Source organism: Mesoplodon densirostris, chromosome 5 (assembly GCF_025265405.1).
Source record: "Mesoplodon densirostris isolate mMesDen1 chromosome 5, mMesDen1 primary haplotype, whole genome shotgun sequence".
NCBI lineage: Eukaryota > Metazoa > Chordata > Mammalia > Artiodactyla > Ziphiidae > Mesoplodon > Mesoplodon densirostris.
In genome coordinates this window covers 9,084,245-9,362,485 of record NC_082665.1, presented here as the reverse complement: position 1 = coordinate 9,362,485, position 278,241 = coordinate 9,084,245, and the positions used below count along the sequence as shown (strand labels likewise).

Sequence of the window (278,241 nt, the reverse complement as noted above, 5' to 3'; positions counted from 1 at the left end):
CGTTGTCCACAGCCTGAAATACACATAATCGTCCTTCCACAAGGCTCTGCCTCCCAGGCTTGCATTTTAAAGGCATAACACTTTTCATTTGTATAGAGATTTAAAAGTTGCAGAACTTGTTGAAGGTTTACGAGAACATCATGACCAGACCAACCAGTGGACAGCTGCAAGAACAAAGGATTATCACACCCCTCTGAGTCAGGCCAGTACCGAGGGATCTGCAACAACCAGCCACAACCCCTCCCCTTTTGGTATAAAAGAAGCCTGAATTCTAACTCAGGTAAGATGGTTCCTTAGGACACTAGTCCGCCAGCTTCTCCGTCTGCTAGCTTTCCAAATAGTCACTATTCCTTGCCTCAACACCTCGTGTCTCAATTCATTGACCTGTCCTGCACCAAGCGGTACAAGCTTGGACTCAGTAACAGTTCTTCCTTGAGAATAACATGAGACAAACCCACAAACACCTGACCAGTACAACCGGCCCTCTGTATCCACATCTGTGGATTCAACCAACTGCAAGTCCGAAAATATTAGGAAAAAAAAATTGAGAAAGTTCCAAAAAGCAAAACTTGAACTTGCCACACACCTGCAACTACTTACATAGCATGTACATAGTATTATCATTATAAGTAATCTAGGGATAATTTAAAGTATATGGGAGAATGTACCTAGGTTATATGCAAATAGTAGACCATTTTATATTAGGAACTTGAGCATCCCAGGTTGTTCGTATCCACGGTGGGGTCCTGGATAACGGGACGACTGTACTCCTCAAAGCTGTCAAAGTTTGTGAAAAGCAAGTAAACTCTGAGGATCTGTCATAAACCAGAGGAAACTAAGGAGACATGACAGTTAAATGTAATGTGGTATTCTGGAGAGAACCTTGGACTAGAAGAGGGATATTAGAGGGAAAAACTAGTGAAAGCCACATAAAGCATAGAGCTTAGTTAATACTGTTCCAGTGTTATTTCTTAGTTACAACAAATGTACCATCATAGTGTTTGTTACCAAACTGAACTTGGGTCCACTCGCCCACAGCAAAACCAATTTCTGACAACAAGTTGTGAAGGAAGGTACAGCATTTATTGCAAGGTCCAGCAAGGAGTACAGGCAGCTCATGCTCAGAAGACCTGAACTCCTCAATGGTTTTCAGGGGAGCATTTTTAAAGGCAACATTTGATGGTGAGGGCTTCAGAGTTCATGACTTTTTTCCGATTGTTTGGTGGTGAGGTAACAGGGTGATGTTTCAGGAATCTCAGTCATCAACTTTGTGGTTCCAACCAGGCTGGGGTATGGTGCTTGTGCTCAGCATGTAGTCACCATCCTCCACCTCTGGGGGTGGGGATGGGGTCTTAGTTCCCAAAGAACAATTCAATGATATCCATCAAGTTGTTACATACATACCTTGGGGAGAACTAGGACTCTGTTTTATCACTGAACTATTGTCGTTAGTTTTCTTATTTAACTGCTTTTCCTTTGTTTCTGCACTCCCTCACTTCCCTAATTAGTAACTGCATGTGCCTGCTCTTTGGAACCCAGGGAAGACCTAGGAGACTAAAACCTTTTACTACAAACAAGAAACAGGGGGCATGGAGGAGCTTTTGTACGTGAGAGTGCCTCACAGTGTCCCACTGAGTTTCAATAGTCAGATGTTAATAATAGGGGAAATTTGATGTGGAGTATATGGGAATTTACTGTACTGCATTTGCAACTTTTCAGTAAATCCATTCTAAAATTTAAAGTTTATTGAAAAGCAAAGGGGGGCTGGAAATAGATGGTTCCAGATTTGGACCCATGAGTCAGTGATGTCATTAAAAATCAAAGCTCTTCCTAATTTTCCACAGTACCATCCTTAGGGAATTGGCTAACCTCTTAGTTTGTTTCCTCATGATCTCAAGATAGTTGCTGCAGCTCCAGGCATCACATTCTCATTACAAATGCATTCAAGACAGAAGAAAAGGGGTAGATAAAACAGGTATTTTCCTTTTATGAGGGAGAAAAATCATGTATACTCCCATTTTCTAGAGGGGAATTGACAATGATTCTCTTCTTGACCAAGCTCTAGCCAGTCTCTTCCAAGCCCTCTTTTCAGTTAGGCCTCAGCCTGGGCCTATAAAACCTACTGACTCGGCACTAATGATTTCATCCACTCCCCCACCAACCCCCACGTTAAAAGACTTAAACACTAACATAGTTTCTAATAGGCTGTATCACTAGGATGACCTTAGTTCCCCCTTAATGAGCTCCAGGCTGCCAGAAGAATTTACTATTTGTTCTAGCCAACACCTGACAAGAGGTCCTTTACTACCCTTTCTTAGAGCATTTCCTAAAAAAGAACTTAAAATTTGTGAATTCTTCCTCTGTCCATTTGCAATATATATGTATCTCCTACAACTCAGGACCTGAGTCTTTCTCAAGGACCTGAAAGCCATTCCTTCGAAAGGTAATTATCAGATAGGATAGGACCTCTGTCTCCCAGTCTCTTTATAGCCCTGATGGGCATTTACACTCACCAGGCCTTCATATAATTTTCCCCTGACTCTACCCAAGTCCCTCCATTCCCCCTGCCTACTCCCTCAACTTCTCTTTAAAACATCCAGTCACCTCTGTACAAATCCAAGTTGAGTTCAGTTCATGCTGGACACTCTTCCCTACGACAATATAATACTGATTAAAATCTGTCCTTACCACTTGAGGGAAGGTAAGTTGGTGCAGCCACTGTGGAAAACAGCACTGTATTTCACACACTTATGCAGAGTTAAAAGTTAATCCAATTGTTAGGTTTGTGGTCAGTTACCTCTATCCAGTACTTCTGGGTGACCTTGGTGCATTTCTCCACTCCAGGGCTCTAATTGGAAGGCCCTTAGGCCACAGTTGATATGGACTCCCTCACTTGGCCAGTTAATAATACCTGCTCTGACCCTGGCCATAAATATGAATTTTTCTTTTAGGGTCACTCAAGCTCAGTCAGAACAACCAACTGAATCACAGTCGAAAACCATAACCTCCCTCAGTTACAGGATGGATTTATGTGGTTAACACCAGGCTATGGTCATTTACGTTTAAAGGCTCCTTTATGTTAGAAACAATAAAAGCATACTAAGGATAACCAGCCTAGTAACACTAGAAAATTGGGCTGGGTGCCTTATGAACAATGCCAATATATCATCTCCCTTAAAGGTAAGGATTGATATGGAACACGACCAGTGATACTGAGACACACGTAATGGAAGTTCTTGGCTTAAATTCTTACCTATGACCTTACTAATACTACTAACTGTATTACTTGTATTTTGCATGTTTTACAAAATTGTTGTTTCTTGCATTACCAAATGTGTGGCTAAGCCTTTGATAAAATGATGACAGATGATTTAAAGCAGTTGACCAGATAGACAGTTCTATATAGATCAATGATTGTAATAGTATAACTCTAAATATGAGAAGAAGCAACCAGGGGGAGTCTTCTCCTGGATCATAACAGACTAATAAGAGAGATGGTCCAGAGACTTTTGACTACTGTTAATAGAACCTAGTCCAGTAATAATACATTGAGTGGCTTATCAACAAAACCTTCACCTGACCTAAGAATGAGCATTCCTCACACTGTAGGACAAAATGGTCATTAAATGTCTCCCAGGGACTTCTCTCGTGGTCCAGTGGTTAAGAGTCCACCTTCCAATGCAGGGGACTCGGGTTCAGTCCCTGGTCAGGGAACTAAGATCCCACATGCCACGGGGCAACTAAGCCAGCATGCCACAACTACTGAGCCTGCATGTCTCAACTAGAAAGAGAAAACCTGCACGCCACAACTAGAGAGAAGCCCACGTGCCACAGTGAAGAGCCCACGCACCGCAATGAAAGATCCTGCATGCTGCAACGAAGATCCCACAACTAAGACCCAGCGCAGCCAAAAATAAAATTTAAATTCAAAAAAAAAAAAAGTCTCCCAAACCATGGTTGAATTTATGACCATGAGGGTACCCTGCCAACTAAAAATTTTCACTTGCTGCCTGGTTCTATAAGAATGAAGTGGGCTTCCCTGGTGGTGCAGTGGTTGAGAGTCTGCCTGCCGATGCAGGGGACACGGGTTCGTGCCCCGGTCTGGGAAGATCCCACATGCCGCGGAGCGGCTGGGCCCATGAGCCATGGCCGCTGAGCCTGCACGTCCGGAGCCTGTGCTCCGCAACAGGAGAGGCCACAGCAGTGAGAGGCCCGCGTACCGCAAAAAAAAAAAAAAAAAAAAAAAAAACAGGAAAAAAAAAAAAAGAATGAAGTCATAGCCACTGCAGTCACTGACCTTCAACACACCATTTAGGGAAGGAGTTCAGGGCAGAGATCAGGAATGAGGCACTCTGTGCTCTGGGAAAAACTGACAGAACAGGCCTCCAGATAGATATTTTCAGAAGATTTTTGAGCCCAATTTCTTGCATCTTCTCATATTTAGAAAAGCAGTAAAATCTTTAATGGAAACCTCTGCTCCTCGTGACTTGCAGCAACCTCCTTGTAAATAGCAGTAACCTTTTGCCAAAATGTGTGCCTGATTGCACGTACCTCCCTTCACCAAAATCACATCTGTACTGACCTCCCCCCTTACCTATTCAGAGCAGTTCCTCAGAGCTATCTGAGAGGCTGTCTCCCAGGCTATAGTCCTCATTTTGCCTCAAATAAAACTTAACTTACAACTCTCACGTTGTGCTTTTTTTTTTTAGTCGACAATAATATGCTTAATTTTTATTACTACATTATACTGTATATTCTGTATTTGCTGGAGCCTCCTGCCCCATCGACCTGTCAGTCCTTGTGTTGGTACCAGTGCTAAAATGATAAACAAATCAGGCTGAAAATCATGATTTGTAGCCCTCGTAGAGTTTGTCTTTTGAAACAGCAGGCCCCTCACCATGCCTAAAGTTCCCTGAGCACCATGTGCTATCGCTGAATGACTCTCTTAATGAATTTAACCCATCCCACTTCCTTCTGACACTGGCTCACCCCAGCTATAGAAGAAAGTAGCTACTAGTGTGGAAAGAGGAGAGCAAGTGACAGAACAACCATACACTTGGATAAAGGAGAGAAATCCAAAACAAAGCTCTTAATTATCCTGAGTGGAAAAAAACCAATCCCCAAAGGTTACATACTGTACCACAGCAACTATGTAACATTTTTGAAACAATAAAATTTTAGAAATGGAAAAAAAATCAGTGGTTGTCAGGAGATAGGATTGGGGGGTGAGGGGCAAGAGAGTTTGGTTTGGTTATGAATGGACAACAGGAGGTATCATTGTGCTGATGGAAATGTTTTATATCTTCTTGATAAACAAAATCTCCACATGTGATAAGATTATATAGATCCAGACACACACACACAAATAAGTAAAACTGAGGAAATCTGATTATTTTTGGTGGATTATTTTGATGTCGATATCCTGATTGTGACATTGTGCTATAGCTTTGCAAAAATATTACCATCGAGGAAAACTGGGTAAAGTATAAGGAATTTCTGTATTATTTCTTACTACTGCACGTGACTCTACAATCATCTCAATAAATCTTTGTCAAAAAAAAAAAAAAAGCAGAGGTCTTTCCCTGGTTATTAGTTTTGTTTTTTGCAACTGATTGGAAAAATCCCTTGAAATTGCAACGTACTTGGAGACTATCTAAAATATGGCTGTTCAAGAGAACTTTCTGCACTGATGGAAAGAAATATCTGAACTGTCCGATACAGCAGTCACTAACACGTGACTATTCAGCACTTGAAATGCAGCTAAAGCAACTAAAGAACTAATTTTAATTGTATTATTTTGATTTAAATTACATTTAAATAGCCACTAGTAGCTTGTGGATACCATAAGAGTGTGGACAAAGAATGTTGCCTGCCATTTCAGTAAACAAAGGATCAAGCCATCAGCCACGGCAGCGGACTGCGCTGGTGCACACGGAAGGGAATTCAGGATGGAGAAAAACAGGATACTGGCTCTAGATGGTTCAGGTGCACATCAAAGGAATAATTTCAATAAGCCCGGACTCTTGCATCTTCCCATACATTGAAAAGTGCTAAATTCATTAACTTGAGATGTCTGGTTTTCTTTAATGAGCAGTAATTGATGTTCCCACTACCTGGGTTATTTTGTTTTGTTTTGTTTTTGCAAAAACTCCTACATATCCTGCCTCCTCCCTTACCTCTTCAGAACAGTCCCTCAGCTATCTGAGAGGCTATATCCCAGGCTTAAGTCCCCTAGGTTGTGCATTTTCTTTCAGTCAACAAGAGACAGCACAGAAATGAAAATGATCTTATAGACCCCCTAATTCCTCTGTTTTAAGTGGTAAATAGTAAGGAAGAAAATTAATTTCCCACCACTGAGCTAATTTATGAACTTTCTGAGGATCCATTTCCTCGCTTGAAAATGGAGATAAGAAGATGCATCCTGATGAGTTATTTTGAGTGTGAGAAAGGGCTGCAAAGCCCCTTTGCACCTGTACACTTCAGGACCTGCATACAGGTAACCTGACAACCCTGGAAGTATCTAGTGAGGTAACCCTATGATGATTCAGTAAACACTCCCCACTAACACGTGAGAATCATCCAAGGATAGGGCAGTAGCTTGGCTTTCACAAACTTACGGGAGGAAGCAACACACACTTGATCCCTACCATGTTCTCCCAACTTATTCCACAACTCTAGGTTACAAAGACTTCAGTTCGAGCAATATTTTTCAAACACCAGGAAAAACGAAGTCTGCACAAATGACCCATTTCTTCAAGCGCAACCGCGAAGAGTTGAACATCTGGGTGAAAAGGAGGAGAACAGAGGATAGGGTTCAGTTTAAACACAGGCAACACAGCTAATCAGAACAATTCTCTGATGCCAGGCAGTCGCCAGCAGCGACTTTTCAGCAGGGCTGTCCGGCAAACTTGCCTGATGGCCCTTCTCTACGTTCCCTGCAGCGCTGGGAGGGCGCCGGCGAGCCCAGCCCTGATGGGGCGGAGCCTGCGTCTGCGCTTGCGCGCTCAGCCTGGTGGCTCCGGGTGTAGGACCTTCAGGAGCGGGCTCTGGAAGCTCCAGTTTCCGGGGAGACACTCTGACGCGCAGCGCCGTTGGGAAAGCAGAACGGGCTCGGCTCTCCACCCAAGGGCACCGCACGCCTAGCACCCGGCCATGTCGTCCTGCGCCCGCGTGGCGCTGGTCACCGGGGCCAACAAGGGCATCGGCTTCGCCATCGTGCGTGACCTCTGCCGGCAGTTTACGGGGGACGTGATCCTCACGGCGCGGGACACAGCACGGGGTCAGGCGGCAGTGCAGCAGCTGCAGGCCGAGGGCCTGAAGCCGCGGTTCCACCAGCTGGACATCGACGACCTGCAGAGCATCCGCGCCCTGCGCGATTTCCTGCTCAAGGAGTACGGGGGCCTCGACGTGCTGGTCAACAACGCGGGCATCGCCTTCAAGAGTAAGGGGTTGGGTGCTCCCAGGCGAGGCGTTCACCGCCGAGCATCTGCATCCGAGATGGGCCGTATCTGTCGGGGAATCGCTGCGGTGGGGCTTCTCCCGCCTGTGGGGTCCAGAATGACTCCCTAGGGAACGAGAAGGGAAGGGGGGAGGGGTGCAGCGAGAGCGAAGTCTACAAGGAATTGGATGCTTTCTGGCCATAGGGAACTTTGTTTCTTCGGCTCGAATCCTGGGGACCTTTCCTAGATTGCCCCACAGCCTCTTTCAGATTGGACTTTGGAGCAGTTGGGTTAAATTTTAATGCATTTTGAAATAAACAAGAAAATTGCAAAACTGATGCACAGAGATCCCGTGTGTGTGCACCCTTTGGGCAGCCCCCACCCCCCGCAGTGGTGCCATCTTACAAAACCATAGGCATTATCAAACCCCGAAATTCACACTGGCACAATACTACTAACTAGACACAACTTTTACACAAAATTCAACAGATTTCACATGCACTGTTTTCTTTATATCTTCCTATAGAATGTTACTTGGGGGCTTCCCTGGTGGCACAGTGGTTGAGAATCCGCCTACTAATGCAGGAGACACGGGTTCGAGCCCTGGTCCGGGAGGATCCCACGTGCCGTGGAGCAGCTAGGCCCGTGCGCCACAACTGCTGAGCCTGTGCTCTAGAGCCCACGAGCCACAACTATTACAAAAAAAAAAAAAAAGAATGTTACTTGTTGGCTACTGTTTATTCACTCAACTTTTCTTTTCTCCTAAAAGATGTTGATTCCACACCGTTTCATATTCAAGCAGAAGTGACTATGAAAACAAACTTCTTCGGTACCCGAGATGTGTGCACAGAGCTCCTGCCTCTAATAAAACCCCAAGGTGAGTCTGATGAAGAGCCCAAACTGCAGTGTTTCTGGCAGGATCTGGGCCCTGCCTGCCTCTGGTCTCATCTACAGGCCCCCCTACCTCTCCTGCTCAGCTACACTGGCCTCCATCTGTGTCGCCATCCGGCCAGGTGCCCTGAGGCCTCAGGTTCCTCTAAACACTGCCCAGGTCATGGGTGCTCTCTGTCCAGCTGCTCTTTGCACATCTGGCTCTTTCTTTTTCCCATCTTAGCTCAAAGGTCTCCTCTGAAAGGCTCTTGACTTGCTCCGTGCCCCTCACAGGCGGCGTTCCCTTAGGAGCCCATCTCAGGCCTTCTCTCCTCTGATCCCCTCTCAGAGTGATCTTACTCAAGCTAGTGGAGTCTCTACTCCCACCAGTTCATTAGGCCTCACTCAAATCTGTCACCTGCCTAGAACATTCCCAGAGCTCCAGGCACACATTTCGTCTTCTTGACTCTCCATCTTAACCTGATTCCCATCCTTCCTCCCCTGAATCCCCCCACCTAAAACAAATATTTCCAAAGACTCGTCCTTTCCCCAAATCATCTTGGTCACTGATCCCATCATCCAGCCACCAGCATCCTGGAGGTCACCACACCTGCCCACTTATTGCCATTTACCAGATCCTAAGAGTTGTCCTACTGATTTTCTTCCCAGGCCTTCACCCCTATCCCAGCTCTACAAACGGGCCCTCAGCTGTCATTTCTAGACAATTGTAAACTCTCCTAAGGGACTCTCCCTGCTTCTTGAGTCCTTTGCTTTCTGGGCATTCTCTATACTGTGCATGCTCACTCCCCCCTCCCAAAAATCCTTCAGGAGTGAAGTCCAGGCCCTTAGCATGACCTGTAGGGATCTCCGTAATCCGACCTGCTGAACTCCAGGTCCATTTCAATCTGCTCAATGTTTCAAACAAAACAAACTCTCATTCCTTTGGGTTAAACTACTGTAATACTTAGCCCCAAAGTAATGGGCCAGCAGGGGAACCACCACCCATTAAACATGCCAAATAAGACAAGCAGATACTTTTAGAAAGGTTAAGAGGCGTGGCTGGAGATTTAGTACATGCATTTACAATTTACACTCAGCTTCTGCCCTGTTTCCCCATCCTCTCCTCCTGGAAAGTTCTTCTAAGAATTGGTTCACTAGGACCTAAAAAGTAAGCTCTTTAGAGTGTCACCTAATTCCTCCACTCGTCCCAACACTTGAAGGCTGCAGTGGAGTTCCCTGTGTCAGCTGCACATGCTATATTCCTCTCGGTCCTCGTCCTGATGACCTCTGGCCCCCCCACTTTTCTTACTTAGCTGGGCTGTTTCTTGCTGTGTCTGGGCTTTGTCCAGAAGGAGGAATGAGTACCCTCCAGATGTGCTAAGGCAGAGCCTCTGTTTAACAGTTTGTCTTGCCTCACGAAAGCTACAGTAAATGGAATTTTAAATACATCCTATAGTCTCAGTATGAGTGCAGCAAGGTTTACTTGCCTTTTGAAATAGGAGAATTCTTGTTTTGTTGGGGAAAAGCTACAGCAGTTCATGTTATCGTGACTTAATCGAGCGTGTGATTCTCTTCTGAGTCTACAGTCTCACCTAGTTGGGAGGAGAGGGCTCCAGGTGTCTGGCTCTAACCCCTGGGGATCCAGTCAGTGGGAGGGGCTGGCATGGAACACATTGGGAAGATGAAACAGCCACATCTAGGAGTTTATTACCTTGAGAGAACTTTGGATCTTCTGGTCAAGCTTCCCTAGTACGGTTTAGTATTTTCACCACTGATTCTAGACTTCCTGAGGTAGACTAGTTAACACAGAATTTAAAAGGTTGTCATTTGATTACTGATTATAACCAACCTAGAAGAAGTTAACAGTATTTCTCTGTCTACTGTCCAGGTTGAAGACCCATGAAAAAAATAATGTCAAGGCCCTTTTATTGATAGTAATATAGCTGCCTTTCCCATTTACCAGTTAACCATTCTGACTTCCGCTCCTGCAGGCTTCTTTTCTTTCTTTATGCCTTTCTATATTTTGCATTTTTAATTCATGAAATATGTGTTATTTTTGTTGTGAGAGAGGCTTGGTCATGCTTTTGAGAGCAAAATAAGTTATCCTAAATATAGCATCTCTGGTGCTTACTGCAACATTTTGACAGATTGGTTCTATTCTATCTTAAGGACAATGTCATTTCTATTAATTTACTAGTTGCTTCTTACTCTTTACATGTTCTAGATTAGAAGGAGGACATGGAATAATTGACCCGTTTCAAAAATGTGTTCATCTTAGAAGAATGCCCGGAAGATTAATACGGCAATTTCTCTAAATCAGTTTATGTATTTCAGAGAATCATTGAATGGGAGTCCTAATGCCATCTACTAATTTATTTGTTGATATTTTCTGAACTTCCAAACCTTTAGTGGGATAGACATCAAAGCTAACTGACTGTGGCAACATGACATGCCATTTCTGTTGCCACATTTTTCCCCATGGAAAAAAAGAGTTTAACATTTTTGTCCATGCCTGGTAATTTTTGGTTGGAAACGGGACATTGCAGAATTTTATAGCTACTCTTGCTATCAGACCCTACTTCCCACGGGCTTGTGGTTGTTATATGCTTATTTGTTCAGTGACTGGCTACCTTATTTTTTGAAGTTGAGTCTCCGCCCTCCTCCCCTTGCAGTGTGAAGTTTCTGATGTTTCATCGCAGAAAGTACAGCCTAGCTGAGACGCACAGTCACACTGGGATAACTGTGGGTTTAGTAGAACTCTCTTTTGCTGTCTTTTTCCTGGACTGCACCCAGCTGTTAAGCTCCACTATTCACTGGCTGATTACTCCACTGTTTTTTGTTTTGTTTTGTTTTGTTTTTTAAATGTTGAGCCGCCTTTTAGTTTATTTTTATTTTTGGCTGTGTTGGGTCTTTGTTTCTGTGCAAAGGCTTTCTCTAGTTGTGGCGAGCGGGGGCCACTCTTCATCGCGGTGCGCGGGCCTCTCACTGTCGCGCCCTCTTCCACTGCGGAGCACAGGCTCCAGGCGCGCAGGCTCAGCAGTTGTGGCTCACGGGCCCAGCTGCTCCGCGGCACGCGGGATCCTCCCAGACCAGGGCTTGAACCCGTGTCCCCTGCATTAGCAGGCAGATTCTCAACCACTGTGCCACAGGGAAGCCCTACTCCACTGTTCTTAACAAGGCACAACATAAATTGCTTCACAGATGGATCTCCATCCAATTAAATTCAGGCTCTTTGGAAAGGGTAGTTTTGGTGCCCTGTTCTGAACCGAGAAGGGCTCTTACCCTTACCTTTCTCTAGTTTTCTCTGGCAAACTTGCTGACTTACATGATTTAGTTTATATTTCTAACAAAGCTACCAATCTCCTAATTGCTTTTTTGTTTGTTTGTTTTTTTTGCGGTACGCAGGCCTCTCGCTGTCATGGCCTCTCCCGTTGCGGAGCACAGGCTCCGGACGCGCAGGCTCAGCAGCCATGGCTCATGGGCCTAGCCGCTCCGTGGCATGTGGGATCCTCCCGGACTGGGGCACGAACCCGTGTCCCCTGCATCAGTAGGCGGACTCTCAACCACTGCGCCACCAGGGAAGCCCTCCTAATTGCTTTTCAGCACAACTTCCATTGTTTTTGAGAGTGCCTTTAGGGCCGAACTTCCCCACACTCTGTTTCAAATGAAATCACATCCTTTTGGGAGAGCATCAGACCTCTTGGTTTTTATGTCCTGACTCTTTGCCCGTCTTGTGCAAAATCTCTAAGCCACAGGTCTGAAGATAGAGGCAGGGATGATGACACTTCTCTTTGTGACACTCCTGCTTTAGGAGCTAGGAGGGAAGAACAGCAGTGGTCTCTGGTCTTCTCAGCTTGCCTCTCTTTGCGTGATACTTCTGCCTTACAAACAAGCTGGGGAAAGGGCAGTCTGGGCCCCAGTATTCTCAGGATGTCCAGCCCAAGGTAGAGCCTTTGTCCCACAAGTGAGGGCTGGGTCACCTCCTAAATGCACTTGTCAGGAACTGAACCTCTGCAACAGGTAGCTGAGGAGCAGCATGAGAAATGCTGATGTCCTACCCATCTTGGGAAGATACAATAGTCTTGTGTTCTCGGATGCACCATCCTAGAGTGAAGTTTCCATTGTTATGGCCAGCAAGGGGGAAAGGAAGGAGCAGGTCATGGTTGAAATACCACAGAACAGACTCTGTTCTTACCTGAGTTGTTGGAGATATTCGGGAATAAAAGTTTCTTCATTTGCTGTATGCCCTCAGGACCATTACCAGAGACTTTAAATAGTTAAGTTTTTAAAATAATTTTCACAAGTTGTTCTGGGTAATAGATTCACAGAATTCTTCCCATTGTCTTTACTTACTTCTTGAGTTTAAGTGAAATAGTTCATTCCTGTAACTTTCAAAATAATTATGTGTAATTTTTAAAAACATTAGAAATAACAGATTGTTACTTATAATAATAAAACAGATAAAACCCAATGAGTAACCCCCTCCCAAAATACGTTCTCTTCCTTTCCTAATGTCCTCTTACAAGAGGACATGAGGACATAAATCCTGTCCCAAATTTGGCATTCATTGTTCTAGTGCTCACCTTTCCATGTAATGACTTCTGTTGTATTTTAGGCAGAGTGGTGAATGTGTCTAGCTTTGTGATTATCAGCTCTCTTAAAAAATGCAGCCCCGAACTGCAGCAGAAGTTTCGAAGTGAGACCATCACGGAGGAGGAGCTTGTGGGGCTCATGAACAAGTTTGTGGAAGACACAAAGAACGGGGTGCACAGGAAGGAGGGCTGGCCTGAGACCGCATATGGGGTGACGAAAATTGGCGTCACGGTGCTGTCCAGAATCCAAGCCAGGAAAATGAGTGAACTGAGAGGAGGAGACAAGATCCTCCTGAATGCCTGCTGCCCAGGGTGGGTGAGAACTGACATGGCAGGACCCACAGCCACCAAAAGCCCAGAAGAAGGAGCAGAGACCCCCGTGTACTTGGCCCTTTTGCCCTCGGATGCTGAGGGGCCTCACGGACAGTTTGTTTCTGAGAAAAAAGTTATACAGTGGTGAGCTCCCTCACAGCTCCACCCATGGGCCCGATTATGTTCCTGTCCCAATTTCACAGAAAGGATATCCCTATGCAAAAAAAAAAAAAAAAAAAAAAACAGAAGAAGAAAAGAAAGAATCAAAATATCCCTATCAAGTCCTCACTGGGAAATGGCTACTAATTCTGTGAAGCCGTTTGTGTTTCCTTCTGTGATCACAGGGGAGGAAAAGTGGGATGGATGGCAAATAATAAATAAAAGTCAATAGATGAATAAATAGCTCTTTATAAATGTCCATTTATGCAGACCCTTAAAGGCTGAACCAGCTCAATTACTCACAATCGTTAGACCTACTTTGGAGGACATATGGGTATCCACTCTACTATTCGTTCTACTTTTCTGTTTGAAATTTTTCAAGGCAAACATCTGAAACCAAAATGTCCTGGATCTGCCGCCTTCCTGCATGACTTTGATCAAAATACTGCATCTACTGTAGCCCCTCAAATGTAAAATGGGGATAATAGTCATAGGATTGCTGTGAAGATTAATTGCCCCTATATAGGTGACAATGTTGAAATCACATTGGAATTACACAAGTGTCCTCTATCACGAGTCCCTGTGAGAGGGGCCCAACACCACCCAGGGCAGTGACGAGAAGCTTCGTACTGCCCAGCACCACGCCTGGCTTCCCCAAGGCCCCAGGGACTGTCCACCACATTCCCTCCCTTCACAGAAGCACCCCATGTTGTACAGAAGCCTCTACTGTCATGTTATTTGTCACTTTTCACATCTGATTCTCAGACTTGGGGAGGTGAAAAGTGACAGCCCCTGAAGGCAAGTGTGGAACCCTTATTTGAAGAGTCAGGTTTACTTTACAAGTGTTTCCCTTCAACTAGGCTGTTAGTTTCCTCTTGTTATTTTATTTTTCTAAACTGCCAACAGGATTATCAATGTCTAGATCAACACCATAACATCTGAACTACTAGTTTGGAAATGGACACGAGGATCTTAAAAGATTTTTTTTAATTCCATAAAATAACAACTATGTATGCCACTTATTGTCTATGACCTAGGACAAACCAGAATGCAGACACTTAGCAATTGTAAGGATTAGGTAACCATTAAATAAAACATTCCAATTAATGACTTGGCACACAGTAAGACCTTCGTAAACAACCCTCCCACCTGAGAGCACGCTGGGAATCCCACAGGGTTAGGTTCGCTGCCCGCACTTAAATAACAAGGATTGTTGAGGGTGTGGAGAAAAGGCAACCCTCATACACTGTTAGAGGGAATGAAAATTGGTGCAGCCACTATGGAAATAGTATGGAGATTCCTCAAAAAATTAAGAATAGAACTACTGTATGATCCAGCTATCCCACTTCTAGGTATTTATCCAAAGAATACGAAAACACAAATTCGAAAACTTATATGCATCCCTGTGTTCATCTTGGCATTATTTAAAATTGCCAAGATATGGAAACAAACTAAGTGCCGATCAACAGATGAATGGATAAAGAAGATGTTATACACACACAAACGCATAATGGAATACTACTCATCCATAAAAAAAGATGAGAATATTCCCATTTGTGATAACATGGATGGACGTTGAGGGTGTTATGCAAAGAGAAATAAGTCAGATGGAGAAAGGCAAATACTGTATGATTTCACTCATATCTGGAATATAAAAAGCAAACAAACAAAAGAAATGAACAAACCAAACCAAACACACAGATACAGAGATCAGAGTAGTGGTTACCAGAGGGGAAGGGGCAGTGGGGAGGGTGAAATGGATAAAGGGGATCGCCGTATGGTGATGGAAACTCAAATTTTGCTGGTGAGCATGCTATAGAGTATACAGACGTAATACTGTCATACACTTGAAGCTTACATAATGTTATAAATCAATGAAAAATTTTTAATTGAAAAATTTTAAATTTTTAAATAAAAATGGCTTCCAAAGATATATTCATTTCCTAATCCCTGGAAATGATTAATATTACCTTATTTGGTATGCTTGCTTATTTTTTGTGTCACCTTTCATGGGCCACAGTACCTAGACTGGTCAGACACCAGACTGAATGTTGTTGTGAAGGTATTTTTTCAATGAGATGAACATTTAAATTAGTACACTTTGAATAAAGCAGGTTATCCTTGTAATGTAGATGGGCCTCATCCAGTCATCTCAAGGCCTTAAGATAAAATAGACTGAGGTCCCCTGAGGAAGAGGGAATTCACTTCCAGACCATCTTCATCAATGTTTCATCAATATATTTATGTGCTGTGATACTGGGTGCATATATACTTATAATTGTTATAGCTTCCTGATGAATTGAGCTTTTTTCATTATATATTGACCTTTTTTGTCTCTAGAGACAGTTTTTGGGTTTTTTTGTTTGGTTGGTTGGTTGGGTTTTTTTTGCGGTACGCGGGCCTCTCACTGTTGTGGCCCCTCCCGTCGTGGAGCACAGGCTCCGGACGCGCAGGCTCAGCGGCCATGGCTCACGGGCCCAGCTGCTCCGCGGCATGTGGGATCTTCCCAGACCGGGGCATGAACCCGCGTCCCCTGCGTCGGCAGGCGGACTCTCAACCACTGCACCACCAGGGAAGCCCTAGAGACAGTTTTTTATTTAACCTCTTTTGTTTGATATAAGTTCATCCACTCCTACTGTCTATTGGTTACCATTTGCATAAAGTATCTTTTTCCATCTCTTCCTTTTCAGCCTACACCTGAAAGGTGTATTTCAGCCTTTAGATTCAGTGTGGAATCTAAAGTGAGTCTCTTGTAGACAGCACATAGTTGGGTGCTATTTTTATCCATTCAGCCACAACTGTCTTTTGATTGGAGGGTTTAATCCATTTATATTTAATTATTGAGAGGTAAGGACTTACTAGAGTCATTTTGTTAATTGTTTTCTGTCTTGTAGTTTTTTGTCCCGTTTCTCCTTTCTTGCTGTCTTCCTTTGTGATTTCTTGATTTTTTTGATTTGATTTGATTTGATTGCTTTGATTTCTTTCTCTTTTTCTTTTGTGTTTCTTTTATAGGTATTTTCTTTGTGGCTACTGTGAGGCTTACATAAAACATCTAATAGTTATAACAGTATTTTAAGCTTATAAAAACTTAACTTCAAAAAAAAAAAAGCTTCAATCACATACAGAAACTCTACACTTTTACTTCTCCCCCACCACAAACTTTTATATCACAATTTACATCTTCTATGTTGTGTATCTATTAATACATTTTTAGAGTTATTCTTAATTCTTTTGTCTTTTTAATTGTTAGACTTGAATCGTGATTACATACCATCATTACAGCATTACAGTATAATGTATTTGTCTGTATATTTACCTTTACCATTGAGTTTCTTTCATATGCTCTCGTGTTACTGCTTAGCATCCTTGTATTTCAACTTTAAGACCTCCCTTTGGCATTTCTTGTAAAGCAGGTCTAGAGGTGATAAACTCCCTCAGCTTCTGTTTGCCCAGGAGTCTATATCTCTCCTTAAGTTTTGAAGAATAGTTTTTCCAGGCATAGTATTTTTGTTTGGTAGGTTTTTTTTTCCTTCAACATTTTATATATATCATTCCACTACCTCTGGCTTGCACAGTTTCTGCTAAGAAATCTACTCAGGGGAGTCTTATGGGGGCTCCCTTGTACGTGATAAGTTGCATTTCTCTTGCTACTTTCAAAATTCTGTCTTTTAATTTTGAAAATTTGACTACAGTGGGTCTCCATGTAGGTTCATCCCATCCTGGGTTCATTCAATTTAAGGTCTTTTGGGAATTTGTATGTCCATTTCCCACCCCAGATATAGGAAGTTTGGGGCCATTATTTCTTTAAATAAGGCTTCTCCCTCTTTTTCTCTCTCTTCTCCTTTTGGGACTACCATCATGTGTATATTGATTTGCTTGAGGATATGCCATAAGTCCTTTACTTTCTTCACTTTTTTCTTTTTGGTCCTCTGACTGGATAATTTCAAGTGACTTTCTTTGAGCACAGTGATTCTTCAGCTTTATCAAGTATGCCCTCTAGTAAATTTTGAAATTCATTTGTATTCTTCAGCTCCAGAATTTGTTTCCTTTTTATAGTTTCTGTCTTTGTTGAACTTCTCGTTTTGTTCATGTGTTGTTTTCCTGATTTCATTTAGTGGTCTATCTGTGTTCTATCATAATTCTCTGAGCTACTTTAATATGATTATTTTGAATTCTTTGTCAGGCAATTTATAGATCTCCATTTCTTTAGGATCAGTTACTGGAGCTTTACTTTGTTCATCCGATTATGTCGTGTGTCCTTGAATCTTTGTCTTCTTTGTAACTTTGCACTGGTGTCTATATTAGAAGAAATAGCCACCTCTCCCCGTCTTTGCGGACTGGCTTTGAAAGGGAAAGGCCTTCACCACTCAGTCTGGCTAGAGATTCTGGGAGCCTCTCTGACTTTTTCTATGGATGGGCCTTCTCTGGACTTGTGTGTATAGATTCCAAATTAGAGGACTTATCGGTTTCTAGTCCTGCCCTCCAGGAACCCGAAATCTCTTCTTTCTCTGGTGTCTGACTGCTGCACTGCTGCCGGCCAGGATATTGGAGGCATGGTCCATGCCTCTTCCTTCTTCCCTGTGGAGAAGCTTCAGGTTCCGCACCTTCTCTGAATCTCACAGAGCTGTGCCAGTCACACCAAATCCCCGCCCCTTTTCCTTTGTCCTTAACTGTACCCAGGTGTCCCAACTCTCCTGGTTCCATCAGCACTCCATGTGAGGCAAGGAAAGCCCCTCGGGCAGTGCACTGAAAGAGAAGAACATTTGAGGCACACTACATTCCATCTTCCCCCACAAGGGAGAATTCGAGGGTCATGGCCATCTCGCTCAGCGCTGAGCTGTGCTGGCTTAGGGGAGGGCTAAGGTGCATAAAGTGAAATCGCTCTTCTTATGCATTGCATCGCAGCTTCTCTCAGTTCTGGGCTTCTCTGAAACTAGATTCTGGTCCTCTGTCAAATTGGTGTTTCTGTAGGGAAATGAGGACTGGGACTTCCTATTCTGCTATGTTACTGATGTCACTCTCAAGCCTGCTGGCCGACCCTGATGATTGTGTACTTGCCAGCCTCCATAATTGTGTGAGTCAATTCCTTAAACGTCCTTAAACTCTCTCTCCCCACCTCCCTTCCTCACTCTCTCCTTCCCTCTCACTCTCTATATGTGCACACACACATACACGCACACAAGCACAGACACACATGCACACGCACACACTATTGGTCTATTTTCATGGAAAATCCTGATTAATTGACATATATATGGCAAAAGGACAAATATTACTTTATATTGCAAAAGGTGTGATTAAGTTAGAATTCTGAGCAAATTTATCCTGAATTATCTGGGTGGCCTCTAAATGCCATCACACAGGTACCCTTATAAGATCAAGACAGAGCAAGTTTTGAAAAACAAGAAGAGGAGGCATTGTGACCACAGAGGCAGTGATTGGAGTGATGCAGCACCAAGCGAATAAACACCTGCAGCCACCAGAAGGCAGAAGAGGCAAGGAAGCGTTCTCCTCTAGAAACTTCAGAGGAGGAACAGTGCTACAGACAACTTGATTTTAGACTTCTGGCCTCCAGGTCTTTGAGAGAATAGATTTCTGTGGTTTTAAGCTGCCCAGTTTGTGACTGTTTGTTTCGGAAGCCCCAAGAAAGTAAGACAGACACCCATGTTCCTTGCATGTTTAGCAAACAGTTTGGCTACATTTGTGATTCAGTGTAAGGTCTGACAGATCACCCCAGCCAGCACAGATGTAAAAACCTCTGGCGTCTCTTGGTGACAGCTATCCCTAGGATTCCTGGCTGTACTGAGGTGTTGCTGTTGGAGAACAGAGAGCTCAGGAAGTTCCTTGCTTTCAGCCAAGGGACACAACAACCAGCAATCACGCCTCTTCTTTTGTGTGTGCTTTTGGTCTATGTGGTAGCGTTCCTACCTCTCCCTACAGATGGGACATGCTATCCAGTGGTAGAGAATGCTCTTGGCTCTTCAGGAAGTTCAGGAAAGGAGAGGCTCATACTTATAATGGAAAAGACTCATATATATGTACATATAAAATGTATATATATATATATATCTGAATCACTTTGCTGTACACCTGAAACTAACACAACTTCGTAAATCAACTATATTTCAATAAAAACTTAAAAAAAAAAAAAGAAAGGAGAGGGTACCACATGGACCTCCATCCAGGAGCAGGTGACTTGAAGCAGCTGCAGGAAGATGGGCTGATCTCTTGCCCATCAGTGACCTGTGTTATTTCTGAAATGCAGGGCCTAAACAAGGTCAATCCACTGCAAAGAGACCAAGGAGAAAGAATTGTTGGGAACAAGAGAGGTTCTGTGCTCTGCGGGTTGAGTTAACGAACATGCTCTAGTGGCAGTATATTAACTCAGCGTAAAGAGGTTGATGGGGAGCCATGCGGACGACATGGCGATATAACAAAAACAATTCACAAACTTGTTCTGTAACTTCTTCTGGAAATTCTGGACCTCTGGCTTCTGCCTGAGTTCTGCCACTGGAGGCCAAGCTCCTTCCCACTGTGCTCAGCAACAGCTTGCTCGGTTTTGTGTTCAAGAGAGAAGACTGTTGACAAACTGTAAGCCAGACTATTTCAGCAACTGGTCTAATTTACAAATTCTTATCAATCTCTGCCCTCATCCCAGGCTAAATGATTCCTGCCTTTAAATTCCCCCCATGATGGGCTTCCCTGGTGGCACAGTGATTAAGAGTCCGCCTGCCAATGCAGGAGACACAGGTTCGGGCCCTGGTCCGGGAGGATCCCACGTGTTGCAGAGCAACTAAGCCCATGCGCCACAACTACTGAGCCTGCACTCTCAAAATAGAGAAAGCCCGCGCAGCAACGAAGACCCAACACAGCCAAAAATAAATTCCCCCCGTGACTAACTCCTCACCAAAACAAAACAAAACTTTATAAAACCCAAGTGCTCGCTATTTACAATAGCCAAGACGTGACTCTACCATCTAGATTAAGATACCAATGCCTGTTTGCCTTCTCCAGGGAAGGACAACAGTTATGCCCCAAGAGTTTACAGAAGAAGCCCCTTCTACTTTTTACAAGTTTTAAATTCAGATCTTAAAAACCTTAAATTTCTCTAGGATTTCTCTCTTCTCCAGTATGTCTGTGGCATTTTGCTATGTTCTAAGGATTAAGATAAGCTCCAAAACAGATTAATTTACCTACTTATTATTTTTTTCACAAAGAATATAAAGTTTCTAGAGGTAAAGTATTATCTTGGCAGAAACAAACCACATTACATAAGCCTACCCCAGGAAGGTTCATTATAAGCCCTTCAGAACTGCCCTGTCTTGATAGTAAAAGACAATTAAAGAAGATTTGGGGTCACACTGGCTATCGTAAAGTCAGTTCCTAACTTTTTTTTTTTTTTTTTTTGCGGTACACGGGCCTCTCACTGTTGTGGCCTCTCCCGTTGCGGAGCACAGGCTCCGGACGCGCAGGCTCAGCGGCCATGGCTCACGGGCCCAGCCGCTCTGCGGCATGTGGGATCTTCCCGGACCGGGGCACGAACCCGTGTCCCCTGCATCGTCAGGCAGACTCAACCACTGTGCCACCAGGGAAGCCCGAGTTCCTAACTTTTTGTGATCACCACATTTCTCTGACTTAAACAAAGTCCTCAATGTCATAGCACCCTGTTCTCGGGAGCAGTAGTGTATTTAACGGTGGCCCCCCAAAGTTGTAGTGTATTTAACGGTGGCCCCCCAAAGTTGTAGTATATTTAACAGTGGCCCCCCAAAGTTGTAGTGTATTTAACGGTGGCCCCCCAAAGTTATGTCTACATCCCAGAACCTGTGATTGTGACCTGCCTTGGTAAAAAAGTCTTTGCAAATATAATTTAGTTAAGAATCTTGAGATGAGATTATCCCAGATTATCTGGTTGGGACCTAAATCCAATGATAAGTGTCCTTATAAGAGACACAGGGTATTGACACACAGAGAGAAAAGAAGGTCATGTGAAGGGGGGCACAGATGGGAGTGATGCAGCCACAAGCAAAGGAATGTCTGCAGCCACCAGAAGCTGAAAGAGGCAAGGAAAGATTCTACTCTAGAGCCTTCTGAAGGAACACAGCCAACAACTTGACTTCTGGCCTCTGAAACTGCAGGAGAATAAATTTTTGTTGGTGCAAGTTACTAAGTTTGGAGTAATTTGTTATGGAAGCCATGGGCAACGGATACAGGAACCCAAACATGAGAGGGCATTTTGTAACCTAATGCTAGCCTTCCAACAACTTCCACAATGGCTCTCCATTCATTCAGTCACACACAAAGGCTTTGAAGTTTTACCCAGCATCCTGAGGATTTGAGGCAAAAACTTATGCCAGCCTTTTTCTTGATCCAGTAGCAAAGGCTTATTCACCGTGCCTCAGAGCAGCAGCAACAGCAGCCCAAGAATCGGGAGACCCACCAACTTACCCCCAGGATCTCCTTTTAATGTAACATACAATTCTTTCTGCTCATTGAAAATAGTCAATATTTCTCAGCAACCACACTCACCTCCGATGAGATTTTATGACTTTCTCCCTCACCCATTTATATCTGCAATTGTATTTTCTTGACCCCTAACACACTTGTCCTTTATCTAATAAAGAGAATCTTCTGATGCTTAACCTCTGCTTTGATGGTTCAGGAACCATCTATCCCTCAAGCAGAATTGTTGGAGACTGCCATAGAAAGTCCATATTTGACATTGTTTGTGGAATTGAAACAGGAAATGTACAGGCTCTACATACTATAACAGATTTTAACTAATCTTTAGAAGAGACCCTCTACTTAAAAGACAGAAGAATCTACTTAAACTTGTCATATCACTAGAGCTTGCTGATTGGCTGTGGATAAAATATATGTTAATACATATATTGAAAACGTGTATGTCTGAGTTGGTTGGTATGATTTGGGGATGTTCTGGAAACAGTGAAGGTTCATGATATCTGCAGGAAGTCAAATGTAAAATGGTCACTAGTAGATTAAGAAACTCCTAAAAGCCCTGATGTTTTCTATGGAAATGGCTACTAGAAAGATAGAAACATACTCAATAAAAGAACAACCTGAGGCCTTCCCTGGTGGCGCAGTGGTTGAGAGTCTGCCTGCCGATGCAGGGGAAACGGGTTCATGACCCGGTCCAGGAAAATCTCACATGCTGCGGAGCAGCTGGGCCCGTGAGCCATGGCCGCTGAGCCTGCGCGTCTGGAGCCTGTGCTCCGCAGCAGGAGAGGCCACAGCAGTCAGAGGCCCGTGAACCGCAAAAAAAAAAAAAAAAAAAAAAGAACAACCTGAAGCACAAAAGAAAAGCTCTGGATGGACACCATACCGAGTAGGTAGCCCTTACTAAACTCATGTTCCTTATAGCTTCTCAGAGCCAAATATCTGGACTAGCTCAAAGTGACCAACACACCAAATGTCAGAAAGTGGCTCTGAAATTGGAAAAAAGATCTCAGGAAAGAAGTGACTGAAGGTGGTTAGAGCATGATCTCTAGTGCCCTCAGGGTAGGCTCTTGGTGCCAGAAGACCTCAAAAGGAACCCTGGGAGGTCTTTACATGAGGTTGGCTACTGTCCTTGGTCAGTGTTGGTGGGGAATTTACTAAAGCGACCAAGGAGGTTTGTAGCACATGCCTCATCTTTTACCCAAAATGCTGGGAAACTGCAAAGATAGGACATGGACAAAAGCTCAGGCTTTAGCATCCCTCAGAGCATTTCCAAATGGACTTGATAGAATTATTGCCTTCAAAGGGTTTTGGATACATTTTGGTCATATTTTGTTTATTTTTGAGTTGTCTGTTGGCGATAAGACTGTCAGCTTCTGGGCTTCCCTGGTGGCGCAGTGGTTGAGAGTCTGCCTGCCGATGCAGGGGACACGGGTTCGTGCCCTGCTGCGGGAAGATCCCACATGCCGCGGAGCGGCTGGACCCGTGAGCCATGGCTGCTGAGCCTGCGTGTCCGGAGCCTGTGCTCCACAACGGGAGAGGCCACAGCGGTGAGAGGCCCGCGTACCGCAAAAAAAATAAAATAAAAACTGTCAGCTTCAGGCAGCCTTTGCTCACCTCCTCCCAATCACTTCCTAGGACGACCTAAAACCTGAGACCTGGGCCTCTAGAAGGGACCTCAGAGGAAGGAGCTCCCAAACCTGATGAAAAGGCTCCTACCGGGTTCTGCCAACCACCACACTATGATCAGATTACAAAGAGTTGATCCTCAGATTCACCCAGTTAAGAAGACAAAACGCTACCTTACACCAATGAAAAGCCATCGGAACTGGAGATCTCAAACTAAAGATTCTTAAGAATCCTTCAGATGCCAACAACCTGAGGAACCTATGGCCTCAAGTCATATGAAGTAGACCTTCCACCCTAGACATTAGAACTAGATCGCAAATGCCTAGAACACTGTCATTCATGTCTTCACATGTTTCATTATTTCTTTACCTAGTTATTTTTTCTCTCTCTGCTGCCTTAAGATTCTGGATAGTGAGTAGATATTTGTTGCCTCCTAACTATGGCGCCCATTTAGGCCCCTATTCTTAATGCTGTTGTTTGCACCTTAGTCACTCCATGACTTAAACATATAATTCAACCAAACATTGGCTTCATAACCACTTTCCTTTGAATGTCACCCAGTTTCCTATAGTACCAATCCCTGTAGTGAATCAGTTGATTTCTGGATGGTAGAACTTAACTCCTGTGTGATTTTATAGATGGTGAATATTATAACAAGCCAGATAGCCAAAAATCTAAGACCCTCTATCATGTCACCCAAAGAGTGGGAATTTTCTGTCTCCGTTAAAATGAAATATAGGGGGCTTCCCTGGTGGCTCAGTGGTTGAGAATCTGCCTGTCAATGAAGGGGTCATGGGTTCGAGCCCTGGTCTGGGAAGATCCCACATGCTGCGGAGCAACTAAGCCCGTGAGCCACAACTACTGAGCCTGCGTGTCTGGAGCCCGTGCTCTGAAACAAGAGAGGCCGCGATAGTGAGAGGCCCACGCACTGTGATGAAGAGTGGCCCCTGCTCGCCGCAACTAGAGAAAGCCCTCGCACAGAAACGAAGACCCAACACAGCCAAAAATAAATAAATAAATAAATAAATTTTTTTTAAAAATGAAATATAGGTATCTCTCATAGCAATTAGCACTTCAACTAAACTCACAAGTCGAGTTTGGTAAGAGATTAAATGGTAAGAGACTTATTATTCAAGTGGAGAGATCTGTATCTCTCTTACAGATCCTACAAGGAAAAGCCAGTCTCCTTGACCATGGCTCTACCCTCTGATCTCTACTGTATATCTCACTGAATGGTACTCAACTACACTTGTTGTCTTGTCTCAAAGCTGTAGGACCTAATCAGACAACCTCATCGGGGTATTTTGGCCAACAGTGAGTCATTGGGTGCCCCCAAATGACTGATATTGGATTTGTTCTACCAAAAGAAAAAGCCTATTGGCTACTGCCCACAAATTGGACAGGTACTCACCATCTCAATAAACTAATGCCTACTCTCAGGAAATTCCCTGGTATTACTCTGGGTCCATTTGGCCTATTGATTTCCCCTCTAAGAAAAAGCAGTCTTTAGGCATCTTAATTCAAGAAAGAGAAAAATGTGAGCCTCAATTTAAAACCAGAAATCTTAACCTGTGAGGAACAGTTCTGGGGTGCTTTTTTCTGTCCTCAGGCATACCTATTTCACACCTTAAAGAAGGTCCAAAAAGTGGTGCAGAAACCCCTACATGCTCTGGTTCAGAGAATGACTGAGAACCAGACAGTGTCACTAAGGCCAAACATCTCCTTGCCTTAGAAATTCACAAGATTGGACTGGCAGTGGGTTAAAAAATAGCCATCCTGGTCATATTAATGCCTTCTCAATTTTAGAGAAAGAATGTTGCATTTCTACCCTTATAGTCTTTTCAATGATCTTTAAGTTTGCTTTAAGAGATCTGGAAAACAATGGCATGAGAAAATTTGGTAAAAAGAAGGCTCTTGGGACTTCCCTGGTGGCGCAGTGGTTAAGAATCTGCCTGCCAATGCAGGGGACACAGGTTCAATCCCTGGTCCGGGAAGATCCCATGCGGAGCAAGTAATCCTGCGAGCCACAACTACTGAGCCCACGCACCTCAACTACTGAAGCCAGTATGCCTAGAGCCCATGCTCTGCAACAAGAGAAGCCACTGCAATGAGAACCCCATGCACCGCAACGAAGAGTAGTCCCCGCTCGCCACAACTAGAGAAAGCCCACACACAGCAATGAAGACCCAACGCAGCCAAAAAAAAAAAAAAAAAAAAAAAGGCTCTTCATATTATTTTCTTGGCTTAAATTGGACACATTTGGTTCCTGGCTTAGAAGTAGACTATCAATTCAGTGTTTGTCACTGTTGCAATGGTCAAATATTGGTTCTAAAAAATCTTAAGTATTGCACACAGCTGCTCTTTTATCAAATGATCTTGCTGATAGAAGCAAGAAGGTCTAACATCAAGTGAAACTCCTCAAGTGACCTCCGTCATGACCCTTTACTTAACATCAGTGATCTGATGTAGACAGATCATCTAGACAAGGATGTGGTCTGTCCCATAGACGTGGTTGAAGTATGATCCAAAAATTGTGACTGAGACATAGAAACATGAAGCAATTACATCTTGTCAACTAGATAAACTACACAGAAACCAAAAACGTAAAATACAGAAAGACTGTTTAACCTCAAACAGCTCAGGCAACAGTTTACATGGCAGAGATGTGTGTTTCTGAAAGATAAGCTCACAGATAAAAACTGTTCAAATACAAACCATTTCAGCAACTCTCTAAGTTTACACATTCTGACCAACCCCAGTTTAGATCTCAATTTCTAATTTCTGCCATGTGACTAGCAATTCAAACACATGCTTGTGAAACCCAAGAGTTCAACACTCTAGTGGAGTCCGTTGGATGGAATTCATTCAACAGTGGCTTCCTTGGCTGACAATTTCTAATAAACGTAGGCTTTTATTATTTTTTTTAATGACCACAAGTTTCTCTGATGGTCCCATATGGGGTCTTTGACAGCTCATTGGGTGATAGTCAGGAAAAAGTAAATAGGGCTTTTTATTTCCTTAAACTAGCTTTCCTCCATACTCTTTATGGCCAGTGATTCTGGGATGGGGAGTATAAGAATGGGAAAGTGGTTTTCTGAAATAGCATATTCCCTCACTTTCCCCAGTCTCTAACAAGATCCTGCTATGCAGCTCAAAACTGAGAAACACAAGTGCAGTAGCCCCTGTCAGTAATGGAGGCATAGTGCATCTCCTAGTAATGCTGGAGAAAAAGCGTTGAAACCACTGGATTATAAATCACCAATGCAAACCCACAAAAGTAGGAGATACGATAATGTAAGTTAAAATAACTGATTTTTTTAAACTATGACTCCTTTTTTAAACTATGACTTCAAGAAGTCATAAACTATGACTCCAAGTCACTGCTCCCATCTCTCTCTTTCATGTAATATCACCTGCCTCGTGGGTGGGTGAGAACTGTGTGTGTGTGTAGCAAGGGAAGGACACAGGGTAGAAACACCAGAGGTAGGAAGGTCACTGGAGGTGGGATGAGGCAACATTGTGCTGTGGGACCTGACGCTGCCACCATTATTCCCATTATTGGTGCTGCTGATGCTGGTCCCCACCCCAGTCCCATGTCCAAGCTCAGTGTCCCTAAAGCACCCCTGCCCTTCAGGCACAGCCACTCCATGCTAAAAGCCTTGAAGAGCAGCTACCCCCGGAAATATAATCAGGCCCTTGACAGAGCTGGTCTTTGACCAGACAGTAATAAAGGACGCAGAAGCAGACAGCTTCTAGGAAAGTGTTGGTTTGCAAACTGGCCCTGGTACTCAGAGGGCAAGGAGAAACCAAAGAAGGAGGCAAGGCACTCCAGATTGGTAGGTGGCAGATTTAATAAGCAAAGGAACTTACTTTCAAGGCTTGTCTTGGGCTGTAAGGTGAGTAGATCTCAGCACCCACCTGACAGTATCTTAAAACTTTCTGTAGAGACTTTAACTGGGTTCAATTGTGTGCACAGTCCAGGTGGTCTCCACACCTTTTACTCTCTCAGCTGTGTCCCTGAAAACAGCTCCCACTGTGCGGACGGTGGGCAGAGTATACATTCCATGGACAGGGGAGGGGGCAGGAGCCCTAGTTGGCCTGGGTCCATCTGGAAGGTCAACTGGTGGTCACATCACCTCAATTACCTCCTCCAACAGAAAGCTGCAAGGATTATCAAATTCTTGGAATCTATGCATTAACTTGCACCTCTCAGAAGGAGAGAATGACCGAGCACAGGGAAACTCTCCTGGTATTCAGGAGGAAGACCACAAGTTTCAAACAGAAGACACAAATCCAGGAGGCAGTCTACAGGAACACATACCCTGCAGGATTCAGGCTGCTGATTTTGGAGAACACAGTTCTGAACCCAGCTTATGAAGTCCACCTAATGTTATGGACCGTCATTCACTACAAGGTACAAAAAAAAACCCAACAAGGAAAATTACTGAACTCTCAGTGGTTTTGACCAATATGAACAGAAGCTTCAGAACAACGTTCTAGGCTCCAAAGGAGGCCTGACCCAGCCTGTTGCCATTTGGGTCCGAGAAACATCATCGTTACAGCATTGCGTTTGGGACAGAGTAACCTCATCCTCCAAGACAGGAGCATCTGCTTCAGGACAGGTAACCCAACAGCAGAATTCAGATGGTTGATCTGAATTGCAAGGGTCACTTTAGGTCAGTGCTGTCAAGACCAGCTTTTGGAGGCCTCCACCTCTCAAGCCATTGTCCCTCACAAGAAGCTTCTCATCCAGGTGACCAGTAGACACAGCTCATCTGCGGCCAGCTTCAGCTTGAGAAAGAAGTCTTTGGCCCAGCAGGTGACATCTCACCAAGACACCAGGGTTTGCTGCTGCTCTAGGCCAGCTTGTCTGCTCCATCAAGATGCACAGGCTGACCTGAGCATGAAGATGACCATTCTGACGTTTGCAGGCTCCCTCTCCAGCAACTACTTCCCCACAGACCAGAGGCACCTAGGGGGTTTTCTGCCCAGGTCTCCATGCCAAGCAGGCTCATGTTTTCAGCACTAGCAGGAGATTGGGGTCATCAGTGCCAAGGAGGTTCTAGGGGTCAAAGCCAGAAATGAAATCCGGGCCCCAGCTGTGCTAGCCTCTGTGAAGGATGCTTCAGATTGCCCCACTTGCTCCCCTGCACAGTCAGGGTCTCCAGTCCTACGACCAGCAGTCAGGGGCCTCTACCCACTGCTCCGACATTTTCTGCCCCCATGACCACCAGGCTACCACCATCCCAGGCACGGTGGCTTTTTTAGAATCAATCTCTTTCAGCCGTTCTTGGATTCCTCCCAAGTCACATTCTTCCAGATCTTTGTGCTGCTGGCTAGGACTCTGTGTTCTTATTGACCCAGGAATTTACCACTCAGCTGGGCTTTGCTCCCATCACTAGCCTGCAGCACAATGAGAGCCATTTTCCAAGGCATCTCCAACATCACTGCATGTTCTGGCTCCAGCGTGTTGTGAGGCCAGCCTACCCTCCCCATTAATCAGCTCAAAAATTGAGCAAATAGGGCTTCCCTGGTGGCACAGTGGTTGAGAGTCCACCTGCCGATGCAGGGGACATGGGTTCGTGCCCCGGCCTGGGAGGATCCCACATGCCGCGGAGCAGCTGGGCCCGTGAGCCATGGTCGCTGAGCCTGCGCATCCGGAGCCTGTGCTCTGCAATGGGAGAGGCCACAACAGAGAGGCCCGCGTACCGAAAAAAAAAAATTTTTTTTTTGAGCAAATAAACTGAGTCCTCCCAGGGACAGCCTCAGATATTTGCATGCCTCTAACACAGTGACACCACATGGCTGCACCAGAACTGGCCCCAGAAGACCCAAGCCTCTCTTGATGCAGATTTCACCGTCACATCTATTTTGACAGACCTATACTTCTGTCGTGCTCATTAGCTCATTTTTATAGGTAGTAGCTTTAAGATTTTTTTTGAGTCCTAGGAACTCTTTGCCTCAGATTTGATCCATGATTGTCTGAGGCTTCTAGGCATGTGCAAAAATTCTTCCTTGACCGCTAAAATCTCTTCCAGGACCCTTTTTAGAGGCTCCATTTAGAAGTTTTCAATAGATAAAATGATTGTGGTCAGTCTCAGAGAAAGAACTAACTATTTTTGTTGTTGGAATTCTATTTCTCCCCAGTGAAAAAAATTTTCCCCACCTTGGCTGCTTCCATAGAGAATTAGGGGAGAGAAGAAGCATGAACAGCTGTCCTGAAGGAGCTCCGGTTATCAACTCAGGGAGCTTCAAAATGCATGGCAGGAATAAACAGCCTCTGTCCTCAGCTTTATGGCCAGAGGCCAAAAAGCCACATAAGTGTTAAGAATCAAGCCTTTGTTTTTCATGGTCTTTTGGGCTAGTGTGAATGGAGAAATCCAGTTTCCTCAGTTCAGCCTTTTGTAAGCTTATGGTCTCAGCCAGCCCCCAGGGGTCCCCCAATCTTCTTTCCCATCACACAGAAGCATGTGGGGTTGTTCCCAGGGAGTGGCCTTGGTCTGGGAGAGAGGGCTTTATCTGCTGCATTGAGAGGCCATCATGGTCTGCCTGTGAAGGAAGATACGGTGTTATGTGTCACTCTTTTTGTACCGGTGTTATGTGTCACTCTTTTTGTACAATTCCAACTACCTCTGCAGACCCAAGCTCCCAGGGCCATGGTGTGGGACGGCCTCGCTCACAGGCTGCTCGCCAGGCTGCAAAACATTCTAGGCAGCTTCCCAGCTGGCACCAGACCTCAGCTGGCTGCCCTTGAACAGAGAGGAAGTCTGGCCCAGCAGGGGAAGCCCTTTTTTCCACCAAGGAAGGGATTTACCAAGCTGGGGGGACGGAGGAAGCAGCAGAAGAGAATGGAAGTTTCCCTCTCTTCCAGGCTTTTCCCCATTCACAATCTCTGAAGCATTCAGAGAGTGGTCCCCTCTGTTCTTGGATGCTGAAGAGCCAGTGGGTGGCTGGATGTTCCTCACAGAGCTCGTGGCCCTCTGCCCACTGCCTTCGGGAGGGTCTGGGGGCCCAGCCAACAACCAGAGTTAGCAAGAGAGAGATGTTGGTTTGGAAAGGTCCAGTGGATTCTTTTTTTTTTTTTTAATAAATGTATCTATTTTATTTATTTATTTTTGGCTGAGTTGGGTCTTTGTCGCTGCACGCGAGCTTTCTCTAGTTGTGGCGAGCAGGGGCTACTCTTCGTTGCGGTGTGCGGGCTTCTCATTGCGGTGGCTTCTCTTGTTGCAGAGCCCCGGCTCTAGGCACACTGGCTTCAGTAGTTGTGGTGTGCGGGCTCAGTAGTTGTGGCTTGTGGACTCTAGAGCGCAGGCTCAGTAGTTGTGATGCGCGGGCTTAATTGCTTCGTGACATATGGGATCTTCCCAGACCAGGGCTTGAGCCCGTGTCCCCTGAGCTGGCAAGTAGATTCTTAACCACTGTACCACCAGGGAAGCCCACTCCAGTAGATTCTTGAAGACAAAGTACAAACTTACCCCGATCCTTGGAGCTAAGCTACTGGATTTGTCTTCTTATGCTAGCAACAGAGAATTACATATGAACTTTTCTGTTTGGTTTATTTAACAAACTTCTGTGACAGGCTTAAAAATGCCCCTCCAGAGGTATATTCACTTCCATATTCCCAGACTGCATATTACCTTATGTGGCAAAAGATGTGATTAAACTAAAGATCTCAAGAGGAAGAGCTTATCCTGGATTATCCAAGTGGGCCCTAGATGCCACCACAGGTGTCCTTATGGAAAAGGGGCAGAGGAGAAAAAGAAGTAAAAGGTATCCAAATTGGAAGGGAAGAGGTAAAACTGGCACTATTTGCAGATAACAAGATACTCTATGTAGACAACCCTAAAGCCTCTACCCCAAATCTGTTAGAACTAATAAACGAATTCAGCAAGGTTACAGGATACAAGGTTAATATACAGAAATTTCTGGGACTTCCCTGGTGGTCCATTGGTTAGGACTCTGTGCTCTCACTGCCAAGGGCCTGGGTTCAATCCTGTTTGGGGAAGTAAGATCCCGCACGCCACGCAGCACAGCCAAAAAAATAAAAATTAAAATTTTAAAAAAGTGTAAAAAAAAAAAGGATTTGTATAGATATTTCTCCAAAGGAGATATACAAATGGCCAATAAGCACATGAAAACATGCTCAAAGTTATTAGCCATAGGGAAACGCAAATCCAAAAACCACAATGAGATACCACTTCATACCCATAGGGTGGCTAGAATAAAAAGACAGACAATAACATGTGTTGGTGAGCATGCAGAGAATTTGGAACCCTCATACATTGCTGGTTGGAAAGTAAAATGGTGCAGCTTCTGTGGAACACAATTTGGTAGTTCCTCATGTAGCTAAACCTAGAATCACCCAATGACCCAGTAATTCCAGTCCTAGGTATATACCCAAATGAAATCAAAACATACGTCCACACAAAAACTTGTACATAGAGGTTCACAGTGGCATTATTCGTAAAAATCAAAAAGTAGAAATAAGTTCAAGCATCAACTCCAAGAGTTGAATGAATAAAATGTGATATCCATGGTATGGGTTATTATTTGACAATAAAAAGGAACCAAGTACTGATACATGCTACAACATGGACAGACCTTGAAAACATTAGGCTAAGTGAAAGAAGCCAGTCACGAAAGAGTATGTATTGTACAGTTTCATCTGTATCCAAAATAAGCAAATCTATCGAGACAGAGAGTAGATTGGTGGTTGCCTAGGGCTAGTGCAATTAGGGGGAGATGGGGAGTGACTGATACCAAGCACAGGGTTTCTTTTCAATGTGATAAAAATGTTCTCAAGTTGATTGTGGTGATATTTCTGAATGTCTGTGAATATACTAAAAGCCATTGAATTGTATACTCCAAATGAGTGAGGTTATATGGGATGTGAATTATATATCAAAACTTTTTTTTATTTCAGTTAAAAGGAAGATTAAATAGGTGAGGAAATGAAGGAAACATTGGTCATGAATTGACAACTGGTAGATGTCGTTGGTATATAATGAACCCCACATTCCCCTTTGTCTCTGGTTTTATATACATTAGAAAAATCTCCATGATAAAAACCTAAATGAGTTTCTATTAATGAAAGGAAGAAGGAGAGAATATTATTGGAGAGTGTTAGCAAGATGTCATAATAACTGTACTTTTCAATACAAATAAGTTTTTCTTCTTCAAGTAATCACCTAGGCAAGCCATGTACTGATCACAGGACTGCTTCCCCTGGTCAGCTTTTTTGGAACTCCTCTGAGTTTTTTTCTAGGCTTATATCCATCTCCTTAATTTCTCCAAATGTGGGGAATCTATCTTTTAAGAGTGAATTTGATTTTTAAATATGTTTACTCCTTGAAAACATTTAAAGCAGTTATTCTACAGAATGAGATCAAGTAAGAAAGTACTACTATATGAAAGATTAAAATGTTTCATCTAAAACATACTCATAGATGAGTAATTTAACTCCTACTCTTCAGTGTTCTCATCTATAAAATGGGAGCAATAAGACTCATCTCCTAGAGCTGAGGATTAAATGAAATAAAATAATATTTAGCCATAATTACATTATGACATATCGTTGATAAATTATTTAAATTACTAGTTCACATCTGGCTGTATTTGACCACAAGACTTTTTCCCTAATGAGTTTCAATATAAAGATAATCTTTCATGTCTAAAATCTAACTTCCCTGTTGTATTAGGAAACTCTGTATTTCTCATTCTGTAGGAAATTATGGAAAATAATTTTTTAAGCTATTGCACGGGTTGTCCATTAACCTTTATAAAGTACGGACTGTAATGAGTTGGAGGAAGCAAAGATAAATTCATATATTTAATGAAAACCAAATCTGCGTGAATCAACTGATAAAATTAGTATTTATTGCTTGGCTGGGTTGAAGCACAATTTAGAAAAAGTTTACTTCAATATGGTTGTAAGAAACATCTCAAGATGGGGCTCCTTTCCTTCCAGTTCCATGTGTTTTACTTTGTTCATCAGTCCACACACTCACATCTGAGTCTGTTGCTCTTATTCTATCACTTGGAACCTCATCCAGGCCATCCTTCCCTTGGGTCCTTCTGTTGCCCTGTTGTTACTTCTCCGGGCACGAGAAAGCCGTGGTATGTGAATGTGCAGGCAAGCCAGGAGAGTTAGTGTGTGTGTGCTTTACCTACAAGGGGGCTGAAATTATAGGCTGTCTGGTTCATTACCTACTGAAGATTCAGGGGGGTATATTCTAATTTAAGATGTCCCAATCATAAATCATGAAAAGAGATAACCAGATATCATGTTACTCCTGATGGAAGTACATATATATTTGAAAGAGTCAGACTAAATAATTTAACCTGAATCTGATTATGCCTATAGATACAGAACTATTAGTTTACAGAAAATAAAGGAAGCCAAAGAATTCTAAGAGCAGCAATCAGCAATCTCCAGACTGTGGGAAATTCTATAGGACAAATGACATGTTTCTCTCTCTTTTTTTTTTTTTGGTGGTATGCGGGCCTCTCACTGTTGTGGCCTCCCCTGTTGCGGAGCACAGGCTCCGGATGCGCAGGCTCCGGATGCGCAGGCCCAGCGGCCATGGCTCACGGGCCCAGCCGCTCCGCGGCATATGGGATCCTCCCAGACCGGGGCATAAACCCGTATCCCCTGCATCGGCAGGCGGACTCTCAACCACTGCGCCACCAGGGAGGCCCTCTCTTTTTTTTTTTTAAGTTGGGGTGGTAGGACAGGAGAGCCATAGGTTAAAGAGACTTAAGAGACATATAGATGAAGCACAATGTGATTATATGAACTTGGATTAAATCCTGGTTTGAACAAAACTCTAAAATGACTGAGACAATCAAGAAAATTTAAGCACTGACTGAATAATCAATACAGAGAAATTACTAACTTTGAGTGTGATCATTGTATTTTTAAGATGAGTCCTTGGGACTTCCCTCGTGGCTCAGTGGTTAAGAATCCACCTGCCAATGCAAGGGACACGGGTTTGATCCCTGGTCCCAGAAGGTTCCACATGCTGTGAGGCAACTAAGCCCATGCGCCACAACTAACTGAGCCTGCGCTCTAGAGCCCACGTGCCACAACTACTGAGCCCGCATGCCACAACTACTGAAGCCCACGTGCCTAGAGCCCATGAGCCACAAGAGAAGCCACCGCAACCAGAAGCTGGCGCACCACAGCGAACAGCAGCCCCCGCTCGCCACAACTACAGAAAGCCCGTGTGCAACAATGAAGACCCAACACAGTCAAAAATAAATAAATAAAAATAAATAAACCTATTAAAACAATTATTAAAAAAATAAAAAATAAAAGATAAAAAAAGAAGAGTCCTTATCTTTAGAGGTATATATTGGATATTCAGGAGAAAAGAGCATGTCTTCGATTTTAAAACAAACCTGTGGGATGAAGGAGGAAGGGGTGGAGAGAGGTATTTATGAAACAAGAGTGTCATGTATTAATAGTTACTGAAGCCAGGATGACAGGGGAACAGGTTTCCTTACATAACAGTAAAAGGAATAGACTGTTTTCAAATACCCATAATCTCTTTGCTAAATATAAACCATTAATCAGAGAACTCTGTACTAATTAGCCCATTTTGCTAGAAGAATACTTTTATTAAGCTTATCTAAGTAAGGTAAAACAGTTGAGCCAATAGTAATTACACTAGTCCTTGAGTAAGTCTTAAGAAAAAATAAACGGGGGTGGGGGAGAGTAGGAGTGGGAGTTTGGGATTACCTGATGCAAACTGGTATATATAGAATGGATGAACAACGAGGTTCTACAGTAGAGCACAGGGAACTATATTCAACATCCTGTGATAAACCATGATGGAAAAGAATATGAAAAAGAATGTATGTATGTGTGCAACTGAGTCACTTTGCTGTACAGCAGTAGTTAACACAACATTGTAATTCCACTATACTTCAAAAAAATAAATTTTAAAAAAACCAAGAGTGTAAAAGTTTTACGATATGATCACTTTCTCACAGATATGAGGGAGGTAAGGTGAGAGGGTGCGTGGTCCCCACTGCCCACTGACCAGAAACTCCCTTGAGTTTTGCCTGTTGTGGAGTCATCTGACTTTGAAAAATTCAAGACTCAAGATTTTAAAAAGATTCTTTGGAGACTGAGTTCCTAAAAGATTTAGGTGAATTTTTGGAAGGAATATTGGCAGGTGACAAGAGGACATTTGCATAGCAGAACTGCAAACAATGGGAGCTGGACAAGAAACTATGGATACAAAGCAAAAGACTGATTTAGTGCACGTACATGTTGGGGGTGTCTGTGTATGAAGGAAGCTGCCTAAACCAAAGAAGATACAGATGAAACACTGGGGAAAGCACTTATAGCCTCAAAAATAGGTGTTAATATCCTTAATAATATAAAAAGTTTCACAAATCAGGAAGGAAAGGGTGACTGTGGTGGACCCAGTGGACTAGCACTTAGAATTCCCTCCAACCTCCTTCTGAGGGCCTTCCTGTAACTACCGAGATCTGAAAGGAAAAAGTCATTCTACAAATCAACTATTGTTATGTAACAAACCACCCCAATACTTAGGGGCTTAAAGTAGCAACCATTACCATAATTATAAAAATCTTTTTTTAAAATTTATTTATTTATTTTTGGCTGCGTTGGGTCTTGGTTGCTGCACGCAGGCTTTCTCTAGTTGCGGTGAGCGAGGGCTACTCTTCATTGTGGTGCACGGACTTCTCATTGCGGTGGCTTCTCTTGTTGCAAAGCACGGGCTCTAGGCATGTGGACTTCAGTAGTTGTGGCACGTGGGCTCAGTAGTTGTGGCACGTGGGCTTAGTTGCTCCATGGCATGTGGGATCTTCCCAGACCAGGGATCAAACCCATGTCCCCTGCATTGGCAGGCAGATTCTTAACCACTGTGCCACCAGGGAAGTCCCTAAAAATCTTTTTTTCTGATTGTAAAAATATCTTAGACCGGCATCATATATTTGGTCAAGTGTTAAATATCTCTGACTGTATGCATCTCAAAGCTCTAAACTTGCTTCTCAGGACCAACCACCTGCTGTCTTCAAAAAATAAACTGCTACCAAAAAACAAAAATTGCAGCTGGAAACATAGCTTAAGAGATTTAAGCAATTGCAATGAATGTACCGTATTTGGATCTTATGGCAAATAAAATATTTTTAAATGAGACAGTTGTTGAAATGTAAATGCTGGCTCGATATTTGGTTAGCAACTGTTCATCTTTTTAAGGTTAGATAAGGGTTTTGTGGTTATGCTTTAACAAGGGTTATCTTTTCCGCATTAAAACACACACAACTCCCACTAAGACACTCAACAGATATTTCACCATGAGTATGCAGGGACAAAGTGGTGATGTACTTGAAAAAGAAGAAATGATACAAACTTTTCCCAGGAAGGAAACTATATATTTAGCTGGAATTTATGCCAAGTAAGTTGGATGAGCAAAAAGATGATGGAATGTCCCTGAATAAGGATCAGTGAGAACTAAGTCCTCAGACTGACAACAGTCCCGGAGAATTGGGTGGGGTAGCATTTTTTGAGCACCTACTAGGTGCGTTACCTTTGCTTCTGCCTTCAATTTCAGGTCCTGATGCCTGAGCTTTTGAGCTTTTTAAAAACTCTATTTTCTGATAGACGTCTGATTTTCTGGTATGCCTTAACTTTATCTTGCAGGCAAATTAGTTTTGTGGAGCTGGCCCTGATTTGGGGAAATCAGAGTGTAGATCTAGCATGAAGTATTGCCTGTAAAGCTAAATACACATGGTACAGTTCTTTCTTGTCTGAATCTAATGTTTGAGGCATCCAAAGACTCGTAAACTGGGACACAACTAGGAGAGTTAGTGGGGAAACTGCCTAACCAGGGAGGTGGATGTTAACGTCAACAGCTAACATTTACCCAGTGCTTACTAGCTGTTCCTCTTTAGATATGTTTGTGCAGATTCGTGTTTAGTCTTCCTAACACTTCCATGAGCTGGTACTATTATAACCCCTATTTTACAGAGGAGGAAACAGGCTTCAAATGCAATGGGACTGTAAAGATATCAGGGAAACTGAATGCAACAGGTCTGTGTGCTGAAGCCCACCATCATTCATCCTTGCTGGGTTCAAGATGAGTCAATGCAGGCAAGGTCAAAACCCTGTGACCAGGACTCATCAGAAAGACTGAAAGGGCACCATGGAGTGACCCTCTTGGTGTTTGAAAGCATTTGATTGTTGTTTTTTTAAATCACTTGGTATTTAAGACACACAAAACAGACAACACAACACTGATGAACCACCACACAGCTTAAGAGCTTTCAATTTTTCTTCACTTATTTTAAATAAACACATGCACATTGATTAAAAATCAAAATGAACAGAAGGATATACATACAGTGAAACGTCAGCCTCCGTATCCTCCAGCTACCCAGTTCTCCCCAGAAGCAAGCGCTGTCACCAGTTTCTTATGTGCACTGCCAGAGACAGTCTGTTTAAATAAATATTTTTTATACAAAATGGTAGTATACTATGGTAGGCAGAATAATGCCTCCTCCCCAAGAGGTCCACTTCCTAATGCCCAGAACCTGGGAATAGGTTACTTTACATGACAAAAGGGATTTTGCAGATGTCGTTAATATGAGGAATTATTCAGGTGGGCCCAATGTCATCATATTAATCCTTAAAGCTGACAGCTTTCCAGGCTGTGGTCAGAAGAAAAGGTAACTATGGAAGGATGGTCAGAGATGCCATGTTACTGGCTTTGAAGATGTAGGAAACCAAGGAATGCAGGCAGCCCCTAGAAGCTGGAAAAAGAAAAACTAAAGAATTTGCCCCTAGAACCTCCAAAAAGGAATGCAGCCTGACTGACACCTTAATTTTAGCCCACTCAAGACTTGCATCAGATTTCCTACCAACAGAAATGTAAGATAATAAATTTGTGTTGTATTAAGCCACTGAGTTTGCAGTAAATTACTGCAGCAGCAATAGAAACTAATATACACCCTATATGGTACCATGCTTTTGAGTCGGGGATGTATATACCCCAGGCTGAGCAGCGGCAACTGGTCTCCTGCTGACGCTTCGAGATGGGATGCCAGCAGGAGCACTGGGCCCTGACTGGGTACTTTCTTGTGGATTTCCCAGCCTGACACATGTGCAGAGAAGGCCCTCAGTCTAGGGGAAGGACAAAAGGAGAAGATGCTAGCTGGAATCCATCTTGGCTGAGAGATGCGCACCCACACCAGGACCAAATGTGGAGATGACTGGCCAGAAAATGGCCCCTATGTAAGCAACCTAAGCCTCCCCTACTGGGTGCAATTCACTCCAAGCTCATCTGTACGCTCTTTCACACGTACTTTTTGTTTCCCACGGGTACTTTGCTTCTTCTACACATATTTTGTTTTTTCTACACATACTTTGCTTCTAATAGATGCTTTTATCTTTTTCACAATCTTGGTCTCTTTGCTGAATTCTTTCTTCAAAGAAGACAGAACTGAGGTCCTTCCAGCTTTTCACTGCTGGAATTACTTTTCTCATTTAATATATTTTGAAACCTCTTCCCTTTTACTACATTTAGAGCTGCCTTATTCTTTTTAATGGCTACATAGCATCCCATCATATGGCTATTAAACCATCCTCCTAAGGACAGTCATTAGGCTGTTGAGTCTCATGGGAATAAGTTATAAGTAAGTCTGCGGTGTAGTACTTCCCAATTTTTCTCATCTGAAAGCACACAGATGTGCTAATATTTGTATAGCACACTGAAGCAAATTGGAGGCACGGAGGCCATTTACACTGACCTGTGATAGTAAAGGTTGCTATATTTTCTTTATATTACATACTATAAGAATAAAATATGAAGCACTTGGGAAAACATTAAATATTGAATTTGTATAAAACTTCTAGGGCTTCCCTGGCGGTGCAGTGGTTAAGAATCCACCTGCCAATGCATGGGACACGGGTTCGAGCCCTGGTCCAGGAAGATCCCACATGCCGCGGAACAACTAAGCCCGTGTGCCACAACTACTGAGCCTGTGCTCCAGAGCCCGTGAGCCACAACAACTGAGCCCGTGTGCCACAACTACTGAAGCCCGCACGCCTAGAGCCCGTGCTCCACAACAAGAGAAGCCACTGCAATGAGAAGCCCGCGCACCGCAACAAAGAGTAGCCTCCACTCGCCGCAACTAGAGAAAAAGCCCGCACACAGCAACGAAAACCCAATGCAGCCAAAAATAAATAAATAAATTAATTAATTTTAAAAAAAAAACTTCTAGTCTTTTCAATTTTTTAAGAAACTTGATTTTTTTCCTTTACGTTTTTGTTGTTAATATGAGGCTAAATGTTTGCCACAGAGTTGATTCTCATTGTTCACAGTAAAAAGTAGCTGCAAGGGCTTCCCAGGTGGCGCAGTGGTCGAGAGTCCGCCTGCTGATGCAGGGGACGCGGGTTCGTGCCCTGGTCCGGGAAGATCCCACATGCTGCAGAGCGGCTGGGCCCGTGAGCCGTGGCCCGTGAGCCATGGCCACTGAGCCTGAGCGTCCGGAGCCTGTGCGCCGCAACGGGAGAGGCCACAACAGTGAGAGGCCCGCGTACGGCAAAAAAAAAAGTAGCTGCAAATACTGCATTAGTGGATACTGAACTGTTGCTTCTTGGGGTCAGGTTCCTGCAAGCCTCTGGTCAGAATATTTTTCACCAAAATGCCATTTGCATTACAGGAGTTCATTTGCCAACATCCTTGTAAAACGAGCCAGTTTTATTAACATTGAAAACATGCACTTCCACATAACCCTTTCCTTCTTAGACCTGCAAGCCAGCCAGTGCGAGCCAAGAAGGGTTTAACAATTTTCCTGATCCTGGATAACGTGACTGCAAATGTCTTTGGCTTTAGCCTCACAATGATGCCCTCTCCTACACTTTGTAATATAAAAAGAAAACATGAGTCATCATCTTGTAAATTCACGAGTTTAGCCACCTTTCCATCTTTTCCTTAGCATCGATACACACTACAGGTCTTACCTGAGTGCTTTCCAGAGCTGCCTTATGTACAAATCAGCAAATTTCCCCTTCTTTTTTCTGATTGTAACTTATTGTTGATTCAACATTGAACTCACAGCCTAACAGCACTAAAACTTGAAGGTAGCAGAATAGGCCACTCCAAAATATGTCTGTAGGGGTCCAGAACATGCCATCCCAAACTATGCCATATTGATATATTGACTGTTTGGAGCTGTAGGCACTGTACACAGCAAATGTGGGAACAGGCTTTCTGTGAACACCCCTTATCCAGACAGACCCTCCAAAAATGTCATCAGTCTCCTCCCCAGGAGTGTCATCAGCTGGGAAGATTGACTCTCATCACAGGAGAAGAGAATGGAAGTGGACACCACACCCAGAGAAACACTGTCACCAACTATCACACCTCCCATCTCGTCTCCTAAGGGCCCCTTCATCTTTCCTAAAAACCATTTACTCTGCCCTAAGAGGCCTATAGCCATCTCCCCTTTCCTTATAAGATGGTATTAAATTCTGAATTCTTACTCATTTTTCTCTAAGTATCTCCCATGTATACATGAGGTAGACATGTTAATAAACTTCTGTTTGTTCTTCTCCTATGGATCTTTTATTACAAGGGTATCAGCTAAGAACTCAGAAGAGTGGAAGGGAAATTATTTTTCCTCCCTGACAGACTCATGCCTGAACAAAGCTTTTCTAATACAGGTATTTTCTGGGAATTCCCTGGTGGTCTAGTGGTTAGGACTCCGTGCTTTCACTGCAGTGGGCCCGGGTTCGATCCCTGGTCAGGGAACTAAAATCCCCGCATGCTGTGCAGTTCAGCAAAAAAAAAAAAAAAAAAAAATGTTTAACAGAAGTATTTTCTCCATAAGACACATCAAAGCCTCTTGTACTTAGGGGACACTAGACAGCGCTTCAGCTCTGTGCTTGGGCCATTTCAAAGAGCAAAATCAACAACAAAAAGGCAAAAAATATGGCACTAACTAAACCACAATAAGGACACTTATTTAAAGGACGGGAGAAGAAACAAGAAGGCAGAATGTTTTTTGACCTCAGCTGGGAACCTGAATGTTGGCTGACTCATATTTTGACCACTCTGCGCATGTCTGCAGATGACTGTGACAGCACCTTGAGGATGGATTGGACAAATTCACAAGTAGGAATCCACGCGTAGTAAGGACCAACTACACAGGCAATTCTTGATCAAGATGACTATTTTTTAAGGCTTTCTTCCTTTTTTTTTTTTTTCTTAATTGAGGTGTAGTTGATTTACAATGTTGTGTTAGCTTCAGGTGTATAGCAAAGTGATTCAGTTATACATACATATACATTTATATTTTTCAGATTCTTTTCCCTTATAGGTTACAAAATACAAAATTAGGTTACAAATATAGGTTACAAATTACAAATTTTGTATAGAAAATACAAAATTAGGTTACAAATATAGGTTACAAATTACAAAATATTGAGTATAGTTCCCTGTGCTATACAGCAAGTCCTTGTTGGTTATCTGTTTTACATATAGTAGTGTGTATGTTAATCCCAAACTCCTAATTTATCCCTCCCCCTTTCCTCTTTGGTAACCATAAATTTGTTGTCTATGAAGATGACTTTTTTAAGATGATCTCTTCAAATTTTTTAGAGTTATCATTGATGAGAAACTTTATTTGCTCAAGTAGGTAGTAATAAACAGGAGACTTTTTCCGCATTTCCAAAAATTGTCTGTTCTCACCATTAACCAGATTTCCCAACATTCGATCTCTTTAACTCATAGCTCAAGGGAACAATCTATCCTTTAAATCGAGTGGCTTTTGCTTTTATTCAGAGATTAGTGTTTTCTTATGGTATTGCAAATGGATTTTAAATTCCATCAGATTTTTCCATTTCAAATCAGTGCCCGCCAAACGAAAGAGAATGTGAGCCATAAATGCAAGCACATGTAACTTTAAATTTTGTAGTAGCCACATTAAAATTTTTTTTAAATGGATGAAATTAGTGTTAACATTTTATTTAACACAACACAATCAAAATATCATCGCTGCAACATGTAATGAGTATGAAAATTGGTGAGATAATTTATAATTTTGTGTACTAAGTCTTTGAAATTTTAACATTTATGGCTCCTCTCAATTTAGACTAGTTCGATTTCAAGTGTTTGATAACCACGTGTCACCAACCGTGACTACCATACTAGACAGCGTAGTTTTATTTCAAACTAATGATGCAGTCTTTCCTCAAGCATGTGCAGATATCACACTACTAACTGTATAATTCTTCAGGATTCAGTTTATAAGAATGACTAGGGGTTGCTAGTATACAATTTCAAACTCATTTTCAAAAGTTGAATTTTTGCTTTAAATGCACAAACTTTAAAAATATACATACACAGGAACTTCCCTGGTGGCCCAGTGGTTAAGACTCCATGCTCCAATGCAGGGGGCATGGGTTAGATCCCTGGTCAGGGAACTAGATCCTGCATGCCTCAACTAAAAAGATCTTGCACGCCGCAATGAAGATCCCATGTGCTACAACGAAAACCCGGCATAGCCAAATAAATAAATTTTTTAATTAAAAAAATATATATATACATACACACAAACACAAACACACACTGTAAACCAAAATCTCAGAAACAAAGACCTGATTGAAATAAACAGGCATTAATTTGGGGTTTGTTAGGACTGTAGCCAGGAGACACAGATTCAAGAAGTACTTGAACTGTAGGCCACCAGACTACAAAATAGAATCTTATAAAGGCAAAAAAAGCAAGGCCCCAGTTACATAAGTCTGATTGGACTTGAAGGATTCTGATTGGAGCTGGAAAAAAAAATAAAGGTGTTTGTTAAACAAGGATTGGTTGGGGTCTGATACAGTTACAAAGTTGCAAGGGGAAACCTTGAGACCACAAGGTTGCAGCTAGCAGATGTATCCTTGGGTTTGGTACAGTTCAGAAAGTTTCAGTTCTCAGTGGTGCAGGGATGTATCTGAGTCCTGATTCTCAATGGCTGCCCAACCCCATTCTGTGTGCCTGAGCTATGATTACTGTGACTTCAATCTGTCATCAACACACACACGTATAAAATATATTTTCATATGGTCCATGCAGTATTCTTTAAGTTCAGATGTTCAAATGTTTTTAAAAAGACCATTGTTGACCTAATCTTTACCTAATGACTGACTTCACATTATTCTGGGAATAACTGTCAGTCTGGGGAGTCGGATGACTTTCCAGCTCATAGTAACCAGCCAAGACCGTCCCATGACACCTGCCTCCGATTCATACCCTTTGTAGTCTTCTCCCACATTAGACCAGAATTAGCCTGTGTGACCAACAGACATAGCAAAGTAATGGTATGTAACTTACGAAACTAAGTCATAAAAGACAATTTGGCTTCTGTCTTTCTCACTGACCCCTGGATCACTTGCTCTGGAAGAAGCCAGCAGCCACATCTTGAGGATGCCCAAGCAGCCTACAGAAAGGTCCACTTGGCTAAGAACTGAAGCCTCCAACCAAAGGCCATATGAGTCAATCATCTTGGAAGGGATCCTCCAGCTGCAGTCAAGCCTTTAAGGCTGCAGCCCCAGCTGACACCTTGACTGTAAACTCACGAGCCTTGAGCCAAAACTACCCAGCTAAGCCACTCCCAAATTCCTGATCTACAGAAACTGTGGGAAAACAAATGTTTCTTGATTTAAACCACTAAGTTTGAGTAATCTGCTATGCAGCAATAAGTTACTAATACACAGTTTTAATTTTAAAATTAAAATTGGTAATGGGAATCTATCTGTAAAATTCTATTTAGATATAAATTACTTAAGGTATTGAAGACTTTTACAGCTTCAGAAATTTGATCTTTCAAAAAATATATTTTAAGTCAGCAATTTCTTAGTACTTTAAAACAAATTTTTAAAATTAAGTTAAATACAAAGCTACAGTAATCAAGACAGTATGGTACTGGCACAAAAACAGAAATATAGATCAATGGAACAGGATAGAAAGCCCAGAGATAAACCCACGGACATATGGTCACCTTATCTTTGATAAAGGAGGCAGGAATGTACAGTGGAGAAAGGACAGTCTCTTCAATAAGTGGTGCTGGGAAAACTGGACAGGGACATGTAAAAGTATGAGATTAGATCACTCCCTAACACCATACACAAAAATAAGCTCAAAATGGATTAAAGACCTAAATGTAAGGCCAGACACTATCAAACTCCTAGAGGAACACTCTATGACATAAATCACAGCAAGATCTTTTTTGACCCACCTCCTAGAGAAATGGAAATAAAGACAAAAATAAACACATGGGACCTAATGAAACTTAAAAGCTTTTGCACAGCAAAGGAAACCATAAACAAGACCAAAAGACAACCCTCAGAATGGGAGAAAATATTTGCAAATGAAGCAACTGACAAAGGATTAATCTCCAAAATTTATAAGCAGCTCATGCAGCTCAACAGCAAAAAAACAAACAACCCAATCCAAAAATGGGCAGAAGACCTAAATAGACATTTCTCCACAGAAGATATACAGACTGCCAACAAACACATGAAAGGATGCTCAACATCTTTACTCATTAGAGAAATGCAAATCAAAACTACAATGAGATATCATCTCACACCAGTCAGAATGGCCATCATCAAAAAATCTAGAAACAATAAATGCTGGAGAGGGTGTGGAAAAAAGGGAACACTCTTGCACTGCTGGTGGGAATGTGAATTGGTACAGCCACTATGGAGAACGGTATGGAGGTTCCTTAAAAAACTACAAATAGAACTACCATATGACCCAGCAATCCCACTACTGGGCATATACCCTGAGAAAACCATAATTCAAAAAGAGACATGTACCAAAATGTTCATAGCAGCCCTATTTACAATAGCCCGGAGATGGAAACAACCTAAGTGTCCATCATCGGATGAATGGGTAAAGAAGATGTGGCACATATATACAATGGAATATTACTCAGCCATAAAAAGAAATGAAATTGAGCTATTTGTAATGAGGTGGATGGACGTAGAGTCTGTCATACAGAGTGAAGTAAGTCAGAAAGAGAAAGACAAATACTGTATGCTGACACATATATATGGAATTTAAGAAAAAAAAATGTCATGAAGAACATAGGGGTAAGACAGGAATAAAGACACAGACCTACTAGAGCATGGACTTGAGGATATGGGGAGGGGGAAGGGTAAGCTGTGACAAAGTGAAAGAGCGGCATGGACATATATACACTACCAAACGTAAGGTAGATAGCTAGTGGGAAGCAGCCGCATAGCACAGGGAGATCAGCTCGGTTCTTTGTGACCGCCTGGAGGGGTGGGATAGGGAGGGTGGGAGGGAGACGCAAAAGGGAGGGGATATGGGAACATATGTATATGTATAACTGATTAAATTTGTAAAATAAAAATTTAAAAAAAATAAAAAAAATTAAGTTAAAAACAGTAAAATAAATTATAGATGAGCAAAATAGAATATTGAAATGTTTTAATTAGTTAAAATTCTGAAAATTTGACCATATTTATATTTATTTATAGTTTTTAAAAACTGATTTCTAAAGCCATAAAGTCTATAATGCCTTTATTGTATCAGTTTTACTGTGTTCAATTAATACCTTTAGAAATAAATATTTCTATGAACTAAAAGTTCAGTATAAAATCCCATCAAAAATCAGACTTGCTAAACGTGAAGTTCAAAAGCCTTCTTGAGATACTTGAGATACTTCTTGAGATACTACAACACAAATAAACCTTGAAACATAATGTTAAGTGAAAGAAGTCGGTCACAAAAGAGTACGTATCTTATGATTCCATTCATATGAAATGTTCTGAATAGGCACGTCTACAGACAGAAATTAGGTTAGCGGTTGCCTAGGGCTCGGGGGGCATGGATGTAACTACAAATGGGTATGGGGTATCTAGGGGGTCATGAAACGGTTCTAAAATTGTGGTGATGGTTGCACAGTTCTGTGAACATATGAAAAACCAGTGTGCTTTAAATGGGTGCATTATCCAGTATGTGAATTATCTCTTAATAAAGCTGGTTTTTTTTTTTAAGGGAAGGTTCAAAGAACAAGAGTTGCTAAATAGCAGAGGATAAATATATCTTTTGACAGCAGCACAAAGATTCTTTCCCAAGGAATATAATGTCTGGAAAATGATTGCTAAACAATCTTCTCTTCTATAGGCCACTGATAACTGGATGTACCCACCACCAGCTGACACAGAGAGGAGCAGAAAGCAGTGAGACGGCTGTGAAAGAACATCAGTGTGACTACCTAGGTGCTTTCAAGTCTGCTTTCAAAAGGAGTCCCCTGGGCTTCCCTGGTGGCGCAGTGGTTGAGTGTCCACCTGCCGATGCAGGGGACACGGGTTCGTGCCCCGGTCCGGGAAGATCCCACATGCCGCGGAGCGGCTGGGCCCATGAGCCATGGCTGCTGAGCCTGCGCGTCCGGAGCCTGTGCTCCGCAATGGGAGAGGCCACGACAGTGAGAGGCCCACGTACCGCAAAAAAACAAGAGTCCCCCAAGCTTGGCTCTACAGTATAGCAAGCCTCATCTTATAATAAAAGGGGGTGCAGTATCAAATGCTGAGAGCAGGAACTCAATAAAGATTAGCTATTATTTTTTAAAAAGCCAGGAAGGGAGAGAAGGAAAAGACAGTTAACAATCCAATCAAGTTCTCTTTAGAGACACCTAATGCCAGATAACAAAAAACAGTGACGATATCATATATAATGTCTATAATGGTAGAAAAAAGTATGACTATAAGAGCAAGTTATAGCAAAAGAAAGCCACATGTTATACATGTAGGCAAGGATCCTTACTTACGATAAACAAGTCGGGAATAAGTCATTGATTATACTAATCGAAATGAAACAACAGAAAGTTTAAAGATTAGTAGTAGGTTGGATGATGTCCCCACAAACTTCATGTCCACCCACTACCTCAGAATGTGACTCTATATGGAAATAGGGTCTTTGCAGATGTAATTAGTTAAGATGAGGTCATACATACTGGGTTAGGGCAGGTCCTAAATCCAATGACTAGTGTCCTCAGAAGAAGGGGAGAGGACACACAGAGACACATAGGCAAGAAGGCCACGTGAGGATGCAGGCAGAGATGGGAGTTATGCTGCCATAGCCAAGGAACTCCACGGAGTGCTTGGCAACAACCAGAAGCTGCAAGAGGCCACAAGGATTCTTTGCTAGAGCTTTGAGAGGGAGTATGGCCCTGACAACACCTTGATACAGGTCTTCTGGCCTCCGGAACTGTGAGAAAATAAATCCCTGTTGTTTAAAGCCATGCAGTTTTGGGTACTTTGCTGTATGACAGGCACAGGAAACAGATAAACATTCCATGAAGTGTAGCCACCAGGCCAGCAGACAGGGCACTGTCTACCACCAATTATTACATAAGCAAATGGGCCCAAAATAATTGCTGAGGTTTACAGAGAAAGCCATACAAACAGTGTTCAAATATAATTTAAACACTTGTACCTTTCCAATGATGATAAACAAGTTAAAATGTATCACTTTAAATAATTTACAACCATTATCATCTTACCAGATAACCTGTGACCTTTGCAACAACTTGGCTGGGAGCTGCTTTTCAAGAACATCCTTGTCTGGCATCATTTCACACCCACAGGAGGTTATCTGTAGGATAAATTCCCCCAACAATTTCCCTTCCAGGAAGAGGTGTATATTTTAAATTTCAATAGATAGGGCCTAATTCCTCTCCAAGGAAGTAATACTACATTACATACTCACTAGAAATGCACAAAAATGGCTGGTTTTCCCCAGCCTTGGCAATACTGTTCTAGAACCAGCAGTGACGTGGGTCCCAAGAACAGGGCTAAGGGCTCTTAGATCCACATTTCTCAGCGCTGGTGCTTCACCAGCCTGATGGTACTAAAGATCCCCGACCTCCCCAAAACCCTTCTCCAGCCTAGCATGGGCACAGTCGATTCCCTTTTCAGGCACAGAGCCCAGCCTTTCAGACACCACACTGAACTGGTTCATACCACATCTGCAGGGAGAATGTCTTGCTCCAAGTCAGCAATGTTTACAATAAACAGCACCCCTTTTCCCTGGGTCACTGTGAACATAGAGGCCAGAAACCAATTCCAGGATACCAAAGGGACAGACACTACGGTGGCCTCAAGAATAGCTCTCTCACTCGTGCATGTACACTTGACTAATGTTTGACAAGAATACTCACCAGAGAAAAGACATTCTCTTCAATACATGGTGCTAGGAAAATTCATTATTTACATGTTTAAAAAAAATGAAACTACTATCTTAACACCACTCACAAAAATTAACTCAAAATGAATTAAAGACTTAAATGTAAGACTAGAAAGCATAAAACCCCTAGAAGAAAACGTAGGGGAAAAGCTCCTTGACATGGTTCTTGACAATGATGTTGATGGATTTGAAACCTAGAGCACAAAGCAACAACAAAAACGACAAAAAGTGGGGCTTGTTTCAAACTTAAAAGCTTCTGCAGCTTCTGCAAAATAAACCATCAACAAAATGAAAAGACAACCTACAAGGTGGAAAAAAAATTGGAAACCATTAGCTTATAAGTGATTAATATCCAAAAATACATAAAGAACTCCTATGACTCAATAGCAAAAAACAAATAATCCAATTTTTAAATGGTCAAAGTATCTGAATGGTCATTTTTCCAAAAAAGATAGACGAATGACCAATGGGTACATGAAAATGTGCTCAACATCACTGATTATCAGGAAAATTCAAATGAAAGACATGAGATATCACCTCTCACCTGTTAGGATGTCTATTATCAAGAAGACAAGAGATAACAAATGCTGGAGAGGATGTGGAGAAGAGGGAACCCTTACAGACTATTGGTGGGGATGTAAATTGGTGCAGCCACTATGGAAAAAAAGTACAGAGGTTCCTTTGAAAATTAAAAATAGTACTGTCATGTGATTCAGCAATTCTACTCCTGGGTATTCATCCAAAGGAAATGAAAACATTATCTCAAAGAGATGCGTGCACTCCCATGTTCATAGCAGCATTCATTACAATAGCAAAGATCTGGAAACAACCTAAGTGTCCATTAATAGATGAATGGATAAAGATGTGGTGTACATACAGTGGAAGATCATTCAGCCACAAGAAAAGAAGGAAATCCTGTTACTGTATTTGTGACAACATGGATGAACTCAGGGGCATTAGGCTAAGTGAAATAAATCAGAACGAGAAAGAAAAATACTGTAGGATCTTGTACGTGGAATCTAAAAAAAAGAACAGATGGGTGGCTGCCAGAGGGGAAAGGGAGGAATGGTGAAGGGGGTCAAAAAGGTTTAAAAAAAACACCGGAACCCATAGCTTCTGAATAGGGCACAGGGCCATTTAGATGGTGGGAATTTGGATATGGCAAAAGAGCCTACTTCTGCTCAGATCCACCAACCAGGTCATGAGTCAGATGGTGTCAAGCAGCTTTTTCCCTTTAATTCATTTCTCCTCAACCCTCAGGAAGGTATCAAAGTTTCTTCTAAACCAGTATTTTCTTAAGATTTGTTCACCATTCAAATCCTTTGTGTGATGCCATACTGGGTACAAGTGACGGGTGTTTTCACTCTGTCCTGGAGGTAAGGGGAGAATCCTCCATGTTAACTGTATTCATTTCTGATTGCTCCTGTAACAAATTACCACAAATTTAATGGTTTAAGACAACACAAATTGATCAACTTACAATTCTGGAGGTTCGAAGCCCTAAAATCAAGACATCAACAGAGCTGTGTTCTTCCTGAAGGCTCCAGAGGATAACTCATTTCCTTGCTTTTTCCAGTTTCTGGAGGTTACCTGCATCCCTGGGTCCCTGGCCCCTTCCTCCATCTTCAAAGCCAGCAATGGGAGCATCTTCAAATCAGTCTCAGTCTCCTTCCCTCCCTCCCTCTCCCTGCTTTTATCTTGTATCTCCTTCTGCCTCTGACCTTCCTGCTTACCTCTAATAAGGAGATTTGGGGTTACAGTGTGCCCAGCAAGATAATCCAGGGATATCTTCCCATCTCAAGATCCTCAATTTAATCACATTTGCAAAGTCACTTTTGCCATACAAAGGGACATCCACAGGTTCTGGGGATTAGGACTGGACATCTAGGAGGGGGGAGGGGACTGTAACCTGTGCCATTTTCGAAACTTTTCTCCTCCTTTCTCTCAAAAACCCCTAGCTCTTTTTTGAAGATTGTGTCACTTTTAACCAATTAACTCTCCTCATTATGGAACCCAATGTTCCCCAACCTTTGCTGCACATTGGAATCAGAGAGCTTTTAAATCTCCCAGCACTTGGGTAACACCCCAGCACAATTAAATCACGATGTCTGGGGATGGAGCCAGGTATCGGCACTTTTTTCTTTTTTTGAAGATCCACAGGGCATTCTAATGTGAAAAGTTTGGGAATGACTGCTATGAGCAACAGACTTTCTCCAAGCCACCCTAAGCACCCCTTCATTGACCTGCTGCATAATTTGCAGGGCCCAGTGCAAAATGAAGATGCGGGACAAATGTTTAAAAAAAAATCAAGAATTTCAGGACAGTAACAGCAGAGGGTGCAGACCCTGAGGCCAGCACATTGATCAGTATCTTCTTCCGTCCTCATCTCTGAGGAGGTCAGTAGCTATGTGCAGGATCCATCCAGTGTCTTGGCTTCTCAGTCCCTTGACCTCCTTCACACCAATAAGATTTCCCTGTGCCCTTCTTGTGGTTCATCTGTGCAACCTCTGAGATCTGGATCTCAAAGAATCCCACACTGACCCCCAGGACCCGGCTTGGCTCCAGTCTCCAAGCTTCGCCTCCAGGGGTGCCCTGCCCTCGGAGACCTCTGTTCCATCAACCCTACTGTGTTTCCCTTATTATGAATTTCCGACCCTCTCGTGTCCTTTCTTCTGTCCTTAGAGGCCATAGCTCTACACTACAATCCTTTCCTTGCAAACATCTTTCCCTGTGCTGTGTGAGCCTGGCAAAACACCAACCCTCCAACTTCCTCCACCAGTTGCATTAGGGACTGGACGATGCTGGGGGGAAACTGAAAGAGGCCGATTGTGCTGTCTTGACATTTATGACCACATGTCTCATATGGGCCCCCAACTCTGCTGGTCAATGCTGCCTAATTCCCTAATAAATTCACTTTCCCGTTCTGCAAGATGGCTATGCTTCTTTCCTCAAGTTTCCTAAAAGAATCCTCCTTGCTAATGACCTCAAATCACTCATCCTTCAAAGAGAAAATAGTGCCCTCTAGGAGAGCCACCCAACATCCTACAAGCAGACCCACACACACTGATGTTTAGATGATTACTATTGTATAAAAACATGCTTTCATCTCTCTCTCTCCCAGCTTTAAAAACTCTTTTAAAAGAGTTCAAGTCATACAAAGTACGTTCTCGACTACAACAGAATTAAGAAATCAATAACAGCAAGATATCTGGATAATCCCCAAATAGTTGGAAGCTAAAAAATATACTTCTAAATATCCTTGGTCAAAGAAGATGTCAAAAAGTAAATTAGAAGGTATTTTAAACTGATTGAAATTGAAAACACAACATATCAGTGTTTACGGGATGCCATTAACATAGTACAGGAAGGGAAATTAATAGCCCTTAATGTCTATATTAGAAAAGAAGATCTTAAATCAATGATCTCAGCTTCCATGGTTAAAAAACAAAACAAACAAACAAAAACTCCACAACACCAACTAGAAAACCCAAAATGAGAAAGAGGAAATAAAGATTAGAATGGAAATATAATATAACCAGAAAAAACAGAGAAACATATCAATGAAACCAAAAGCTTCTTTCTTAAGAAAATAAATAAATAAATAAATAGTTCTAACAAGAGAGATCAAGAAAAAGATATGAAAGACACAAAATACCAATATCAGGAATGAGAGAAGTGGCATCACTCTTGATATTAAAAGGATTGATAAGGGCATATAATGAACGACTTTATGTCAGGGTCAACAACTTAGGTGATATACACAAATTTTTTGAAAAACATGAATTAAGCTCACTCAAGAAGAAACAAAAAACCCGAATAGCCCTATATCTTTACAATAGAGTTCCAGGGTTTCCTGGTGGCGCAGTGGTTGAGAATCTGCCTGCCAATGCAGGGGACACGGGTTCGAGCCCTGGTCTGGGAAGATCCCACATGCCGCGGAGCAACTGGGCCCGTGAGCCACAACTACTGAGCCTGCGCATCTGGAGCCTGTGCTCCGCAATAAGAGAGGCCGTGACAGTGAGAGGCCCGCACACCGCGATGAAGAGTGGCCCCCGCTTGCCACAACTAGAGAAAGCCCTCACACAGAAATGAAGACCCAACACAGCAATAAATAAATAAATAAATTTATTTATTTTTTTAAAAAATAGAGTTCCAAATAATCTTTAGGAGAAAAAAGAAAATACAGGGTGAGCCCCAGCAGGTGCCCACCTTCCTGACCTCACCTGTTGACTTGATGGAGAAAGTGGAGTCAGGGTGACAGACACAGGCAGCTCAGCCAACCTGTGCTTGGGTAGAGCTGAGTCATAATGAGATCATAGCTCTCCATAAATCTAAAAGTCACTAATCAAACACACTCAGATCAAATGCACTCAGATTACACTAAAGAAGGTGGGTGGGAGAGTTCTAATTGCTTGTCCACACCGTGACACACCTTTGGAGATGCATTTTCTTTTTTTTTTTTTATTAGTTTCTGCTTTATAACAAAGTGAATCAGTCATACATATACATCTGTTCCCACATCCCTTCCCTCATGCATCTCCCTCCCTCCCACCCTCCCCATCCCACCCCTCCAGGCGGTGGAGATGCATTTTCAGTTGAACTTTATGGACACAAATTTCACTTAGAGAAAAAAATGCATATATGTATCCTCCTTGGACAAACCTAAAATGCACACACTTAGCACCCAAAGGAGTTGAGTAAGATGAATAAAAACATTCCTGTAAGAGGCTTCACCCACAATGAGAGTTTCATAAACATTCTCTCCCACTTGGGGGCGCACACAGCTAGGATCCCACACAGCTAGGTACCCTGCCCACACCAGTAAATCTGTTCTTGGGACCTTTTTTTCTCTCATTCCTCTCTTGAGTTTCTCTTAAGCAAGGAATGGGATCTATGTCCTGAGAAGCAGTTACCATGTCGAAATAATTTCACTGTAGTCAAGGAAAAAGCGAACATCCTCATTTTGCAGTGGATGACAGACGCACGCCCAAGAAAATTGCTCAGCACTTGTTTTTCTCCTTTTGGGGTTCTCCTACAATAGTTTCTTCAGTCCAACTGCAAGGAATCTCTAGACCCTATCGACCCGTCACCGTCCCCTTTTGCTTTAGGGCAACAACGTCTCGACCCCGCAGACCACAGCTTGGCTCAAGAGGCGGGATCAAAAGAGGGCGCATCGCGGGGAGGGGGCGGACCCAGGAATTGGGCGTTACGAAACCTTCAGGAACAGACGGCCCCTCCTCGGAGGGGAGGGACCGAGGACCGGAGCCTAGTTCTCTGCAAGTCACATCGCTGGATCCTAGAACACAGCTCTTCCTGGCTTCTCTGACTGTGGCCGGGCCTCCGCAGCGCGCTCCGCCCGTGGCCCACAGCCCGGTTCGCTCTTCATCCAACGGCCCCGCGCGCCCGGCACACGGCCATGCCGTCCTACACCCGCGTGGCGCTGGTCACCGGGGCCAACAAGGGCATCGGCTTCGCCATCGCGCGCGACCTGTGCCGGCAGTTCCCGGGGGACGTGATGCTCACGGCGCGGGACGTAGAGCGGGGCCGGGCGGCTGTGCAGCAGCTGCAGGCCGAGGGCCTGAGCCCGCGCTTCCACCAGCTGGACATCGACGACCTGCAGAGCATCCGCGCCCTGCGCGCCTTCCTGCGCAAGGAGTACGGGGGGCTCAACGTGCTGGTCAACAACGCAGGCATCGCCTTCAAGAGTAGGTGTGGGGGGCGGGAGGTCCCCGGGCGCTCCGAGGGTGCGAGACAGTGAGCCGCATACGCCCCCTACCCGCCCACTTAAGTTATGGAAGGCAGAGCTCACCCCTCGGGATACACTCAGCTCTCGCCTCCCACGGCTGGTTCTCGCTTCCCACGGAGTCGCGGGAGCGGTTCGTTTAGCTCAAGACCCGCCCGGACGCCGGGCACAGTGCGCCCCGCCCGCCTACCGGCCTGTGCGGGCCCGAGCATGCCAGGGCTCGGACCCTCCCAGAACAGACAGCTGCTGAGGTTTGCAAGAGAATCGGTCTCCTGGGAGGGGACCACGCCCTGCTAAGCTCATCAGCTTTCGAATGCCAGAAACATTTTCTCTGCGAAGGGTCTCCAAACTCACTTTGGGCTTTCACTTTCCTTGAAAGGGCGCATTCATAGATGCGAGGAGGCATCTGCTCGGGACAGGAAGTGGGTCTCGGGAGCACGATTAGTGCGCACGTGCACGCGCTAGTGGACTTGAGAGAGCTTTTTTTTTTTTTTTTTTTTTTGGTACGCGGGCCTCTCACTGTTGTGGCCTCTCCCATTGCGGAGCACAGGCTCTGGATGCACAGACTCAGCGGCCATGGCTCACGGGCCCAGGTGCTCCGCGGCATGTGGGATCTTCCCGGACCGGGGCACGAACCCGTGTCCCCTGCATCGGCAGGCGGACTCTCAACCACTGCGCCACCAGGGAAGCCCTTGAGAGAGCTTTAATGGAGCTTTTTAATGGAGAGCTTTGATAGGCTCTGGCAAAAAAGGAAGCGAGCGTGGTTCCCACCCCCAGGGAAGCTTTGTTTGTTATCAAACATATATAAGTGTGGTCTGAAGTAGCACCTTCCTTTGGGGCCGGGGGGCGGGGCGCGGGAGGGAGGAGATCAAGGAGATTACTTCCTCTTATTATTCGAGTAAGAAAGTTATCGATCTGCCATGTGCTGCGGGTAGAAATAAACAGGCCAGCCTCACTTACAACCTAGTGGGGAAGAGAAATCCAAGAGGCAGAGCGGATGAAAACGAAGCATTGTGAAGCGTTAAATCTTCATCCCCCTGGCCTTGGGCCCTCGGCAGCGCCCTGCACCTGCAACTCGGTCTGCGGGCTTTCTGGGAGCGCAGGCGGGGGCGGGGGCGGGGGGCGACTGACAGCCCCCGGAGCCGACGGCTGGGGCATTGGTGGATAAATACCCGGCTTCCTGGAGGACATACGGAGGAACACTGACTTCAGCTGGAAGCTCCTGACCCCAGAGTGTGGGCTGTCGGCCAGCAGCGCCTGCCCCCTTGGACACTCGCTGGAATCGCAGAATCTCCATCCCCGCCACCACACGTGCTGCATTATAATCTGCATTTTAACAGAATCCCCAGGGGCCTCCTATGCCCATCCAAGACTGCGAACTTTGATCACTGCTGCTCAGAGTGTGGCTCGCAGACCAGTAGCTGTGGCGTCACCTGGGAACTGGTTAGAAATGCAAATTTTGGAGCCTCACCCCGGACCTTCAGGATCCCAAACTCTGGGGGCGGGGCCCAGAATGCTGTGTTCTAACAGGCCCCGCAGTTGCTTCCCACACACGCTCCAAGTTTGAGAACCACGGATCTCGTGGTTTAAAAATTGTTTTAAAGGTAGCTTGTTTGGGGGACTTTGGGGGACTTCGGGGGACTTCCCTGGTGGCGCAGTGGTTAAGAATCCACCTCCCAATGCAGGGGACACGGGTTCGAGCCCTCGTCCGGGAAGATCCCACATGCCATGGAGCAACTAAGCCCGTGCGCCACAACTATCGAGCCTGCGCTCTAGAGCCCCCCCCGCCGAGCCCGTGCTCCGCAACAAGAGAAGCCGCCCCAATGAGAAGCCCGCGCACCGAACGGAAGAGTAGCCCCTGGTCTCTGCAACTAGAGAAAGCCCTTCCGCAGCAACGAAGACCCAACGCAGCCAAAAATCAATAAATTTATTTGTTTTAAGTTAGCTGGTTTTGTCTTTCACTAGAGATAAGATCCACTTTGTCTTATGAATTTCAGGAGGAAATGCATGACTTTGTCTCCTTCTCTTTTTTGAAAGTTGATGATCCGACACCGTTTGACATTCAAGCTGAGATGTCACTGAAGACAAACTTTTTTGCCACGAGAAATGTCTGCAGGGAATTACTGCCCATAGTGAAACCTCATGGTAAGTCCAGCTTTGGGGACTGTCAGGTTGTCTCCCCTCGGCAAGGCGACCCACCCCCTGGGGTGGTGGCCGGGAGGGCTGTCCCCCAGGAATCACCCAGGGGTGCTATTTCTCTGTAGGGGGAAAAATAGAAAAGTGCATTGGGCCTCCCTGGTGGCGCAAGTGGTTGAGAGTCCGCCTGCCGATGCAGGGGATACGGGTTCGTGCCCCGGTCTGGGAGGATCCCATATGCCGCGGAGCGGCTGGGCCCGTGAGCCATGGCCGCTGAGCCTGCGCGTCCGGAGCCTGTGCTCCGCAACGGGGGAGGCCACAACAGTGAGAGGCCCGCATACCGCAAAAAAAAAAAAAAAAAAAAAAAAAAAAAAGAAAAGTGCATTATTTTCTCATAGTATCTGGCCCCTCATCCGAACATTTCAGCTTTATTGAAAGATATGTATATCCCACTCCAAGTTTATGGAAGAATTAATTCCCTTTTCCTCCAGAACTTGTATGTTTGTATGCATGCAGGCATGAGTGAACTTAGGCGTGTATAGATGCATGTATGTTTAGATACCTGATTCATTTGAAGTGTATCCTTGTGTAGGAAGGAGATGGATCTAAACGTACCATTTTCATATGGCTACCCAGTTGTTCCCTCAACATTTATGAAAAGTTCATCTTCTCCCCCACCTCCAAAAAGAAAGATGTGTATGATACATGGTGATGCTCTTGGGTCCCAAGTCATGAACTGAATCCTAGAAGGATAAGGTGTTTCAAGTCCCCAAAGGCCTCTTGCCTTTGAGCAACTTCAGTGAGACCTTCTCAATTCCCCAAGGTGGCCGGGCCTCACCCAGTTCACCTGGAGCTTGGGGAAAGTGTCTGTTCTCTCATTACTATGAATTTTCCTCTATTCCTTTCTTCTTGCACCAACCTTTGCCAAGCTGGTTCAGAGCATCCAAAAGAAACTTTTCTTTATTAGGAAATATCTTTCCCACACTTTCAAGTATTCAATGAATAACTTTTATTACTTTTCCCACAAACATTTATTGAGCGCCTACCATAATCCAGGCATTACTCTGGTGCTGGGAATACAGTGGTGAGTATTGTGGGCATAGACAGTCCTGTCCATGGAGCACAGAGTCCAGCGGGGAAGACCACTGCTGACAAACAACCCTAGCTGTGTAAATTACAACTGGGCTGGGAGGTGGGGAGAGAAGCCTTGCTTCCCTGAGGATTTTCTTTCCCAAGAAATCAACTGTGATTCTTAGGAAGAAGAACTCTCTGATTCTTACTAGAAACATGCTTTTCTTAATTTAACATTTTGAAGAAAGATCATCTCCAGTGCAAAAATATTTAAATTTATAAAGATGCATGGTGAGGGTTCCACCTGTCTGCCCCTCCCCATTCTCCACAGGTGATTCTTGTTACTGGTTTCTTAGTGGGATGGGATCATAGAAAGCTCACAGGTAGAGTTCAGGTACTGGCTCAAAGAAGCATTGGGTCCAGGGGCATGGAGTTGGTGAGTGTCCAGGGTCAAGGGGATGGAATTTTTAAATGCAAATCTAAGCAAAAATAAATGTATATATATATATATATTATATATATATAATATATATATATATAATATATATATATTATATGTATATTATACATATATATTATATATATATATATTTGCTTCCCTTTTTACAAAAAAAAGGACATTAAGAATAATGTTTGCCACCTTGCTTACTATATCTGGGGCCCTTATTCTTTTTTACAGCTGCATAGTATTCCATTGTAGCTGTGTCTTTTACCAAGTATCATGAAATCTTCTTCCTATGGATTTTAGAATCATAGAATTTGAAAGCTGCAAAGTATTGGAAAAAACTTACATTTTAAAGTACATTTATGGTATCTGTCTACACCTTCACTTTATAGAGAAGGAAACTGAGCCCCAGAGAAGTGAATACATCCAGGTAGTAATAGAGCTGGAAACAGTATCCCAGTTTCCTAACTTCACCCCTCAATCAAACCAGGATAATTAGTTCTAGTTAGGGAAGGATTATAGCGCCAAATGATTGTGAACCAACCATTTTGAAAGGTAAATGAAGTCTTTGGGGAGGGTGGGGCTCAGGGACCAACCCAGTGCTGGTGAATCACTGTCTTTAACCAGTTTTCTGTTACAGTAATTCCCAAAGCGGGAATCTTTGGTTTGCAACACATTGAGAACAGTGATGACTTTTCAATAAACGTCACCCTGGAGGGCAAAACGCTGAGCATCACTGCCCCTTGGTTTGTAGGGAGTCACTTTGTCCACATTCAAAGCTGATTTAAAAGCCACTCTTTATTTAGCTTTATAATATCACTTGAAAGAAAGTTATCCCGCTTGCTTATTGGTTCAAGATTGAGTGAATAGGTTAAGCAACTGTTAAGCCACTAGGGGGAGCTACTTGCCCACTCTTGCCGAAACGCAGTAGGGGTTATTTCCGGACCGGGAAGCCACCTGGACCTCAGCAAAGAGTGGTGGTGATGGTGTGGGCTGAGCCCTTTTCAGGGCTGACTGGGCTCATTTAGCTGTTGCAACTGTCACCCCTTGGCCTCTCCCCCGGGGGTGTGCCTTCAGATCAAAGAGGACGCCTCTTCCTCTTAGGAAGTTTTTTATTTCCATCGAAGGCATAGAGTAACTCCTGTAATTTGTTTTTTCTTTTCTTTCCTCCTTTCCCGTTTGAATTTAATTCCTTGTAGCAGCCAAGCGTTTGAGTACAAAGCTGCTTAGCAAGCAATGAAGAGCATAACTTCAGCAAAGCAGAATTCCTGGCCAAAATATTGAAGTGAATCTAATCATTAAAAAAAAAAAAATCATGCCAATCCAAACTGGGGGAAATACTATAAAATAATGGCTTAGAGTCTTTAAAAAGATCACTGTCAACTGCTCTAGTCTAAATAGACTAAAGAGATAGGACAACTAAATGCAATCCATTTATCCCTCCAGGGTCCATGCAATCCATTGGACCCAGGATGAAAACAAACAAAAAACCTATAAAGGAAGATTATTGAGACAATTAGGGACGTTTGAATATGGACTATAGTTTAGATAATAGTGTTGTACCATGCTTAACGTGATCCCATTTGCGGTTACGGAAGGGAAGGCCCTTCTGTATACTACAGTGTTTTAAGGTGAAGGTTTATGGTATCTGTCTACAATTAAGAGAAAGAGAAAGCAAATGTGGCAAAATGTTAACAACTGGTGAACTCAGCTGAAGGGTATATATATGGGTGTTTATTAAACCATTCTTGCAACTTCTCTGTAGGTTGCAAAGGTTTTCAAAGTTAAAAGTTGGGAAAGGGGCCTCCCTGTTGGCGCAAGTGGTTGAGAGTCCGCCTGCCGATGCAGGGGATGCGGGTTCATGCCCCGGTCTGGGAGGATCCCATATGCCGCGGAGCGGCTGGGCCCGTGAGCCATGGCCGCTGAGCCTGCGCGTCCGGAGCCTGCGCGTCCGGAGGCTGTGCTCCGCAACGGGGGAGGCCACGACAGTGAGAGGCCCGCATACCGCAAAAAAAAAAAAAAAAAAAAAGTTGGGAAAGAAATATGTTATTACCAGAGACAGACAGAGAGAAGGAAGGGAGGAAAGAATACACTGAAGAGTCTTGGGTCCCTGCAGGCTATGTGAGATGCTTATGTACAAAGACAGAGTGCGCGCATCTCCGTATGGGGCTGGGCCCCCAAGAATCTCCCAGCCTGTACACACCCCACCAACAAATGTGTACCTGTGGTGAAGGCCACTCAGAAAATGAAATAAAATCCAGTTATCCTGTTGGATGCAAAGAATATGGATTCAGGATAATATGTGAGAAAAGAACCCCCCAAATTTGGTGCTTTTTGATGTTTGATAAAGTGTGTAAATTCACACGTTCACTGGTTTGGGGATTTCTATCAACGCTTCAAATTATTTTCTAGTTTTTGGCCTTCATATTTTATTTTATGGACAGATCTGTCTCATTAGTAGCTGTGAATCATTGCTAATATGAATATTAACTCACTAATTATATTTAATTATTTGTTAACTATGGGCTAAAAAAAGCAATGAAAATCAAAACTGGGATGGAGAATCAACCCATTCCACATGTGAAAGTATCCATCATTAAGGATAGACAAGGGTCATTGGCAAGGGATTGCTTAGACCTGATTTTGGCACTCAGGGGTACAGAGGTGGCCCCAGGACCCTAGGAAATAATCTAAGGGCGAGGGTACTGTCCCCTGGAAAACAAGTTCACAAGTACCTGGAAATGTGTGTGTGTGTGTAGGAGGGTGTGTTTTATAAAACTACCTGGTGATTCTACTACAGACCTACCTTCTGCTCACCTAATGAATCACTGCTCTTTAGCCCCTGTTAATGACAGAAATGTGTTCTTCCTTTTGGGAGAACAAGGGACAAAAAGTTCAAACCCACTGGTGCATTCCTGAGGCATTTTTGAATGCCTTTGGAGGTTTTTTTTCAATGCCTTCTAGAATTTTTTTTTTTTTAAGGGCTTCAAATGCTTGGCTTTTTATTTATTTATTTATTAGATTTTTTTTTTTTTTTTTTTTTTTTTTTTTTTTTTTTTGCGGTACGCGGGCCTCTCACTGTTGTGGCCTCTCCCGTTGCGGAGCACGGACTCCGGACGCGCAGGCTCAGCGGCCATGGCTCACGGGCTCAGCCGCTCCGCGGCATGTGGGATCTTCGCGGACCGGGGCACGAACCCGTGTCCCCTCCATCAGCAGGCGGACTCTCAACCACTGCGCCACCAGGGAAGCCCTAGAATCATTTTTTAAATCAGCAAGTACACCTGCCCCATGACTCAATCATGTTTGTCAGTAGTCAACCAACGATTGTTTATTTGTGACATGCTTCTATATTTTTCTTATTCTGTTTCAGGCAGAGTGGTGAATGTCAGTAGTTTACAGGGTTGCAAAGCCCTTGAAAATTGCAGTGAAGATCTGCAGGAGAAGTTCCGATGTAAGACACTCACAGAGGAAGACCTGGTGGAGCTCATGAAAAAGTTCGTGGATGACACAAAAAATGAGGTGCATGAGAGGGAGGGCTGGCCCAACTCTGCGTATGGGGTGTCCAAACTGGGGGTCACGGTCTTATCGAGAATCCTGGCCCAGCGTCTGGATGAGAAGAGACAAGCGGACAGGATTCTGCTGAACGCATGCTGCCCCGGGTGGGTGAAGACGGACATGGTGGGGGCTCTCGGCTCCAGGACTGTGGAGGAGGGGGCTGAGACTCCCGTCTACTTGGCCCTCCTGCCTCCAGATGCCACCGAGCCTCACGGGCAGCTAGTCCGGGACAAAGTCGTCCAAAACTGGTGAATGTCTGCTTGGGCACTTGGGGCTTAATAAATGTTTGGGAAATGAATGAATTCTGGTGTTGTAGTCCGATTCTGTTTCTGTCCTTGCGGGGCGCCGATGAGAAAGTGTCTAGTTCTGGGACTTCCCTGGTGGTGCAGTGGTTAACAGTCTGCCTGCCAATGCAGGGGACACGGGTTCGAGCCCTGGTCCGGGAAGATCCCACATGCCGCAGAGCAACTAAGCCCCTGCGCCACAACTACTGAAGCCCGCACACCTAGAGCAAAACATTGCCTGGAATTGAGGCCCAAGAGTGGGCATTACTATCAAGTTCCCAGGTGCTGCTGGTATTGGGATGGCACTTAGAGAACCACTAGCCTCCTGAGAGGTCCCAGGGCTGCACAGTGGGTCCCAGCCACGTTCCAGGTGTTCCTTGCTGTTTCCAGGTTGTCGACTCTATAAGGATGGTGATTTATCCTTTTTTCTTAGTTCTGTAACCCTGCTTTATATCTCATTCTGTTTTCCCACATTTGAGTACATTGAAATTGGTTCTTACACTTATGGAGTTGTGTGGCTTGAGGGACTCGGGAGGAATGTCCTTATTTTGTTGGGTTAAGGTTTCTTCCGTAATAGGTTTTCCGTTTGGGTTTTGCATCCTGTGTTCTTCCCAGAACGTTTGCAAGGTTGCCCTACCACTCTTCATCTAGTTCATGCCTGGGCAACTTTGTCCAGACCATCTCTTTGCTCCGACACATGCAGATATTTTCTCCTTAACCTATTCTGCTCCCCTGTAAGGTACAGCCCAGGGTGGTTCTTCAGATGCCCCTCCCTGAGCCCCTTTTGCGGTCTCTCTGACAACAGGCAACTCCACTGCTTTCAAATGAGATTGGTTTTGCAACCAGCCTCCTGCGTTCTGGTTATACCCTGCAGAAAAAAGACCTGGCGACCAAAGGATCTTACGAAAGACAAGAAATATACTTGCAAAGAAAGTTTGCTAGGGAATCAAGACTTCAGAAGGAGTGGGTAGCCAAACAACAAAAATGCAACAGGTGCACGATGCACAAAATACAAAGGAAAGAAACCACAGATTTACCAAGTTGTGATGGGCTGTTCACAGTGGGAAACAGCAATTTTGTCACTCGATTATGACCACAAGGTTCACATCATATCTCCTGACAACAGCACTGCAGAAATAAGGGGTAATGGTGTTTTTCATTTGGAGATCAGTGAAGTATGGAAGTGCTGAAGGTTTCACTTATTTGGGGGACCAGGACTACACAGGTGACACTAGTATTTCTGGTCTATAACAGGGTGCAACGTATTTATTATTCTCGACTCTCTGACTTGCGATGGCAGCCTTGCAAAGTGTCTGTTCAGCTCTCACAACGCTCACACCACTTTTCCATCCACTTTGGGTAGAGGGAAGTCTGAACCCCACCCAGACTGCATTTCACTTCCTCTAGCCTCTCTATATTGCCTGATTAAGTCCCGCACGCTCTTATATTCGTCTCAGACCATAGCTCCTAAGATATTTTAATGACTTCTTGCCTGGTTCTACAAACATTTTAATGGCTTTCTATAAGTTTCCTGAATACCTTTCATACTCTGGACTTCTGCAGCCAGGCTCCAGACTCCTGTCAATGATGGGCAGAAGCCCAGGGACCATGGAACTCTTTCAGGCTCTGCCTGGTGGCGTCACAGACAGGAAATGCATGAGTAAACAGGCCAATTCCTTTGATCTCTTCTCCCTTTTTTGTCTCTAGCCATATCCCACCTTGACATTTTTTGGATCAGCAGGTAGCCCACTTAGAAGACCCCTAATTGTAAACTGCTGATCAGAATGGCATTTCTCATTTTTATGGAAAGGTCACTGGGGGCTCTTATTCGATGGTCTGCCCATCACCCTCTTCCCAAGAATTATCTCCTGGACCCATCCCCCCCTGCTCTTTCCCCATGTTTGCAGCTGCAGCAGCTGCAAGATGACTCTGTCCTGCTAGCCTCTGTTGACTGCTCCAGCTGTAGACCCTTCCTCTGAAGAGCAGGGCCAGCTGGACTGGATCAGGGGACACTCAGAGCTGCTACTGTGAGTGGCCATGCCCCACCCCACGTGGTCTAAGGAGGAAGCCAGGCATAGCCAGAGAAGGAGGAAATTGACTCTCAAGAAAAGCAGCTACATTGGGCTTCCCTGGTGGTGCAGTGGTTGTGAGTCCGCCTGCCGATGCAGGGGACACGGGTTTGTGTCCCGGTCCGGGAAGATCCCACCTGCCGCGGAGCGGCTGGGCCCGTGAGCCATGGCCGCTGAGCCTGCGCGTCAGGAGCCTGTGCTCCGCAACGGGAGAGGCCACAGCAGTGAGAGGCCCACGTACTGCAAAAAAAAAAAAAAAGAAAGAAAAGCAGCTACAGAGTGGCCCAAAGAGAGATGGCCCCCCTTCTCACAGTGGCATCCATTCCCCAGCTTCAGACCATCCTTGAGATCCTAGGTTCTAAGAGATGCTCTAGGAAACTCTGGTATCCTTTAAAGAAGTTTCCCTTTTCCTTAAGCTGGTTTGAAGTGACTTACTGTAGCTTGCAACCAAAAGGAATCTAACTAACAGAAGTGCATGAAAACATTTCATAGTATGCTGTAAAGGCAAAAATATCATGAAGTGAGAACCCACGGCGTGCTAGTCCATATGTCACGCTTAATACTTTCCTGACATTGTTTTACATAATTCTCACAACAGTCCTTTGAGGTAGGTATTAATGTCATTTTTTCAAGTGAGGAAATAAAGGCTTAGAGAGGCTGATTAACTTATTCAAGATCACGCAGCTAAGAGTCAAGAGTCAGAATTGGATCCAGGACTGTCTGAGAGAAAAATTCCTTGGTGCCTAGCACTTGGTACATCCAGCTTCACTATTACCAGTCTAAAGACCACAGGCAACTCCCTTGGTGTAAAAATTAAGGAAGATGATATATTGAATCTAAGGGATTTGTAAGCCATATGGTTATTAGATCCCCAAACCAGCCTCTGTGTGAACTTTTCCATAAAGTCGATACATGAAATACGGTTTTAAAGTGGCATATTTTATTATTTATTTATTTATTTATTTGGCCGTGCCACACGGCATGTGGGATCTTAGTTCCCCAACCAGGGATCGAACCTGCACCCTCTGCAGTGGAAGTGTGGAGTCCTAACTACTGGACTGCCAGGGAATTCCCTAAAGTGGCACATTTTAAATGGATTATCTCATACGTGTTTTTAGGCACCAAATGGTGCCAGAGATCCCATCCACATCAGTTTCTCTGATATACTTTTCTAGGTTGACACCCGTGTGGGAAACCCAAACACAGCATCAGCTTTAGACCTGGTCTGTAAACTTTGCCCTCGCCTACTGAACTGTAACAGGATTGTGACAGCCCGAGAGCCCAAACAGTGATACAGTGGAGATAAGGCAGGTGATAATGACGATCCTGACAAAGGTTTACTCCTTACTGCAAGTCAACCACAAAGTGGGAACAGCATCAACTACAGAACTATGCAAGATTTCTACACAGATGGGTGGAGAAGAGACGGGCTTGGAGGGTCACCAGTATCTGCACATGGAAACTCAGAATGAGTCTCCCTGGGCCAATCTTCCTAATAGGTGGGCCAGCCTGACCCATTTCCTCTGATTTACAGTTCTTTCTTCACTCTCAAAAGGGGTGAAATTCTGATTTAAATTAAATCTGAAGTGCCCTCATTCGTTTATTATTATGCAAGGAACCTATGCTATTTACATGTCTTAAACAGATGAACACAGCTCAGTACATCAAGGGTGACAAGACAGCTTGACCCAAGTAAACAGATCCTTGTAAGAATAAACTTTTAAATCTTAGTGCTGTACATTTACATATAATCCTGATTATAAATGGAGTTCTTTTAAGGGTTTACACTACCCTTGTTTGTCAAAGTTAATTTATATTAACCTCCCACACACCTGGCATTCTTCAGAGCTAGGTGACCTAACTATAAGGCAAGTGTATTATTTTATATAAATGCACTAGGACAAAGTTGTACATGTTGGTTTTGGCACAGACAAACTGATTCTCTCTCCTTAATGGTGGGTATAAGCAGTTCTTTTATCTCTGTTAGTTCAATGCCATGTGCAGTGTGGCTAGGATTTGAGAAACCTAAAAAAAAGAAAAGAAACACCTGTTTGTCAACTTTGTTTTTGTAAAAATGGAGTTTATCGCATCTTCATTAGGAAATCAATTTTCATGAAATTAATTATTTGTCTTGCAAATGCTCAATCCTTTAGTTTTCTTCTGTTTTTACTTTAAGACCATTCCTAGAATTGACCATTAGAGGATTTACATCTGGGACACTTGGTATATGCCAATTGGGTGGAGATGGAATAAGAATCAGAAGCCTGGCTGGTGAGAGGTCCAGCATCCCAAACTATTAAAACATTCTTGATGTTTGGGGGGAGGTGATAGATCCCCTCGGGAATCTGATACAAATTCTATACTCTTTCTCCAGAAACATACATAAACACAAAATATTCTACACAATTTCAGCGTGTTCATGGATTCCCCACTCCCACCCCCCAAACTCTTTCATGGATGGCCTAGCATTTATGAGCCCCAAACTAGGTCTGAAAATTCCCAGGGGACAGTGAGGGGTTAAATTGTTAGAGGCTTCCATAGAAATCACAACCTCAATCAACAGGTGGCACTGCTTTGGTTGGTTGGGAGCCTGAGCTGGTGCACTCAGGATGCTCAGGTGAAATTTGCCTGAGTCCCGTCATCAGGTGCTTCTTGCTCTGCAGCTGTCAGGCCAGGTTGGGTGCGTCTGGACTGTCCAGGTCCGAAGGCTCCTGAGGATGACAGGAGGGGTTAGAGTTTATCTGGAAACATGAATGCTCTTTAGACTTGATGTGAGGTCTCCTTTCTGAGCCAGAGCCCACAGCAAGAAGCTCATTCCAGGAATTATCCACCTCACCTTCTCAGATGCCAAGGGTCGGAAAAGTGCAGCCTGTGGGACCGGCGCACCTTACCAGGGTCCCCAAACCTCCAGCGGCCCGAACGTGTACAGAAGGGTTCATTTCGCTTCCTCCCCGAGAGTCTGGGTGTAGTCCCGATGGCCAAGTGCCATGGAGCCCACCTTTCTCGGGTCCATCGGTTCTCCTTGTCTGTAACTCCAAACCTCTCCTTGGGCCAGCTGATTCACTGACCGACGTCCCCTTCCATTTGGGTGTGTCGGGGGAAGACCCAGATGAGAGACGGAGCCAAACCTACCCCCAACCTGTGCTATGCCTCCCCAGAAGCAGACCCGCGGCGAGGGCGGGAGCTAGTTGTTCTCGCTGAGAGCGACGCCCACCGCCGGGAAGCTGCGGGAGACTTGAGGTGGGAGCCCCGCGCTCTAGAGTCCGCGTTCAGGACCCGCCCCCGCGCGCTGAGGACCCGTCCCCGGGACCCACCCCGCCAGCCGACGTACCGCCTCCTGGTCCCGCCCCCCAAGCCAAGGGTCCGTCTTCCGGGCCCTGCCCCGAGCGTCGAGGACACTCCCCGGCCTCTGCCCCACTCACCGAGGGCTCTCCCTTAGCCCCGCCCCCCCACGCGCCGAGGGCCCGCCTCTCCGCCCTGCCTCGTCCCGTCCGCAGAGAAGCCCCTCCTTTGGCCTCGCCCCTATACGCCAAGGGCCCGCCTCCCGGCCCAGCCCTTCTAGGCTCCGCCCCACGCACCGAGGGTCCGCCCTTATCCCCGCCCCCAAGCGTCTAAGATCCGCCCCCCGGCCCGCCCAGTGTCCTGGAGCCGCGGCCGCTGTGGCTCGGGCGCTGCGCTTCCTCCGCCGTCCTGGCTCTCGGCCGCGCCGCAACTGCCGATCGTTTAACCCTTCGCGTCCAGCTCGGCCCCTCCGCGCCTCCCGTGGGCGCGCCCGCCGAGAAAGGCCGCCGCCGCCGGTAAGTCGGGCCGGCGCCTTCGGCCGCCAGGCGAAGCCGAGGTAGCCGGGGCGTCTCCTCTTGGGGGTCCGCGAGCGGCGGGTGCGTCCTCCCCGGGTGCACAGGGTTCGGGCGGCGCCTTGGAGGCGGGCCCGGTGTGCAGGTGGCTCCCCCAAGCGCGGCCGGGGCCCGCCGGCGCTCGCTGCTGCAGTGCGGGGGCGGCCTTAGCGAGGCCGCTAGTGGGCGTGGGCTCCGGCCCCGGCCCCGCAAGGGGCAGCCCGGGAGGCTGAGCGGGGTCCCCTCCCAGTTCCCCGGGCTCCCTGCAGCGAAGGAAGAGCGGCCGGGCCCGGCGCGGCCTCTTGTCCAGCAGGTGGAGGTCAGGTGGGTCACGGCCCGGCCGCCCCTCACCGCGGCCGGCGGATGCCGAAGCCTCGGCTTTGTTTGCTCGCGGTCCTGGTCGGGGAGCGGGGCTAGGGATCGAGACCTTTATAAGATGAAGGCTTTCCTGTTAAGGGAAGACCCCCCCAAGTCTTCCCGACTGTCCGCAGGAGAAGGGATCCCAGCCGCAGTGCGCGCTCAGCCGCCTGGCCCCTCCGTCTTGCAGGATTGCCAGCTGCTGCCTTCCTGGATGGTCTTTTACCAACTCAGTGCCGCTGCTTATGGAGTCTGTTACCCTCAGGTGTTTCCCTAACCTGGGACAGCTGTCCTACACTTGGGAGAATCTTGGCAGGATATTTTGGTAGGGCAGTGGAGGCGCTCCTCTCCCCCCAGAGCCTTCTCCCATTATGTGTCTTACATTTTTGCCACCTCAATTTAATTACCACTCTGAAAGACCCGATTCAAAATCATGTGCCCTACAGTTGATTCAACCACTTGCAGATGAGTGTTTCTGTGCTGTGATTAAGGATCATTATCTACTGATAAGTGTTCTGGCTCATGGAAGGGTGACTGACACTTTTCACTCACCTATGTTTTCATCTAACTCGGAAACGGTCCTTCGTGTAAACATCTTTAATACTAACTTCTTTTGGATCTAGACAGTTGATTTTTCACTCAAACTTGTTTTCCTAAGAAATTAAGAATGGTTAAGGTGAGAGATTCCCAACTGACATTTTCCATTTTCTGGAGGATTCGTCTGGTCTGATACACTTGTTTATACGACTACTCCTTTGGGTGTAATTGTTAGGAGGCTGTAGAACTCTATCAGTCTTACTGAGCTATTGAGTCTCTCACAGAAAAGGTATCCAGAGTAGATTGCAAAATCATTGTCAAAAGAGCTCTATAAGGGCTGCACTATTAATTTTACCTGTAGCTTAATGTAGTCGAGGCTCTGTGGCACCTGGCTGGCCTGAGCTGGAGTCCTAATTCCGCCAGTTGTTTGCTATGTGACCCCAGCAATTTTCTGGAGGGCCTGATTCCCAGTATCCTCATCTGGAGGCTGATAATACCCATCTCTTAGGACTCTTGTGTGTTGCATGAGAGAAATACATGCAGAAATGATAGATTTGCCAAGCCCCCCCAGAAGACTCGCTTACTAGCATAGTATCAAGTGCCCCATATTTTGAAATAAAAGAGCTTGCATATTTCCAAACTTCTCACCAGTGCTGTTAGTTACGTTGAATAGTACTTTCTTCTTATAACCAACCATAACATTGAACTGCTCCAGTTACCTGCTCTTACCTGGCTGACGCCTTCCTAACCATGAGCAGTGGTACCCCTTTGCCACCTCCCCTCCTAAACACATGTTATCGCTGACCAGGCTCTCTTCCTGCTAACAAGCGCCCACACCTGTGGACTTTGAGGACGTCTCTGCTGGTAGCTGGGCTTCCTCTGCACTTCTTGCCAGCATCACTCTGTTACATCAGCCCACCCTCCGTCACTGTGCCACATTAAATTGAAATTACGTGTTTAGGTATTTCCTCTTTTATTAGGCTCTGAACTGTGAGAGTAGAACCCTGCCTTGTTCATGTTTCTTTCTCCAGTGCGTAGACACCTAATACAGTGAGCAGCCTGCATGGAGTATTGCAGTGGTTCAGAGACACGGGATTTCAGACCTGTACATTTCCTGGAATTAAAAAAAAAAAAACTTATGGACTGTTGGGATGTACTAAAGTCTTATCTCTTTACTTGGCAAAACAAACTACACCTCTCATTACCATCCTTGATATTTTCAAAAAGTATGAAGGCTATTATTTCAGAAAAAGGGACAGGCCTTTCCAAGAATGAGCAGGCAGTCTTACTGTGTGCCTATGCATAGCACAGTATATTTTTGCAGAGAGGCCCAGCATGTGCAAAGGCTCTGTGGTAGAATGAGTTGTCTTAGGACAAGCAGAGTGCCTTGAGGAGAGTCAGGTGGAGCCCTGTAGGCCACAGAGTGGGGTGGGGGGAGTGTGGACTTACTGTAGGCTAAATGGGAAGAGTTTAAACATGGTGGGGAAGTGCTTTATGTTTTAAGAGGACTTGGAGTGCTGTGTGAAAGTACACTGGAGAGGGGCAAGAGTGAAGGAGAACCCTTAGGAAGCTTCTGCAGGCTTGCAGGAGAAAGGTGGCTTGCACAGTGGAGAGTCCACGGGTATTTTGGAAGAAGAGCCAACAGGACTTGGGTTGAGTGTGACAGGTGAAGAGAAGGAAGAGTCCAGGACGATGTTGAAGTTCCCATAGATGGCGGGGCCCCTTTCTGAGGAAAAAAAGACTGGAGAAGGAGCAGGTTGAGCAGATAGAATCAAGAGTAGAGGGTTTTTTAACACGAAAGCAACTTAAATGTCTATTGACGGATGAATGTATAAAGAAGATATGGTGTATATACACACAATGGAATATTACGCAGCCATAGAAAAGAATGAAATAATGCCATTTTTAGCAACGTGGGTGGACCTAGAGATTATCATACTAAGTGAAGTAAGTCAGAAAGAGACAAATACTATATGATATCACTTCTATGTGGAACCTAAAATATGACACAAATGAACGTATCTACGAAACAGAAACAGACTCACAGACATAGAGAACAGACTTGTGGTTGCCAAGGAGGAGGGGAGGTAGGGGAGGGATGGGGTGGGAGTTTGGGATTAGCAGATGCAAACTATTTTATAGAGAATGGATAAACAATAAGGTCCTACTGTATAACACAGGGAACTATATTCCATATCCTGTAATAAACTATATTAGAAAAGAAAAAACAAAGAGGGTTTTTCAAAAACAGTGTTATTGAGGTATAATTTACAGACCATAAAATTCATTCATTGAAATATACTGTTCAGTGATTTTTAGTAAATTTACAGAGGTGTGCAGACATCACCATAATCCAATTTTAGCACATTTCCATTACCCCCCAAAAGAACCCTTGTGCCCATTTGCAGATACTCCCCTGTTCGTACTCCCCACCCTAGGCAACCACTATCTAATCTACTTGCACCTCTACAGATTGGCCTATTCTGAGCATTTCATATAGATGGAATCATACAATATGTGGCCTTTTATGACTGGCTTCTTCCCCTAAGCTTGTATTTTCCAGGTTCATCCACCTCGTCACATGTTTCAGGACTCTTCCTTCTCATCGCTGAATAGCGTGCCATCGTGTGGCTAGACCACGTTTTGTTGATGGACACTCGAGTGTCTAGTTTGGGATGCACCTGGTTTGAGACAACGCGTGCCATATCCGGGTGGAGAAGTCAAGGAAACATTTGCATGAATTTGGGCCTTGGAGGGGGAGGTTCGGGAGGTTATAAATCTGTGGGTCATGAGCATGAAGATGGTATTTGTTAGTTAAAGGAACGGAGAGATCATTGAGAGGAGAGAGAGAGAGAGAGGGCCCCAGCTTGGTGCCTGGGAATGCCAGCATTTGGCAGTCGCGTAGAGGAGGATGGGCCTGCCGAGAAGGTACAGCAGAGATGTCGGTGGGCCAGAGGAGTGTGGGCAGACAGGAGGCTGTTTGGAGAAGGAGGAAGTGGCCTGCTGCACAGTCCTCCTGAGAGGTGAATGAGGAAACAGGGTCCACTGACGTTGGCAACGGGAAAGTTGTGTTGGCCTTAAGAAGACTGCAATGGGCCCAGAGCAATCGAATGTGAAGTAGAAGATATCATGGGAGTTTTACAGCCTCACTGTGGCCAGTAAATGAAAGATTGAGGCTTAAACATCATGATGTCCCTGCAGTTCAGTTTCTTCTGTCTGTGATATCTGGCTTTTTATTTGACGGACTACATGTAGCTTGGTGAGCCAACTAACGCCAACTCAGGGGATTTAATCATGTCACCATTGCTCCGTATTTCTCCTTTTAGACCACGTATTAGTGAGATATTACTTAGGTTCATAAATCAAACAGGATCGTGTTTGGTTGTGAGTAACAGAAAACTTGATTGAACGGCGGCTTAAATTAGCTCTTATGTGCAAAAAACAGTAAGTCCAGGGGCAGAGTGTCCAGGGTTGGTATGGCACTTTCTTAAAGCCATCTGGGGCCTCAGCTGCTCTGTCCTTCCACTTATGCAGGGAAGCCATGCCTTAAAGATGGCTCTCTCCTCGTGGTTGCAAGATGTGGCTTCAGCTCCAACATCAAACCTTTGTTTCAGGCAGAAAGAAGGGGAAAGGTGGAGGACAACAGGCCAGAAGAGTCCCCCACCAGCAGCTTCTATTTGTCCAGCCCTGTCATACGGCCACCTAGCTGTAAGGGAGGCTGGGAACTATAGTGCCGCCCTGAGCAAAATGAGGGTTCTCCTAGTGTGGAAAAGGGGGCAAGGAATTTGGTGTGGGTGCCTGCCACACTTTAAATAGATCTTAGTCAGATGAAGACTAAAGAAGGGAGGCAAGTGGAAACCCTAAGGCATCACTTTTGAGAAAACATTGGAGTATGGAGCTTGGCGACAAGTCAAGGGAACGATTCGACATTTCCACGCCTTGTGGAGTGCTTTTCAGAGCTGTAACTTGTTTGAATAGACTGATGGCTTGACCTTCAGATTTTGTTTGAAATGAAGGAGTAAAAACAAAACTTAAGCATGTATTTCTATATGTTATAATGTATAAATGGTGGATGTTTTCAAAAAGGCAAATCTGCAGCATCTCATGTTGTTTCCTTTTGTCACACTGGGGATGAGAAGAAAAGGAAATGGTTGCTGTTGGCATCAGGCTCGGGTCGTCGATGTCTCAGGCTTTGCAGTAGCTGCAGTGGTTCATATATAATGAATGCATCTAGCCACAGAAAAAAAAAAAAAAGAAAGAATCCATCAAAGAATATACAAGGGCCAGAATAAAATGATGACTGCTTGGGCCCTGGTGTGACACACCTCCGTGCAGACTGCTCACCCAGGGGCATAGAGCTGTCGGGGGCCTGGCAGATAATTGGCACTTAGTAAATGAACAGGCACGCAGTGGGTTTCTGGCACCACTACTGGCAGACGCTTCACCCTTAGGTCCTTTTTTTCCTCCTGGTTTTCTTGTAGAATATTTCCAATCCGCTCTCCGAGTCTAGTTGTAGACGATTGGATTGCTAAACCAACTGTTCAGTTGAGACCATAGATCTGCTTCTCCTTAGGTTTTGTAAATGCCCTATGCTGGGGGCGATCGCCTGCGTTGAGAATTACCCGTCAGCAACAACATGCAGTTAGCCACTTTGTGACTTTGCTCCCAGAATTCCTTTTGTCCACTGAGTGGAACCCTAGCCTTTTACTTCTTTCTGCTCTGTCCATTTGTCTCCCTCAGAGTCCAGGAGGGCCGGAACCGTTTATCTTTTATCTACCATCGTGCCTGGCTCAGCAGCCTTGCTAAATATTTGAGTTGGATCGCCCAGCACGTTTGTGCGTAGGAACGTTTGTGGCCGTGTGTCCTCTGGGACTCTGGGCTGGGAAAGCTTTTCATCCTCAAAGAGCTGCCTCATTTGTTTATTCACTGATTCCCTCTTAGATACCTTCTCTGCTGCGAGAATGGATCCAGAAGAGCAGGAGCTATTGAATGATTACAGATACAGAAATTACTCTTCTGTGATCGAAAAGGCTTTAAGAAATTTTGAGTCCTCCAGTGAATGGGCGGATCTCATATCCTCACTGGGCAAGCTCAACAAGGTATGCGGGGCAGGGAGTGTTTGGATTGCAGGGAGGTGGGGACACAGCTGTCCTTTTATTATTTCAAGGACTTGTCTTTTTAATATTACACTACACGCTGATTACAGCCATTAGATAAGAAGAAACACCCATAATTCTGTCACGCAGAGTTACCCACTATTAACCTATTGGTGTACGTACCTCCCCTTTCAGCCCTTTTTGTCTGAGCGTAGACGTGTAGTGTGGGTATAGTCAATAGAACAGCTGAACAGTCTGTTTTCTCAACAATATTTAGGTCTGAACAAGAGAAATTGATAAATTATCCAGTGATTCAAAGATGAATTGTCCTTCGTGTACTGCTTAGGATTATTATGGCTTTTTCTTCTCCAGTCTACTCTTTTCACCATTTTACTGCAGACTGGTAACTCCTAGAAGAATAAAGGATGAAATAATTACGGAAATCTGCCCAGAAATTGTGCATGTGTTTGGACAAGGGAAAAGGGGTTGCGTCTGAGAAAACCAAAACTGTTCGCCTGGGGGCTTGACCTCGTGTTCTGTGTATGGGGACCATTGTATTGTTCCATCCTGCCCAGAAGGAGGGTGACACAGTGATGCCCAAACACTCAGGTAACCACTGTGACCTGTAGGAAGAAGATAGCTGGGCTCGAAGAGGCTGTGCCTGGCTCCGTTACTGTCTGGCCAGGGCTCCTGGCTGTGATACCTGACTTTGGAGCCCGAGTGCCATATGGGAGCTGGGAGATGCCCAGCCTAGTCTGGGAGGTCCCCATTCCCCAGGTAACACACACCAGGCGACTCTAACAAACCTCGCTAAAGAGAAAGAATTTGTCCGTTTACCTCTTCAAGGGACCAGGGTAGGGGGAGTGAGAATGTGAGCAGCCTGACCACGGGGGCAGCGCCTGGGCAGCCGTCCAGCACCAACCGCCTGCAAGCAGCTATCAGCACCCACAGATGGCAAAGAGGAGATAGGCAGTTATTACAGGCAGTGGCCGGGAAACTGCACGGTCTCTGCAAAGTGTATTTACAACATGTGAACATCACGGCTGGTGCTGGCTGGGGTGGAGACGTATAATAAAACAGCAAATAAGAGCTTGAGAGTGCTTTGGCTGTAGAGCTCTGACTCAGGACTTTTTCTAGCTGAAGATAACATTCACTGTCTTAAACGAAGGTGGGTTGCCTTTTCAGGGGAAAGCGAGAAGCCCTGGAATGGGACTTGGACAGCTTCGGGTTCTTCTAGATGTTTCTCTGTTTCAGTACTTGACTCTCCTGGAATCTGAAAACAACGTACTTGGGCTTCCATGGTGGCGCAGTGGTTGAGAGTCCGCCTGCCGATGCAGGGGACACGGGTTCGTGCCCCAGTCCGGGAAGATCCCACATGCCGCAGAGCGGCTGGGCCCGTGAGCCATGGCCGCTGAGCCTGCGCGTCCGGAGCCTTTGCTCCGCAATGGGTGAAGCCACAGCAGTGAGAGGCCTGCGTACTGCAAAAAAAAAAAAAAAAAAAAAAAGTTAAAACAACGTACTTTTGGGGAGAGGGGGGTGTGTTCATTATTTTTTTGTTGAGTTAAAATTCATGTAACATAAAATTTACTGTTCAGCCATTTTAAAGTGTATGGTTAAATGGCTTTTAGTACATTCATGATGTTGTGCAGCCATCACCACTATCTAGTTCTAGGACATGTTCACCACCCCAAAGGAAACCCTCTCCGTTACTCCGCTTCCCCTGTCCCTGTCCACCACTAATCTACTTCCTGTGTCTATGAGTATTTCATACAAAAGGACTGGCACAATAATGTGATATTTTGTGTTGGGCTTCTTTCACTTAGCATGTTTCCAAGGTTCATGCACGTTGTAGTGTGCATCAGTACTTCATTGCTTTTTATGGCTGAATAACGTTCCATCGTATGAAGAGACCACATTTTGTTTATCCATTCATCAGTTGGGTTTCTACCTGTTGGCTCTTGTGAATAGTACTGTATGGATATTCATATACAAGTTTTTGTTTGAACACTATTTTCATTTCTTTCGGGTCTATACCTAGGAGTAGAATTACTCAGTCATGTGGTCATTCTGTATTCAACTTATTGAGGAACCACCAAACTGTTTTCCTCAGTGACTGCCCCATTTTACATGCCCACCAGCAATGTATGAAGGCTCCAATTTCTTCTCAATCTCAGTAACACTTATTTTCAGGTTTTTTGTTTTTTTGTGTGTGGTACGCAGGCCTCTCACTGTTGTGGCCTCTCCCGTTGCGGAGCACAGGCTCCGGACGCACAGGCTCAGTGGCCATGGCTCATGGGCCCAGCCGCTCCGCGGCATGTGGGATCTTCCTGGACCGGGGCATGAACTCGTATCCCCTGCATCGGCAGGCGGACTCTCAACCACTGTGCCACTAGGGAAGCCCTCAGGGATTTTTTTGATGATAGCTATCCTAGTGGGTATGAAGTGGTATTTTGTGGTTTTGACTTGCATTTCCCTAATGACTAAAATTTTGAGTATCATTTCATTTGCTTATTGGCCATTTGTATATCTTCCTTGGAGAAATTCCTATTCAAGTATTATGTCCATTTTTTAACTATGCTATTTGTCTTTTTGTTGTGATTTGTAAGAGTTCCTTATATCAATACATTCTGGGTACTGGTCCTTTACTGGATATATGATTTGCAGATATTTTTTTTCCCATTCTTTAGGCAGTCTTTTCACTTTTTTGATAGTGTCTTTTGATGCACAAAATTTTTTAATTTTTGATGAAGTCCAATTTTTCCATTTTTTCTTCTGTTGCTTGTACTTTTGGTGAATATCTAAGAAACCATTGCCAAATCTAAGATCATGGAGATTTACCCCTGTGTTTTCTTCTAAGAGTTTTATAGTTTTAATTCTTACATTTAGGTCTTTGATTCATTTTAATTTGTGTTTTTGTGTTTTGCCTCTGTTTTTTTGTTTTTCATAGATGAATATCAACTATGTAGTAAGGATAAAATTAACTCATAGTACACATGCAATTCAAACATGTAAAATTAAACAATCTACCGTTGGGAAATGCAAACAACATGTGCCAAAACTTCTAAAAAATACATGATAAACACAATAACCATATTATTGTATATAACCAGAGATATTAGATATCTCTGGGATGGAAGGGGGGTGGGTTTGGGGCATGTGCATGCATTCTGATGTTCTGGAAACATTTTTTTTCTTTAAATTTAATTTTTTATTTTATATTAGAGTATAGTTGATTTACAATGTTGCATTAGTTTCAGGTGTATAGCAAAGTGATTCAGTTATACATATACATATATCCATTCTTTTTTAGATTCTTTTCCCATATAGGTTATTTCAGATTATTGAGTAGAGTTCCCTGTGCTATACAGTAGGTCCTTGTTGATTATCTATTTTATATATAGTAGTGTGTATATGTTAATCCCAAACTCCTGATTTATCCCTCCCCCCATCTTTCCCCTTTGGTAACCATCAGTTTGTTTTTGAAGTCTGAGTCTGTTTCTGTTGTGTAATTAAGTTCATTTGTATCATTTTTTTAAGATTCCACATATAAGTGATATCATATGATATTTGTCTTTGTCTGACTTACTTCATTAGTATGATAATCTCTAGGTCCATCCATGTTGCTGCAAATGGTATTACTTCATTCTTTTTTACAGCTGATATTCCATTGTATATACATACCACATTTTCTTTATCCATTCCTTTGTCATTGGACATTTAGGTTGCTTCCATTGTCTTGGCTCTTGTAGATAGTGCTTCAGTGAACATTTCGGTGCATGTATCTTTTCTTTTTTTTTTTTTTTCTGGCCATGCTGTATGTCATGCAGGATCTTAGTTCCCCGACCAGGGATCAAACCCGTGCCCCCTGCATTGGTGAGAACAGTCTTAACCACTAGACCTCCAGGGAAGTCCCCCACCCCCTTCTTTTGCATGTGTCTTTTCGAATTATGGTTTTCTCTGGATATATGCCCAAGAGTGGGATTGCTGGGTCATATGGTGTTTCAATTTTTAGTTTTTTAAGGAACCTCCATACTGTTCTCCATAGTGGCTGTATCAATTTACATTCCCACCAACAGCGCAAGAGGGTTTCCTTTGCTCCACACCCTGTCCAGCATTTATTGTTTGTAGACTTTTTGATGATGGCCATTCTGACTGAGTTAATTTTTGTACATGGTGTGAGGTGGGGCTCCAACTTCATTCTTTTGTGTGTGGAAGTCCAGTTGTTTTGCATGTGCAAAGCCATCTGTTGGAGAGACTGTTCTTTTGAAGGGTCTTGGAATCCCAATTAACTCTAGAGAGATGGATTTAATTCTGGACTTTCATTTTTTTCCATTGATTTATATGTTTATCCTTATGCCAATACCACACCTTTTGATTATTGTAGCTTTGTAGTACATTTTGAAGTGGGGAAGTAAGAGTCCTTCAACTTTGTTGTTCTTTTTCAGAATTGTTCTGGATTCCTTGAAATTCCATATGAATTTTAGGATCAGCTTGTCAATTTCTGCAAAAAAGCCACGTGGGATTTTGATAGGGATTGCATTGATTCTGTAGATCACTTTGGGGAGTATTGCCGTATTAACAGTATTGTCTTCTAATCCATGAACACAGAATGTCTTTCCATTTATTTAGGAACACGTATATTTTGAGGTAGGTAAAATTATAAACTTGGAAAGTGCAGTTCTTTTGCATTGAGGTATTCTGTGAAACAGGCTTTGTTTCAGTGTACCTGAAAAACTTTCAGAAATGTTTAATCATTTTAACCCAACCCAGGTTATTACGTACAGTTGAATCTTTTTTTAAGGAGCTTTGAAAGCATTAGCCATTCATTCTTTCAGTGGCCATCTGAGTGCCTAAAATGTGCCAGTAGGTGCCAGCAGAGAGCAAAATTGACAAGACTGTGCCCTCACTCTGGTGGGGATGGGGGAAGCTGGATGATAAAATAGACGCGTTGTTAGGTGGTGATGAGTGCTGTGGGAACCGTGAAGAAGGGAGGGGAGGGTGAGGGTTGCTGAGACGATGCCGTTTGACCAAGCACAGAGGCTCCGGTGTGTCTGAGGCCAGGGAGGTTGCCACAGAGCAGGCGAGGGATGGGGAGAGTGTAGGAAACGAGGCTGCAGAGGAAAGGGGTGGGGAGGACATCTGATCTTGTCGGTCCTTTAAAGCTGGAGTCTGACAGTGGCCCCTGAGCTGGGGGCGGCTGCCCAGCAGAGTGCCACAACCTGCTTCCCTTTTAGGTGCTAGAACCATTTCCAGCTGCTGTACCGGGTGGGGCCGGGCAGAAGCTGGGAGACCACTTAGGAGCTGTTGCTGTAATGTAGATGGGCCAGCAGGGACGTGTTTGGATTCTGAATGTACTGTGAAGGTGTTGCTAACAGGCTTTGTTCGCAGAGCCGATGTGGGATATAAGGGGAAAAGAGGAGTCCAGTATGACTTGCAGGTTTCTGCAAGGTTTTTGGCTTGAGAAGCTGAAAGGATGTGATAGGGAGGCTGGGCAGGGAGACCAGGGGCTCCCTGGTTGGAAGGCGTTAGTTTTTTGTTTTTTGGCGTTTTTTTTGCGGTACGCGGGCCTCTCACTGTTGTGGCCTCTCCCATTGCGGCGGAGCACAGGCTCAGCGGCCATGGCTCACAGGCCCAGCCGCTCCGCGGCATGTGGGATCTTCCCGGACCGGGTCACGAACCCATGTCCCCTGCATCGGCAGGCGGACTCTCAACCACAGCGCCACCAGGGAAGCCTGAAGATGTTAGTTTGAGCGTCTGGAAGATGTTCCAGTGTGACGTCCGTGGGCTGTGGGATACGAGTTGTATTGGATAAGAGTTTTAAAAAGACAACTTTTTGTTGTCAGCCAATTCCATGTAACCCCGCTCCTGTGTCCTCTTTGCTCCAGCTTCCTGTCCTCTGCTGCAGTGATTAGGTAATGCAGGTGAGCAGCCCCCTTGATGAATTTGCAAGATGTTGGTGGGATGAGGGTGACACCGTCGTCTGTCCCTCCCCCAGCCTTGCCGAGGACAGCTGCCATCCATAGAGAATGCACTGTGTGCCAAGGGCCTGCTGTGCATCCTTGTATAGACTTACAGCACGTCTTGAGGTTGGACCCAGACTAAGCAACTTGTGCAAGATCATAGGCGGCAAATAGCAGAGGGAGGACCCAGACCCTGTCTGCCGGCCTCCAACACCGTGCTCTGGAGCAGGGCCCCCAGCTATCTTCATGTCAGTATCTGTGGCTCACGTAAGGCGTCAGGGATGCCCCTCTTTGCTTTCTTCATTAGCCAAACGAGGCAGATCCGATTATTAGCCCCACTGTACTGGTGAAGTTAACTAACTTGCCCCATGTCGTATGGCTGCTCAGTGGTTGTTAGGGGTTGAATTGTGTCCTCCAAAGTAGACCTGTCCTAACCCCCGGTATCTCAGAGTGTGGCCTTATTTGGAGATCTGATCTTTACAGAGCCAGTCAAGTTAAGACGAGGTCATTATCCAGTATGACTGTATCCTTATAAAAGGGGGAAATTTGGACGCAGACACAGACATGCAGAGAGGGGAGACGCCACGAGAGAATGAAGGCAGAGATCCGGGTGATGCAATTAAAAGCCAAGGAATGCCAAGATTGCCAGCAAACTGCTAGAGACTAGAAGAGCAGCCTGGAGCAGATTGTCCCTCACAGCCTCGGAAGGAACTGGCCCTGCCGACACCTTGACCTCAGACTCCTGGCCTCCATTTCTGTTGTTGTAGGCCTCCCTGCGGGTGGTGCTTTGTTACAGAAACCCTAGCAAACTGATACAGCGGTAGAACCACCGTATACTGAACACTTAGGTGCTTGGGACCCAGCACTGAATACACGGTTCCTGCTCTCATGGAACATAAGGCTTTGCTGGTAGCAGACAGACAGCGAATAAATACGTGCCGTTGGGTGCTGAATGCTAAGAAGAGAAGTTAAGGAGGAGAGCTGGTAGCGAGGAAGGAGGATGGGATGCTCGCTCAGACAGAGGCGGCTCTCCGATAATGTGACATTTGAGATTTGAGCAGAGGCCTGGATGCATCGAGCTAGCTGGTGGGGAGGCCATCTGGAACACGGGCCTGAGTCCAAGGTCCAGCAGGGGGCGGGCATAGCTGGAGAGGAGAGGTGATAGGGGATGGGGGAGGAGAGGTAGCCAGTGCAGGTCACCGGGCTTCGCCCTGCGATGGAGGGACGCCACTGAGCTTCCAGGAAGGCTTTGAGCAAGGTGACCCATCGCTGCCTTTCTCAGTAGAGGAATCCCTCTGGCTGATGCATGGGGAATGAGCCTGATCACGGGAGCCTGTGGGTGGGAGTGGGCAGCCTCAGCACCCAGATCAGAGTTACCGGACGTGGAGGGTTTGGGAAGGTGCTGGAGAGAGCGAGCCTTGATCAGCTTAGCGATCACTTACTTCTGGGAGACTCGCGACTTCTGCATTCAAGGGTACCTGATAGGAGTTGATGTGAATAAAAAATTTTCTTAAGGCTTTTGTGATGCTTAGACTTCTTGGACCCTTGTGTGGACACAGAAATTCAGTGAGTGAATTAGTCACGAATTAGTAAAAAATGCCAGCAGAAACAATATCGTGGTGTGCAAAGTTAGGTGCAGTTGTGTTCTAATTAAGGTGGACGATTGCAAGTTATAAAACATAAACCGTATACTCAACAGCAGAAGTGCATCTGGCTCAACTTGACAAGAGAAAACTGAGCCCCAAGAGGTTTTGGTTTGTCAGACTACAGACAGGTTCTAATTGTATTATTTCTAAAACTTGCTAAACTTTCAGTATCATTTTTAGAACCTTTCTGTATTATGGAAAAGTTTATCTTTTATAGTTTTATGTGTATCAACCTGAATAGGGTAAATTTTGCTTCATTGTTTATCTGAGACTTCAAGCTGTCACCTTTCACTGATCATTTTTAGATAAATTTTAATCAAGTGCATTTGAGCCCTATGAACCCAACCACTCTACCAAGCCCGGGGTAGAACTTTGATTATAGAAATGAAGGATAGTTTATTTAAACTCTGTACATTTAAAAAACCTTAGCACTAAAGCTTCTTTTTAAAAAAAAAATCATAATGGCTCTGAATGAACCACGTTTTCTGGGGGGTTTTTTGCTGCTTTTATTCAATATCCCACTATTTCACAAAATGGCCAGATAGCAGGTGACATGAGTAGCAAGGGAAATAGGTCTTAGGTATTGTTAAGTGTTTCATCTTCTAAAGTCTTAACGCTTAACGACAAGCACCTGCTTTTTAAAGCAGAGCCTCCTTGTTGTGGCATGATGGGAAGAAGGTGGTCGGAGCTTGGAGACCAGGTGAACTGTTCTGGCTCTTTACAGATCAGCTCCAAGACTCGTCTGCCTAAAAACTTGATGAGTCTCACCTGGATCCTGATGTTTACCTGAGCCCTGCTAACTGCTTCTCTGTTAAATAGCATTAGTTCCGTTAAAGCCTCTTTAGTTTGGGGTCTTTGTTAGTTTGCTAGGGTTGCCATAACAAAATACTACAGACTGGGTGGCTGCAAGGCCAGAAATGGATTTCCTCGAAGGTCTGGGGGCCGGAAGTCCAAGATCAAGGTGTCGGCAGGTTTGGTTTCCTCTGAGGCCTCTCTGCTTGGCTTGCCGACGGCTGCTTGTCACCGTGTCCTCTTCTCCTTGTGTGTCTGTGTCCTAACCTCTTCTTAGAAGGCCACCACTCAGTCATATTGGACACCACCTATATGACCTCATTTTACCTTGGTCTCCTCTTTAAGGACCCTGTCTCCAAATACATCCACATTCTGAGGTACCAGGGGTCAGGGTTTCAACCTACGAATTTTGGGGACACAGTTCAGCCCATAACAGGGTATGATAACAAACTGCAATTTGTCCCTCACATATTAACTGTTTAAAAAAGTTCATTTCTGGTGGAAGCCCAGGTGGCTTTTCGTCACGTGCCTCATGGAGCGTTATTTATTTAACCTTTTTTTACTGCCCTGGAGCACTGTGGAAACTTCAGCTCTTGTGTGTGTAGTCATACAGGATGTGCCCGGAACTTCCGAGTCCCTCAGGGCAGCCTTCGGGACTGCCTCAGTCCACTGGGGCTGCTGTAACCGTACCACAGCCTGGGGGGCTTATCAACAACAGACACTTATTTCTCACTGTTCTGGAGGCTGAAGTCAAGGTCAAGGTGTAGGCAGATTCAGTGTCTGGTAAGGGCCCTCTTCCTCGTTCACAGGTGGCTGTCTTCGGTTGTGTCCTCACGTGGTGGAAGCGGCGGGGATCCCACTCTCGAGGAGTCCACCCTCATGACCTAATCACCTCCCAAAGGCCCCACCTCCTAAGACCATCACACTGGGGGACACAGACATTTAGACCATGACCCTGATGACTTGTGCCCCACCTGACTGCACCTCAGCAGCTCTGTACCAGCTTCTTTGTGGGGCTCTTTGTGGGGTGGTGTCTTTTAGGGGAGTTCAGCCCTCCAGGTTGGGCTTCCCCATTTCTCTCCCTGTGAGGGCCCTTGCAGCTCTCCTCCCACTGAGACACAGTCAAAATTGCTGCCCGTGATCCCTGCTGGCCCAGACTCTGCTTAGCAAGTGAGCTGGAGTCAGGCCATGAGCCCCTCTCAGCCCACGTGATGCCTGCTTCCATCTTGTCGACTCACTTTTGGGCCCCCATCTGGTAGAGAAATGGTGTCTCAGTTTAGGGCATTTATTTTAGTCATTTTCCAGCAACCTATGCTGCTGTCTGGGGTGGTGACCTTGAAGGTAGAGGGTGTCAGATAAATGGGGTGTCAGGGTCATATTGGAAAGACATGGGCCTAAATGCCTTCTGAGAAGAGACCAAACTTAAAGGATGTTGTTGGCACTTATCGACTCCTTTCACTTGTCAATAAAGTAGATCCTGTACCTCTGCAGGAGAGTGGTGAGCACAAGGCCCATTTGTTTCTGGCAGGGTTCTGGTTTCCTTGGCACTGGGACTGGAGAGCTGCAGCTAATGGAACTCCCACTCCTAATGCGTGAAGGCTGCCCCGTCCTGTGCCACTGTTGTATCATCCTTCTGTTGGTGGGTGATGCCCTAGGGGGCATCATTGTTTCTTACCCTACCCCGGGTTCTCCAGAAGGAGCTGAGAACTGGCAAGCGCTTTGCTGTTCAGTGTTGAGAGAACGGCCTCACTGTGAGCCACTCAGACACCATAAGGCTGACATGGTCCTTCAGGAAAAGAGCATTTTTTGCTGAAGGGAGTCTGATAGGCTTCCAGTAATTGATAGCTAGGATAGTCTATTTATTTTGCATCTGAGCCAAGGATTTTTTTTTTTTTTTTTTTTTTTTTTGCTGGTCTTCCTTTCAGATCGGCTGGAGGGATGGAAATAGTCCAGATTTGGACAGGTGAATTAATCTTCCAGTAATCTTATGACAAAAACTCATCTAAAAAAAAAAGGCTCATCTAGCAGAAGTGAGTTTATGGATAAGGAAAAGGGCTGTGGTTTCCTTGCGTGTTATAAATACTATCAAAAAAGCTAAGAAACCAGAAATAATCATGTCAGGACTGAACTGTGTCGTGCCCCCCAATCCCCGCCTCAGCCACCAAATGCATACGTCAGAGCACCCCCTAGTGTGACTGTATCTGGAGATAGGGTTTTCAGGAGGTAAGGTTAAATGAAGTCATAAGCGTGAGGCCCTAATCCAGTAGGACTGTGGCCTTAGAAGAGCTAGCTCTCCCCTCCACAGCAGGACACAGCGAGAAGGCACCATCTACAAACCAGGAGGAGAACTGAGTCAGTCGGTACCTTGATCTGGGACTTCCAGTCTCCAGGATGGTGAGAAATACATTTCTGTTGTTTAAACCACCCAACCTGTGGTATTTTGTTACAGCAAACTAATACAGAAGGAAATAAGTTTAAGCTGGGCTATTTTTCAAAAAGGACGACTGATTGAACATGAACACCAATATACAAGCTTGCATCTGAGCAGGCATGCCCATTTAGTTATCTTTTTAAATGGTCTTCTCTGTTTTCCCTTTTTTAAACAACTTTGTTGTACAATAAATTACACGTATATAAAGTGTAAATGGATGAGTTCTGATGTGTGGATATCCCTATGAAACCATCACCATATAAGATAATGAGCATGTATCCGTCACCCCCAGAAGCTTCTTCCTGGCCTTTTGTGGTCCCTCCTCCTTCCCTCCCCTCCCTCCCCCATCCCCAGGCAACTGCTGATCTGCTTTCTATCACCATAGACTAGTTTGCATTTTCTAAAATTTTATATAAACAGACTCATACGGTATATACTCTTTTTTTTTTTTTCCTGGTCTGCCTTCTTTTGCTCAGCCAAGCTATTCTGAGAGTCATCCAAGTCCTATGTATTGACAGTTTTTGCCTTTTTACTACTGAGTAGGGTTTTATGGATATACACCATTTATTTATCCATTTGCCTGTTAATGGACATCGAGTTGCTTCCAGTAGGTATATATTTAACTTTAAAAAACTGCCAAATTGGGCTTCCCTGGTGGCGCAGTGGTTGAGAGTCCGCCTGCCGATGCAGGGGACACGGGTTCATGCCCCTGTCCGGGAAGATCCCACATGCCGCGGAGCGGCTGGGCCCGTGAGTCATGGCCGCTGAGCCTGCGCGTCCGGAGCCTGTGCTCCGCAATGGGAGAGGCCACAACAGAGAGAGGACCACGTACCGCAAAAAAAGAAACCTGCCAAATTGTTTTCCAAAGTGGCATTTTACACCAGCAGTTACGAGAACTCCAGTTCTTCCATATTCTTGCCAACACTTCGTATGGGCAGTCTTTTTTTTCTTTTTTTTTTTAAATTGAAGTATAGTTGATTTCCAATATTTTATTAGTTTCAGGTGTACAGCATAGTGATTCAGTATTTTTACAGATTATACTCCATTAAAAGTTATTACAGGATAATGGGCTTCCCTGGTGGCGCAGTGGTTGAGAGTCTGCCTGCCGATGCAAGGGACACGGGTTTGTGCCCCGGTCTGGGATGATCCCACATGCCACGGAGCGGTTGGGCCCGTGAGCCATGGCTGCTGAGCCTGCGTGTCTGGAGCCTGTGCTCCGCAACGGGAGAGGCCACGACAGTGAGAGGCTCACGTACCGCAAAAAAAAAAAAAGTTATTACAGGATAATAGCTTTAATTCCCTGAACTGTACAATATATCCTTGTTGCTTATCTATTTTATACATAATAGTTTGTATCTCTTAATCCCATACCCCTAATTTGCCCCTCACCCCTTTCCTCTTCCCTTTGGTAACCACTAGTTTGTTTTCTATGTCTGTGAGTTTGTTTCTGTTTTAGGTATACATTCATTTGTATTTTGTTTAGATTCCACATATAAGTGATATCACAACACTTGTTTTTCTCTCTGTCTGACTTGTCTCACTAAGAATAATATTCTCTATGTCCATCCACATTGCTGCAAATGGCAGAATTTCATTCTTTTTTACGGTTGAGTAATATTCCATTGTGTGTATATATATGTATATATCATTGTGTGTGTATATATATACACACACACACCACATCTTCTGTATCCATTCGTCTGTTGATGGGCATTTAGGTTGCTTCCATGTCTTGGCTATTGTAGACAGTGCTGCTGTGAACATTGGGGTGCATGTATCTTTTCAAATTAGTGTTTTCATTTTATCTAGCTATATACTCAGGAGTAGAATTGCTGGATCATATGGTAACTCTCTTTTTAGCTTTAGTTTAGGGACCTCCACACTGTTTTCCATAGTGGCTGCACCAACTTACATTCCCACCAACAATGTATGAGGGTTCCCTTTTCTCCACATCCTAGCTAGCATTTATCTGTAAACTTTTTGATGATAGCCACTCTAACAGGTATGAGGTGATACCCCATTGTGGTTTTGATTTGAATTTCTCTAATAATTAGCCATGTTGAGCATCTTTTCGTATGCCTGTTAGCCATCTGTATGTTTTCTTTGGAAAAATGTCTGTTGAGGTCTTCTGCCTGTTTTTTTGATTGGGTTGTTTGTGGGTTTGTTTTTTGGTTTTTGTTTTTTTTTGATATTGAGTTGTCTGAGCTCTTTGTATATTTTGGATATTAACCTCTTGTCAGTGATATCATTTCCAAATATTTTCTCCCATTCTGTAGGTTGTCTTTTTGTTTTGTTGATGGTTTCCTTTGCTGTACAAAAGCTTTTAAGTTTAATTATGTTCCACTTGTTTATTTTTGCTTTTATTTCTTTTGCCTTAAGAGGCAGATCCAGAAAAATATTGGTATGATTTATGGCAGAGTGTTCTGCCTATGTTCTCTTCTAAGAGTTTTACAGTTTCAGGTCTTTACATTTAATCCATTTTGGTCTTTAATCCATTTTGAGTTTATTTTTTGTAGATAGTGTGAGGTAATATTCTAATCTCATTGTTTTACATGTGGCTGTCCAGTTTTCCCAGCAACACTTATTGAAGATACTGTCTTTTCTCCATTGTATAGTCTTGCCTTCTTTGTCATAGATTAATTGACCATAGGTGTGTGGGTCTATTTCTTGGCCCTTTATTCTGTTCCATTGATCTATGTGTCTGTTTTTGTGCCAGTACTATGCTGCTTTGATTACTGTAGCTTTGTAGTGTAGTCTGAAGTCTGGGAGGGTGATTCCTCTAGCTTTGTTCTTTTTTCCTCAGGATTGCTCTGGCAGTTCAGGGTCTTTGTGGTTCCATATGAATTTTAGGATTAATTGTTCTTGTTCTGTGAAAACTGTCCTGGGTAACTTGACAGGGATCACATTCAATCTGTGGATTGCTTTGGGTAGTATGGCCATTTTCACAATATTAATTCTCCCAATCCAAGAGCACGTGGATTCGATCCCTGGTTGGAGAACTAGATCCCATATGCATGCCACAACTAGGAGACCCTACATGCCACAACTAAAGATTCTGTATGCTGCAATGAAGATCTGGCCCAGTTGAAATAAATAAATATTTAAAAAAGAAAAAGAAAAAGAAAAAAGAAAGTTCATGATCATTGTAAATTTTTGTTTTGTTTTGTTTTTTAAATTATTTTTTGGCTGCATTGGGTCTTCGTTACTGCGCATAGGCTTTCTAGTTGCGGTGAGCAGGGGCTACTCTTCGTTGCGGTGCACGGGCTTCTTATTGCGGTGGCTTCTCTTGTTGTGGACCATGGGTTCTAGGCATGCAGGCTTCAGTAGTGTGGCATGTGGGCTCAGTAGTTGTGGCTCGCGGGCCACAGAGCGCAGGCTCAGTAGTTGTGGCACACAGGACTTCATTGCTCCATGGCATGTGGGATCTTCCCGGACCAGGGCTCGAACCTGTGTCCCCTGCATTGGCAGGTGGATTCTTAACCACTGCACCATCAGGGAAGCCCTGTAAATTTGTTTTAATCCTATGGAAATACAGCACAAAGAGAGCTCTGAGAATCTGCACTGCTTCTTTGTATGTAATAGCAAAAAAAAATGGAAATGACCACCCTCAATAGGGGAGTGGCAGTAGGATAAGACATGACACAATAGCATCCAACTGTAATTACTGACACGAAAGGTGCTCACAGTAAAGTAAGGGGGCAAAAAAAGACAGGTCGAACCGTTCATGTATAGCGGTGTTGTGTGTGTGTGTGTTTGTGTGTTTGCGTGTGTGTGTATGTGTTTATGTAAAAGAAGAAAGGAGTGAAGGGGGATTGTATAGGAGTGGACAAGACCTAGAAGCCCTTTGTTGTTGGCCTAGTTTACTTCCAGTTTTTCATAACTCTAAAGGAGGCTCTCATGAGCATCTTTCTGCCTGTGGCGGTTTTTGTAAGGTGTGTCTCCTGTGGTGGAGCTGCTATGTCAGTGAACGCAGAGTTAAATCTCTGGACACAGAGCTTTATTTTGCTCCACTAATTAAATTGTCTGCACGATGTCAGAGCCACGCCTTTCCGCTGCTGTGTTTACATCTTTATCTGGCAGGAACGTGCTCTCCACCCCAGCCTAACCACTCTTCTATTCCATTTTCTACCATTCCCAGGCAGTCTTCTTCCAGATGAACTTCAGAATCATTTGCAAAGTTTTTAAAAACTCTTATGGGCGTTGATTGGTATTAGGTAACAGTTATTGTACATTTCAGGGAAAAGCGACATCTTCACACAGTTGGGCTCTCCTCCCACAGGGAAATGTGGTGGTCTCTTCATTGATTAAAAAGCATTCACTGGGCTTCCCTGGTGGCGCAGTGGTTGAGAGTCCGCCTGCCGATGCAGGGGACACGGGTTCGTGCCCTGGTCTGGGAAGGTCCCACATGCCGCGGAGCGGCTGGGCCCGTGAGCCATGGCCGCTGGGCCTCGCGTCTGGAGCCTGTGCTCCACAACGGGAGAGGCCACAACAGTGAGAGGCCCACGTACCGCAAAAAAAAAAAAAAAAAGCATTCACTTAGGTTCCTAAGCATTTAATTGTTCTTGTGTAAGTCCTTCTTGTGTCTTAAATATATTAGAATTTATACATGTATTTCTGCTGTTATCAGTGGGGTTATTTTCTACTATATGTTTTAACTGGTTGTTGCCACATAGGGAACTATCAATTTATAGAATTTGGAAACCAGCCAACCTAGTGAATTTATTTCTAAGTTTTTTCAGCTAATTGTGTTGAGTTCTTTGGGTAGACAGGTGTACATATCATCAACCAGCCCTGAGTTTGTGTTTTTTCCCAGTGTTTTGTTAGCATTTTCTGGAAAAAGGTTAAATAATAATGATACTATCAGTGTATCAGTAACAGTAACGTTAGCTGCTGTAACAAAGAAGTCCAAAAATTCAGTGCCACCATAAGACTGAAGTTTCTCACTCGTGAATCAGTTCTGCATGCTGGTCCGGATTGGGCAGCTTTCTTCCATATGGTCATTCCAGAGACTCAAGCCAGGGACTCTGCCATCTTTAACACGTGCCTTCCAGAGTTGCTCTATTCACTGCCACTCTGTCCTACAGTGCTTAGACCTTAATGGCACATGTTACTTCCACTCATATCTTCAAGGGAGAAAAATATCGGCTGGTCCAGCAGCCCTGGCCCAGCTGTACCCTTTAGCACAGGAGGGGACTTGATTTAGGTGGGCGGTCCCCATCCCTGCTCCTGCCTGGCGTGCACTAATCTTAATGGGAGTGCCTCAGCCCTGCAGGTCCATCGTACTGCTTGTCTCATCAGGGATAAGCTTGTTCCTTATTTACTAACCTTAATAACTTCTTATCTTTATATGACAAGAAATGTATGTCGTTTCACGACCTCATCCGTCCGTAAGGTATTAATTGTGTTTTTCCCAAGCAGCACAGTTCTGCCTTCCATGTTACTCATGTGCTTTTGGTGATTGTTATCTGGCTTAAGCCAGATTCTCCCAATGCCTGAGATGTGTCTTGGAAGTAAATTTGTTGGAAGGTGTGCTGATTCTGATGTTGCGGGGTGAAGGAAGGAACACCGAGCTCGGGGGCGGAGCATCAGGGTTCATGGTCAGACTCACCGCTTCTCAGCTTGGGGCAGACGTGCTGGTTGCCACCCGCTCACCCCCTCTTCCTTCTTGTCAGAAGAACCCAGGTATGTTTAGGGGTCAGGTGGTAGCCCCCATCTTCCCGCCCCAGTGGTGAATATTATTGTTTGAGGACTTAATCCCAGTCGTTCTGTTTTCCTTTAGACACAGGCACATGACCTTCTCTGACCATGAGATGTGGCCGGCCGGCTTCTGGAAAGAAGTTCCTCTAATACAGAGAGACAAAAAGGAACAAACTTTTTTTTTTTTTTTTTTACTCCTCTCTGTAGTCATGTGAGAATTTAATGCCTGCTATGTGACAGATATCAGAGGTTATGGCAGGAAAAGACTGAAGATAAGTCAGTTCACTGCTGGGAGCATATAAGCATGAAAAGGTTTGGGTTCTTTTAGGACGTCGTTGAGCCCTTGCATTAAGCAAACGCAGAAGTAGGCTCCTCTAGACCGGGGGTTCTCAGCCTCGGCACTGTTGACTGTCTCCGATGGGGCTGGGGTGCTGTCCTGTGCGTTGTAGGGTGTTTATCAGCATTCTGGCCTCTGTCCCCCAGATGCCAGGAGCACCCCGTCTCCCCTTCTGTGACAGCCAGAAATGTCTCCAGACATGGCCAAGTGTCCCTTGGGGGAAAAATTACCCCAGTTTGAGAACCACTGGTTTGGACTTTTGGCTGTGAGGTGGTAGATTTCTTCACTGAGACGTGTATAGTCAGATATCCTATTCTTTTCTTTTTTTTTCTTTTTTTTTTTTTTGTGGTACGCAGGCCTCTCACTGTTGTGGCCTCTCCCGTTGTGGAGCACAGGCTCCGGATGCGCAGGCTCAGCAGCCATGGCTCACCGGCCCAGCCGCTCTGTGGCATGTGGGATCTTCCCGGACCAGGGCATGAACCCGTGTCCCCTGCATCGGCAGGCAGACTCTCAACCACTGCGCCACCAGGGAAGCCCAATTATCCTATTCTTTACATCCAAAAGCTTCCTAACTGTTCTGCAACCTTGGACCATCCTTAACCCATGGGGAGCCTGCTTCCTCTGCGAGCTGATGCAGGCACACTTGTTTCTCGACAATAGAGGGGTGTGTGTGCCCTTAAAAATGCACAGTGTTCTGTGCTGACCTGTGCCCTTGCTGTTGGCATTCCTGTGGTTCTCGCTGGAATCAGGCTTTTCGGGAGTAGCTGCCGATGACTTCCTGTCTCCCCATCTGCACAGGTTTCCTCCTAAGTACAGAACTTCCTCATGTTTCTGCGGAGATCGTGTTCTTCCAGCACTTGCTTTATGCCAGCCACACGTCTGCCTCTCGGTTCTGCGTGTCCCGGGCAGTTTTACAGCTGCTGGGGTTTGGAGAGGAGAGGCAGCGTTGGGCTTGAGGTGATCTGGAGAGAGTAAGCCAGGCTCTCAGGCCTTGGTCACCGTTCCTGGGCGTGTTGGTAGTGGTCCCCCCACCCAGATCTGGTTCTTTCACTGTGGCCTGCTTCTGTGCACAGAGCTCAGCTCAGGGACGGGGCAGCCGAGGGAAAGCACCGAGGAACGGGAACGGGACCACGGGTGGGATTCAGGTCAGATCTGAACGGGCGGCGCCTCACAGGAGAGGTGTGATCTCCGCCTCCCAACTTGAGACTGAATTACATTCCTTGCCGCTGAGCCCGCACGTGCTCTACCGCCAGTCCTGGTGCCTTCCAGTGTCCGAGGACCCTGTGGGCTGGCCGAAACCAAGCACCCGGGGAGGACGCATCCCAGGCTCTGAGCAGCCATTCTGAAGCCCTTCTGCTCCGGCAGTGAGGATCGGGAGGTTCCACTGGGACTTTTAGTCCCAACATTTAGTCTCATTTGAGCACGCCGGTTCTGTTCTCCCAGGTGTGAATCTGAAAGAATATCGAGTTCTACCAGTAAAACTTTTGGGACTGAAGCCTGTTTGGAATTTTTTTTTTTTTTTTTTTTTTTTTTTTTTTTTGCGGTATGCAGGCCTCTCACTGTTGTGGCCTCTCCCGTTGCGGAGCACAGGCTCCGGATGCGCAGGCCCAGCGGCCATGGCTCACGGGCCCAGCCGCTCCGCGGCATATGGGATCCTCCCAGACCGGGGCACGAACCCGTATCCCCTGCATCGGCAGGCGGACTCTCAACCACTGCGCCACCAGGGAGGCCCCTGTTTGGAATTTTTTTTTTTTTTTTTTTTTTTTTTTTTTTGCGGTACGGGGGCCTCTCACTGTTGTGGCCTCTCCCATTGCGGAGCACAGGCTCCGGACGCGAAGGCTCAACGGCCATGGCTCACGGGCCCAGCCGCTCCGCGGCATGTGGGATCCTCCTGGACTGGGGCACGAACCCGTGTCCCCGCGTCGGCAGGCGGACTCCCAACCACTGTGCCACCAGGGAAGCCCCTGTTTGGAATTTTAATGAGACTCTCTACCCGAAATGTTCTTTCTTCCCTTCTGGCTCTTAACAAGTTGGTTATTAGGCTTTTGGTTTGTTTGTTAAATATGTTATTTGTGTGTGGATTAAAATAAGTTCAAAAAGCAGAAGAATAACGTATTTCCAGACATTTTGTCATCTAGTATCTGAATGGTATGCTTACTTTTATTCATGTATCTATTGTATAGACTGTGGTTATAAATCCTTAATTATTTCAGTATTCACTGCATCGTGTGTGTCTCAGGGTTGAGACTGTACCCTGAAGGGCATGTTTGCCCCACGTGTTCATTTTCCTTTCCTGTGGTTTCCCTCCCTCGCCCTCCCAAGCTGCTGCGGTGGCTCGGTCACTGCCATTTCAGGGAAGGCCCGATGTTCCCCGGCGTGGCCTACTTTAATATGGAAGTCCTGGCCAGTTTGTTATTGCTCAGTGTCTGTTCTGTTTTTATTCTGTCTGAAGGGTGGAATTGCTGTTGCGGTCCTCTGGCAAGTATTAAATGAGTGTTCAAGCGTGTGCCAACTGGCCAGTCTTATTCACTGTTCAGCTTTGTTTTTGTGGCATGAAATGAACATCCTTATAAAGATGACTGACTTCCAGAAGGAAGACATGCCAGTACTTTACCATTTGCTTGATGAGAGCCATGCTGTTAAATTGGCTTCCTTACATCCTTTATAGACAAGCATCAGGCATTCTGAGGTCAGTGCTATCACTGGGAGAGCAGGTCTGGGCTATCTCTTCTGGGAACTTTTATCTATCTATCTATCTATCTATCTATTTAATTTTTATTGGATTATAGTTGATTTACAATGTTGTGTTCATTTCTGCTGTACAGCAAAGTGAATCCGTTATACATATACATATATCCACTCTTTTTTATATTCTGTTCCCATATAGGTCATTACAGAGTGTTGAGTAGAGTTCCCTGTGCTATAAGTAGGTCTTTATTAGTTGTCTATTTTATATATAGTAGTGTGTATATGTTCTCTTCTGGGGACTTTTAAAGGAAACATTTAAAAATTCATTTCAAAGGCTAGAGCATTTTAAAATATAATTTAACTCCCCTCACCCATATTGTTAAATTACCCTAAAGTTTTTTAAATTGTGATAAAATACATATAACATAAAGTTTATCATCTTAACCATTTTTAAGTGTATTAAGTTACTTTTTGAGTCCTCGGGCTACCCTTTTGGAATTTTTAATCATGTTTTTTTACATAGAACCGTTCTAAATTATGCCGAGAGTCCTGGAGAATATCAGACTATCAGACTGTATAATGTCAGAGTAAAACAAAGTGAAACGTAGACATTGCCTTGGGTGGAGTGAAGTGAGACACTTCCTGGTCTCTATTAGTAGAGCTCAGATGTGGTTCAAACTTTTTTTTTTCAAACTTACATTTTGCATGTTTTTTTTTCACTTTTTTTTTTTTTTTGCAATACGCGGGCCTCTCACTGTTGTGGCCTCTCCCGTTGCGGACCACAGACTCCGGATGCGCAGGCTCAGCGGCCATGGCTCACGGGCCCAGCCGCTCCGCGGCATGTGCAATCCTCCCGGACCGGGGCACGAACCCATGTCCCCTGCATCGGCAGGCAGACTCTCAACCACTGCGCCACCAGGGAAGCCCCTACATTTTGTATTTTATTACTTTGTTCTAAGGTCAGTCTGCTAAGCCTATGAATACAATGAGGTTAAAAATATTGTAATTATATCTTAAAGAATACTTTTAAAATAGTATAGTGCCTGGGTGAAATAAATAAGGAAGTTTAATTTCCTGTCTAATCATATTTTTCCTTTCTGGTTAGCACGTAAAAAAGTAATTTTGAAAGCATGGCTATGTTTTCCTTGCCAATTCATCTGTTTCCCTGAGATATTTATTCTACAGTTGTAGAAGAACCTTTCTCTCTCTCTTTTTTTTTAAGTATACGTCTTTTTCATTCAGAGTTAAAACAAACAAACAAACAAAAATATATATATAGGTATATATATGTGTGTATATATATATATATATATATATAATATTAAGCTTACTGGCTGGTCACTTTGGGTTTCTGTTTTCCTGAAAAACACAACCCAAACAATGAAGCTTCCCTGAAATATTCCCTGAGCTTTTCTCGCTGGAGAAGGCTCTTGCCAAAGCGAATGCCCAGATGGAGGCTGGAGAGAGGAAGGCAGAGTCAGGGTCGCCTTCCCTGACCTGAACCGGGTCCAGTCATGGCAGCTCTTGAACAGCTGGGAGGGGCATGAGGAGGGAATCAGGCATTTTCAACCCCTAAAGGGTGCCACTCAGTTCAAGGGGGCTATTTTGCCAATTAAGGGTTAAAAACTCTCACTCAGGCCAGGCTGGACCAAGTCCCTGTGTCCCTTCAGGATTGTTAAAAGGAGGCCCTTTGTTCTCTGGTCGAGAAAGAGTTTTCAGTTTAGTCCAAGGTGTGGACGTCACTCGGGAATTCATGTTCCTTGCAGCTCAACAAGGCCAGTCCGGCAAGAGCAGCTGGGGGAACACAACATTCATTTTTTTCTTCTTTTTTGGTGGTAAAATATACACAACATATATTCAACGATTTTAACTATTTTTTAGTGTACGGTTCAGTGGCATGCAGCGTGTTTCATTATTGTGCAGCCATCACCGCCATTCATCTCCAGCACTTTTGCATCTTCCTGAGCTGGAAACTCACTCCCCATTTCCCCCTCCCCCAGCCCCTGGTCACACTGCTTTCTGTCTCTGTGGATTGACTACTCTAGGGACCTCATGTAAGTGGAATCATACAGTATCTGTCTTTTTGTGTCTGGCTTATTTCACTTAGCACAGTGCTTTCAAGTTTCATCCAGGTTGTAGCACATGTCAGAATTTCCTTCCTTTTCAAGGCTGGATAATATTCCTTTGTGCATATAGACCACATTTTGTTTATCCATTCATCCGTGATGGGCACTCGGGTGGTTTCCACTATTTGCCTATTGTGAATAATGCTGCAGTGAACATGAGTGTGCAAATATCTGTTTGAGCCCCTGCTTTCAGTTCTTTTGGGTGTGTGCCCAGAAGTGGGATTGCTGGATCAAATGGTAATTTGGTAAACAAAGCAAATGTTTAACATTTTGAGACACACTGCAGTTGCACCATTTGACATTCCCACCAGCAGTGCACAGCGCTCAGTTTTGAAATGTCCTAGGACAGGGCTGCTTTGAGTAGAACGTCTTCTTTTTCAAAACCAGTGGCAGCTGAGGGCATCAGGCTTGACCCCACCTCCCAGAGAGGACGCAGCAGAACCCCTCCAGGTTCCTACTGAGAAGTGTCTTTGGGAGCCTGAAGTGGGCTGGCGGCGCTGGCCAGGCACTTCACTCGTGCCCAGGCCTCATGGCTTGGGCGCTGGCATTGACAGCCCGCAGGTAGAAGAGCTTCTGAATCGAGGGTGTCTGCCCGAAGAAAGCCAATGGACTGAACCAGCACACGGAGCTTTGACTATGTAGCAGCCAGATGGGGAATGAATCATTATATCTAACGATCTCATTCTCTTTTAAGTTTGCCCTAAAAACGTGGAGCTGTTTCCCCCATGGCTGTGCGTTGGTCCCCAGTGAGACAGAGGAAAAGTCTCACGTAGGTAGAATTTGAGATGCTACTTAGTACTACTCAGGTAGAAGGTGTCTTTGAGTGGGACCCACACCCACTTCCTGTGTAAATTAAGTCACACTGGGGCAGGCGGCACCCTGTCTAGGGGAAGCCTTTGTTTCCAAGAGTGCTTCCAATCTACTACATGGAAAACCTTTTCACCCAGCAATTCTGATCTCTAGTCTTACCACATTTTTTTAAAATATTTTTTTGATGTGGACCATTTGTAAAGTATTGAATTTGTTACAGCATTCCTTCTGTTCTGTGTTTTGGTGGTGTGGTTTTTTTGTTTGTTTGTTTGTTTTTGTTTTTTTGGCCACGAGGCATGTGGGATCTTAGCTCCCCAACCAGGGATCAAACCCACACCCCCTCCACTGGAAGGCGAAGTTTTAACCAGCGGACCGCCAGGGAAGTCCCTCTAGTTTTACCACTTGCAAAACATTTCTTTAGAGTTTTTTCATTAAATATCCTTTAAGGAATAATATTTTCTTTCCTTTTTAATCTTAAATATTAATGACTATTTACCTTTTCCTTTGTTGCCTTAAAAAGAAATTTCAGGTTCTCCAACTCCACCTCTTATTATATGCAGATTTTCTCCTTGGCTTCAGCGTCTCTTGGAATTCTCACCGTCTGTTGGGTCCGCAGTTGATTTCATCTCCAAATATACAACAGTTTGAGTTTTTCTTTTCTAATACAATGTATTCCTCAAACTTTCTTGTTAACACATCTAACTAGTGTCCTTGTTTGCTTCTGTGACAGTAAAGGATATTATTTGTAAATGATTGGATTTCTGTCAGTTCTTTTAAAATGCAATGCATTTTGTCTCCATCTTTAAATCTGGTACTTAACAGTCAGCTTGTCATTAATAAGAGGAGATGCTTGTTGATTGCTTGCTTTTTTGTCAGGCCCTGAGCTAATTTCCTTAAGTGTGGTATCTCATGATGCTTGAAACTTTGTTAAGCACCATTATCCCTGTGAAACTGCAGCCCAGAAAGGTTAAGGGATTTACCCAACAGATGATGGAACTGGAATTCCAGGCTCTGACCCCCAAGCTCACAAGCTTAAACCAGGCGTTATAATAGCCTCAGTCTTGTTTGTTTGTTTAACCTTCGTGTTGAAGCACATATTAAGTGCCAGGCTCTGTGGGAAGTGTGTTAACAAAATCACTATGACCCAGGCAGTATTTTAGCCCCATTATTCGTGATGAGAATGGTACAGAGGGGAATCAATGTCATAGCTGCTCCAAGGAGCAGCCTTGCAAATCCTGTCCGGCCAAATCCTGACTGTAGGTTGGATGAAACCAGTTCATGATCTCTGGGTGTCTCTGCTCTACTCTTGAACTTGTGTGCTTTGATCTAACTTACCAATCTGATGGGTGAAAAGTGTGGCATTTCATAGTAGTTTCTTTGTTTTTTGTTTTAAAATTTTAATTTTAGTTATTTTTGGCTGCATTGGGTCCTCGTTGCTGTGTGCGGGCTTTCTCTAGTTGTGGCGAGCGGGGGCTATTCTTCATTGCGGTGCGCAGGCTTCTCACTGCGGTGGCTTCTCTTGTTGCAGAGCACGGGCTCTAGCTGCATGGGCTTCAGTAGTTGTGGCACACAGGCTCAGTAGTTATGGCACATGGGCTTAGTTGCTCTGCAGCATGTGGAATCTTCCTAGACCAGGGCTCGAACCTGTGTCCCCTGCATTGGCAGGTGGATTCTTAACCACTGTGCCACCAGGGAGGTCCCTCGTAGTAGTTTTAATTTGCATCTTTTAAATCAGGAAGGACGAGCATCTTCTCATTTTTCTAAGTATTATCTGGTTAAATCCTTTGTTCTTCTCTGCATTTTCAAATCAGACAGCTTCCTTCATCTTCAGTGTACCCTTCCCTCAAGAGGCACTGACTCCCCGACTCAGATATGCTGTGTTGCTTGGATTAACATGGGCAGCATACAATGAACAATCCATTCCACATGTCCTGGTCATGCCCTCAGTTTTTGGTTGTGTTTCTTTTTCTAATTAAATTAAATGGGGTAACAAATTTAAATGAGAAAGAAATAGCAACCCGCCTTGTTCATTTGAAATGAATGGTTGTGGTTCCTTGTAATTCCATTTATATGGGAAGAAGTGTATTCGTCAGAATAGGAAAGGTTATGCCATGGTAACAAACAGTCCCCAAGCTCAGTGATTTTTACAGTATTGTTGAGTTCTGCCTCAGTGGGTCAGTGGGTGGTTTCTGCTCTCTTAATTCCTCAGGGACCCAAGCTGGGAGGGGCTCCAGTTCAACCTGTGTCTCCGTGATCTTAGAGGCCAGGAAAGAAAGCCCACTGGGCTTTGAGTTGGCTTCTAAAGCCTGTACCAGAAGTGACACATCATTCCACTCCTCTCACTGGCCAGAGTAAGTCATGGTGCCACGCCTACATTCAAAAGGGCAGAGAAATGGGATCCTGCTGCTGTACAGCCCGAGTGAGCCAAACACTTTTGGATCCCAGATGACCACCTTAGGAGCTACAGCCCATCTTTTGCACCTCAGTTAGCAAAAGTCCTTAGACTATGCTGAGCAAAAGTGAGATTGTGACTTCAAAAGCAAGAGCTCTGCCTGACAAACATAACAGGTGAGGACAGAGCTTAGTTCTCCTCCTCCGAGATCATGGAGAAAGCCCACAGCTGCAGTATCGGTAAGCCAGTGAGTCACAGACATGGTTCCCTAAAAGCTGTGTCTTCAGGACTGGCCAGCTGATACTTGTTGAAACTGGGTGATGGGTACTTTGCTGTTCTCCCTGCTTTTCTATATGTTTGAAAATGTCCATAATAAAACACACTGTTTCCTGTGCATTTCCCACAGTTGTTTCCTCTCTTCCTCGACACCTCAGTTCTTACCCGCTGTTACAGCATGTGTTTCCAGGTCACCTCCTCAATTTTTCTTTTTCACACGAGCATATTAAAAAAATTATTTTGTTGGCTCGCCCTTTGTTTTAAGCTCTCAGACTCTTACAAATAATAGTTTAAGGTATTTCTTGACGACCTCTAGGTATAGCTGGTTTTTTAGTTGTAGTTTTATTGAATTTGAGAGTTCCGTTAGACCACATGCTTCTGATGGAATATATTATTTTGCTTCTTTTCCCTTTATCGCCTACATAACCTCATTATGTAGGATCCCATTTCTCTGCCCGTTTGAACATAGATGTGGCACTGTGACTTACTCTGGCCAGTGAGATGAATGGAATAATGTGTCACTTCCGGCACAGGCTTTAGAAGCCAACTCAAAGCCCAGTGGGTTTTCTTTCCCGGCCTCTGAGATCACAGAGACCCCTCCATGAGCTGAAACCCCTCCTAGCCTGGGTCCCTGAGAAGTTACAGAGAGCAGCGTATGTTTTAGAAGTGGGATCATTTTCTTCGCTCCTAGGAAGAAAGCTGTCATGGCCCTAAGACCACATGGTCCGGGGGCAGCGGTTCTGACACACGTCCTGTGACCGTCTTGCGGGATGCCTGCCTTGTAGGAGGCAGGTGCCGTGGGCTGAGAACAGCAGATGAAGGAGATCTTGGGTGCGGGCCCCAGGAGCTCACCACCGAGCTCAGCCCTGAAGCACGTGGCCATTAGCACAGCACCTGCGAGTCGGTGACATGCGCACTTGGAACCGGGCGGAGCACAAATAAACGTGTTCCCCGCCTAGAGTTGGGGACCATTCTGCCTCGTCGAGCTGGGTGCACAGCTGAGTCTCCCATGGGGAAAATATTCAGGCAGAGCCTGCACGAGGCAGGCAGGAGCCACAGGTGAACCTGTGCTCTTAGGAAGCTTGAAGCTGAAGCATTAATACGTGGAGCAGGTGAATGGGGCAGGACTCGCACCGTAGAGGCCTTTGAGCAGCTTTTTAAGAAGCGTGGACTTTACCCTGTCGGCTTTCAGTAAATATTTGTGTGAGTTGTATGGATTGTTTCACTGTAATGACAGACACTTGGTATAGAAGATTGAGTCATGAGGACCCACCCAGTGCTCTGTGTGTGGTCACTCGATGCCATGAAGGACGGCGTTGACCTACTCCCGACAGGGGGTTGCCCTGTTAGCAAGAAATCCGCCGACCATGTTTCTCAGATGCGGCCAATGCCTAGGGATGCTTTAGCGCAGCCCAGGCCTGTGTCCTGCTGGAGGAGGCCCAGCTCAGGGGGACTGTCATTCCATGCCAACAGGGATCTGACTGCCTCCTGGGGAACTGAATGGTGAGGACGCAGGAGTCATGGCCTGTACGTGTGTCCCGGACACTCAGGGCCACCTGGCTGTGCAGCCAGGCTGGGATAATGATGGGGAAATCCAGGGCTTCCGTGGCACACAAACGAGGGTTTTCTTGGGGCCGGGAGGTCTGTGTTCTGCTTAGTCTCACGTGTAGACTAGAGGCTTCCGCAGACAGAAGCACACGGTTCCATCAGAAAGTGGCCTGACAGGAACAGAGTCCCTTTGAAGGGATGCAGGGTTTCCCTTCAGTGCTGGGGGCTTCCCGGCCCCGTGGCCCTGATTCTGGCTCGTGGCCCCCCCTCCCCAAGCCCTCCCGCGTGGTCCCTCTGTCCTGTCACGTCCCACCTCTTACAGCCACACCGGGGCCTGCTGGTGTCTTCCTGGCCTCGGCAGATGTCCCCTCCACAGTCAGTGTCACTGCTTTCTTCCTTATGTGCTTTTCCTCTTGTTTTCCAGGCTCTCCAGAGCAACCTGAAGTATTCCTTGCTGCCGAGACGGCTCATTATCAGCAAGAGATTAGCTCAGTGCCTGCATCCTGCTTTGCCCAGCGGCGTGCACTTAAAAGCCCTAGAAACCTATGAAATTATCTTTAAAATTGTGGGGACCAAATGGCTGGCCAAGGATTTGTTCCTATACAGGTATGATAGCATCCCCACCGTTTTACTTTTTTATTACCCAAGTAGTCCATATTTCAGTTCACAAGATGAGAAAATGATAAACAAAAAAATACAGAGGGGTGTGTCAGGTCACCATAAAGCCATCACAGAGGGAACCAGGGCTCACCTTCTGGAGAATGTCCTCTCTGACTTTTCTCTAAGTCGGAGTGTAACGTGCAAACTGCCTATCACCTGCTCTGGGCCAACAGTTCGTTGTGACTGTCTCCTGACAAGCGAGCATCTCTATCACCAGTGTAGATGGCTGGCTGGCTGGCTGCTTTTGAAAACCCCCTTGGGCTGGCCAGTCACTTGGAGCTCCTGAGCAGGTGTCTCATTTTCCCTCCTCTCCCTTTTTCTGTCCCGAAGCTATGGGTTGTTCCCTCTTCTGGCACATGCAGCCATGTCGGTGAGGCCCGTGCTGCTTGGCCTGTACGAGAAGTACTTTCTCCCGCTGCAGAAGCTGCTCCTGCCAAGCCTCCAGGCCTTCATCATCGGCCTGCTGCCCGGCCTGGAGGACGGCTCGGAGATCTACGACAGGTGGGTCTCATCCAGAGCTGACGGTTGTGCCCATCCAGGTGGGCCGCCCATGTGGTTTGCATTTTATTTCACTGCTGTATAAGAAACAGGGACAGTGGGACTGCCCTGGTGGCGCACTGGTTAAGAATCTGCCTGCCAATGCAGGGGACACGGGTTCGAACCCTGGTCTGGGAATATCCCACATGCCGTGGAGGAGCTAAGCCCATGTGCCACAACTACTGAGCCTGCGCTCTAGAGGCCATGAGCCACAACTACTGAGCCCATGAGCCACAACTACTGAAGCCCGCGCACCTAGAGCCGTGTTCCGCAACAAGAGAAGCCACTGCAATGAGAAGCCCGTGCACCACAATGAAGAGTAGCCCCCGCTCGCCACAACTAGAGAAAAGCCTGTACGTAGCAACGAAGACCCAACGCAGCCAAAAATAAATAAATAAATAAAAAATTTTTAAAAAGAAACGGGGACAGAAGTGCAGAGACCCATGAAGCAGGGCGGGTTGATGTTTACATTTCTGTGGTGGTCTCTGCCTGACGAAATACTGTGTGTGCCTGGGAATTACCTCACTTCCACGTGAGGGTCAGAAGGTAAGAAAGTTTCCTGGAGTCGCAGTCAGTGGGCAGCAGAGATGGGATTCTACTCCCCATATGTCACATTCTGAAGTCCTCCCTCCTGTTATACGAGGCTGCTTCCAAATGAAAAAGCAAGGCCACGTTTCATTCATGGATAAGCTCAAAAAGGGGTGAGGCTAAGCAGAATAGCTTTTTTTTTTTTTTTTTTTGCGGTACGCAGCCCTCTCACTGCTGTGGCCTCTCCCGTTGCGGAGCACAGGCTCCGGACGCGCAGGCTCAGCGGCCATGGCTCACTGGGCCCAGCTGCTCCGCGGCACGTGGGATCTTCCCAGACCGGGGCACGAACCCGTGTCCCCTGCATCGGCAGGCGGACTCTCAACCACTGCACCACCAGGGAAGCCCAGCAGAATAGCTTCTGACAAGTTTCAGAAGCACCTTGGAGAAATTTATCAAACTTATATGCATAAAAGTTCGTGCGGTGGTGTGTGTTTGTTTTGGTCATTACTTAGGAACAGGAGAGAGGAGAGAGGCTGTATCCATTCAGATTGCATATACAGAGTGTCCTGTTTTTCTGGAGAATCATAATGTAAGAACTCACTTCCAGCGTATTAACTATTCTGAGTGATGCTGCAGTGATTAACGTCTGTTCATAGGACCCATTTTCAGAGCCCACGTGCAGCCTGACTGGGAGGTTTAGAAACCTGTGTGCTTGCAAAAGTTTCCATTTGATGACACAAGAAACTGCTCGAATTTTCCCCATGCCGGAGGCCCCAGCCATGCCCCCTTGGCCTATTTTGTGTCGGAAGTGACTGGAGGGTGCAGGCAGTGGAATCTCACAATCAGTCCAAAGTCCACTCAAGTGCTCCCCTCAAGGAAACCAAAGAATCAGAATGGCTTGTGGGACAGTCGCTGGTGACCAAGGGTGCATTAAAGTCACAAGCTTCTGTGTTGGGATTGGATGTGCATTTGACCGTTTGGAGCTTTCACACACAGCGGGTGGTGGCCATTCACTTCCCAGTGGGGAATCCACCTCGGCGGTGCACTGAGTCACGAGGATCCACTTCCCTAGGAGGCAGGGTCTGTCTCGTTGCTGTTTTAAACCTCGCACCATACCCTGAGAGGCTGGGTAGGTGTGTGCATAAGGGAACAGTCAGGGTCATATGGGTTCCACAAGAGGACCTTTTTACCAGACTGTTTCTTGACCCCTAGTCGCAGGCTCTTTCTAGAGTTCTGATCCATTCACGTTTTCCTAACAGCTGTGTGTATGTAAATGCTTTTTTCCCACCATCTGAAGATGAACACATCAGCTCCCAAAGTGTCTTGGTTTTTTTAATCTGTAAGAGTGAATCACACCAGGAGCATGTCAGGAGTTGGGGTGTTGTCATGTGTTCTCCTAGTTGATAAACAGATGTTCATTTGAACAGTCGCTAAAGTTGCTTAACATGGGTGTCTTCTCCCAACATTGTGATCTCTTGATGTTGAACCAAGAGCTGAGCGAAGCTGCGTGAACCACTGAGTAGAGGCAGGTGTGATAGAAAGCCAAGCCCGGCGACTGCAGCCCTCAGAGGTAGGAGGGACTGGCCTTCCGAGGTGGAGGCGGGTCTAGGGTTGTGCGGTCTCAGAGCACAGCAGTCGTATCCGGGTCAGTTGGAGAGAGTTCAGCAACGATTCTTCCCCAATGTGCATAGGAATTGAGTCAGACACCCCCGACCCCAGCAAATACTCTGCAGAGACAGGAAGGGGTGTCTGGGGGGGCGGGGCGGCGTGATGTCCAAGGCGGTAGAAAAGGCTAAGGAGTGAGTGAGTCAGTTTGGGGCTGGTGAGGACGGGTGACTCAGGGGTCTTGTGGAGGCGGGGACAGTTCCTGGTCTGTTCTTGTCAGTGAACCATAAGGGAATGGAAATTTTGGCCAGTGTTAGGACTCGTTACTCACCCTGGCTTTCTAATAACCCTTTGATGTCTGCAGGTCACTCCTGGCCAGAATTCCTTTTTTAAAGTGCCTGAGAAGTAGCCACATAGTTTGCCGTGTTTTGCTGTACGGAGAAAACAGGATTAGTGGTGTTGGGGGCGGGAGAATACTCCACTCCTGTTCTGAGAAGATGGAGGAGAGGCGGAGGTTTTCAGTGGTTGGAAAGCAGGCAAAACCCGGCTCCCCAGAGATGTCCCTTTAAATCAGTGGCTCTCAGCCCGGGGTGGTTTCTGTCCCCCAGGAGACACTTGGCAATATCTGGGGACACTTCTGGTTGTTACACCTGGGGCGGGGAGGGTGCTACTGGCATCTAGTAGGCATTTTTTATATGAAATGTTTTAATATACATGGAAGTGATTATTAAAAAGTAAGCTGAAGACAGTTTGGCTTATAGTAAAGGGAAAGAGTGGCATTCATCTGACAGTTTTTTCAAATGCCAGCTGTGTGTCAGATGCTTGTCTGGGCATTGGGGGGCGTCAGCCAGCAGAGCAGACTTAGTGGTGACGGTGGCTATGTGGCCTCAGCATCAGCTGTTCTCCTGTGCTGAGTTTTTGCTCAAAGACTCTTAGGTATTTTCACAACATTTGCATCCCTTTTCCTTACCATAGCTGAGAGCTGAAATGCACAGAGGTTTCACTTCTGTGCAAGTGAAATCCCTTTGTGGGAGTTTGCCTCCGCTGTTGTATTGATAGATGCTATCACCCGGCCTGCAAGCTTTGTGTTCGCAGTCGGCGGGAAGGTGCCCCGTCAGCTGCAGGTGCACCCCGAGCGGAGAAGGGCCAGGCCTCGGTCAGTGTCAGTGGAAAAACAAGCCCGCACCCACTGATGCTGCTGCTTCTCTTAGAGGACGGCCGAGAAATTGCTGACGTCCTGTCATGGGAGACCTGGATAAAGATAAAGAGGCGAATAAATGCTGGTCGTCCGCAGGAGGGCTTCCTGGAGTAGGAGCCGGTGTATGGAGGTGCTGTGGGCAGAGTGATGGGAACTCGGCTCCAGACCTTCTGGAATGTACCGTGCGGCAGGAGGCCCAGGGGAATGTTGTCCCCAGTGTTTCTAAAATCCGGTGTCACTGGGCACATTTTTGGCTGTGCTCAGGTCGGGGGTGTCTTTATCATTACTTAGGTCTTCAATCAGTCACATTAGCCTTTGTTTTTTTTTTTAAATGACTCCTCCTACTTTTATAGAGTGGCTGATCGGCTCATCCACTTTGGGCAGTGGAACCTGTAAGCACCATGTAAGCACCACGGCATCCACAGCAAGGCCGGAGACGGAGACCGATCTCTGCCACAGGGTGACACAAACGGTCAGACGCTGCCTCTTGGCCAAGAAGCCCCCTCGGTGACATGTTTGTTTTAGCAAATTCCGTTTCAGTGACAGCCAGCAGGTGGACAAACACAGAAGGGCGAGAGATGGCAGCATCTCAAAATGAGGAGGAAGATGGTGCTTCCCGGCCAGGGAGAGAGAGCAGCGCCCGTGAGAGCCCGCGGGATGCGCCCTGATTCTGTGATCTCCCGCCCACAGGACGGACGCGCTGCTCCTGAGGCTGTCCCTGGTGGTCGGCAGGGAGGTCTTCTACGCCGCCCTCTGGGGGAGCATCCTGGCGAGCCCGTCCATCCGCCTGCCCGCCTCGCTCTTTGTGGTGGGCCACATCAGCCGGGGCTCGCCCGGCAGGGAGCAGAAGTACATGCTGGGGACCGACTACCAGCTCACGGTGGGTGCCGTGCTCCCGGCGGCGTGGCGGGCTGGATCCCCGGCACAGGTGTCACCAGGGCTACGGGTGGGGGGAGGGGGCGAGGGGCGGGGCGGGGCGGGGCAGCGGGAAGCAGAGGCGCTCTGAGGTTGGGCAGGCGAGGAGGCAGCGTCCCTGCGTAAGCCGCGATGGCGGCGTTGGCTTCGAACACCTGCGTCCCGTTTGTGTATTCACGCGAGGAGGGCCCTCCGGGAGGCCCCGCAGCTTCCACGTTACGGCTGGCCGTCGACGGCGCTCCGCGGAGCCTGGCTGGGGTCCGCTGTTGAGCCACAGCCTCGTCTTCTTCCCCTGCCCCTGTCACGCCGCCCACTGCCCGCACAGTAGGCTCGCTCCAGCTCCTGCCGTCATCCCCGCCGCCCCCCTCTCCTCTGGCTGCTCTCACACCTAGGCTGTCCGTGCCCAGGCCCCTCTTCCCTGGCAGCGACCTGCCTTCTCATGACCGTGAAGAATGGGAACTTCCCAGATCTTTCTCTCTTTTCCCCAAACTTCCCATTTGTTGAATGGCCTGCAGTCTGTCGCCACCTAGTGGTGGACCCAAGGCTTTGAAGTTAAAATGTTCAAAAACTGAATCCGTCATTGACAAAGTTGCACCGATTACTTACCCCTCTGAGTCCATTCCTCTTTGCAAAGTGGGAATAATAGAGCTTCCTCACGGGGCTCTCTGAGGAAAAGGGTGATGAAAAGCACCTCTGCTTAGGGCAGAGGAGACCCTCAGTAGTCACGTTCCCTTCTTCCGTGCCCTGTCAGTACCACTTTGTTTCTTTCTCCGTCTTCACTGCCCTGCCGCAGCTTCTTAGGTCTCGTTCCTGGACCGTCATGTAATTTTCTAACCCGTTTCTCCCCATCCAGTCCTTTTTTGGTTGCTAAGAGATTCACTTTGCTAAAACATAACTTTGCTCAGGTCTGTACTGTGCTTGCCAAATACCGGTTTCCTACAGGTAAAATCTATCCTCAGGTGTATTCTAACAGCTCACCAGATGCCTCACTCGCCACTTCAGGCCCATTACACTCCCAGAGCTGCCTGGCCTGGCACGTCTGTGATGCTGTCTTTGCTCCAGCCAGCCCCTCGTCCCGCGCTCACTGCCTGTCCCTCCTCTCCCCCGTCTCAGCGTATCTCCTGCCTGTATTACGAAAAACTCAACTTACCCCCAAAGCTTCACTGTTCTCCCTAGTTGAAAGATCTCTCCCTCTCTTCTTCCCAGTTCTCATAGCTTGCTGTTGTGGCTTCTCCCGTTGCGGAGCACAGGCTCCGGACGCACAGGCTCAGCGGCCATGGCTCACGGGCCCAGCCGCTCCGTGGCATGTGGGATCTTCCCGGACCAGGGCACGAATCCGTGTCCCCTGCATTGGCAGGCGGACTCTCAACCACTGCGCCATCAGGGAAGCCCATCTCATAGCTTTTTGTTACCACTTGTCTTATGGCTCTTATCTATTATGCAGCTGTATTACATCTATCTATGCTCAGAAAAGACACCCAAAATGTCTACTTAATTGGTTTGGAATCCATTTGACTGACTGTCTTTGGAGTTTTAGTGTAGCTGAAAGTTCCTGTTGGAACCTAAATGTATTCATTTCTGGGATTATAGAATTTGAGGTCTTAGAATCTGACGATCTGGTCCAAATCCCTCCGTCTCTGAGATGGAACAGTGAAGGCTGCAGCTGAAGGTCTTCCCGATGTCACACAGCCCCCCTGGCGTCTGGAGCTACAACCAAGTTTCCCGTATTTACATCTTATTATTCTGTTCCACACGATATAACAGGGTGGTTTCAAGATTCCCAGGAAGAGTTCTTTTCATTTTTATGACTCTAAAGAGTAGTCTGCAAACGATGTCCAGTGTCTTGGGCATGAAACGTTCGTGGCTTTTTGTCTTTTGTAGGTAAAGTCCTTATGTGCATCCCTGCTGGACTCAAACGTGCTGGTGCAAAGAAATAATCTGGAGATTGTCCTGTTCTTCTTCCCATTTTATACCTGTCTGGTAAGCCGTTTGTGTTCTTCAGGGCGAGTCGCTGGTCTTTCCTGAGGCCGTGGGGCGGACGGGAGAGGTCCGAGCCGTCTCGTCTGGAGGGGAGGGAAGCCACTCAGTGACCGCTCTTCGCTTTCAGCCATTCAGGGTCCTCGGTCATTTCTGTGAGGGTGCTGTTTCCATAGCGAAAATTGAATAGCCTCTTTCCCTGGGCAGCGCGTGAAAAACCAACCCCTTTTGAGAACCGCCTCTTTAAGATAAAGCTTTTGTAGACTGGTAAGGAGGGGTCACGTGTCGGAAAGCCGGGGATTTACTGTGTCATCTCCTTGCAGTATAGTTTTCTCTTTCCTCCTCGTAGGATTCCAACGAGAGAGCCATCCCCCTGCTCAGATCCGACATGGTGCGCATCCTCTCGGCCGCCACCCAGACCCTCCTGAGAAGAGATATGTCTCTGAACAGAAGGCTTTACGCGTGGTTACTAGGTACTGAATAATACGTGAGAGTTGAAAAGTCAGAGCTAAGGTGAAACCTTTGAGTGCTGATGTTTGGAATAAAGTCGCAATCTTGTTGATACATTTCTGAATCACAAAGTGTAGAAAGATAACACGGTGACTGAATTGGCACTGGTCAGCTGAGTTCTGCTGCCTACCCCACAGCTTTGGTTATTTTGCAGCTGTTACATAAAAAAAACGGAAGTAATGGGATTTTTAAAATGTTAACCGAATTCCGTTTTAAGAAGCTTGAAAGACCACACAATAATGGTTGCTAAGCCTTATTCAGGAAGGAGTTGCATGGGATAAGGCTGTGTGTGAGAAACCCAGAAACATGGAATATATGTAAAAGAAAGTTTTGTCTGGATGGGAACGTTTGTGGCATTGACACGTTTGGGCAGATATTTGGATGACTTTGGAAGAGCATGAGAACCCTGGTTCATGTTTCTGTGAGCATGTGTTCTTGTGAACAGACTGCAGACCTGTAGGAAAAGAGCCGTTGACTGTTGGTTGGATGGAAGGCTTCAGGGGGACAAGTCCAGGAAATCACAGGGCCTAAAATTCCCAAGTCCGTGTACCTAAGAGAAGGTGGTTTACAGAGCGATTGTGAAAAAACTCCGTAGTTTTTTGTTTTAGAAAGACTTTATTTTTTTTTTATTTATTTTTATTTACTTATGTATTTTTTTTTTGCAGTATGTGGGCCTCTCACTGTTGTGGCCTCTCCCGTTGCAGAGCACAGGCTCCCAGAAAGACTTTATTTTTTTAGTGCAGTTTTAGGGTCACAGCAAAACTAAGAGGAAGGTCCAGAGAGTTCCCACCTCCCCCATCCTCCCTGCCAAGCACGGCCTACCCTGTCACCGTCATCACCCACTGGAGTGGCACGTTTATTACAGTCAAGGAACCTACACTGATACCTTATCGTCACCCACAGTCGACTGTTTACACAAGGGTTCACACTTGGTGCTGTGCATTCTGCGGGTTTAGACAAAGGTATGATGACATACGTCTACCGTTATAGTGTCACACAGAGTAGTTTCCTGCCCTAAAAATCATCTGCTTCTCAGCTTTTTTTTTTTTCAACCCTCATAGATCTTCTCATACCAATGTCAGAAAGTCCTCTTAACCTTTTCTTCCCCTAGTTGTAAAACTTCCAGAAGTCATAGCACAGAAGCTTATGAAGGATTTCCAGAACGATATTTACAGGCTCTTTGAGCATTTTTGTTAAAAGGATGATTTTGTTAAATGCACGGCTGCCTTCCAGTGGGGCCCGGCACACTGTATGTAGACAGGACCCTGGACTCAAGTTCAGTACCGGCTCTGACTTGCTTAGCTGCGACCCCAGGAGTCCAGACTCTCTGCTTAGAGAGACGCTGTTCCTTGCCCTGAGGACCTTAGAGACATAACCAAGGCTCAAAACGAGGGCATATAGTTGAGAATACCTTGATTTTTACATAATGCCATACAAATAAATACTGGTTTTTTAAAATGATATTCATTCCATTAGATCCTTGTAATCATACTTGTCGAAGACAATCAGGATGAATTCTTGGGGTAAACTAAATTGATGCCCGTTGAGATGGAGTTCTGCCTGTCTGATCCCTGGCCCACCACTGTCAGAAGAAAATAGGTCTCAGTTTTGCTGGATCTGATTTTGGTTTTCTGTTGGAGGAATTCTATTTTTAAAAATGTCAAAGCAAAAACAAACAAACAAAAAACCAATAGGGGCTTCCCTGGTAGCGCAGTGGTTGAGAGTCCGCCTCTCGATGCAGGGGACACGGGTTCGTGCCCCGGTCCGGGAAGATCCCACATGCCATGGAGCGGCTGGGCCCGTGAGCCACGGCCACTGAGCCTGCGTGTCCGGAGCCTATGCTCCGCAACGGGAGAGGCCACAGCAGTGAGAGGCCCGCATACTGCAAAAACAAACAAACAGAAAACAAACAAAAGCAAAAACAAAAAAAATGTCAGAGCATGAGACCTTTGCACAATAAGATGTACTTTAAATGTATAGTTTTCTTTACAGCTCATGGTGCTTGTTCTTTTATAGGTTCAGATATTAAAGGAAATACCATTGTGCCAGAATCGGAAATCTCAAATTCTTATGAAGACCAGTCCTCGTATTTTTTTGAGAAATATTCCAAGGATCTTTTAGTTGAGGTAAAGGAGCATTTCTGGAAAGTAGATCCCAATTAGGGCATTCTTGACCATGGTTCTTCAGTGGAGTTCCTTGTGGGACCTCAGAAGTAGACAGGGGACCTGTTCCTTAGTACACGGTTGGGAAAATCTCGTGTATGGTTGTCCCTTGGAATCTGCAGGAGATTGATTCCAGCACCCCCCTACCCCACCCCACCCCCATGGATACCAAAATCAACAGATGCTCAAGTCCCTCATATTTATAACTTGGCCTAGTATTTGCATATAACCTATACTCATCCTCATACCTTAACCCGTCTCTAGATTACTTATGATACCATCTCTAGATTACTTACGATGTAAATGCTTTGTAAATAGTTGTAGAATACAGTGTAAATGCTATAGAAGTAGTTGCCAGTGCACGACAAATTCAAGTTTTGCTTTTGGGAACTCTCTGGAATTTTTTTTCCCGAATATTTTCAATCTGCAGAACCCACGATATGGACCAGGGCCTACTGTAGTCACCTCGTGCTGCATGACTGCTTTTAGGTCTATCCCAGAGCATTTAACAACTAGAACAACCAATAAAGTCTTACTGTACTTTATATAATACCCTAATATGTGGCTTTAAAAAAAAAAATAGGGTCTGGCTGAGATACTGCACCAGAAGTTCCCTGATGCTGACGTAGAGGATCGCCACCACATGTACCTGAAGCCTTTCCGCATCCTTATCAGTCTGCTTGACAAGCCAGAAATAGGTAACATTAGATGAGCTTTACCATCATACACCATTAAAACTCCGGTGAGATACAGTCAACGTGTTATTTAGAATACACTTTAATCTTGGAAGTTCAGAATCTTGAAGTAGTTTAGTCATGCTGTGTGCTTCAGTTTTCATCATCTGGGCACCACTTAAAAGTTTTGCACAATTACTCTGTGCAAATACCTTTGAGCTGTTGTGCTCGTGTGCGTGCCTACAGGGCATGTACAGTACTGACCTTGTGAGAACGTTTCTTCAATCAAATCATTTCTTCAACTGAGCCGTGATTGTATTCTCAAGCAAATAGGGGACGCTTCTCCATCTTCTTGCCTTGTGACCCTGGGCAAGCCCCTTCTGCTGTTTGGGCCTCACTGTTTTCATCTGACAAATGAAGGGGTTTGAACTAGACTCTGGTTCCAAAAGCGTCGCCCCTTATATACGGTGGTCCTCTGGGCACCCATTGAGGAACGTGACCTACCTTCTCTCCCTTCCTTTAAAAAAAAGAAACTGGGGCTCCCCTGGTGGCGCAGTAGTTGAGAGTCCGCCTGCCGATGCAGGGGACACGGGTTCGTGCCCCAGTCTGGGAAGATCCCACATGCCGCGGAGCGGCTGGGCCCGTGAGCCGTGGCCGCTGGGCCTGCGCGTCCGGAGCCTGTGCTCCGCAACAGGAGAGGCCACAGCAGTGAGAGGCCCGTGTACCGGAAAAAAGAAACTGCCCCAGTATCCATTCACTGCAAGATCTCAACATCTCATCTCTTGAACACGGTAACCGGGAAGGAAACCCGCTTCTCCGTGGGATTCATCCCCGATGGCATCATCTGAGTGCTCAGGACTTGCCCACTGTCCGGGCGCCATTTGCAGAGAACGAGAGCTGAGGGTGTTCGTTAAGTTCCTCCTCCCTCTGGCCTCAGGATGGGGACCCTTTGTTTATGCATTCAGAGATGGGCGTGGGGCATCTGTGCAACAGGGAAGGTGCTAGGCTCTAGGTGTACAAAGGGAAACAAGGGCTTCTGGTCAAGGGAGACGGAAGGGAGAATGAGGTCCTGGTGTGTTTTCACTGTTGTTAATAATGTGACATTTTTTTGAGCAGTTATTTTGTGCATCGTTAATACCCATCTCCTTGCATACTTCTGTACCTCCAACAACCCTGGGGTAGATTTTCTTACTATACACATTCTACAGAGGGAGAGACTAAGGTTGAGCAAGGCTAAGTCATTTGCCAGGGGCCACCCAGGAACTGGGACTCAAACTCTGAAGTCTGTTTGACTCCAGAGCCTGAGCCCTCTTTGTCAGGACTCTGATGCTTCCTTGATGGCACTAGGATGGCCCATCCCCGAGATGTTACTCACGTAACACCAATGAACTTGGGTACCAGGACAGGTGCAGCTTTGGCTGTTCTTGACCAAAGTCAAAGCACAAAGCTTTTGTGCCTCCAAGCTCCGCCCTTGGAGATGGGTGTTTCATGTCAAGGCCTTGATGTGAGCCAAGTAAAGCATTGAGCTAGCTTGGGCTCCAGGTCATATTTTCTGGAGGGGGGGTGAATGGCCGGCTTTTGCCCCATCCCAGCAAATTCGTCCTATCTGATAATTTAGTTTTCCCAGGAAAGACACACTTGAAGGGCAAAGGAGTGGATTGATCATGTAGACTAGAAGGCATAGGAGGGTCATAGGTCAGTCTTATGTGTGCTTTGGCTACCAAGCTTTAGCCACTTCCTCACTTCTTCCCCTTGAATCTTGACCACAAGCTTTCCTTCACTAGTAAAAAGCATTTGGCAGTGTTACACTATAGATAAAATACACCTGGGACTTATCGTGAAAAAGAGACCTTTTGTCGTTGGAAGCGTAAGAGGTTAGATTATGTGCTGATTCCTTGTTTGATGGAGCTTTTGTTTTCTCTGAATCATCCTGTGTTCATTCCTCTGAACACATGAGTGGGAAGTCACGCCCTCCCATCAGGCCTGCTGGTTGATGTTTGTGGAGCAGAAATGTCCAGCCGCCTTCCAACTGCCTGTCTGGCAGGGTCCAGTTCTTTTGTGCCATCTGAGGCTTTTCTGGGTTGGTGTTATTTCTTTGGTGTCGTTCTAGCTCATCAGTGAAAGAATTCAGAGTAGGAAGTTGCCCTACTCTGTTGGTGCTTCTGTGCAGTGACGGCCTCTGGCCAGGCAGTTTCTGCACACTTAAAACATTTAGCCCACTCCCCACCTCCTTCGAGAATCCTCCTGGGGGCGTCTGGGCCTCAGTCCTCTTGTCCCCTTGTAATCAGGACGGCCTCCCTGATTGCATACCTGGTTCTGTGGCTATTGTGAGGATTAAATAAGTTAATAGTTTTAGAATGCTTAGAACAGTGGCCAGCACACAGTAAGCTCTACAAAAATGTTGGCTGTTTTCACAGCTGTTATTCCTCCAGCTAACAGTGTCATTGTCACAACTAAAGTTTCCATACATTTAAGGCTACATAAATTATCTATGTGTTAGATAGAGTTACTCTCAATACGCTTTATACATTTGTCACTGGTTTACAATGGATTTTTTTTTTTTTTTTTTTTTTTTTTTTGCGGTACGCGGGGCTCTCACCGTTGTGGCCTCTCCCGTTGTGGAGCACAGGCTCCGGACGCACAGGCTCAGCGGCCATGGCTCACGGGCCCAGCCGCTCCGCGGCATGTGGGATCTTCCCAGACCGGGGCACGAACCCGTGTCCCCTGCATCGGCAGGCGGACTCTCAACCACTGCGCCACCAGGGAAGCCCCTACAATGGATTTTTTAAAAAACATTTTGATTATTAATTTATTTATCTGGACATTTTCTTTTCAATTGCAGGGCCTCAAGTTGTTGAGCATTTGTTTCTCGAAGTCATCCGGGCCTTTTATTCTTACTGCAGAGATGCTCTCGGCTCTGATCTTAAACTGAGCTACACTCAGAGTGGAAATTCACTGATAAGGTACTGGTGGGGCTTCCAACTTCACTCTTCCTCCCTCCCGAATGCCATGATTTTTTTTCTCTGTTTACCATAAATTGTGAAGTGCTCAAGAAAGTTGGGATGCAGAGGGTCAGGCCACGCCTTAAAATAACCTGTGCTCTTAATCCATATGAATCGACTCTTCCCTATTGAATATTGTGATGATTAAAAGGAGTTTGATCTTGTCTCTGCCCCACGCTGGGAAGTACCGACCGTATTTACTGATCAAGTGTGAAAAGTTGCTCAACAAAGGCAACTGGGTCTGGTGTACAAGTGGTGAGTGACGGGGGAGGGCCGGCGGGAGGTCAGCTCAGGAAGTGGGGCGAGTGGGTGTGAGTCTTCAGGAGACCCGTCAGAAGGGCGGGTAGCAGGGAGCAAGGCGAGGGCACCCCAGGGGCATGAAGGCGCTCTAGGGCCCTGGAGGCGGGGTGAGTGGGGTTTGGGAGACAGCGGACGTGGCGATAACTTAAAGTGTGTCGTTAGCCATCAGCTCTGTGTTTTGTTCCGTCTTTGTACTTTCTAAGGTAGTACAACCTTTTCCTTTTTACTTTACTCTTAATATAATTTCCTTCTCCCTGACTCGGCATTGGGTGTATTAAAATTTTAAATCGATTAGAAGATTTTTCTGATTTATTCATTGTACGTATACCAAGAGTCTTTAGTGTTTGCTTTTTTCTCGCAGAATGAGACTAGTTTATTGTTTTCCTGATATGAAAGTAATACATGTTCATGGTAGAGTATACCAATATTTGAAGGCATCAAGGGAAAAGATATTATCCATAATCCCACTGTCCTTCAGAGAAAAACATAAAACATTTGTATTTCTTTTCAGATCTTCAGTGCATAAGTACACAGGTGCCTATCATTTATTTTTAAGGTGGAGTTACAGTACCGGTTTAGTTGCCTGTTTGTTTTTTTTTGATGCAAGTTGTGAATGGCTCTACACTCTTCTCCTGTGGAGGATAGTGGTTGCCTTTAAGTCCTCGGTAAGGAGTTACACTTATTGAAGAAATCCTGACTGATTGACCAGTCTCTTATTGATTTTTGGGCGGTTTCCACTTTTTCAATATTTTAAAAGTGATCTCGGAGAAGCAGCAGCAGTGAGTGGTGGCTTGAAGCAAGATCTCAGTTCCCTGCCCAGGAATTGAACCTGGGCAGCCTGGATGAAAACCAGGAATCCTAGCCGCTAGACCAGCAAGGGCAAGAGACTAGACTCCAGTTTTCCCTGGCTCTTGCCTCCGTTTGAAAGCAAGACTGTTTCAAGGAGGCAAAAACTGTAAAAGCAGGTGCAAAGTTTATTATTAGAGGCACAGCACGACAGGTGGGAGAGCACACAGAGAACCCGATTATTTAAGTTTCTTTTTCCACACCTGACCTGCCCTAGGACCCTCCCCGATATGTGTGTGCAGCTTTTTTCCAGGACGGATTCCAGCCCAGAGGCCCATGGCGGGGCCCTTGGCATCACCTATTGTGGGGTGGCGCCCCTCCTTTCTGACCCCCAAGGAGCCTCTCTGCGCACACGCCATGTCTCCCTTGCCCCAAGGATGGGAAATATGTGACCTCTCCATCTTTTACTCAGACAGGGTTTAGCCCCTCTCTGTTCCTGCCATGACTGTTATCTTAAAGTGTCCTCAGGAGACAAAGCCTGGCTATTTACTCTGTTTCTGTTGTTATTTCTCTTTCAAAGTGCAAACAGGAGGCTGGATGTAAATGCCTAACCTGGAGCCCATCTATCTCCTGTCTCAGGAAATACAAACAGGAGGCTAGTTGTAAGTGTCCATCCTGAAGCCCACCTTTTTCCTGCCCCAAGAAATGTAAACAGGAGGCCAGTTGTAAATGCCTAGCCCGGAGCCCATCTATCTCCTGCCTCAAAATGGCATTGTCATGATATCCTTATGCCTACATCTTTTTTTTTTTTTTTTTTTCCTGGCCGAGCTGAGCAGCATGAGGGGTCTTTGTTCCCCGACCAGGGATTGAACCCATGCCCCCTGCATTGGAAGTGCAGTGTCTTAACACTGGACCACCAAGGAAGTCCCCCTTTGCCTACATTTTTGTGTACCTCTACAAGGATTTCTGTAGGATAAATCCCTAGAATAAATTTCCTGAGTCATAGAAGATGTGCATTTAAATGTTAGCCAAATTTCCCTCCCAAATGGCTGTACTATGTTATTCCACCAATAGCATATGTAATTACCTATGGTTGGACTAAAACTGGTTTTCCATATAACATTCTTTTTTACAATAGCTCTTTTTTCTTTAATTTATTTTTATTTATGTATTTATTTATTTGTTTTTGGCTGTGTTGGGTCTTCGTTGGTGCGTGCGGGCTTTCTCTAGTTGCCACGAGCAAGGGCTACTCTTGCGTTGCAGTGCGTGGGCTTCTCATTGCGGTGGCTTCTCTTGTTGCGGAGCACGGGCTCTAGGTGCACGGGCTTCAGTAGTTGTGACTTGTGGGCTCTAGGGCGCAGGCTTAGTAGTTGTGGCGCACGGGCTCAGTAGTTGTGGCTTGCAGGCTCTAGAGCGCAGGCTCAGTAGTTTTGGCGCACGGGCTTAGTTGCTCTGCGACATGTGGGATCTTCCCGGACCAGGGCTCGAACCCGTGTCCCCTGCATTGGCAGGCGGATTCTTAACCACTGTGCCACCAGGGAAGTCCTACAATAGCTCTTAAGCTTACTTCTGAGGGAATGGATCAGTATAAATACTGTTTAGGATGGCACGATGCATTCTATTCCCTATATAAGAACAGTAATACTTTTTATCTCTGACCGAGTTTGTCAGTCTCTCTAGAAATAAGTTGTAAATGGTACAATGAATTCGTTTTTCAGACATGGCATTCCCGTAATACAGGTTTTTTTTATAGATATATTTATAAATATCCCTCTTCCTTTACAGTGCAATAAAAGAAAACAGAAATGCCTCTGAGATTGTTAAAACAGTGAATTTGCTCATCACATCCCTGAGCACAGACTTCCTCTGGGATTACATGACAAGGTGCTTTGAGGACTGTTTTAGGTAAGCCTCCAGTTCAGGGCTTGTGAACATGTGGGAAGGAATTGAGGGTGTCATGGTTTCGTAGCTGCTTATTGTGGTCAGATTACACTTAACTCGCTAACGCTGGGTCGTCTCTGCTGAGTACATGGTTGAATTCACTTAAAATCCTAATAGAACTAAAAACGGTGCCATTGAGAAGGTTCACATGATACTGAAGCTTCCTTATTAAAGTCGAACTTCAGAAACTCGTCTGTGCATTTTCTGGTTAGGTCGATCTAATCGGCTTTCTTTGCATGGTGCCCTTGGAGCCCTAATCTATTCAAGAAGCTTAGTTTTGTGGTCCTGGGACTGGAAAGTGGTTTTTTTTTTTTTTTTTTTTTTTTGAGGTACGCGGGCCTCTCACTGCCGTGGCCTCTCCCGTTGCGGAGCACAGGCTCCGGACGCGCAGGCTCAGCAGCCATGGCTCACGGGCCCAGCAGCTCCGCGGCATGTGGGATCTTCCCGGACCGAGGCATGAACCCGTGTCCCCTGCATCGGCAGGCAGACTCTCAACCACTGCGCCACCAGGGAAGCCCAGAAAGAGTGTTTTTGAAATCATCAGTCATCTTAAATTCTTATTGAAATTAGTGTAGAACTGTTCAGATGAAAGCATTCATGTTCTAAGCTACTATAATCAGCTTTCCCGTCACTTTCAATCTGGTGAATTGCGCCACCTCCAAATGGCTGGCGGTGGCGTGCTCAGGACAGCACACTTTCCTGTGGAGTCCTTTCCTGTGTGATTTTCGCTGTGAAGGAGGACTGATGTAATCTCTCAAACCCCATTTTGTCCCGTGAGTCATGCTGTGAAACTTCGTTCTTGTCACGTCCTTTGGAATGCTCTGTGTTCTCACAATGTCTTCAGTACCTGCAACTGTAATCAAAGCATAACTTATTAACGTTTGCCGCGGGCCATCCCCTGGACACCCGCAGGAGAAGCAGGCCCATCCATCATATAAGAAAGCCGGAGCTCAGAGATGTGAAGTACCTTGTTTGACATTGCACAGCAGCTGAGATTAGAACCAGGCGTGCCCGACGTCCCAGCTGCTCCTGCCATGCCCTTTGCCTCGTCTGGTGCCAGGCCCCAGCAGGCATTCAAACCTGTGATGAGTAAATTAATTGTAATCGGATCCACAGCAGACAGCAAGGCCGTGTTATACTGAGGCTAGGGTGTATTTTGGTCAGCTTAGTTCCATTTCAGATTTACGAGGAGTGCTTTCTTTAAAAAAATAAATAAATAAATAACTATGAAACATTCCAATGTAAGAAAGGATGGGACATGACGTCAGACACACATGCACCCATTGCTGAAATTATAGACCACACTTGATCATTGTTTTTCTTTTTTTTTTTTTTTTTTTTTTTTTTGCGGTACGCGGGCCTCACTGTTGTGGCCTCTCCCGTTGTGGAGCACAGGCTCCGGACGCACAGGCTCAGCGGCCATGGCTCACGGGCCCAGCCACTCCGTGGCATGTGGGATCTTCCCAGACCGGGGCACGAACCCACGTCCCCTACATCAGCAGGCGGACTCTCAACCACTGCGCCACCAGGGAAGCCCCACATCTTTTTTTTTTAAAGGAATAAAATGTTGCTACCCAGATAGAGCTAACTCCCCACCTTCCCAGCCCTTTTTCCTCCTTTCATCCCAGCTTTCATCACTGTTCTGAAATTCATGTCTGTCCTGTGATATCTGTGTTTTTATAACGTGTATCCAGAAACGATATAGTCTGTTTTGTCTGTTCAAATTTTATATAAATACTATCAAGTTGTTTGTAACTTTTTGCAGTGTGTTGTTTTGGGGGGTGGGGTGTGGTCCACAGCCCTTTGATTTATATACACCTAGTTCATTCATCTTAGGTATAGTAGTCCTGTGTGTGAATAAACCAGTTTCAGTCTTTTCATTGTTGCAAATAGTACTCCGGTGACCGTGTTGGTCCTGTCTCTTTACACACAGACGCATGGGTCTCTTTAGAGCAGGCACCCAGCAGCAGAATCTCCCAGATGTAATGGATACAGTTCTTCAGTCCCTTACCAAGATAAATGCCAAGATAACTAAGCTATAATTTACAATGAAGAAAATTAACTCAGGTTGAATTGTACTGTGATAGCTAGATGAATCCAAAATTACTGTTTTGGGAACTAGTATATTGACTTTTTAACTTACGTATCCAGTTGCCTACTTATTGAAAAGGAAGAGTTGAGCTTGAGAATAAGATAAGCCCAGTGGAGTTACACTTCTCTGTGGGAGCTGAGACATTCTAAGCAGCTCGTGGGGAGATGAGCTCCTGGTGACATGGAGGGAGCTGTCTCTTGTTGCTCTGACAGCACATTGAACAGCTGTCCTGCGTTCTGTCACCAGGCTCTTTCCCCGGGAACATGCCTTTGGTTTGGGGCTGGGGGCCTGGAATTGTTGCTGTTGATAGCTCCAGATCTGCTGGGTAGGGAATCCCATGTGGGCATGGACCACCCTCACCTGATCTGAGGAAGTTCAAGTCAGCGTGAACCTGTTTTGGAGACAAGCAGATTCAAGACTTATTGACACTTGTCTATATGTTAGATAGTTTTTGGCACCAAAGCTTCATTATTAGAACTGCAGAAGCTGTCTTTCACTATGGTTGGAATAGAATAAGCAACTTTATTGGAAATCATAGGAAACACTTGAAATTATTATAAGAGAGTTGTTTTTCTTTCCTGTGACTCACACAGACCCGCAAAGCAGAGTCTCACTGCCGGGAGACGCGTCGGCCCCCCACCGACAGTCTCGGAGTTCTGCTCCCTCCTCGTGTTCCTCCTGGACGTGATCCCCCTGGTACGTCCTTTGCTCTAAGGAGATGGCCCAGTGCTGGCTGTTATTTACATCCTGATTCGTGTTGTTGGCCTTTTTATGAACCTAAACTTACTGAAGAAGTAGTTTTACCTAAATACATAGCACTGTGTTCGTGTGTGTTTCAGCATGGAAGATGTAGTTGGATGTTGTCTCTTTTAGGTCCTTTTAATATAAGGGGTTATAACTGTTGAGCCAGTTGTAAGTGGGCTGAGCTGAAGTTATGGAAACCAGATGATGAGCTGAGTGTCATCCATCCTAAATAACAACAGTTATTTAGGAGTGAGAGTTAATGTATGTCCTTTTTAAAATTATTTATTTATTTATTTGGCCGCGTTGCGTGGCACGCGGGATCTTCGTTCCCCGACCAGGGATGGAACCTGTGCCCCCTGCAGTGGAAGCACAGAGTCTTAACCACTGGCTTGCCAGGGAAGTCCCAGAGAGTAAATGCATTTCTTGGTTAAAGTCACACCCTTGGCTCATTTTCTCAAAGGAAATTGATTTCTTTAATATAGAAATAAATGTGGCGATTATTTTCTGCTAGAAAGAGGAAAGCCACCTGAAAGAGGAAGAACGTCCATTGATTTATTTAGATCAAAAAGATATTATTTTGTTTTCTGATTTGGGAATTAATGTGAAACAAACCTATGCTGTAAAAAAAAATTTGAATTTTCTACTGGTTACACATTAAACCCGTGTCTCTGTTTCACAGGAACTTTACTCTGAGGTGCAAACCCAGTACCTCCCTCAGGTGCTTGGCTGCCTGGTGCAGCTTCTGGCCAAGGAAATGGAGGCGCTAAGCCTACCTGAACTCACGCATGCATTGAAGACATGTTTCAAAGTGCTCAGCAAGGTCCAGATGCCGCCTTCCTACCTGGACACGGAGCCTGCAAGTGGAAGCTTGGTACGTGCTGGGAGGAGCCGAAGTGGTTCTCTGGGCTGAAGGAACCTTGTACCTTCCTGTGTAGGGATAAAGACTAGAAGATATATCGGTAATATCTAAAACACGCTTCTAAAATCCTCACACACTTCATAAAAACTTTTAGTGTAGGAGCAACCCCCGGTCATTTCACCCTCTGCCCTGCTACTTCCTGCTGAAGCCCATCACTAAGCTAATGGTTAGACATAGCTCACCGTCCAGACCTTTCTATGTGTATGTTTGTATACGTGTAATTTATTTTTTTTTAATATAAGTGAGAGAGTAGTCCCTGGGGCTGCCATAATAAAGTGCCACACTGGGTGACAAAATAACAGAAAGTTATTGTCTCACAGTTCTGGAGGCCAGATGTCTGAGATTAAGGTGTGAGCAGGGTGGTTCCTTGTGAGGCTGTGAGGGAGACTCCATTCCATGCATCTTGCCTGTCTTCTGGTGTTTCACTGGCGATCTTTGGTGTTCCTGGGCTTATGGACGCACCTCCCCAATCGCAGCCTTCCTCTTCACACGGCATCTTCCCTGTGCGCATATGTGTGTGTCCAAATTTCACCTTTTTATAAGGACACCAGTCATATTGGATTAGGCCCCACCCTGATGACCTCACTTACTTGATCATCTACAAGGACCCTATTTCCAAATAAGGTCCCGTTCACAGATGCTGGAGGTTAGGAGTTCAACATCTTTTTAGGGAACACAGTTCAACCCATAACATACATTATTCTCTGATTCACTTTGGCTTGCATCCAAACACTATTTGGAGGACATCTTTGCATATCTGTGTACACAGAGGTATCTTACTCTTTTCTCATTTCTGCATGAGAGTCTGTGGTATGGCTTTACAATTGCTTTACCTCTTCCCCTATCGAGGTTATTTTGGTTATTTCTAGTTTTTCACTGTTACAGTGCTGCAGTCAGCCTCTGTGTACAACCTGTTCTCAGGGCTGCAAGTGTTTCTCAGGGATCAGTTTATAGAAATGGGTTGCAGTCAAACCCATTTCTTACCTTAGAAAGATGTTACCAAATTGTCCCCCAAAAAGACTGTAAGAGTTATGGTTCCACAAGCAGTCTGAGGCCCATGGTCTTTTTTTTTTTTTTTTTTTTCCTGTGGTACGCGGGCCACTCACTGCTGCGGCCTCTCCTGTTGCGGAGCACAGGCTCCGGACATGCAGGCCCAGCGGCCATGGCTCATGGGCCCAGCCGCTCCGCGGCATGTGGGATCTTCCCGGACCGGGGCACAAACCCACGTCCCCTGCATCGGCAGGCGGACTCTCAACCACTGCGCCACCAGGGAAGCCCCCCGGCCCATGGTCTTTGAATTATTTTTATTTTCTACTTTGTTTAGGGATTTGAAAATTCTGCCCTTGAAATCCATTCAGTGCAATGGCAGACAGGTGTGCAAATGGACTAAAAGAGCGAAGCATTCCTGAAAGACAGCTGTGTGTGTTGGTTAGTGCTGGGGGCAGATGCCTGCCTGATGGGGCTTGCATCTCAGTTTGCAAACTAATTACAGACTGTTGCTTCATTCTCTAAGTTAGTCTTTTTTTTTTTTTTCTTTTCTCCTAGCTCTTACAGCTGTTGGAAAAAAATATCCTCAAAAGGATGTAAGATATAAAGTTGAAGCATGTGTAGTGAACAAATATAAGTAACACTATGTTTCTAAAATTGCATGATACCTATCTCAGTCTTCCCCAAAGAGGACAGTGGGTCAAATGCTGAAAAGTTTTCAGTTTAATGCTATATGAGCTGAGTAACAGTATGAGAGGTTGATTCATTAAAGGTTGAAGTGTCATCCTTTTGGAAAAGCCACAGAATATATATACACATATATATGTGTGTGTGTAAAACATGTACAGGGGTAAACACTTTGTTCTAGCTGTCTCCCCTTATTTCGTTCCTTTGTGCCTTTATTTTACACTCAGCCCAGTTTCCTCATTCATATTTTTACATCTGCCAGAAGCTGTTTTTAAATAACCCTGTTGGACCCTGAAGGGCCTAAATAAATAAAGTGGCCTCAAAGCCAGCCCACCCAAAGAGTGCAGGGCTTGGTCAACCGCCTCGCTGGGCTGGCCGCCTTTCTCCTGCCCCCTGCGTGCCCTCTCCATTGCATTAGACACGTGTACACAGGGAACCTCTCCGGGTAGAGAACTGTGATTTTGAAAAGCAGGGAGGACGCCTTCGTAGCCTGATTCAGTTGATGTTTGAATCCCTTGGTCTTTCGAGATACACGGTACAAACTTCCATGTTTTGCAGAGTCCAGTCAAAGGTGAAAACAGTGAAGTAATCTTAGGCACAAACGCAGTGCTTCCTGGTGATGAAGACGCTCCATTTCCTCCGCTTAAATCTGAAGACAGTGGCATCGGCCTCAGTGCTTCGTCGCCAGAGCTCTCTGAGCACCTGAGGGTTCCCAGGGTTTCTCCGGACAAAGACGACGTCTGGAAGAAGGGCGGGAGCATGCAGAGGACGTTTCTTTGCCTCCAGGAGCTAATTGCCAACTTTGCCCACAGGAACATTTTTGGAGTACCGCTGACGGCATCCGGAGAAGAAACCAAGTCGGCAGAGCCCGCAGGCCCGAGGGAGGAGGGTGGGATGCGGGGCACGGCGGGCAGCGACTCGGGGAGGAAGAGCTCGTGGGAGGCGAAGCCCCTCGGCGGGCCCCAGTTCAGGCAGATGCTCTCGGACCTGTTCACAGTGCGAGGGTCTCCATTCAAGACAAAGAGCTTGGAGACGCCCTCGCCCCTGCCCAGCAGCCCTGGCCGCAAGGGGGAGGAGGAGTGGGCCGTGGACCAGGTGGTCATCAACCCGGGGAGCTCGAGGGAGGGCTGCAGGGAGGCCTTTGCCGCGGCCTGCCACCTGCTGCTGGACTGCGCCACCTTCCCCGTGTACCTGTCCCAGGAGGAGACCGAGCGGCTCTGTGACGCACTCTTCCGGCTGCCGGGTGAGAGGGCGGACCGGCTAGAGTCCCGTGGAGGAGCCGTGGGACTCAGGCAGTGGAGGTTTAGAGACAAGCTAAAATCACAGCGGTCAAGAAGGAACCGTGTGCCACATTTGTTTCCTTCCTGGTTTTGTAGTTAGCCTGTATGGTTTGGATTTGTCTCACCAGCTGGGAAGTGGATGAGGCTGGGTCTGTGTTTTTAAACTAGGGGTGTCTAGCAAAGCCCGTCAAAAGTTCTGGGACTTCCCCGGCAGTCCAGTGGTTAAGACTCCGTGCTCCCACTGCAGGGGGCACGGGTTCCATCCCTGGTCGGGGAACCAAGATCCCACATGCCACGGGGCGTCGCCACAAAAGAAAGAAAAAAAAGTCTGACACTTTAAAGGTGCTTATGGTAGTCAGTAAATAGACTCTTTCGTGAGACCTGCTCTTAAAGCTTTACATATTAGTTTGCTACGGCTGCCATAACAAAGTGTCACAAACTAAGTGGCTTAAACAATAGAAATGGATTATCTCATGGGTCTGGAGGCCAGAAGTCTGAGGTCCACGTGTTGGCAAGGCCATGCTCCCTCTGAAGGTGCTGGGAAAGGATGTGTTCAAGCCTCCTTTAGCCGCTGGTAGTTCCTGGGCTTGTGGCAGCCCAACTCTGATCTTTCCACGGTGTTCTTCCTGTGTATATGTCGGTGTTCAAATTTCCCTTCTATAAGGCACCTGTTCTATTGGATTTGGGGCCCACTCTGCTCATTTTAGTTTATTCAGTAGTTATTTATTTGGCCATGCCACGCAGCTTGCGGGATCTTGTCTCTTCCCTAGCCAGGGATCGAACCTGGGCCCACGGCAGTGAAAGCTCCAAGTCCTAACCACTGGACCACGAGGGAACTCCCCCTGACCTCATTTTAATTAGTTACATCTGCATGACCTTTTTCCCAAGAGGGTCACATTCTAGGGGGTTAGGACTTCAACATAAGAATTTTTTTGAGGACACAGTTCAACTCGTAACAGGCAGCGTCTTAGCTTGGGCTGCCATAACGAACTGCTGTAGGCTGGGTGGCTTAACCAAAAGCAATTTATTTTCTCACGGCTCTGGGTCCAGAAGTTTGAGATATGGGTGCCAGCATAGTCAGTTTCTGGTGAGAGCTCTCCACTTGGTTAGAGACTGCCACCTTCTCACCGTATGTTCACGTCCTGGGTGGGGGGCAGCGGTAGGGGGCTCTCTCTGTTGTCTCTTCTTAGAAGGGCACCAGTCGTATCCTGAAGGCCGCACACCCAGGACCTCATTTAGACCTAATCACCTCCCTAAGCCCCACCTCCAGATACCATCCCACTGGGAGTGAGGGCTTCAACGTGTTCATGTTGGGCAGACACAGCTGAGTCCATTGCAGGCAGTGAGCACTTGAAAAGGGGATGGAGGAAAAAGTGGAAAAGAAGAAAGAGGGATTAAGTAGGTGGGAGCAGAGGGTGAAGATTTCTCCGCTTGTCATTACCTTAAACGTCCCATGCAATTTGTCTCTTGGCTCGTGAGCTGCAAATGACAGTATACTTGGAAACATGCATTTAGAATTGATAGCTTCAGTATATTTTCAGCCTCTTAAAGCTAATGGCATGTGCCCTACCACCAAGAGGGCTTTGAAAACACATTTTGAACTCTGCCCCCACCAAAAATGTGATTTTGACTCCGTGTAAATTTAAAAAAAAAAAAAAGTTTTTTAACTCAAATTTTACTATATTTACAAATTTTTTTAATGATATGAAAACAAACATTTTGAATCATTTCAAAGCCCTGAGACCGACCTTTGCAGAATTTGAAGAATCTGACAAGTGCATGAAACCAGACTTGGTCTCATTTGTCCTCTGGCCCTGAATGGGGACAGCGTATCCTGTCACCACCAGAAGGTTATTACACTGCTGTCCAGGTGACTTCCTGGATCTAAACGTCTTAGAGACTGGCTCCCAGGTTGGTGAGCGAGTTTCATGAGGTTTTGTCTGTCTCTCTCTGTTCTCTCTGGTTGGCTTTCTTCCAGAAGCTGGCGATTCCAGTTTTCCACCTTGGCTGAAATCCATGATGACCATTTGCTGCTGTGTGACGGACGGCTACCTCCGGGACGTGGCCATCTCCACCCTGCTCGAAGTGATAAACCACTCCCTGTCCCTAGCACTTGTCATTGAAGACAAAGTGAAACGCTATAAAAGCTCTGGACACAACCCATTTTTCAGCAAGCTGCAGATGGTGACAGTTCCTCCCATTGCTCCAGGACTATTGAAAGTCATCGCAGAGAAAACAGACTTCTATCAGGTATTTCCCATCCAGAGGAGGGTAGCTGGGACCCTGGGACCCTTTTCCCAGGCTCTTTATTTGAAGTTGTCCCAGAAGTTGTAGCGGTGGTGACAAAGAATATGGTGCCTTGGGTGGCAGCCGGTGAGAGTGGCTGCAGACCTTGCCTGCCTTGTCCATCTCTCTAGCCCAGGCTCCTGGCACAGTTTCTGTCCCCACAGCAAGGGTTCAGTAATATTTGCGTTCAGTTTTAGGCTGACCAGACTCCATCTGGCAGAATTCCTAAGTTATCTAAATATACAGAAAAAGAGGCTCCGTCCTAATTTGTGAGGTTAGAGGCTTTGAGGTTATTTAGCCTCAAGGAAAACTTAGTTCGTGTCAAGTGTAAGGATGATTGTTGCTGAAGATGGTGAGCAGGTGTTGTCCATCTTTTGGGTGACAGTAAGAAAATAAGGTAGTATAGGGCTCATTTAATTGCAAGAAGCTGAAAGGTACTCCAGCTAGCTCATGAAAAGAAAAGTGAGGTTTATTATAAAGGTGGGGGAGCCCATGGGAGTCCAAGGGCGGGAGTGGAATGCAGCTGGGTCTCACGGGGTCTCACCTGGGAAGCTGTCAGGTCCCGAGGCTGCTTGCTCTGCACTTCTCCCTGCCAACCAGGACCTAACTTGGTTGCCACTTGACCTTCAGTCTGCCTCGGGACCCTCAGGCTTGATTCTCATAGCTAATGACAGTTGCATCACTTTCTTACAATTCTGAACTAACTGGTCAAGGCTATTAAATAGGCAGTCCGTGGGGCACCCTTGGGTCAGGTGCCTTCTGCCGTCCAGTCGACCACAGCAGTGATGCAGGCCAGGGGGAAGCGGTCGTGTGGTATAGACAGGGACCAGCCCACTCACTGGGGCCTGTAGATGGAACACATTTCCCCTGCAGGTGGTCAGGACAGCAGATGCCCTGCAAATTCGGGGATGCTAAGGAAGAGACATTTTAGATGTTGTATGTGGGAAGGAGGTACTGGAATTAAACTGTCCTTTTAGGTCTTGACAGCCCGTCCTCTGAAAGGCTTTCGAAATGGGCTGGCTTTTCACCTATTGGAGATGAGCTCTATCAAGCAAGTCATGTAATTGAGGCCACCTCTCAGCTTTGTTTCCTTTTTTAAAAACAATAAAAAAAAAAAAAACGAGCATCACTTAGGTATAATTCATTCATTTAAAGCACACAATTCAATGGTTTTTATTATATTCCTTGTTTTCTATATGTCGTATCTTTTTTCCACCTACTTCCCCTCTACTACTTTCTTTTTCATTAAGTGAATATTTTCCAGTGTAAAACTTTAATTTCCTTGATGACTTTTTCAGTATATTTTAGGAGTTATTTTTTTTAGTGGTTACTCTAAGGTTTACCATATACATCTTATCAGAATTGACTTCACATTCATACTAAATTCCAGTGAGATATAGAAACATCCCTCTTGAATAGCTCTATTCCTCTTCCAAACGTATGGGTCACGTTTTCTTGTATCTTTGCATGTCTTATAATCTTTATTGAAGACTGGACATTTTAGGTAATATATTGTTGTAAATTTGTACTCTGGCACCTCCCTCCCACCCCACCAGTGACCTGTTGTTTTTTTTGTTTGTTTAGTGACTTGACTGTTGTAGTGATGTCTGTTTCCCCTGCAGTGTGAGGCCTTTGGCTGCTGCTCTTAGGAATGTGCAGCCAGTCTGAGATGATAGTGATCTTCGCAAGATTCTCCTTGACTGTCTGCTTTCTATTCTCATTGACTGTCTGGTCTCTATTAAGCTCTGTTGGTATCACACCCAGATGTTAATCTCCACTAGTCACTGGCTGATTGCTCTATTGTTTTCAACATGCCCTGGGGCATAAATTACTCCACAGTCTGAGCCAATGAAATTTACACTCCTCTCTCAGGTAGTTTTTTTTTTTTTTTTTGCGGTGTGCATGGGCCTCTCACTGTTGTGGCCTCTCCCATTGCGGAGCACAGGCCCCTGATGCACAGGCCCAGCGGCCATGGCTCACGGGCCCAGCCGCTCCGCGGCATGTGGGATCATCCCGGACCGGGGCACGAACCCATGTCCCCTGCATCAGCAGGCGGACTCCCAACCACTGCGCCACCAGGGAAGCCCTCTCTGTTGTTTTTGAAAGCACTCCTAGACTTGAACATATACCTGTGCTCTGTTCCAAATAAACTCATTTCCCTTATAGAGAGCTATGCAACTCTCTGTTTTATGGCTTGCCTCTCCCGCTGGGCAAATTCTCTGAATACTATTGCACAGGAAGAGCTGCGACTGGAACAGTTGGCTGTTTTTCTTGGTGCGATATCCCTACAGGGTGCTGGGCAAGGGTGCTAGCCTCGGGTCTTCTGAGTGTGCCTCTTTTCCTCTCCTAGCATGTAACTTTTCCCTTACAAGCAAACTGGAGCAAGAATGATCTGGACCCCAGTATTCTTAGCCTGCTGTGCCTGGATAGAGCCTCCATGGCAGAGGAGTAAAATGCCAGTGGCCTGTTCCTCCCAGGGAGATGCAGAAGCCTTTGACTGGGAGCTGGAAGCAGGGGGCGCCCATCTTCTTGGCCACACCCTGCGAAGCCAAGCTTGATTGAGAGGAGGATAGGGGTCATGGTTCAAGTGCCATAGACGATTGCTATTTGTACTGGAATGTTCGTAGGCTTTCTTGAGTGTTTCTTCATCTCTTGAGTGCCCGTCAGATAATTTCCAGCAGCTCTAAATGGCTGGCTGTTTAATTTTTTTTTATAATTTTCACTGGTTCTGGTGGTTTTGCTGGTAGAGGGTCCACAGTCTGTGCAGTCGAGCCCCATTTATGATGTTGGGTCCTGGCAGATCCTGGATTGAATTGCTCTTCAGCTTCTGCCTCTCATTCTCCCTGTCTCCTTCTTACCAAACTTGAGTCACAGTAAAGATCTTGAATCTGTAGAACTTGGAACCAGGAACCGTGCCAACTGTAAGCACAGTGACTGGGCAGATCTTCCCTGGTCCTGCGTACATCACACAGCTTGACATAATTACCTCGCAGGCACAGAGAAGAAAAGAAAGAATTGAGTCCATGAGTCCTTGGAAAGCTATTAATAGAGTAAAAATGGTGGCACGCAATACTTTCCTCTTGTCTGGTGTGAAGTATACTTTTATGAGTTCTTTCCAAAGCCTGGATTTTTATTTTGACTCAGATTTAGTTACATACCTGAGTATCTACCACTTGCCAAGCACAGGAGCATACGTTACATATTATCAGGTTCTCAAGAGCTGGGTGTGGCTGGTACCTGCCCACATTGAGATGCTGGAATTAGAAGTGGTAAAGCAACCTGCACACATAGCCAGGATGTGCCCCTGGTTCTTGGATTCCAGGTGTTGGGCTGGTTCCACATCCTCTAGCCTTTTTCTCATTCCCATGGAATGGCTCACCTACCAGCTTTCCTTCTGCACACAGTGCAAATGAGGATAAGGTCAGATATCCCAAGAATCCTCTGCCCTTTCTAGGTTGTAAGGCAGATTGCCAACCACGAGTAAAATGTCCAGAACATAGGGATTGAGAAGGCTAAGGCAGGTGAAAGAGCAGGTGTGTTTTTGTGATCCATATCAAGTCTCAGAAACCCTCCAAAAAAAACTTTAAACCTTCCAGGTGGAGCATCTTACGCATAAATTTGCCATAGGGACTGCAAGTAAGGGGACTGCTTTACTTAGTCGAAAGTTTTGTCTCAGAAGTTTACATGTAACTCGTTAATTGGAAATCATGGTCCCTTAGATAAAAAAATAAATAATGGTTAGTGGCTCAAACCAGTCAGTGGTTAATTTGATCTGTGCAGAGAAGACAGTTTTGTTAAAGAGAAATCAATGAGCCAAAAGAAGTTCTTTGATCTAAGATGTACATTATAAAAAGTTATAATCTGTGAGACATCATCTTTTTCCATGACCTGGAAGAATGCCTTCAGAAATTCCCCTCCCAGAAGTGGGCACCAGCCCTCCTTTTGAGTGTCACCGTGGTTGGGTCAGGCACCCGCCGTGCTCCCTGGGGCTTGGGGAGGGGCTGCAGCCACTTGCAGACCTCATATGTTTAAGGTGCTGAGCTCAGGGCTGGGGAGATAAAGGAGTCTATGTGGGTTACAGTTTGTGCCCTGAAGGTGAGCCAGGGCATCCGCCACAGCGTTGTGCACAGAAATGGGAACAAACAAGTTTGGGGCATGAAAGCTGAACGCCAGTTTGAGCCAGCCCTAGGTGGGAAGGTCCTACGGTGTCTATCTCAGGACAGCGACCACCGCAAATCCACCAAACTTCCTAGAGGGTGCGTCTCTGGAACCCCAGTGCTGACATGTAGGGAGTCTTGGTGTATGCTTGTTGAAAGGATGCCTCAGCTGATAGGTTTTTGCTTCCAGATGATTCCCCTCTGAAAGTGAAGGTCTGGGCAAGAGCTGCAGTGTTCTGAGCTAGTCTCAGACATCCAGGTTTAACCTATAACGTTGCCCTTGCCCGGATGACTCCTGAGGGATCTGTAATGTGGTTTAGGTTTGCTTCGCTTTGTGCTGCTTGGTGGTGGTGGTTCTTTGTGCATTGAGGATTCTCCCATAGCAAATGTAGGCAGAAGCCAGTACCTGGGGGCCGGGACGGGGCTGCCACGAGGAGGAAATGGGCTGGAGCTGCCTGTGTTCACACGGTCTCCCCTCCGTCCAGAGGGTGGCTCGTGTGCTTTGGAATCAGCTGAACAAGGAGACCCAGGAGCATCACATCACGTGTGTAGAGTTGTTCTACCGCCTGCACTGCCTGGCCCCGACAGCCAACGTGTGTGAGGACATCATCTGTCATGCCCTCCTGGACCCTGACAAGGTGAGGCTTTGCAGCCGACAACCTCCCTCTGACATCGGTCCTGACATCATGAGCCCAGGCAGACTTACCTATAGCCGGCCGGAGCCTTTCTGGGGCTCAGTGGACATCCTGATTAACGGGCAGGCCTATGGCACTAGTAACATTTTTTTTTTTTTTGGCTGTGTTGGGTCTTCGCTGCTGTGCGCAGTCATTCTCTAGTTGCGGCGAGCAGGGGCCACCCCTCGCCCTGGTACACAGGCCTCTCACCACGGTGGCTTCTCTTGTTGCGGAGCATGGGCTCTAGGCACGTGGGCTCAGTAGTTGTGGCTCGCGGGCTCTAGAGCGCAGGCTCAGTATCTGTGGTGCACGTGCTTAGTTGCTCCGCGGCATGTGGGATCTTCCCAGACCAGGGCTCGAACACCTGTCCCCTGCACTGGCAGGCGGATTCTTAACCACTGTGCCACCAGGGAAGTCCGCATTAGTAACATTTTAATACATTAATAATTTCAGGACGGGAAGGCCTCCAGAAGCACGAGCCATCCCCTGTGTCATATTAAGGCTCACCAGGGAAATCTGCCCAGGCTTCCATGATGCCTGCAGGGCTTCTAGAGCTCTCAGTGAAGTAGGCAGTCAGAGAGAATGTGTCACCTTGGAAGCCCTGGCTCTGCTTTGCTGTCGTGTCCTGTTCTCTAAGCCATTCAGCCTGGCACTGCCAAAGGCCATGAGAAGGCTGTGCTCTGTGTTTTCCTTCAGCCACAGGCCTAGGTGTGACCCCAGACTCGGGCTGACGCTGAGTCTGGAATACGCACTCTCCGGAAAGCACACCTGTGTTAGTGGGAGCAAGGAAGGCAAGCACCCGGGTCCTCCCTGCTCCGGGCCCCATCGGACACGAGGCACTGATGAGACTCCAGCAACTCCGCCTGGGTTGCTGCCTTTCTGCTGAGCTCTTGTTTGTTATTTCAATGGGGTTTGCTGCCCCTGAGAACACTGTTCTGCTAAGAAATCAGATTCCTCACTCCCCTTTCTTTCCTATTCAAGGGAACGAGACTGGAAGCTCTGTTTCGATTTTCCGTCATCTGGCACCTGACGAGAGAGATCCAAGGCAGTCGAGTGACATCTCACAATCGCTCCTTTGACAGGTGAGGGGGGGACTTTTTTATAAGTTACCCTTAAAGCAAAGGGACACTTTGCAGAGGTGCCGGGTCAGTGTGTCGGGCTGGGGAGAGGGAGATGCGTGCGATGGAAAACCTGACCCCATGTTCTTGATGCAGAGTGAATGATTCCTGTGATCCCTAAGTGAATTCCGGCCAGACGGGTGTGAATACCTGGGAGGAGTTTGCTTAATTTGGCCTTGGAGGGAGGAGAAAGCCTCACGTGCCTCAGACTCACCTGAGGAGCTGGTAGAACCTGCCCCCCCCGAGAGGGGGCTTGGCAGGGAGATGAAGATGGGCTAGACCTTGACTGGGGTGGCAGCCACACTGGGTGTGTGCGCCTGCGATGTCCTCCACCACGTGCTGAAGACGTGAACTGTATTGTAGGCGCATTCTGTTCTACGTTGGTTTTTGAAAATCCCCCACCTTATTTCCGGAGCTCTAGATGCGAGGGTCAGACACACAGCCTTAGAGAGATGCCAGCTGATTCTGATACCTCCTCCCCGCTCCATTTGGGGTGAGGCCTGGGCATCGGGATTTTAAAAGCTCCCCTCCCAGAGACTCTAGCTGCGAGCAGGGTTAACGGTTCTCATCTGCCTGGGTCAGGAAGCCCAGGCCGGGTGAAGCTCCCCGAGGGCGTCCCGGCCGCCCTGACGGTTCACATCCCCCCACAGGTCCCTGTTCGTCGTGCTCGACAGCCTGGCCTGCACAGACGGCGCCATCGGGGCCACCGCCCAGGGCTGGCTGGTGCGGGCGCTCTCCCTCGGAGACGTGGCCCGCATCTTGGAGCCCGTGCTGTTACTCCTGCTCGAGCCCAAGACCCAGAGGGCCTCCATTCACTGCCTCAAGCAGGAGAGCTCAACGGGTGAGCACGCCATGTGGGGGGCCAGGCCAGCTCTCTGTCCCTGGGGCAGGAAGGGGTGACCTGGACCCCAGCTGCCTGGTGCAGCAGTCAAGGCACTTAGACCTCCCTGGTGGTTTTGCCAGATTCAGAAGGTATGAAGGTACTTTGTGGGGACTTTTAAAATTTAAGAACCAGATGAACCAGCACTTAGAAATGCTAGGTAGTGGGTTTGTTGTTTTCACTGAAAAATATGACTTTTTTATATTAAAAAGGAAAATGTTAGTAACCCATGTTCCAATAAATATAGCTGATTCTTGGTTCTTTTGCTAGAGAAAGCAATTCAAGTGCATCTAAGGTAGGAGGAGAGAAAAACAGACCATCCATCCACAGGTCTCCAAGGCCAACACTTCACTTATGAAAGAAGTCTGAGGTCTGGCGTGAAGTGCAGTTTGGGTTGGCTAGGCTAGCACTTCTCAGGCCTGGGACGGGAGAGTTGAGGTTGCCTCCAGGTATGAATGATCAAGAATGTTGAAATTTGCATGTAACCTACTCAGTTGTACTTTATAAAAATTATTTCTGCTCCAGAACTGTCAAGAACAAGGTAAGTGGTTTCTTTTCTATCTTCTCTACAAGGCTCTTTCCAGCTGTTAACATATAATTAGAAATGCAGAAGAAATAGACCTTTGGGTTCTGAGAACTTTCAGAGGCATCTTTAACATAAATTTAAAAGAATATGGGTAGGAAGAAGAAAAGAAAGGCTAAAATAAAACCGATGAGTTCATTAAATTTCAGTGATTAGTACCTAGAGCAGTTTATGATCTAACATTGCTTCCCACAATAGGTGTATTTTATGACTTCCTGCAGTTTTCTAAGTGATGGTTTTACAAGCTTTGATTAGTTTGTTTAGACCACCGGGTTGTAAGTATTCAGTGTTTGTCACAGTCTTATCTTACAGAGAAAAGCAGCCTAACACCTAAATAAGCAAAGATTCCTAAGGTGGTTTCCTTTCTTTACAAGGTTCCTTGCCTAAAACTATAACTTCTGGTTTTCCTTTAGGTGCCTTCTCAAAGAAGAGGCATTTTATTACTCCACAATTATAAGAAAGTAAAACGCAAAGAAGTATAAACTAAGCACCTTCTTAAAAGTTTGCTCTTCATTAAGGGAAGCTAGATTTTAAGCATTCCTTTGCTTTAACGAGAAAGTTTTAACTCCACGGCTCATTGGGTTTTCAAAGTCTCGTGGCACTTCCTGCTTTCCCCCTCTAATTAACGTTTAATGCTACCTTCCTAGTAAGAGAAAATGCGTTTTCTCTGCCACGTTTTCTCCCTGGAAACAACTAGAAGGGTTCTGCTTACCCTCCGTGCTACCTCTGTGAGCCTGTAGAAATCTACTTTGTAAATACTGTTGTGCATACCAGGCGCTCCTCTATTTCTAAAATCTTATTCTTCCTTCTTCCCTAACCTGGCTTAGTGTTCATGGAATAGGTTTGCTGAAAGCTGCCTATTACAAATGTTTGGCGGTACCAAAGACGTCTGGCTTTTCACTCCTTTTTTTTTTTTTAAAGAGACCTGAGCTCTTTAAAGTGTTGTGTATTTTCTGATCTCAGAGGGACTACTGTGCTTATTTTAAGAACTGGATTCTTAAATCAGGAAGTAAAAGCGCAAGTGAAAGTCCCTTGCGATGCCGGCTGATAGAGCGCCTTACTGTTTGTGGTTCAGTAGCTATCATTCCAGACTTTTTCGTAGCTGCATATTATAGACACTCTCCCCTAATTGGGCTTATTCTGTACAGCTAGATTCTTCAGCTTGGTCTTTTTTCTTCAATACTTAATATACTCTACACATTGCTCCATATCGTACGTGTAGAAGTATCTTTAAAAAAACCAAACAGTAGCCCTCGGCATGCCTGTGCCATGAGTTTGTTTTTTTTTTTTTTTTTTACATCCTTATTGGAGTATAATTGCTTTACAATGGTGTGTTAGCTTCTGCTTTATAACAAAGTGAATCAGTTATACATATGTTCCCATATCTCCTCCCTCTTGCATCTCCCTCCCTCCCACCCTCCCTATCCCACCCCTCTAGGTGGTCACAAAGCACCTAGCTGATCTCCCTGTGCTACGCGGCTACTTCCCACTAGCTATCTATTTTACGTTTGGTAGTGTACATATGTCCATGCCACTCTCACTTTGTCACAGCTTACCCTTCCCCCTCCCCATATCCTCAAGTCCATTCTCTAGTAGGTCTGTGTCTTTATTCCTGTCTTACCCCTAGGTTCTTCATGACATTTTTTTTTTCTTAGATTGAGTTTTTTCAGTCCTCTTACTGTGGATGCTTTGTTTGCTTTTCAGTTTGTTTTTATTCAAGACGTTTCTGTGATACCCTTTTAGCTTTGAAGACCTTCTGCTGACATATCTGTAGGATACCTTTTTGAAAGGAAACTCCCGGGAGAAAATGATAGGCTTTTTTTTTTTTAAATCACCCTTCCCCTAAACTCGGGATATTTATATTTCCTATGACAATATAACTAAATTATCCAATTTCTTGAACATTTTAAAAGACTGTTCACTTTGCTTGTCTGCCTTCCATCTGTAATGTAATCTAGACTCTAGTGTTGTTGTTTCATGGGGGAATTATATTTTATTTTGTGGTTTTTACACTCCATTTTTTTTGTTGAGGTAGAGCTGATTTACAATACTAGGTAAGTTTCACGTGCACAACATAGTTTTTAAAGGTTATAGTACATTTATAGTTATTATAACATATTGGTTATATGCCCTGTGCTGCACAGTATATCCTGGTAGCTTATTTATTGTATACACAGGAGTTTGTACCTCTTAATCCCCTACCCGTGTCTCCCTCGGCCACCCTGACCCCACTGGTAACCACTAGTTTGTTCTCCATGTCTGTGAGTCTGTTTCTGTTTTGTTACATTCATTCACTTGTTTTAATTTTTAGACTCCACATATAAGCGGTAACATACAGTATTTGTGATTTTCTGTCTGATGTTTCACTAAGCATAATACCCTCCAGGTCCATCCACGTTGTTGCAAAGAATTTATCTTGTCCCTCCTCCCACAGGAGAATTTTACTAATATTGATCTTTCTGCCTGGCTTTAAGACAAAGATCACTCTAGAACCGACTTGTCATAACCGACCCTCCTGTTCTGAAGTCGTCTGTTCTGTAATTTTCAGAAGACTGGCATCGTTGGTTTAACAGGAAGCGAACCTCATTCAAAGAGGCGTGGGGCGCACCCGAGCTTCAGGAGGGTGGTGGTGAAGAGAGCGCGCCCCTGAGCCACTTCACCACCGTGGACCGCGAGGCCATCTGGGCTGAGGTGGAGAAGGAGCCCGAGGTGTACCCGCCCGGCCGTGAGCCCAGCGAGGAAGACCTTGCCTGCTGTGCGGACCCGCCGGACGGGTCGGCCTGCGACACCGCGGACGACAGCGAGCGCACCGAGTCCGCGGACACGAGCCCCACGGACAGCGAGCACACGTCCTCCTTCTCCTCCCCTTCCCACGAGCCCCAGGAGCTGCGTGGCGGCGAGCTCTGCCGCACGGCCCTCCCCGCGGCAGCCCAGGGCCCCCCGAAGCCGGCGGCCAGCCTCAAGTCCGCTGTCAAGTGGAGCCTGACGCGCGTGGACTCGGACAAGACCCAGGCTTCGGAGTCGCTGTCCAGCGACGAGGAGGCGGACGCGGAGCTCCAGGCCCTGAGCGCGGCCCGGCTGCTGAAGCAGCAGCGGGAGAGGCAGGAGGCGATCGAGGCCCTGTTTAAGCACATCCTGCTCTACCCGCAGCCCTATGACTCACGGCGCGTGCTGTACGCCTTCTCCGTGCTAGAAGCCGTGCTCAAAACCAACCCCAAGGAGTTCATCGAGGCCGTGTCCCGGACCAGCATGGACACCAGCTCCACCGCGCACCTCAACCTCGTCTCCAACCTCCTGGCTCGCCACCAGGAGGCGCTCGTCGGCCAGAGTTTCTACGGAAAGCTCCAGACCCAGTCTCCCAACGTGTGCCCTCACTCGCTGCTGCTCGAGCTGCTCACCTACCTGTGCCTGAGCTTCCTGCGCAGCTACTACCCTTGTTACCTGAGGGTCTCCCACCGAGACGTCCTCGGCAACCGGGACGTGCAGGTCAAGAGCGTTGAGGTTTTGATCAGAATGATGACACAGCTGGTGTCGGTGGCCAAGTCAGCCGAAGGGAAGAACGTGGAGTTCATCCACAGCCTGCTGCAGAGGTGCAGAGTCCAGGAGTTCGTACTGCTCTCGCTGTCCGCGTCCATGTACACAAGCCAGAAGCGCTACGGACTGGCCGTGGCGGAGCGGGGCCGAGCCCAGCGGGAGGACGGCCTGTTCGAGGAGCATCTCATCAACCTGGGCCAGGACCAGATCTGGAGCGAGCACCCCCTGCAGATTGAGCTGCTGAAGCTGCTGCAGGTGCTCATCGTCCTGGAGCACCACCTGGGGCCGGGGCACGAGGAGGCGGAACACCAGGCGGACCTGTCCCGGGAGTGGCGGCAGACCCTGAACTTCCAGCAGGCCATCAACGCCCTGCAGTACGTGCAGCCCCACCGGCTCACCTCGCAGGGGCTGCTGGTGTCCGCCGTGGTGAGGGGCCTGCAGCCGGCCTACGGCTACGGCATGCACCCGGCCTGGGTCAGCCTGGTCACGCACTCCTTGCCATACTTCGGAAGGTCCCTGGGCTGGACGGTGACCCCCTTCCTCGTCCAGATTTGCAAAAACTTGGACGAGCTGGTCAAGCAGTATGAAAGCGAATCGGTGAAGCTTTCTATCAGGTACGGTGAACCCTTTGATGTGTTACTGTTTCTTTCATGACAGCTTTTGTCACAGACGGCTGATTTCCCCTAGAAGCCAATTGGAGGATAATTTCAACCTAATCAAAAGCCTAGTCAGCATTGTCAAAAGGGGTAAGCAGGAACTAAATGTTCGGCTCCTTTATTTTCAATTCCACATGACTACCCAGGCTAGATGAGTGTTACAGGACAAGTCAGTCTCTCTTCATTAGTTTTGCAAAACAGAAAGAAAAATGTGGATCTTCACAGACATTCTAAAACACCTGGAAAACATTTTTCCAAAACGACTGTATAAATGTAAAAACAGCACAAATGATGCCTGTCCTTTTTGTAACAGTATTTCATTATGAGAGCCCCAGTTTTTTAAGATCGTGATATCTCTGTGGTTTCCGTGTTTATATGTACGATTAAAAACCTTTATGGCCTCATTCTTAAAGATTCTCAAAACCAGTTTCTCGTTTCTTCACCAAAGCATAACCTCCAAGAGGGAAAACATTTCTCCGGATTATCTACTCACTCTTTTGGAAGGTCTAACAACCATTAGTCATTTTTGTCTTTTGGAACAACCCAACCAAAACAAAAAGGTAAATCATTTTTTCCTGAGTTCAAGACAGTTTTCATATATTGTTTTGTTTTCATTGGGGTTGCGTCAATTTCAAATAAGAAATGTATGTATGTAATACAAACATATATGCAAATGTTAATGCAAATGAATACACATGCAAATAATGAAGTGTATGCAAATATACATGCAAATGTATGTATGTAAGTAATGCAAATGTGGTTTTGTTCTTGCTGGCGCTCTCTGTGGGCGACTTCAGCCCTCCACCAGTATGGGATAGAAAGTAATCTTTTTTCCGGGTACTTTTTACTTGGCCTCATGGAGTTTGAAGACGTTTCAGCTGTTGGTTGCTCTACCCTATCTGGGATTCAATTGTAGAACGCAGCTAGTGCTTTGGTTGAGTGATTGGAAGAGTTTGTAATGAGGAGCCTCAGATGCGCAGACCTCCCTCTTTGAAAGAAAATCATGGGTTTAAATGCTCAGAGAGGCGTTTTACTTCCGGACCACACGTGGGGCTTGCTCTGGAGAGTGCTACAGCCCAGACTTTATCCCACCAGCACCACTGTGCTCGCGGAAAGGGAGATGGTGCCACCGCAGACACAGCCGGGTCTCACGTGTTCCTTTTCGTTTTTAGACTGCTGCTGTGAGTGACCATACCAATTTGAAAAATGCCAAGAATGCCATTCTGGAAGAGCTTCCTCGGATTGTTAACACCATGGCCCTTCTCTGGAATGTTCTCAGAAAGGAGGAGACTCAAAAGAGACCCGTGGATCTCCTTGGAGCCACGAAGGGATCTTCTTCCGTTTACTTTAAAACCACCAAAGTGAGAGAGCTTCCTTTGTGTGTTTATGATTGCCTTTGTCTTGTATTGTCCCACCAAAAAGTAAAAATGTCCAGGGTTATATACATAAATAATCGAACGTAATGTGCTCAGAGAAACCCACATTAGAAGTAAGTTGGAAGTAGAAATCTCCAGTTTGTTTATTAGAGTAAGTTTCCTATTCATGGAAAGAAAAGCTTTGTGAGTAGTTTTCAGTTTATGTTTTCCCCTTGGCCCCCCCCTTTTTTTTTTAAGCCAAACATAAAGTCTCTGGGGGTTCCAGGTAGGGTACCTAAAGTCCTCAACCTGTTTCTCTTAAGCACCTCTACTAAGACAGCTTAGCTCTTACATTCTGCTTTCAGTGGTGCCTTGAACAAGTGTTGAGGTGTCTTTGAGTTTTTTATTAAAGCAGAAGCTCACAACCCAGAGCATTTCTAGTTCTGTTACCGAACCAAACTTGGGTCCACTCGCCTGCACGCCGTAAAGGCAATCTACTGACACCAGGTCATGTTAAAGGCAAGTGGGGGGTTTATTTTAAGGCACCAGACAAGAAGTGTGGGCAGCTGATGCTCAAAAAAACCTGAACTCCCCCGACGGGTTTCAGGGAAGAGTTTTTAAGGCTAAGGTGAGGGAGGGGAGTTGCAGGGTGGCTGAACAGCTCGGGTACAGTTCTCTGATTGGCTGATGATGAGATAACAGGGCCGCGTCACAGGAGTTAACATCGTGAATCCTCAGGCTGCAGCGGGTCTGGGAGCTAGCTACCTGTTCATGGTCATCATGCAGTTAGCTTCTTCCATTTGGTGGGGGCTTTAGTATCTGTAAAACAACTCAGGAACATGCCTCAGACACTTATCTATGTACTTCAGGGAGGAACTAAAGATTCTGTGACTGCCACATGGCCAATTTACTGTTTAAATTGTTATCAGTTTTCCTCACCCCACTGCTACTTTTGTCATCATGTGTTCACATCCTTGCAATCATTAATTCTTGAGCCAGGCTTTTGTGACTCGGGAGGCCTGGGAGACTAAAGCTTTTCTACAAACAAGAGGCAGGCAGAGGATATGGTGGAGAGGGGTCTGTCCCAGGAAAGCCCCCATAGGATCCTGCTCGGTTACAGTTCACTCTCGCTTGGTAGCATCCCGACTCAGTCTCTGGCTGCTGTGTCTGGTGGCTCAGAATTATCTGGCTGTGTCTCATTTAGCTGAGCACCCCTGGTGCCAGGTGCAGCCTCAGAGCTTACACTGGCATCTGGCAGCCCGGGCTGAGCAGAACAGATCAGGACACAGGGAGCCAGATCACCTGGATTCAGCTCCCTGCTCAGGTGCTTTGTGGGACCTTGGGCAAGTTCATTAACCTGTCTGTGCTGTAGTTTCCTCAGTTGGAAACACGAAGCCAGGCATCATCCAAGCACGCTTCATTTATTGGCACATTTAGTCCTCACCTACAAGGTGGGTACTATTATTATTCCCAGATTACAGATGAGGACATTGGGGTGTAGAGAAGAGTGAGTGCTTTGCCCTCAGTTGTGCATCTGATAAGCAGTGATGCTGGGATTAGGGTGAGTAGGGAATGGAGCCCGCCCCTGACTTCTCTTTTCTGATCTTTCTGTAGTGAGTCAGGCAGTTGCACAGGTGGCCTCCAAAATGTTCTGTCGGTTCCAGAGATACCCTCCAAGGGAAATCTGTATTTCAAGCTGCCACAGGAACCTGCTTAATTTAAGCCTAAAAATTAAGCTCTAGAAAGGTTCAGAAAATCCTCAGGCACACAGCCTGAGCCTCGGTTTCCTCCTCTGTGAAATGAGTCTGTTATTATGAGTCTGTTATTATGAGTCTGTTATTATCAGCCTATCTATGGGCTGATGGAAGGATTCATTTTGGCGACGGCTAACATTTACTGAGCACTTAGCTTAAGCCCTCCCTGAGGGACCCAAGGCCTTGAGCTGGGGCCCCCGTGGTTTCTCTGGAGCAGAAACCGTGGCGGGAGGGAGAGGATGTCTCCATCCCATGGGCAGTTGTATCTAAGGAGATGCTAAACTAAGGCAGTGGGGACAGAGGAAGCCAAGGTAAATTCATTCATTCCACAAACATGTGCATGTCTGCTGCTGTGTACCAGGCCCTGCTTATCCACTAGTGGGTAAGATAGGGCAAGTAAGTCCTTGTCTGCCTGGCAGATACAGACGTTAACCATCAATTTAAAAATAATGATGAGAAGTGCTACAGAGAAGGCGGGGCACTCTAACAGGCTGTGACCCCTGGTCAGGGGGTCGAGGAGGCCTTCCTGAGGCAGAGGGGCTGAGCTGAGACCCAGGAAGAGAGGACTTGCCTGGGTAGGGAGGTGTTAGAGGCTGTGAGACCCACAGGATCTATAGAGGAAGGAACATGGAGGTTTCAGGAATGGAGAAAAACCCAGGCGCAGCCAAAGGGAGGGGGATGAGTGACGTCCGGGGCCGTGCTGTGAGTTTATTTTTAGTTGGTTACATAACAAAGTTAGTTAAATGGTACATATTTCTGGAAATTGAAAAACATCCTTCCTTCCTGATGCATATAAGCCCTTCCAGGGCTGGTTGAGACAAGTGAGGCTAGGGGCTTTCAGGATGGGAACAGTGCCGACTCCACTGCTGGGTACCACCCCTGCTTTCTCACTGTGTCTGCAAAGCCTTGGGTGGCTTCCTTCGAGCCCTGCCCTGCTCACAGCTGCTCGAAGGTGGGATTCATCACCTCCCAAGGGTCTCTTCCTGCTCGGCTCCGCTAGCCGTCTGTCCGTCCACCGTGCCTCTCGTCCAGTTCCTCCTCCCATGGCCTGGTGCCTGGGATGCTGAGACAAAGGCCCGCCCCGGCTCCCAGGGTTTACAGGCGCTGGTGGTGAAGTGCACAGTCCACCGTAGCCCTGATTCTACTCTGCTCTAACTCTTTGTTTTTCTATTTTTTAGACCATACGACAAAAAATTTTAGACTTCTTAAACCCCTTGACAGCCCCTCTTGGAGTTCAGCTGATAGCAGCTGTTGCAGCAGTGTGGGGCAGGAAGAAAGTGAAACGCCACAGTAAGACAAAGGTAAAGCCAGAAATGAAAGCAGTAGCTAACTTACTCTGACAAAATACCAGAGAGTCATGTGTGATAAAAAGTGACGCCAGAGGCCAACACGGGAGATTGGGGCAGTGGTTCCACTGTTTTATTTATTTTTTATTCTTTTATTTTTTATAATCTTTTCTTTTCTTTCTTTCTTTATTTTTGGCTGCTTTGGGTCTTCGTTGCTGTGTGCAGGCTTTCTCTAGTTGCGGCGAGCAGGGGCTACTCTTCGTTGCCCTGCGTGGGCTTCTCACTGCAGCGGCTTCTCATGTTGCAGAGCACAGGCTCTAGGCGCGCAGGCTTCAGTAGTTGTGGCTCGCGGGCTCTAGAACTCATGCTCAGTAGTTGTGACGCACGGGCTCAGTTGCTCCGCGGCACGTGGGATCTTCCCAGACCAGGGCTCGAACCCGTGTCCCCTGCATCGGCAGGTGGACTCTCAACCACTGCGCCACCAGGGAAGCCCGTGATAGCTTTCTTTTTTTTAGCTAATCTTTTTAAAGACTTTATCTTTTTAGGGCAGTTTTAGGTTCACAACAAAATGAGAGGAAGGTACAAGGAGTTCCCATATTCCCCTGTCCCCGCACGTGCATGCCCTGCTCCCCCCAGCAGCCCCCGCCTGGGGGTTACCCTTGTCACAGTTGCTGAACCTACACTGACACGTCCATAATTTACATTCGCCTTTTTAAATTTATTAAAGTAATGCTTGTTCATGATGGTCAAGAAATTTTAAATCATCGCATTCCTGCGCCCAGACTTCAGTTTGCATTTTGTCCATTCTTTCTCCACTGACTGGTCCATCACGAGGCCCTCCAGGAGCTTGGTTCATGTGCTTCTGTAGAACCAGCACGTACTTCCCTGGTCCCCTCTGTCGACCATGCTACCTGGTACCTCCCTCAGAGGGTCTGCCCCACCCCCCGGACACTGTCTCAGGGCCCAGCGTAGGCCCCTGTTCCCTGAGGAGGTGTGAGAGGCTGGTGGCCCAGGCTACCCACCTTAGCACTTGTTGGGGCTTCCGGGCGAGAAACCTGATACTTGCAAGTGCATGTCACCACCCTACACAGACTTCTGTCATCAAAACATGCCTCCCTCACCGGGCCTTGCCTGCCACAGCCAGCTCGCAGGAACCTGATTTACCTGTTTTTCTTACTGTCCTCATACTTCGGGGGCTGTCTCGATATCAACCTGTTTCCTTCCAATTAAATGTATCTGTTTGTACAATGCTTTCTCAGCTTGAACATACCAGAGTGACTGCCCATCATCAGCTACGCGTTTTATTCCTTATTTGTATCAGATACTGATTAGGTTACTGTGATTAAATGCTAACCTCACTCTTCATTCCCGCCAATAGAGTCCATTCCCCAGTTTTCATTTAAATATTTCTTTAAAAGATTAAAAACAAATGTCTTTTTCCAGGAGCAGGTATTATAGAGTGCTTTCTGTGCGTCATTCTTATTTTTGTTTTCTCTCTGTGAGCCTTAAAGGAATGATTTTTTTCTCGGCAGATCGTCCCGGCGGCCAGCGCGTCCCAGCTGACGCTCGTGGACCTGATCTCTGCGCTGAGCACCCTGCAGACGGACACGGTGCTGCACCTGGTGAAGGAAGTGGTGAAGAGGCCGCCGCAGGTCCTGGGGGACGAGGTCAGGAGCCTGGGGACCCTCAGAGGAACGCAGCACTCGCTCTAACTCCACGTCTTATAAACTGTGTTTGGGAGGGAAACAGAGGTTACCGCAGCAACTAGGAATTCGGGGGCTGTAAAACGAAGGTGTTCTTACCGGGCTCTGCAGAGATCCATGAAATGTGCTTCACGGGCTCCTGTTTTGGGGTGCAAGCCACTTGAGGTGAAGGACGGACTTCCGTCCTTACATCCCACTGCAGGGTGCTGTGCCCGGTAGTGGTTCAAATCGAATTACTCTGTGAGAAGGAAGAAATGGCACGTGCCTCGAGAACTTGCAGCCGAAAAGGCGTCAGAGTTAAACAAAGCCAGACACTAGTTAAAGGTGGAAGAGACTGATTTTATTCAGTAACTCCTGCAGCAGGGGAAAGAGTTGTGCTCAGTTCCAGTGTGTGTGCAGAGGTGACTGGGCAGTTGAAGCAGAGAAAGGAGAGTAGGGAGGGTGAACAAGCAGGGGCTTCAGCAAAGTCAGGGGAGGGGAGAGTTGCAAGCAAGCAGGAAGGGGGTTGGCGGATGTAATTAGGCCCTCGGGGTTTGCTGACTGTAAAGTGCAAGGTAGGTTCCTGTGCTCCCTTGGAGACAGGGAAACAGGGGCCCTGTCTTCCTTGATGATGGTATTTCAGAGGGATGGCTGCCAGGTCCTTGAGAAAGACATTCCTGGGTTGTAGGAGATACATATACATCTCAAAGGGCCAGAGCAAGGATTTATAACTGTAAGCTTTTCTTAATAAATGCTCAAAGAAAAGGAGGTCAGGAACCTATCAGGAGTTGGCTAAACACACAGCAGATTCCTTCAGAAGCCTTGAGCTTTCTTTCTTAGGCAGGCATTTTAAGGGGGTTGAGGTCATCCCCCTAGGGACATGGCCTTGAGCTGCTGGGAAACTGTTGGGACATCCCGGTTGGCACAGTGGTTAAGAATCTGCCTGCCAATGCAGGGGCCACGGGTTCGAGCCCTGGTCCGGGAAGATCCCACAGGCCGTGGAGCAACTAAGCCCGTGTGCCACAACTACTGAGCCTGCGCTCTAGAGCCCATGAGCCACAACTACTGAGCCCCCGTGCCACAACTACTGAAGCCCATGCTCTGCAACAAGAGGAGCCACCACAATGAGAAGCCTGTGCACCACAACGAAGAGTAGCCCCTGCTTGCTGCAACTAGAAAAAGCCCGCGTGCAGTGAAGACCCAATGCAGCCAAAAATAAATAATAAATAAATAAATTTTTTTTTTAAAGGCTAGGAAATTGTAAATACAGACCCTACAGTCTGACATAAGCATCTCAGGATTTGGGCTTTCCTCAGAAACATAATTCTCAGTTTTTTCTTGCATTTTCAGTAAAATGTTTTCAGGAGGGAAGGAGAGAACGGGGAGAGGGAGGGAGAGAAATAGAAAGGGACTGTTGAGTAATGGGAGATATTTTAGAAGCTCTGGAATCTAATGATTAACCCTTTGGTTGATCAACTTTGGTCATTGATTACCTCATTCATTGATTGTTAAAAAAAAATTGGAGTGAGGATATTGAGGAATTCCCCAAAATGGCTTGTGACCAAGGGCCAGATTCTTGTACCATTTCTTTTACTGTTGGAAAGCAAAAATATTATAGGAGGAAGAAAAACTATATGATTTAAAATTCAAAAAAAAGAAGAAGAAAAAAAAGAGGGCTCAGAGGAGCCTGACTGGACTAGGTCAAGGAGAGCATGTTTGTCAATGGGCGAGTTAAAAATCTGCATAATTTTTACAAAGGTACAAAATACACGTCAGAGGACTTAACTCATCCTGGACATGCTGAGAAAGAAGAGGTTTCATCTGGCTGCAGGAAAAGCAGTGGCCTTTGAAGGGTGACGTGATTGAACCACAAAGCTCTTATAGTTTTTCTGCCCAGTTTCTAGGGGGGCACCTTTTCCTTTACTCACAATGATTTTGCAACAGAACGGACTGTGTGGCATAAGAGTTTTCTGCCTAATGAGGTGGATGGACCTAGAGTCTGTCATACAGAGTGAAGTAAGTCAGAAAGAGAAAGACAAAGACTGTATGCTGACACATATATATGGAATTTAAGAAAAAAAAATGTCATGAAGAACCTAGGGGTAAGACAGGAATAAAGACACAGACCTACTAGAGAATGGACTTGAGGATATGGAGAGGGGGAAGGGTAAGCTGTGACAAAGCGAAAGAGAGGCATGGACATATATACACTACCAAACGTAAGGTAGATAGCTAGTGGGAAGTAGCCGCATAGTACAGGGAGATCAGCTAGGTGCTTTGTGACCGCCTGGAGGGGTGGGATAGGGAGGGTGGGAGGGAGACGCAAGAGGGAGGGGATATGGAAACATATGTATATGTATAACTGATTCATTATGTTATAAAGCAGAAACTAACACACCATTGTTAAGCAATTATACTCCAATAAAGATTAAAAAAAAAAAAAAGAAATCCAAAAAAAAAAAAAAAAAGTTTTCTGCCTGAGAGATTTTTGGTTTTACCAAAGCAGACCTTTTCGTTGAAAGTGTTGGAGCTGTTTTGTTCTTAATTAATTTGATAGAAAGCAGGGATTTGTTCCAACCTTGAAATAATTGCCTTCTCTTAGGTAATTTAACATTATACAGTTAGGAACAATTTAAGAATAATTCCATAAGTGAAAATTAAGGGAGGGGACCAAGTGATTTTGCTAAAAAATAGCTTTAATCAAACAGATATTTGTATGCCAGGGTTCATAACAGCATGAATCACAATAGCCAAAAGGTAGAAACAACCCAAGTGTCCATCAGTGGATGAATGGGTAAACAAAATGAGGTCTGTACATGCAATGGACTGTCTATCATTCAGCCTTAAAAAGGAATGAAATTCTGACACATGCTGTACCGTGGATGAACGTTGACAGCATTCTGCTAAGGGGAATAAGCCCGTCCAGAAGGACAGTATTATATGATTCCGCTTATCTGGGGTACCCAGAGTAGTCAAGTCCCTAGAGACAGAAAGAAGAATGATGGTCACTAGGGACTGCGGGGGAGGAGGGAATGGGAGTTAATGGGGACAGAGTTTCAGTTTGGGAAGATGAAGAAGTTCTGTACATGAATGGTGGTCATAGTTGCCCAACAATGTGAATACACTGGACGCCCTGTACACTTAAAAATGTTTAAAATGGTAGATTTTGTCAAGTATATTTTACCGAAATAAAAAATTTTTACAGCAAATAAAAGAGATCTTCTTTTTAGATATTAAGGTCATAGCACTAGGGGTGGTGAACAAAAGCTAAACCTTGGAATCAGAGATGTGTTCAGCCATTTTCACCCCAGAGTGGGAAAGCTGACCAAGGATACCTTCAGCAGTTTTGCTTCTGCCTGCCTTGGAGGAGAACTCCCCACTTGAAGCTCTTCCTCTGAAAGGCACGTGGCACAGGGTCACCCTCTGCAGAAACGTCCACACTGGGAAGGCCACTGGGGGCTTCTAACCGGTCAGTTACACTCGGGGCTCTGGTGCTCTTCCTTCATTCCACGTGTTTATTGAAAATCAAGTCTGCATCCGTAGCGGGGAGTCCTAAATAGCTGACACTGTTCCTGCCTACGGTCAGCCTGTAGTCTCGTTGGGGAAAGAAGATAAGGCAGCCTACAGATTTACACTGTGAGGCCAGATCATGGAACTGGCCAAGTGATTAAGCAGTCAGATGTAAAAGGGACATAGGCAACTTCATGGCATCTGTCGGACGTCTGCCCCCAGTCTCCCAAATGCCTGGTGGTCTTGTTGCCTTTTACTCTTGAATGTAAATGGTAAAGTAATGGACCCTGAAGAGAGGGAGCAGGGTGGTGGGGGCAGGCAGGGGCAGCATCAGATCCTGGGTGGACTGGCATTTATATCTCCGAGCAGGTCTAGCTGGCAGGAGATTGACCTTCCGCGCTGCCGATCAGTCCCCACGGATGGGGTTACAGCTGCAGCCATGGGGGAGCTGGCCCTGCAACAGCTTTACACACAGAGCAGGCGCTTTTAGGCTTTGTTCCTTCATGTTACTGGAATTTCTGCAAACACCTGCAGCTCCTGGGCTTAAAAAAAAAAAAAAACCTAGATGTCTGGCTGAGTGGTTTTTGGCTTTTTGAATAACAAAATTACATTTTGTGGTTAGTTTAGTTAATTGGCTCGACTTCTATAACTTCTACAAATAGCCTTTTACAAGCAAGAAGGGAAAAAATGTGTGTTTGGAAAACCTATTTCTAAGTAGTTCCAGCCATTTGGGATTTAGGGAAGTTGTTTGGGCTGTTGGAGGGAATTCCTGGAGCTAAGAATTCAAATTTGGCATTGTCTCTCAACTGTAGCTCCCGAGGGCCAACTTTGGCCACCAACTTTGTGTTTGAGGAGGTTCAGTTATAATGCCAAATCTTCCCTAAATACTTGTTAGAAGCCTGGAATGGGAAGTAGGTAAACATAAGGGGAATGACTCTGGGAGTCTGATGAGAGGGGCACTAATGATTTGGGACCTCATAGGATACATTTGTTTTTGTTTCACTTGGGGGATACTTTCTATTATTATATTTGAAAGACTCTAGCTGCAAACATTTGCTTTGTTAGGATATGGAATCTGTTTCATTTCTGTATTTGAATTCTTTTTTAGCCTTATTTCCTACCAACTTGGAGTAATTAGCTTTGCTTTAATTTTCAGAAATCGCCCCTCGTGGATGTCCCTGTGTTGCAGTTTTGTTATGCTTTCATCCAAAGGTAATGCAGCCCCTCAAAGACGTTTCTCAATAATAGATGCTATTGCAATGATTATAAATAATTCCTCTGATTGTATTTACGTTTTTTCTTTTAATTGAAGTATCATTGATTTACAATGTTGTGTTAGTTTCAGGTGTACAGCAAAATGACTTCAATATATATATATATATCTGAATATATATATATATATTCTTTTTCAGAAACTTTTCCACTAGAGGTTATTATAAGATATTGAATATAGTTCCCAGTGCTATTGTTTATTTTTTTAAGATTTATTTATTTTTTAATTAATTAATTAATTTTGACCGCGTTGGGTCTTCGTTGCTGCATGCAGGCTTTCTCTAGTTGCGGCGAGCGGGGACTACTCTTCGTTGCGGCTCGCGGGCTTCTCATTATAGTGGCTTCTCTTGTTGCGGAGCATGGGCTCAAGGCACGCGGGCTTCAGTAGTTGTGGCTCACGGGCTCAGTAGTTGTGGCTCGCAGCCTCAGTAGTTGTGGCACACGGGCTTAGTTGCTCTGCGGCATGTGGGATCTTCCCGGACCAGGGTTCGAACCCGTGTCCCGTGCATTGGCAGGCGGATTCTTAACCACTGCACCACCAGGGAAGTCCCTTATTATTTATTTTATTTATTTTTGGCTGTGTCGGGTCTTAGTTGAGGCACATGGCATCTTTCGTTGTGGCGTGCAGGCTTTCTCTAGTTGTGACGTGCAGGTTTTCTCTCTCTAGTTGTGGTTCACAGGCTCCAGGGCGCGTGGGCTCTGTAGTTGTGGTGCGAGGGTTCCAGAGCACATGGGCTCTGTAGTTTGCGGCACACAGGCTCTCTAGTTGAGACGTGCAAGCTCAGTAGTTGTGGCATTCGGGCTTAGCGGCCCTGCGGCATGTGGGATCTTAGTTCCCTAACCAGGGATCGAACCCACGTTCCCTAACCAGGGATCGAACCCACGTTCCCTGCGTTGTAAGGCGGATTCTTTACCACTGGACCACCAGGGAAGTGCCTGTTTATCTATTTAATATATAGTAGTGTGTACATTTTAATCCCAAACTCCTCGTTCATCCCTCCCTGCCCCCCCCCATTGTGTTTCTTGATTACTGGAGAGGCTTAGTTCAGAAGGTATCTGAATGGAGCCCTTATTTCCTCTCGAGGCATGGGAATACCCTGATGATTTTACTTTTTCTTCCTGCAGAGACCTCATCTGACATTTTAAAGTCTGGGTGCTATAGCTTAAATCCTTACGTCAGCAAACCTTTATGTAAGGCCTGGTAAACTTTAGAAGAACCAGTTTGCATTAAATTGATACCAAAAAAGGAGGGGGGATTTTAAGGACCTCTTTTAGAAAAAGGAGAAGGGATTATTTTTGGTGCCGTCCTCAATGCTTTGCCATGTTTTCTGCTGGACGGCTTCTGCGTGGGTTTACTATGTTGAATATCCGCATGTGGGGGTCTCAGCTATAGGGGTTCCCCAGGTGTTTCTCCACGGGTAGAAAGGACGCTTTGCTGGGCCTCGTGCAGATCTCATGGCAGGTCCCGGGTGCGGCTCCCGGACCCCTCTGTCGTGTGGGGTGTTCTCGGCTGCAGTAATGAGGGTGAAGGGAGTGTAGCCCCGTCTCAAGGAAGCCTCAGTATTCTCACGTATCTCAGGGGGTTCACAATGAGTCTGACCACCAGCTGCAAGCGCCCTGGCTAACAAGTTCACGTTCCGTGGTTATTCCGGCTGACTGTATCCTGAGGTGGCCGGAAGGGTCAATGTCCCAGGAGCCCCTGGGTGTGGGGTTGAGGTCAGACCAGCTGTTCATCCTTCACCACAAGCATCCCTGCACTTCTTTCCTCCAGGAGGTAAAGATGGGCTGGTCCTGTCCCCTCTCGTGGTAACTAATGCCTGTTATATCACTAGCAAGCGCCTGTCGCAGGGGCCTAAGTGATATCTGAGCCTTCCCAGCAGCTGCAGGAGCTGCGGCCTCCTTTTACAGAGGAGGCCCTGCCCAGGTCAGTCAGGAGGCAGTAAGTCAGGGACGAGGACTTGAACCTGGGGCCCTCTGGCTGCGGCCAAGCTCTGCCTTTTGTGCTGTGCAGCCTCGCTCCGTAGCCATAATCCAAGTCCTTGTTTTTCTGAGGCCTGACCTTGCCCTCTGTGACCTTCTGATGGTTGACTCTGTTTCCAGAGACGTTGGAGAGGCCGAATGGTAGAGCCAGACAGGCCCAGAGATCAGACAGTCCTCTAGTTCAAGGCTTTCACGTTATAGACGAGGAAACCAGGGGCATCTGACCTGTCAGCAGGGTTGCAGGTCTCCAAACTCCAAGTTCTTGGCAGAATACCAAAATGTAGCTTGTGTGGATTGTAATGTAAAAAAGAGCCAACAGGTCAGGCGGATGTGCCCTCTTCCTGTGCTTTCCAACCACCCTAAAATGTGCTTATAAATAACATTTTGTTTTGACCTGTTTAGATTAGGGTTGGATATTTTTTTTCTTTCTTTCTTTCTTTCTTTTTTTTTAAATAGGCTCCCAGCAACAGCCTTGCAAGCAAACTTCCCTTCGCTGTTGGGTGTGTTAAAGGAGTCCGTGCAGTTGAATCTCGCTCCCCCTGGTTATTTTCTGCTTCTCAGGTACCATGTCCCAGCACTCACGTCACCGTATTTTTCTTCGGGAACATGTTTTTATTTCTGCAGCATTCTTGGTCTGAAACTGATTGTCTCTCAACAGCATGCTGAACGACTTTGTAACAAGAACTCCCAACCTGGAGAGCAAGAAGGATCAAAAGGATCTGCAGGTCTGTATGTGCAAGTCTGGCCGGCTGTCACTGTCCCAGGAGTATCACCCCCCTTTAGAGGGTCTCCCTGGAGATAGTAACCATTGGGCAGAACCAGATCTTAGATTTGCATTTGTTCCCACGTCTGATTCCCTCCGTTACTGTCTTTAGAGGACTCTGGACAATCTCCTGATGAAGGTTCTCATGTTAGACTTGACCAGGCGACCGTGCAGTTTACAAGGCACCGTCTCGCTTCTCACTGTACACAGATGTATGCGGACTTACTCTGCAGCATGACTGGAACAATAAGTCTACCTTTATGCACAGATTCCTTTCCTTAGAACCTTCCCCCGTCTTTTTAAAGCAACACAGACTCACAGGAAGTTTCAGAAACACTGAAACACAAAAGTAAAACTCACCCATAGGAGAAGGAAAATCTTCTCCTTTGAGTAGAATGACAACTATCAACAGTACATAGAAGTAATGAAGGAGTTAGAAAAATCACTATTTTGCAACCATTATAATCCTTGAGTGAGGAGCTTTTTTTTTTTTTTTTTTTTTTTTTGCGGTACGTGGGCCTCTCACTGCTGCGGCCTCTCCCGTTGAGGAGCACAGGCTCCAGACGCGCAGGCTCAGCGGCCATGGCTCACGGGCCCAGCCGCTCCGCGGCATGTGGGATCCTCCCGGACCAGGGCACGAACCTGTGTCCCCTGTATCGGCAGGCGGACTCTCAACCACTGCGCCACCAGGGAAGCCCCTAGTGAGGAGCTTTTTGAGTCAAAGCCTTTAAACTGCGTTGTGTAGTTTATGGCTTTGGTGACATCACTGCTAATCGTTGTGATCCCTGGTGTCTATGAAATATCTGTCCAGTTCCTGATTCTGAAGCGCTAGAGTTCTACATAAAGCACAGTGACTCCTTTGGCTCAACCGGTAGAGACGAAAGCATCATCCAAGGGCAAGTGCTGCAGCCCAGCCCTTGGGTAGCACCTCCTGCACTCACCCGGAAACCCTCCCCCTTCCATGGGCTGTTGCCTGCCGCGGCCCCTCCGTCTCCAGTCCATCGGCGGGACTGTGGCCACAGGCGCTACCGCAGCTGGTTCTGCTCCTGTTGGTCAGGGGGCCGGTGGGCCTCTGCTTCCGCCCCACGATGTCCCAGCCTCCCTGACCCTGACTCCTTCCTGCTGTTTCCAGGCACCCCAACTTCTTTCCCATCCATTCACTGCACTTGAAATGGGAGCTCTTCTAAGTCCTCAACCCCTTTTCTTGATCTGCTTTTAAGAACTTATTGTATTGAAGTCGAGTTGATTTACAGTGTTGTGTCCATTTCTGCTGTACAGCAGAGTGACTCAGTTATACACATATATATATCCTTTTTCATATTCTTTTCCATTATGCTTTATCACAGGATATTGAATATAGTTCCCTTGTTGTTTATCCATCCTGTATACATAATACTTTGCATCTGCTCATCCCCACCTCCCACTCCATCCTCCCCCCACACCCCACCCACCTTGGCAACCACAAGTCTGTTCTCTACGTCTGTGAGTCTGTTTCTATTTCGTAGATACGTTCATTTGTGTCATATTTTAGATTCCACATATAAGTGATAGCAAATGGTGTTTGTCTTTCTCTGACTTACTTCACTCAGTATGGTCATCACCAGGTCCATCCATCTATTCTTGACCTTCCTCGCCGCCATCATCCACCCCACACCTCTGCCCAGGTGCACTGCGGACAGTTCCCGCGGGTACACCCCCCTTGCCACCGGCAGGCAGATGTGCTTTTGCTTCCTGCCCGCCCACAGCTGCTGGACTCATAGTGGAAGTCAGGACTGTTCAGTTCTCAGACATCAGGGATGTACAGCCCCTCTTAGCTGGCAACACTCGATGATACCCGCTCAGTGTTTCTACCTCTGTCCCAGCTACTTGACCAAATTCGTTCCTCATGGAACTCCTGATACGGATGACTCCTCACTTCACCCTCGAGTCAATTTAATTTATGCAGTTTTGTTTCTTGTATTATTCAAAGATGCATTTCTAGCAAGAATCCATGGTCCTAAAGAAACCGGAAATCTAATCTGCCAAACGCGTTGTGCCGCTGTGACTTCCTATGTCTCTGTTTTACCCAAGTTGGCCAGAGAGTAGCCTGAGCCACAAGTGACTGTTGAGCCCTTGAAATGTGGCTTGTCTGAACTGAATGTGCTGTAACTGTAAACACACAGCGGATTTCAAAGACTTAACAAAGAATGCGTAACCTCGCCAATAATTTTATATTGATTATATGTTGATACTCTCTTGGATATATTGTGTTAAACATTATGAACTTGTTTCTTCTTTTAATGTAGCTCCTAGAAAACTTGGTATTACCTGCATGGTTCACAGCTGCGGCTTGCATTATATTTATATCGGATGGTGCTATTTTAGGCACTTAAGATTCTTTTCCTTAACTAACTTCCTTTCCTCTTTCTCCTGACTACTCTCAGGAAGTCACTCAAAAAATTCTAGAAGCTGTTGGGAACATTGCTGGCTCTTCCTTGGAGCAAACCAGCTGGCTGAGCAGAAACCTGGAAGTGAAGGCTCGGCCTCAGATCTCTCTAGAAGAATCTGATGATGAGGAAGATTTGCACGGTAGGTGTAGAAGCGTCAAAAAGTAATGCCCAATGCCAGCTAGTGGGTCTAGTTTTGCCTTAAAAGTAAACTGGCTTTACTTCTTACAACATACGTTGTATGTTGCACGAACCCGTGTCCCCTGCATCGGCAGGCGGACTCTCAACCACTGCGCCACCAGGGAGGCCCTGGTCTCAGTTTTATTAACACGAGCAAAAAAATTACATCTAAGTTCTCAGTCGGAACTACATAGCGCAGTGCCCACCACAAGGTAAATGTTCAAAAGCTGCTAGTTCTGTCATATTTTATGACCTCTGTCATTATTGTTAGCAGTAGTTGTACCAGCAGAAACAAAGCTGAATTTGTGGTTTTGAATATGCAAAGGAAGGTGTGTCAGGAAGTCTGGGCTCTTTTCTCTTGCAGATAAACGAAACCCACTTCAGGCGTGTAGAAACACAGCAGCACAAAACTTTCTGGCTCATGTACAGGAAAAGCCCAGGCGTCAACATCTGGTTTTAGTCAGAGTGGGAGCTAGGTGTTCAGATGAAGTTCATCAAGTCTCACGCAAAGATTCCGGTTGGCTCTTCTGGGCCTGTGGCTGACCCAGAGGAGGAGAGGAAAGGCTGGTGCCCTGGAGCTCCGAGAAATGGGCTCCCACCCAAGAGGGGCTTCTCTTGCCAGGAGAAGGAAGGATGGTGTTAGACAGACAGGCCATAGTAGCCCCCCTCCATTACTTCTGCCATATTTGTTTGACAGCTAGTTTTGTGGTTTACATAAGAAATTAATTATACTTTACTCTGTAATGAAGATCCTATAACTAGTATGCTATCATTTACTAATGTAAACCAACAGTTATGCTTTCTCAGGCTGCGGTTATGATTATAGTTGTGGTTCTAGGGAAAGAGAGCTCGTGCATCTCCTTGGCTCATCTGCCCTCAGTTATTTCCGATGTAGGTACTGATATAGGGATTAAACTGCTTCTCCACCACCAGTGCAGCTGAGCTGTGCTGAGTCAAGTGTCATTGGGCCTGAGTTGTGCAGTCATTAAATTTAACCTTAAGACAATACTGTAGTAAAATGATTACCTGATTTTTATTTAAAGAAAGAAAGCATAGAATTCCAAAGCTGGAGGTGATTTGGGGGCTTCTCAATAAGACTTAATTAGCAAATTATAGAGTACCAAAAGACTCTTTGGATCATACACTATATTTTGTTTCGGTCTTGAGAACAAACTAAGTATGCATACTGGCCGTCTAAATCATGAAACAGAATGAGGCTTCCAATGATGTGTTTCTCCACTTCGAGTTCTTATGTGTGCAGCACACATGCAGGCTCTTTCCTGTATGTTTGCGTCTGGCATGTGCCATGCACTATGTTCTAGATGCTGGTGCTGCAGCAGGAAACAGAATGAGCAGGGGTGACACGGAAGGTGATGGTCCAAAGTAAATTAACAAAGGTATCTTTCAACTCTTCTGGAAATCCAAAGTTACTCCAAAATGAAAGTTTCTTTTTTAATGGGAGTGGGGCTGGGGGCCACTTAGATGTTACAGAACATGTCCCCAAAGAAGTGTCCATTGTGCTGAGAAATACAAGGTAAGGGGGCAGCCATGCAAAGATCTGGGAAGGCGCTGCCCAGAGGGGATGGCGGGTTCTTGAGGTGGGAGTGGGCCAGGCCCAAGAAACCTGAAGATCAGCTTGGCTGGAGCCTAATGCGTGGTCATGCACAAGGTCAGGGCGAGAGCGGGGGCGGAAGGTTGTCGGGCTTGATGCAGAGCACACTTAAGAGCTTGGCCATCAGCCTGCTTGCTGTGGGAAACCATGAAAGTGTTTGGAGCAGTGACAGGATCTTATCAAGTTTACAGAAAACATCAGTTTGGCCGCGATATGGGCTGCAGCAACCGAGAACAGAAACTGAAAGTTCAGTTAAAAGCATTTCATGGTGCTTTGGGCAAGAGAAGATGTTGGCTTAGAGGCATAGGCTCTAAAGAAAGGTGGACTGGTGTGAGGGCAGCGTCAACAGAACTTGCTGATGGATTGGAAGTGGTAGTTTAAAGAAAAAAAAAGGCAAACAAGGATGACTTCGGGGTTTTTGTTGTTTGGTTTTGTTTTTTTTTTTCTTTTTTTGGCCACGTTGGGTCTTCACTGCTGCACGTGGGCTTTCTCTGGTTGTGGGCGAGCGGGGGCTACTCTTCATTGCGGTGCACAGGCTTCTCATTGCGGTGGCTTCTCCTGTTGTGGAGCACGGGCTCTGGGCACACGGGCTTCAGTAGTTGTGGCTCGCAGGCTCAGTAGTTGTGGTTCGCGGGCTCTAGAGCACAGGCTCAGTAGTTGTGGCGCACGGGCTTAGTTGCTCCGTGGCATGTGGGATCTTCCCGGACCAGGGCTTGAACCCTGCGTTGGCAGGTGGATTCTTAACCACTGCACCACTGGGGAAGTCCCATGACTTTGGTTTTTGGTTTAAACAATTGATTGAGGTGGAAGAGTCTGAAGCAAGAACATTTTGGAGAGGGAGATGGAGCTTGGGTTTGCCTGTGTTACATTTGGGATGTCTGGGAAGGAATCAGAAAAGGTCAGCAGCGTAGGAAGAAAAAACAAGAGAACATGGAGTCATGGAAACTGTGAGAAGAGTGTGTTTGCAGAAGGAGGGCGTAGGAATGCAGCAGAAGGCTGCTGAGAAGTAGCGTGAAGTAAGGACAGAGACTCCCTGGGTTTGATGGGGGTGGGACGGCGTGACTGGATGGAGAAGAGGACAGGGGTGAGGAAGAGGAGACAGTGGGTGCTGATAACTCTTTGAAGCTTAGTCGTCAATAGGGCAGTAATGAAGTAGTACTAAGGACCAAAGAATATCTTTTTTTTTTTTTGCGGTAGGCGGGCCTCTCACTGCTGTGGCCTCTCCCGTTGTGGAGCACAGGCTCCCGTCGCGCAGGCTCAGCAGCCATGACTCACGGGCCCAGCCGCTCCGCGGCATGTGGGATCTTCCCGGACCGGGGCACGAACCTGAGTCCCCTGCATCGGCAGGCGGACTCTCAACCACTGCGCCACCAGGGAAGCCCCCAAAGAATATCTTTTATTCGGTTTGTTTTTCAATTGGAGTTAACCAAAGCATATTTGTATGGTGATGGAATAGTACAGCAGAGGGGAAGAAATTATTACCAAAGAGCGAAAGGATAGTTAGAAAGCAAAGTCTTCAACAGCCATAGGGCCAGGATTAATATCGTAAATGGAATTAGCATTCTTTGACAGGAGCCAGGAACATGTCTATCAAAACAGGAGACAAGGCAGAGAACACGGATATAAATGTGCCAGGTTAATAACGCATAGCGGCCAAACTGAGGGCGTTTCTGTTTGTTTGCATTAATTTTCTCAATGAAATATGAGATGAGGTTACCAGCTGAGGAGGGACAGGTATCGATGATTATGGAGGAAGGAGGTGAAAGAATTATGTTGGAGCCTGGGAAAGCCAGCACAGCGCTGAGGGACATGGGGGAGGGTTATCTAGTAGCATCAGGTCATTTTTGAGTTGCACAGTCATGAAGTAAAGTGAGATCTGTTTCAGAGTAGTCTGGTTTTCTCCAGAGCATTTAGCTGCATAGAACTGCATAGGCAATCATTGGGTTTAGCCAGCTTTGCATTTTTCTAGGTGAGTGCTTCAGAGGGAGAGAGAAGCAAAAAAGTTAAGGATGTTTGCAAGGTGGACGATAGACCACGGGTGTGGGTGGGGAGATAGAGAAGTGAAGACCTGGGGGGATTGACGGGTAGTTAAGGAGGTGAACTCAGCGGGTTGGAGGCTTGTGCAAGGATTCAGGAAATTGTCAGAGCAGCATTCCAGGAGTAAGTGAGCAGGAAAGGTAAGAAGTGGTCACGGTAGGGTGCTGGAAATGGAGACTTTGAAATTCATGAGGTCAGGGGTATGATGGTGACAGTGGCTGGCTGAGCTGGAACAAAATAAAAGCTTGCTGGAATAGAAAAGACTAAGGGGCTCAGAGGCCAGGATGTGAGAGGGATCATCCAAGGGGATGCTGAAGCTCCAAAAATGGTGATGAGAATAGAAGCGGGTAGGAAGACAGTGAGTTGGTGCTGATTTATTTGATCAAAATACCCAGATTCGGGCTTCCCTGGTGGCGCAGTGGTTGAGAGTCCGCCTGCCGATGCGGGGGATGCGGGTTTGTGCCGCGGAGTGGCTGGGCCCGTTGAGCCATGGCCGCTGAGCCTGCGCTTCCAGAGCCTGTGCTCCGCGGCGGGAGAGGCCACAACAGTGAGAGGCCCGTGTACCGCAAAAAAAAAAAAAAAAAAAAAAAAAACAGATTCTTAGTTGCTGAAGTTGAACATGTTAGCAGAGAAGAATACGTGACCTGTACGTACGTACAGAGTCCGTGTGAAAGGCAGGAGCTCATGACTCAGGTTCATCCGATGCTTTGGGGGCATAAATGGTGACCTGTTGTCCTGATGAAAACACACATGTACGTACGTACAGAGTCCGTGTGAAAGGCAGGAGCTCATGACTCAGGTTCATCTGATGCTTTGGGGGCATAAATGGTGACCTGTTGTCCTGATGAAAACACACATGTATGTACGTACAGAGTCCGTGTGAAAGGCAGGAGCTCATGACTCAGGTTCATCTGATGCTTTGGGGGCATAAATGGTGACCTGTTGTCCTGATGAAAACACACATGTACGTACGTACAGAGTCAGTGTGAAAGGTAGGAGCTCATGACTCAGGTTCATCTGATGCTTTGGGGGCATAACTGGTGACCTGTTGTCCTGATGAAAACACACATGTACGTACGTACAGAGTCAGTGTGAAAGGCAGGAGCTCATGACTCAGGTTCATCTGATGCTTTGGGGGCATAACTGGTGACCTGTTGTCCTGATGAAAACACACACGCCTCTTTCAGCAGATGCTGCCGCCGCCGCTTCAGCAATGGTGTCCGCGTCTGCCCCTTCGGTGTACAGCGTGCAAGCCCTCTCCCTCCTGGCAGAGGTACATATGCATCTGGCTTGTCATCCCCCCACAGAAGTGAGGCTTTGCGAGGGCGTTCATTCTCAGGGGCCAGGGCACACGGGCTGCACCGTCCCGGGTGAGTTCATAAGCCAGTCTTGGCCTCAGGCTGCCCCGTGGAGTTTTCTTGTTAGGCTGTATATACCCCGAGGACTAAATTTTGTACTGCCACCTGCTTTAGGAGATTTCCGTTTTCTGGCGGTCCTCTTCTTCTAGGTTCTGGCATCCCTCCTGGACATGGTTTATCGAAGTGATGAGAAGGAGAAAGCGGTGCCGTTGATCTCACGTTTGCTTTACTATGTTTTTCCTTACTTACGCAATCACAGGTAACGCCACCTTCTCCATTGTACCCCACCCGCGTGTGGAAAGATAGCTTATGGGAAATGTGTCCAGCGGGGTTCTTGCACCATCTCTGACCTTGGCCCTTTCCCCTTCCCACCCCTTTTCAGTGCCTACAATGCCCCCAGCTTCCGGGCTGGCGCCCAGCTGCTGAGCTCTCTGAGCGGTTATGCCTACACGAAACGAGCCTGGAAAAAAGAAGTCCTGGAATTATTCTTGGACCCGGCCTTCTTCCAGATGGACACTTCTTGTGTGCAGTAAGAAATGCTGTCCTGATAAAAAAATATGCCCTGGATCTTCAAGTGGAAAAGTGTTTGGATTTCTGTAATTAATTCCCATTCCTGAAATAGCAGCAGAGCTAACATCAACCCAAATCATAGGACACCACTCACAGGTTAACTGTGTATTTCTGGGAACAGAATTAAGTCTTCTAAAAACTACAAAGGTGCCTTTTTTTAACCAGGAGAAGAATTTCAAGTAAGAGAGCATATTTTTCCTAAAGAGCATTGCATGGGGTTCCAGTGGTACTTGGTCTAGTACTACTTTATCTTGTAATCACAAAATGCTTGACCAGCATTAAGATGACAGGGCTCCATGGTGACACTGCGGTGTCCTTATCCCACTTCTCGGCTTACACTCCCCGAGTCCTCACTTGAGACCTTGAGGCTGACCAGGCTCTGCGCGGGCAGTGGAGATCCGTGGAATCACAGGCACAGGATGAAGTAGCTGTGCCTTTTTCTTGGAGGTCAACAGAACCCCTCGTAACTCTGCGCCTGGCTTGACTGAGCAGGTCTTCATTAACGGCAGGGGTAGGCGGTGGAGACTGGTCAGCTTTTTTATATGGGCTGAGGGTTTGCTCAGCCACCACCAGCGGCCATGGCTGTAATCCTGTTGCACTGCAGGGAGCCCGTTGAGAACTAGTGGTATTTGTCTTCACAACCCCAGTTCCTTCCATTAACACAAGTGTATGGACGTCATCTGTGTGAACACATTTAAGGGCAACCCTTGCAAAAGCCAAGGTACCTTGACAATTTGTGTTTTCTTTTATGGTGAGCTGGGAATTATTCATTATTCCCTATGTTATTCATTCCCTATGTTAAGGTTATAAATGAAATCTTTTGCTTAACATTTCCTTATATAAAAACTATTCATCCCTTTCACTAACTTTACAGAAAGCAGTTTTTAATAGATCTTAAAGGGACATGTTCTTTTCTTGATGCTTTTAATCAGACTGTCGCCCTTTGCATGTTTAATTAATTTTGCTTTTTTTACTATCCAGTTGGAAGTCCATTATTGACCATCTTCTGACTCATGAGAAAACAATGTTTAAAGATTTAATGAGTAAGTTCTTCTGTTATGTGCACATAAGTCACACTTGAAAGGACCAATTCCTTTTGGTCACAATCAGCTTTTACCACGTATTTCAGAGCCCAGCTCAAACCTTTTTTAGTGCCATTTCAGCCATAGAGTGTAATGTGATGTGCAGGATATGTCAAGACTACGTGAATGAGCCTTCCTATTTCCAGTCTATTGACACGAATGCCTTTAACTACCTTTTTTGCAGTTTTATCGCGGAGAAAATACTTTTGAAAGTAATGATAAGTTGACCACAATTGGTTAGGAGTACTTCCCTGTACCTCATATCCTCTTCAAATACCCCATCATTCAGTGTCATGAAAGAAATAAGAACTTTTATAAATGTAGATACCTGAGTAACAACTACATGCCCTTAATCAAGATCATGATCTTTCACCAGGGAAGATAGGAATAGTAGGAATTTCTCATCAATTACCTCTCACTGTAGTATTCTTGCTAAATGGAACATATTTGCTCTATTTATTCCAGGCATGCAGAGCAGTTCTTTAAAACTGTTCTCAAGTTTTGAGCAGAAAGCCATGCTGCTAAAGCGCCAGGCTTTTGCTGTCTTAAGTGGAGAACTTGATCAGTACCACCTTTACCTTCCTCTGATCCAAGGTAAGAAGGCCTGCCCTCCCCCAAGCCCACCCCCCCAAAAAAAGAGACAGACCCAGAGTGGCCAACATGGCTGGAAACCAGAGGGGCCCAGGGCAGGTGTTGGCGGAATGGTCAGACGTTAAATGAGTACTCAGCAGAGGTGATTGTAGAAGAACTTTGGAAATATATCAGTAAATCTGAAACTTTGTTTTAGAAATCAGTTATTGGGCTTCCCTGGTGGCGCAGTGGTTGAGAGTCCGCCTGCCGATGCAGGGAACACGGGTTCGTGCCCTGGTCCGGGAAGATCCCACATGCCGCGGAGCGGCTGGGCCGGTAAGCCATGGCCGCTGAGCCTGCGCGTCCGGAGCCTGTGCTCTGCAATGGGAGAGGCCACAGCAGTGAGAGGCCCGCGTAACACACACACACACACACACACACACACACACACACACACACAAATCAGTTATTATGGGACTTCCCTGCTGGTGCAGTGGTTAAGAATCCACCTGCCAATGCAGGGGCCACAGGTTTGAGCCCTGGTCCAGGAAGATCCCACATGCCACGGAGCAACTAAGCCCGTGCGCCACAACTATTGAGCCTGCGTTCTGGATCCTGTGAGCCACAACTACTGAGCCCACGTGCCACAGCTACTGAAGCCTGCGTGCCTAGAGCCCGTGCTCCACAACAAGAGAAGCCACCACAGTGAGGAGGCCGCACACCACAATGAAGAGTAGCCCCCGCTCGCCACAACTAGAGAAAGCCTGTGCACAGCAACGAAGACCCAACTCAGCCAAAAATAACATAAATAAATAAATTTATTTTTTTTAAAAAGGCAAGAGAAAAATTTATTATAATGCTATTAGTTTTAAAAAATTTTTTTTAATTTTATTTTTTTATTTTTGGCTGTGTTGGGTCTTTGTTGCTGTGCACGCGCTTTTCTCTAGTTGTGGCGAGTGGGGGCTACTCTTCGTTGTGGTGCACGGGCTTCTCATTGCGGTGGCTTCTCTTGTTGCAGAGCACGGGCCGTAGACATGGGGGCTTCAGTGGTTGTGGCTCGCGGGCTCTAGAGTGCAGGCTCAGTAGTTGTGGCGCACGGGCTTAGTTGCTCCGTGGCATGTGGGATCCTCCCAGACCAGGGCTCGAACCCGTGTCCCCTGCATTGGCAGGTGGATTCTTAATCACTGCACCACCAGAGAAGTCCTATAATGCTATTAGTTTTTATTAGGTTGTTTTTATTTCTGGCAGTGCTTCTTCAGCACTGTCTCCTGCTGGATCCCTCCTGCAGTGCAGATACTAAGTGAGGCCAGTGTCAGAGCAAGATTTTGGAGAAGTACCTGATTTTTCCTTAGCGGTTTTTTCTCTTCTTCATACTCGTGGTATTCTTTGTCTGCTTCAAAAATGAATGATTGTGGATATTATACATGGTTTTAAAGGTTTTTCCCCCTCATAAAATGTTGAGTTGGCAAAGTGAGCATTCTGTTTTAATTCATCCTCCTCCGAGATACAAAAGAACTCTCAAACAGGAATGTGTTTTCCTTAAGACACGTAGCCTAAATGGAATATAATAAAATAAACAAAAAAGCTTTCAAGAATTGTATTAAATATCATGAAGACTAGTATAACAAACAGTTTTACAGATATTAGAATTACGGTGTAAATCCTTTTGGGGGGCTCAGACTTATTAAAGTATAATTTACATACAGTCCTGGCTATACAGTTCTATGAATTTTGATAAACACATGTAGTCACATAACAACCACTGCAGTCAAGATTCAGAACATTTCCGTCACCCCAGAAAGTTCACTCGTGCCCCTCAGAAGGCATCTCCTCCCCTTACCCCCTGACCCTATCAACCACTAAATCTTCTTTCTGTTCATATAGTTTCATCTCTTCTGGAATGTCCTATAAATGTAAATGTGATTAGACAGTATACAGCCTTTGAGTCTGGCTTCTTTTGTATTTGAGAGTCATTCATTCTGTTGGATTTATCAATAGCTTATTTCTTTTTATTTTTATTTATCTATAGTATTCCATCCTGTGATTTGTTTACCAGTTCACCAGTTGAACATTCAGGTTGTTTCCACATAGAATTATGATATAAATCTCTTACTCTACCCTCTTAAAAAAATGCTCTTATAAATATCTGTCGGCTCACAAAGCATGTGCTTTTCTTAAATATTTGTATTAATTCTCAGCCCATGTCCCTACATGATTAACCACTTGAAAGGTCTTAATTATTTTAGGTCAAAACATTAACAGCTTTCACGGGTATTAATTATGACAGTATTTTATATTTGCAATAATGAAAATACCATTATACTTCTACTGGCATAATTTCAGCCTGTAAAGCACCTAAGGAGATGTTCATGACCTAACGTCTTGAATACTTAAAATGTATAAAAGTGAATATTCAGATATTAACAAATCCTTACTTGAATTACTAACAGGAGGCTGCTTAGATCAGAGGGTGACCAGGAATGCCGTTAAAGGTGATGGCAGCCCTCCAGAGACTTTGCTCAGTGCAGAGTCAAAGCTGAACTTTGTTGCATCCTTACAGGATTTAAAGGGGAGAAAGAACAAAGGGAACCACATTTCCTCTAGTTCACAGGCGGCGTCTGTGATGGTGCTTTATGCACCTGGCCATCAGACAGTGGTCCAAAAGGGCAGCGTGAAGTTCGCTTTCTCAGCAGGAGAGCGTGGTAGGCAGTGCATTGGACAATCCTTGCCATGCCTTCTCACTTTGGGAGAAACACCTGCGCCTTCTCTCCCCCATGTCCCATCACACACTCTCCTAAAACGTGGGGTGAGGCCCAGAGAGCCAAAGAGACACTATTAGATGTGTAAAACAGGAAGAGAACAGACAATGGCCTTTTTCAATCAGTGGTATGGAGAATCTGACTATGGCAGGGTGTAAACATCCAATTCTGAGAAATCGTGGCTCGGAGAGGGAGAGAGAAGTAGAGGCAACATAATATTATATACATGCAACATATATGAAAGTCAGAATAATGCTGACTTTAAATAGGAGATAGTTTGGGGGCCCTTGGGGAAAGAGGAGTTTCTCCAAATAAATACCCTCCACTTTGGATAGCTCAAGTGCTGTTTTTTTTTTGTTTTTTTTTAATACTACATGTTTGAAAAAGTAGAGTGAACTTCCCTGGCGGTCCAGTGGTTAGGGCTTCGCACTTACACTGCAGGTGGCACGGGTTCGATCCTTGGCCGGGGAGCTAAGATCCCTCATGCCACACAAGGCCGCCGAAAAATAAAAAATAAAATAAAATAAAAATACCTGTTTGAGTCCTTGTTTTAAAAAAATAAGATGAAGAAGTAAACATGTTTACCCCCTTCCTTTTTTTTTTTTGCGGTACACGGGCCTCTCACTGTTGTGGCCCCTCCCGTTGCGGAGCACAGGCTCCGGACGCACAGGCTCAGCGGCCATGGCTCACGGGCCCAGCTGCTCCGCGGTATGTGGGATCTTCCCGGACCAGGGCACGAACCCGCATCCCCTGCATCGGCAGGCGGACTCTCAACCACTGTGCCACCAGGGAAGCCCACCCCCTTCCATTTTTTACTAACTGACAGTTTGCCAAGCACTTGCCTCTGTATTGTCATTGTCCCCAGGACTGTTGATAGACCCAGCTTCCCTAAGGTCCTGGGGTGATGGGATTCAGAACGTTCTCTGACAGTCTTGGGACATTGACTGGCCCCATGGAGCAGTGACGCCCCAGTCAAGGGAGCGGAGGCATCCAGAAGCTCCTAAGTTGCACACCAAGGTGAATAGTTGAGACCAAATCAAAAGAGGCAGGAATGGGGAAGGCCTGGCATTTCTCCTCTGGGGTCCTCACCCCCAACTGATCACCATCAAGTAGCACTGAAAGAGGTCGATCGATGCACTCAGTGCAGAGCTGAGCAGCTTCTTACATCTTGGCTCTCGTAGTGACATAAATTTTACATTGATCTCCAAAGAAGTAAATCGGCTCAAAGCAATTATTTTTTAAACAGGAGGGACGATAAAATGCTGCTTGTCTAGGATGAAAGGAGGACAGGCTACAAAGGCCCCTGATGAGGGCATCAGAAAGGTCTAGAGGGAACAGTCTGTTCCCTCTAAGCTGATGAGTGTGGCTCATTCCAGGTCCATTGAAGTCCTTCCCATCTTTTAAGTTTTCTTCATTGTCCTTTATTAGCTCCATTTTTACATCAGGATACCTGTGCTCAGAGAGATTAACACCTGCGTAAAGCTGCGTTGCCACTAACTGGCAAAACCTGGACTGAAATCTGAGCCCTCTGGCTGCCAGCAGCAGGCTGTGTTCTTTAGTAGGTACCCTTTGAGGCAGGTGAGTTTCACAGGTGGGAAATGGGCTCAGCAAGATTATGTGGCCAACCTAAGCGAGGTTCTGCAACCTTGACAGTGGTGCAGGGATTCTGGCTCTGGGCTTTCTCTGGCTCTGCTCACCAGGACTCCTTAAGCTTGTAAGGTTTATCACTCAGCTAAGAAAGGAATATTAGAGCTTCTAAAATAGATCATCTTGGCTGAAGAATAATCTCACGAATTTAGCTTTTATTTGGAGCATCAATATGAAATATGCCCCGTGTGTACAAACCACTTTTTTTTTTAAATACTTTTTATCTCGAAGTAGATTAAGACTCACAAGAAGTTACACAAATAGTACCTGGTGTTCCTGTGTACTGTTCGTCCAGCTTACCCCATGATAACATCTCACATAAGCATAGTCCCTCATCAAAACCAGGATATCGATGTGGGAATATTACCATAACTCAACTTGAGACTTTTTCAGATTTCACCAGTTTCTACAGTGCATTCTTTGTGTGTGTGTCTGTGTGTCTAGTTCTATGAACGTGTCCCACATACAAATTCTTGTAGCCAACACCACAACTAGGATTTAGAACTCTTCCCTTGCTACAGAGCGACACCCTCAAGTCACTCACTGCTTTGTATAGTCACACCCTCCACCCAGCCCTAACCCCTGGAAACTGTTGATCTGTTCTCCATCACTTTAATGTTATTTAAATGGAATCATACATCATACGTATTATGTAAATGTCACCTTTTGAGATTAGCTTTTTTCATTTAGTACAGTGCTTTTGAGATCCATCCAAAGGCAAGTGGGGTATGTTCATGGGTGTATAAAGAGTTTGATCTTTTTTAATGAGTAATAATACTCCATTTTGTGGATGTACCTCAGTTCATTTATCCATTTACCTGATGGACATATGGGTTGTTCTAGTTTTTGGTTATTAGAAATAAAGCCTAGGGACTTCCCTGGTAGCACAGTGGTTAAGAATCTGCCCGCCAATGCAGGGGACATGGGTTCGAGCCCTGGTCCAGGAAGATCCCACATGCCATGGAGCAACTAAGCCCATGCACCACAACTACTGAGCCCGCGCGCCTAGAGCCTGTGCTTCACAACAACAGAAGCCACCACAATGAGAGGCCCGCTCACCACAATAAAGAGTAGCCCCCGCTCGCCGCAACTAGAGAAAAGCCCATGCACAGCAACAAAGACCCAGTGCAGCCAAAAATAAGATAAATGAAATAAATAAATTTAAAAAAAAAGAAATAAAGCCTCTGGTGATCCAGTGGTTAAGACTCTGTGCTTTCACTGCAGAGGGCCCAGGTTCAATCCCTGGTCAGGGAAGCTGGGATAAATGCACAAGGGTTTGATTACTGGGTTCTATGGTAAATGTGTGTTTAACTTTATAGGAAACTGCCAAACTGTTTTCCAGAGTGGATGTACCATTTTGCATTCCCATTTAGACAGTAATTCAAATGTCATTATCCTTTTTTTTAACATTTTTATTTTTTAATATTTATTTATTTATTTGGTTGCACTGGGTCTTAGTTGCGGCAGGTGGTCTCCTTTTAGTTGCAGCTTGTGGGCTCCTTAATTGCGGCTCGCCGGCTCCTTAGTTGTGGCACATGGGCTCCTTAGTTGTGGCTTGTGAGCTCTTAGTTGCAGCATGTATGTGGTATCTAGTTCCCTGTCCAGGGATCAAACCCGGGCCCCCTGCATTGGGAACGTGGAGTCTTAACCACTGAGCCACCAGGGAAGTCCCTCATTATCCTTTTGATGTCTTTAGAGATACCCCTTCTTTCATTCCTGATATTGGTAATTTGCTTTCTCTCTTTTTTGGTCAGTCTTTCTAGAGGTTTATCCCTTTTCTTGTTCTTTTCAAATAACCACAATTTAATTTGATTGATTTTTCTACATTATTTTTGTTTGTTTTGTTTCCAGTTTCATTTATTTCTGCGTTTTATTATGCCCTTTTTTGTCCTTGCTTTGGTTTTATTTTGTTCTTTTTCTGGTCTCATGAGGTAGAGGCTTGGATTATAGATTTGAGTGCTTTCTTCTTTTATAATGTAAGCATTTAGTGCTATAAATTTCCCTCTCAGCAATACTTTAACTGTATCCCACAAAATCGGATATATTGTAATTTTCATTCATTTCTTTATATTTTTTATTTCCTTTGATACTTCTTCACCCCATATCTAATTTAGAAGTTTGTTAATTTCCAAGTGTTTCTGGTTATCTTTCTGTTATTAATTTCCAGTTTGATTCCATCATGGTCAGAGAACATTCTTTGTAGGATTTAAATTTGTTGAAGTTCGGTTATATCATGGGTCGTAAAGCAGTCTTGGTGAATGTTCCACGAGCACGTAATGAGATGTATTCTGCTGGTGTTGAGTGGAGTCTTCTACAAGTGTTTATTAGATCCTGTTGGCTGAAGGTATTGCTCAGTTCTTCTATATCCTTACTGACTTTTCCTAGGAGTTCTATCAGTCATGGGATAGGAATGTTGAAGTTCAGCTACAGTTGTCAGTACTTATTCTTCTTTAAGTTCTGGCAGTTCTTTCTTCAAGTATTTTACACTTCTGTTGTTTGGTGCACAGACATTTAGGAATGTTATATCTTCTTGTTGAACTGACCTTACCACTGTGTAATGTCCCTCTTTGACCCTGGTACTTTCCTTTGCTCTGAAGTCTATTCTGTCCTATATTAATAGCGCCACTCCAGCTTTCTTAAAATGTTTGCATATTGTATCTTTTTCCATCCTTTTACCTTTAACCTACTTATATTGTTATATATTTTAAAGTAGTTTTATCTTTTTTAAAATTTCTTTATTTCATTTATTTTTGGTTGTGTTGGGTCTTCGTTGCTGCGCAGGCTTTCTCTAGTTGCAGCAAGCAGGGGCTACTCTTCGTTGCGGTGCACGGGCTTCTCATTGTGGTGGCTTCTCTCGTTGCAGAGCACGGGCTCTAAGTGTGCGGGCTTCAGTAGTTGTGGCACGCAGGCTCAGTAGTTGTGGCTAGCGGGCTCTAGAGCGCAGGCTCAGTAGTTGTGGCACATGGGCTTAGTTGCTCCACGGCATGTGGGATCTTCCTGGACCAGGGCTCGAACCCATGTCCCCTGCATTGGCAGACGGATTCTTAACCACTGCGCCACCAGGGAAGCCATATTGTTATATTTGAAGTGAGTTTTGTGTAAGATAGCATACAACTGGGTCATTCCTTTTATCCGTTCAACCAATCTCTTTTAATTGATGTGTCATGTCAGGATATATTATGCCATTTTATTTATTTTCTGTTTGTTCCTTGTTTTTCATTCCTTTTGTTTCCCTTTTCCTATTTTCCTGATGTTACTTGAACATTTTTTTGGCGTTCCATTTTGATTTATTTAAAGTGGTTTGGGGGTATATCTCTTTATATAGCTTTTTGCAGTGGTTGCTCTAGGGATTACAGTGAACATAGAATATACATACTTACTGTGGTCTACTAGTATCAGTATTTTACCACCATTTGCTTTTCTCTTCTCCCATGTGATATAGTTGTCTGAAATACTACATTTACATACTAGAACCATAAGAGATAGAGATACACTTTTTGCTTTCACTGTCCAACATAAATACTCAAGAGGAAAGGATATTATTTATACTCATTTATTTACCCTTTCTATTGCTCTTTAGTCATTCCTGATGTTCCATGTTTCCTACCATTACCATTTCCTTTCTGACAGAAGAACATCATTTAGCCATTCTTTTAGTGCAGATCTGTTGGCACTGTTCTCCTTCATTGAGCCTTTTTTTTTTCACCTTCATTCATCTTGGTTTGGTTTGGTTGTTGTTGTTTTTTTTTCTTTCACCTTTATTCTGGAAGGATGTTTTCATTGGAAATAGAAAAATTCTGAGTTGAAGTTCTTTTCTTTCAGCACTTGAAAAATGGCAGCTTCTTTCTGACTCTATGGTTTCTAATGAGAAATCTGCTGTTATTTGAATTATTCTCCCTTTTAGGTAATGTATCATTTCCCTCTGATTGCTATCAAGGTTTTTTTCTTTGTTTTTAGTTTTCAGAAGTTTGATTATGTGACTGAACATGATTTCTTTGTTTTTATCCCTTTTAGAGTTCACTCAGCTTGTTTTATTTGTAGATATATGTCTTTCACCACATTTGGAAAGTTTTCAGTCATTATTTTTAAAATATTTTTCCAACCTATATTCTTTTTTCTCTTTTTCTGTGATTCCAGTGCACAAATGTTAGATCTTTTGTTGTCCCACTGGTCTATGAGACTGTTCTTTTTTTTTTTTTTTTCTGATATTTTCTCTCTCCTTTGTTCAGCTCACATAATTTCTATTGATTCTGTCTTGAATTCCCCTCTTCCTCTGTCATCTCCATTCTGCTGTTGAGCTCAGCAGTAAGTTTTTCTATCTTGGTGATTCTGTTTTTTAGTTCTAAAATTTCTATTTGACTTTTCTTTGTAACTTGTATTTTTTTGCTGACACTTTCTATTTCTTATTTGTTTCAAGTGTCCATAATTGGTTATTAGATAGCGGCTTTAAAATCCTTTTCCAGTAATTCCAACCTCTGTATTATCTCTGCATTGGTGTCTTTTGGGTATCTTTTCTCATTCAAGTTGAGATTTTTGGCATTCCAGGTTACATTCTTTTCAATTGCCTAAGCTGGGATAAAATAAAAAATTTAAAAACCACATGGAACCCAGTTCTGGGTCATTCCTTAAGTCCCAAGGTTCCTATGCAGTCCTGCTACCTTTCCTTCACCTGTTTTCTGATAGTTGGTTTATGTATTTTTGTTCAAGGTGTTTGTTTGTTTGTTTGTTTGCAGTTAGATAAATAGGATGTATTATACTTACTCCATCTTGTCCAGAACCAAAAGCACAAACCACTCTTTAAAAATACCAACTTGGGGCTTCCCTGGTGGCGCAGTGGTTAAGAGTCTGCCTGCCGATGCAGGGGACGCAGGTTCGTGCCCCGGTCCGGGAAGATCCCACATGCTGTGGAGCAGCTGGGCCCGTAAGCCATGGCCGCTGAGCCTGCACGTCCGGAGCCTGTGCTCCGCAACAGGAGAGGCCACAACAGTGAGAGGCCCGCGTACCGCAAAAAAAAAAAAATACCAACTTGTTTGTCAAGTGTGTGATCTATGCACGATCCTTCATTTGGTCAGAGTATTTTTAAAGGCAAGAAGTAAAAACCCACTTAAGCTACCTCAAGTAAAGAGAAGTTTACTACTAATTTACTACAGCGAATCTTAAGCGGCATGACCATAGTTCAGCTATTTCCTATGGCAATTTGTCATCTTCCTAAGAAACCTTAAATTATGGGAAAAAGTCATATTCTGCAAACAGTTATTTCAGTGGAGAAGTGTGGAAGACTGTTAGGGACTAGAGAGTTTACCTTTTTTTCTTTTTCCTGCAGGAATTAAAGTTTTTGTCATGGTCTTCAAATCTAAGCTTTACTGAATAATTCTATTTTATTCACGCACTTCACTTGCCACTCCTCACCCCCAAAATATAGTGTCATCTGCCAACCAATCTATATGATCTCATAGGTCCATCACTCGCCAAAGACTCTTCAGTTTCTGTGTCTCATGTTTCATATTCTTAGAAGAATAATTACATGTTCATTGATCACACACTGGATTTCTGGCTTGAGCCAGAAGTTGATGCCTTTCTACTTAGCTGCAGCAGGGGAATAAGAGGAACTTGATTCACTTCTTTAGCAAAAGCCACAAACTGCTGTGCCTCACAAAGAACAGTGCTGGGGGCAAACACGGGGCACAAAACCATTCTTCCAACACCCGTCTCATGTATGAGGTTCTTGTCAATTGTCAAAGCAATTACAATTTTATTATTCCTCTTTGTCTAGTGAGAAACTCCAAACTGCCTATTTGTGTGACATCTCTAAAATCTTCTTTCCTTAGAACGCCTGACAGACAATCTCAGAGTTGGACAGACATCCATAGTTGCTGCTCAGATGTTTCTTTTTTTCAGAGTTTTGCTGCTAAGAATATCTCCTCAACATTTGACTTCATTGTGGCCAATAATGGTCTCTGAATTGGTAAGTGCAAATATTTTACTCTTGAAAGCAAAATTGAAGCTTTTAAAAATGCTTTTTCAGGAATAATATTTCATATATATCTAATTTTATCTGCAAAATTTTCAGTCAAGTTGGTAGTGCATAGTCAGCTCTTGCCTAAGTAGAGATATTTTATCCTATAATCATAGTTGCTCTCTCAACATCAGTAATTCCAATTAATCTGTACAGTTTGATATTATTTGCTTTTTTTTTTTTTTGACCATGCCATATGGCTTTCAGGATCTTAGTTCCCCGACCAGGACATGGCAGTGAAAGTGCTGAGTCCTAACCACTGGACCACCAGGGAACTCCCTATTTGCTATTTTTTAAACTGTTTTTTTTTCCCCCAATTTTATTGAAATATGTGTCATATAGCAGTGTGTAAGTTTAAGGTGTACAACTTGATTTGACTGAAGTATATCATGAAATGATTATCATAGTAAGTTTAGTTAACATCCATGACCAGGGATTGAACCCATGCCCCCTGCATTGGAGGCACGGAGTCTTAACCACTGGACCACCAGGGAAGTTCCTTGTTTTATTTTTTTAGGTTCCACTTATAAGGGAGATCATACAGTATTTGCCTTTCTCTTCTTATTTCACTTAGTATAATGCCCCCAAGGTCCTTCCATGTTGCTGGAAATGGTAGGATTTCTCCTTTTTCATGGCTGAATAATATTCCATTGTGTATATATAAAACAATTTTTTTATCTATTTATCTGTTGATGGACATTTAGGTTGTTTCCATGTCTTGGCTACTGCAAATAATGCTGCCCATTTTTTAATTGGATTATTTGCTTATTTTTGTTACTGAGTTGTATGAGTTCTTTATATATTTTGGATATTATCCTATCAGATATTTGGTTTGCAGATATTTTTTTCCGTTTCATAGGTTGTCTTTTCATTTTTTTGATTGTTTCTTTTGCTTTATTTGCTATTTTTTTATGGACATATAAATTTTAAACATTAAGCTAGGTTTACTCTCAAATAGTAACTTGAATTCACATTTTTTTTAAAGATTCAGACATTCATACAGCTTGAAGAAGATCTGAAAGAGGACGATGAATCATTGAGGTAAGTAGTACAGCAGTCTGCACACATATATGAAGGTTAATGGACATCACCTTAAGACACAGGGCTATCTAACACTAAATACTGTTTTCCTGAAGTAGTTGTGAAGGGACCAGCTATTCTGACCATTTCTTAAAAGGAAAACCTTCTTATGGACATTGCATAGGCAAAAGGACCACAGCAGATGTGAATGAATTTATAACAAGAGTTTCTTTGCAAATTTACAGAAACAGCAACAAAATCAACAGAATAAAAGTTTCAGTCTCTGATGGAAATGAGCCCTCGATGGGGGAGATCCCCCAGAGTGAACTTATCCTATATTTATCGGCTTGCAAATTCTTGGACACAGCACTTTCTTTTCCACCTGACAAGATGCCGCTATTTCAGATGTAAGTCAGAGAAGACCACGTGTCTTCTTTGAAGCAGATGACTTTCTTTCCTCGTGAGCACTTTCACTTGCTCTTTCCTGTACAGTATATAAGACAACGCAGCATGGGTTACTAGTGGTGGAGAAACCTGCTCAGAATACCAAGTTTCACATTACTTGCAACATCTGTGGTTTGGGGAATTTGGTTCACAGTAGTGTTTATGTAAGGGTTTCTCTTCCTCTCTCTGTCTCTCTGTGTGTGTGTGTGTGTGTGTGTGTGTGTGTGTGTGTTGAGGTGGGTTTTGCTATTGGGTTCTTATAAAACAGAGTCACCCCCTGGTGATCCTCACTGGGTTTGTATAATTTTTTTGTCTCTTTGTTTTTAATTAAATAAATGGAACATGCCGTCTCCAATTGGCTCTGCCCTTGTTGGCTCACATTTCCTGTAGGCTTAACACAGCTGCTCATACGTTTAATTTCATGCCTGGCCCCAGATGCCACTTCTCTCTGTCCTATTCCCCTAAAGAGTGAAATCATGTAGAAATGTTTGTGGTTAGAAACACTAAGTGAAAGAAGCCAATCTGAAATGGCTACATACTGTCTGATTCCAACTATATGATGATCTGTAAAAGGCAAGACTGTGGAGACAGTAAACAGCTGAGTGTGTGCCAGGGGGGAGGGGAGAGCAAAGCAGAGCACAGAGGATTTTTAGGGCAGTGAAACTATTGCGTATGAGTTCATCGATTGTAACAAATGTACCCTCTGGTGGGCGTGTCGGTAGTCAGGGAGGCTGTGCACGGCAGAGCAGGGCCCAGGGCAAGTGGGAAACCTCTGTACTTTCTGCTCAATTTTGGGTGAACCTAAAACTGCTCTAAAAAAGAAAGTTTTTTTTTTTAAGTGAGTTCCAATGTACATGAGTATGCACAGCAGCATTAATCATAATAGGCAAAAGGTAGAGAAATGTCCCTCAGTTGACAAGTGGATAAATAACATGTGGTGTGTCCATACAATGAAATATTCTACAATACAAAGAAATGTACCGACACATGCTACAGCATGGATGAACCTTGACAATATTAAGTGAAAGAAGCCAGGCACAAACAACCATGTACGATGTGATTCCATTTATATGAAATGTCCAGTATAAAAAAAATCTGTACAGACAGAAAATAGATGAGTGGTTGCCTAGTTCAAAGGGGTGTAGTGGATTGAGGGGTGAGAGCTAACGGGAACAGGGATTCTATTTGGGGTTATGGAAATATCCTAAGATTGATTATGGTGATGGATGTACAATTCTGTGACTATACCAAAAGCTATTGATTTGTACACGTTAAAGCAGTGAACGTGATTTACATCTCAGTAAAACTGTTTATAACTCTTCAAGTGGGCTCCAAGGCAGCATGCCTGACCTCAGATTTTTTTCCTCCAGTTACAGGTGGGCATTTGTTCCAGAAGTGGACACAGAGGGCCCTGCCTTCCCATCGGATCTAGAGGAGAATCACCAAGAATGCAAACCCCACACTGTCAGGATTCTCGAACTTCTAAAATTAAAATATGGGGTAAATGTTTTCCTTTTTAACAGTTATATTTGTGACAGAGGGGAGAAAGACTAGGCAGTGAGTGAAGTACTTCATATGCTATTTGATTTTAATGACTTTGAACAGTTTTCAGAATGCCTCCTAACCGAGTGTTCAGACTTGGAGATGGTTATAAATTTCCTCTTTGTTTTAGCATGTATATGTCACTTTCTCATCCCAGTTGCTAAGAGGTAAAGCCTCCTGGGTGACACAGTCCTGTAGAAGTAGTCTTGCCCACAGAGTTCCTCTGTAACTCAGAGGAAGAGCCTGCAGGAGAGGTGACAGTGGCCCCAGCGGGGTGGGCTCAGGGTGAAATCCTGGTGGAAGATGGCAGCTGAAGACCTAGGATCTGAGTTGATGCTGCTACCAGCAGCGCTGACAGTGAATTTCATAAAGGACCCATCTCTTAGCTTTCATCGCCTGCACGTGCCTCGTGTGCATCTCTTAACCCTTAGCAAAGCCATGTCATTGTGGTTTTTTTGCAGGAAATCGGCAGCTCCGATGAGCTCGCCATGAAGAGCGAGTTCCCTCTTCTGCGCCAGCATTCTCTTTCCAGCATTAGGCAATTGATGCCATTCTTCAAGACTCTAAATTGCGCTTTTAAAACCCAGAATAAACTGCCTGCTGACACCCGAGGCCCTCTACTTGTGGAGTTTCCCGTCGCAGATAGCTCAAGGGTCTTGAAGCAACTGGAAGAATGTGTTGAATATGATTTTTTGGAACATCTGGAATGTTAAACTTGTAAGCCAGAACTTGTTTAATCCATTTACTGAGACTTTGAGAAAAACCAGGATATATTCAAAACAAAAAAGGAGCCAGGATAGTGCTTTTAAACAAGTCTGTCTCAATTTTGAAAGTAAATTTCAGATCATTTTTCTGGTGGCACCAAAATACACCCCCCCGAATGCCATGTAATATTTTTAGATCTGATTTTATGTTTCTTCCTCAATTTATGTAAAGAAATAAAATTAATATATCATCTAATGGCGGCACAAAATTTGTAATATAAAGTAAAGGATGAAGAGATTGAAGAGTTGTTCTCTTTGTTGCAGGTATATGGGTCTGTGTCAGTACACCTCTCTGAAAATCTTGTTGACTATTATTTTAACCTTTCTTACATATGTCCCTTTAAACATTTATTTTGGTACCACATCTTAAAATGAAAATATATTATTTTCTGAAAATACGAATTGCCCGTTACCATTGACTATTCAGCAGAGGTGTCAGCTTGAAGATATCTCATTGTATTTAACTCATGCCCATTAAAGTCACATGTTCACACTATTCTGCTGGGTAAGAAATACATAGTTTTCAAACGTCTGACAGCTGTAACCTTAGTTATGGTACCACAGTGTGCCTGGCCAGCACTCTCCATTTAACATAAAGCAATCAACGTGGTCATGGAGCCTCTAATGCCTGAAATTCTTGTCAGGGAAACTCACTCTTTGGACTCTTCCTTACTACCCTGTCCTTTCTGGGGTCTCTTTACCTCTCTGCAGACATTGCTGTTGATGAAAATTATCCCTTCCTCGGCACAGACTCCTCCAGGCTGGCAACGTGTCATCCCACTCTTTTCGAGCCTCTTTGTCTCATGCCAACTTCCTTATTTAGACCCCCTCTTGGTGCCCATCCTCTGCGGTGAGCACCCTCACTCTGCGCCAATGCGCGGGGCTTGCCTGCCAGACCTGCCTAACTCATGTCCCGTTTTCAGCCACCACGGCGTTCCATGACCTCATTTGCCGGGCCAGACGATGCAAACTGTCCTACCTAATGCATGCTCTCAGATCCATCCTTTCTATAGACTAGGGTGTTTGGGAACTTGACCAACATTATTGGTTAAGTTTCTCCTAACATTCTACTACGTATTAGTTTGTGAACGCTGCAGAAGCAATTTGTGTCACTAGCCCCAAGATAGGATGTGGGGAGCACAGAACCACTTGGTTCCCTAAATAAGGGCTAAAAGTAAGAATCAAAAAGCACCACCATATATGGGCATTCATACAAATACGTGTTAAAAATTACATGGAGAGGGCTTCCCTGGTGGCGCAGTGGTTGAGAGTCCGCCTGCCGATGCAGGGGACACGGGATCGTGCCCCGGTCCGGGAGGATCCCACATGCCGTGGAGAGGCTGGGCCCATGAGCCATGGCCGCTGAGCCTGCGCGTCCGGAGCCTGTGCTCCACAACGGGAGAGGCCACAGCAGTGAGAGGCCCGCATACCGCAAACAAACAAACAAAAAATTACATGGAGGGACTTCCCTGGCGGTCCAGCGGTTAAGACTCCTTGCTTCCACTGAAGGGATCACGGGTTTGATCCCTGGCTGGGGAACTAAGATCCCGCATGCCATGTGGCACAGCCAAAAAAAAATAATAAAAAAAATAAATAATTACATGGAAACTGTGTTGTTTTTCTGTGTGTTGGGGGGTATCTTTAAAATCATTTGCAAGTTTGGTCACTGAAATGTTAAATATTGAAGTCTACAATTGTGAATTCAATGTAACTTATATGATGAGTTCCCTATAATTCAGGTTGTGAGGAGATAACCATATGCTGATTAATAGTTAACATCAAGGTGGGTACATATGATCATGTATCAAAATTGACAACAAAACTAATAGCTTATTTATATCATCAGTAGCTATTATGCCATGAAAGGTAGTTCTTGTATCTGTACCTAGATTTACAAATTTTGTTTTTTCTTTTTTTCTCTCCAGTATCTAAAACAGCTTAATGGTCTCGGTCAATACCATATATAATTTAATCCTTATTTATTAATAGAAATCTTAAAAGGGATTTAATAGTACATCTCTGTGTATCATAGAACACTAGGAAAGAAGTCTTATAAATGTGATGTATATCTAAGTCTTTTGTCAGTGTACACACCACAGTGGGTGAGGGCATAGGCTCTGAATTCAATTTGGGTTTGTTATTCAGCTTTACCCACATGCTAGGCTGGACATATACTTTGTGCTTCAGTTTTCTCATCTATAAAATAGAAATATCGACTGTAACTACCCCTCAGGGTTATAGCAACTAACCCTCTCTTTGCTCCCGCTATGGTTTATATAGTTGTTTTTTTTCACTTGACTTTTTTTTTTGGATCTTTTATGTCTTTTTTTTTTAACTTTTTGTTTTATATCAGAGTATAGTTGATTGACAATGTTGTCTTAGTTTTAAAAGAGAAAATGGAGATTTTTTTTTTAAGTATGAGGAAAAGCAAAATCAGCCGTTCTCTTTTTCCCTTCCTACTGGAGGCGCTTCTGCACCCCACTTGGAAGACGACCGCTGTGACTCATTTCCTCTCAGAAGAAGTTAAGCCACGTGTCCAGCCCAAGGACCAAAGTGCCACTTCTCTGGGGGCAAGCAGTGTGCTGGGTCCCGCGCACTAACAAAGCAGACTTTGGAGCGCACGGAGCTACAGGAGGGTGTGGTGGGGATGTAGCCCTTATGAGCAGGTATGAATGGTCACCACTGGAGTGCTTCCCAGGGGCCAGGCGTAGTGCTGGGCGCGTCACATGGGTGATTTCCTAACCCCCTTGGGAGGTAGGGACTGTTCCTCAGTTCTCCAAAGTCAGCAGAGCCAGGAGCCGAAGCCTAGGTCTGTGTTGCTCTAGAGCACTATGTTTTCAAGCCCAGGGCTCAGAAGTTTAAACAGGAAAACCCTGCGAGGGCTGCTGCTACGTGGTGCCGGGTGGGAGACAGCTTCTGAGGCCACCCCGCCCAGCGGACTTCCTGCTGAAACAGCTCCTCCCAGGGCCTCGGCACAGAGCAGGCGGCTCCTGCCTCTCAAGGGGTGGTGAGGTGTGTTTTAAAGCAGAACAAGCCTTATTTTCCAGCATTTGTGTTATGCCCAGTTAAAGTAGAAGTAGAAGTAGCTGGATTCATCAAGATGGGTGATGAAGACTGTAATTAAAAGCTTTGAACAACAACCTGGGAGACCAGACAGAATCTGGCCTTTGGAATTAAATTGAGGTAAGACAATGCCTTCTACCAGGTATCATTGGCAGTTTAGTAGGACACACAAACCCATGAACATGGACAAGTAACGCCATCAAAGAAGAGTCCACCCATTCTACACTAAGGGGCAACTGGATGTTGTGAGAATCACTACGTAGTACCTTACCATGCTTACATGTTTTGTTAAGTTGTATAGTCATCATTCCATAAGCTGAATTCCATCATCTTCAATCGGACTTTGTGCTGTCTCTGAAGTTGAGTGAAGAGACCCCCTTCAACCTTTTTTCAGGATGGTTATGGGGAGCCGGCAGTTGGAAATCTGTCAGTTGTGGTTAGAATCCAGCAAAGCAACTTTACTTAACAGGGGTCCTCTCTCTGGTGTGTGCACAGAATCATCCAGAGAGCTTGCTAACTTGCAGAAGGCTTAGCCTCTGCCCCAGAAAGTCTGAATCAGTAAATGGGGTGGCATTCGGGAATCTACTTGTGTAACAAGTTATCTTCGATGCCAGTGCTTTCTGCACCACTCTTGGAGAAACACTAGTTTGCAGAGCCATGAGTTCACAGAGATGATGGCTTGGGTGGAAATGAGGAAACCCGCAAGGCGGAGGAGGCTTGTCTGCTTGCTTCTCATCCTATACAGGTAGCTCTTTCCAAGTGGTTCTGCATCTAAATCAATAAGCCTACCTTTAAGCCAAGGTGGAAATGGACTTTAAAATTGGATCTAAGAAGAGAGCATGGCAGTTCCTCAAAGAGTTTAAAATATAATTACCCTATGATCCAGCAATTCTGCTAAAAACGGAAAGCAGGGTCACAAAGAGATATTTGCACACCCATGTTCGTGGCAGCATTATCCACAATAGCGAAGAGGTGGAAATAACCTGAATGTACATCATTGGATACATGTATGTGGTGTAGACATATGGTGGAACATTATTCAGCCTTAAAAAGGAATGAAGCGCTTCCCTGGTGGTGCAGTGGTTGAGAGTCCGCCTGCCGATGCAGGGGACGCGGGTTCATGCCCCTGTCTGGGAGGATCCCACATGCCATGGAGCGTCTGGGCCCGTGAGCCAGGGCCGCTGAGCCTGCGCGTCCGGAGCCTGTGCTCCGCAACGGAAGAGGCCACAGCAGTGAGAGGCCCGCATACCGCAAAAAAAAAAAAAAAAAAAAAAAAGGAATGAAATTCGGACACGTGTACAACATGGATAAACCTTGAGGACATGATGCTAAGCGAAAGAGATCAGTCACAAAAGGACAAGTATGATTCCACTTGCATGAGGTGCCTGAATAATCAAATTCATAGAAACAGGAAATAGAATGGTGGTGGCCAGGGGCTGGGGGAGAAAGGACTGATCAGTTAGTGTTTAATGGGTACAGAATTTCAGTTTGGGATGAGGAGAAAGTTCTGGAGGTGGATGGTGGTGACGGTTGCACAACAGTGTGAATGTAATTAATGTCGCTGAATTGTACACTCAAGGGTTAAAATGATAAATTTTATGTTTTGTATATAATACCACAATAAAATTTTAAAACAAACCCCCAAAATACTGTGAATTTAAAGTGAGGGTAGGGGAAACAGCCAGGGCTCCCCCTTATCTGGTGAACAAGCGTCTGTGCCATCCTGAGTTTTCCCCCCAGAGTCAACCAGAAGCAGATGGGAGGTAGAATACTAAGGAGAAACTCGCCCTTCAGTGTTTCAGGTTTAGAAAAAGAAATTGCTTGGGCTTCCCTGGTGGCTCAGTGGTTGCAAGTCCGCCTGCCGATGCAGGGGACGCGGGTTCATGCCCCGGTCTGGGAGGATCCCGCATGCCATGGAGCATCTGGGCCCGAGCCATGGCTGCTGAGCCTGCGTGTCCGGAGCCTGTGCTCCGCAACAGAAGAGGCCACAACAGTGAGAGGCCCGCGTACCGCAAAAGAAAAAGAAAAAAAAAAAAGAAAAAGAAGTTGCTTAATATTTTACCCTAAATTGAAATTGTAATTATGACTCTTGGGGCCTGATGGGGTTTTCTATCCTCCTGAAGGCCTCAGCTACCTCTCCTGTCTCCTCCAACCACTCAGGGTTTCTCATCTCCTGCATTTCTTTTTTTTTTAATATAAATTTATTTATTTATTTATTTATTTATTTATTTTTGGCTGCTTTGGGTCTTCGTTGCTGCATGCAGGCTTTCTCTAGTTGCGGCGAGTCGGGGCTACTCTTTGTGGCGGTGCGTGGGCTTCTCATTGCGGTGGCTTCTCTTGTTGCAGAGCACGAGCTCTAGGCACACAGGCTCCAGTAGCTGTGGCACGCAGGCTCTGTAGTTGTGGCTCACGGGCTCTAGAGCGAAGGCTCAGTAGTTGTGGCGCACGGGCTTAGTTGCTCCGCGGCATGTGGGATCTTCCCGGACCAGGGCTCAAACCCACGTTCCCTACATTGGCAGGCGGATTCTTAACTACTGCGCCACCAGGGAAGTCCCTCTCCTGCGTTTCTTACATATGTTGTTGCATCCACTAGATACTATTTTCTCCTTCTCTTTCACCTGGCGAAGTCCTACTCAAGTCGTTTGTTGGTTTATTTAACAAATATATGGGAGCCCGTCTTCGAGATCCAAACTCCCTGGCCTTGCTTCTTGCTACACCTCACAGCGAGGCACCTTCCCAGTGTGGCCCCATGAAAGCACTGAATAACGTAGTAGCCATTACTGGTCCAAGGTAAGCGCCCTGTTGTGGAAAAGACAGAGCCTGTATCTTCAGTTCCTTCGGTGTCTGGCATCGACGAGCAGCCAGCAAATAGCTAAATGAAAAACATAAATGTTGATTTATCTGCCCAAGGTGGTGCTGGAAGGAAGAAGAAAGGGGAGTAAAACAAAGTTTGAATGAATGGATTTGTAGGACGAGGCAGTGTGGGCTCAGGGAACAGTGGGTTTTCTGCCCCAATCTTGGCCTCTCCGTCACGCTAAGAATCCCCCCCCCCGAGACTCATGTGGTTTCCCTGACCACCACTTGGGACACGTGAGGTGTTCTGCTTGGCGTGCTTTTCCCATTCTGTCCTGCTGCTCCCAGCACTGCCTGATTACATAGTCAGCCCAACCCATCTGAAGCATCTCTGTGAGAACCAGGCATTCTGTCTTCACGTGGCTTGTCCTTAATTCTTACTGGACCCTCTGACAGCCAAACACTTCCGTACTGTATGGAGAGGGAACACTTGACTCTGTGCACTAACCATACTGCTGAGAGAGCTTTGTGTTGTGTTAAAGATACTACAGTAACTAATAAGTACTTGATTGTATATTGTCCCATGTTTTCCTTCCAATTATTTTCTGTTTGTTTCTGAATCTAAGCCAGCCTATCAATCTAAATTCCCTCAGGAAAAACACAAGTTGTTTGGGGACTTCCCTGGTGGCACAGTGGTTAAGAATCCACCTGCCAATGCAGGGGACACGGGTTCAAGCCCTGGTCCGGGAAGATTCCACATGCTGCAAAGCAACTAAGCCTGTGTGCCACAACTACTGAGCCTGCACTCTAGAGCTGGCAAGCCACAGCTACTGAGCCCCACACACCACAACTACTGAAGCCCGTGCACCTAGAGCCCGTGCTCCACAATAAGAGAAGCCACTGCAATGAGAAGCCTGCACACCACAATGAAAAGTAGCCCCTGCTCGCCGCAACTAAAGAAAGCCCACCACGTGCAGCAACGAAGACCCAATGCAGCCAAAAATAAATAAATAAATTTATTTTTAAAAAAAGACAAGTTGTTTAATATGATTGGGGGCAGGGGGTGGAGCTCATGGCCAAATGAAGAGTATGATCAGCCTAAAGGCAAGAAAATTCAATCAGAAGTTAATATGTACACATCAGTATAGTTTTTTTGACATCTATATCTATCTATCTATTTATGACCAGTTATGAGATAGATGAAATCTCACTACCAATAACAACAACAATAATAAAATAGGAAAAAAAAAAACTTTATAAGACCTCCTTGAAGACAACACTACCAAAGCAGAAAAGAAGACTTGGAGCTAAAGGGAAGGTATGCTAGGTCCTGAAGAGGAAAATTCAACATAATAAAGTTGTAAATTTTAACTTACAGCATAAATTCTAAGTTAAAGAGTAATGAAGAGAATTAACCTCAGATCTTTATATTATAAAGCTAAAATAATTGGTACCAGTGCAGGAATGGACAAGAGGTCAATAGAACAAAATGAAAGTCTATCAATGGACCCAAACACATAGAAAAGTTTAGCATATAATAAAGGTGGTACTTCAAGCCCATAAAGGGAAAGAAAGGTGTCTTATTCAATAAATGGTGTTGGGATAACTGGGTACCCAACAGGGGGAAAATAAGTTGGATTCATATCTCACATCTTTCACCAAAATAAATTCCAAACAAATCAAAGATTGAAACCATGAAGAAACCATGAAAATGCTAGAAGAACTGAGGAAAAGATATTTATATAAGCCAACAATGGAGATGAAATTTCTTAGATGAACATAAATTCCAGAAGCCTAAGAGAAAGTTCTATAATTTTGACTATATAAATTTTCTTTTTAAAATTCTGCACAACAAAAATCATCATAAGCAAAGTAAAAGACAAATGGCAAACAAAAATATTTGAGACATATTACAAAGGGCTAATTTCTTCAGTACTGAAAGAACTATCAAAAGAAACAGAATAGAAAAGTGGGCAAAAGATTTAAACAGGGAGTACACACACACACACACACACACACTGACACACACACACATACAATTGGCTTTTACAAGTGTAAAAAGACACACAAACTTACAATCTGAGAAAAAAAATTGCTCTGAGATATTAGTCACTGACCATTTCAGAAATATCAGTGAAAGAGGGAAAACAGCCTTCCCACTTCCATTCCTACAGAATATACACTGGTACAAGCTCTGTGGAGAAAATGGGGCAATTTCTACCAAAAGTAAAAATGGATGTATTTTTGACCTAACAATTCTACTTCCAGGAATTTATCAGATATACATGCATATGTGCAAAATGACTTATATACAAGTTATTCATTGTAAATATTGATAATAGCAAAAAGTTTGGAGACAACCTCAGTGTCCACCAGTAAGAGACTGACTACATGAATCGCAATACATCAATATAATGAAATGTTATGAAGCTGTAAAACAATGTGATGAAGTTTTTCATGTACAACGATGGAAGGCTCTCTGAGATATATTCCATGTAAAAGTCGAGATGTGTAACTGTGTAGGATTGTGAAAGCAACCAGTTTTCACGTTGTTTTTTTTTTTTTCTTTTTTTAAAATTTATTTTTATTTATTTATTTTTGGCTGCACTGGGTCTTTGTTGCTGCGCGCGATCTTTCTCTAGTTGGGCTGAGCGGGGACTACTCTTCCTTGTGGTGCGCGGGCTTCTCATTGCGGTGGCTTCTCTTGTTGTGGAGCCCGGGCTCTAGGTGTGCAGGCTTCAGTAGTTGTTGCATGTGGGCTCAGTAGTTGTGGCTCATGGGCTCTAGAGCACAGGCTCAGTAGTTGTGGCTTTGTTGCTCCGTAGCATGTGGGATCTTCCTGGACCAGGGCTCGAACCCGTGTCCCCTGCATTGGCAGGCAGATTCTTAACCACTGCGCCACCAGGGAAACCCCTTCATGTTGTTTTTGATTTAGATCGATCTGTTAGAGATTTTATTTTCTTCAGATATTCTAACTCTTGTATGGAATTTTAAAATTTCTCTTTTCTTGTCTTAGTTTGGGCTGCTAAGATAAAAATACCATAGATTAGGTGGCTTAAACAACAAACTTTTATTTTTCACAGTTCTGTAATAGGGAAGTCCAAAGTCAAAGCACCCTGGGAATTCCCTGGCGGTCCAGTGGTTAGGACTCCGCCCTCTGTCTGCTGAGGGCCTGTGTTCAATCCATGGTCAGGGAACAAAGATCCCACAGCTGCACGGTGCAGCCAAAAAAAAAAAAAAAGCACCTTCCTGGTTCTACCTGCTGTGTCCTAACAGAAGGGCTGAGGGATCTCTGTAAGGTCTCTTTTATAAGGACTATAATCGCATTCATGAGGTACCCACCCTCTTGACCTAATCACCCTCCCAAAGGCCCCACCTCCAAATACCATCACATTGGTGGTTAGGATGTCAACATATGAATTTTGGGGGGAGACATTTAGTAAACAGCACTCCCCAAAGAAGGTAGTTTTTACCATAAAAAAATCACATCAAACTCAGCTTTGACTTTTTTTTTTTAATAAATTTATTTATTTATTTTTGGCTGTGTTGGGTCTTCGTTTCTGTGCGAGGGCTTTCTCTAGTTGCGGCGAGTGGGGACCACTCTTCATCGCGGTGCGTGGGCCTCTCACTGTCGCGGCCTCTCTTGTTGCGGAGCACAGGCTCCAGACATGCAGGCTCAGTAGTTGTGGCTCACGGGCCTAGTTGCTCTGCGGCCTGTAGGATCTTCCCAGACCAGGGCTCAAACCTATGTCCCCTGCATTGGCAGGCAGATTCTCAACCACTGCGCCACCAGGGAAGCCCAGCTTTGACATTTTTAAAGATAAAGATTTCCAAGTCAGCTTGAGTTTCTGTAACACATGCACCAGAGGTGTGCAGCAGAGCATTTACTTTCCTAAAAAAGACCCTTTTATACCAACCTGGTTTAAGTTTAGCCTGTACATGTTTGCCTCACATTTCTTCCATATGAGTAAGGCTTGAGAATGTAGAACTCCACAGTGTGCTCAATTGTGTTAAAAAAAGATTAGGAGTGGGGAGGCAAGAATTTGTATGTACAGGTAAGTGTTTGCTTGTACATGAATACACTACTGTCTATTCCTGTTGCTGTTCTAACAAATTACCACAATTTAGTATCTTAAAAACTGCAGAAGGGGGCTTCCCTGGTGGCGTAGTGGTTAAGAATCCACCTGCCAATGCAGGGGACATGGGTTCGAGCTCTGGTCCAGGAAGATTCCACATGCCATGGAGCAACTAAGCCCATGCACCACAACTACTGAGCCTGAGCTCTATAGCCCGTGAGCCACAACTACTGAGCCCGCGTGCCACAACTACTGAAGCCCACGTACCTAGAGCCCATGGTCCACAACAAGAGAAGCCACTGCAATGAGAAACCCGCGCACCACAATGAAGAGTAGTCCCCGCTCACTGTAACTAGAGAAAGCCCGTGCACAGCAACGAAGACGCAAAGCAGCCAAAAAATAAAAAATAAAAACCAGCAGAAATGTATTCTCTTCTAGTTTGGAGGCCAGATGTCCAAAATGAACTGAAACCAAGGTGTCTGCAGGGGCTCGTGCTCCCTGTAAATTCTAGGGGCCCTAGAAGGGAGTTTCCTTGCCATTTCCAGCTTCTGGAGCTGCATTCCCTGCATCCTTTGGCTCATGGCCTTTCTCCACTTTCAGAACCATCCACATAGCACCTTCAAGTCTCTGGAGAGATGCTTCAGTGGCCAAGTAGCCTCCTGTGACCAAATCTCCCTCTGCGTCGGTCTTACAAAGACACTTGTTTTATTTTATTTATTTATTTATTTATTTATTTATTTATTTATTTATTTTGCGGTAAGCGGGCCTCTCACTGTTGTGGCCTCTCCCGTTGCAGAGCACAGGCTCCGGACGCGCAGGCTCAGCAGCCATGGCTCACGGGCCCAGCCGCTCCGCGGCATGTGAGATCTTCCCAGACCGGAGCACGAACCCGTGTCCCCTGCATTGGCAGGCGGACTCTCAACCACTGCGCCACCAGGGAAGCCCACAAAGACACTTGTGATCGCATCTAGGGCCCACCCGGATATTCCAGGCTGATTTCATTTCAAAATCAACACTGCTGAACATCACATAGTTAACAAGTGAATAAGTTGGATTTAGGCCCAGACAGACACTACACTATACTATTAAATTAAAATTCTTTTTTTTTTCTTTTTTGCAAAGTGCTAGTTGAGACTCACCACATTGATTTCACAACTCACTAATGGGCTACAACTTATTGAATAAACAGCCAAGAGACTGTAGATTCCACAAGAGTGGAATCCTCTATTTTGCTCATCACCACATTCTTGGAGCCCTCACTTTGGTAGACACAAAGTCGGTTCTCAACAAACAGTTGATGAAAGAGCCTCTCACATAACAATACAATCTGAAAGCTGGAGGAAACTGAGAAATTACCCAGTCCAGAGGATTGCAAGTGGTATTAACTAGCACTCTTACTTAGGTGTTTCACATGTCGTTTACCCTGTGGACAAAGAATGTCATCTGCCGTATCAGTAAAGAAAGGATGTTGTGGCCATCAAGCCATCACCCACTGTACGCACTGAGGGGATTCAGGATGGAGAATAATAGGATACTGGCACTAGAGAGTTAAGTGTACATCAAAGTGGTGATTTCAATAAGCCCAGACTCTTGCCTCTCCCCATATCTAGAAAAGCACTAAATTCACTAACTTGAGATGTCTGGTTTTCTTTAATTAACAGTAATCTTTTGATGCTCCGACTACCTGGGTTTTTTGCAAAAACCCCTATATATCCTGGCTCCCCCCCTTACATCTTCAGAACAGAGAACAGTCCCTCAGAGCTAATGAGAGCCTGTCTCCTTGGCTTAATCCTCGGTATGTCCACCAAATAAAACATAACTCTCAACTTTTAGGTTGTGCTTTTTTTTTTTTTTTTCAGTTGAGAACCCAGTGGTGAGTAGCAAGGGTGGCAACAGAACACAGGCTTTTTTTTTTTTTTTTAACATTTCCTCATTCATTTATTCAAAAATATTTGAGAACCTAAAAACCTCAAATTGAAATAATTAGATAAAACAAAAATGCAAGTTGCAGAGGAGCTAGACTTCCATATTTTAAATAGTATTGGGTTGGCCAAAAAGTTCCTTTGGTTTTTAAAATAAAAGACACATTTTTCACTTTCACCAAGAACTTTATTGAGGTGTATTCACTGTTTTGTTCCACTACCTTCTGCCATTTTTCAGGCAACTTTATAATTCCATCTTCCCAAAGATTTTTATCTTTTTGAGCAAAGAACTGTTCCAGATGCCTTTTACAGTCTTCCAGGGAATGGAAATTTTTTCCATTAAGAGAATTTTGTAAAGACTGAAATAAATGGAAATCCAAAGGTGCAATGTCTGGTGAATATGGCGGATGAATCAGAACTTCCCAGCCAAGCTCTAACAGTTTTTGCCTGGTCATCAAAGAAACATGTGGCCTTGCGTTATCCTGATGGAAGACTGTGCGTTTTCTTTTTTTTTGATAATGGCTTTTTTCTTTTTTTGGCTGTGTTGGGTCTTCACTGCTGTGTGCAGGCTTTCTCTAGTTGTGGTGAGTGGGCGCCACTCTTCATTGCGGTGCACGGGCTTCTCATTGTAGTGGCTTCTCTTGTTGTGGAGCACGGGCTCTAGGAACGCGGGCTTCAGTAGTTGTGGCACATGGGCTCAGTAGTTGTGGCTTGCGGGCTCTAGAGCACAGGCTCAGTAGTTGTGGCGCACGGTCTCATGCTCCGTGGCATGTGGGATCTTCCCAGACCGGGGCTTGAACCCATGTCCCTGGCACTGGCAGGCAGATTCTTAACCACTGCACCACCAGGGAAGTCCACTATGCGTTTTCTGTTGACTAATTCCAGACTTTTCGTTGAGTGCTGCTTTCAGTTGGTCTAACTGGTAACAGTACGTGTTGGAATTAATCGTTTGGTTTTCTGGAAGGAGCTCATAATAGAGGACTCCCTTCCAATCCCACCGTATACACAATATCACCTTCTTTGGATGAAGACCGGCCTTTGGTGTGGTTGGTGGTGGTTCATTTCACTTGCCCCAGGGTCTCTTCTGTTCCACACTATTGTACAATAACCACTTTTCATCACCCGTCACAATTTGTCATAAAAACAGAACATCTTCGTTTATGGAAATATGGTCAAGAAGGTTTTTTTTTGCTTAACTTATGTGGAAACCAAACATCAAAGTGATTAACATAACCAAGCTAGTGCAAATGATTTTCAGCGCTTGATTTGGATATTTTGAGTATGTCGGCTATCTCCCGTGTGGTATAACGTTGATTGTTCTCAGTGAATGTCTCGATTTGATCGCTATCAATTTCAACTGGTCTACCCGACCAAGCAGCACAGTCCAGTGAGAAATCTCCAGCATGAAACTTCGCAAACAACTTTTGACATGTTTGATCGGTCACAGCACCTTCTGCATACACTGAACAAATCTTTTTCTGTATTTCAGTTGCATTTTTACCTTTCTTGAAATAATAAAGCATAATATGTCAAAATGTTGCTTTTTTTATCTTCAATATTAAAATGGCTACACAAAAATTCACCAATTTTTTTTTTTTAATGCACGCTGATATGACAGTTGTCACTATGCAATCTAACAAAATTGTTTCAAAAGAAGTTAAAGACAACTAAGTGCTACTAGAGCCATCTTACAGAAAAAAACAAAGGAACTCTTTGGCCAACCCAATATTTAGCATATAGTAAATCTGGAGTAATGTACGCCAAATTGTTTATATGTTCTGGTAAAGGTATTGGGGTAAATTTTATATTTCTGTATTATTTGAATCTTTACAAAGAAAATGTATTTCTTTTACAATTATAAAAACACAATGAATATTTTTAAAAACCTTTTAACTGTTTCTTTAACCGCAGTATCTGACAGCCCTTGACGTATTCATTTCTTTCTTTCTCCCTTCCTTCCTTCCTTCCTTTCTTTTTTTTGCCACGCTTCATGGCATGCGGAATCTTAGTTCCCTGACCAGGGATGTAATCCGTGCCCCCTGCCGTCTTAACCACTGGACCACAAGGGAAATCCCAACTTATACATTTCTATATACTACTAACGTAGCCCAAGGCCCAGCTCCAAGTCGATACTGAATAAATGTGCACGAGCAAAAGGACTCAATAAGTTGCAATATGAGAAAGGACTCTTTTTATCAGGATGAAGGATGATAATTTTCAAGGTACATCCCAAAAGTACAGTCTTCATTTAATTAATAAGGTTTCAAATCACGTTGACACTGGTGGGCATGTGATGGCTTTCTTCAGTGTAATTCATGTCCAGCCTGGTCAAGCACCTCAAGTGCACATTTTTGGGTCACCAACGCCCATGGCACCCGGCTTCAAACTTGGGGCCCTCAAGCTGCAAAAGGAAAATCAAAAAGGAGTAGGTGTTGCTAAGAGATCTCTCTAAAATGGAGCCAGAGGCCACTGAGGAAGTGTGACTTATGCATGTCTCAGCCCAGACAAAGTCTGACCTTTTGACCGCTTATCTATCGTCTAACAAAGGTATCCAGAACATCTGCACGATGTTCCAGAAATTCAAGATACTTATCCGGCCCTTACCCTAAATAACTCGTGACAGTCTATCCCTTAAGGACAAATATTTCCTTTTAGCATCAAAGTTAATCATAATTCGTGCAAGACAACTTTAACAACCTAGTGGTTTTTGATAAGCCTCTGACTCTTTCTCTTTCCCACTCATCCTATTTTGCTGGCACCTATCTCCAGTTGCAATTCCCAGGATCCCAAATAAAGCTCTTTGCAGCCTCCATGCTGATTACTGTTTGACAAAGCCTCTAGGTTCAGTTACCGCAGTCACCCATTCGAGCCTACGGGTGCCTCACGCATGCGCCCTACTCTGCAGGGCCCTGGAGCTTGAAACCTATCTCTCCCGCTGTCCCGGTTCCCTTTACCCCCAGGGCGATCTACCTTCCGTACACTCCCAATTCCACAGCGCGGAAGGCGGAAGTAAGTGGGCGGGGTCACCTGCGCGCTCCGCCCAGGAAGTGGGAGGGGCCTCCGGGCTCCACATTTGTCTCCCGCCGCCTCCCAGTCGGATTGCGGCCGAGGCCGGTCCTGGCTTTGTAACTTGCTCAAGATGGCGGCGCAGCCACCCAGCGGGATCCGCCTCAGCGCGGTGAGCAGCCGCGAGGGGTGGAGCGGGCCGTGTCCCAGGAGGGCGGGCAGGCGGGCAGGCGGGCAAGCGAGGGGGGGCCGGCAGTGGGCGGTGGCGACTCGTCGACCCGGCGCGGCGGCTGGGGCCGCGGCGGGGCCGGGGGAGGCGGCGGCGGCCATCTCGCTACCGACGGCGGAGCTGCTAGGCGGCGGGCAGGGCGGGGCAGGGCCGGGCGGCGCGCGCCGGGCTGCGTTTCTGTTTTGCCTCCGCGGCTTCGGGGCGGGTCGGGGCCGCGGCCCCTCCTCCTGGCTCCCTCTTGGCTGCCCCGCAGCTGTCGTCCGAGGGCGAGGCCTCGGCGGCCAGTCCGCCCGCCCCTCGGACCGCGGGGCCTCTGACCCATCCCGGCCTGCGGGCCCGCGGGGTGTCCCGGAGGGGGAGGGAGAGGTAGTCTGCTGCCAGAAGTGCCCAGCGGCCTTGACCTCCTGGCGGTGGGACGGGGTGCTGCGAGCTGGTACTAGTCTTCCTGATTCATTTAAATTCCTGCCGCTTCCCTCCAGTTAAGCCCTCGGGCCCAAATCGCTACTAGGCCACCACCGAGCTCTCCCGTTTCCCCTCTAGTCTCCGGGTCGTGTCTGTTCCGGAGCGTCTCGGGTTCTTGGGGATCCTTGAGCTTTTTTTTTTTTTTTTTGTATCTGTGAGTCTTTTTCGGAGGGAGCGGTCACAATATGAATTAAAATTTCACAGCCTAAGGTGTGGGCGTGGCCTCCCTACCTGATTCTCCTTAAAAAGTTGGCGTTGTTATGCAAAACTGTACCTCTTCTCTGGAGGGTGTTGGTGCTGGCCAGAGAATGGCTGCAGCAGTCTCATTCGAATGGTAATACTATTGATTTAAAAATGGTATTTTGCCCATTGACTTGCATTCATTTAGCCAGATTCCTGCCAACACCTGGTAGATATCATTAGACTTTAACGTTTTTCCTGATGAGTGTGAAATAGTATCTGTTTACTTTACATTTACTTGACTGAAGTTGAAAGTTTGTCACATTTCACCCTTTTTGGTTTGGGATTTAAAAAAGAAAAAATATCCTTTGCCCATTTTTCTATTATCTTTTTCTTTTGAGATTTTTGGTTTGGGATTTAAAAAAGAAAAAAAAACAACTTCATATCCTTTGCCCATTTTTTCTATTTTTCTTTTGAGGGGTATTTTTATTCATTTATGAGTGTTCTTTACATATTCGGAATAAAGGCTCTTTGGTTACCTAACTGGTTTATTGAGTGAGATAGTATTTAGTAGATGGAAGACAGAGAGGAACTTTACTCTTTCTTACCAAAGCTTTAAACATTATTTGCTAATTCACCTGGGTGAATCTGGACAGATTCTGATGCTTTCCAATTAGCCTCGGGTACAGTTAAGTCAGACCTTAACTACTTTAAAAGCTCTTATTCATTTTAAAGCCCTGCTCTTTCCCCTCATATTGGGCCAAATTCTGGCCCAGAAAACTGTGGGGAGAAAAAGGAGTGAACTGGGTTTTGGTTTTTTTTTCTTGCTATTTCTGCACTTTGATTCTCTTCCCCATTCCCCAGCCCCTCCCAAGTTGCTATCTCTGTCTCTTCAAGATTGAGAAGACAGAGGGAGCAAAGATAAGGGTCAGTCTTGAGAGACTGGCATTGTTGTTAGCTGGCTCTCTGGGTGTAGCAGCTGTCCATGTGCTAAATCTTTCTTTTGTGGGTAATAATGGGCCGTTTGGAACCTCATTGACAGAAATCTCCCATCTGCAGCTTCTGGAGTGTATTTATACTCGTCTTTTGCTTTAGGACAGGAATTGGCAAACTGCAGTTTATGGGCCAAATCCAGCCTGCCACCTGTTTTTGTATGGCACACGATCCTTAAATGGTTGGGGGAAAAAAGATAAAAGAATAATATTAAGTAACATGAAAATTATGTGAAATAGACATTTCAGTTTCCATAAATGAAGTTTCGTTGGAATAAAGGCTTGCTTATTCCTTTGGAATAGCTCTCAAATGCTAATACCATTTTGTGACTGAGAGCATTGGTTCTGGAGCTCACATGCCTGGGTTCAAATCCTGACTGATAACTGTGTATGTGACCTGAAGAGTGGGAATAATAATCTTACCCACTGGAAAGTTGGTTTAAATGAGCCAGTGCCTGTAAAAGTCTTATAAAGGTCCTGTTCACGCCATAAATACTCAGTAAATATTTGCTGGTTTTTTTTTTTGTTTTTTTTTTTTTTACCGTTAGCAGTGAAGCCTATCCATTTTTCCAAAAACAGGTGTAGCTTCTTGAGAACAGAGTACATGGGAAGAAAATTTATGTCTTTTCTTGGAAATATGTTTTTGCTACCCTTGCTCTTTACATATAATTTGGCTGGGTTTGTAATTCTAGATTAGAAATTTTTTTTTTTTAGAATTTTAAAGGCATGCTTTATTGTTTAATAGAGTCCTATGCATTGTACTGGTACTTAGGCTGGAAACTCAAGTCCATAATATATGGAAAATTTTCTCATTTATTTGGTGACAGTTTTCCCTTTATTTTTCTGTTTTCTTTTGTCTCCTGTTTTCCTTCCCATTGCTTTTTCTTTCTGGGAGATTTCCTCCGTTTCTTCTCTTACCTTTCTCTTACCATATATTTAATTATTATAAACACTGTCTTATTCTCTGAATATCTTTTAAAAATCTTTCTCAATAAAATATTTGTTTTTATCTCTGGGTATATTAATCATAGTATTTTTGAAGTTTTCTTTTGCTCACTGCATTGCCTGTAGTTTCTTTACATTCTTTTTTTTTTTTTTTTTTTTTTTTTTTTTTGTGGTACGCGGGCCTCTCACTGTTGTGGCCTCTCCCGTTGCGGAGCACAGGCTCCGGATGCGCAGGCTCAGCGGCCATGGCTCACGGGCCCAGCCACTCCACGGCATGTGGGATCTTCCCGGACCGGGGCACGAACCCGTGTCCCCTGCATCGGCAGGCGGACTCTCAACCACTGCGCCACCAGGGAAGCCCATTACTGTGTGTTTTTTATTCTAATTTTACACATTCTCAAATGTCTGGAGATGGTCAGCCTTCTACTTATATCTCCAAGTGAGACACTAAAAAAATGGATGTTCATACCCAAGTAGAGCTAGTCCTTTGGTGGGCTTCAGTGTTGGGTGATCAGGTAGAAGGAGCCAGCGATGTTGTTGGAGCACTCTCTGTCAGTATCTGTTGACCGTAAAGAATGGAAGTGTTAGACCATAAAGTAAGTATGTTTAAAATAACTTTTAAAACTTGTAAAAGAATTTTTTTTCAAGTGAGGGATTAAAAAAAGCTATCCAGAATGGCCTGGCACAATTGTAAAAGAACCAGATAGAAATTTTAGAAATCATTCCGTTTTCCAGAGAGGAATTCTACATCTAGTCTCCTGCATGGCTTATATAATCCTGGCTGCTAGTTCTTCTGAAGTAGGGAAAAGGAGATAGGAGTATCCCATTGTTCAGTTTGCAGATTTGGTTTTCATTTGTTTACTGTTATGGTAAAATACACATAACATAAAATTTACCATCTTAACGATATTTTTAAGCGTGCAGCTCAGTACGTTAAGTACATTCACATTGTTGTACAACCAATCTCCAGAACTCTTCATCTTGCAAAACTAAAACTGTACCCATTAAAAAACAACCCTCCGTTCCCCCTTCCACCAGCTCTTGGCCGTTTTACCTTCTGTGAATTTGACTACTCTAGGTACATTATATAAGTGGAATCATACATTATTTGTCTTTTTGTGATTGGCTTGTTCCTCTTAGCATAATGTCCTCAAGGTTCATGCATGTTGTAGCATGTATCAAATTTTCTTCCCTTTTTAAAGCTGAATAATATTCCGCTCTATGAATATACTACATTTTGTTCATTCATTCATCGATGGACATTTGTGTTGCTTCCACTTTTGGTTATTATGAATAATGCTACTGTGAACATGGGTGTGCAGATGTCTCTTGAAGACCCTGCTTTCACTACTGTATACAAAATAGATAAATTTTATACAAAATAAAAACAGTAAGGACCTACTGTATAGCACAGGGAACTATATTCAATATCTTGTAATAACCTATACTGGAAAAGAGTCTGGGAAAAGAGTTTGGAAAAAGTATGTGTGTATGCATATATGTATATGTATATATGTATACACACACATACACACATACCTTTGTGTGTGTATATATGTATGTATGTATAATGGAATCACTTGGGTGTACACCTGAAACTATCACAGCATTGTAAATCAACTATACTTCAATTAAGGAGGAAAAAAAAGACCCTGCTTTCAGTCCTTTTCAGTATATACCCAGAATTAGAATTGCTGGATCCTATGGCAAATGTATATTTAATTTTTTGAGCCCCCTCTATATTGTTTTCTACAGTGGTTGCACCATTTTATATTCCCTCGAAGGGTGCGCACGAGTTCCAGTTCCTCCACGGCCTCCCCAACACTTACTTTCTGCTTTTGTTGTTGTGTTTTTTGTTTTGATTTTTAACAATACCCAACCCTTTGAGCGTGAGGCGGTATCTCGTTACAGTTTTGATTTTCATTTCCCTAATGATTAGAGGTGTTGAGCATCTTTGGAGAAATATCTGAGTCCTTTGCTCATTGTTTAATCTGTTTGTAGTCTTCTTGTTGAGTTGTAGGAGTTCTTTGTAAATTCTACATATTAACCCTTCATCAGATACTTGATTTGCAGATCCCCCCCCCCCCCCCCGCCATCCTGTAGGTTGCCTTTTCACTCTGTAGATTGTGTCCTTTGATGCAGTGGTCCACGGCCTGCTAGGAACCGGGCCGCACAGCAGGAGGTGAGAGGCTGGCAAGCGAGTGAAGCTTCATTTGCGTCTCCCCATCGCTTGCATTACCGCCTGAACCATTTCTCCATCCCCCGCCCCTCCCCCCCCCTTCCCAGTCTGTGGAAAAATTGTCTTCCAGGAAACCAGTCCCTGGTGCCAAAAAGGTTGGGGACTGCTGCTTTGATGTACAGAAGTTTTAAATTTTGGTGATTTCCAGAAGTCATTGCCAAGTCCAATGTCGTAAAAGGTTTCCCTTATGTTTTCTTCTAAGAGTTTTATGGTTTCAGCTCTTTGATCCATTTTGAGTTAATTTTTGTTTATGGTATAGGGTAAGGGTACAACTTCATTCTTTTTATGGATATCCAGTTTTCCCAGCACTATTTGTTGAAAAAACTGTCCTTTCGTCATTAAATGGTCTTTATACCCTTGGGGAAAATCATTTGACCATATATGAGAGGGTTTATTTCTGGTCTATTTGCTGACCTGCTTTTAATCCACCTGCTTTTGATTGTCTGTGAGCCCGCCGCTGTCAGTTTCTCCAGAGAGCAGACCTCCAGCCTTACATGGTTTGCTGAGGGTAGTTGAAGGGCTGCTCAGGGTAAAAGAAGGAGCTGGGGAATCTTTATTCTTTTAAAGACTTTCCACCTATCTTGTTTTCATACAACTTCTAGTATCTTTTACTTCAAAGGTACAAAGTCTAATTTCTAAGGCTTTCTGGGGTTGCCAAGGTTCCTGACCTGCGTCTGGTTGGTTTTCTCATCTCCTACAGGCTTCGGATTTAGCTTTTTCCAGGCTGTTAAATCAGTTGTCACTACTAGTCTGTGCTTTCCAGTTTCCAAACTACTGACTGTTTTGTCTGCTATTAGTAATCACTTCTTTGATCCTTTTTGTTCTGGGTTTATGCCCCTTTTTTCCCTTCATTATAGAGCGGCTTCGGGAGGCCGCAGAGGTAAACACCGTCCATGTGTTCAGGCTTCCATCTTATATTTAAATGATTTTTTTTTTTTTTTTTTTGCGGTACGCAGACCTCTCACTGTTGTGGCCTCTCCCGTTGCGGAGCACAGGCTCCGGACACACAGGCTCAGCGGCCATGGCTCACGGGCCCAGCCGCTCCGCGGCACGTGGGATCTTCCCAGACCGGGGCACGAACCCGTGTCCCCTGCATCGACAGGCGGGCCCTCAACCACTGCGCCACAAGGGAAGCCCGAGGATTACTTTTTAAATGTCTAGTTATTTCAAGGGATTCCTGTTTTATAGGCTGATATTTCTTTTACCTAGTGTTGGGGGGCGATGTCTAATACTACTGTATCTTGTCTGCTAATATTTTCTCCTGGTGGATTGTTTCCTTAAATGTTATTTTAGATTGTTTACACAAATATTCCCCACATAATGTCTCTGGGAGAACCCTATGCAGTCTGGTTGAGGCTGTGTCTCCACAGTGGTTCTGCAGGTTATATAAATTGAAATGCTTAACCCAAGTGAAGGCATGCCTCTTTACAGAATTTCATGTTACACTTTTTTTTTTTTTTGTGGTACGTGGGCCTCTCACTGTTGTGGCCCCTCCCGTTGCGGAGCACAGGCTCCGGACGCGCAGGCTCAGCGGCCATGGCTCACGGGCCCAGCCGCTCCACGGCATGTGGGATCTTCCCGGACTGGGACACGAACCCATGTCCCCTGCATCGGCAGGCGGACTCTCAACCACTGCGCCACCAGGGAAGCCCTACACTTTTTTTTTTTTTTTAACCTAGAGTCCAGACCAAAACAGAAAGCTTCCCATAGGGCATATTCCCCCACCCCCTTTTTTTACTGAGGAGGTAAGAGGGGGCAGTTACTTCAAGTGCGTGCTTCTCTTCTGCCATGTCTCCTACCCCTGAGTCACCATTAACATTGAAACCTTTGTATTCCAGTTCAGCACCCCACTCTAATACACAATTTCAAATTTTATTTTAGTTTTTAATTCCTTCTTTACTTGAGGCCCTTGAGGATTTTCTTTATTTATATATGAGCTCAGTTGTGCCTTTAAGAGTATACTTAGTTTTTTAAAAAAACATACACTTATAATGCTTATTATGTCCCAGGTGTTCTTCTAAGCATTTATAAATATTAAGTTTTTAAATTCTCTTAATGTCTTGGTAAGCTGATACTATTATCATCCTCATTTTCACAGATGATAAAACTTGAGGCACAGAAGGTTAAGTTGCTTACCCAGGATCACACATCTAGTTAGAGATACTCCACAGTCCATGGGGTGTGTGTGTGTGTGTGTGTGTGTGTGTGTGTGTGTGTGTGTGTGTGCTGTTGAAGGATGTTTTTCTTTCCAGCTGATGACATGTTCGAGAGATGAGAATTAAGAGTAGTTGAAAATAATGCTTTTGTTTGAATACCCAAAAAGCCACTGTTTAGCATTCATCTTTTCTTACTGATGCCTTCTTTGCTTTGTTCCCCCGGGACTCTAACTCAACAACAGTGTGTGCCATGTCAGTTTGGAGTTGGTATATAGGATGAAGTCATTAAACGTAAGTTGACAGTCTGCCCACAGTCTGCTGTACATCTAAAATCAAAGTATTACAACATGGACCGAAACACCCAATTTCTAACTCTAGACTTCACACCTAACAAATTCATAAAATAGAGAGCAAAGACAGAAACTATTCTAAGGGTTTCTGGTATTGATTAATCGTTTTCTCCTTTGGTAGCCAGAGGCTTTACACCCCAAAGCCATGCCCCATAGTAAGATTTAGAATGGGTGAGGAGTACACTATGTATTCTTTTATAAATGGAGGACTGATGATTGTGCAAGGGGAGGGCCTGGGACAGGACTCAGGTAGACTAATTTGACAAAAGGTTTCTTGTAGAAGATGAAGGCCTGGAAATTGACTTTCTTTCTAAAAACTCTTGTTTTAGAAAGTTGGGGAATTCCTTATACACCATTATTACACGGATGTATGCTATAGAAAGTATGCCATAGGAGGTCTGAATTACATATGCTCCAGTTTGAAGACCACTCTTCTACAGAATACTATTTCTCACATGTGTACTTTAACCTGATAGTAAACAAATGTGCTTAGGGATTGTCTAAAATCGAGGGTGGACAGAGGAAAAGTAGACCTCTTTCTGACACCTTGTGGCGGCAGCTGAACACTGTAAATGCAGCTGGTTGGATTTATAATCTAATCATATTTCTAGGGCTCTTCACATGAAACACTTAAAGTGCCTCTTTTTTTCCCCCTTAAATATGAGATAATATGTTCAAAAGGAACACAAAAAAGTCCTCATTTCATGGAAATACTCTGCATATTGAAATTTCCAAGCCTCAGCCTTTTTAACATTTGTACATTTTTAGGCATTTGATATCTGCACTACTCAGGAATTTAGAGTTCCCTGTAGCATGAGGTTGATTAACATACTCTTTCCTACTGTATTACCATGAATCAGACATAAAATCTCTGGAGGTCAAGAAGGTTTGTTGCATTTAAACTGTTATTTGACATTGTTTGAAGGCTTTATAGATGTATACTGCTCCAGTGCTGTAAATTCAACTGTTGATATAATGAACTTGGAGAGACCATGAGAAAAGGCTGTTGATTAATAAGCAAAGCTAAGTTTATTAAGCTTAATGCACTAAAGGAGAAAACACCCCTTTGACAAAGTCTTAGTTTTATCTCATGGTAATTTTGAGGTAGGTCTTGTAGGGTGGATAGCTTTGGGATTGGGCACTTTATGATACGGCTCTGGATTGGTGGACGCCCGGAGGCAAGGGTTTTGCAGCACAGCTTGATGAGAAACTGTTTAGTTGATTTATAGCCTTATCTTCCAGGAATCTCATTTTCCGGGTTATGTCTTCCAGGTATATCCTGACGCAAGCAGCTAAGTCATTCTTGCTTGGTCTCTCTTAATACTGGGACAGAAAATTATTTTGGCATCTGTTCTCAAAAGTAAGACCTTAATTAATTTACGTGAATCATTGGTTTATTTCAGCTTTGCCCGAAGTTTTTACATACAAATTCTACTAGTCACACTTGGCCATTTAGTGCGGTTGCTGAATTAATAGGTAAGTAAATTGGTGTTTCGTATATAATCTGTTGCTTGCAATTGAAGTTCTAAAAAGCTTTTTATTGAAAAATAGTATACAGATGTGCTTTTTTTTTTTGCGGTATGCGGGCCTCTCACTGCTGTGGCCTCCCCCGGTGTGGAGCACAGGCTCCGGACGCGCAGGCTCAGTGGCCATGGCTCACGGGCCCAGCCGCTCCGCGGCATATGGGATCCTCCCAGACCGGGGCACGAACCCGTATCCCCTGCATCGGCAGGCGGACTCCCAACCACTTGCGCCACCAGGGAGGCCCTACAGATGTGCTTTTAAAAAAACCAAAGTGTATCTCAGCGATAACATTGGTAAAGGTTACCTAGCATAACAGCTATTCAAACTGATATCAAATTAATCACTGCTCAGCCTTCCCTATACAATTGTCAGAGTATTTCCCTATATTACTATCAAAGTATTTTAATTTGCAAAGTTCCTAAAGCATTTATGTTGAAAATATTTTTAGTCCATTATAAAAGAAATACGTCTATTGCCAAAACGTGAGAATTATGTTATTTTTTTAATAGTCTGAAAATATTTATAACAGTAGATTCACTTTTCTGGTGTTAGTAACTAGGAGGATTATATTATGTTAGATTTGTGGTAATAAATTCTTGGTTTTTCAGTAGATAGAATGATCAAGGTATAGGATTATATTTAAAAAGTGTTTTAATGAACATGAGGAAAGAGGCAAGGTTGTGTTCAGATTTGCATTATGGGTCATTTTTTTTTTTTCTTGGTAAAATTAGTGCACATGAATTCTTGGGAATTCTTAGGTATACTTTAGATTCATTATCAAGAAAGGGTCCTATGTTGGATGTGCAAGGAAGAGAAAAGAAAGAAAATTTGAGAACCCTTCTTTTCTTTGGTGAAGTTAGATTTTCCGGAGTCTCTCAGCTAACATGTGCTGTTCAGATGTAGACTCTGAAGTGCAAACGAGATAACATTGCAGCTCTTCACGGTCATTCTTTTTCAGGGCAAGGGGGAGGAGCTACTTAGCCTGGGGTTGTTCATACATAGAGCTTGCCTAGCTTTGGGTTAGGGCAACTGAGAGTCATGGTGCTCTTTGTGGTGTATCGGATTTTTAAGTTTTTTTATGAAGCTAAGGTGGTTGATGAAAAAGATTATTTGATTTTAATTGAAGGCTTACGGAAGGATAGTTTGAGAACCATTATTTATATTATAATGAAGACTTCAAAATATACCTCAAAAGTATTTTTAGTCAGTTAGGGATATTCTGATAGATCTTAGATAGTTCACAAATTGATTTTATTACTGCTACTGTTGAAAAGTTTTTCATTTTTCTTTGATATATTCCTCGTACTTACTTATTCTGAGAGAAACACGTATGCTAGGCAAGGGTGTTAAACGGTGAGGTGTACAGAGATGAGAAAAATGTACCAGCCACCAGAAACTTCTGTCAGATAGAAAAGGGCTACAATTTGAAGAACTGGGTAGAAGTAAACCTTCATCTGTGTGTATAGGTTGGCATACTGCTTTCTCATTTATTCAGTAACTGTTGTGGACCTTCCATGTTAACTTGCAGTGCTGTTGACACTCAGCTCTCAGTTTCCCTTATGATAGCTAGGCTAGTTCTTTGGGCAGAAGACCTTCCTGTCTTGATCATCTCTTCAGTGCAGTGATTCTTCTGGCTTTACACTTTTTCAGTGTAGTGGGTACCAGTCTCTGCTCTCTGTATAACAAATGGAGGGCTTTAGATAGAGTTAATTCTGTAATAGTCAATGAACAATATATAGCATGGTACAGTTTAGTTTCATGTTGTCAAATCTTAGGAGTTCCAAAACATTTCAGCTTTTAAATTTTCCGTAAAATACATTATTCCGTTGCTTGTCAAAGTGTTGTTCTGAACTAATTGCTCTTCTTTAAAATCAAAATTTCGCAAAACTTGTTTCTCAGATAATGCTTACGATCCTGATGTGAATGCTAAACAGATATGGATTGACAAAACAGTGATAAATGACCACATATGCCTGACATTTACTGATAATGGGAATGGTATGACTTCAGACAAATTACATAAAATGCTGAGGTATGTAAAAGTGTCACACTCCTTTAAACTCATTGCTTTTACCTAGTTCAGGTGTTTCATGTGTCATACTTAGAGCCTGTAGTTTTTGTTTTTTAAACATGAAATGCTATACCCACAGTGTGCTCTATTCTCCTAAGTCATCCGTCATTTTCTACTACTGTTAGATTATTACTATTATTATTATTATTTTTTTGCTGTACACGGGCCTCTCACTGTTGTGGCCTCTCCCGTTGTGGAGCACAGGCTCCGGACGCACAGGCTCAGTGGCCATGGCCCACGGGCCCAGCCGCTCTGTGGTATGTGGGATCTTTCCGGACCGGGTCACGAAGCCGCGTCCCCTGCATCGGCAGGCGGACACTCAACCACTGCGCCACCAGGGAAGCCCTACTGTTAGATTATTAAGCAGTCCCTGCCATTCTGATCACCCGCTCCCCATGTCTGACTTATCTAAAATTCCACCATTCCTTTAGAGTTGTAGCACATTGACATCAGTTGTTTGTGCTTTAGTGGAAATAGTTTTAGCTACTATTTCCAATAAAACTTACCACTCTGGGGAATGGGGACTGGTAATTTTAAAGTGACACAGAGGATGAGGAAGTAGCATAGTCGTAAGAGCTTGGGCTCTAGAGTCACAGAATAGGATGTCAGGATGAAGCCAAATGTGCCTGAAATAGAAGCTAAGATACATAGTACAGGTATGAGGTAGAGGGAGGATTTGCCTCAGAGGCCTTTCTGCTATCTCTCAGATACTCCTTACTCTGATAAAAAAGGCAGGTTCACCCGATCAATAATCATAGTACGGCAGACTTGCTGAGAGCAAGAGAATCATTCACACTTAAAGGAAGAGATTTCATGGGGTGAAATCTCAAGGTCCCTGGAGCCTAAATTATAATTCAGCTATTTAGCTAGGATGTGCCAGGCAATGAGCTCCTGTTTTAGTATGTGTAATCTTTACATCCCTGTAATGTGGATTTGGTTTCCTTCGTTTCAGAGATAGGGAAACACATCAATACAGATTAAAAGTAATTTGCCCAAGATTGTACAGCAAGGAAGGATAAGGCTAACATTCAAACTTAGGCCCTTTACTTGGTATTACAGTTTTTGAATTAAAATAAATGAAGATTATACATACTTATTAATTTTTTTTTTTCTTTTTAGCTTTGGCTTCAGTGACAAAGTCACCATGAATGGTCACGTCCCAGTTGGCTTGTATGGGAATGGCTTCAAGTCAGGTTCTATGCGTTTGGGTAAAGATGCAATGGTTTTTACCAAAAATGAAGAAAGCATGAGCGTGGGTTTCTTGTCTCAGACCTACTTGGAAGTCATAAAAGCAGAACATGTTGTTGTCCCAATAGTGGCATTTGACAAAGACCATATCCTTTTGATGTTGAAATTGAAACTATGAAGAAATAATCTGAACCGTTACATCTTTCTGCCCTCCTCCAGATTCTTGTTTTTTAATCATACCTTCCGTTCTAGCTCTTGTTCCTGTCCACTGCCTCTACTCTACATCTGGGCTAAGTGTTTGTCCCTTTGTGTTCTCTGTTGGAATTGTGCCATGGAAATCCTTAGCATAAGGCGATTGCATTTCATGTTAAGCTTCTTTATTTCAGTCTTTTTGTGGGCTGATAAGCTTATGATCTGGCTTGAAATTTTCACCAAAAACCAGGAAAAGCAAGATATCCTTAGGAAAATGTCTTCTGTATAAACATTCAAATATTGGAAATAATTAAAGTAGGAATAATAATAAACTTCTTCATATTTCATCCTTCTTGGTGTTCATTTGAAACCACACTGTCATTTTAAAACTTAAAAAATAATTTAGGAAATGGTTTTTCAGTTAGTTTGAGTTGGTTTCCGTATCGTAATGGTGAAAAATACGTCGTTGGTCTAAGTCTTTAACTTTGGATATACGACACATAATTAATTTAACAGAATCAAAAGCGAGTCTTGCTGCAGTTCTGGAACATTCTCTGTTTTCTACGGAACAGAAATTACTGGCAGAGCTTGATGCTATCATCGGTAAGAAGGGGACAAGGATCATCATTTGGAATCTCAGAAGGTAAACGGTAGACCTCAGCTAGTTAACCATTTGGGAAGTAAAGTGCACGTGTGGGAATAATTTCATTACATTCATGCTTTGTCACACAAGAGTGCAAATATATTGGAAGGTCCTCACTTTATGGCATAGTTAATGATTTACCTTTTCCAAGGGTATTTTATTGAGGCTACTTTGGCTTCAATTTGAGATAATTTCATATTACTAAAAATAAATTTCCTAGCCCTGCCATTCTGTCTCCATAGCACTCTATTTTCGCTCTTGGTTATACCATCCCTCTCCTCAAAAAAAAAAAAGAGAAATGAAACGAAAAGATAAAGCCCAGCCAACAAGTCCCAACTTGAGTAAGTTAGAGAAATCTTTGTCTGTTTGGTTAATTACATAAAGCTAAGCACAATTCAGCATCTGTTGAGAAAAATAATATAAATGAGACTTCTGTGTTGCTAAATCTTTGTGAGGATAAAATCCTTTGCAAATAAAGTTTTAAAATTTAGGGTAAGTGTGTGATATTGAGAGATCTAAGATATGTTGAACCATAGGAATAAAGCACAAATAGTGATAATCCTAAAATCCTTTAATTCTTGTGCTTTTCTGACCACCTGTATTCCCTTTTTCTTTTATTTTCTTTTTCTTTCTTCCCTGCCCCTCCCATCCCCACCACCATTTTCTTTAACTTTTAATTCTGAGATAATTGTAGATTCATAGTAGTTGTAAGAAATCTCATGTACTCTTTACCCAGTTTCCCCCAATGATAACTTCTTGGAACACTACAGTACAGTAATACTGTTGATACTGACAATGATACAGTCAAGGTACAGGACAATTTCATCAATTCAAGGATCCCTTTTATATCCACACCCACTTCTTCCTTCATCCCTGGCAACCTCTAACATGTTCTCCATTTCTATAACTTTGTCATTTCAAGAATATTCTGTAACTGGAATCATACCGTGTGAAACCTTTTGGGATTAGCTTTTTTCATTCAGCATAATTTTCTGATGATTCATCCAGGTTCTTGTGTGTGTCCGTTTGCTTCCTCTTACTTGCTGAGTGGTAATTGCATTATATGGATGGACCACAGTGTGTTTACCAATCTGGTTGTTTACAAGTTTCAGTTATTACAAATAGAGCTATAAAACAGGGGTTCCCAACCTTTTTGTCATCAGGGTCCGGCTTCATGGAAGACAGTTTTTCCACAGGGTCGGGGGGTGGGGTTCAGGCAGTAATGCAGTGGTGGGAAGCAGCAGGTGAAGCTTTACACCTCCTGCTGTGTGGCCGGGTTCCTAACAGGCCCGGGGGTTGGAGACCCCTGCTATGAAATACGTGCATAGAGATTTTTGTGGGAATATGGTCATCATTTTGTGGGCTAAATGCCCAGGAGTGTAATTACTGGATCCTATGGTAGTTGCACGTTTATTTTTTTAAGAAACTATCAGAATGTGGCTCTATCATTTGACATTCCCAATGGCAACGTGTGAATGAATACAGTTCTTTTCTGTACCTTCTGGATTTCTTTTCTCCCTCCCTCCCTCCCTCCCTCCCTCCCTCCCTCCCTCCAACTCCTCTGACCTTAACTCCCACCACATGTTCGTGTTTTGTTTTGCTAACTCAAAGTTATTTGCTTGCTCATCTTATGGCGAAGTTAAAATTCAGCTCTTATAAAAACATTATTTTTGCAGCTACAAAAGTGCAACAGAGTTTGATTTTGATAAGGATAAATATGACATCAGAATTCCAGAAGATTTAGATGAGACGGCAGGGAAGAAAGGGTACAAGAAGCAAGAAAGGATGGACCAAATTGCCCCGGAGAGTGACTATTCTCTGAGGGTATGTATTCAGCTCTCTGTGGGAGTGAGAAAAATCATCAGATAATGGAGATTGTTAACCACTTGCATTATAAATGCTGCCAGAAATCTCTAAGTATCTCAGATATGAACCAATTTATTAAATTGGTCTTGTGCGCACTGCTTGTTTTATTTGTTTAGAAAAGTTTTTTAATTGCGAAGTCATCAGGTCTAACAGTGCTTGTCAAAGTTCTTTCACTGTGTGGTTAATTATTTGAATTGGGAATACTAGAATCAGTTTGTCCTATGATGGCCCTATTGATTGATTCCATCAAAACGCCAGATTCAGAGTGTCTTTTAAAATTTAAATTACTCTCTAGAACACACGCACACACATTATTGATACCCTAAAGCAATAAATTATGTATAGCCTATACATAATGCACGTTCGTAGAATTTTGTGATAAATACCTTTGAGATTTGACCTTAGAGATGAGAATGTTTTTAAGATTGAAGGAATTAATCTCTCAATATAACAGTGTTGATATAATAAGAATATTAAATTTCGGGCTTCCCTGGTGGTGCAGTGGTTAAGAATCCGCCTGCCAATGCAGGGGACATGGGTTCGAGCCCTGGTCCGGGAAGATCCCACATGCCGGGGAGCAACTAAGCCCATGCGCCACAACTACTGAGCCTGCGCGCTGGAGCCCATGAGCCGCAATTACTGAGCCTGCACGCCTAGAGCCCATGTTCCGCAACAAGAGAAGCCACCACAATGAGAAGCCCGCGCACCGCGACAAAGAGTAGCCCCCGCTTGCTGCAACGGCGAAAGCCCACGCAGCAACAAAGACCCGATGCAGCCAAAAATAAATAAATTAATCAAAACAAAGAATATTAAGTTTCTTAGTCACTATGATAAGACATATAATACTATTCCCTTTTTATTCCCTCCTCTTTGTTTTTCTTGGCTGCACTGCGGCATGTGGGATCTTAGTTCCCCGACCGGGGAGAGTGGTCCTAACCACTGGACCACCAGGGAATTCCCCTTTTCCCTTTTTTTGTGCTAAAATTATTTCATAACCCCAAGCTGATTCTTTTGACGTTTACAAGTATACTATGTAATTTTTTCTGAGATTCTAGCAATTACAATGGCAGCTATTACTATTCCTTGATATACCCCAGTGTGTTAGTGAAGTATGTCCTAGTTGTTAAGAAAATCTTAACTCAAGAATATCCAGAGGTAGCCAGAGCAGATGGTATAATGTTAGTGTACCATGAAAAAAGTGTTTTAAAATATCATTAATGAATTTTATAAACGGGCAAAACACCACTAATTTTGAAATCAGGAGTCAGGAAAAAAAGATAAGAGAAATGTTCAAATTTTAGTTTTGTGTTGAACTTTTCATATATCCTTCTTGAGTTGTTCAGTTCATTTCCCTCAGAGATTTCTGATAGCTTGGAGACAGGCACAGGAGATCATATTTTAACATGTTTTAGGATGCAAAGTTTGGTCACAATTCTAAGGTATCTAAACTTCCATGTATTAAGAATTGAAAACACGTTTAGGGAATTCCCTGGCGGTCCAGTGATTAGGACTAGGCACTTCCACTGCCATGGCCCGTGTTCAATCCCTGGTCAAGGAACTAAGATCCCGCAAGCCCCAGGCAGCCAGAAAAAAAAAAAAGACTTGAAAACACATTTAGATGACTGCTGATTTTTACGGCTCCATATGGAAGAAGTGCTATTTGTCTACTTTGCTTAAATGTTGGTGCATTATTTATGATTTTTTTCCTTTTCAAGCTTATAATAGTCCCTTTTGTTTATATTAGATTTTGCTTATTTTTGCCCAAATAAAATTTGTTGATGCTTTTAAAATTATAATAGCAATATATAGTTTTGACAGGAGAGTCAGAAAATAGTCCTTTTTGTACACATAAACATTTTTTTTTTTTTTTTTGCTGTACGCGGACCTCTCACTGTTGTGGCCTCTCCCGATGTGGAGCACAGGTTCCGGACGCGCAGGCTCAGCGTCCATGGCTCATGGGCCCAGCCGCTCCGCGGCATGTGGGATCTTCCTGGACCGGGGCACGAACCCGTGTCCCCTGCATCGGCAGGCGGACTCTCAACCACTGCGCCACCAGGGAAGCCCCAAACATTTTTTTTTTAATTAAAATAAGACCATACTATCTATACATGCTGTTTTTTAACTTTTTTTCACTTAACACATCAACATCTATGTAGGTCAATAGATTGTTTTCTGTAAGTCATTTTTACTGGCTACAGTATATTGAGCTTGTTTTTAATAAAAGGTATTCAGATATTAACTAATACACCTTTATAGTCTATAGTATTTTATTGAAGAGTTAATACGTCTTTTATCAAAGCAAGGTGGTAGCTTCCTTTTTAAATACATGCGTAAGTAATGTTGAACAAATCCATAGATAATTATTTGGAAAGGACAGATAATTGTGTGTCTTTGCAGGCTTACTGCAGTATATTATATCTAAAGCCACGAATGCAGATCATCTTGCGTGGACAGAAAGTGAAGACACAGCTAGTTTCGAAGAGTCTTGCCTACATTGAACGTGATATTTATCGACCCAAATTTTTAGTATCCTTTATTTTGCTTGTTATGATGCTGTATATAGATATGTATCAGTCAAGTGTATTTCCCTTCCCCCTTTCTCCTTTTATCCTGATAGAGTCTAATCCTCTCCAACTTTTGCCCTTTTTTGCACCTTTGGACTCAAAAAATAACAAAATAGGAAGGGTGGTTTAAAGGGAGTGAGGTGGTGTGTTCAGAATTTTCCTTAACATTTAAGACTAATAAAACTGTGAGAATTACTTTTGGATTCAACTGCAGAAATAAAGATCATTATGGGATAATGATGTATCACAGAAATAGACTCATCAAAGCCTATGAAAAAGTTGGATGTCAGTTAAGGGTAAGTTTATATCTGAAAATGTATCTTTTATAAAAGTTAGGATAACATGTTATCGGGTCAGATGTGAAACAATGTGCTTTTTGCCTAATGACTTTTAAATGTCAATGTTTTTAATAACATTGGTATGGCACTTGACCTTAGAACACTTTTATATTAATTTGAGGACAGAACATTTTATCTCTGTTTTACAGAGGGAATTGGGGCTAATAGGTAACCTGCCTTAGACCTCAGGCCCAGGTGCAGATATTTTCTCTACACTTGGAAAAGGAGCCTTGATTTTTTTCATGATAGAATAAAATTGATTGGTTTTAATTAGTTGTTGACTCAGTAGCCTAAAAAATAGTATCTGATAGGTGATTTACTTTTCTGGAGTTAGTTCCTGAATATATCAGAGTTTTTCCTCCTAAACCACTTCCATTGTTGTAGGATTCAATTTAGGATGGTGAACATTGCCCACTATGTCGATCTGTTTATCTTTTACCTGTTTTCACAGAAAATTTTTTTGGTGTGTGTGGGTGGGTGTTAAGAATTTGTGATAAATTCTGAAATTCAGCTTTGTTAAAGGTTTTAAGTCCAGGCATATTTTGTTTTCCAATTCTATGATGTTCATTTTCTATTCATTTTATTTCATTCTAAATTCTTTGCAACAACATGGATGGACCTGGAGCATAGTATGCTTAATGAAGTATAATATGTCAGGAAAAGACAAGTACTATATGTTACCGCTTATATGTGGAATCAAAAAAATAAAACAAGTGAATGAATGTAACAGAACACAAACAGACTCACAGACACGGAGAACAAACTAATGGTTACCAGTGGGGGCAGGGTGGCAAGGGGAGATGGGGGTAGGGGATTAAGAGGTACAAACTACTATGTATAAAATAAATGAGCCACAAGGATATATTGTACAGCACAGGGAATATAGCCAATATCTTATAATTTTAAATGGACTATATAAAAATATTGAATCACTGTGTCATACACCTGAAACTAATATAGTATTGTAAATCAACTATATTTCAATTTTTAAAAAAGTAAATGAACTTTGTTGGGCTCTTCTTTATAACCACTGATTTCAATTAGAAAAATCCAGAAATGACAACCATGATGCAAGGTATCAATAACTGTTATTTAAAATGCTAATTTTTATTTATAATTGGAATAGTAATTTTTTTTTTTTTTTTTTTTTTTTTTTTTTGCGGTACGCGGGCCTCTCACTGTTGTGGCTTCTCCCATTGCGGAGCACAGGCTCCAGACATGCAGGCTCAGCAGCCATGGATCACGGGCCCAGCCACTCCACGGCATGTGGGATCTTCCCAGACCGGGGCATGACCCCGTGTCCCCTGCATCGGCAGGTGGACTCTCAACCACTGCGCCACCAAGGAAGCCCTGGAATAGTAATTTTTGCCAGAAATACTCTATAATTATAAAGTTCTGAATTTCACTGGTAATTGGAAATGTATTTTTGGTAATAGGCCTTATTTCTCAAGTGTTTTGACTTAAGGTACATAATCCATTTTTCCAACCCAGTTAAATTTGCATTATATATAATTTCTGGTTAAGTTTAACCTTGTAAAAAATAAGCTTTTACAGCCAGGTTTTTTTTTTTTAATAAATGTATTTTATTTTTGGCTGCATTGGGTCTTTGTTGCTGCGCGCGAGCTTCCCATTGTGGTGGCTTCTCTTGTTGCAGAGCATGGGCTCTAGGCGCACAGGCTCAGTAGTTGTGGCACATGGGCTTAGTTGCTCCACAGCATGTGGGATCTTCCCGGACCAGGGATCGAACCCATGTCCCCTGAATTGGCAGGTGGATTCCTAACCATTGTGCCACCAGAGAAGCCCTGCAGCCAACTTTTAATGTTTTTCTTTACCAGAAGATGGACTGGTCGTAGTATTTGGATTCAGTAAACATTTATTAAATACTTGGCATGATTTTCCACGCTAGATGCTCAGCATAAAAAGTTGAAAAGGTATAGCACATGCCCCCAGAGCTCTTTCTGATGAGGGGAATGTGGTATATCCTTGGAGCAGCAGAAAGGGCTTCTTGGAGAAAGTGGTGATTGAGATGGGACTAAGTTGATTTACTGTTTTGGAAAGTCTGGCAAGAGCTTTCTAGACAGAGAAAGGAATGTCTGAAAAGGAAAAGAAAGGCTTCTGAGAGGATGGCATCATTAAGGGAGTTGTTAGGCCTGGACCAGGTGGTAAGTGGGGAATGGGAGAGAGGAAGATGAGGCCAGAAAGGAGGTGAAAAAGAACTAAGATTGAAGGGTTCTGTGGTTTACAAGTTGTACGAAATGAGGAACCACTGATAGTTTTCAGTGGAGTAGCATTATGATTAGGTTTTCATGGTTTTGTCTATAGTTGCATCTGAAAATTCTCATAAGTCAGTATTTCACTGTTTCTCTTTATACTTAGACTCAGCTATAGTCGTGAACAAAATACATGTGTTAATCACATGTGGATAATCAGAAAATGACTCAGATACTTGGAGTTCAGTGTTTTAGCTAGCAGGTTTAAAAAATAACCTAGGTCAGTTGAATTAAAGTTTTTACTTCATCACAATAAACAACTGAATGTGTAACTTTGGATAAATGTCTTTAATTTTTATCTAACAAACTTATGGAATATTACGTGCCAGAGCCTTTGCTAGGCACTATGTATGGATACAGGAAGGAGTTAGTTGTGGTTTTTAGTAGCGAAGAAATTGCATCCCAGTAGAGGGGATCTTTTTTCCCTAGTATAAAATCGGGAATGATAATACTTGTCTACATGAATACTTGATAACAGTGGAAGTGGTTTTGGAGGAAAGCTGTTGTTACATATTTAGGAGTTAGCTCCCAGAAAGGTAAATTACCTACCAGACACTGTTTTTCAATCTAAATGTCATGAGAATCATGAGATAAAATACAGGACAATGTTTCATACAGATCTTAAATCTTGGTGAAGGGATAATTGTTTGAAGCATCATGTTTCATGTTTAAAATGCCAGTTTTATTTTTCAGGCAAACAACATGGGTGTTGGAGTAGTGGGGATTATAGACTGTTATTTCTTAAAGCCGACTCATAATAAACAAGATTTCGATTATACTAATGAATACAGGTATGTTACCTATTTAAATGACTGACTTCTTACTATTTATTTTGGAAATACTTTCATAACTTTTTCTAAGCTGGATTTCTTTCTGTTTTGTGGGAAGCTTGCATAGAAAACACATGTAATCATTTTCTCATCCTTGGGGACAGTATTCTACTCCGTCACAAATAGAAATATATTCTCCTCTGTCTTTACTGATGAAGAATTTTTGAGATTTGTACTAAATAGAGGAAGTTCCTGCTTTCTTGGTAACATTTTTTTGTGTAATATAAAAATCCAGAAACTTTGATCTTGGATGGGAACTTTAAGATAGCTTAGTCCTATGTACTTGAGACAGAAATGCTCATATCTTTTAAGAGTGATCAGAAGCCATAAAATAAATATGACCATCAATTTTACTTATAAATTTAGGAAGCACAAACAGTTGTCCTAATGAGTGTATATTATGAAGAAGAATGCAAACTTCATATAAAAACAAAGTGGAAGGAGGGAAATGATAAAGAGCAAAATCAGCAAATTAGGAAACACACAATAGAGAAAATCAATAAATATTCAGAGTATAGTCCTGAGACAGAAGCTACCCCTGTTATTTGAACAGGGAAAATATAGGGAGTTGTTAACCAGAATAGTAGAAGGTGATCACTCAAAGAGGTAAAAGAGGACAGTAGATGTCCAGAACTAGCTGATAAAGAAGAGCAGCTGTTAAACCTCTAGGTTGAAAAAGAGTAGACAATAAAGGAACTAGGAGAGGATCCCTGGTCCCTGATGTCGGAGATTCAGATCTCTTTGTAGAGGTCATAACAAACAAAGGAACAGGCCACCTGCCATGGCAAGAAGCTTGCCAGGAGGCCTGGCCAGTCTGGGTCTGTAGACATGGCCTGCTGTTGCCAGGGGATGTGGGTGGGCTTGGGCTGGAGCTGTTCTGTAGAGGAGACCTGTCTTTGCACAAGGCTGTGAGTATATGCTGGAACTGGTTCCTGCTGCTGGAGGGAAGAGCGTGGCCTGAAAGCACAGCTGGAGCTCCTTTGGGAGGCCATGGGCTCCAGCCAGATAACAATGGAGCACCAGACCTGAAGGCCGTGTGTCTTGCTGCTCTCACCTGGTAGGTTCATTGCCCCGTTAACCCAGTGTAACATTCCTCAGGCTGGCAAAGGACGAATGTTTACAGGATCAAGCTCCGTTATCACAAAACTGAACCAAAAAAACCTGTTTGGAACTGGAAGACAGTAAGTTGATAATTGACACAATCAAAAGCCCAAAGTTTGTTCTTTGGTAAGATTAACAAAGTCTATAAGCATCTGGCAAGACTAAGGAAAAAGAGAAAATAATGATCATCAATATCAGAAATGAAAAGGAGGACATTACTACAGATCTACAGACAGAAAAACATAGAGGGGTAGCATGAACAGTTTTAGACCATTTTAGATGATATGGACACCTTCCTTTCAAACTGAGTCAAATTAAAAATTTCCCACATACTTTCAAACATTTAAGGAAGTGGCGGCGCCAGCTTACACAATCATTAAAGGTTTTAAGAGACCACATAACTAGTAGTGAACTCATGAATGCATTACAAGAAAGAAAATTTATGTCACTCTCTCATGATTAAGATATAAAAATCTTAATTAAACAGCAGATACCATTTAGTGACTTGTAAAAAGAATAATACATTAAAACCAAGTGGATTGTATTCCAAGATGGCATGGGTGGTTTTTACTATTCAGAATTCAATGTAATTCATCACGCTGATGTTAAAGAAAAATCTCATGGGCATTTTCATAGGTACAGAAAAAGCACTTGAGAAACCACAGTATCAATTTGTGAGGTAGGAGAAAAGGAACTCTTACAAAGCCATTAACAGAAAGGGCATATTAGCAATACCAACTATTTAGCAAAAAAACCAGCAGTTCCTAATGGTGAATTATTGACAGCTTTCCCCTTAAGAGTGGGAGTAAGATAAGGTTATCAGCTCTTCACCATTGTTCTTGAGGAAATAACCAGAACAAATAAGGCAAAAAAGAAAGAAATGAAAGTATAAGGGTTGGAAAGGAATAAATAATTTTCTGTAGGTGACAATATCAAGTATATAGAAAGTCCAAAATAATCTGCAATGTAATACAGAGTCTAAGGTTGCTAGATAAGAAGTATTCAGAAGTTTGTTTACCAGCAAAAAAAAAACAAAAACAAAAAACCATGAGATTCAAAAACTTTTATACATAATCAAAAAAGCAAGTGCTTTGGAGTAAGTAAAATATGCAAAAGACCTCAACACACTAAAAACTATAAAACATTGTGTAGTGAAATTTCAAATCTGAATAAATAGGTATACCAGGTTCAGGAGTTGGTTGGCTGAATATTATAAAATGTCATTTTTTCTCCAAAGTGATTAAATACAATTCCAGGTTAAAAAAAATCCCAGCAGGTGTGTATGTATGTTAATAGGCTTAATTTAAACTTTATGTGGAAAGTCAGAAGACCAAAGATAGTTAAGACAAAGAACAACAAATCAAGAGGACTCATACGACTAAATATCAGTACTTCAAACGCTGTAGTGAAAGTGTGGTATTAATGAAAAATAGTCTAGTGAAATAGAATAGAGAAGCCAGAAACAGATCCCTGCTTTTTATACATATGGTCAGCTGATGTATGACCAAGGTGTAGTAGGAAAATGATCATCTTTCTAAAAATGATGTTTCAGCTACCTTTGTGAACAAAATGAACGTTAACTTCTCCCTCTTACATGAAGCGAAAAATCAATTCCAGATGGATTTTAAGCCTAAATGAGAAAGGCAAAAATGAAATGAAAACAAGAATAGTTTCATAACCTTTAATTTAGGTGGTTTTTTAACAAGATGCAAAAAGTGTTAATACATTAGATCAAAATCGAAAAATTATCTAAAATGAATAAGATATAGCAAATGTTGGTAAGATGTGGGGCAGTTGGAACTCCTGTACGTGCTGTTGGTGTGAAAATTGTTGATCATTTTTCAAAGTTATTAGACTATTGAGTAAAGGTGAACATCAATGTCCACCCCTATGGCCCCGCAATTCCACTCCTAGGTATATTTTCAACAGAAATGGGTACAGTCTCATGGATTGAGGAATAGAGATGATAAGAAAAGGAGAGGAGGAAGACCTGAAAAAGTGATATGAAAGGAGAACCATGTTTGGGAGGGGAGTTGATACCTTCTTATTCGGATGTTTATATGTTGTTATAGTGGGGCTTCCTGGTGGGCAAAAATAGAGATAATGAATGGGGATAGACATGTCTAATATTAACCTGTCAGTACAGAATTTCAAGTCTTGATTTTTATTTATTTTTTAAAATGTTTAAATTTATTGATTTATTTTTTGGCTGCGTTGGGTCTTTGTTGCTGTGCGTGGGCTTTTTCCAGATGCAGTGAGCGGAGGCTACTTTTCATTGCAGTGCGCAGGCTTTTCATTGTGGTGGCTTCTCTTGTTGCGGAGCACGGGCTCTAGGCATGCAGGCTTCAGTAGTTGTGGCGCACGGGCTTAGTTGTTCCGCAGCATGTGAGATCTTCCCTGCCCAGGGCTCGAGCCCATGTTCCCTGCATTGGCAGGTGGATTCTTAACCACTGCGTCACCAGGGAAGCCCGAGTCTTAATTTTTAAAAGCTTTATTTACTCTATTGAAGTACAGTTGATTTACAATATTATGTTAGTTTCAAGTGTACAGCAGTGATTTGGTTATACATATATATGTATGTCTATAATTCTTTTTTTATTCCTTTCCATCATAGTTTATTACAAGATATTGAAATAGTTCCCTGTGCTGTACAGTAAATCCTTGTTGTTTATTTTATATATAGTAGTATGCATCTGTTAATCCCATACTCTCAATGTATGCCTCCCCACCCGCCTTCCCCTTTGGTAACCTTAAGTTTGTTTTCAAAGTCTGTGAGTCTTTCTGTTTTGTAAATAAGTTTGTTTGTACTACTTTTTAGGTTCCACATATAAGTGATATATAATATTTGTCTTTGTCTGACTTACTTCACTTAGTATCATAATCTCTAAATCCATCCATGTTGCTGCTGATGGTACTATGTTATTCTTTTTTATGGCTGAGTAATATTCCATTGTATATATTGATGTATACACCACATCTTCTTTTTTTTTTTTTTTTTTTTTTTTTTTTGCTGTACGCGGGCCTCTCACTGCTGTGGCCTCTCCCGTTGCGGAGCACAGGCTCCGGACACACAGGCCCCGCGGCCATGGCTCGCGGGCCCAGCCGCTCCGCGGCATGTGGGATCTTCCGGGATCGGGGCACGAACCCGTGTCCCCTGCATCGGCAGGCGGACTCTCAACCACTGCGCCACCAGGGAAGCCCCCACATCTTCTTTATCCATTACTCTGTCGATGAACATTTAGGTTGCTTCCATGTCTTGGCTGTTGTAAATAGTGCTGCACATTGGGGTGCATGTATCGTTTTTCCCCCCTCACCCCTTGCCATGCCATGTGGCATGTGGGATCTTTGTTCCCTGACCAGGGATCGAACGCATACACCCTACATTGGGAACACGGAGTCTTAACCACTGGACTGCCAGGGAAGCCCCAGGTGCATATATCTTTTCGTTTTTTAGTTTATTTTATTTATTTATCTTTGGCTGCGTTGGGTCTTTGTTGCTGTGTGCAGGCTTTCTCTGGTTGCGGTGAGCGGGGGCTACTCTTCTTTGCGGTGCGTGGGCTTCTCATTGTGGTGACTTCTCTTGTTGCTGAGCACGGGCTCTAGGCGTGCAGGCTTCAGTAGTTGTGGCGTGTGGGCTCAGTCGTTGTGCATGGGCTTAGTTGCTCCATGGCATGTGGGATCTTCCTGGACCAGGGCTCAAACCCGTGTCCCCAGCATTGGCAGGTGGATTCTTAACCACTGCGCCACCAGGGAAGCCCTATCTTTATGAATTATAGGTTTCTCCAGATATGTGCCCAGGAGTGGTGTTGCTGGATCATATGGTAACTCTATTTTTAGTTTTTTAAGGAACTTCCATACTGTTTTTCACAGTGCTTCCACCAATTTACGTTCCCAGCAGCAGTGTAGGAGGGTTGGCTCTTCTCCACACCCTCTCCAGCACTTATTATTTGTAGACTTTTTTTTTTTTTTTTTTTTTCCCCGCTACGTGGGCCTGTCACTGTTGTGGCCTCTCCCGTTGCGGAGCACAGGCTCCGGACGCGCAGGCTCAGCGGCCATGGCTCACAGGCCCAGCCGCTCCGTGGCATGTGGGATCTTCCCGGACCGGGGCACGAACCCGTGTCCCCTGCATCGGCAGGCGGACTCTCAACCACTGCGCCACCAGGGAAGCCCTATTATTTGTAGACTTTTTTGATGATGGACATTCTGACCGGCGTGAGGTGATGCCTCATTGTCATTTTGATTTGCATTTCTCTGATAATTAGTGATGATGAGTATCTTTTCATGTACCTGTTGGCCATCTGTATGTCTTCTTTGGGAAAATGTATATTTAGATCTTCTACCCAAGTTTTGATTGGGTTGTATTTTTGTTATGGAGTTGTATGAGCTGTTTGTATATTTTGGAAATTAAACCCTTGGCAGTTGTATCCTTTGCAAATATTTTCTCACATTCCATAGGTTGTCTTTTCGTTTTCTTTGCTGTGCAAAAGCTTGTGAGTTTGATTAGATCCCATTTGTTTATTTTTGCTTTTTTTTTTTTTTTTTTTTTCCCCTTGCCTTGAGAGACTGACCTAAGAAAACATTGCTACGATTTATGTCAGTGTTTTGCCTGTGTTCTCTTCTAGGTGTCTCATGGTGTCATGTCTTATATTTAAGTATTTAAGCCATTTTGAGTTTATTTTTGTGTGTGGTGTGAGGGAATGTTCTAACTTGATTGATTTACACGCGACTGTCTAGCTTTCCCAGCACCACTTGCTGAAGAGACTGTCTTTTCTCCATTGTATATTCTTGCCTCCTTCGTCAAAGATTAATTGACTGTAGGTGTGTGAGTTTATTTCTGGGCTCTCTGTTCTGTCCCATTGATCTATATGTCTGTTTTTGTGCCAGTAGCACACTGTTTTGATTGCTGTAGGCTTGTAGTATTTTCTGAAGTCCAGAAGGGTTATGCTTCCAGCTTTTTGCTTTTTTTTTTCAGGATTGCTTTGGCAATTCTGGGTCTTTTGTGGGTCCATATAAATTTTAGGATTATTTGGTCTAGTTCTGTGAAAAACATCATGGGTAATTTGATAGGGATCACATAAAGTCTGTTTTAAATTTAAGATGTTACACTGACTGTATGTTGTGTGTGCAGACAGTTCCTGGCACAGTAGGTACTTAACTCATTAACAAGTGATTATTCAGTTGTGGCCGTAGTCACGTTTATCTCAGTAGGTCCTGTTGATTTGCTTTTTTTTTTTTTTTTGCTGTACGCGGGCCTCTCACTGCTGTGGCCTCTCCCGTTGCGGAGCACAGGCTCCGGACACACAGGCTCCGCGGCCATGGCTCGCGGGCCCAGCCGCTCCGCGGCATGTGGGATCTTCCGGGATCGGGGCACGAACCCGTGTCCCCTGCATCGGCAGGCGGACTCTCAACCACTGCGCCACCAGGGAAGCCCTGATTTGCTTTTTTACTGACACCTTATTGTGGGAAAAGTGAAAGTCTTAATTGTGGGACAGAAGCTATTTTGAATTATACTTGCTGGTAATGGCTGCATACTTTTATAAAGCAAACAGCTGCATTCTGGTTTGCATTGAAGCTTGTAAGTTTGTTGGTTGAGGTGAAATTCAGAAAGCCTGTGGTTCTCCCAGTAGCTGGTCTGCAACACACTTCCTCAACAGAGAACCCAAAGTGTTAGTATTGTCCGTCTTATTCCTAGATGGTCCTGGCTCTGTTCTATGAACTTATGTACATCCTTAGAGAAAATTGCCATTACTTTAAGTTTCTTAACTGTGCCTTTTGGAGGCCCCTCCCCCGTGTTCACATGATCAGTACCAGGTTGTTTATGCTTTCACTGTTTGTCAAAGATTTAATCTTTATCTTTTTTTTTCTTGAATTGATTTTATAATTTACTTTTTTTTAAGGCTTACAATAACAGCACTAGGAGATAAGCTCAATGATTACTGGAATGAAATGAAAGTGAAGAAAAATGCAGAATATCCTCTGACTTTGCTGGTTGAAGATATACAGTAAGTACATTTAAAAAAATAATAAGTGACTGGGACTTCCATGGTGGCGCAGTGGTTAAGAATCCGCCTGCCAGTGCAGGGGACATGGGTTCGAGCCCTGGCCCAGGAAGATCCCACATGCCACAGAGCAGCTGGGCCCGTGCAGCACAACTACTGAGCCTGTGCTCTAGAGCCCATGCTCCACCACAAGAGAGCCCACCGCAATGAGAAGCCTGCACACCGCAACGAAGAGTAACCCCCATTCAACACAACTAGAGAAAGCCTGTGCACAGCAACGATGACCCAATGCAGCCATAAATAAATAAATAAATTTATATATAAAAATAATAATAAGTGACTATGATATCAAGATGTGATATTGGAGGGCATGGTGATTCTACAGTGTTCATAAACTTTTGAATCTAATCCATAGTAAGAAATAAATCCCACAACTCAAAAGCCTTTTATAAACTAAAAGAATGTGTACATTTAAGTTATTCAGAGATGTGCTATAATAGAGGATAAAATGTAATACAGTTATAAAAATTGCTTAAATTACAGTAATACAACTTGCTTCTTTTCTGTACTTTGAATGGTTTATTGTGCTAATAAGTATATTAGATTTGACACTGCAGACGCTAACTTAACATAAATTTCAGGGCAAGGCATTTGTAGTATTTTCTAAGTTTTTTAGTTTTTATTATAGAAAAAATGTAATAGTATGCTATTAGACAAGACTAAGTCAATTTGTTTAAATTGGTCTGTCACTTTTAACCTTCAGTGGTAGCCAAAGTTGTTGTTTTTAAAATCTTAACTTACTGTCAAATGTTCCAGAATTTTCAGGGACAGAATTAAATAATAGGGGCATTTTGTGGAAGAAATGATGTGGAAAGTCTAGTGAAGTACTTAGATCCATATTTCCATGCTAATATTTAGTTGCTATTTTGTTACAGGAAACGTCCTGATCAGACATGGGTTCAATGTGATTCCTGTCTAAAGTGGCGAAAATTACCAGATGGGATAGATCAACTTCCAGAAAAATGGTATTGCTCCAATAACCCTGACCCACAGTTCAGGTATCATATAGTTGGTAGTAGCCTTTTTGGAAAGGCAGAAAGTACTGTTCAAGATGTATGAATAGGCGCTGGTGACGTGTTATTCCCATGTGATTTTTCTGACTAGAAATTGTGATGTTCCAGAAGAACCTGAAGATGAAGATTTGGTGCATCCCACTTATGAAAAAACCTACAAAAAGAAGTGAGTGTTATATTATTGTATGGTGGGAAAATAATACCCAGATCATCAACAGTGGTGTGTCTGCAGCATTAGTTGATATTTCTCCAAGATAAAGCAGTATAGCCAAAAAAGATTATGACTCCAAAAAAAAAGATATGATGTGGAGTGCATAACATCAAGTGCTTTTAAAGTTTATACTGTGGATACCTGCTGTTTATTGCTGTCCTATCTACAAGATACTTTGAATATACAGTATAGTTTTGTTCTTTTGGACTACACATCCATGAATCAAAAGTGAATACTGCCCTTTATGAGCTCAAGGTCTAATGGGGAAAGTGAGATGTGTGTATTACCAATTTGAAATTGACGACTCCCGTAAAAGGCATGATCCAGTCCTGTGAGGAAGCCCATAAGGAGAAATTACTTATGGTTGGGGATGGGGAAATGGATCAGGAAAATTCATGAAGGACAATTTTGTAATAGGCCTTGAAGGAAAGGTAGGATTTGTTGGGTAGGAAGCAAAGGTTTGTTCAGCTTAAGTACAGTAAATATGTGAATGGGGATAATGGAAAATAGAGGTGGGAGAGAGAAGCTGGGGAACGATAGTGAACCATGGTGAACGTTAGGCTTGTGTACTGCACACGGAAGGCTGAGTTGATGAAGATCTTCTGGGTGGTTTTGATTTATAGTGCACTGTTCTTAAAGATAAATCCAGTAGCAGGAGTGGAAGACATTAGGGTGTTGCTGAGATAAGAGGTGGAAAGTACTTGCCTGCCTGAGTGCTGACCACTGATCATAACGAAATTGAAGCAAAGTTCAGTGTACCTATCTTACTGACTTAGTAGTGAAATGGAAGTATGTCATTCGAAAACAGAATTGAAAAATCATAAGTAAATTTAAATACATTTTTCTTTTCTCTCTCTTTTTTTTTTTTTTTAAGAGACAAGGAAAAATTCAGGATCAGACAACTGGAAGTAATCCCTCGGGTAATTAGGCCTTCCATTTTATAGCTGTGTCTTGTATTGTGTTGTGATTAATTTAATACTCAATTTTAAGCTCAGGAGTTACATAACAAATTGAAGCAATCTTGTTCATTCAGTTCACGTTTCTCTTCTCTTCTTGGACCCCTTCTTACCCTCTTTCCCAATACTGACTTCTAACCCCCAACTTCACTCAAACTTCTCAATTTTATTATTCAGTTGGGCATCTTCTGAGGAAAGGCAGATATTCTTTTAAGAATCTTATTGTTAGGTAGACAGTCAAGGAAAAGTTTATAGGAAGACCCAGGGAGCCACATGGTAGTACTAACCTGGACCAAAGCTGTAGTGTTGACCCTTCAACCATAGTGTACAGTTGATTTACAATATTATATTAGTTTCAGGTGTACAACATAGTGATTCAGAATTCTTACAGATAATACTCCAATAAAGTTATTACAAAATAATGGCTGTAATTTCCTGTGCTGTACAATATGTCCTTGTTGCATTTATTTATTTGTTTGTTTGTTTATTTATTTATTTATGGCTGTGTTGGGTCTTCGTTGCTGTGCGCGGGCTTTCTCTAGTTGCAGTGAGCGGGGGCTACTCTTCATTGTGGTGTGCGGCCTTCTCATTGCAGTGGCTTCTGTTGCGGAGCATGGCCTCTAGGTGCGTGGGCTTCAGTAGTTGCAGCACGTGGGCTCAGTAGTTGTGGCTTGAGGGCTCTAGAGCTCAGGCTCAGTAGTTGTAGTGCACGGGCTTAGTTGCTCCATGGCATGTGGGATCTTCCCTGGCCAGGGCTTGAACCCGTGTCCCCTGCATTGGCAGGCGGATTCTTAACCACTGCGCCACCAGGGAAGCCCATATCTATTTTATACAAAGTAGTTTTTATCTCTTAATCCATACCCCTATTTTTTTTTTAATATATATATTTTATTTGGTTTATTTATTTGGTTGGGCCAGGTCTTAGTTGCAGCAGGTGTGCTCCTTAGTTGCGCCTTGCCAGCTCCTTAGTTGTGGCATGCGAAGTCTTAGTTGCAGCATGCATGTGGGATCTGGTTCCCTGAACCCAGGTGCCCTGCATCAGTAGCGTGGAGTCTTAACCACTGAGCCACCAGGGAAGTCCTTCCATACCCCCATATCTTTCTTAACGCTTAATGGTGTTGAGCTTTTTCTGAGTATATAAATAGGTAGTTGTACTTCTTGTATCAGAAGTTGTGGTCTGCTGCAGTTGTGTATGTGTGCTTATCATTACACTGAAATGTTTTCTTGTATAAAGGCTGAGGGTTTGAGGGTGAGAACAGAACTAGGAGAAAAAGAATAGTGGGCTTACTTTGGTTTTTAAAGGCAGTGTCTTTGTGACTTTATCCTCAATTTCTTTCTCTTAGAAAAATAAGTTTTTATTATATCTCTATACGTTCTATATAGTCCGAGGTCAGCCGATCTTTCAGTAAAAGGCCAGATAGTAAATATTTTAGGCTTTGTGGACCATATACAGTCTCTGTGGCATATTCTTTCGTTGTTTGGTTGCTTTGTTCATGCCTTTAAAAATGTAAAACCATTCCTAGCTCACTTGCAGGCTGGATTTGGCTCTTTGGCCTGTTGTTTGTCACTCCCTGGTCTGGTAGAGCACAAGGAGTGTATGCGGTTAGGATAGTTCTCAGTGCGTTCTGGGACGGGGGAAAGGGGAAAGAATATCTTGTGTTTGGAACATGACACACTTTAAAAATTTCTTTAAGATCAGTTTTTTTTCCTTCAACAGATTCCTGCTGAACTCTTGTTTCCAACAACTCCTTTGTCAAGTCAAAGCTTTCCTCCCATTAAGGAAAATGTTCCAAGAGGACATCTTTCAGAAGCAGCAAATACTTATGCAACGAGACTGATAAATAATCATCGAGGTTCACCCCAGTCTGAACCTGAGAATAACAGGTCAGTGGCTAAAATGTGTTTCTCCATTTGGGGAATGAATATTAAACAGCCTTTACTTGACACTTCAGTGCAGTAATACGCTTCTAAGAAAGTGTAGTTGATATGCATGTGAAAAGTCTTAAGGACAAGTTACTTTGCTTTCATTGTCTGAACTTAACCCCACTCTACTTACGTTACCTGTTTAAATCAATTAAAAGAATGTTAATTGTTTTTATTGTGGAGATCAAATTGTCACCTCTTTGAAATTCTGTATAGTATGAAAATTCCTGCTTTTAAGATTATCAGTATCTGAGTAAATAAAAACCTGAAGCAATTAACTGTACAACACTGTAATGTCAAATGTGACCCATACATTCTTAGCATAGCCCGTGACGTGCTGTGCACTTCGGATGAGTGGATGGAGAAGGAAGAGGAAGAAAGGTGTGAGTGATACACGAATTGGACAGGCAGCTCTTTTGACTGCAGTGGTCGGGAAGGCTGTATGATGAGCTGGTACTTAGGTTGGTCCCTGAAATTCTGAAAGCAGTAAGTGCTCTGTGCGGTGGCCCATTCAAAGGGGATAGAATGGACACAGGTGAAAAGGTGTGTGACGCCAGTGAACTAGTACATTAGACTGACTCCATCTGATATTTGTTATTGAAAGAGAAACATTGAAACAAGACTCTCTGAAATAGCGAGGCCAGACGTTCCTAGAGGTTTTGTAGCCTTCGTTAAATTCTTAAAAGGATTTTTGAAAATTCAGAAAAGATTAGAAATTGTCTTCACGCATATATACATGAGGGAGGGCATGTTTTGAAAGAGTTTGCTGTTTATAGCCTACATTTTGAGGTCTTATTTTGTGGCTGGATTGCTACTTAACTGAGAACATGTGTGAATTTTTTTTTAACTGGTCTCCATAATATTGGCTTTTCTTCATAAAGATGGTTCCAGACAAAGTAAGAAAAAGTAAAATTTGTAATGTTACAGATGCGATAATGGAATTTAATTTCGGACGTGACTGCCATCAAAATGGAAGAAGAGAATAGAGTAAAACTTTTCATTAAATTTAAAAAATATATTTATTTTATTTTTGGCTGCGTCGGGTCTTAGTTGCGGCACGCGGGCTATTTGCTGCAGTGCGTGGGCTTCTCTCTAGTTGTGGCATGTGGGTTTTCTCTCTTTGTTGTGGTGTGGGCTCCAGAGCACATGGGCTCTATAGTTTGCAGCACACAGGCTCTCTAGTTGAGGCACTGGGGCTCAGTAGTTTTGGTGTGTGGGTTTAGTTGCCCCGCGGCATGTGGGATCTTAGTTCCCCGACCAGGGATCAAACCTGCGTCCCCTATATTCCTATATTGGAAGGAGGATTCTTTACCACTGGACCACCAGCGAAGTCCCCTTCATTAATTTTTAAAGCCTGTATTTATTCTTAAATTCATAGAGCCAAAGTCTGTGGAAAGGTGTACCTAAACTAAGTCTTGAGAGAGACAAATAGGAATTGGCCTGGTAAGAAAAATAATAGGACAACTTCCAATTAAATGCTTAACTCCATTGATCCCTAGACAGTCTCAGAACTTGGAAGCATTGGGAACTTCTGAAGGTGGAAAATAGGGGTGAGAACAGGAAGCTTGTATGAAAGTTTAAGGAAGAGTAGTTCCCTAGACCTCTTCCCAGCCTGCGAAGTCCAGCAGTGCTGCTTCTCTTCCTCTGTCAAAAGGCAGGGAGTTTATTTTCTGGAGCAGTTTCTACTGCTGAAGATGTGGGTGAGCCACTGTTTTGGAAGCCAAGAAGTAAGGGAAAGTTTGAATACTGAGTGGAAGAAATCCCCCTCCCTTCCTTCCCTCACTGGGCTCCCAAGAGAAAAAGCTCTAGAAGATGATGACAGCCTGAGCATCCTTCACATTCCCAGACCTTACTGCTTCTAGTCTGAAACAGAAATATAGCCAAGGATCCCCAGATGTACAAAACTGAAACAAAGGGAGTATAAGAAACCATGTGAAATTTATTGAGAGGTGGGTAGATGTTTAACAGATAAATCTAGAATGAAAAGATAAATGGTTGGAAGATAGAAAAAAGAAGAGACGATGTACTGGAGGGGCCGACATCTGAGTAAGGACATTTCAGAGTGGGAAATCAGAGAACAAAAGGGGGGAAATAATATAAGAAAGACTTAATTGCCACTAAATACACAGCATAGTGGCTGGAAAGGGTAAGAAATATCTCAGAGAGGAAAAACACAGGCTATATTCAAAAGGTCAGGAATCAGAATGGCAGGAACAATGAGTGGTAGATAACAGTGGATTGATGCTTTTAAAGTTTTGAGAAAGTAATTCCCAACCTGGAAGTCTGTATTTTTCAAGCCAGCAGTGAACTTGAGAGGTGAATTAACATATTTTCACCATGCAAAATTTCACATTTCTTTATGTCGTATGTACCCTTTCTCAAGATTTTATTGGAGATTATGCCCTCTCCATATGAGAGAGTAAGCCTAAGAAAGGGGAAAATCCTTCTTGAGAAATGAGGTCTTAACACATAAGGCCCAAATAGCAAATCAGTACAAATATCCCTCTAAGTGGGGCAAAAAGTAATCTATTGGTGATAAATTCACAGAAAACTAAGCAGATGAAGAAAATGAGGCAATTTTTAATGCAGGGGAAATTGTTTTCCATGAAAGGATAGGGCATGCTGGTTTACTTTGTGGTTCACCTTTGATCACTGAATGTTGATAAAAATTCTGATGGGCAAACGGGAATGGCAGTGTCATTCACTGAGCTCTGGAGTTCAGAGAGCAGCCCTGGGGTGGCTGGTGGCATTCTGTTGGGACGTGTCACATTGAAATGCCGGAAGACGTCAGATGAAGAGGTATCTGGCAGTATAAGGATGTGGTACTTTTAAAAAGAGGTCTCAGTAGTTGTTTCCTTATCTGTAAAAGGAGAAAATAGTCTCTCCTTCATTAAATCATTGGGCAGTACTGTGTAATATATCATTTTTTTAAAAAATGAACATGGGCATTTCTTAGAATTTCAAGATAGTTAGATTACTTCAAGGTCGTCTATTTTTTCCATATCTACATTTTATAATCTTGTATTTCATATATAAAATTTTTTCCAGCCTGAAACGGAGACTCTCTACTCGTTCCTCAATTTTGAATGCAAAGAATCGGAGATTGAGTAATCCAGCATTTGAAAATTCTTATAAAGGTGATGATGATGATGAAGATGTCATCATCTTAGAAGAAAACAGTACTCCCAAGCCTGCAGTGGACGATGATATTGAAGTGAAATTGCAGCAGAGTCACATGGAGCAAAGCGGTGTTCAGGTGGAGCCTGTGGGTGATAATGAACCGTGTGGCCAGACTAGTTCAACAGACACCTCATCATCCAGGTGCAATCAGGGAACCACTGCAGCCACCCAGACTGAAGTACCAAGTTTAGTCGTTAAAAAGGAAGAAACTATTGAAGATGAGATAGATGTAAGAAACGACACAGCCGTACTGCCATCCTGTGTGGAAACGGAAGGAAAGACACGTGAAACCCAGGAAATCTTTGATAAATCTGCTGGTGATGCTGGTTGCCAGTTAAATGAACTAAGAAATGAGCTGCTGCTTGTCACCCAAGAAAAAGAAAATTATAAAAGACAGTGCCACGTGTTTACTGACCAAATCAAAGTGTTACAGCAGAGGATACTGGAAATGAATGACAAATACGTGAAGAAGGAAACTTGCCATCAGTCTACTGAAACTGATGCTGTATTTTTACTTGAAAGTATTAACGGTAAAGCTGAAAGTCCAGAGCATATGGTGTCTCAGTATCGGCAAGCTTTGGAAGAAATAGAAAGGCTGAAAAAACAGTGTAGTGCTTTGCAACATGTAAAGGCTGAATGCAGTCAGTGTTCCAATAGTGAGAGTAAAAGTGAAGTGGATGAGATGGTTGTACAGCTTGACGATGTATTTAGACAGCTGGACAAATGCAGTATCGAGAGGGACCAGTATAAAAGTGAGGTAAGTTACGTCATCCAGCACAGTGAGAGTCGTGGGAGTCCAGGGGCATCTAAAGCTTGACTGCCAGTTGCTAGGTGGGCATAAATCACTTAATCATATTTCCATTTACCGACTCCACTGGTTCTCAACTGGGAGTGGTCCTCCTGGGGGCATATGGAAATGTGTAGGGCAGTTTCAGTTCTTAAGTATCTTGAAGGGATGGGCATTGTTGGAATTGAATGGGTGGGAACCAGGTCTGGTAAATGTCCTGCAGTGCGCAGGACACTGCTGTGCCGTGAGGGGTCGTCCCGCTCATTCCCACGGAGACGCTCAGTTACTAACATGCCGGGAGTTCTCCGTCCGTTATTAATAAGCCTGAAAATAACCACACAGGGTAGATGACAATACCTCATTTTATAGAGGTACCCTGTATTAGTTACGATTAGCTTCCTCTGAAGGTGACATAAAACCCCACGTAACAGTAGCAGCTGCACAGTCATCAGAGACACAGGCTCCTTCTACATCGTTGCTTTGCTTCTCAACCTGCACTTGTGGTCTGAGATGGCTCTTCAGGTCCAGCCAACATATATCTACATTCCAGGCAACAGGAAAGAGAAGGGGTGGGGTTTCTGAAAGCTGTTTATATGCCATCTGTCAGAACTTAGTCACCTGGCCAGTGGATGCCTTGGAAATGTAGTCTTTATCTGGGGGTTCTTTTACTGAGGAAGGAGGAGCCCCCAGTTCAGATTTGGGTAGCTCCTTTGAAAACTATTTTACGTATTATATTTACATGGCATTGGAAAGGAGAGTTTCTCTGCTAAAAGGAATTTGGAAACGACAGTATGGTACCGAATTGCCCCTTCTTCCTGGAAATACTGCTGACATAACTGCTCATTCAGACATTCCGCTTGATGTGTTGGCTCAGGAGCTAGATGACAAAATACATAAACAATGTAAGCTTTCTGTTGTAACTTATTGCTGGTGAGTGTGCAAGAAATGAAAGTCACTATGACCTCAACATAATTTGGGCATTTTTATCTTGGTTTTTAGGCCCCATTTGTTTTGTTTGTTTGTTTGTTTGTTTTTGCGGTACGCGGGCCTCTCACTGTTGTGGCCTCTCCCGTTGTGGAGCACAGGCTCCGGACGCGCAGGCTCAGCAGCCATGGCTCACGGGCCCAGCCGCTCTGCGGCATGTGGGATCTTCCCGGACCGGGGCACGAACCCGTGTCCCCTGCATCGGCAGGCGGACTCTTCAACCATTGCGCCACCAGGGAAGCCCCCATTTGTTTTTAGTCATGCTTTAATTAACATTTTGTATTCTTCTAATGTAAAAAGATATAGAGCTGAAACTAAACAAATGAAGCTTTATTTATAGAAAGCTATTGTTTTTTGTGTGTGTTCTGTTGGTTTTCTTTTTGGAGCGGGGAGGTGTCCTAATTTTTTGATGGTAATTTTCATCAAGGAGGATTTTGTACATTTCTTAGCTTAAATTTGCACTTTGACATTAGTATTTTTAAATTGTACAGTTACAAAATTAATTAATTTTTTGTCAGGTTGAATTATTGGAAATGGAAAAATCACAAATCCGTTTGCAGTGTGAAGAACTGAAAACTGAAATCGAACAATTAAAGTCTACAAGTCGACAAATTGGAGATGTGTCAACATCAAGTAACATCGAGGAGTCTGTAAATTATACTGATGGGGAAAGGTAATATGAAATGAAGCATTTGGCTAGGGCTGCAGTTCTGGTTAGCATGATACTTATTTGCTAGTGCACATCAAACAGATTGTTCTAGCAAAAGAAGTTATTGGCTGCTGTGATCCCAACATTCTGATAGACAGAGGTACAAAAGGAGTACATGTCATCATTCTTCCCGTCAAGGAACTAACAATTTTGTGAACTTAAATGAAATAGGAATTTCAAAGGAATTAAGCTCTGATTGGTCAGAGTGGTTTGGAATGTTTTTGGGGAAAAAGTGAAAATTGAGCCAGATATTGAAGGATGGGCTGAATTAGGCAATGACTAGAAGACAAGGGTCCATTTCATGAAACTTACTTTTTCACCTTGATTTCTTTAATTTCTGTACTTGGCACTATTTCTTTATGGTTTGCTACCTCATTTTACTACATGCCTTCCCTAAGTTTAACTTTTAAGAAATCACAAAATTACTAAAAATTGCCATTACAGGTGATTCCTAATAACAGGTGATTAATTAGGAAGAAGTTCTGTGAAAATAAGAAAATAGTAAATGAAAGATTACCCTCTCTCAGTAAGATATTAAATGGGCTTCGGGTTCTGACAGTGTTGGTGGTCTGTTGATAACCATTCAAGAGAGAAAAAAAAACACAAAAATAGTCATTAAAAATAACTCGACTCTTCCTGCTAATATGATAACACTTGATACCTAAAATGTACTATCGTTGAGAAATAATTTACCATCCTTACTTGACATTAATTATATTATGACTTAGTTTTTTAGCTTAAGGTTTTAAAGGATTTCGTTAAATCTATTCATGGAAATAGAATGAATAGATCAGTACATATAAGCATGGGGGGGCAAGGAGTCAGAAAAAAAAAATCCCAGCTGGTGTTTCTGAAAATGGGAACCACAAGCATCTGTGGTGCTTGTAAAAATGCAGATCCTTGGACCACAGTGCAGTTTATTAAATTGGAAACTTTTAGACAATCTCCCAGATGATTCACTTGCACACTAAACTTTGAGTAACTGATCATCTTCTAGACCTGTGCTTTCCGAGACAGTATAGCCACATTTGGCCACTGACACTTGAAATCTAGCTAGTCTAAATTGAGATGTGCTTTAAGTATAAAATACATGCTGGATTTTGATGCCCTGGTATGAAAAAATAAATAAATAAAATGCCTCAATATTCTGTTATATGATGAAGTGATATTTTATATGTAACTAAAATTTATTTCATTTTACTTTTTAATGTGGCTATTTGAATATTTACAATTGCATATGCAGCTCACAATATTTCTCTCAGTCCTGTTCGTTGTACTAACATAGGGATTTGTGATGTGTCCTGTAGAGAGGAGGAATTAGCCAGGACAGTCAAAAGACTTAAAGGATAGGATAGGTCAAAGATGGTTGTAGGGTCATACTGGTCTTTTTCTATTTTTTGTATAGAAATGGGCCTCTGATTGAAGATGCGTGGGAAAGCTTGGATAAAAAACAGCTGAGGGGCCTCCCTGGTGGCGCAAGTGGTTGAGAGTCCGCCTGCCGATGCAGGGGATACGGGTTCGTGCCCCGGTCTGGGAGGATCCCATATGCCGCGGAGCGGCTGGGCCCGTGAGCCATGGCCGCTGGGCCTGCGCGTCCGGAGCCTGCGCGTCCGGAGCCTGTGCTCCGCAACGGGGGAGGCCACAACAGTGAGAGGCCCGCATACCGCAAAAAAAAAAAAAAAAAAAAAAAAAACAGCTGGTATGGGGATGATGTAAAATTTTATCAAAGGTCCAATGGAATCTTAACATAAGCTCACAAAAAACACATTTAAAATCACACTTTTATGCGTTGTCAATGCAAGGATGAGCAGCTCGCTCCTTCAGAGATTTCCACCCTAGAAAGATCAGTATCTAAACTAAATGTAGACTACTTATATTTGGGGAGGGGGCCGAACAAAAACAACTGTAACATCCTCTTGACCCGGGCGTCTCAGCCTTCGACACAAAGGCTGCTTGCTGTGTAGTTGTAGAAATTTGAAGTCTAGAATGTGGATATTCAGATAGATACAGTACAGAAAACGGAAGGAATGATAATGATCATTTAATCCAGGGTTTCTCAGTGTTTATAATAAATGCATAGTAAAACGGATAGTTAGTGGACTTTAGCATGTGATAGGTTCAGAGAAATCCTGCATTGTCTTTTTTTTTTTTTTTTTTTTTTTAATATTTATTTATTTGGTTGCACCGGGTCTTTGTTGCAGCAGGTGGGCTCCTTAGTTGCTGCTCCAGGGCTCCTCAGTTACAGCTCACCGGCTCTTTAGTTGTGGCATGCGAACTCCCAGCTGTGGCATGCATGTGGGATCTAGTTCCCTGACCAGGGTTTGAACCCAGGCGCCCTGCATTGGGAGTGCAGAGTCCTATCCACTGCGCCACCAGGGAAGTCCCAGAAATCCTGCATTTTAAAAAGTCTCTTTACCATTATTTAACCCAAAGTTGTATAAGCTTATTTGACCACAGGACCATTTCTTTTTCCTTTTATACTACTATGGATATCTCAGAACATGTTTTAGGGAACAATTCAATTCACTGTGCTAAAAAGGAAGCTGAAATTCAAAGCGATACATTCTTATTCTTAGACCAGTGTTCTCACTAGTGTATCATTATTGTTTTCCAGGTGATAACAAGATTTTCAATTGTAAATAATATCTTGTAATTTATGTATTTTACCAGTTCATCTTTTCTCCAATCTCGAATTAAAATTGTAATAGTTGGAACCAAACAGAGCTGCTAGTGTTTTGAAACACTCTACATACCAACAGATAAATATTATACTTCGTTATTAAATTATGAATTATTAAGTTAAATGAATTGTTAAATCTAGTTCTCTTGAGAAAGTTTTGCTTTTCATTTAGTTTGTATATCATTCTACAGAGATTCCATTTTAATGTTTCCCTTAAATTATAAGGCCTACCTGAATATTAAACGTATTGTTATAATGTTTGTCTAACAGGTGTAATGTTTGTATTTGCAGCCTCAAACTTCGATCTCTTCGAGTTAACGTAGGACAGCTCCTGGCCATGATTGTACCTGATCTCGATCTTCAGCAAGTGAATTATGATGTCGATGTAGTTGATGAGATCTTAGGACAAGTTGTCGAGCAAATGAGTGAAATCAGTAGTACTTAAAGTGTACTTTATGTGAGATAGTAAAAAATATTTGCTCTTTCTTTCTGGTTGTATAGCTTTCAAAATTTAAGCAACTTTGTTATAGATATGATACGTAACGGACTGAAGAACCATAATCTTTTCTGTATTCTATGCATTCAAGTGTGGACACAAATATTGTGGACACATTATCACACCTTTTGAAATGGTATTGAGCAGCTACATAGCTAACTCATGATTCTGCTTTGAAATGTAAATATTTTTAATTAAGTCACACATATTTTTTTATTACCTTAGAGGACTCAAGTGTTTTTCACCAAGAGGTTTTCAGGTTGCCCCTAACCTTTGTGCAGTCTTTTCTGGTTCCCCAAAGTGTATTTTTCTCTGACTTGAGGGCTGACTTGCCATAATACAAATGGAAATGTTACCTTTGATTTTCTTACAGAGAAGTTTAAAACGGGGTTTTTAAAAATGGAATAACACTCCTGATAAGTTGTAAGTAATTGAGCATTAATGTTTCTTTTCTATAAATTCTTATCTCCTGAAATATTTTATTCATGAAAATAAAGTAAGCAGAAACTCCATCCATTTTGCCAGGTTTTTTTTGTGTGTGCTGAGATTGCCGATCATGGTTATTAAACACAAAGTGTTTTTACAGAAAAAAATAATGATTTTTAGTGTAAAAATATAAAAAATATTAAATGCCCCACCACATTTACTCTGAAGCCCATTTTTGGCTGCTTAGTCCGCATGGAGTGGGCACAATAATTGTTTAATATTTCTTTTTGTGAAATTTCCTGTACAGCCTTTTGTAGGATTACTACAGGTTAATATGAGTTGAGGAAGACAATCTTTCTCCAACAGTACTGCATACCTTTTATTATATTACAAACCAGTACTGCATACCTTTTATTATATTACAAACCTAAGTGTTTTATATCCTGGAGTTAAGCAACAAACAACCTAGGATTATAGTATTACATGCCATAAAAATTATGCTTTACTGGTCCCGTGTTTTGTGCAATTATAAAGAGATGGCTTTCTATTAAGTATAACTGTATATATAATTAAGAATCATATTTTCCACAACTAAAATGTGCATTATTTTTTTCAAAGTTTTATCATTGCTATTTATTTTTACTTTTGTTTCTGAACATTGAATACATGTTCCTTTTGTATGCTTAATTACATGTCTGTCATGTACAATATTTTTACTGTACATTAACTTCTAGAAGAAGCAAATAAATGAAATTTTTATTTGCTTGATAAAGTAATTGAAAGTGTATTTTTGGTATGAAGCTGGTTTTCTGTCACAGTTGTATCTGCTCAAATTTTAAAATATCTTGTAATAAAATAAAAATATATATGATGGCTCACACTTCAGATACTACTTTTAAGGAATTCTGTATTCAAGTTATATTTTGAAAAGTAAGATTGCGTCTGTTAAGACCCTCAAGTTGAGCTCATTTTACGATATTTATTAGAAGTTATATTTAGAAGATACAATTTCTAAAAATTTAGAAGTTATATTTACTTCCATTAAGGCTCTAAGACTGGGCTCACCTTGAGAGTGTGTGCGTGCATTTTACACTCAAAAAAGAAACTTTATTTGTGTAAGTCATTTAATCTAAAGAAACCTTGCCTAAATGACAGCAGCTGTGTATAGCATGTCTAAGTTTGTGAATATTTATGTAGCACTTATTTCTGGAATTTGCTATTTTTCCCTTCCTTTTGGTCAGCTATATTCTTGCAAAAATACATATTTTATATGGCTGTTAACTGGCTTAATGGCAAAGTTAATCATAGAATTAGAGAAACTTGCTTGCTAAATCGATTCTTTGGAAATACTTACCTAATATTCACTTTAAGTAAATATTGCCAAGATATGACTTTGTGGCTAGCAAATTTAACAGAAGAACATACATGGGCTTTCATGTCATCTATTGAGGTAGCTAGACCTATCTTTTTTTGTTAAGTTAAATTTGTTCCTACCTGTCTTTTTGTTAAGTTAAATTTGTTCAAAGGCTAGTGTGGGGGAGGATAGTGTGGCTTAAACTAATTATTTAAAACTTAAAAGCAGTGTGAGGACGTAAACCAGAATAGTCCACAGTCCCTACAAACAGGACCTCAGCTAAGACCACAAAATCAGTAAAAGCTAATTTTCACACAGCAGGAGAGGCATGGCATATGGATGTGGCCTTTATTTGGGCCTCAAATTCCTAATGTGGGCAGGAGGTGGTGGTGACTCTGCCCATGGTCTCAGACACTTGATTCCTGCTGTCATACAGTCCATTAGGTCGTTATTTGTCATGGAAGAATAATTAAAGTGATATGTACTAATGGTTCTTACCACTCACTGGCTGCATTTTAGAATCACTTGGGCAGTTCTTAGGAATCCCAGTGTGAGGATGCACCCCGTACTAATTAAGAGTTTTGGGGGTTGGACCAAACTGTCAGGCTACTTTTCTTTAAGGCCTCCCAGTGCACCGTCAGAGCTGAGAGCTATTGATCTATATACCCTCCAGTGATGAATATTTGTAAGTGTTGAACTCAAGTGGTTCCTGAAACAAACTCAGGATCTGCATGACCACTTTCTCACTGCGGTAAGCAAGGACAGGGAGAGGGAAGCAGAGTTGATGCCCAAGTTAGAAATGTAAATACAACAGAATGGTATAAAGTGAAAAGTGTTTTCTTATGTCCTTCCAGAAAATATTAGCTGCCTACATACACACATTCATATATATATGCATTCAGTTTATATTAAATTTTATATCTTTGTATTTGATTATATATTTGTATCAAATCTACACAGGTATCACACCATATAATTGGTAACATTTCCATATTGAACAGCCTTAGTAGCATTTTATGACATGAATATGCTCCCAGCCCTCATTTATTTCTCGTCTTTTGATATTACTACAAAAGCTGCTGCTGTGAAAATACACACCACACATACTTTTTAAAGTATATCCAGAATGTAAATACCTTGTAGTGAATACTGATAGGTCAAAGTGTATGCCGTGTTAATCTTAATAAATGTCGCCATCCAAAAATGGTTGCGAGTATTCATACTATGAAAAATAGATGTATGAGTGTGTTTTTTCCGATCTCCATCAAGCTTATTGATATGTGGAAAAATGGAAGCTTGCACTTTGTCTCAGGTTGAACACGTTTTCATATATTTTATTGGCCATTTTAATTCCTTTTTCTGAGTACCCTGTCATAGTCTCTGCCTATTCTTTTCTGTTGGGTTCTTTGGTTTATTGCTTTATTTAAAAAAGCTAAATGCCTGTTAATGTGGCCACAAACACTACCCAGACAACTTCTAGCTTTCAGAAGTTGGTTCAGTCTTACTTTGCACAGTGTCACATAGACTCATTGGAATGGAGTGAGAGACCCACTGGATTCATGTCTTTTTATATGCGGCTGCCCCTTGAAAAACTTGGCGCCTGTGGGCTCTGACCCCCATTTAGTAAAAAATCCACGTATAACTTTTGACTCCCCCAAAGTTACTAATAACTGTTGACTGGAAGCCTTACGACAATGAACAGTCAATTAACATGTTTGGTCTATGTTACAGGTATCATTTGCTGTATTCCTAGAATGAAGTAAGCTAGAGAAAAATTGTTAGAGAATCATAAGGAAAATACAGTACAGTACCAAATTCGTCATCTGTTTACAAGATGGACCATCTCAGTATGTACATCTGTATTGTCTTAAATGATAACACTAGATGTTATGTGTACCCATTGAAAATGAAAAGGTAATAGGAAAAAGATTCATTTATTTACAGGTATAATGATTCATGCACTGGTAATGAAGAAGCAGCAAGGAATATGATTGCTTTTTGGTAGCCTAGTGTAATCAATACAATTGCTTCACGGTTGCCTAGCTTATACACTAATCGTTATACAATTTTTAAAAATTTAGTTTATTTTTGGCTGCATTGGGTCTTCTTTGCTGTGTGCGGGCTTTCCCTAGTTGTGGTGAGCAGGAGATAATCTTGGTTGCGGTGTGCAGGCTTCTCACTGCGGTGGCTTCTCTTGTTGCGGAGCACAGGCTCTAGGCACGTTGGTTTCAGTAGCTGTGGCACACGGGCTCAGTAGTTGTGGCTCACAGACTCTAGAGTGCAGGCTCAGTAGTTGTGGCGCACGGGCTTAGTTGCTCCGCGGCATGTGGGTTCTTCGCGGACCAGGAGTCAAATGTATGTTCCCTGCATTGGCAGGCGGATTATTAACCACTGCGCCGCCAGGGAAGCCCGTTATAATTTATTTTTTGGGGGGCTGGGTTGGTTCTTCGTTGCTGCATGCAGGCTTTCTCTAGTTGCGGCGAGCAGGGGCTACTCTTCGTTGCAGTGTGCAGGCTTCTCTGCAGTGGCTTCTCTTGTTGTGGAGCACCAGCTCCAGGCGTACGGGCTTCAGAATTTGTGGCTCATGGGCTCTAGTGCACAGGCCCAGTAGTTGTGGCACGTGGGCTTAGTTGCTCCGCGCCATGTGGGATCTTCCCAGACCAGGGCTCAAACTCGTGTCCCCTGCGTTGGCAGGCGGATTCTTAAACACTGCGCCACCAGGGAAGCTTGTTATAAAATCTTTATGGCATACAGTATTACAGTTATATTCTTTTTTTCTATAGTTTCTTTTTCATAGATTAATTTATTATTTATTTATTTTATTTATTTTTGGCTGCGTCGGGTCTTAGTGGCAGCATGTGGGATCTTCACTGAGGCCTGTGGGATCTTTCGTTGCAGCACGAGGGCTTCTCTCTAGCTGTGGTGTGTGGGTTTTCTCTTCTGTAGTTGTGGTGCATGGGCTCTGTAGTTTGCAGCATGCAGGCTCTAGTTGAGGCACGTGAGCTCAGTAGTTGTGGCATGCAGGATCTTAGTTCCCTGACCAGGGATCGAACCCATGTCCCCTGCATTGCAAGGTGGATTCTTTACCACTGGACCACCAGGGAAGTCCCTACAGTTATATTCTTAATACAGTATTGGAAACGTTACATTTTTTTAAAAACCTCTTACCTGTGATGATATGCAGTTTCTCCCGTTACGAGAGAAGCATACTGTATGGTAATGTAATTCTTTGAAAGCAAAGTTATAAAACAGGAAACTTACATTAATTTTATGTTAAATATCACTCACCTTATACCTGTGTAAGGATAGACTAGTATCTACATATATTCTATGCATTCATGATATACCTAAATTTTTCTTATGTTTGTTTATTACATGAAATCGTGCATTTTATTAATATTTATTTTGAAGTATAAATGATTTACAATGTCATGTTTCAGGTGTACAGCACAGTGATTCAGTTATATATATATATATTTTTTTTCAGACTCTTTTCACTTATAGGTTATTACAAAATATTACTATAGCTCCCTGTGCTATACAGTAGGTCCTTGTTGGTTATCCATTTTATATATAGCACTGTGTATATGTTGATGCCAATCACCTAATTTAACCCTCCCCCCAACTTTTTCTTAAATTTTTAGATATTTCTAGGTTATGCACTTCGTCTGCATTTTTATTTATTTATTTATTTTTGGCTGCATTGGGTCTTCGTTGCTGCACGTGGTCTTTCTCTAGTCATGGCGAGCAGGGGCTACTCTTCGTTGCTGTGCATGGGTTTCTTTTTCTTTTTCTTTTTCTTTTTTTTTTTTTTTTTGCAGTACGCGGGCCTCTCACTGCTGTGGCCTCTCCCGTTGCGGAGCACAGGCTCCGGACGCGCAGGCTCAGCGGCCATGGCTCACGGGCCCAGCCACTCTGTGGCATGTGGGATCCTCCTGGACCGGGGCACGAACCTGTGTCCCCTGCATTGGCAGGCGGACTCTCAACCACTCTGCCACCAGGGAAGCCCCGTGCATGGTTTCTCATTGCGGTGGCTTCTCCAGTTGCAGAGCACGGGCTCTAGGTGCGCAGGTTTCAGTAGTTGTGGCTCGCGGGCTCAGTAGTTGTGGCTCGCGGGCTCAGTAGCTGTGGCTCGCAGGCTCTAGAACACAGGCCCAGTAGTTGTGGTGCATGGGCTTAGTTGCTCCGCGGCATGTGGGATCTTCCCAGACCAGGGCTCAGACCCGTGGCCCCTGCATTGGCAGGCGGATTCTTAACCACTGCGCCACCAGGGAAGCCCTTATCTGCATTTTTAAATTGTCGTAATCTCCCCCAAGTTTCCAGTATATTGAAAAAAATCTGCCTATAAGTGAACCCATCCAGTTCAAACCCGTGTTCAAGGGTCAACTGTGTTTGTCTTTTTGTTTTTTTATAGATTTATTTTATTATTTTTGGCTGTGTTGGGTCTTCATTGCTGCACGCGGGCTTTCTCTAGTTGCGGTGAGCAGGGGCTACACTTCATTGCGGTGCGCGGGCTTCTCATTGCAGTGGCTTCTCTTCTTCCGGAGCACGGGCTCTAGGCATTGGGGCTTCAGTAGTTGTGGCTCGCTGGCTCTAGAGCACAGGCTCAGTAGTTGTGGCGCACGGGCTTAGCTGCTCTGTGGCATGTGGGATCTTCCCGTACCAGGGCTCGAACCCGCATCCCCTGCGTTGGCAGGTGGATTCCTAACCAATGCGCCACCAGGGAAGTCCCTGTATTTGTCTTTGGGACATTGGTCACGGCTCACAAAAAGAATGCCATCAATATCCATCCAGTTGGCATAGAGGAAAATAAGCATTGCTTTTTTAGCATTAATTTTGTGATCATGAAGTTAATTTACATATACTGGCCTCTAGGGAGAAAGTCAAGACCCGTGAAGACAAGTCTTGGTAAATTCAAGCCATTCAAATGCAGATGAAGTTTTTAGGTGAGTGTGGTCATAGAGAATGAATTAACCATTACAGAACTGGAGTGTGAATCACAAGTAAATTTCCTACACAGGCATTCTAATAAGAATGGGCTGAGTAAATACAATTACCTATTTCAAACATGTAAAACAAGTTTAACCTCAAGGTTCAGTATTAATTTCTTGCAAAGCAGTCAGGACTTATTATGGTAACAATATATAGAATAGACTCAAAAGAACTTTTACCCCAACTTGGCTAATATTTAGGTTATGAGTGTCTTCAATTATGTAAATATTATCCAGAATTCAGCTGTATCTTCATAGCAAAGTGTAATGGTGCTTTATATTCACAAAGTACATGAGTCATCAGTCTTCCTCATTCCTGTTAAATGCTGTTGAAAACTGGCCTGTGTTTTGAACTGTGTGGCCTATGTTTTGAAAGTTTGTACTGTGATCTGAAGCAGGGCTGACTGGAAGTAATTTGATGTGGGCTTTTCATTTTCTTTTTTCTGGATAGGCAGTTGTCCCATGTTTTTGCGATTCCCTTGGTAGAGTATCTCTCAAACTGTGGTGTTCATGCAGACCGCTGAGATGCTAGAAAGCGCCCTTCCCAACTTGCTGTGTGACTTTACAGTGTGAGTTGTCTAACCAGCTGACAGCCAGAGAAGTGACGCAGTCTGACATAACTAACTATACCTGTTACCTCTTTTTCTGGGCAGAGAATTACAGGGGTCTAGGACAATAATAAAAATGATTACATACTATAATACTTACATATAATTATGTTATATAAAGTATATGATAATAGTATTATACGCCATATTCACCATCATCGCTTTAACCAGTAGTTTCTCATTTCCCACTAATTTACTGTGTCCTTAAATTGATTTTTTTCAGTATCAGATATTTTAAGCTCTATAAAGGGATTATTTATTTATTTATTTATTTTTAATTTTTTGGCCATGCCAGGTGGCTTGCGGGATCTTAGTTTCCTGACCGGGGATTGAACCTGGACCCCCAGCAGTGGAAGCTTGGAGTCCTAACCACTGGACAGCCAGGGAATTCCCTCTATAACAGGAATTTTCAGTTGCATACAAAAGCAGAGAAACCGTTCATTGCAGCACTGTTAACAATAGCCAGGACATGGAAGCAATCTAAATGTCCATCAGCAGAGGAATGGATAAAGAAGATGTACATATATACTGTGGAATATTACTCAGCCATAAAAAAGAACGAAATAATGCCATTTGCAGCAACATGGATGGACCTAGAGATTGTCGTACTGAGTGAAGTAAGTCAGAGAGAGACAAAACATATGATATTGCTTATATTTGGAATCTACAAAAGGGTACAAGTGAATTTATGTGCAAAACAGAAATAGAGATACAAATGCAGAAAACAAACATGGTTACCAGGGGGTAAAGTGGTGGGGGGAGGGGTAAACTGGGAGATTGGGAGTGACATATACACACTACTATATATAAAATAGATAACTGGGCTTCCCTGGTGGCGCAGTGGTTGAGAATCTGCTTGCCAATGCAGGGGATATGGGTTCGAGCCCTGGTCTGGGAAGATCCCACATGCCGCGGAGCAACTAGGCCTGTGAACCACAACTACTGAGCCTGCGCGTCTGGAGCCCACGAGACACAACTACTGAGCCTGCGCGTCTGGAGCCCGTGCTCCACAACAAGAGGCCGCGATAGTTAGAGGCCCGCGTACTGCGATGAAGAGTGGCCCCCGCTTGCCGCAACTAGAGAAAGCCCTCGCACAGAAACGAAGACCCAACACAGCCAAAAATAATTAATAAATTAATAAAAAAAAAAACCAACTAATAAGGACCTACTGTATAGCACAGGGAACTCTATTCAATACTCTGTAATGGCCTATATGGGAGAAAAATCTTAAAAAGTGGATATATCTATAACTGATTCACTTTGCTGGACACCTGAAACTAACATAACATTGTAAACCAACTACTCCAGTAAAATTTTTTTTAAAAAATAGAGGACTATTATAATGAACTCATGTGTACCCATCACTCTGCTTCAACAATTTCCAACTCACAGTCAATCTTGTCTTATCTATATCCCCATTAACTTATCCTTCCAGTAATATTTATGTGTGTGTGTGTGTGTGTGTGTTGTAAATATTAACTCATTAATTTTTTTATTGTGGAAATATATACATTACATAAAATTTATCATTTTACCATTCTTAAGTGTATGATTCAGTGGCATTAAGTACATTCACATTGTTGGGCAACTATCACCACTATCCATTTCCAGAACTTTTTCATCATCTCAGATAAACTCTGTATCCACTAAACAATAACTCCTCATTCCCACCTGCCCCCCTGGTGGCCTCTACTTTCTGTCTCCACGAATTTGCTTATTCTAGGTACCTCATAGAAGTGGAATTGTAACATATTTGTTCTTTTTATTTTTAATCTTTACTTATTTTTGGCTATGTTGGTTCTTTGTTGCTGTGCGTGGGCTTTCTCTAGTTGCAGCGAGCGGGGACTACTCACTGTGGTGGCTTCTTTTGTTGTGGAGCACAGGCTGTAGGCAGGCGGGCTTCAGTAGTTGTGGCTTGCAGGCTCTAGAGCGCAGGCTTAGTAGTTGTAGCGCATGGGATTAGTTCCTCCGTGGCATGTGGGATCTTTCCAGACCAGGGCTCGAACCCATGTCCCCTGCATTGGCAGGCGGATTCTTAACCACTGTGCCACCAGGGAAGTCCCCATATTTGTTCTTTTGTGTTTGGCTTATTTCACTTTGCATAACGTTTTTAAGGTTCATCCATCTTGTTGCATATATCAGTTTCATTCCTTTTTAAGGCTGAATGATATTCCATTTTATGTATGTACCATATTTCGTTTATCCATTCATCCGTCCATGGACATTTAGGTTGGTTCCACTTTTTGCTATTCTGCTATGAACACCGTTGTATAAATATCTAATTGCATCCTTGCTTTTACTTTTAATTCTTTTCGGTACATACATAGGAGTGGGATTTTCCTTTTTTTTTTTTTTCTCTTATGTGTGCTTTTCAAACAATCAGATTATCTACAGTACATATTCGTCATTCCCAGTCCAACTTCTAGAAATCCTAGCCATGACTCAAGAGAGAACATCTAAAAACTACATATCTGGATTACATTATCCTACCTTTCTGTAGAAAACAGGCTTAAGGAGCCTCCTATCATTTTTGTCAACATGAGACATCCATCTGTAGACAATTTCTATACCTTTCATGAAACCGGCTACAAGCATCAACCAGCATTTATATAAGAATCCATGTCAATTCTTTTTCCTAAAAATGCCGAAAGAAAATTGTTTTAAAAAGCCAGGAAGAATTGGCTCCTCAGATGAACCTGTATGTTCCTTTGATCAACTATGCATCACAAGGGATTTTTTTCCTGGCCTTCTGGGAAACTCACAGATAAAATGTCACATTTGGAAAATTATCCCATTTCAAAAGGCCTGCTGCATCTATTTCCGCCTTCTGATTTACAGCCTCACTTTAAAATGTTAAATTCTGTTCTTAAAACGTGTATGTAACCACATCTGCTGTTTGAGCTGTACTGTAAGCAATCCAGGTACTGAACAATCACATAGCTTTGAATTCTCCAAAACAATCTAGAGCCAATATATATCTTAAAAATTTATAAAAAAACCAAAATGTCAGTTTTTGTTTGCAAAAGGAGAAAGAGACCTGGTTGAATTCAGGGCCAAGATATCCAGAGAGAGAGAGGAGGGGAAAGGTGAGGAGTGGGAGAGTCACCTAGGGGAGGCTGGCAAGCTGTCTTCTGCAAGGTTGCACAGGGTAGCACTCATTTTACAAAGCCCCTTGGCCTTGAAGGCCCAGAAACCTGCTGTTAGTCAGCACAAGGAGATTGTCCATTTATCCGGGCCAATCTCATCTCAGGGAAGCTCCCAGAGTAATGTATGCAACCAGGATTCCAGTTAATGTAGAAGGAGGATTGAAACTGCCTTTGAAACTTATGTGCATATGACCTGCTTATCCATGTCCAAAGGCTTCTGGGTCACTGATCCATCCATCCTTTCCCATTCATTGCCAGGTCCCATTGCTCCTCCTTTGTGCCTCTGTTGTCAACGGTGAGTTTCTTTACCTTCAATTCTCATTTCCCAGAGCTGCTCATCCGAAACTCTTATCACTTGAAGCCCACTTTAAATGCCTCCTTCTCTTCAAACTTCCTTTGAGCCTTCAAATTCAAAATAACCTCGTACTCAGAACTGTAAGAGCGCATTGTTCCTTTCACACTCCTTTTCACTTTATTTTTTAATTATAATTATTTGTGTACATGACAGGAAGCCCCAAGACCGTTTCTGGGGTTTATTTATGTTTGAAACACCAGTGACCAAAACGGGGGCCTGATACAGGTTACAGCTGTCAAATATTCGCTGCACCAGTGAAAGACTTGGTAGTCTTGGGCGGGTCTCAAGAGTTACAGCCTCCCCACCTGTCCTACAGGACGGCTCTTTCCCTTTTACCGGACTGTAAATTCTCTTGAGGGTAAGTCTGAGTCAGCTTCGCTCTCCACTGTGTATCCAGGACCGGCACAGGGTTCCGCATATAGCAGATGCTCAGTAAATGTTTGCTAAAAGAATGAATTAACAAGGGAATAAGTGATTGAACGAATGAATCGATGGACTCCCCCTTTCTTCCACCTGTGCATCTGTCTGCAGGGAATTAATAAACCCGCGGAAGCCATCCCAGATTCGCAGGACTCGCGGCGCTGGACCATCCTCTGCGGTGGGGCGGGGCCTCCAGGGAGTCCCGCCCGCGCGGAGGCGGAGAGTCTCGGGAGTCCCGCCCATGCGGAGGCGGAGCCTGCAGCGCGCGGGAAGCGGCGCGCGCGGCGGCGGGAGCTGGCGGCCGCCGGGACTGACCGCGTCCCTGCAGGTAAGGCTTCCCCGCCCTGGCTTCTGCGTCCCCGCGGTTTCCCGGCCGGACCTGGGGGGCGAGAGGCTCTCGCTGACGGCCGGCCGAGAGGACCCGGGATAGCTCCCGAGAAGCGCGCGTCCGCGCGGCCGGTCCCCGCCCCGGCCCCGAGCGGCCTCCTCCCAGGCAAGTCCGGTCCCGGCTTCCCGGGCCCAGCGTCCCGTCCCGAGCGGCGGGAAGGGAGCTGCCTTCTCGCCTCCGGCCTCGGTCTGTTACCCGGGCAGGCCCCTCCCCTGGGCGGCCTCCTCCTCCCAGAGAGCCCCCTTCCCCAGGGTAGCCCCCTCCCACGCGGCCCACTCCCCCAGGCGGCCCGCCCCGGCTTTCCGGGCTCGCCCGGCAGCCTCCCCTAAGCGGGGGCGGGCGCCCAGCCAGGCCCGACCCGGTGCCCTGATTTCCTCTGCCCGGGTGTCCCATTTTGCTTTTCCGGAGGTAGCAGGAGAATAAACTGAACAGCCACGACTCAGCGAACCATTTTAGGTGAAACTTGCTAGGTGTTAACGTCAGAGGTCAACAGTAACATCCTCTCCCAACGCAGCGTGCGTTTTTGACGGTTAGCAGAGTTCCTGGCTCCTACTAGGCGCTCAGTACATCGTCCTGCTATAATATTCACCTCATTACCGACGATTTTCAGCTTTCCTCTGTCTTTGGAGAAGGAACGGTCCCCGAGGAACGGTATTCTGCCCCTTGAAGACCCAGGAGGATGAAAGTCATCACTTGTGAGATCGCCTGGCATAACAAGGAACCAGTGTACAGCCTGGACTTCCAGCACGGAGCCGTCGGGAGGATCCACAGGCTGGCCTCCGCGGGGGTGGACACCGCTGTCAGGGTAAATGGGGCCGAGGCAGAAAGGCCCAGGGAAGCCCTATTGAAGCAGCATTCTCCACTCTTCTATTTATAATGAGTGTCAGCAGACACACATTGCTTAGTTATGTAGCCCAGAGGGCTAAATTCTCAGGGCCTTGAGTCAACAACAAAAGCAAAGGAGAGCACCTTTCTTCCTGGGGTCCTGTTATCTAGAGTGATGTCACTGGGTGCCCATTGCTGTAGAGCCCTGAGCCAGTTTCCTCCCGGGAAACAGTTTGCACTAGAAAGAGGTGGGAGGCCATGGGACGGACTTTAGGTTTATGTTTCAGATAGGAGTTCCTTCCTCTTACATTTCAAAAGAGAGACTAAATTTTCTTTCTGAAAATCAGCGCAGTGGTGTTTCCGTCGCTACTGTATGGTGCGCGCTCGCTATACGTTTCTCTGAATGAATGTGTTCGTATCAGCAGATCTGGAAGGTAGAAAAAGGACCAGATGGAAAGGCCATTGTTGAATTTTTGTCCAATCTTGCTCGCCATACCAAAGCTGTCAATGTCGTGCGTTTTTCTCCAAGTGGGGAAATTTTAGCATCAGGAGGGGATGGTGAGTATTGTACTTCAAGATTCTTCAGAAACCAGATACCCATGTGTCTCATTGAAGAGTGAGATTTGAGCTAGACATACTTTGTTATTTTAGAAGTCGCTTGACCCTCTCAATCTGTCATTTAGATAGTTGAGTAAACTAATGTGGGGAGTGTGAAGGGGTGGAGGATGCCAAGCGTAAACTGAGAAGACCTGTTTGAAAACGGCCCGTTTCCCACTTGCTCCCACTGGGCTGACTGGAGACAAGCAGGTAGGTGCTTACCGTTCTACGTCCCAAGGCAACTGGCCTGGCCTCGTTTGGCTGGCAGTTTATTTAGCATCTGTAAGTGATCACAGTCCATTCCGTGTCTCTGTGTAATTAATGAATTAATTGGCTCCGGGAGTATAGTCTAAACAGCCCTCTAGGGCTTCCCTGGTGGTGCAGTGGTTGAGAGTCCGCCTGCCGATGCAGGGAACACGGGTTCGTGCCCCGGTCCGGGAAGATCCCACATGCCACGGAGCGGCTGGGCCCGTGATCCATGGCCGCTGAGCCTACACGTCCGGAGCCTGTGCTCTGCAATGGGAGAGGCCACAACAGTGAGAGGCCCGCGTACTGCAAAAAAAAAACAAAAAAACCAAAAAAACCCAGCCCTCTAAATTATGTTTCTTTGGTAGGAGTAGATTGATTCATATTTTCTGCTTGTGCTTTTATTTATTTATTTATTTATTTTTTTGCCTGCGCCACGCGGTATGCAGGATCTTAGTCCCCCGACCGGGGATTGAACCCGTGCTCCCTGCAGTGGAAGCGCGGAGTCCTAACCACTGGACCGCCAGGAAATTCCCTTTCTGCTTGTGCTTAAATGGCATAAAATGATACAGAAGAAGTAAATCTTTTTATCATGCTCTAACACTAAGATAGTCTAGAAGTCAGAATAAAAAGAAAGAAGACATCTCAGATGTTGTTTGAAGAAGGAGGAAAAGAAGCCTGGTTGAACTCAGTGCCCTGATGTCCAGTGTTTCCGTCGAGAGAGGGGTGGGGCGTGGCAACAGCACGGGGCGGTGGGGAGGCTGGCGGGCCGTCCTCTGTGAGGCCGCACAGGGCAGCCCAGGTCCTTTGGCCTCGAGGGCCCGGAAACCACCCGTCCGTCAGTCAGCACGTGGAGAGTGCTGGTGCGTCAGGGCCAGCCTCATCTCAGCCAAGCTCCCGGGATTCCAGTTAATTTAGAGAGAGAACGTGTGTGTCCGCACCACCGGCTCCTTCACTCTCCTCCTTCGGGCATTCCTCGAAGGGAAGCCACGTCTTGGTCAGAAGGTTATGTGGTGAGCGTGGCGTCAGAACGTGGGGAGCTAGAGGACTCAGACAATTGATGACATCACGCTAAGGTATCTGACACGTCCATGGTGTTAACAGCTGACACGTGCACGGGCTTACCATGTGCCGGGCATCGTGTGGTACGTGCTTTATGCATTTGCCTCCTTTAATCCTCACGATAGCTGATGAGCTAGGCACTGTTATCCTCCTCACTTTACGGGTGAGGAGACCGAGGCATCAAGATGGGAAGTGACTGGCCGTAGGTTACACAGCTAGGAATGAGTTGCCAACCCTTGCGTTGGTGCCTCTGTTGTTTCCCTATTCGGCCACTTACAGGTTATGCCTGTGGATTTGTTCATGTAGTCAGTCACTTTGCAGTAGTGTTTTGCTGGCCTGGGGACACTTCTGTTTAAGGTGACCTTGTATAGCTCTGATCTGGTATGAGTTTGATTTTGGAGTCTTTGTTCAGAAGGCAAACTTGCTTTTCCTGCCCGAATTCTTAGACGTAAATCCTTGTGGCCATAGTGTCTATTGAACAACATAGATATTATTTAATACCCTAAAAATCCAGAAGTGAAGGAGCCATGCTTTGTAAAGGGTGGCTTATCTTTAACTGACTCGCTCCACAGATGCTGTCATTCTGCTGTGGAAGGTGAATGATAACAAGGAACCAGAACAGATCGCTTTTCAGGATGAGGATGAGGCTCAGCTGAACAAGGAGAACTGGACCGTGGTAAAAACCCTGAGGTAACCACGGGAGGGGCCTGGGAGGGGTTTATCCTTAGGACCTGGATGCATTAAGTTGATGCGTATTTTGACTTTTTTTTTTTTTTTTTTTTGCGGTGGGCGGGCCTCTCACTGTTGTGACCTCTCCCTTGTGGAGCACAGGTTCCGGACACGCAGGCCCAGCAGCCATGGCTCATGGGCCCGGCCGCTCCGCGGCATGTGGGATCTTCCCGGACCGGGGCACGAACCCGTGTCCCCTGCATCGGCAGGCGGACTCCCAACCACAGCGCCACCAGGAAAGCCCGCATTTTGACTTTTATATCTCACTTAAAACTTTTACTTATGCAAGACAGTAATACGGGCATAGTTTAAAAGATAAAAATATGGTTAAAATGGATTTTCTTAGTTTGTCTTATAAAATTTTCCTTAGTAAGCTTGAATCAATTTTAAAGATACAAATATCCTTGAAGGTAGTAGTTTATAGCTATAGCTAATATAGCTCTAGTGGAAATTCCTAAAGTCCCACTGTAATGTATGGTCCCTGAGATTGCTTTTAAATTTTTGACAAGTTTTTCTCTCCTTGAGACAAGAATTGCTTTTTCTCCTCTTTGGATTCTAGGGGCCACTTAGAAGATGTGTATGATATTTGCTGGGCAACCGATGGGAATTTAATGGCTTCTGCCTCTGTGGATAACACGGCCATCATATGGGATGTCAGTAAAGGTAGCTGATGTGTTTTTGTTATTATCGGGGGAAGGACTCTTCTAAGTGTCTAAAAAGCCGAACCTTTAAAGGCTTCAGAAGAGGTTTTTTAGGAAACTGAAATAGGTGTTTCGCATGACAGGTTAGGGATTAGCCCCACATGCCATGGATCCACTGCATTTTTAAGGGCCTAGTCAGAATGTACGAGGCTTAGCCGTGGTGTCATGAGTTGCTGGTGCCAAAGCAAGGTAGATCGCACACGCCTGGGGGTGCAGACATGACGGGGCCAGCGGGGCGGGACACGGCTGATCCCTGCCGTCCTGGAACTTAGGATCTCGGGAAGTTAGCAGGTCATAATCAGTGAGGCATTCATTGCATGCTCGATGTTGGGGTAGGTGGGGTCGGGTTTCCATTTTGGGACATCAGGGTGAGCCCAGGACACCTCACTGCTTTGAAAGAACCTGTTCACTAGTTGAGGGGACAATAAACATGTGAGAAGTTACCGTAGGATGAAAATAGCAGTGAAATGCCAAAAGCCAGTGGTGGCTGACGCCTGACCACTTTGACCTGCAGTCCTGTACTCAAGCTTGACGTCTTCTCCCAAACCTCTTCTTCTCTTCTTCTTTATCTGCGGATTCTCTTGCAACCCAAGTGCCCAGGTTGGGAGTCAGGCAGAGGCATTGGCCTCCCCTGTGCTCTCAGCATGGCATCAGCCCGGTTTTCGTCCACGCTGTGGAGGCCTCTGTTCTCCGTTCTGTGCGGTCCAGCTGAAGCGCCCTCTGTCTTGCCTTATTTCTCTCATGCTCTTTCTCATCAATCCCAGACACTCGGCAATGTGGAGGACCAGTGTCACTGTCTTCTTTTACCCAAATCTGGCTGTGGGTTGGATAATTTCAGTGTCCGTTGCCACACTCCATCAGCACCCCCTGAAGCCAGTTGTAACGATCTTGAACACGGCCAGCATGCTGGGCACTCTTGCAGGTGCTGGAGGATGCGTGAATACAATGGCTACGTCCTAGTGGGGTGTCAGACGAATACGCAAATGCATGATGCCAGGAAGTGATAGCGCTCGAAGGGGTCCTGGGGTGAGAGGGTGATCTGGGAGGGCTTCTCTGAGCTTGTGGAGTTTGAACAGAGACTGGAATGAAGCCGGGGAGCAAGCCGTGTGCATTATTTCATGGGAACGTCAGGTGCAGAGGCCCGGCGGCCGGAGCTGCTGCTTGTGTCCCAGGAGCAGGAAATCGCCGGACGGCAGGAGCAGGAGGGAGGGGGGACCTGAGGCTGGAGGGTGGCGGGTCCAGGCCACAGGGTCGGGTCTCAGATTGTAACCAAGGTGTGACCGCGTGCCACTGAAGGGTTTTAAGCAGTAGACTAATGTGATTTCACTTCTTTTTAAAAAAATATTTATTTATTTACGTATTCATTTTGGCTGCGCCAGGTCTTAGTTGTGGCATGCATGCGGGATCTAGTTCCCCGACCAGGGATTGAACCCACCCCTTGCAGTGGAAGTGCGGAGTCTTAACCACTGGACCGCCAGGGAACTCCCTGGGTTTTGTTTTTTCAAGACTGGCCACGGCTTCCGAACTCCCTCCTCTTTTTATCCGGGTAATCTCTGTGTGCTCCTGGTTTTCTCTTCTAAATGTTTCCCCCAAAGCCCCTTTCCCATCCCTAGTCACAGTGCTGTGGTTCAGGCCCTCAGCTGTCACCTGGTGTGCTGTCACCCCTAACTAGTGACACTTTTCTGTGCTCTCTGCGACCCTCAGTTTCATCTTTATCATGCAGGTCACTTCCCAGCTCAGCGTTGCTCTGAGCCACACCATGAACCCCCAGAACCGTTTCCTTGCACACAAGGGTCTTGCACACACCAGCAGTCTCGGCTACTTGTCACTGCTCCAGAGGCCTAAACTGACTTTCACCCCGTGGATTTGCTCAGAATACCTTCTTCTCCCCTCATCGGCCCCCTGTATCCTGTCTGACCTGGAGAACCGAACTCTGAGCTCACTCCTTCTCGACCTCACCCCCTGCTTTGTTAGCTGCCCTCTTCCTCTGCGTCGTGTCACAGTGCGCATGCTGGTGGTGGGTCTGTCCCCACCATGAGCTGTGAGCTCCCTGGGAGGAGGGGCCATGTGAAGTCATCTTTGGTCCCCAGAGCCTGACGTGGAGTTTGGTAGAGTCTAAGTTACCAACTGCTTAATTATGGAATGGCATAAAGGAACAATACTTAAATTGTAGTTTATACCATTTGTGCATTAGTGGGTTTTGGTAATGTGTGTGTTGTGTGCTTTATTCGTAGGACAAAAGATCTCAATTTTTAATGAACATAAAAGTTATGTACAAGGAGTAACCTGGGATCCTTTGGGTCAATATGTTGCTACCCTGAGCTGTGACAGGTAAGTTAGTATTTGGCAAGTTATTTTCATTTCTGTTTGCTTGAAATTTTCTTCAGAGGTATTTTTATTACAGCTTAACCAATGTAAACCACAGTCTGGCTTTGATTCTTTCATTCTTGGTTTCATATAAAGCATTTTGTTTTACTGCTATTCTACCAGCATAATAAGAAATTGGCAACTAATTAGGACAAGAGCCTTACACGAAGTTAGTACTTAATAAATCTTTATTGAGTGGGTGAGTGAATGCAGAAATAGCTTTGATTTAAATTTAAACTTCTTGGGCAACTTTTAAAGAAAAAGTCTTTTATAAATATGACTTAAGCAAGAAGAGATAACTAGTGGTAGGGTTGGATAGTTATTTCATTTCTTTGATTAGAGTTTACTGCTATAGTGATTTTAACAACTCCATTTAAATTAATATGAAAATAAGATATTTTGTCTTCTCTGAAAAGAGGTCTTGTTGCTGTGTTTACTGGTACATTTAAACACAATATATATATTTTTAATTAATTAATTTTATTTTTGGCTGCGTTGGGTCTCCGTTGTTGCACTTGGGCTTTCTCTAGCTGCGGCTAGCGGGGGCTACTCTTCGTTGCCGTGCGCGGGCTTCTCATTGCCGTGACTTCTCTTGTCGCAGAGCACGGGTTCTAGGCGCGTGGGCTTCAGTAGTTGTGGCACGCGGGCTCAGTAGTTGAGGTTCACGGGCTCTAGAGCGCAGGCTCAGTAGTTGTGGCGCATGGGCTTAGTCTCTCTGCAGCATGTGGGATCTTCCCGGACCAGGGCTCGAACCCATGTCCTCTGCATTGGCAGGTGGATTCTTAACCACTGCACCACCAGGGAAGCCCTAAACACAATAATTTAACCGTGTTCCTGGAACAAAAAAATTAAAAAAAAAAACAACCCAGAGGTGCCAAGCATATCACTCACCAGTCATAATAGTCCTTTATAATATTTATCCAACTACTTCTAACTATAACAAACTGAGTTTCAAATGGCCCTGGAATGAAAGCACTAAGGAAGTGTTTATTTTTCATAGAATCTCCTGTAACATTCCAAATGTCATTTATTTTCTGGTATATGTGGGTTTTTTTGTTTTTTGTTTTTTTGTGTGGCCATGCCGAGTGGCTTGTGGGGTCTTAGTTCCCTGACCAGGGATCGAACCTGTGCCCCCTGCAGTGGTAAGCACAGAGTCCTAACCACTGGACCGCCAGGGAAGTCCCCTGGTATATGTGTTTTATGCAGGCAGTCAGGAGTGAAACAATTTGATTAGCTCAGGGAATACTATGAACTACCAACAACCAATTTACTTGCTGCTGTTTTCCTTACTCTTGCAAATCCCTGAGGGCGAGACCGTTCCACACAAAATAAACTGCACTGCAGTCATCCAGATGGCCCCTGAGCCAGATGCCCAAGACCTGAAAAACAAGACCAGGCTTACAAGTTTATGTCCATTGACAAGTTGAAACATTCAATAAAGAATGAAATTATGACATATTTCCCCACTTAGTTAGTGATATCCTTTTGGTTGTTAATATTTGCCTGTGTCACTCAGTTAAGTGTGAAAGTCATTGGTCATTGGTTTTGCAGGCCAAAAGTTGGTGAAGCAATCTTCAGTTCTGGTAATAGATTATTTCTCTGTAAAACATAATGCGTTTACTAGAAGCGATAAATCAGACTTTTCTTCTTTATTTAGGATCCTGAGGGTGTACAGCACACAGAAGAAACGTGTGGCTTTTAATGTCTCAAAGATGCTCTCTGGAGTAGGGCCTGAAGGAGAGGTACAAATGTTTGGACATCCCGTCTTAGCCGTACCGGAGCTGGGACTTAGGACGTCATGAGCTCCTCCGTCGCTCGTAGCTAAACCCCCGGTTCCCAGGACCCGACACCTGAACTGCGATATGACTTCCCCTTAGACCACCAAGTCTCAGTGTGGTGGTCTGGGCTGGCCTGTACGGAGGTGGGGACGTTTTGGGGGCCAGGGGAGAGGTGATGGTGGAGGACAGTGTTTCCAACCCTGGCTGAACTATGGGGTCACCTGGGAAGCATGTAAAAATATGGGCGCCTGGGCCCGATCCCCGGAGCTGTGATTCACTTGGCTTGTGGCGGGCAGGGCCCCCGTGGTCTGAGGTGCAGTGAGGGTCAGGAACCACTGACTAGGAAGACCCCAGCACTAGGCAACCGGGAGGCAGGTGGGTCCAGCAGCGGCGATACACCTCCTTGGCAGGTGGAGGGGGACTCTGGCCATCGGGTTGGTACTCAGGAATGGAAAGGATTTTGATTTTTGAAAGAACTGGTAAATGAAGATAGCACTCTAATCCTAGTCGGTGAAAGGTGTTACTATAACAAAGCTATAAACAACAAGGTCCTACTGTGTAGCACAGGGAACTGTATTCAATATCTTGTGATAAGCCAGAAGGGAAAAGAATATGGAAAAGAATATATACATGTATAATTGAGTCACTTTGCTATATAGTAGAAGTTAACACAGCATTGTAAATCAACTCTACTTCAATAAAATTAAAAACAAACAAACAACAACAACAACAACAAAAACCAAAGCAGAGATGAGGTGCAAATCCAGTCCTGGGACAGCGCGTAAGGCAGAGTGGGCTGTGTGAGCTGGCCGGCGCTGAGAGGTCACATGTGTAGTTAGGAGAGTCATGCCTGGTTGAGGATTAAATGCTTAGTGTTCATAAAGTGTCAGTGCATGGTAGCAAAAACTGTTCCACACAGGTGTCCAAGAAATGTTGTTTGAAAAGATGATAGGATTACTGTTTTCTTTTTAAAAAGGGTTCATTGGGTTGGAGATTCTAAATATAAACACACAGATAGCAAGCAAAGGGCTCCTAGTCATCTTCCTGCCTTTTCCCAGTCTCATTCCCCAGACAAACCACTGTTGACAGTGTGGTGTGTGCGCTTACAGAGGGTTATTTGTATAATTATAGAGCCACACACACACACACACACACACACACACACCTTTCCTTACCAGAAATGGGCGATCAGTTCACGAGTGATTGCCCTTGCAGACTTGCGTGATTATTTGATATGTAATTTATTTCAGTTTCACTTATTATGTCAGTAAGAAATGACAACATGTAGAGAAAAAAATAGGAATCGGTAAGCCTGTATTGTGAATGCAAAGGTCTGGAATAACGTTTAGACTCTGTGTGCCGCAGGCGAGAAGTTACCGGATGTTCCATGACGACAGCATGAAGTCATTCTTTCGTAGACTTAGTTTCACTCCTGATGGATCTTTGCTTCTCACACCAGGTGTGTTTAACAAAGCTTTTGATTTAAGGGCATGAGAACAGCGGTGGTGGTGTCTGTGCGCCTGACTTTGTGATGCTCTTTGCAGCTCAGGGAATTCTGATGAAAGCAGTGGTCCCCAACTTGTCCATACGTTGAAACCTCCAGGGAGCTTCAAAAAGTGCCGGTACCTCGGTCCCACTCCCAGAGATTGTGTTTTAATTGGTTTGGAGTGTGTGGTCTGGGTTTTGGAATTTTAAAAAGATTTCCAGTGATCTTAATGTACAGACAAGTTTGGGAGCCACTAGACTAGAGTGATAAACATACTCCCTTAGGCACATTCAACTTTAAAAAAATTTTAATGAGTGCCTTTTCCCTAGATGTATATGGAGGTCATCGTTCTAAAACTAATGATAAAGTGCCTTTATCTTTTTTTTTTTTTTTTTTGCGGTACGCGGGCCTCTCACTGTTGTGGCCTCTCCCGTTGCGGAGCACAGGCTCTGGACGCGCAGGCTCAGCGGCCATGGCTCACGGGCCCAGCCGCTCCGCAGCATGTGGGATCTTCCCGGACCAGGGCTCAAACCCGTGTCCCCTGCATTGGCAGGTGGATTCTTAACCACTGCGCCACCAAGGAAGCCCACCTGCAGTTTATATATAAGCTAAGAGTCCAACTTAATTTTTTTCCAGACAGCTGGACACTCCAGAACCGTTCACTCAGTAATCCATTCTTCCCACTGAAATACCACTCAGGTCACCTATTAAATTCCCTTTTATCCCAGAATCTAGTTCTGGATTCTCTGCTCTGATTCACTAAGCTATATGTTTATTCCTATACCAATACCATACTGATTTGATAACAGTAGCACTACAGAATCTCTGACATTTAGACAGGCAAATGCCTGCTCAAGTATTATTCTTATCTTTCATACTTTTTTACTATTCTTTGCATTTACTCTCCTAAACAACTCCGAGATGTCATCCAATTAAAAAACCAAAAAACCGAAACAAACCAACAACAAAAAAAACCTTAAATGGGATCCTAATTGGAAATCAATTATCATGTTAATTTTTAGAACATGAAATCTATTTGTTCAGAACTTGTTTTATAACCATCAATAAGACCTTCTAGTCTTCTTCATAAAGTCTCTATGCCATATTAAATTTTTTCCTATGCATTTCCATGTCTTTTGGGTTTTGCACTGTTACAAATGGAACAATTATCCTTTTCACATTTCTAAGTACTTATTCTACTGTAGCAGATACAGATTTTATGTACTTTATAATATCTAGCCACCTAATCAAATTCTTTTTTTTATTCTGAGAGTATTTTTAAATCTCTTGGATTTTCTAGAAACACAATCCTATCACAAAGTTTTCTCTCTTCCAATCTCTGTCACTTCGTTTCCTGCATTTATTAACACCACCAAGAATAAGAATGGTGGCAGCAGATACCCACCTGGTACCTGATTTTAAGTGAAAATATTTTTGGAGCTGCCGTTTAAGAAAGGACCTGCTACTGAGTTTGGTAAACAACTTTCAATATACTTAAGCAACTACTTATTCTTGGTCCTGGGACCCCCCTAGGCCAGTGTCATTCCCACGTGTTCCCCAATGTCCTTTTACAGCCTAACCCACACATGTGTGTATGATTCACACACTCTTGGGGTCTCCTCTGGCTGGGACACTTAGTGGCAAACCTGACCTGTGCCCTCCCGTTTGGCCCAGCCCTGGTCATGTCATCATATCATACACAGGATGCTATCTGTGCCATGGAGAGCAGGGCACCGTCTGCTCTGAGACCATGTTGGCAACAGCACTGCCCTGGCTGACCCTGCTGGACTCAACCTCTCACCCTCCTGCTGACAGTGACCCTGACGTGTCCTTGCTGATTCTGCTGACCTGTCAGCCTTGACCACTACACTCCCACAAGTTATTCCAACCAGACTTGTCTGTGCCTAGACCCTGTCACAACAGGCTGCTTCATTATTGAGAATAAAAATGATAAAGGGGGCTTCCCTGGTGGCGCAGTGGTTGAGAGTCTGCCTGCCAATGCAGGGGACGCGGGTTCGCACCCTGGTCCGGGAGGATCCCACATGCCGCAGAGCCGCTGGGCCCGTGAGCCATGGCCGCTGAGCCTGCGCGCCACAACTACTGAGCCCGCGTGCCACAACTGCTAAAGCCCACACACCTAGAGCCCGTGCTCCACAACAAGAGAAGCCACTGCAACGAGAAGCCTGCGCACCACAGTGAAGAGTAGCCCCCGCTCACCGCAACTAGAGAAAGCCCGTGCGCAGGAACAAAGACCCAGTGCAGCCAAAAATAAATAAATTAAATATATTTTAAAAATAAATAAATAAAATAAACTGCAGGTGAATTCAATACCTAAAAATGGTGAAAATGTAAAACTCTTGCAAGAAAATCTAGGAGGACCTTCTAGGACTGGGGAAGACCAAACTAAGACTGGAAACCCAGAAGCTCTTAAATGATAGACCTGCTTTGCTGTATTTGAATGTAGAGCTTTTGTATGGCAAAAGACGCAGTAAGCAAAATCAGTAGTCGTATGATGGGACTGGAAAATAATGGTTATGATACAGAAGAGAGTGCTAACAGATATTGTAGACAATGGCTCTTCCAAATTGGCAAGAAGAACAAAAAGACAAAAGGAGAAAAACCCAAAAGAGAAAAACGAGAGAAAGGTACAAAAAGGCAGCAGCTCATAGAAGAGCAAATCTGTGTGCAGAATTGGCACACGCAGGGAGGTGCTGGGAAACCCAACAGTGAAGGCCCCACAAGTGAATGTGATACAGTAGGTATCCCTTTATTCATTTCAGGCTGGAAAAAAGTGAAAATACCTGTCGCTGATGGGCATGTGTATGGCTGTTGCTGGAGAGAGTGTGGATTGTTAGAGCCTTTTGGGAAGGCAGTCTGGTAACCGTTTAATGCACGTACTCTTCAGCCAACCTGCTCCTTGTCTGATATTCACTTCCTTAAGAAGTGAAAACAGTACATAAGAGTGTATGTCCAAGGATGTTTATTGCAAGCATAGCTTTTTATTTTTTTAATGACACGTTCTTTTTTTCAAATTAATTATTTATTTATTTTTGGCTGTGTTGGGTCTTCGTTGCTGCGCACAGGCTTTCTCTAGCTGTGGCGAGCAGGGGCTACTCTTCGCTGTGGTGCGCGAGCCTCTCATTGCGGTGGCCTCTCCTGTTGCGGAGCACGGGCTCTAGGTGCGCAGGCTTCAGTAGTTGTGGCGCATGGGCTCAGCAGCCGTGGCTCGCGGGCTCTAGAGTGCTTTCACAGGTGTGGCTCCGCAGCATGTGGGATCTTCCTGGACCAGGGCTCAAACCCGTGTCCCCTGCATTGGCAGGCAGATTCCTAACCACTGTGCCACCAGGGAAGTCCAAGCATGGCTCTTAGCTGTAAAAAAAAAAGCAAAAACAAAACAGTACTCATTAACAGAGAATGGGTGAATAAATTACGGTATTTTCAGACCAGTGCATCGTAGGTAGCTACTGAAAAAAGGATGCCTTAGTGTCACGCAGGTTAACTGTCACGAGTAACTGACTGAGAAGAGCAAAATGAGCAAAAGTATAAATAATACCCCATTTTGTCATACAGATTTAAAAAACCCACCATATGAATATTACAAGCGATTGAGTTATAACTGGTTGGAACAATTATGTGAGCATGGAGGAAATATAGAATGACCCGATGGTTTGTTAAAACGGATTACTTGGGGATGGAAGGATGGGGTGAGATGGGAAGAGAGTAGAAAGACTACTGGCTGTGTCTGCTTCCCTCCCCGGCGGGGATGAAATGGTCACATGGAAGATTGTGTGTGTGTGTGTGTGTGTGTGTGTGTCAGGAAATGTTAACTTAAAACGGGGAGATGTTCCCAAGAGCAACTGTGTGTCACGGTCATTCTCCAACAGGATCTGACCTGGTTTTGAGTACAGCCTCAGGTGAGTGTAGAAGGGCTCTCAGATGTGGGCTGCTCCCCAGGGCAAAGGCAGCTTCTGCAGGGGCTGGAGATGTCAGCAGAGGGCTGGTCTCCTGGCAGCCTTTGGGCTCCATCAGGCCGATGGGAAAAGGCCTGAGTCTCAGGTTTTGGGTGGCAACTGAGGTCAGAATCCAGGGGACAGAGAGCCGGGGGTCTGATCATAGCACTTCACTAGCAGGAATTGGCTGGATTCCCAGGCAAAGGTCTGCTATGCTCAGGGCTCCCTGCCTTATGTTCTTCCCACCCAGGCCTGGAAGGCGCTCTGGGGCAGCTGAGCCCCTTGGGGAGGTGACAGGTGGGTAGAACTGGAGTAAAGGGCTGAGCCCGGGCAGGGACAGGGTGTTTGCATCTGTCCTCAGTTCACAAAAACATTGTCCAGGTAATAATGTTGCGGGGAAAATCTTTTACAAACCAGAACTGATGCGTCTTTGCTGATGAACAGTTTAATAACACATGGCCTTGCCTTCCTCTACTGCTTCCCCAGCTGGATGTGTGGAATCCGGTGAAAACGTAACAAATACAACTTATGTTTTCTCCAGGAAAAATCTTAAAAGGTATGCAATTGAAGAAATATTTGACATGTTTACCCTTTCTTTTTGCTTTTGTTGAGTGACGGTGCTTTTTTGCAAAACCGCGATTCATCTTGCAGGCCCATCGCCCATCTTCCGTGTCCTGGGAAGGCGACGCTCGCTGTCCGTTGCTGCCCCGTCTACTTTGAGCTGAGGCCAGTGGTGGAAGCAGGTACCTTAGAGCCACAGGGGTGTGTCACGTTCTCTGAGGCAGGTCACCAGGGAGGGTGGGGAGAGGTGAGTATGTGGGTTGGTTCAGTTCGGTCAGTCTTGAGGGCAAAGACTGATGTTATCAAAATACGTGTCAGATGTTGCGTCGTCTAGAATACACTTTCTTTGCTGCAAGCAACTTTAAAGGACTAAAAATACTAGCTTTGTTTCTCTACTGAAGCAGGTTGAATGTCATTTATTATTGATTTCCTGTGCAGTGAAAATTATGGAAAACTTGTATGAATTGGATTTTTGTTTAACTTTTTCCACCACTGGCTGCTTTTAAGATTTTTCTCTTTATCAGTGGCTTTCAGCAATCTGATTACGGTGTGCCTGCTGCCGTTTTCTTTATGTTTCTTGTGCTTGGGGTTCATTGAACTTCTTAGATTTACGAGTTTATAGTTTTCATCAGATTTGGAGAACTTCGCCAGTTATTTCTTCAGATACTTTTTCTGTCATTCCCCCCTCTCTCCTCTTCTTCAGGGGCTCCAGCTACACGTGTATTAGACTGTTTGAAGTTACCCATGGCTTACTGATGCTCTGTTTACTTGTTTCTTTCCTCTCTGCGGATAGTTTCTACAGCTTGTTTTGAGTCCACTAATCTTCCGTGTCACCTGCCCTTGGTGCCATCCAGTGTATTTTCTATCTGTGACGGTGTAGTCTTCATCTCTAGAGTTCAACTTGGGTCTTCCTCACGTATCTCTGCTTTACACCTTCCCTCTTGCTTCTTGAACACATGGAATACACTTGTTACAGTAACTCTTTTAATGGCTTTGTGTACAAAGGATTGGTTTTGATTGATTTTTTCCTCCTCATTATGGGTCATATATTTCTGCTTCTTGGAATGCCTGATAATTTTTTTAAATTAATTTATTTATTTTTGGCTGCATTGGGTCTTCGTTGCTGCGCGCGGGCTTTCTCTAGTTGCGTCGAGCGGGGGCTACTCTTCGTTGCTGTGCGCAGGCTTCTCATCGCAGTGGCTTCTCTTTTTGCGGAGCACGGGCTCTAAGCGCGTGGGCTTCAGTAGTTGTGGCTCGTGGGCTCTAGAGCGCAGGCTCAGTAGCTGTGGCACACGGGCTTAGTTGCTCCACGGCATGTGGGATCTTCCTGGAACAGGGATCGAACCCGTGTCCCCTGCATTGGCAGGCGGATTCCTAAGCACTGCGCCACCAGGGAAGCCCTCTTCTCTTCTTTTTGAACCGCAGGTGCCCATGAGTGTTGAATCATAACACAGTGTCCTCATTGGTTCCTGCATGGTTATCCTTGATTCTTATATTTCTATATAAAATAATACAAAAAACTGAATTCTTCCGTAAAGCATTTAGTAAAATTACATCACTTACGTCCCTGGGGAGAGGGCTTTTGGGGAAAATTTGTTTTCTTTGGGAACTTTGCTTTTGCTTGTTTGACTTTCTCTGTTCCTGATTTCGCCCATCACCAGAGCCAGGTGTGGAGCTGGTGAGCCTGCCCTACCGCTTGGTGTTTGCTGTGGCTTCTGAAGACTCTGTGCTTTTGTACGACACCCAGCAGCTGTTCCCGTTTGGTTACGTGTCTAACATACATTACCACACCCTGAGTGATATTTCCTGGTGAGTGGACGGCGGGGACAGTGTACATTCCCCTGGAGTTGCCCCTCGGGTCAGGGAGCATTTCATCCTACAGTTGGCTTTTTTGGCCCTTATTTACCAGTTTTTTTTAAAGGAATCAATGTAAAAAGGAAAGCTGTTTCTAACTTGCTGAAGTACTGCTTCCTGTTGTGACTGCAGTGGGTGTTGATGCCGTGCAGACTGTGTGTGGTTCATCTAATTCTCATAAACCAAGGGGAGGCCCGGGGTCCCTGGTGTTGTGGGGACTCGCCAGGCCCTCCGGGAGGAAGCCCACACAGGCGGGCCCCTGCTGCGCAGACAAGGAGGGGCCCCAGAACTGTGCCCGTCCTGAGGGGTCACTTTGCCCTCGCCTTTCTGCCTGGGGTTCTCAGCACCCCTGGGCTCCCAGTTGTGTCTCCACTGTGTGCTCGGGCCCCGGCTGGGCCTGGCCACCTACCATCTAGTCCTTGCTCTTTATCACTCTTTATCTTCTTTTCATCTTCTTTTTTAAAATTATTTATTTATTTATTTATTTTTTTCGGTACACGGGCCTCTCACTGCCGCGGCCTCTCCCGTTGCGGAGCACAGGCTCCGGACGCGCAGGCTCAGCGGCCATGGCTCACGGGCCCAGCTGCTCCGCGGCATGTGGGATCTTCCCGGACCGGGGCATGAACCCGTGTCCCCTGCATCGGCAGGCGGACTCTCAACCACTGCGCCACCAGGGAAGCCCTCATCTTCTTTTTATCTTGGAGGGAAAAAAAAAGAAAAAAAAAAACATCATCTCACCTTTATTCCGGTGAATTTGATGACGAAGCAGGGGTGGGTTGGGAGGGAAAGGGCGTGAGGGAGGAGCCCAGATCCTTTCTCAGCCGTGTTTTTCCCTTGAGGGCTTTGCCTTCAGGCAAAGCTTGTGAGTTTGCTTGAACTTCCATTTCCTAACCGGCGATGAGGGCACTAAGAGTGGCCTGTAGACTTCGGTAAAGTTTCTCGCTTTCTCTTCTGTTTCGGGAACGCAGGTCCAGCGACGGGGCCTTCCTGGCCATCTGTTCCACGGATGGTTACTGTTCCTTCGTGACATTTGAGAAGGATGAGCTTGGAATTCGCTTGAAAGAGAAGCCAGTTCTGTGCGTGAGAACTCCCGATACAGCGAAGAAAACCAAGAGTCAGACAGGGTCTTCGCCAGGACCCAGGCTGGGAGAGGGAGCCCCCAGCAGCAGAGTCCGGGACCCCAGCAGCCCCTCTGCAACGCCCCCTCAGGCGAAACAGTCTCCGGCCCCCACGGCGGCCAAGGACACCCCTGTGACCGCTCCCGGTGCCAGAGGCTTCCTGGCAGGGCCCTCAGAGGAGAAGACCCTGCAGCCCGGCAGTCAGAATGCGAAAGCCCACCCATCCCGGAGGGTCACTCTGAACACACTGCAGGCCTGGAGCAAGTCAACACCCCGGTGAGAGCTGTGATGGAAACAGAAACTGCCTTGCCTTGTCAAAAGACAGGATAAGCCGAAAGCCCCTCTAATAGGTGAAATCCCACACAGCTGCCAGAGAGATGTTCCCTAACATCAGACCTGAGAGTGCCGCTTCCTTGCTTACAGACCTCTGTTGGCTCCATTTCCGCCCCGTCGGGGGAGGTCCCGGCTCTTCGCCCGGCCCGTCACCGGCTCTGTGGCAGCCTGCCGTCCAGCACGGTGACCCCTCACTCTGCTTCGTCCCGCGTGCCTTACCCTCCAGCCCGACTCTGAACGTCAGGTCCCCAGGGCACACTCTGCCCTTGGAGGTCTCTGTGCCTTCACCCTCTGGGGACGCCCTGGACACCTGCTCCCCTGGGTGACAGTAGAGTCCTCCCAGAAGACCCATTTGGATGTCCCTTCAGCCCTTTTCTGTGTCACGACACGTCGCATTCGATAGCAGGTGTTTGATTTATGTTTCTGTTTCCCTAGTTAGAGTACAGGCCCCCCAGGGCAGGAAGCGTGTCCCCGTTCTTTACCCGTGTTCTCCTGCCCAGACGGTAACAGGCACTTAGGATAGGTAGGAAGTCAAAGGAGCATCTCCTCGACGGGGTTTTGGCGCGTCCAGCAGACTGGCTCATGGTGAGCGGCACCGCGGGTCTGAATAGCCTCCAGGTGGCTCTGCTGTCGTTTTCTCCCCTGTTCATGCCCGTCTGGCTGATGAACGTGCCCGAGCTCATGGCTGGCACTGCAGAGCGGACAGGACTGCCCAGCATGGCCCCTGTCGTCAGGCAGCAGCTGGCCTCCAGGCTTCCTTCCCTGGACACCTCTGATCCTGCACACGGCCTTCTCCCCGGCCCACCGCCCAACACTGGGAGGCGGCCTGAGGAAGGGGCTGGGGGGGCAGCGGGGGATGAGGGGAGCACTGCACACCCCCCACACGCTCTGCCATGTTCACGCGACTTCATTGGCGGATCCATAATGTGGTTTAGGTGTAATGCTGGGCTCTTTCTGTATTTCTTTCTACAGACTAGCAATGTTGTTTTAAAAATTAATTTATTTATTTTTGGCTGCGTTGGGTCTTCGTTGCTGCATGCGGGCTTTCTCTAGTTGCGGCGAACCGGGGCTACTCTTCATTGTGGTGCGCGGGCTTCTCATTGTGCTGGCTTCTCTTGTTGCGGAGCACAGGCTCTAGGCACTCGGGCTCAGTAGCTGTGGCTCGCGGGCTCTAGAACGCAGGCTCAGTAGTTATGGCACACAGGCTTAGTTGCTCCATGGCATGTGTGATCTTCCCGGACCAGGGATTGAACCAGTGTCGACTGCATTGGCAGGCGGATTCTTAACCACTGTGCTACCATGGAAGTCCCTAGCAATGTTTTTTAAATTTATTTTTAGGTGGGGGAAGGGAGTGGGAAAGTGTTCTTTGAAACATTTTTGGTATTAAAGTTTTTCCCCTCTTAATTTCTTGTGAGCTTCTTTCAGTTATAATTTTTAAAAAAATACTTGTTGAGAATTAAGACTGTGGATTTTAAAAAAGAACCATCTATATTTTGGAGCTTTCCACACTGGAAGCCATGTCTGATAGGCTTATGGAGGAAACATCTAGCAGAGTGTTTAGCATGTCATTGGTAGATCACAAAACACGGGTTTTGAAACTTAGGTGACTGGTTAAGGTTTAAGCTGACTCTTATTTATGTGATGGTTTAACTTAATACATGATCCTTAGTTACTAAGTAAGGGGGTATATTGACATTATATTCAATGCCTTGCATGATATGAGCTGAAAGTTTTACATGTTTCCTTTGACATTTGGTATTGTATGCAAACCATTCCGATGATACTAATGGCCTTTTCTTTCTTTTTTTAATCAAGGAGAATAAACTTGATACCCTTAAAGACAGATACTCCACTGAATTCTATACCAACCAGCGTAATTTCCAGCCCTTCCACAGAAGAAATTCAGTCAGGTAAGTGATACTGTTACTGGTTTAGTATAATTAAAGATAGAATACCATCTCTTTTGGAAATGAACACCACCTAACTTGGAGTCAGTTCTGAGAAAGCAAGGATGCATCTCACCAGGCCCGTCGTTTAAACCCACTGATTGCGTGTGTATTCTCATCCGGGAGCCCACCCTCCCGCCATGGTGCTCCCTGCCCCGCAGACGGTGGGTTTGGAAGATGGGTAGAGCTGGGCCAGTTCTCAGCCTCGGCAGTGTTGGCATCTGGGCAGGTCATTCCTCGCTCTGGGGCTGCACTGTGGATTCAGGATGATGAGCAGCGCCCCTGGGTGCCGGTACCCATCCCCTGCCCCGACTTGTGACGCTCTAAAACGTCATCAGACACTGCCCACTGTCCCTCGAGAGGCACAGTCGCCCCGGGTTGAGAACCACTGGGGTAGATCTTCCCCTTAGATCCATAGAGGACCTGGCCAGGCAGTTCAGTTCCTTGTCTGCGCATGAAATTTACTTTGTAAACATCAGCTCTTAACTTAAAGATGTCTTCACTCACTTGTCCACCCCATGTGTGTTCACATTTTAGAGATGTCTGGAGACCTTCAGGTCAGTCCCCCGGAGCTTAAGCGGCCCAGACTCAGTGAGCACAAAGAAGGTCCCCAAGGTCTGGACCCCTGATGAGACCTGTCATGTGCCTGAAGGCTGCTAGGTCTGGGGACCCCCGTGTGCCCAGGGAGGGGCGACACCAAACACACCTGAGACCAGTGGAATCAGATGGAGCCTGACGGACACTAGAAAATGGATTTCTGTATGTAACAGAAGACACGCATGGACCGATTTTCTCCAGAAACATGTTGGCTGTTGTATTTAGCACACATTTTTACCTCAGAGATGTGAACATTTTAATAGACTTAAGTTCTCTTTTTGATGAGTTTCTGAGACTGGAACAGTTCAATGTTACCTAGTGTGAAAATCAGTAAATCCCCCCCTTGGAATACTTGTCTGAAAGTACAGACACTTTATGGGTGGACTCCTTCCACAGCTAGAATTAGAGGAGAAGGTGGTTCGAGAAGGCTTATTCTGTGGAATTTTAGAGTGTTTGATTATTAGATCACCTTAGCTTCTAAATAGTTGATTAACTTTTGGAAGTTTGTTATGTTTGCTTTCTGATTTTAAAGGTGGTAATGCACATTCTAGAAAGTTAGAAAAGAGTCAAGTAGAAAAAACGGGTTGGAGGTGGAAATCACCCATCTCACCACCAGAGGGAACCCTTGTTACTGTTTTGGCATATTTCCTTAAAATTTCTATGTTTTTATTAATGTTATTTTATTTTGGGGAGGGGGGAGAGTTGAGATTTTACTTTAGATACAGTTTGGTATCCAAATAGGTTAACTTCTTAGACTGATTTTTCAAAGCAAAAAAAAGTACCTTTCCTTAGCAGTCTGTGCCTCTGCTCTCGGTCCCTGGGATGCTGGCATGGTCCTTTCCCTCTTGGGAGCAGACTGGACTCCTGGGCTGAGACGTATGAGGTGCTGTCGCTGCAGGAGGCCTCCCACGTTTGGAGTCTCCTCGTAGCGCAGGAGACTCTGGTGATGTGACCAACAGGTGGTGATGGGTGGAGCCCTAGAAGCTGGTGCGGCTGCTTCACGTTGAGGGGTTTACAGATGATTTCGTGGCTCTCAATGCTGTCCCTCTGGCACGATGAACACGGTGAGTCCCGCAGGTGAGGCTACACCCAGGACCCCTTCCCTGTTTGAACCAAATCAGAGGGCAAGCTCGGGACCCGCAGGTCCAGGCTCGGGCAGGGAGCTGCTGAGGATGGAAAAACACACTCTTGTCAGCTCAGGTCAGCAGCAAAGAAGAGAGCTGGAAAGACGCGTCAGCTGGTTGCTAATCCACAACCCAGTTAACCAGAAAAAGAGTCTGCCTCTCTCTACATGGGAGAGTGGCAAGCGGGGTGATTTACCACGTGGAGAGCTGGCAGGTGGATCCATGCAGAGTTGTAATGCAGGCGTAGGTCACGTTCAACATGAAGACATTTAAAAATGTCAAATAGCAGCTGTTTTGACCAGGGGTTCTCAACCTTGAAGTCACCCAAAGACCTGCCAGACGTCAACACCCAGGTCCTGCCCTCCTTGGTCTGGGGCACAGTCTGAGCATCAGGATTCTTTAAGGCTCCTCTGGTGATTTGATGTGCAGCCGAGATTGGGAAATCATGAGAGGAAGGCTTTCCCCGGAGATGGTCTCTGCTGGTTAAATGCATTTGCACCAAAAGCTTCTGGCTGCTTCTCTGGTTCATCACCGATTGACAGCAAAGCCTCTCTACCCGGGCTGCCAAACTGAAAGGATAACGTGTGAGATACTATCAGCTCTTCAGAGGAAAAAGGTCTTTTTACATTGCCTGCGGCTGGAGCACGGTGTGTTTTGTAGGGGTTGATCCCCGTGCAAACAGGAGTCGTCATGGGTCCCTTGTCTCTGTGAACCGGCTGGCTCCCCGGCCACCCCCAGTGGAGGGGCGACGGGAATGGGTGGGAGGGGGCCGGCGCCCCTTCAGCGGAAGTGCACGTTGATAGGCACCATTGCCTGTTTGTCAGCCGTCTCCTTGACTGTAAATTACAGACTCGGCAATAAGAGCCCAGGCGGTGTCACCTCCCGGTCCTCGTCTAAAGCCACCTGCTTCCATCTGGGTAGTGACTGGGGAAGGGAGGCCTTCTGCGACAGGAGCCTCGCCCGCTGGGTGGGCAGCGTGCCCGCCGAGGGCCATCCTGCGTCTGTAGTTGGGTGGGGTCGTGTCTGAATCCCGCTGCCAGGTGGGGAGACGCGGGAGGGCTCGGGGGAACTTGATGGAGCCCGGCAGTGAGGGAGGGCCGCCCTGCCCTGGCCGCGCACCCGCGAGAGGAGAGCTGGCAGGGCCGCCGGTGGCACGGGCCAGGCTGCAGCCGTGGGGAGAGGGGCGTCCCCACGCAGGCTGTCCACCAGGGCAAGGGCCCCCCGGTGGGGAGAGGCAGAGGGGCCAGCGGGAGGGTGAGCCGCAGCCAGTCCCCGGGCCCGTTTGTGTCCCCTGCAGCCCCGAGAGCGCTCACGTGTGCATTTTAACAGTGCTGTTGACCTTTCTCACCAAAATATTGCGGGTGTCCTTTTAGGTAGGTCGTGAGTCCTTGAGGAGACGGGGTGGAATCTCCCGATACTCCTGCATCTTCCCTTTCGGGCTATTGTGCTGTATTTCAGTCTCAGCTCCCTCTCACGTGTGTGTGTGTGTGTGTGTGTGTGTGTGTGTGTGTGTGTGTGTGTGTGTGTGTGTGTGTGTGTGTGTGTGTGTGTGTGTGTGTGTGTGTGTGTGTGTGTGTGTGTGTGTGTCTCACCTGGGGTGTGTGTGTGTGTGTGTGTCTGTCTGAGGGACAAATTGCTTCACCTGAGGAAGTTTCTTCACAGCTCTGAAAACTGCCTCCTTTGGCAGGGGAGAGGGGTCAGAGAAAAGGCAGGAGGGCGGAAATGAGAACCAGAATTAAAGGGCTGGAGGGTAAACCAGATCCTTGCTTGCGGAGGTAAGAGGCATCTGTGCTCACGCGAACTCCTGTGGCCACTGGAGGGCACTGTCCCCGCCGGATCTGCCTGGCGGTAGGGCTGCCTTGGCTCGGAGCCTCTGCTGCCACTCAGCCCCACCTCCCCTGAGGGGTCCACGTCTATGTCAGGCTTGACCAAAGTGGCCTTGGACACCGGCTTCAGCCCCTGGCGGCCAGACACGGAGGGGAGCATCATTCAGCAGATGGCGGTGGGAGAGGACTGCGGAAGTAATCCACGCGTCCACGTGCTCACTTGTTTGTTCATCTGTTCATTCAAGAAATGCTTATCTGACACCTTCTAGGCACCGGCGGATTCATCAGGGCACAAAACAGACGAAGCTCTCTGCCCTCCTGCAGCTCACATTCTGACTGGGGGAGACGAACAATAAAGCTAGTAAATATATATTAGAAGATGACTATGGAAAAAAGAAAGGTGAGGGGTGTTAGGAGAGCTGGGTGGAGAGGGGCTGACAACTTAAAAGTGGGAGGACCTCTCGGGAAGGCGGGAACAGAACAAGGGAGGGGACGGGGAAGGCAGGAAGCAGGTCAGGCGTTCTAGGGTTTCCCAGAGGCAAGGAGTCCTCTACTCGTCTCTGATGCATTCTGTGGGTTGGGTTGGGTGTCTGGGGGTTCCCTGGGTGATGGGGGTGAGGACAGCCTGCAGCCCCCGCTGGTGTGGAGCCCCACCAGCTACTCGGCCTCCCAGGCCCCTCACGCGCACCACTGGGAGTCGGCCCGACACCTGCCTGTGCGCATCTCCGGGGGTGCTGGTCGGGTGGTCCAGACCAGGCTGAGGTTATCATCGGGGTCGGGAAGGCGCCCTGTCATATTCCAACGGGAGTGAAATCTTTCTGAGTTGTGAATCTCTGGTGCAGCTCGCATCCCAGATCAAAGGCCGAGCCATACATCACCCAGCTGTTTCCTTCCACTTTCTGCTTTTTTTTTTTTTTTTTTTTTTTGCAGTAGGCGGGCCTCTCACTGCTTTGACCTCTCCCAGTTGCGGAGCACAGGCTCCGGACGCGCAGGCTCAGCGGCCATGGCTCACGGGCCCAGCCGCTCCGCGGCATGTGGGATCCTCCCAGACCGGGGCATGAACCCGTGTCCCCTGCATCGGCAGGCGGACTCTCAACCACTGCGCCACCAGGGAAGCCCCCACTTCCTGCTTTTAAGCAAGATCTACGGTGGCTTTAACAGCTAAATCGCGAGAGGCGGTGGCTGTTTTCTTCAGTTTGTGCCCGAGTCCTGCCCTCGTCAGCACAAACAGTGTCAGCATGCAGAGAAAAGAACTCACAGGCCTGGATCCCTTACAGAAGTCCTGTACTTTCCCTCTGGTTTAGGCTCTGAGAGACACTGTAGCAACAAGTATGGCCTCTGTTAAGAAGCTGTTTGCATGACTTCCCTGGCGGTCCAGTGGTTAAGAGTCTGTGCTTCCACTGCAGGGGCCACAGGTTCGATACCTGGTTGGGGAACTAAGATCCTGCACGTGCTGCATGGCGCAGCCAAAAAAAAAAAAAACTGTTTTAAGAACAAATGCTTAGTGATGATTGTCCTGGGTCCACACTCTGGCCTCTTAACACCCCAAATGACTTGTGTCGCCTTCTGTCATAGAAGCTTACCTGGAAAGGCATTTCAAGTGTAATAACAAAATAACAAGTCTTTGTAATAACTCCAGGTCTCTCTGCCTTTGGTCGGCGCCCTTAGCAGGTCTGAGAAGTGCCTGCTTGGGAGGAGTGCAGTGCTGGGTGTCGGCCCTCCAGGCCCTCTTTCCCTCTTCTCTCCCCATCTCCTCCTGCCCACCAAGTACACGGAGCCGGCAGCACCCGTGCTTCCCAGCCTGGCCCTGCTCCACATCGCCAGCGGGACTTTACAGACAAAACAAAATAAAACCAACTCAAGTCTAGGCTCGTGACCCCGGAATCAGCTTCTAAAGGTGAGGGAGACACCCAGCCGGGCATGTGCATTGTAAAAACCCGAGAGGTTCAACGTGCAGTCAGCACTGAGAACTCATAGGAGTTGTGAAATCTGAAGATACACCAGTGACGGGCAGTTAAAATTCTTTGAGCTCATTGGTTTCATAAAGAACTTCCAGGGCTTCCCTGGTGGCGCACTGGTTAGGAATCCGCCTGCCAATGCAGGGAACACGGGTTCGAGTCCTGGTCTGGGAAGATCCCACATGCCGCGGAGCAACTAGCCCCGTGAGCCACAGTTACTGAGCCTGTGCATCTGGAGCCTGTGCTCCGCAACAAGAGAGGCCGCGATAGTGAGAGGCCCGCGCACCGCGATGAGGAGTGGCCCCCACTTGACGCAACTAGAGAAAGCCCTCGCACAGAAACGAAGAGCCAACACAGCCATAAATAAATAAATAAATAAATATTTTTTTAAAAAGGCAAAATTCCTTAAAAAAAAAAACAAAAACAAAAAACCCTCCATATTCAGCTACTCAAGAAGAGGGTGGATCTTGAAGAAAACTTTGCCCCCCAGGTCCAGTGTCACTGCTGCTAACCCAGCAGTTACAGGAATGAGGAGACTCCGTGTTACCGGAGCCTCCCCCAAAGCCAGCGCCACACAGTGGCCTCCCGCCTCCTGAACGTGGTTGCGGAAGTGATGAATTTCGACTCCTGATGGAACGAGTACTCCAACGAGCCACTAGAGGGCGATATTGCTAGGCCTTCGCTCCACTGTCAAATTTATTAACTGATTTCATGCATTTGTAAAAAAGGATTTTTTTTTTTCGGTACGCGGGCCTCTCACTGTTGTGGCCTCTCCCGTTGCGGGGCACAGGCTCCAGACGTACAGGCTCAGCGGCCATGGCTCACGGGCCCAGCCGCTCTGCGGCACGTGGGATCTTCCGGGACCGGGGCACGAACCCATCTCCCCTGCATTGGCAGGCGGACTCTCAACCACTGCGCCACCAGGGAAGCTCTAAAAGTGTGTTTTTAATCCCGTTATGGAAGTAGTGTATTATATATTACAATCCATTTTTCATGTTTATTACTTTCTAGGTAATTAAGCGCTATTTTGTTGTTCCAAAGAGTTGTATAAATCCAAGTCGTATGCTGGCAGGCACTCCAGGAGCGTTTCACATACATACAAGCTAGAGTTAGAAGGTGTTTATATTCAGTGTAGTCGAAGGTATAATGCGTTGGAAGACACTAACCTCAAAAAGGTTTTTAAATTTTTGAACCAAAAACATAGTCTTAATGACATTTCTCTACGTCAGCAACAAATGTAATATCCGCCGTGCCTCACTCACAACTACACAAAGATATATGCACAAAGATTTGTTGCAATATTTTGAAATGGAAAACAGAGCTGAAAATCATCCAAGTGTCTACCAAAAGGAGATTAATTAAATTACAGTATAGCTATACGGGGGCATGTAATGCAGCTGTTAGCTGGACCACGTGCACTGCCATGGAAAGATGTTAAGTGGAAAAACCAAGGTGAAGTCTGGTTTGTCACATTCCTTGAGAGCTGAGAGGGGCCTGGCCCTCGAGACTCAGGGAAAGCAGGCACCACGCTGGGATCGGAGGAGGGTTTGTCTCTGGACCATCTCCTCGGGAGGAGAGCAGGAGGGGGACTTCTGCTGAGGCCAGTCAAGGCCCTTCCAGCTTTAAAGTTCAAGCCAGCACATAAGAATTTTAGCCCTCATTCCACACACTCGTGCGTGGAAGACTGGCGAGGGAGTTGTCCTTGAAGGAGGCGGGGGAACTTAGGCCAGGAGGCCAAGTGATTGTGGGGTTCTCCCCACAAATGTGGCTGCCGGAATGTGTGGGATGGTGTGAGGGGGGTGTGGGATACATGACCAGGACAGTGGGAAGGGTATGGACTTTGGAGCTAGAAAGCATGGGGTTTTCATTCTGTCTCAACTGATGAGCTGCTGTGTGACCTGGCACGTTTTATGTCACCTCCCTAGGCCTCAGTCTTTCCATCTGTGAAATAGGACTCCAGCATTTCAGTGCCTCATACGGTCGTTGAAAGGATAGAGTGAGACATGTAACTTCCTCTTAAGCTGAGAGTTCCATTTTCTCAGGGGAGAAATTTAGTGATTTCTGGGGAGATATTTAACCACTATATTAGGGTTCTCCAGAGAAACAGAACAAATAGTATGTGTGCAGATATATAAATATACACATATATTTATATATGTATATAAATACACACACACACATATATGTGTGTAAATATACACATATATGTGTATTTATATACGTATATAAATACACAAATGAGAGGGAGAGGGAGAGAGATTTATTACAAGAAAGTGGCTCACACGGTTATGGAGGCCGGCAAGTCCAAAATCTGCAGTGTGGGCCTGCAGCCTGGAGATCCAGGAAAGCCAATGCTGCAGTTCCAGACCAAAGGCTGGCAAGTGGAAACCCAGGAGAGCTCCCTCTTGTTTGGTGAGGTTGGACTTTTTGTTCTATTCAGGCCTTCAACTGATTGCTCTCTCTAAACTGGGTGGGCCTCATCCAATCTGTCCACAGATTTAAATGTTAACCTCCCCCCAAAACACTCTCTAAATGGACACTTAAAATTAACCATCACATAAACAACAAGGACCTACTGCATAGCACAGGGAACTATATTTAATATCTTGTAACAACCTATAATGGAAAAGAATATGTATATGTATAACTGAATCACTTTGCTGTACATCTGAAGCTAACACAACATTGGAAATCAACTATACTTCAATAAAAAATAAATTAATTCACATAAAAAAATTAAGCATCACAACCACCAATTCAGGCCAACCTTGGGAACTGAGAATGCCCATGGCCTGGTGAGCTGACCAGCAGACTGGACTCTGAAGAGCAGTGGGTCCAGATCCCTAATTGATGGTTAATTTGGTCTCTAAGACATTTAGTATAGAATGCCCTCTCTTCACTCAAATATCCTAATCTACAAAATGAGAATACACGATACTCTGAGAACTCCTAAAAGAACAATACAGGTACTTTGGAAATAGCATGGAAGTGGCTCGTATGAGAAGGTACAACCAGAAGCACCAGTGAGTTAACCTGTGGTAGCTGAACCCGGCAGAACACAGGCTCTTGGCAACTGCAGGGCTTGAAGGTCATAGGGTCTGGGGCCAGCCAGGCAGCCTGCCTGGGCTTGAACCCTGGCTCTGCCACTTGCTGTGTGGCCAAGGGTTTGTTGCTTAGCCTTGCTGAGCCTTGCCTGTCTCTTTCTCACCTGTAACGAGATCACAGAGAGCCCCTGCCTCATGGACTTGCAATACGGATTTAATGAGAAGCTGGGGGTGGACCGCATGGTGCAGAGTGCCCCCCATTGAGCCTCAAAACACATCAGCTGGGCTTCCCTGGTGGCACAGTGGTTAAGAATCTGCCTGCCAATGCAGAGGACATGGGTTCGATACCTGGTCTGGGAAGATCCCACATGCCGCGGAGCAACTAAACCCGTGCGCCACAACTACTGAGCCTGCGCTCTAGATCCTGAGAGCCACAACTACTGAGCCTGTGCTCGTGAGCCAAAACTACTGAGCCACAACTACTGAAGTCCACGTGCCTAGAGTCCGTGCTCTACAACAAGAGGAGCCACCACAATGAGAAGCCTGCGCATCGCAACGAAGAGTAGCCCCCGCTCGCCGCAACTAGAGAAAGACCGTGTGCAGCAACAAAGACCCAACGCAGCCAAAAATCAATAAATAAAATAAATAAATTAAAGACAAACAAACAAAAAAACACATCAGCCGTTACTGCTCCTTTCCAGATCTCTGACACCTTTACCACTGAGCGTGACCCCGCCTCTACAGTAGCACGTACTACAGGGCTTTACAGTGGGGAAGGGTAGGGGCAGGGGCAGGGGTTGGGGAGAGGACCCGTTTTTCAAAGTGTGTTCACATAGTGTGACCTGAGGGATGATATTTAAGCCAAGATTTGAAATACGAGGAGGCGTGGGCAGAGGAAACAGCCAGAAAGGCCCCAAGGTGGGAAGGCATGGCCTATTTCAGGAATGGACTGACAGACAGACACCCGTGTGGCTGGAGCTTTGCAAACTAGCCAGTAGATGGTGTGTGATGAGGTTAGACACAGGGCAGGGGCTGTGGAGAGGAGCCCAAATATACTTAAAGTGCAAAGGAGAACCCCTTGCAGGGACCTGCTCTCCCCTGTGCTTTAGAAAGGGCCCTCTGCGTGCCGTGCAGAAAATGGGTTGTGCAGGGAACCACAGTCAGGCCGCTACTGCAATAGTCCAGGCAGCGGTGATGGGCCTGGGCCAGAAGGTTGGAGTGCGGTCAGGGGGCCACACCTGAGGAGCATTTTGGAGATCAAGATGAGAGCGGCAGCAACTCGGGCTCTCATTACTGTAGTTATTTACTTGATGGCGTGAAATTCTAAGACTGCACTCTCGGGAGGGTGAGATTTGAGTTTCAGAGCCGGAAGCAGCCAGTCTGGTGAGACCCCTTGTGTCTGTCCAATTTCTCTTCTTACAGGAAAAGGAGAGACCGAAGCCCGGGAGGGTAGGTGCCCCCACTGGGCTGTATGAGGGCCAGATGCCAAACTGGCTTCCAGGAAAACAGAGCCCTGGGGCCAGGCCCCTGACCACCACTGACAGTTCTGCTCATGTAATTCCCCCTCCTCCCAACTGGGGATACCGTGCATTGCTGCTTCATCTCCCTCAGCCTCAGCTTGGACCCTTCCAGTGACGGGGAGCTCAGCCCTCCACCTTGTGAGGATGCCTGTTCCATTTCCGCTCAGCCTAGGTAGACAGATCTCCCATCTATGGACTCAAACCCGGCTCTGGGGCTTCCCTGGTGGCGCAGTGGTTGAGAGTCCGCCTGCCGATGCAGGGGACACGGGTTCGTGCCCCGGTCCGGGAAGATCCCACATGCCGCGGAGAGGCTGGGCCCGTGAGCCATGGCCGCTGAGCCTGTGCGTCCGGAGCCTGTGCTCCGCAACGGGAGAGGCCACGGCAGTGAGAGGCCCGCGTACCGCAAAAAAAACACACAAAAAACAAAAAAAAAAAAACGGCTCTGGTCGTGTCCACACACAGTAGCTCACACCCTCTTTCCAGTATTTCACGGAACACCCCCTTCTTGTTCGGGGCGCTCTTTTCCAGGCTAAACACGCTTCAGAAAGGGCACCCTCCATCGTGCAGGTTGCCACACCACTGCCCTGCCCTGGGTGGTGGAAACTGTAGCAGCCGTGGAAGAAACGGCAGCTTTGTGGCGCAGCCTGGCCCGAGTGACAAAACCGGGTCTGTCTGATCTCAGCTCCAGCCGTGAGTCACTGGCTATTTTTACTTCTAAGTCCAGAGCTTTGGCTTAGTTGGGGGCTCCTGTTTCCTGGCTGATGAAGCAGATGGAAGAAATAGGATCTGGCCATCCAGAGGCCTGGGCGTTGGGGGGATGCTGGCGGTGAGCTCAGCGGGGCGGGCGGACACCACCTCTGCGCTCTCGTGGTCTTGGGCACCGTGTGGCCTTTACCTTCATCTTCTGGTTGGTTTCTTGTGCCTGTCTGCTCAGCAGTGTGGGGAATTGTGCAACCAGAGCTCTCTTTTCCAATGCAACGTGGAGGTGTCATACTGCGCTTAACTAAACGAGAGAATTCAAAGTAGGGCCTCAGTGGAGACGCGCCCCAGGCGCCTTTGGGAGGAAAGTCGGTTTCTCTGGGCACGAACCATTCAGGGCTCAGCTCTGCGATGCTGGAGGAGTTGGGCCTGGTCATTCTACGCGGGGTCTCCTTTCTGTCTCTGGCCGTGCCCACTCCAGACCTTAGCGCTGGTGGAATGTGCTGGAGGTCCTGGGGTGAGCTCTGCAGAGCCCAGAATGCTCTGTGAGGACTGTGAACACACTCGGTGGCATCGCAAGGGAGAGATGGAGCTCGCGACCCCCTGCCTGGCCTGGCCAGAGACCCCTTCCCGCCTGCTAGGATGGACCTGCTGGGCTCTCCTTGGCAGAAAGGGGGCGGCCCTGGGCCCAGAGAACTGGTCCCGAGTCCCAGCCCCACCACGGAACAACGGTGGCCATGGACAAGTTACGTGGCCTCACTGCACCTTGGTTTCCCTCAGGAAAGTTGGGGTTGCAGACAGCTCTTATCTCCTCAGTTCCATAAAGAGGAAATGAGACAGTGCAGGGCTTTCTGTGTAGTAGGTGCTCACTAAGCATCAGTGTTGGTGAAACCAAATTCATATTTTATGGCAAGACAAGAAAATTTAAACATAAAAATTTTCTCTGCCCATTTGGGCCTCTTCCTCTTTAGTGTGTATTATGCTGCATTAACCAGGTCTCCTTAGGAGATAACCTTCCTTCTTAATCTCGTACGGGGTCATGATGACCCACTACTTGCTTTGTACGGGTAGATCTGGATTGTGTAAACTGTCAATAATACATAATTTGATGTAGAAACCTTTGTCTCAAAAACTTAATACAACTGTGCTTTGACCTCTAATGGGTGGAATAGTCCTCGGTACTTTCTGAAAGACTGTCTCCCAGGTTATAAACCTCAGGTTGACATGAATAAAATTTTCCATTTCTTTCTTAGATTGAATACTGATTAATTTTTTTCATTGACATAAATAAAATTTTCCATTTCTTTCTTAGATTGAATACTGATTAATTTTTTTCATTGACATAAATAAAATTTTCCATTTCTTTCTTAGATTGAATACTGATTAATTTTTTTCATTGACATCTGCATGGCATATGCAGGATATTAGAGACACCCACCTAGAGGACACCTGGAGTCTACCCCGAATTGGCACTTGGTACCAGCATGGGCCCCACTGGCTTCTCGGTACTCCTCAGGTGTTCTAGTGAGTTCTCCTGATATCCGCATTTTAAGTGATGATCCCCCCAATTTTATTCCAGCTCCTTTTACTTAAGACTTGGAGTCTTGAGGGATAGCAGTGCATTTCCTTGGCTGGGACCTATGGGGATTTGGGTAGGAGGCCCAGGGAAACATAGGTGGCTGGGTTTTTGTTAAATTTGGCTTAAATTGAAAAAAAAAAGTTGACATATGGTCTGAACCAAACTTTTGCTAATAAGATGAGAAACTGAATTAATTCAGCTCTGAAGAATAAGAGACATCTGCTCCTTCTGGGCACAAGGTGTTCTCAGGTGGTTGAGAACCTAGTGGAAGTGTCTGAGGATCAGTCCTTGTAATACATAGCGGTCCTACAGCCAAACCCCACTACAACCATTAAGTAAATACTGCTCTTCCAGGGACATATAATATAAAGACCACAGCACTTTTAGACCATTGGAGGAAGAAACCAAGTCACATAAGAGAGTCACACTGGGGAATTCCCTGGCAGTCCAGTGGTTAGGACTACGTGCTTTCACTGTCAAGGGTGCGGGTTCAATCCCTGGTCGGGGAACTAAGCTCCTGCAAGTCATTTGGCTCAGCCAAAAAAAAAAAGAGAGTCAGACTGACCCAAAAGTAACTACTTAGTGAGCTGGACTCAGAAGCAGCCCACATCCACCACACTGTCCTCAGAAAGTTGTTCAGATCATATCTCATATCTGAATTAGGCTACCAGCTAGGTTTATGTATGTCTGTGGACAGACAGCCACCTATGGGGACAGACAGCCACCTATGGGGATACTAGCTGGGTTTATGTATGTCTCAAGTACTTAGTTGGGAATTAAAGAAAATTCTGCCCTGAAATGGCCAAGATGGGGATGTCCATCTCCTGGATCCCTGCCTGCAGAGTCTACTGGATATTAGAGTGGTAAGTTTCTAAAATTAGATTAGCAGGAGAGAATATTTATAGGACTAGCTTCTAGGATTCTCTGAATTGGAAAGAATTCTAAAATTGTTAAAATTTTAGAAGCCTCTCATCTTGAAACATTGTACCTATTTTAATTGGTATGCAGAAGCCCTGAAGCCAAATCTAGCCTCTGTACCCTGACACGGAACTCAATCTCAGAGACAGAGGTTTGGTAAAGTAGAAAAGAATAGCTTTACGGCTTTGCCAGGCAAAGGGGACCACAGCGGGCTGATGCCCTCAAAACTGTGTCCCAGGGCTTCCCTGGTGGCGCAGTGGTTGAGAGTCCGCCTGCCGATGCAGGGGACATGGGTTTGTGTCCCAGTCCGGGAAGATCCCACATGCCGTGGAGCGGCTGGGCCCGTGAGCCATGGCCGCTGAGCCTGCGCGTCCGGAGCCTGTGCTCCGCAACGGGAGAGGCCACAACAGTGAGAGGCCCGCGTACTGCCAAAAAAAAGAAAAAAACTTGTAAATGGGTTACTGTTACCCGAAAACTGGGTTTGCCTCTTGGTGGGTGCTGAGCCAAAATACACAATCAAGCCGTAGACGGGAGAAGGAAGGATTTAATATTACTTGCAGCATGTAAGGAGAAGACCAGGGATCTTTCCGAAAGCAGTATCTGTCTGAGCAGCAAAATTGGGGAAGTTTTAAGTTAAGGGTACATGCATATTCATGAAGGGGCTTGGGCCGTGACAGTGTCCAAGCTTTATTTGATTGAAGTCATGAGGGTCAGAAAAGGTCAACATCATCCTCCCTTAGCTTCCCGTTTATCTGGTGGTTGAGCTTCAGGCTTATCTTTACCATTGAAACAGAACTGGGAGTCTTTACAACTGACATGTTGTTTTTGCTATTGTTATTTCTCTTGCCTGTCAACTGAAAAAAAAAATGCACGACCTAAAAGTTGAGAAGTATGTTTTATTCCACGGATGTCCTGAGGACTTCAAGCCCGGGAGGCAGCTTCTCGGATAGCTCTGAGGAACTGGTCCAAAGAGGTCAGGGAGGAGCCAGGATCTATAGGAGTTTCTGCAACAAAGACCAGGTAGTGGGAACATCAAAAGCTTACTGTTAGTTAAAGAAGACCAGACATCTCAAGTTAAGGAATTTAGTGCTTTTCTATGTATGGAAAGAGGCAAGAGTCTGGGCTCACTGAAATCATTCCTTTGATGTGCACCTCAGCTCTCTGGGGCCAGTATTCTGTTCTTTCTCATTCTGAGTCTCCTCAGGGTACACCTTTGGGGGTGGCTGCAGTGACTGGTGGCTTGATGGCAGGCATCCTGGTTCTATCCTGAGTCCCCTCAGGGCTCACCATCGGGGGTGGCTGTAATGTGATGGCTTGATGGCTGCAACATCCTTTGTTTACTCATACGGGCAGGCAACATTTTTTTCATTCACAGCCTGATAGCAGTCACTTGTTTCTGCATTCTTTTTGTTTCCTTAAGATCATTAGTTACTGAGACCTGTTCAAGGACTAGCATTGTGGCCAGGCTTAGATCACAAAATAGCTTAGGCCAGAAATGGCTTTCCTGTAAAGAAATCCATGCCTGGTTCTCTTTCTCCAGGGACCCCCTACCCTATCTGCTTACATTACCAAGGAGGACACTGGTCTGAGCAAACTGACCAAAGCTGATATCCAGAGCCTGATAGGAATTTTTTTTTTTTTTTTGCCTTCTCGCTTAAAGTAAATGAGAGAAAGTAAAACATTTCAACATAGGTGAATAGATATGTCAGTCTTTTGATATCATTGAGGTGGCCGCCCTACTCTTTGAGGAATTAAAAACAGCTATCCTTGTTTTACAAATCTAATCTTTACAGGACCAGAGGTGTGGCTCCAGGACCAAAGGCCCACCTATTCTTTTACCACTCCCAAGCCCTCCCCTATTTATCTTTTTAAAAATATATATTTATTTATTTGGCTGCATTGGGTCTTAGTTGCAGCACACAGGATCTTTGTTGAGGCGTGTGGGGTCTTTTGTTGCAGCTCCCAGACTCAGTAGTTGCAGCTTGCAGGCTCTCTAGTTGTGGCACTTGGGCTCTAGAGCACATGGGCTTCGTTGCCCCGTGGCATGTGGGATCTTAGTTCCCCAACCAGGGGTCAAACCCTTGTTCCCCGCATTGGATGGCAGATCCTTAACCTCTGGACCACCAGGGAAGTCCCTCCCCTATTTATCTTAAGAGAATTTTAAGTATTGAAAAAAAATTCTGGCCTTAAG

The 278,241-nt window shown here is 44.9% G+C and overlaps 5 protein-coding genes across 9 annotated transcripts; all 5 read left to right on the top strand.

Moving 5' to 3' along the window:
* Window positions 1-7,006: 7,006 nt before the first annotated feature.
* On the top strand, window positions 7,007-13,613 carry LOC132490293 (carbonyl reductase [NADPH] 1). The gene is made up of 3 exons (XM_060098510.1): window positions 7,007-7,441; window positions 8,209-8,316; window positions 12,925-13,613. The coding sequence occupies exons 1-3, from the start codon at window positions 7,153-7,155 to the stop codon at window positions 13,359-13,361; spliced, it is 834 nt and encodes a 277-aa protein (XP_059954493.1). The 5' UTR covers window positions 7,007-7,152; the 3' UTR covers window positions 13,362-13,613.
* A 40,322-nt stretch (window positions 13,614-53,935) lies between these two features.
* Window positions 53,936-61,948, top strand: LOC132490926 (carbonyl reductase [NADPH] 3). The gene is made up of 3 exons (XM_060099735.1): window positions 53,936-54,401; window positions 56,477-56,584; window positions 61,462-61,948. The coding sequence occupies exons 1-3, from the start codon at window positions 54,113-54,115 to the stop codon at window positions 61,896-61,898; spliced, it is 834 nt and encodes a 277-aa protein (XP_059955718.1). The 5' UTR covers window positions 53,936-54,112; the 3' UTR covers window positions 61,899-61,948.
* A 5,767-nt stretch (window positions 61,949-67,715) lies between these two features.
* On the top strand, window positions 67,716-175,652 carry DOP1B (DOP1 leucine zipper like protein B). The gene is made up of 37 exons (XM_060099734.1): window positions 67,716-67,796; window positions 73,668-73,825; window positions 100,950-101,131; window positions 101,516-101,686; window positions 105,744-105,933; window positions 107,850-107,948; window positions 108,295-108,418; window positions 110,472-110,581; window positions 111,201-111,315; window positions 114,134-114,254; window positions 117,165-117,284; window positions 120,006-120,108; window positions 120,836-121,027; window positions 123,308-123,992; window positions 126,008-126,279; window positions 130,958-131,110; window positions 132,128-132,228; window positions 132,915-133,105; window positions 136,276-137,875; window positions 138,366-138,477; window positions 139,090-139,278; window positions 142,205-142,327; window positions 143,845-143,979; window positions 148,661-148,716; window positions 151,213-151,317; window positions 151,415-151,481; window positions 153,943-154,087; window positions 158,965-159,047; window positions 159,282-159,391; window positions 159,515-159,661; window positions 160,684-160,745; window positions 161,250-161,378; window positions 171,589-171,725; window positions 172,762-172,817; window positions 173,042-173,203; window positions 174,611-174,740; window positions 175,244-175,652. The coding sequence occupies exons 2-37, from the start codon at window positions 73,688-73,690 to the stop codon at window positions 175,493-175,495; spliced, it is 6,867 nt and encodes a 2,288-aa protein (XP_059955717.1). The 5' UTR covers window positions 67,716-67,796; window positions 73,668-73,687; the 3' UTR covers window positions 175,496-175,652.
* A 14,835-nt stretch (window positions 175,653-190,487) lies between these two features.
* MORC3 (MORC family CW-type zinc finger 3) lies at window positions 190,488-232,568 on the top strand. Of its 3 annotated transcripts, none has more exons than XM_060098507.1 (17): window positions 190,488-190,578; window positions 199,363-199,435; window positions 201,383-201,515; window positions 202,674-202,888; window positions 203,430-203,577; window positions 205,254-205,401; window positions 207,841-207,969; window positions 208,181-208,303; window positions 211,309-211,406; window positions 218,444-218,548; window positions 219,481-219,603; window positions 219,710-219,784; window positions 220,704-220,749; window positions 222,503-222,669; window positions 225,757-226,645; window positions 228,178-228,332; window positions 231,340-232,568. In XM_060098507.1, exons 1-17 carry the CDS (start codon window positions 190,540-190,542, stop codon window positions 231,491-231,493), a joined length of 2,820 nt encoding a protein of 939 aa, XP_059954490.1. In that variant the 5' UTR covers window positions 190,488-190,539; the 3' UTR covers window positions 231,494-232,568. The 3 variants fall into 3 exon arrangements, with proteins under 3 accessions (XP_059954490.1, XP_059954491.1, XP_059954492.1); XM_060098508.1 differs by lacking the exon at window positions 231,340-232,568 and adding an exon at window positions 229,774-229,879; XM_060098509.1 differs by lacking the exon at window positions 199,363-199,435 and adding an exon at window positions 199,232-199,319 and having other exon boundaries at window positions 190,504-190,578.
* A 10,527-nt stretch (window positions 232,569-243,095) lies between these two features.
* Window positions 243,096-264,051, top strand: CHAF1B (chromatin assembly factor 1 subunit B). 3 transcript variants are annotated; one of them, XM_060098506.1, is made up of 14 exons: window positions 243,096-243,172; window positions 243,843-244,037; window positions 244,483-244,615; window positions 246,535-246,652; window positions 247,251-247,354; window positions 249,627-249,723; window positions 251,417-251,501; window positions 252,903-252,996; window positions 257,460-257,529; window positions 257,625-257,716; window positions 259,196-259,343; window positions 260,357-260,782; window positions 262,655-262,749; window positions 263,323-264,051. In XM_060098506.1, exons 2-14 carry the CDS (start codon window positions 243,912-243,914, stop codon window positions 263,412-263,414), a joined length of 1,680 nt encoding a protein of 559 aa, XP_059954489.1. In that variant the 5' UTR covers window positions 243,096-243,172; window positions 243,843-243,911; the 3' UTR covers window positions 263,415-264,051. The 3 variants fall into 3 exon arrangements, with proteins under 3 accessions (XP_059954489.1, XP_059954486.1, XP_059954488.1); XM_060098503.1 differs by having other exon boundaries at window positions 244,480-244,615; XM_060098505.1 differs by having other exon boundaries at window positions 243,116-243,172; window positions 243,865-244,037; window positions 244,480-244,615.
* The last annotated feature ends 14,190 nt before the right edge of the window (window positions 264,052-278,241 follow it).

What these genes read in the sequence shown, in the direction of transcription:
- DOP1B (XM_060099734.1), top strand. Translation starts at nt 73,688, where the DNA reads ATGGATCCAGAAGAGCAGGAGCTATTGAATGATTACAGATACAGAAAT. An exon ending in TCCCATTTTATACCTGTCTG is followed by an intron (nt 107,949 to 108,294) that starts GTAAGCCGTTTG and finishes TCCTCCTCGTAG; the next exon opens with GATTCCAACGAGAGAGCCAT. An exon ending in CCCTCTCCCTCCTGGCAGAG is followed by an intron (nt 159,048 to 159,281) that starts GTACATATGCAT and finishes CTCTTCTTCTAG; the next exon opens with GTTCTGGCATCCCTCCTGGA.
- LOC132490926 (XM_060099735.1), top strand. Translation starts at nt 54,113, where the DNA reads ATGCCGTCCTACACCCGCGTGGCGCTGGTCACCGGGGCCAACAAGGGC. An exon ending in CGCAGGCATCGCCTTCAAGA is followed by an intron (nt 54,402 to 56,476) that starts GTAGGTGTGGGG and finishes CTTTTTTGAAAG; the next exon opens with TTGATGATCCGACACCGTTT. An exon ending in GCCCATAGTGAAACCTCATG is followed by an intron (nt 56,585 to 61,461) that starts GTAAGTCCAGCT and finishes ATTCTGTTTCAG; the next exon opens with GCAGAGTGGTGAATGTCAGT.
- LOC132490293 (XM_060098510.1), top strand. Translation starts at nt 7,153, where the DNA reads ATGTCGTCCTGCGCCCGCGTGGCGCTGGTCACCGGGGCCAACAAGGGC. An exon ending in CGCGGGCATCGCCTTCAAGA is followed by an intron (nt 7,442 to 8,208) that starts GTAAGGGGTTGG and finishes TTCTCCTAAAAG; the next exon opens with ATGTTGATTCCACACCGTTT. An exon ending in GCCTCTAATAAAACCCCAAG is followed by an intron (nt 8,317 to 12,924) that starts GTGAGTCTGATG and finishes GTTGTATTTTAG; the next exon opens with GCAGAGTGGTGAATGTGTCT.
- CHAF1B (XM_060098503.1), top strand. Translation starts at nt 243,912, where the DNA reads ATGAAAGTCATCACTTGTGAGATCGCCTGGCATAACAAGGAACCAGTG. An exon ending in TTTAGCATCAGGAGGGGATG is followed by an intron (nt 244,616 to 246,534) that starts GTGAGTATTGTA and finishes CTCGCTCCACAG; the next exon opens with ATGCTGTCATTCTGCTGTGG. An exon ending in GCTACCCTGAGCTGTGACAG is followed by an intron (nt 249,724 to 251,416) that starts GTAAGTTAGTAT and finishes TTCTTTATTTAG; the next exon opens with GATCCTGAGGGTGTACAGCA.
- MORC3 (XM_060098507.1), top strand. Translation starts at nt 190,540, where the DNA reads ATGGCGGCGCAGCCACCCAGCGGGATCCGCCTCAGCGCG. An exon ending in GATTATACTAATGAATACAG is followed by an intron (nt 211,407 to 218,443) that starts GTATGTTACCTA and finishes CTTTTTTTTAAG; the next exon opens with GCTTACAATAACAGCACTAG. An exon ending in AACTGGAAGTAATCCCTCGG is followed by an intron (nt 220,750 to 222,502) that starts GTAATTAGGCCT and finishes TTCCTTCAACAG; the next exon opens with ATTCCTGCTGAACTCTTGTT.